This window comes from Dendrobates tinctorius, unplaced genomic scaffold (assembly GCF_039654945.1).
Source record: "Dendrobates tinctorius isolate UK_male_01 unplaced genomic scaffold, ASM3965494v1 ptg000009l, whole genome shotgun sequence".
Classification (NCBI taxonomy): Eukaryota; Metazoa; Chordata; class Amphibia; order Anura; family Dendrobatidae; genus Dendrobates; species Dendrobates tinctorius.
The window spans coordinates 5,395,911-5,598,566 of NW_027361677.1; the positions used below are offsets into that span (position 1 = coordinate 5,395,911).

Below are 202,656 nucleotides of genomic sequence, written 5' to 3' on the forward strand. Positions count from 1 at the left end.
GCCAACAGATTAGAGATGGTGGAGTTCAACCCCTTAGCTTTGTCATGCGTACGAGGAAACAATCTTTTCCATGACCACAACTGCGGTACCGTGGGCTAGCTGCAGTGCTGTGAGAGGGCGGCGTACGGTGAAACAGACAAACTGCTGGACCGTAATAGAGGTGCAGGCGGAGATGTTACTGTGGATTGAGAAATTTGTGGTGTGATCGTTCTCTGAGATCGGTCAACAACGGCAGGCATGTCCGCTTCCGTTACAGCTGAAGGCGGCCTCTCAGTCAGCGTGACTGGAGCGGGTAAAGAATCCAAGGTTCTACGGTTAAAGACCTGCATCTCAATAGTTGAAACGGTAACAGAGAAGGAGGAAGAAGCAGCAGATGCGATTGATGGGGTGGCTGATGGTGGATGATGTCCGCTGGTCCACATTTTTTGCGCAGTGGGATTCCCACACTAAAGCATGTTGAATGCGCATGTGAAGGTTCATACATGTAGTAGTCAATTATTGCAGTTTTTACCTCAACTCAGTATTTTTTTTGCAAAGTTGGCCAATTTACATGAGTTGGCTCATCCTTTCCAGTGTCAAAAAAGGCCCAGACTAGGCAACCCTTGCCACCCCTGCAAGCTGCAGACCTGCAGACGCTGCTGGTCAGAGGGACAGTTTTGGCTGAGGATGCATTGCTTGTCATGGCTGCATCACTACACTACATGCCAACGACGGACGGCGCAACGTAACCTTCTCGTTTTCCTCCTCAGATGACCTGCTCAGCTGTGTGCCTCTATGTTCACGCCAACTGAGATCTAACACCTCATCATCATCCTCTGTGCTATCACATAACTGGCCATAGGAGTTACTCTCCTCCTCTTCTTTCCCTGACAGCACAGTACTGTCCACGTGAGCCTCAGATATGAGTCTCATCAGGATCACCTACCCCCCAGGGGTTAATGTCTGATGACGAGGGTCAGGATACTGTTCGGACTGTACTTCTTCCTGCCCGGATCCAATTTGGGTGTGGGTGCAGGTTTTCTCATCTTGACGCGGCAAAGATTTTAAGTACACTTCTGATGACCATGGTTTAGATTGTATGAACATCTTTTCAAAATCACCTGTGATTCCGTGCAGTCAGTTGTACGGTTGGATACTTGGGACGCGGGGGGGAAGCAAGGGGAATTTAGGTGCCACATCTGTGGACTGTATTGGGTGTGATGTTGAGGAAGAGGAGGAGGAGAGTCCACTTGAAGCTGCATTTGCCATCCACTCAAGTACACGCTCTTTCTGGCCATCATCGACAAGGTGAACCACTGTGCGGCTGCCAAAGAAAGCTAGTGGCGTAGCCCGACCAGTAACAGAAGCGGTCAGTTGTATTTGCATAGGACATGACGTTGCTTCACTAGTGCTTTCACATACATTACTGCCTACCCCATGTACACCTTGAAAACCAAGCCCAATTCCCCTTCCACCATGGCCTCACTTTTTCCCCAGTCATGTTGCTCAGACAGTGTGGTTGGACTGGAGCGCAGTATTAGCAACAAAAAATTAGATTTTAAACTCTGTAGAGGTGGTGCAAACAGTTGAATTCAGCGACAGTAAATTCCAAGGTGAAATATAGCGTGCTGTATCACGTTAGTCACAGAAAAAAAGAGGGATTTTTGGGTTCTTACCGTAAAATCTCTTTCTTGGAGCCTTCATTGGGGGACACAGATTACCATGGGTGTATGCTGCTGCTGCTGCTAGGAGGCTGACACTATGCAAAACAAGAAAATTAGCTCCTCCCCGGCAGGCACCAAGTACCTCAGTTGGTGAGAAAGTAGTAGGAGAAGCAACCAAAACTCTCAAAAATATGTACCAACCAAACAAGGGACTCGAAAACCCAACACGGTAAAACTTAAACAAGGAGGGAGCCGTGTCCCCCAATGAAGGCTCCAAGAAAGATTTTACGGTAAGAACCCAAAAATCCCTCTTTCTTTATCGCCTTATTGGGGGACACATTACCATGGGACGTTCTAAAGCAGTCCTGAAGGTGGGAACAGCAATAAAGAACGAGAAGGAAGGGCTTAGGTAGGCCGACGAGCTACCGCCGCCTGCAGCACCTTCCTACCAAAAGCTGCATCAGAGGAGGCCTGGGTATGAACCCTGTAGAACCTCGAAACGTGTGCAAAGATGACCAGGTCGCGGCTCTGCAAAGTTGTCGAAGCCTGGTGTCGAACCGCCCAAGAAGCCCCTACAGCCCGGGTGGAGTGGGCTCTCACTCCCGGAGGGGGCTATTTCTCCAGAAGGCGGTAAGCTCCCAGAATGGTAGAACGAATCCAGCAAGCAATTGTGGATTTGGATGCCGGAAGCCCTTTTCGGTGACCTTCAGAGATGACAAGCAGGGAATCGGATTGACGAAACGAAGCGGTTCTGGCAAAGTAAACCCGCAAGGCTCTCACTACATCCAGATTGTGGAGCGACTTTTCCAGGAGGGTGGACAGGCGCAGGACGAGGGAAGGAAGATATCCTCATTAATGTGGAAAGGGGATACCACCTTAGGAAGGAAGTAGGGAACTGGCCTGAGAACGACCTTATCCTGATGGAGGATAAGGTACGGGGAACGACAGGACAAAGCCGCCAGCTCAGAAATTCTCCTAATGGATGTAATGGCGATCAGAAAGGTTACCTTCCATGAAAGAAGGCACAGAGGGATGTCCTGAATAGGCTCGAACAACGCCTTTTGAAGAGCGCCGAGAACGAGATGGAGATCCCACGGATCTATTGGCGAATGATGAGGAGGCGCCACGTGGGCGACTCCTTGGAGAAAGGTTTTAACTTGCGGCAAGGGGGCCAGATCCCTCTGGAAAAGAATCGACAGAGCAGATACCTGGCCCTTGAGGGTACTGAGGGACAGGCCCGCATCTAAGCTGGACTGGAGGAAGCCAAGAATGGATGGAATGGAGAAAGACAACAGGAAAACATTGTTATCCCCGCACCAAAGTAAAAAAGCCTTCCAGTACCGATGGTAAATGCGAGAGGAGGCTGGTTTCCTAGCTCCGATCATGGTTTGAGTGACCCTGCTGGAAAAACCTGATTCTCTCAGAATCGCGGCCTCAACGGCCATGCCGTTAAACTCAGAGACTGAGAATTCTGGTAGTAAAGGGGGCCTTGAGAGAGAAGATCTGGACGATCTGGAAGCCTCCAGGGAACGTCTGCGAGCATGTTCACCAGTTCCGCGTACCAAGGGCGTCTTGGCCAGTTTGGAGCCACTAGAATCACTGGTATACCTTCTGATTTTATCTTCTTGACCACCCTTGGGATCAAGGCAAGGGGCGGGAAAAGGTAAGGAAATTTGAACTGGGACCACGGAATTACTGTATTTTTCGGACCATAAGACGCACTTTTTTCCCAAAAAATTTTGGGGGAAAGAGGGGGGTGCATCTTATGATCACAATATACTCACCTCCAGGGCTCTGCGGTGCGGTGGTGGCAGCGGGCCGTGCTCCGGTGCAGGGGCGGCGGCTCCGCCGGCATTTCCTCCCCCGAGATTTCGGAACGAGATCTTAACCCGCCCATGCGCCATCCCCGGACCGGCGGCCATCTTCCCGGCGTCCATGTTCCCGGAGGCCACCGCAACATGGCGGCGGCCAGCAGGGGATGTGCGGGGGGCCTCCGGGCTTGGAGGAAATGCCGGCGGAGCTGTCGCCCCTGCACCGGAGCACAGCCCGCCGCCACCACCGCCCCGCAGAGGCCCACCTGCCCCAGCCTCAGGACAGCTGCCCCAGCCTCAGGACAGCTGCCCCAGCCCAGCTGCCCCAGCCTCAGGACAGCTGCCCCAGCCCCAGGACAGCTGCCCCAGCCCAGCTGCCCCAGCCCCAGGCCAGCTGCTCCAGCCCAGCTGCCCCAGCCCCAGCCCAGCTGCTCCAGCACAGCTGCCCCAGCACAGCTGCCCCTTCCCCAGCACAGCTGCCCCTTCCCCAGCACAGCTGCCCCAGCACAACCAACCTGCCCCAGCACAGAGCCGCCACCGCACGAGCATGGACCACTGAATGACCCCTCTGACTACTCCTCCACCTGTGCCGGATCCCTTCCCAGGTACGCTGAATTCGGACTGTAAAGACGGACCCCCATTTGACACATTTTTTTCCCCTATTTTCCTTCTGAAAATTGGGGTGCATCTTATGGTCCGGTGCATCTTATAGTCCGAAAAATACGGTACCAGGGCATCGCAACCGACGGCTAGAGGGTCCCTGGACCTGGCTACGAAGCAAGGGCCTTTGTGATTCATCCGCGATGCCATGAGATCGACGTCCGGGGTGCCCCAACGCTGGCAAATCTGATTGAAGACTGGGGTGAAGGGACCATTCGCCCGATGCTAGGCCCTGGCGACTTAGAAAATCGGCTGCCCAATTTTCCACCCCTGGAATGTGGACGGCGGAGATCGCCGGAACATAACGCTCTGCCCAACGCAGAATCTTTGCAACTTCTGTCATTACTTGCCTGCTGTAAGTACCGCCCTGATGGTTTATGTACGCCACGGCCGTGGCGTTGTCCGATTGAATGCGAACTGGTTTGCCCACGAGAAGAGGCTGCCAGCAGAGTAGGACAAGAAAGATCGCTCTGATCTACAGAAGGTTGATGGGAAGCAGAGTCTCCTGGGCATTCCAGCGTTCTTGGGCCGTTTTCCGATGGAAAACCGCCCCCCATCCTAGAAGACTGGCATCGGTGGTGATGACTTGCCACTGAGGCGGTAGAAAGGACCTTCCCTGGAGAAATGACGACGGTAATGTCCAACCAAGTCAGGGATTGCCTTACTCTGAGAGGCAGGAGAATGGGGCGATCCAGAGATACAGAGGTCTTGTCCCAGGCTGAAAGGAGGGACAGCTGGAGAGGGGGCGAGTGTGAAATTGTGCGAAAGGCACTGCTTCCATGGAGGCTAGCATCTTCCCCAGGGTCCTCATGCAGGTCCGAAGGGGAATGGGCCTTGAGCGTTTCAGAGGTCGGATTCCCTTGCAAAGGGCTGAAAATTTGTCCCTCGGTAGAAACACCCGGGCTAGATTCGTGTCGAATTCCATGCCCAAAAAGGTCAGACGCTGAGTAGGGAGCAGGATGGACTTCTCTTTGTTGACTATCCATCCGAGGCGGTCGAGAGTACCCAGGTTTATCTAAAGACTCTGAAGGCAGTCTTGGCGGGACGAGCCCTTGATCAAGAGATCGTCCAGATAAGGGATGATGAGGATCCCCCTGGAGCGAAGGATGGCCATGACTGTCGCCATCACCTTTGTGAAAACACAGGGAGCGGAGGCTAGGCCGAAGGGAAGTGCCGTGAACTGATAGTGATTTTCCTGAATCGCGAAGCAGAGGTATCTTTGATGTTGCAAACAAACAGGGATGTGAAGATAGGCATGTCCACAGAGCAGAGGAACTCTCCGGGTTCCACTGAGGCTATCACTGAGCGCAGGGACTCCATCTTGAAGTGGAGGATCCTCACGTGGCGATTGAGCAACTTGAGGTCCAAGATTGGACGAAGGGAGCCGTCTTTTTTCGGGACTACGAAGAGATTAGAGAAACAACCTGAAAACCGTTAGTTTGAAGGAACGGGAACGATAACTCCGGCGGAAAGAAGGGAGGAGACGGCCTGAAGGAACCCTGGAATCTGGGACCGCTGTCTTGGGGGGACGAGACAGGAAGAAGCTTCTGTTTGGGGGAAAGGAAAATTCGATCTAACCGGATACGATGATTTCCCTGACCCAAGCGTCGTCAACGGATAGCCATGCGTCCCTGAAAAAGGAAAGTCTGCCTCCCACCCTGGAAGAATTTACAGGTGGGGGTGACCCGTCACTTGGATGAAAATCTACCGGACCGGGAGCCTGAAGACCTGGAGGGCTGACCTCTTGATATCCAGCGGGGAGCAGGTTTATATGATGGTTTTCTCCGGTCTCTGGAAGCGGAGGGCCGGTCCTGCTGAGATGAACCTTCTGTGGAAGATAAGGGGCGAAAGGACCTAAACGGCCGAGAAGCTTTTCTGTTGAAAAACCTTCTAGGCCGGGACTGAGGAAGGGAGGTACTATTACCACCAGTGGCATCCGAAATTATCTGATCCAGCTTGGCGCCAAAGAGCCTAGAGCCGTGAAATGCCAGATTGGTGAGCGACTTCTTAGAAGTGGTGTCCGCACTCCATGACTTCAACCAAAGGATGCGGCGTATGGCTACAATGTTGCTGTTAGCTCTTGCTATGCACCCGGCCGCGTCCAAGGAGGCGGCCAAAAGGTATTTACCCGCATGATTAATTTGGCCCGCTCATCCTGCGGGGCTGCAGCTAAGATGCCCTTGCAAAGAATTTTGGCCCAAGCTGAAATGACTTTCGCCACCCAGGCGGAGGCGAAAATAGGACAGAGAGGCGCCGGATGCCTCAAAAATTGACTTAGCCAGCAATTCTGTCTGTCTGTTGGATCTTTAAGTGAAGCCCCGTCCGGAAGAGACAGAACCGTCTTAGAGGAGAGATGGGAAACTGGTGGATCTACGTCGGGAGCTTTGGTCCATTTTGTGAGTAGATCCTCATCGAAGGGGTATATCACATCCAAGTACTTTCGGCCTGAAAAACGTTTCTCAGGGTGTTCCCAGTGTTTGGATAAGGAAATATCGAACTCCTTGTGATTAGGAAAGGTTCGAGAGGGAGGTTTCGCTCGCTTAAAGGAAACAGAGCATTCCTGAAGATGTGCTTTTTCCTGTTTTATTTTGAGTGTTTGGAAAATAGCCGATATGAGACTCTCAACCATGTCTCGTGTTTTAGACATGTTGTCTGCCTCTGAGTCAGATCCCGATTGGGAATCATCGTCTGACCTAAGGTCGTCTTCTGATGAAGGAGATGAGCAACGTAGCCTAGGAGAAGCGGAAGGACCTTGTGAGCTGGAAGAAGAGCCGGACAGAGCCCGCTTCCTAGAACTCCTACCCGGTCTGTCCGTCTGAAGGTCGCGGTCAGGTGCATGTGACTCACCATGAGAGGCGGTCGGCACACAGGTGGCTGTAGATAGCTGAGGTAAACGTTCTAAGCCCTGGAACAGGGACTGAGAAACTTTAGTCAGGTCAGAGACTGACTGAGACATAGCAACGGCCCACTCTGGGGGAGAGGGAGTGCTCTCATTACGGGGCTCGGTGTGCTCCTGAGGGGCAGACATAATAGAAGGGCTGCAGGACGGACAGAAGGGAGACGACTGACCTGATGCCCACTTCTTTTTACAGCGCGCGCAGGCGTAGTGAATAGCAATGGGTCTGGAACAGAGAGCCCTTGCAGGGTTGAGCATGTGTGTAGTCTGAGGCAGTATGTGTGCAAGAATCTGATAAGCAACTGCCACGGGGAGCTAATAGTGGCCTCAGGAAAATAGCAGAGCAGGGCCTACCGAAGTTCAGATGTGCAGCAGGACGCCGCTGTGTCCCGCAAACAGAGATCTGATGAAGGGAGAGAACGATATCTGCAGAACGCCAGGATACCGATAGCGGTGGGCGGGGCTTAACGGCAGCACTGCGTGATTGGATAAAGACCCGAGGAGGCGCGGTTAGGAGTCGAAGCCTGACGGCGTCAAGGAGAAAGCAGCCCTGTGATGGGCTAAAAAAAGGCGCGAAGGAAGCGCACGCAGAGCGGGAGGAGGAAGCTTTCAAAGTGAAAGTGAACACCGCGTCTCCTACCCGAGTCTAATAACCGGCGGCGCACCCGTGGGCCCGTGAGGCCGCAGAGTTAATAAAGGTACCGAGACTACCGCTGCCCACGGACCCCACCGCTGACCCCCCCATGATGCGTACATCTGAAGCAGAAAGGGGGAGGGAAATTCAAACAGGGGTGGTGGAGATGTACCCGATGCGCCGACCATGATAGCTTCCAGGTGGAATGAATGTAGGGCGGAAGTTTGAAACCGGGGGGGCTACTAGGGGAGCCTGTGGGACGGCTGCAGGATCAGATTTGGTCCATGCTTGAATGCGGGGCTGGCGGGGACATTCAGACAGCTTACCTGACGTCCTGAAGAGGATGACCGCAGGGGCCCACGAATAGAGAGCAGACCGCTGGGAGAAAGAATCCTCTGTACCCGCACCATGTCCGCACGGTGCAGAAGACGGCGCCAATCTCTTGTTAAGAGGGGGAAACGTCACCGCTGGTGACCGCCGTCTTCCTCTCAGCCCTGTCCCGGGAGAGGGGTGAGGAGGGGAATCGGCTAGGACCGGCCACCTGTCATCAGCCCTAGCACCCAAGGGTGATAGGGGAAAGGTCCTGCCTGCGGTACTGAGAGTTGCGATGTGGGTAACACCACACTGCTCGCTCAGCCGCTTGATATGGGAAAGCAGGATGAACTGACACCCTGTTTCCCGATGCCGAATCTGAAAAATAAATGGAAAAACATTAATACACACAACAAAACCCTAAAAAGGAAGTTAAATGCAGATCTGGGGAGATACCGGTCCGCCTCCTACAGACACTATGCACAAACTGAGGTACTTGGTGCCTGTCGGTGGGTGTATACAGCCAGGGAGGAGCTAATTTTCTTGTTTCGCATAGTGCCAGCCTCCTAGCAGCAGCAGCATACACCCATGGTAATCTGTGTCCCCCAATAAGGCGATAAAGAAAGATATTTTCTTTGGAGCATGGATCAGGCCTCTATAACACACAAGATGCTACAAACTCTTCAAAGTCAGGTCCCTTACTGTGTGACATTAATAACAGAATTTATTAGTGGCCTCTGGATCAGGCCTCTACAGCTTAATATCAACCCAAACAAATGACAAAGTGTGACACAGCGGGTTGTCTAACTTTTTGCAACCGAAATTTTGTTTTAATGTGCCTTAGGTCTACAGACAGGTTACTATCACCGCCACAAAATGACATTCAGCAACAGGAAAAATGATATATTTTTTCTTTTTATGTGCCTTAGGTCTGAAGACAGTTTTATTTCACCACAGCACTAAATGACAAGGTGGGATACAGGAGGCTGTTTAATATTTTTTCACTAGCTACATGTGAATTAGAATGCTATACTCATGCATGGAGCACAATAGAAGCAGTGCACAACATGTTCCCTGCTGGATTTCTTTGTGGACCTCAGTATGGCCAAAAGAAAAAAAAAAAAAAAAAAAAAAGGGCTGGAAGGTAAAACAGGATTTTTTGGGTTGCTTACCGTAAAATCTGTTTCTCGGAGCCTTCATTGGGGGACACACACCCATGGTCTCTATGCTGCTGCCACTAGGAGGCTGACACTATGCACAAAAAAAGGTTAGCTCCTCCTCCGCAGTGTACACCCCACCGACCGGCAGGAAGTTCCTCAGTTAGTGAGAAAGCAGTAGGAGAAGTAACAGAATAGATTGAAAGCAGAACAAACAACTCAACTGTAACAAACCGACAAACATAAGAACAGGAGTTGTAGAACATGGGAGGGTGCTGTGTCCCCCAATGAAGGCTCCGAGAAACAGATTTTACAGTAAGCAACCCAAAAAATCCTGTTTTCTCGTTCGCCTTATTGGGGGACACAGAGACCATGGGACGTCCCAAAGCAGTCCCTGGGGTGGGAAACAAACTTCCATCAGGCCAGTGGACTCGCCACCGCAGCCTGCAGAATCCTTCTACATAGGCTGGCGTCCGCCGAAGCGTAGGTGTGGACCCTGTAGAATTTCACAAAGGTGTGAACCGATGACCACGTTGCAGCATTGCAAAGCTGCAGCGCGGAAGCTCTGTGGCGCACCGCCCAGGAGGCACCCACCGCCCGGGTAGAGTGCGCTCTGATCCCTGGAGGGGCCACTCGATGCTTGACCCGGTATGCCTCCAAAATTGCCGATCTGATCCAGCGCGCAATAGTGGCCTTTGAGGCTGGGTGATGAACAGAGAGTCTGACTTCCGCAATGAAGTCGTCCGGGCTAGATAGACTCTCAATGCCCTGACTAGGTCCAGCTTGTCCAAAGACCGCTCCCGAGGGTGAGCTGGGCTCAGGCAGAAGGATGGCAGAACAATGTCCTCATTGAGGTGAAACGAAGATACCACCTTCGGAAGAAAAGAGGGCGGAGGCCGCAGAACTACCTTGTCCTGATGAAGGACCAAAAAAGGAGAGCGGCAAGAAAGTACCGCTAATTCCGACACGCGCCGGATGGAGGTAATGGCCACCAGAAAGGCCACTTTCCAAGAAAGGAGGGAAAGGGAAACGTCCCTGAGAGGTTCAAAAGGAGGACCCTGCAGAACCTGAAGAACCAAATTAAGATCCCAAGGATCCACGGGAGCTCGGTACGGAGGAACCGTGTGAGCCACACCCTGGAGGAAGGTTTTGACCTGGGGCCGGGAGGCCAGCGTTTTCTGAAATAAAATGGACAGTGCCGAAACTTGACCCTTCAAGGAACTGAGAGCAAGCCCCGCATCCAGCCCTGCCTGAAGAAACGCCAGAATAGAAGGGAGCGAAAAAACCGAGGGCGCGATGTCATTGGCCTCACACCAGGAGAAATAGGCTTTCCAAGTACGGTAATAGACCTTCGAAGAAGAAGGCTTTCTGGCGCGGATCATGGTATGAATTACCCGATCAGAGAATCCTGCCCGTCTCAAAACCTCGGTCTCAACAGCCACGCCGTTAAAATTGAGCGACCGAGAATTGGGGTGGCAAATCGGGCCTTGAGACAGCAGATCTGCCCGTCGGGAAGCTTCCAGGGGGCGTCCGCGAGAAGGTTGACAATGTCTGCGAATCAAGACCTTCTGGGCCAATTCGGGGCGATGAGGATGACTGGAATCCCCTCTGCTTTGATTTTCTTCAACAACTTGGGAAGAAGAGGCAGAGGAGGGAACAGGTAGGGGAGCACGAACTGTGACCAAGGGACGGCCAGAGCGTCGGCGCCCACTGCCAGAGGGTCCCGAGACCTGGACACGAATTGTGGTACTTTCCTGTTGAGGCGAGATGCCATGAGGTCTACATCCGGGGTTCCCCACCGACGGCAGAGCAGATGAAACACCTCCGGATGTAGGGACCATTACCCTGCCGCAAGACCCTCGCGGCTGAGGAAATCGGCGGCCCAGTTGTCCACGCCGGGAATGTGAACCGCGGAAATCGTTGGAACAAAGGTCTCTGCCCATTGAAGAATTCTGGACACTTCCGCCAGGGCTGAGACACTCCGTGTCCCCCCTTGGCGGTTGATATACGCCACCGCTGTGGCATTGTCTATCTGAATCCTGACAGGCAGGCCCTTGAGGCGCCTTTCCCAGTGGACGAGAGCTAGATGGATCGCCCGTATCTCTAGGACATTGATCTGCAGAGCTGATTCCTGAGTCGACCATCGACCCTGAACAGTGTGATTGCGGAACACTGCACCCCAGCCGATGAGGCTGGCGTCCGTAGTGACAATCTGCCAGTGAACGGGAAAAGACCGCCCCAAGAGAATGAGGGGAGACGTCAACCACCAGTTGAGAGACCGCCTGATCCGGCAGGAAAGGCGAACCGGACGATCCAGAGACAGAGCCGACCTGTTCCACCCGGACAAAATGGCCTGCTGGAGTGGCCTGGCGTGAAATTGGGCAAAGGGAACTGCCTCTATCTCCGCCACAATCTTCTCCAGGACCCTCATGGCTGACCTGAGGGATGGAAATCGTGTGATCTGTAATGATCGCACGCCCTGCTGCAGGGAAAGAATCTTGTCTTGTGGGAGAAATACCCTTGACCGACGAGTGTCGAACAGAAGGCCCAGAAACACAAGGCGTTGAGTAGGGACCAGACAGGACTTTTCCCGGTTGACGATCCACCCAAAACTGGACAGGGTGTCTAGAACGATCGCCACACTTAGGCGGGCCTGTTGAAAGGAGGGGGCCTTGATCAGGATATCGTCGAGGTACGGAAAAAGAACGAGACCTCTGATCCTCAACAAGGCCATCAACGCCGCCATAATCTTCGTGAAGACTCTGGGAGCGGTGGCGAGCCCGAAAGGAAGCGCGACGAACTGGTAATGTTCGTGAAGAATCGCAAACCGCAGGAACTTCTGATGTCCGGGAAATATGGGCACATGTAGATAGGCATCTTGGATGTCTATGGAACCCATGAATTCCTGCTCCTCCATGGAAGCAATTACCGAGCGAACTGACTCCATCCGGAAGTGGCGAAGGCGAACTCTCTTGTTGAGTAACTTGAGATCCAAGATGGGTCGAACTGTCCCGTCCTTTTTCGGCACCACAAACAGGTTTGAATAAAACCCTGTGAAGCGTTCCGATTCGGGAACGGGCACAATCACCCCGGAACTGAGAAGAGAGGTGATGGCCAAACCGAACCCCGGGACCAAGGCCGGATCCCTCGGCGGACGGGATTGTAAGAAACGATCCCGTGGAAGAGAAATGAACTCTATTTTGTATCCTGTTGATACAACCTCTCTGACCCAAGCGTCCTCTACTGAGGCGAGCCAGACGTCGCTGAAGAAGAGAAGTCGACCTCCCAATTGGAAGGGACCCACGGGAGACCGATGGTAGTCATGCGGACGTAGACCGTCCAGATCTAGATCTGGACGGTCTTCCCTGGGAAGAGTGGGACCGCCAGGACGGAGTGGGCCTGAAGGAAACCTTCTTTCTTTCCTGACGTGCCTGTGGCCTTTGCTGGTTGGAAGGGTTTTCCGCCGTATTGAAACGGCGGAAAGTCCGACAGGGACGAAACTGACGCCTTGGAGGAGGTCTGCGAGGCTTGGAGGGGAGAAGAGAACTCGTACCTCCAGTAGCGTCCTTAATAATCTGATCCAATTGTGATCCGAAGAGACGCACTCCCTGAAAAGGCAGATTGGTCAGAGACTTGTTAGAGGACAAGTCCGCCTGCCAGGCCTTGAGCCAAATTGTACGTCGGATTGCCACGATGTTACTTGACGCCTGAACTGCGCAAGATGCGGCATCCAAGGAGGCAGAAAGCAGATAATCCCCCGCATGGGAAATCTGATTGGCGAGATCGGCCAAATGCTCTGGTCGTGCCTTATCCAGAATGCCCTGCCGAAGGTCATCTGCCCAAGTGGATATGGCCTTTGCTGCCCAAGAAGAAACAAAGACTGGACATACCGCTGCTGATGCCGCTTCGAAGGCAGATTTTGCTAGAGATTCTATGATCCTATCATTAGAATCTTTTAGCGACGCCACCCCTGACAGCGGAAGGACCGTATTATTAGAAAGTCTGGACACGGGAGGGTCCACCGAGGGAGAAGCGGCCCAGTTGTCCGTGAGCTCTTTAGCAAACGGGTACAGCACGCCGAGACGCTTTCCTCTTTGAAAGCGTCTGGTCGGATCTTCTCTCTCCTTTGTAAAAATCTTTCCAAACTCAGAATGGAAGGGAAACACCCTGGATGGTGTTTCCGCCCGTCTGGACGAAACCTCCTGATCTGAGGATTTCGCAGGGGCGTCAGCGATGTCAAAGGTATGGTGAATCGCGGCAATGAGGTTTTGCACCGTAACCTTCATGTTCGCATCCTGGTCCGAATCCAGCTCTAAGACCCCTTCCGATTCCGAAAGCGCTTCGCCTGACTCGGGGGAGGAGGCCCGAGAGGGAGACTGCTGGGGACTATGGGGTGAGGTAGGACGAGGGGAGGACTCCGCCTGGAGGTCCTGCCTGGGCCTCTTGCGACTGCCGCTGGCTGGGTCAGATGGGACGTCCTGAGACGTGCTGGGTCCCGCCGAAGCTCCCAAGGGCAACTTGTCCAGAACGGCTACTAGGGACTGAGACACCTTGATGAGGTCTGCCACTGACTGTGATTAAGAGGAGGCCCAACCCGGCATGGGGGGCTCACTCGCCCCTGGGGCTATGGATGGCTCCTGAGCGGTGTCGGGCTGGACGCAGAGCGGGTACGATCAGACAGCGTTGGACATAGTGAAAAGAGAGGCAGTGCAGGCCGGTTGGGGGACAGAAGGCAGAGAAGGGTGTCAGTCTGCAGGTGCAGAGCTACTCACGGTCCGGTGTCCCCAAGGACGACGCTCTCTGATCTGGCTGCAGGATGAGGCCAGGCCAATCCGGCTGAAAAAAGGCCCAGCGACCGAAATCCGGCAGGGAATGAGGTCTGGCTGGCAGGCTGAGAAGATGGCGACCACCAGGGAAAGGGCGCGCTGCCAGAGGGAGAAGAAGGGCGGAGCTCGCCGCAGAGATCCCCTTAACACCGCCCGCTGTCCAATAGCAGGCTGGTGTGAGGCAAGGGGGCTGGGAAGGCCTAGGACGGGCGGGAGAGAAGCCCGCTTAGAAGAAAGGGGCAGGGGGCGTGGCCGCGACGCAGCGGTAGGCCCGAGATGAAGCCGGGGCCTAAATTAATAGCGCCGGCCGCCTGTCAGCAGGGGGTCGGCGCGGAAGATGCGCCGCAACACCGGGCCGCGTCCCTGCTTCCCACAGCCCGACCCCTGTATACCCCTGCCGGGATGAAGAAGAAACGGGAGGGGGGGGGGCGCAGAACAAGGCCCGAAGGAAAAGGGGCCTTCATGGATGCGGCGACCGCGGGGAGAAGCGGGCGCGCAGGCCCTACCGTGGTCCCCTGGCGACCGCCTTAGGATGAAAACGCCGGGGGACCGCTAGACCGCATACTCACCCAGGCCGGGGGCCACAATAAAGGTACCTGAGAATCCCACGCTGTCTGTCGTCTTTATGGAATCCACGCCTCGTCCAACCGTCAGGCTCTGGTAGGCGAGATGGTGGGAGGCGGGGGGCAAGGACCGTCCGTATAGCTGGCACGCACCTGTGCGAGGCTCCTGGTCCTGCCGCGGAGACCTATGAGGATACGGGGTGGCAGTACACGCCGTACTCATAGTCTCTTTGTGGGAGTACGGATGTGACTGTTCACTCCGTATCCCTCCGAAACCTGTAAAGGAACGACGCACGACGAGGTAGATAGGGGTCTAATAAAAGACCCGTGTCCACCTCCTACTGACACTAAGCTAAACTGAGGAACTTCCTGCCGGTCGGTGGGGTGTACACTGCGGAGGAGGAGCTAACCTTTTTTTGTGCATAGTGTCAGCCTCCTAGTGGCAGCAGCATACACCCATGGTCTCTGTGCCCCCCAATAAGGCGAACGAGAAATTTTTACAGCCACACTGGACATTATCTACCTACAGTATCTGACTGATATACAACCACCTAACTAACTAGCTAAAATCTTGCTGTTAACAGCGCCAGCGTCAGGAGCAGCCTCTCTGCGCGGTTACAGTGTCAAAATGGCGCTAAAACAATATATCCGCTATTTATATGGAGAGGGACATGTGATTTCAGCAGCCAATGACAAAAGCCGTTGTGTCAGGACATTGTGGGTGTTTCCTGCGCCCTGATTGGCTAGCCGCAACGTGCACACAAAGTTAGGAAAGGGAAAAAAAAAAAAAAAAAAAAAAAAAGACTTCTGTGCTGTATTTTTAAGAACACCGCACCTCTGGGTTCTGTAAACCCCCTTCCCATCAAACACGTGCCAAACACTCATAATCTACCACCATTATCGTTGCTATAGTGCGGAATATATTTTGGTGGCAACGCAAACATTTTTCCGCACTGTTGCCGATTTTATGAAATTTTGCTCGGATTTACGATCAAGAGTCCGAATGTGCTATATTCGTGCCGAATTTATGTTTGGCGATCGTTTTCTGAACAAATTTGCTCATCTCTAATTATCTGTATTTTTTTTAACATACCAGTCCATGACCGGTGAACAGCACAAGCAATCGAGACAGTAAGTTGCAGTCGGTGGATTTAGTGAGGACTTTACACTCACCTGCCAATTTTTCAGCCAAGCAGCCTAAAACTGCAGTGGTGTTACGGTGCTTGGCAGGGTTACTGGCGTCTTGGACCGCCGTGACCGCGCTTAGATTTAATTTCTCCGTCAGCTTCTGTAGGGCATCCTGTAAAGAGAAATGATCAGGGATGAGCAATAATTGTAGGCGAAGTATATCTGGATAAGTGGCCGCTCCTGGCATCAGATCGACGCCGTAAACACTCAGCCGTTCTCTCCCGGGACTGAGCAGATGCATCGCGCTATGGATGTAGTCACCGGGCTGGTCCAGCTCACTTCTGAGTCCCAAAATCAGGGTTGTGTCATAGGAGAGGGGATAAGAAGTCAATCGTTGGGGGTCCCCTACTGTCGAGACACCCACGAGAACAGGGTCACTGAAAGCGGCCAGAAGAGTCCGCTGCACCGCCATAATCCGACTATAACTGGGATAGTGTGCACATGCTCAAAAAAGGGGAACAGCAGACCCCTAATCATATGACTGGAGGTGGTCTAGCAGAGGGCACCGCAACGATCAGCAAATCATCACCCTGCCTGGGATTGGTGAGGAGTCACGATTGTGGCACAATGGATGTAAAAACTACAGAAGACCCCTGGAAATGGGGCACTGAAAGCAATAAAAGCCAGAAGGTTTTGGGAGGCCAAATTATTGTTATTAAAAAAAAAAAAAAAAAAAAAAATTGAAAAAATAAAACACACCCTTCCAGTTCTAGGTAATTTTTCTGTAGTATTTAAAAAAAAAAAATTCCCTAAAACTGAAAAATTACCGAAATGTCAAAAAAAAAAAAAAGTTTAAAACCTTTAAGCTGTTTTCTGTTGAACTTAAACCCACCTATCACAATGCCAAAAACCTGCATCTCGCAGGAAGCCTATAATTTACAGGGTGATTACCGCTGCACAGACACGGTACAACTTTATAGAGCGATTAGGGAACGCTCGGCGCCCCGTGCACCCTTCATTATGGCGATTTATGCGGAGCTCAAGAATACCCGGATGACACGTACTTTTGTTGGCAGCGGACATTCATCCAGGAGCAATGTAATGACGGCCGGACCCAGAGGATCTTCCAGTGGAATGACTCTGATGAGGGACTGCACCACGTCCAGCCAGCCGTTATCTGTACGGGAAAGCAGAGCGCTCACAGTGATGCCACAAAGGAGAAAAAACTACCAAACCGGGGAAGAAATACAACATACCCCTGACTACAGAGAGGCTAACAACCCCCCACCAGGCTCAGGACATTATAACGAGGCGGAACAAGAAACGGAATTAAAGGGGTTGGTCCAGTTCTTATAGTTTATCCTCATGTATATGAGATCAGTGGAGGTCCGACTCTCTGCGGGCCCACTGTACATCAGCTGTTAAGGTCCATTTACTCTTCACAATTATAATGACAGTTCCTAGGAAAACTCAATTCACCATAACCATTACCGTGCCGTGTAAACAGGTGCAAAACGCTCGTTTGTCAAGTGAAAATTTCTCGGCAGCACATCATCTAAATAGGACCTGTGCTGCCGAGAACAATGGCAGCCTGTACGTACTAAAATTATCCAATACTGATCATTCAGTGCCTGTGTAAATCGGGGGTTAAACGACACCAAACCGGTAAAAAAGTAGCTGATCGGTTGCCACTTAGTGGTCCACCCAATATGTCCAGGTGCTGGTGGTCTCACAAGTCCTTTGCCACTACCCCTGGTCTCACATGCTCTGTCCCACCGCCCTTGTACATAGGCAGCAGAGTAACTCCAGCCATTGTGCGAGATGGCCCATAGGAAGCGCCACTAAAAGAGGCTTCTTCCCGACAGCACTAGACTCATTGGGAGACAGTCTGAAAAAGGGAATCGAAAGAACATCAGGGGGCGCTATAACCGGTATGCAACAGCAATACTGCACACAGAAGCGTTTTACTCCATTACTCCGCTTCTAACCACCAATTATTCCCACGGTGCTCCATTATTAGACGGGGCTGAAGGAGTTGCAGATCCAGCACTTTGGAGATGGTAGAGGAGGACTCTAGGCTATAAAGAACCAAGGAACCAAATCTAGGAGCCAACAAGAAAGGTAAATGCAAAAAAATTAATGAAGTACCTGTTTCTGCCATTTCATGCAAAGTGATCATGGAATATGGGGGCTCCTGGTCACTGAAAAGCAAATGGTTACAGATAATATCTCACCGATTCATCGACAGCAGAGATACAGGGGTTACAGGATCAGCACACAGTTGATGAATCAGGCTTTTTTTTGCTTTTCTAAAAATGAAGAGCAAGCTGGATGGCAGGAAGAGATTACAGATGCTTTTGCCATGCATATAAGTCAGGGACATTTTCTGCAGCTCTCACAGAAATGGAGAAAGCAGCAAATCTGTGGCCACCTCCTTTCCTGACAACATGCGCCGAGGCCAGTTCTTAAGATAGATGGTCGTCTCAGCGGTGAGTCCCTTGTCTACTGATGTGCCATAAGTCTCTTGGATGGGATCACCCCTGTAAAAGAGGGTCTTTCACCCCCGAATACTAATTAAACCACTTATACAGATACGCAGGGGACTTGGCCCTTTTGTTTGTTTTTTACTGCAAACTATTTCATAGGCAAATGAGGGGCTTCCGGACAGCTTTGGCGTAGCATCATTAATCCCTCTCAATTTGCATAACGATCACTTTGTCATATGTTGATTGACAGTGCTCAGGCGAGCGCTGCCTGACCTCCATCAGCGGCTGAGCACGGACACTATAGCCGTGTGCACCCAGCGTCTTCCCCGGCTTTGCTTTTCTCATCTTTCAACAGTAATGAGCTGATGGGAGGAGGTGGAGAGCAGCGTTAAAAGGGCTATCCGGGGCACTTTCCCCCTGGAAAGTCAATGGTGCCGATGATGTTAGGACCCCGGACACATACACGATAGGCAGGTATTGTGCACATGTCTTGGCAGTGTACGGGGATCTTCCATTATTGGCAACACTCCTTCCAATACAGAATTGAGTGGTGTCAGATAAATCCCTTTCAAACTCAGACCTCAAAGCTGACATAAAAGAAAACCACTGCTGGAAGTTTAGATACATCTCAGTAAGCAGTCCGTCGCATGCTCCACCGGTCAGGTGAAATCTCACCCGATTTCTATTGTGACACTGTAAAACGTGAATGGCCTCACGCAATACCATCCCTGGATACAAAAACCCAACTTACTTGTCTACAAGAGTTCTTATGACGGCCAAAGTATCCAGCACCAGGCCGTCCACATTGGGCTTTTTCCTCCGTGGCTCATGTGGTCCCCTTCCTCTCCTTGGTGGTCTTACTGGGTCTCTTGGACGGTTCCTAGATTCACTGGCAGGTACAATACGGCTCTCAGTTTGTTGACTGGGCGAGTCTACATTGTCCTCCGCCCCGCTATCTTCTCTGCAAACGCAATTGTTCCCCATGTTACTGGTCCCAGACTGTTCATTTAAATGGACTGGATGGTGCCCAAAGTGCAGCAGAAAACCTCGCACAAGGCTCCTGCTAGCGTGAAATGCAATCCAAGCGAGCACAATCATCTAGAACGTTGGACATGTCGCAGCTGCGTGATCAGGAATCCCGATTTTCTCCATCCTCTTTCTGCAGAGTGCCGAGAGGTCCTCTACCCAAAATTATCTGGGAGAAGGATCCATGTCTCCAATGCAGCACTGAAAAAAAAATAAGAGGGTGTCAGTGCAGGCAGCATTGAATACAAGACAGACGTATAAACTCATGTTATGACCATTTATTGCAAAACCGCCCTATAAATGACTGAAGTGCATCATACCATTGCCATGTCTGACTGTGCGATGACGTAGCGGAAGGCTCGTCCGACAGAGGATGGATGAATCAGCTCAGATACCAAAGCAGCTTCCATCACAGCACAACCGGGGGGCTGACAAGGCATCACTCATTTCCATAGGTCCTCTGATATCAGAGTAGTCGCAGCTATTTTTTGGGGAGTGGTTGAATAATTCTGCAACCCATTTTGTTTTTTCTTTTAAAGTGGATCTGTCATCAGATTTCATAAACTCCATGAATTATTAAATGGACCTGATGAGCCCTCCCGGCCTCACTGACAACTGCACCTTGTACTGAGCAGTGCTAGACCTCAGCAGCAGTAAGGAGGAGGGACACTGAGGAGCCGTCAAACAAGCTAGGTAGGTAGACATTTGGTTTCTCTTTCATAAAGGATTATACAGCCATTCCAATATGATTTTTCAAAAGAAATACACCTGCCTCATCAGGTTCACGATCTATATATTGTGTGTAGTTTGTATGATTTCCATTTTTGTCATTTTTCACCGTTTTTCCTTTCCAAAGGGGCTAATCAGAGTAACCCAACTGCAATTCTCTGGGAAATACCTACAGCACCAGAGACAATTCCAAGCAATAAACCATCATGTGAATATCATTTTCATATGGCAAATGCCAACTTTTACCCCAATCAAAAATGCAATAAACAATTTGGGATTTTCAATTCTATAACAAAAAAAAAAAAAAAAAAAAAAAAAAATTACATTAGAACATGAAGTCAATATAGAATCACTGCACACGTAAATTATGCTTTAGTGAGATTTTTTATTTTATTGACGGTGATGAAGCGACAGCTGACGTTTCGGCCTAACAAAGGCCTTTATCACAGTCGCCTTTTTGAAGTAGAGTTTCGGTAGTCACCGGTTAATAATTTATCACTGCTAGGCAAAATTTCATGAGAATGTGGATTGTCCAGTGTGGCCAATGGTCCAGGTGCCAGAGGAGCAGAAATCCTAATGGTATGGCAGGGAATCATTGGTGGCACAGTGGGGGATGCAGGCACCGCCGTGGATAATCCACATTCTCATGAAATTTTGCCTAGCAGTGATAAATTATTAACCGGTGACTCCCGAAACTCTACTTCAAAAAGGCGACTGTGTGATAAAGGCCGTTGTTAGGCCGAAACGTCAGCGGTCGCTTCAACACCGTCAATAAATTAAAAAAGCTCTCTAAAGCATAATTTACGTGTGCAGTGATTCTATATTGACTTCATACTTACGGGACCAGAGGCTCCCTTTCACTAGCACCGTATATTCAACTTCCTGGCCGTGTGCTAACCATTCTTTATATCTACATTAGAACATGACAGACTGGAAAAAAGGAGATTTTGGTGTACTCACTGTAAAATCTCTCTAAGCCTCTAATTGGGGGACACAGAACCATGGGTGTTATGCTGCTGTCCACTAGGAGGCGACACTATGCATAATCTGAAAAAGATTAACTATGGCTCCTCCTCTGCAGTATACACCCCTGGACGGCGTCAGCCTTCTCCAGTTTTGTGCAAAAGCATTAGGAGGAACATAAACAACATAACCATGCCTATAAGAAGGCCACTATGTACGAGCTCAAAGAACAATATGAGAACTCAACCGTAACAACTGCCCGTAAGGGCAACAGGGTGGGAGCTGTGTCCTCCAATCAGAGGCTAAGAGAAAGAGATTTTACGGTGAGTACACAAAAATCTCCTTTACTCTGTCGCCTCATTGGGGGACACAGAACCATGGGACGTCCCAAAGCAGTCCCTGGGTGGGAAGCAATGGACGAATATTGTGCTAGCAGGTCCCTAAACTTGGGCCACTGCCGCCTGCAGAACCCGTCTACCCAGGCTCGCATCCGCTGAGGACTGGGTCTGAACACTGTAGTGTTTCGTAAACGTGTGTAGGCTAGTCCAAGTGGCCGCCTTACACACTTGTTGTGCCGAAGTCTGGTGCCAAATGGCCCTGGAGGCCCCTAATGCCGGCGTAGAGTGTGCCGTGATACCAGCCGGAAGAGAATTGTTAAGGCGGTAGCCTCTTGTATGGTGGACTTGATCCACCTGGCAAGGGTAGCTTTGGAAGCTGGCAGACCCTTGCGAACGCCTTCCGGAAGAAGGAAAAGGGAATCCAACTTCCGGAAGTGTGCAGTCCTAGACACGTATATACGCAATGCCCTGACGAGGTCTAGCGTATGCAGAGCCTTCTCCACTCTATGAACCGGAACCGGGCAAAGGGATGGCAGTGAAATTTCCTCATTGAGGTGGAAGTTGGACACAACCTTCGGAAGGAAGGATGGGACTGTACTGAGAACCACCTTGTCCTGTTGAAAGGCTAGGAAGGGCCGTCTGCAGGAGAGTGCTGACAATTCAGACACCCTGCGTAGCGAGGTGATTGCCACCAGAAAAACCACCTTCTGTGACAGAACGCGGAGTGGGACTTCCTTAAGGGGTTTGAAAGGTGGTGCCTGCAATGCTGTCAGGACCAGGTTCAGGTCCCACGTTTCCAGTGGACGTCTGTAGGGGGGGGAACTAATCGGGAAACTCCATGGAGAAAAGTCCTTACTTGCGGCTTGTTAGCAATACGCCTTTGGAAAAGCACTGAAAGCGCTGACGCCTGGCTCTTAAGCGAGCCTAGGGATAGCCTGGCTTCCAGGCCCGATTGAAGAAAACCAAGTACCTTTGGGAGGGAATAAGTGAGTGGGACCTGTCCGCGAGATTCGCACCAGGTAAAGAAAGCTCTCCAGGTACGGTAATAGATCTTGGCGGAGGCTGGCTTCTTTGCCCTGATCATGGTCGTAATGACATCCGGTGAGAGCCCTGCCTGGGTTAGAACCCAGGTCTCAAGGGCCACGCCGTCAAGTTGAGAGCCCCTGAGTTCTGATGGTAGAACAGACCTTGTGACAGAAGGTCGTGACGGTCGGGGAGACGCCAGGGGGCATCTGCTGTAAGTTGTACGATGTCGGCATACCATGTACGTCTGGGACAGTCCGGCGCGATCAGGATGGTTGGAACTCCCTCTTGTTTGATCTTCCTCACGACTCTGGAGATCAGGGGGAGGGGTGGAAAAATGTACAGAAGCTGGAACTGGGTCCAGTCTTGAACCAGGGAATCCGCTCCGAGCGACCGGGGGTCGCGTGTCCTGGCCATGAAATTGGAGACCTTGGCATTGAGATGGGATGCCATTAGGTCCACGTCCGGGGACCCCAGCGATGGCAGATCTGGTGAAAAATTTCGAGATGGAGAGACCACTCCCCCGAGTCCATTCCTTGTCTGCTGAGGAAGTCGGCTTCCCAGTTGTCCACACCCGCAATGTGGACCGCCGAGAGTACCGACCTAGTGTCTTCCGCCCAGTGGAGGATATAAAAGACTCTCAATGCCAGGAAGAAGGCCCGAATTTCCAGGATGTTGATGGCCAAAGTCGCTTCCACTGGTGACCACTTGCCTTGTGCCCTGTGATGTAGGTGCACCGCACCCCAACCTGTCAGGCTTGCATCCGTGGTCAGGACCTTCCATTGACCTGAGAGAAATGATTTTCCCCTTGCAAGCGAAGTTGGCTTGAGCCACCAGTGTAGTGACCTCCTGGTTGATGATGTTAGCCAGAACGCCCTGTCAAGGGAGAAAGGATTCCTGTCCCAGGACTTGAGGATAGCTAGTTGAAGAGGCCTGAGGTGAAACTGGGCAAATGGCACCGCCTCCATTGCTGCTGCCATCCTGCCGAGGACTCTCATGGCAAACCGGAGAGATCGGGGGGGGGGGGATTGCGGAGGAGTATGTGAACTACCAGACGGAGAGCCAGTGCCTTGTCCCTAGGAAGGAGCACTAGCCCCCTGGAGGTGTCGAATAGCATCCCCAGGAAGGTCAGAGACTGACTCGGGGTAGTCGATGACTTTTGCAAGTTGACTAACCAGCCCAGGCGACTCAGTGTCGATTGTGATTGAGACGCTGACCTCGCAGTCCTTGAAGGTAGAAGCCTTGATGAGAAGGTCGTCCAGGTATGGAACGACTACAATGCCTCTGGAGTGTAGAACGTCCATGGTGGCTGCCATGATCTTGGTAAACGTTCTGGGAGCCATGGTGAGTCTGAACGGGAGAGTAACGAACTGGTAGTGGTCCTGGTTGATTGCGAACCTGAGAAATCTTTGATGGGCGGGAGCCATTGGTATATGCAGGTATGCGTCTTGTATGTCTATGGAGGCGAGATATTCTCCCTGCTCCATGGACACAATGATGGACCGAAGGGACTCCATGCGAAAATGACGAACCTGTACATATTTGTTGAGTTGTTTTAGGTCTAGTATGGGCCGGACGCTGCCTCCTTTCTTGGGGACTACGAATAGATTGGAGTAGAACCCTCGGAAGCGTTCGGTCATGGGAACCGGTACTACGACTCCTGCTTGAAGGAGAGAGGAGACTGCTTGGTGGAAGGCACGAGCCTTGTCTCGACGGAACAGAGAGGAAGAACCGGTTCGGTGGACTGGAAGTGAACTCTATCTTGTATCCGGAAGACACTATTTCCCTGACCCATCTGTAATAGGCAGCCAGACTTGCTGAAAGAGTAGAAGTCGTCCACCTACTGGTGGGGTGTCTTCCGGAGTTCGTGAGTCATGATGAGGCGAAATTCTGAGGTTTTCCTCCTTTGGGCTTTGCCAGGACTGCTAGGTCCTGTCCGGCCTCTGCGCCGCCGTGGGTTGTCCCTGCGTGGAGAGCGGTTACGATTTTGTGCTGGGCGCAAGACGGACCAGCCCGAAGAATTCCGAAAGGATCGGAATAGAGCTTGGTTTCGCAGTTTAAACGTGCGTTTAGGTTTTAGTTGAGGGAGAGAGGTACTCTTACCCCCAGTGGCGTTGGATATCATTGTGTCCAACTTTTCAACAAAAAGCCATCCAGAGGTACGGGAGATGCGTGAGGGACTTCTTTGAGGCCGCATCCGCTTTCCATTCCTGCAGCCAGAGGATACGCCGAATTGTGATGGCGTTCACTGCTATCCCCGCTACACCTCTTGCGGAGTCCAGGGCTGCATGAAGCATGTAATCTGCTACCACTGCTATTTGAACCGCTTGGTCAGACAGCTCAGGATTTGAAGCTTGGAGGCCAGCATGCAATTTTTTGGCCCAAGCCAGAATGGCCTTGGCCGCTCAAACTGAAGCGAACGCGGGGGCCAGGAAGGCCCCTGCCGCTTCGAAAACTGAGCGAGCCATGCGTTCTACCTGCTGGTCTGCTGCGTCCCTGTGGGTTGAGCTATCTGGCAGTGAGAGGAGGGTCTGTGCTGCTAGCCTAGAGACTGGGGGTCCACTTCGGGTGGATCTGTCCACTGCTTGGTGTCCTTTTGTGGGAAGGGGTACCTAGCCTCCAAATATTTGCGATTGGCGAATTTCTTCTCAGGCTGCGAAAACTGCTTAGTAAGGATCGCCTGAAATTCCGGGTGATTAGAGAAGACCTTAGGTGGCTTCAGAACACTTTCAAAGCAAATCTTGTGTTCTGGGGCTTCCGGGGTTGGATCGGAAATATCCAGCACCCAATGGATGGAAGAGATTAGGTCCTCAACCAGCGCTGTATTGCTAGGGGGACAAGGGACCAGAGACCTCTAAGTTTCGTTGTCTGAGTCGGAGTCACAGATGCCTTCCGAATCCTACGTATCGCTGAGGCGCTCCCTGGTGGGTGAGCTGGGGCGGAGGTCTCCTGTAGTCGGGGGTCGCTGTGGAGATCTGCGTTGTCTGTCTCTGGTAGGGGACGGTCTAGGTGACCTGGAACTACGGTGTCTCTCCCTAGAGGGGGATGACCGTGTGCTATGGGATGACGCAGATGAACGCGACCTGTGGGTCCGCTTAAGTCTGGGAGAGCCAGAAACGGCCTGTCCCTGAGTGGAGCTGTCCCTTTGCTGGGTAACGCTCATAGCCGAGACATGACCCTGCAGAGCCTGGAGTAATGTGGAGGTTAGGTTATCTATGAACTGCGTCATAGACTGCGACATCTGGGTAGCCCATTCTGGCGTGGTAGCATCCGCTGAAGCATTGGTAGGAGCCTCTTGGGGTTCTGACCCAGTATTCTGGATACAGTCCCGACAGTGGGGGTACGTGCTGCCAATGGGGAGAGTGGTTTTGCAGGCTGTACAGAATGCATAAAAGCAGTCCTGCCTGATTCTCTTGCAGCTTGAGCCTGGCATAGTGCACAAAGTGTGGAAGGGCAGGCTATGGGAGAGCCCTACAGGGGTGGATATGCAGGGGAAACCTATAGGAGAGCCTTACAGGGAATCCGGATTCACAGCCGAGCAAAAAAACCCGAGCTGTGATCTTACCCCACCAGTGTGCCCCTAGGTCCAGCCCCGAAGATCCACAGTCCTGTGCCCCCCGAAGACTGGCTGGCGTGGTGCTGCTGATGCCTGCGTCAGAAATGTCCGCCGAGAGGATGAGGAGGGAGAAGAAGGGGGCGGAGAGCTGAGAAAGAGCGCACGGAGATGTGTAAAAACGCGCCCTTTCTGCCTCGATCCGCCCCTTCTATGACACTGTAGAGTGTCATATTTGCCATCCGGGGGACGGGCCGGGGGGCGAAGAGGAGGCGGCGACCTCAGCTAGGCCGAAGCCGCGGCTTAAATTAGATATCGATGCCCAGGAAGGGCTCCAGGCCGGTGCGGTAGTCTTGCAGGGGGTCGGATCTTAACCGGACCCCCCGGATTGAAAGGCAGGCTAGCGGTGGGGCCACAATCTGAAGCGGGGCCCTGTGATGGGTCCCCCTGAGGAGCTATGTAGCTGGTGCTGCCGCAGAGACAGGGGCGCAGGGAGCCCTGTCTCTGTATGTGCCATGCCTGCCCGCACTCCCCCCCGGCCCCGACAGGAGTCCGCAGCTGGGCTGGGTTCCCTGGATACAGTGAGCTGCAGATTACCGTGGTACAAACCCTACCTGAGGTGTCTCAACCTAATACCCCCAGAGGGGGATTAGGGAGGGTGCTGCTGTCACCATCAGGGGGCTTCTTCCTCGCCTCGACCTCAACCCAAGACCAAAAGGAATTGGGGAAGGAGGGGGGTCTCAACTTTGAGCCAGCACCCGCTGGACTGGGGAAGGAGCGACATGGGGAACAGCCATCTCTACTTCAACCGGGCACCCCATAATAGGGGACCGAGGAAGGAGCCATGCCGGGAGTCTCACAGGAGACCCTCTTTACTTCATCTGTCATCCGGGAAAAAACGGAGTGGAAAAAAAAAAAAAATCTTTAGGTGTGCCTCCTTGCGACACTAAGCAAAAACTGGAGAAGGCTGATGCCGTCCAGGGGTGTATACTGCAGAGGAGGAGCCATAGTTAATCTCTTTCAGATTATGCATAGTGTCGCCTCCTAGTGGACAGCAGCATAACACCCATGGTTCTGTGTCCCCCAATGAGGCGACAGAGTTATCTACATTAAGAGGTTACCTAGGACTTAAAAACCAACATCAACCATGAACTAATAACTGATAGATACCAGTTTACGCCTCTGCAGCTCCAGCACAGACACTGTGGTGGTCTCAGCCGGTCCTTATTTAATCACTTGCGCCGAATATCCACATAACCGCTGGAGTCAATCATAACCCTCAGCGCCGTATCATACCTCACGAAACTTGGTGGAGACAGTGGAACGATCGCACGGATGTACAGACATGTAATTGCTGCAAAAAAATAGACTGGGACTGGTGGGGACCATCAGAGTGTTTGTCCTTAAGCTTAGGAAAAAAAAAAAATGGAATATATATATTTGGGTGAGATTTTTTAAGAAATATTTATTAAGAATATCCATCATCAACTATGGGAGGTCTGCAGCGGAAATATCCAGAAGAATGTACATAAAGGGTTATTCCCATCCCACAGATGGGTACTGTCGCATAGTCCTTGTAAATATAAGCCCTTTTCCATTTTACCGCTTAATAAAATTTGCAGCCTTACTTGAGATATTAACACTTTTCTTTACAGCTTGTTACCAAGGAGACCGACCACCGCTGCTGTCTAGATTGTAAGCAGTGAGATGAAGCTGCCCGGAATTGGGAGGTAACAGCGATCCTGGCCACAAAACCTCAAAACAGTGCTAACAATCCCGATAGAAAAGAGCTTATAAAGACAGTGCACGAGCTGCCGTCTCGCCGCGGTGGTCGGTCTCCAAGGTAACGAGCTGTAAACGAAAGAAAAAACAGAAGTGTTAATATCTCAGGAACGGCTGAAAATTTTAATAAGCGGTAAATTGCAAAACAGAACGCTGCGACAAGATGGGAATGACTCAAACATGGACAGCTCAAGTCCGGCCTTTGATAGTCAGAGGGGGGTCCAAGTGATGACCCCCATCTATACTGGGCTAGACAACCACTTTAAAAGGGATCCTTGAGCCTTCGCCGCCCTAAACTGACCCGCTAACAATGGCGGGTGACACATGGGGGGTCCACGGCCGGTGACGCCGTGTCCTTACCGTGCAGTACAGGGTGCGCTAACAATGGTGGGTGACACATGGGGGGGTCCATGGCCGGTGACGGTGTGTCCTTACTGTGCAGTACAGGGTGCGCTAACAATGTCGGGTGACACACGGGGGTGCATGGCCGGTGACGCCGTGTTCTTACCGTGCAGTACAGGGTGCGCTAACAATGTCGGGTGACATACGGGGGGGTCCACGGCCGGTGACGCTGTGTCCTTACCGTGCAGTACAGGGTGCGCTAACAATGTCGGGTGACACACGGGGGGGTCCACGGCCGTTGACGCTGTGTCCTTACCGTGCAGTACAGGGGGCACCTGTGAGCTCAGGCCTACTCATGTAATGTCCCAGCAGCACAGGGGATGATGTCCTCCTCACCTCTCACGCCTCATCTGCAGGACAAAGAAGCAGGCGACACAATGAAGGGCTGGGCACCTGCCACGCTCTGCTGCACCCCTCCCCCAGCACTGGGATACATGTATATACCCAGCAGCCTCTCACCGTTATACGGCTCTCGCACTATACCGCGCACTTCCTGTTTCCTTCGCCTCTCTGTCTCTCTGGTGTAGTAGACAAGACCAACCGTGACGCCACCAGCCGGGAAGTGAGTTGTATTTTCTGCGCATGCTCGCAACCTTCTTTCCCTTCCGCTGAAGCCGGGACGGCCATCTTTACTTAGACGCGCTGCGATTGGTTAGTGTCTCCAGACAGGCATGCTTGGATTGGTTGATAGGTGACGTCAGCAAGGATTTCATTAGCGGGTTCTATGTAGTAAGGCTGGTGTTGATTGGCTGGAAGCGCTCTCGGCTGTACTGTAGCTTGTGCTGGAGAGAGAGCAGTGCAGAGGAAGGCATCGGTAAGCGGCGGGGGGCTGCAGGGGTCACCCAGGGCAGAGCAGGGGTCGGGGGGTCTGGTCTAGAAGCCATTTGTGGTCTACTGTGCTGTTACGTCACCCTCATGGCTGCTTGTTGTAGAACTACAAGTCCCAGTGCATGAAGCTTGGGAAAAGTTTGTTTAACCCCTTAAGAACTGGACAATTTTTTGTTTTCGCTTTCTTATCTTCTTCTCCAAAGAGCCATAACTTTTTTTTTTTTCTTTGGACTTTTGATTGGCGCGATTTGTTTCCTGCGCTGGTGAATGGCGGAAACAAATCCCAATGGTGAAAAAATAAAACGCACCATTCCGCCAAGTGGTTAAACAGCAGCAATCGGAGGGGGGCTCTGATCGCTGCTTGTGTAGGCGGATACCAGCCGTGTGCGGCGCTGCCTCGCTCCATGCACCAGTGTAATGGTGCGTCATGGAGCAAGGAGGGGGCGAAACGTTTGTGCCGTTATTGCCGTGCTTTCCTAGTATACACAGTACGTGCATAGGGCACCCACAAAAAAGGGTGGTCCTAAGCACATAGTTTTATCATCACCCCCTCCCCCACTGCTAGAAAAGGGGTGCACACGCTGGCTGCTCTTCTGTGCAGTGGGACTGATCAAAGCCCCCAAAATGCAAGACCCTAAAAAGACTAACGTAGCTGTGAGATGGAGCCCATCGCATTTAAAGGGAACCTGTTGTGAGTTCATTTTCCCCTTCATTACTGAGGCCCGAGGAACTCCCTCTTCTGGTAAAGAAAGGTAGTGAGCTTGATTATCAAACACCAGAGGCTGATGATGATGACTGGCTGAGTGGAGTTACTGACTGGATATAATGCTGCCGACGCCCTTCTGCCCTGCGGGTGATTTCTCTGTGGGATCCTTGGAGACCAGTCTGAATTCCTGCTCCTCTAAAGCTAAGTTTGCTGCTCGGCCTTTTGCTTTGGTGCTTTGACTTTGTTTTGCTTTGTTTTTCTGGATTTCTGCCATTCCCTGCTGGGGTGTGCTGAATTCATTTAGCTCTGTCTTCTGAAATTACCTGAGTGCTGATTTAGTTTTTGAAGCCTAGCTGCTTCAGGGCCTTTTTCATATCAGCTTGTTGGCTTATGTCTTTGATAGGGTTTTGGCAGATTGCAGACAGCAGCCTTCCTGTCCTTTCCTATCTAGGTAGTTTTGGGCCCCGGCTTTGCTCAGTCTATCTTTCTGTCTGTGTTAGTATTTTCATCTTGCTTCACCGTCATTATATGTTGGGGGCTGCCTATTGCTTTGGGGTCTGCTCTGGGGCAGTTTAGATTTCCCCTTTCTTTAGGCCTATGTAATTCTCCGGCTGTGATCGAGGGGTCTAGGGCATCGTAGGAACCCCCCACGGCTACTGCTAGTTGTGTTGATAGGTTCAGGGGTCTGCAATCCGATAGCTGCCAACTTCTCTGGTTTTCTGGACTTAGCTTGTATTTCTGCTTTTGCCTCCTACGGTGACTCATTCGTAACAGGAACCTGTCACCACCAAAAACACTATTTACCTGCAGTTATAGGGTTAATCTACAGGGAAATAGTAGTGATGAGCGAACGTACTAGGATAAGATGTTATCTGAGCATGCTCGGGTGCTAACCGAGTGACTTCGGCACGCTCAAAAAATACGTTCAAGTCCTCGCGGCTGTTGGATAGCCACAAGACTTGTGGGGATTGCTTGTATGTTAGGCAATCCCTGCGTATGGTGCAACTTTCGAACAGCTGCAAGGACTAGAAGTCACTCGGTTAGCACCCGAGCATGCTCAGATAATACCTTATCCCAGCACGTTCGCTCATCATTAGTAAATAGCGTTACAATCCTGCCTGGCTGGAGCAGCGGCTACAGGGAGAAAATGCCCATCTATCCTCCTTGTACCTGCAGTCACCGGTCACTATATCGTGATTGATCGCCCGCTTTTTAGCATGTCTGTGCAGCGTATGTACCGCGCCTACAGTATAGTGATTAATGACTGTTGCCGCTCCTGGTACCGCTCTGACGCCTGGAAATGAGCAGCTACAGGTAGACGATGGCTTCATTTTCTCCCTGTAGCTGTTGCAGATCACCATCATACCTGCAGGGTAATAGTGTTTTAAGGATGTGACCGTTTTCCACCTTAAGGCTATGTTCACACGTTGCGTTTTTTTATGTAAATTTTAAGCTGAGTTTTACAGCGCCAGTAAAAGCTATGAGATTTCAGAAATCCCTTGCACACATATGACTTTGTTTTTGCCTGACTGAATTGGAAAAACGGCTGCGTTTTTCAATCTGCAGCTTGTCCCTTCTTTCAGCGTTTTTTTTTTTCACCCATAGAAAGCAATGAGTTTCAGGTTTCGCTTAAACCTTTTTCAGAATGGACAAGAAACAATGAAAACGCAGCCAAACTTGCCTTTTGTGAGCAGCTTCTTTACTGCCAAGAGAGCAGCTTTTTCCTGCAGGAAAACAAAAACTAGCAAAAACGCAACGTGTGAACAGAGCCTAAAAGTGGCCTGCAAGGTCATGGGCACACAGGCCGTTTCTGCAGCAAATTGGCAGCAGTGGTCAATTTTCGGGCAGAAAAAAAAAAATTAGGATCCAAATTTAGTTGTAGATCTGCAGAGTAATCCCTGAGTTTGCTGCAGAGTTGCAAATTTTTTACATTGAAAATTAAAATAGCAGATTTTGATATTCATATGTGACTATAAGGCGTGTTCACACATAGCTTAAATGCTGCATTTTTTGGCAGTAAATTGGCAATTAACAGTTCAAGCAAAGGGGATGTGATTTCATGAAAACGCATGCCCTCTATGCACGTAAGGACGCCGTTGGCATTCTGCTGACCATATTACATTCTGCATGGCGAGTACTATATGGCGGCATATTCATTCTTTGTGGAACACATTGTTGGACTATATCAGTCCATGCACCATCGGTGTAAAGGAAAAACTCAATCCCTATAATTGGAACTTCAGTTGATGTATTGCATGGTCGTGCCAGTTACATGACATGCAATGGTATTTTAAGTGCAGAAATGGAAAAAAAAAAGTGTAAAATTTGCATTAAATGTAAAGGTAAAGCGCATTAAAAATATCTATATAATCTATAGCACAATCATGGTTCTTGTTTTTCCGCAGGGGTTCAGAATGGACGGACGTGAAGGGGATCTGGTTATGAACAAACGATTTGTAACAGAATCAGAAATCGAGGAAAGACGAAAAAAAAGGCAGGAAGAATGGGAAAAAGTGCGGAAGCCCGAAGACCCCGAAGGTAGAATGGGAAGAATGACTGATCCTCCTTAATATGGGGGGAAAAGAAATGTATGTTTTTACAATGAAAGAACCTCCCTGGTTTATTAACCAGCACGCCCAATGCTTTCACTGAGCTAGCAAAATGAATAGTCGGCCATGACGTCTATGTACCTTGATGACAGAGGGGGAGCAGGGAAAGCGGGGTAGGGGGAGCAGGGCAGGAGAAAAAAAGACCCAAACCCACTCCCTATAACTGTGTTTGCTGCTAGAGATGAATTTCACTTCACAAGAGGCAGAAGTTACAAAGCTAGTGGACAGATCCTTATGGGGATTTTTAGGGTTAAAGATACCATGATTTGTGGATGAACTTTGTATCTTATCAAGGGAGATCACATGGACTGTAATTACGGGGAATATTTAATATACATTTTGTTTTTTACATTTCTCTCCATTTATAACTTTGTATGTGAATTCCACTTGTTATTTTTTATTATTCTCATCATTCATACCAGAGTGCCCAGAGGAGGTTTATGACCCACGGTCTTTATATGAAAAACTTCAGGAACAGAAAGAAAAGAAACAACAGGAATTTGAAGAAAAGTTAAAATTCAGTAAGAATCTTTTTCATTGTCCTGCTTTACCCTGTGACCGTCACATCGGTGATGGAGCGACAGCTCAGCCAGCGGACCCCTCTAGTTTTAGCAAGCAGCTGGGACCTCCGCCAATCAGACCTTATAACATGTCAAAAGTTGAAGTTGAAAAACTCCAGCTCCAGATCAGTGACAATACTGTAAATATTAGAGGGATTGTCCACCACTTTCAACTTGTAATAGGCCATGGGTGGGAAAATAAATGATTAGCTGCAGCCTTCACATTCTGTCCGAGCGCTGCAGCCAATCAGTGGCTGCTGATTGGCTGCAGCAGTCATATAATTACCTCACTCACACTGCCTGCCAGATCCCAGCAGACTATGGGGGATCCAGTACTCTGCTCTGATCTGGAATATTAGTATATTCCCACACCCTCCCCCTTTTTTAGCTTCAAAATAAAGGACAATCCCTTTAAAAAAAAAAATTGTCTTCTCCTTGTACTACTTCTTTTTTTTTTTTTTTTTTTGTAGAAAATATGGTTAGAGGTTTGGAAGAAGATGAATCGAACTTTCTTTCCGAAGTTTCAAGGAAACAAGAGTTGCTGGAAAAGCAAAGGAGAGATGAAGAACGAAAAGAATTAATGGAATTTAGAATATCCTTTAATAAACGAACTGTTGAGAAAGTGATATTAAACATCTACGCTTGGTAGCAGCCATTAAGCAATGCATAGGGCCACAATATTTCAGCCTGCATGTTGCTTATATCTTGCTAATGCCTTATACGAGGATTTTAGCCGACTGTGCGGGGGGTGGCGGATTTTAGCCGACTGTGCTGGGGGTGGCGGATTTTAGCCGACTGTGCTGGGGGTGGCGGATTTTAGCCGACTGTGCTGGGGGCGGCGGATTTTAGCCGACTGTGCTGGGGGCGGCGGATTTTAGCTGACTGTTGAGATGAGAATGAGAAATGAACATGTCCAGATGGCTAATGAAATACGCCATGTGATGTGTATATCTTACGACCTTTCCTTCATTGTTTTGTAAATACATGCTTCACTTTTAAAAACTGATTCTTAATTGCCTTGGCCCACAATGCACGGACTATAGCCAGCACATCTACAGAAAATAAGAAGAGGGAGACCGAGAAGAAGCCACTGACAAAACCCCCCGACAGCAAGAATAAACTTTCTCAGTCCAAGTTGCTGGCAGGAGCCGTGCGACACAGAAGGTTAGCATGAATGGCTCAGTGATTATTTATTTTTATAAGGTTTATGCTGAACCCATACAATCGGTGGGATAACTTCCCGTTCCTGAGACCAGGGCTTGGGCAGTCTCCACCTCCACTCTACTAAGAGCCCCTTTTTTAGGGATCGGTTCGGATTCTCAACAATCAGGGTAATATCCCCTGTCTAATCCCTATTAGGTGTTTGGTTTTTTTATTTGCACATATTTACGTGTAATATCTATTATTTTTAGTAATTCTGAAATCTCCAGCGCAAAGAAATTAAAAGTTGAGCAGGAACAAGAAACGTTAAAAGGTATGTCTTTTATTAATATGGTAGTTTCTGTTGTGATAAGTGGTCCACCCGTAAGTGGCTCCTTGTATATTAGGTGTCGGCCATATTTTCAGACCTTGCTTACATACAATGGTATTTTGTGTTTTCAGAGACCCACTCCAGCCCTGCCGACAGCTCCTCTACCACCTTTGCCCGAGTCCATTGCCCTCCAGCCTCCATCTGTATTGGAATCTTACCCGGTCTCGGCGCCTATTCAGGAAGCAGCGATTCCGAGTCCAGCTCGGACAGCGAAGCCATGATAAATAACATGGGGAAGATTGTCTCCTCCGTATTTCGCTCAGGCACGTTCCTTGATGCTCCATAAAGTGCGTCCGTAGTCCAGGAATAATTGCTCTCTGTATTCCCAGCAGTGGTGCCATCTGCTCACATGTAGAATATGGACACAGTCTCTGCATATAACCTGCGGAGCACCCAGACATCATACCCACTTACCACCCATGAGAATATCTTTCTTTTGTGCAGTGCGTTTTTAAGCTTAAGAGCTTATTAAAGCAATTAAACTTGGAGATGTGTGCTCGTGTCATCTCGGTTACAACTGCTCCTTCACTTGCTAAATACATCTGACAACATTGAGATTCTTCTTCATGGTGTTTATCAGGGCTGTGAAGTCGGTAAGCCAAACCTGCGACTCCGACTCCTCAATTTCCCTTACACCGACTCCACCATATATTGCTTATATTTAAGTGAAAAATTTATTGTAGTACAATGTGAACATCAGACATTTAATCATTTCTATGATACAATAATCAAGATATTTAGACAGAACATAATATATATTTATTGAAATACAACTTTAGAACACAAAAAACTGTAATAAATTGTAAATATGTAATACACTATGTAACATCAATTACATATATACAGTGTGTGTGTATATATATAACACTATGTAATAATCTATGTAAGTGGCAAAAAACAGTTTTCCACAAAAACATACTACATAACATTTGTGCAGTCTATGAATTTGTTGTGAGAAATAGTATCGCCTCCATCAGATCCTCCTTCATAGATGACCTCAAATCTGACCTAATAATTTTAAGGCCAGAGAACAACCTATCTACACTAACTTGGGTTGGAGGCAAAGCCGTAACCACATGGGCAACATCTCTAACAATTTCCAAGTATAAAGGAATTGCCTCGTGCACAGTCAGTTTTGATGAATGGTTGAATTTTTCTTTTTCTTTGAGAGCAAGTGAAACATTTTGCTGAAATATGGTCAATCTGCTTGCTATAGGTGACGGAGTGAAATCTTTTTCCTTGCAGCAATGCTTTGCCTGCTCCATATCATACAAATACTTGTCAAAGTCAAACTCCTCATCTGATGAGGATGAAGATATGGCAGCAGTAGCACTGTCAGGACCCAAGTCCTCTTGCGCCTGGCAGTCCTCCTGTAGGCCACTCATCCTAACTGCTACCTCAGTCAGAGCTTCTTTTCTTTTAGTAAGCTGTTGATCATCAAGCAATATACGATGACTCGGGTCCACATAAACAGCTACCAGAAAAATTTTATTTTACAATAGCTGTGTCTCTCTCCGTTTCATTGAAACAGAAATGCCATCTGCGATTAAATCTCCTCTTTGGGACAGGCAAAATAGCAAGTTCTTCCACTCCCTTATGAAAATGCCAGGAGTTAAATCCTCAGCTTGTAATTTTTTAGTCACGGTACGTAGGTGATTAAGCAATTCCTTCAATTCAGCCACCTGTGTCCGTTGACCTTCATTTAGGGTTACCTGAGGGTTCACCATATCTATAAGAAACGGTGTTAGCCAGGATCAAAACTGGGGGGGGGGGGCAGAACCTCATACTGTTCCACAGAATCTCATACTGCTCGCCTCAGCTGCTGCAGAACCTTATACTGCACACCCCTACACTTGAAAATAAAGCCTGCACCTTAAGATGTGGTGAATGCAGTCTATTTTTTACCCTTCGCCACGACAGCACCCACTTGGAGAGAGGGATCCGCCCATAGGAACAGGAAACCTACAGAGATAAAAGAGGGCGGTCCACCTCTCCCCCTCAGTTGGTTTCCTGTTCCGATGGGGAACCGCAGGATACGCTACAGCTTACCTGGGCCAAGGAACCGCCTGTGCAGTGTCTGCGAGAACGGCAGGGGTTCTGGTCCAGAGGCAGCGACGGGGGAGTGCTGGAATCCGGCTCCCTCCTCGGCTGGTATGGAGTGCAGAGACACCGGTACCGGGTGGCGCCGACCGGGGTCTGTCTGGGGTAACATGACACCGGGCAGGAGGATCCATTCCGGTCCATGTGGGGGCGCAGGAAACGGCAACCTCCAGCGTTCCTAGAAGGCTTCAGCGTCCAGGAGGACGCACATGCAGAGCGGCAGGATGTGGTAAGGAGGAACTTCCGGGTTACCGGAGGTTCCTCGACTCACAGCGCACGCGCGGATGGGCGGCACCGCAGGCATAGAGGCGCTCCCCGCCCCCTCCAGCAGAGAGAAAAAAAAAAAAAGCGATTCAATCTGCGCAAGCGGCTAGTGTCAGCGCCGATGCGCATACTAATGAGCCGCAAATAGGCGCACCTGGAGGGGGAGGTACCAGGTATGAAGGGGCTTACAAAAGGCCTGGGGCGCAGAGATATGGCGTGCAATCATGTCTTCACCGAGACAGGACACGCATCCCCAGGCAGGCGACGCAGCAGCAACCAAGGACCATACAAGACGAGGGTCCTCGGATCGTAGCCACAGAAGCCACGCCAACAAGCCTCCTTCGCAGCCTGAGCCGGTACCTACAGCGTCCCGGGGTGAGTGGACGTCGCTCTGCCTATCAAGCTGATAAAATGTCTCTCTCTCTCTCTCCCTCTCTACTCTCTCCCCTGCCGTCATCATATCTCAGGCAAAAAGGAAGGAAAAATCAAAAAATAAAGAGTGCGCCCTGTGTGCACGTCCGTTACCGGAATCTTACACAAAAAGGCTATGCAAAAAATGCATTAATGAGACGGCAAAACAGGCATCAGCCGTAGACATAAGGGCCATAATTAGGGAAGAGCTACAGGCCCTAAACCAGAGCAGGCCCTCTAATATCGAAACTACCAAACCAGCGGTTGTAGACACCGATGAGGGCGAAGTAGTCTCAGATAGTTCCAACGCATCCACATCAGCATCCTCATCAGAGATGGAGGGCCGCTGCTGTTTTCCTTTAGATCACATGGATAATCTAGTCAAATCCGTGAGGAATACAATGGGATGCACGGACACAAAGGAGCCGCAGACGACTCAAGAAATCATGTTTGCAGGTCTGACGGACAAAAAGAGGAGAGTTTTTCCAGTTATTCCAGCAATAAAAGCGCTGGTTAAGAAAGAATGGGAGAGACAGGACCAGAGAGGGTATCTTCCCTCAACCTCAAAAAGAAGGTACCCCTTCGACGACGAAGAGTTGTCGACATGGGGTAAGGTCCCAAAGGTAGATGCGGCAGTGGCCTCCGCCTCAAAGCAAACGGTCTTACCAGTGGAGGACACGGGCATTTTAAAAGACCCGCTTGACCGCAAAGCTGACGCCTCTTTGAAGAGGGCATGGGAAGCAGCTACCGGCACATTTAAACCGGCAATAGCTAGTACCTGCACAGCTCGTTCTATGCTGGTCTGGATCGATCAACTAGACCAGCAAATAGACCAGAAGATCCCTAGAGACAAACTACGAGCCGCCATACCACTAATCCGCGGTGCAGCAGCATATATAGCGGATGCTTCGGCTGATTCCTTACGTATGGCAGCCAGAACAGCGGGGTTGGCTAATAACGCCAGGCGTAGCCTGTGGCTTAAAAGCTGGAGAGGTGACACTCAGTCCAAAGCAAAACTGTGTACCATTCCTTGCGAGGGTGAGTTCTTATTTGGAAGAGCCTTAGATGAAATCCTTACGAAGGCAAAAGAAAGGAAAAAAGGATTCCCTAACCCTCCTCTCCCATTTTATAGGAGGGCGTTTAGGAGAAGACCCTTCGGCCGGGGAAGATCAGCGGAGAATCAAAACCGCTGGGCCACAAAGGAAGGAAAAGGCAAAGGTGCCATGTTTAGGGGATCCTCCTTCCGCAGGGACAGGAACTGAGGAGCCGGTCCCTCCAGTAGGAGGGAGACTAAAAAATTTTTTCCGAGAATGGGAGAAAATTACGGCTAGCCCTTGGGTCCTAGGCATTATCAGAGACGGGTTAAAAATAGGATTCCATCATATACCCCGTAATTCTTTGATTATAACATCCTTCAGCTCACCAATCCAACAGCAGGCCCTGGAAGCTGAGATTCGGAATTTACTGGACAAAAAAGTTTTGGTCCATGTGCCTAAGGGGCAAGAAGGGAGAGGATTTTACTCCCCTCTCTGATATCTAAACCAGACGGATCGTTCCGGACAATAATCAACCTGAAAAAATTAAATTCATTCATAATAAATCATAAATTTAAGATGGAATCCATAAGATCCACGATTAAGCTCCTCTTCCCCAATTGTATGATGGCAGGCTTGGATCTGAAGGATGCTTATTATCATATTCCCATCCATTCCAGATATCAGAAATACCTCAGAGTGGCGGTCCTTCTCGATGGCAAGATACAGCATCTCCAGTTCACAGCCATGCCATTCGGCATTTCCATCGCACCACGAGTATTTACAAAGGTGATGCTGGAAGTGATGGCTTTTTTACGCCAGAAGGACACACTAATAGTACCCTATCTGGATGATTTTCTGATAGTTGGAAATTCATCTCGACAATGTAGTGATCGAGTTGCTGATACAATCTTGTCCTTACAGGCCCTAGGGTGGATAATAAACTTCAAAAAGTCCAGAATCGAGCCGCAGTCTGTTCAGTCTTTCCTGGATCTCGAGCTAGATTCCATAAGCCAAAGGTGTCTGCTGTCGCAGGTAAAAATCTCAGCAATTAAAAAGAAGGTTAAGATGGCGATACGTCGGCCACACATGTCTTTAAGGGAAGCAATGTCCCTTCTGGGATCCCTTACTGCCTGCATCCCGGCAGTTCAGTGGGCCCAGTTCCACACGAGGACGCTACAATACCAAATTCTTTTAGAGGAGTCCCGTGACCGAGGGAATCTGACAAAGAAAATCACGCTGTCCCAGGAGGTCCTAACATCCCTTGCGTGGTGGCTAAAGGACGATAACCTAACGGCGGGAGTACCTTGGGTTATAACACCCTCCCGTATAATTATCACGGACGCTAGCCTCACAGGATGGGGAGCCCATATGGGGAATAACTTTGCCCAAGGCCTATGGGATATAGGTGAAGATAAGGATTCGTCAAATTTAAAAGAGCTAAAGGCAGTTTATCATTCATTATTTTATTTTCTTCCACAGTTACAAGGGGAGGACGTGAGAATCCTTTCGGACAACACCACCGTAGTCGCTCATCTGAACAGACAAGGCGGAACTCGATCGGTCACCTTAATGTCTTCCACAAGAAGAATTTTATCCCTAGCAGAAGAACATTTGTTGTCTCTCTCAGCCCTCCACATAAGGGGAAGAGACAACGTGGAGGCAGATTTCCTAAGCCGCCATACACTGCGGCAAGGGGAGTGGTGTCTAAACCGGGGAATATTCACACACATCGTGTCGCTTTGGGGTCTTCCCCAAATAGACCTCTTCGCCACCAGAAAAAACAGGCAAGTGCGGAGGTTCGCCTCTCTAAATGTGTCAGACAGTCCGGAAATTCTGGATGCCCTCCAGGCCCCGTTGCAATTCAAACTGGCATATGCGTTCCCACCAATCATACTACTACCGCAGGTGATCAGGAAAATCAGAGCAGAGGAAGCACGAATAATCCTAATAGCACCATTCTGGCCCAGGAGGCCGTGGTTTTCATGCCTGCAAGCGATGTCAGTAACAGATCCATGGGTGCTTCCCTCAACCCCCAGGCTCCTCTCACAGGGACCTTTTTTCCATCCTCAAGTGGGCAGTCTCCACTTGACTGCCTGGAACTTGAAAGGGAAATGTTGAGATCAAGAGGGTTCTCGGAGGGACTAGTCAATACACTCCTACAAAGTCGGAAAATAACAACGACGAGAATTTATACCAGAGTATGGAGAAAATTCCTAGAGTCCCACACAAGGCCTGAGTCTGGAGGAATCCTGATTACGGCGATCCTAGAATTCCTACAGAAAGGAAAGGAATTAGGGCTAGCTGTCAACACACTAAAAGTTCAGGTGTCAACTCTAGGGGCCCTCTATAGCTATAATGTGGCAGGCAATAAATGGATAAGCAGATTCATCGCGGCATGTGAGCGGAGCGAGCCAGTACACATACCTAGAGTCCCTCCTTGGGATCTGAACCTGGTTCTGGAGGCCTTAACACGTCCGCCTTTTGAACCCTTAGATTCAATTTCCCTTAAACACCTATCCTTCAAAACAGCACTGCTAGTTGCACTAACCTCAGCCAGAAGAGTTAGTGACATACAGGCACTTTCAATAGATCCCCCTTTTTTAGTGACGTTACAGGATCAGCTAATATTAAAACCAGATCCCTCATACTTACCAAAAGTAGCAGGGAGGTTTCATAGGTCACAAGAAATCCATCTCCCTTCATTTTTTAGTAACCCTTCTACTCCAGAGGAAGAAAGATTCCATACACTAGACGTTAGAAGAGCAGTATTACAATACATTGAAAGGTCTAGCAGCTGGAGGAAGAGTAGGGCTCTATTTGTTTCTTTTCAGGGCCAAAAGAAGGGATGTGAAGTTACAAGGGGTACCCTGTCTCGTTGGATCAGAGATGCGATTGGGCTGGCATACTCAGAGAGCAATGAGAATCCTCCGGAGGGTGTCAGAGCACATTCAGCCAGAGCTATGGCTTCCTCTTGGGCAGAAAGGGGAGACGTCGCAATCGAATCTATATGTAAGGCGGCAACCTGGTCTACACCCTCTACTTTTTATAATCACTATAGGCTTGATTTATCATGCTCATCTGACCTAGCCTTTGGTAGAGCGGTCCTCGGCACGGTGGTCCCTCCCAGGTGAAGGTCTCTGAAAGTCTCTCCAAGTGGGTGCTGTCGTGGCGAAGGGTAAAAAGCCGGATTACTTACCGGTAATGCTCTTTTAATGAGTCCACGACAGCACCCGTTCACTAACCCTCCCTAGAAGTTAACATAATGTATATACACCTTCTTAGTTGTGAAGTTAATAACTTAGAATAATTGGATAATATAATGGCCTAATATTTGGCAGTCCTCCTGGTACTCTGAAATCCAACTGAGGGGGAGAGGTGGACCGCCCTCTTTTATCTCTGTAGGTTTCCTGTACCTATGGGCGGATCCCTCTCTCCAAGTGGGTGCTGTCGTGGACTCATTAAAAGAGCATTACCGGTAAGTAATCCAGCTTATTCCAACTATCAATTGATGTTGATGTGTTACTGAAGGCGAGCAATGCCTGTCCTGGGCATCCTTAAGGCAGCTATGAGGTGTACCTGACTGGTGCTAAAAAAAAAGAGTGCTATTGTTTGTGCTACCCAGCTTTCGTTCTTTTTGGTACAGATAAGATATGGATAGACAGATATGGATAAATTAATAGAGCAGATTTCTAATCTGCTTTTGCTATTGAAAACATCTATGAGCTCAAAAGCTGATCTGCTTTTGCAGCTGAAAACGTATCCTCAAAAAACGCAGCAAAAACGCTGTGTGTGAATGTAGCCTTAGATGAGGAATAGAACAGCCATTTATAGGACATTTCATAACTTTCCCAAATTCCTATGAAAAAATATTCAGCACATTCTGCATTGAACTACTGTACCCAATTTATTATATATTTTCGGAGTCGGACCATTTTATTCCGACTCCACCAAAATAAGCTCCGACTCCACGACTCCGACTCCACAGCCCTGGTGTTTATACATATCTGTGGTGTCCAATGCATTGAATAGGTATTCATGCCTCATGGGTCATTGTCCTGCATGAAGGTGAACCTACACTCTAATCTCGTAAGCTGCAAAAGACTTAAAGGTTTTCCTCTAGGATTGCCATTTTATTTAGTTCCATCCATCTTCCCTTCAGCTCTGAGCAGCTTCCATGCATCCCCAACAGCATGATGCTGCCACCACCATGTGCGATGGTGGTGATGGTGTTTTAAGGGTGAAGTGCAGTGTTCATTTTCCACCACACATAGCATCCTCTATTTACTCCTATAATGTCTACTGTAGTCTCATTGGACCAAAGCACCTTCTTCCACATGATCGATGTGTCCACTAAATGTCTTTTTGCAAACGGTACTTCTTGTGGCTTTTTTTTGCCCCTCTCCCATAAGGGCCAGATTTGTGGAGTATGAGACTAATAGTTGTCTTGTGGACAGATTCTCCCACCTGAGCTGTGGATCTCTGCAGCTCCTCCAGAGTGACCATGGGCCTCTTGTTTGCTTATCTAATTAGTACTTGCTTGGACTGTGAGGTTAGGTGGACGGCCATGTTTTGGTAGCTTTATAAGTTGTGCCATATTATTTCCATGTTTAGATGACTGACTGTCAGGTGTTCAGAGCTCAGGGTATTTTTTTCATAACCTAACCCTGCTTTACTCTTCTGCACAACTTTATCCCTGACCTGTCTAGTGTGCTCCTTGTTTTTCATGATGGTGTTTGATCAGTAATGTTTTCAGACAAACCTCTGTGGCCTTCACAATGTATCTACCTCTAATTCCTACATAGAAATATAAAATAAGTGCAAGTTTTTTGGACTTGGAAGTAAAACATTTTGTATCATATATGCTTGATAATTTAGGGCGCCCTTTATTCTTATATCATTATTTTAAGGCATTGTGATCTACAATGGCAGTATAAAATCTCGTGACTTATCCTTCTGCTCTGCCTCTGAGTTCATGAACTGGTACCTAAAAGCAGTCAAGGCTTCCTTACAAACGTCCTGAATTTGCCTGACTTTCGGGAAGGGTAGAACGTTCCTCCAAACTTCCGATACGTTTCGTGCATTTCTCGGAGTGGTTTCGAAGGCTTCCTTTCGTTTGCCTGGTCCTTCCCCATGAGTTATATCGTAGATCCATTGACTAAGATGGTCCATCAATTGTAAATTTGCAAATTTATACATCTCCTCCACTTTTTCTAATGGATTTCTCACCAGATCTTCATACCTGACCAGCATGTATTTCCCTTTTAGGAATGGAGGAGGTTTGTGGGTGGCCGTTTTGTACATAATAACGTGACTCTCACAGATTTTCTGTAAGACCTCATAGTTTGTGTCATTTATCTTCGTGCCGTTCGTGTCGAGGACGATGCCATTGTCCCCCGCAAGAGCTCTTGGAGCCTGTCCGCGAGACTTGCCGACCGCTCGAGGGTCTCGTACCAAATGAAGAATTTTCATTTTTAAGGAAGGGTCTTTGAGAAGAGGATAGAGCACCGTGATGTCCAAGAATCGAAGCTCTTTCACAACAATGTGGCTGTATTTTTCACATGCCTCTTCCACTTTACTAAAAGAATCGTTTCCGCAAAGTTTCCTACAAGCCATTCCATTTGTGATGTTGGAACGAGAAAAGGAATAGCACGCGGGGGGTGAACAGAGAGCTTTGTTGGAATACCAATGGAATAGATTCAAAACTTTCTTCTTATTTTCTATGTATGTATCAAACACAGACATATCGCATTTAAAGACCGATCGGACCATGTCGCTTACGGCCATGTGAAGAACGTGGGCACTGTAGCGCGGTAGGGTCTTCCATATGTGCCAAGCCGGCTCCATCAAGTAGAAGACATCAGGGTGCTGGCTAAAAATCTGACCTAAGAGCGATGATCCAGACCTCCACGTGGAAAGGATGAGAAGATGAACCTTCCTCAGCTCTTCGATAGTTGGTGAATTAACATATGATTTTTGGTGTAAATTAACCAGGAAAATGATTTGTAGGAATATTACTACAGAAATTAAACAGCCCATCACCCTTATCCTGGCCATGGTTTCCAAATTACCTCTTTCTGTAAAAAAAACAAAAACACAAATTTAGTTAAATCAATTAATAAGAATAAATTGTAAACTGCAAGTTACAAAGGTATACTAGATAAAATGTTAGTAAATCATTAATGTACAAAATCAACCACAACATTTGACACTTCTATCATCGTCCCCTCCCTAGTCAGGGCCTATCGCTAGGGTTAGGCAGGGATTAGGGTCCTGCTTGGCAATAGGTGCGAAACCTAATTAGGGACGTCAGGAAAGACAGGGTGTTCTTAGATCTGCCTAGGGGTCTCCACTCCCCCCTTCCCTAGTGTTTGGGCCTCCCCTCCCTTTTCCCGTTGTGCACCTTGCTTCTCCCTCACCCAGCGTGACTGTGAGTTACTGATTTATTTGAATATACTGTGTGATTATTTTATTTGGCACACAAGCCTTCGAAACGATATAGATTGAAAACAAGACTAAAAATCTGGACATTTGGAGAAATAGTATTCAAAAGCTCAGTAGGAATCAAAACTAAATGGATAGAAAAAATGGAAATTGTCACGTTTAGGCTGCGCTGCGGTAATGAAGAGCCTTGGGATTACAAATTGTTTTTTATTAATACCAACGCGATTTTGCACCGAACCGGCGCCTTTGTCAAGGCATAAAAACAGGATTTCTGGATTGCTTACCATAAAATCTGTTTCTCGGAGCCTTCACTTGGGGACACAGAAACCATGGGTGTATGCTGCTGCCACTAGGAGGCTGACACTATGTACAGAAAAAGGTTAGCTCCTCCTCCGCAGTGTACACCCCACCGACCGGCACTAATTTCCTCAGTGAGAAAGCAGTAGGAGAAGTAACAAAATAGAGTAACAACAGAACAGACAACTCAACTGTAACCAACAACCAACAGAAGAACAGGAGTTGCAGAAACATGGGAGGGTGCTGTGTCCCCCCAATGAAGGCTCCGAGAAACAGATTTTACGGTAAGCAACCCAAAAATCCTGTTTTCTCTATTGCTTCATTGGGGGACACAGAAACCATGGGACGTCCCAAAGCAGTCCCTGGGGAGGGAGAAGCAAACTTCCATTAGGTCTGAGAACTCACCACCGCCGCCTGAAAGATCCTTCTGCCTAGGCTGGCGTCCGCCGAAGCGTAGGTGTGGACCTTGTAAAATTTGGCAAACGTGTGGATCGAAGACCAGGTTGCAGCTTTGCAAAGCTGCAGCGTGGAGGCTCTGTGGCGCACTGCCAAGGAGGCACTCACTGCCTGGGTAGAATGAGCTCTAATTCCAGGAGGGGGCACTCGATGCTTGACCCGGTAGGCTTCCAAAATTGCTGATCTGATCCAGCGAGCAATAGTAGCCTTGAAGGCCGGCTGACCTTTCCGCACACCATCTGGAATGACGAAAATTGAGTCTGTCTTCCGCAAGGGAGCCGTCCTAGCCAGGTAGACCTTCGTCGCCCTGACCAGGTCTAGCTTGTTCAAGGAGCGCTCCAGAGGGTGGATTGGACCCGGACAAAAGGATGGGAGAACAATGTCCTCATTTAGGTGGAAAGTGGACACCACCTTAGGGAGAAAGGAAGGCGGGGGCCGCAGGACCACCTTATCCTGGTGGAGCACCAAGAAAGGGGGGCGACAAGAAAGAGCCACCAATTCCGACACACGCCGGATGGAGGTGATGGCCACCAGAAAGGCTACTTTCCAGGAGAGAAGAGATAGGGAGACTTCTCTGAGAGGTTCAAAGGGTGACCCTTGAAGAGCCTCCAGGACCAGATTGAGATCCCATGGATCCACGGGAGCGCGGTACGGAGGTGCCGCATGAGCCACTCCCTGAAGAAAGGTCTTGACCTGCGGACAGGAGGCCAACGTCTTCTGGAAAAGAATTGAAAGCTAAACTGACACTAAGCTAAACTGAGGAAATTAGTGCCGGTCGGTGGGGTGTATACTGTGGAGGAGCTAACCTTTTTATGTACATAGTGTCAGCCTCCTAGTGGCAGCAGCATACACCCATGGTTTCTGTGCCCCCCAATGAAGCGATAGAGAAGCCCAAGTTACTCTGATGGGTAACTTGTTAAGGGTTATTGTGAGGACACAGCATTGTATCTTAATTAACCAGACACCTATTTTTAGTGTTTCTTTCTGGTTGGTCAAGAAAACAGACTGATAAAAGGGTCATGGAAAAATGATATTTGCTGATATGTTGATTACACATTGTCCAGGCCAGCTAGTTTGTTTGTTGACTTTTAAAATAGAGAGGAAAAACTATGCAAATAGATTAAATAATCAAATAATGTGACTTGCTCTCATCACCATTCTTCACTTTTACCTGTGAATACTGGAGGAAGGACATTTGTTAGCTATAAAAAGAGGTTACATGCCTCCGTATGAGAGAGGCAGATGTTCAGTCAAAACATCCAAAGGACCAGAGACTCTTTACAGGACAGCACCCCAGACATCATGGCTCCATCATGAGGAACAGAGATTTGACATTCTACAGGATGCCAGCTTAGGGGATCTTGGGCCCGGCTGGAAGAATACAGATTCTGCTCCATTGCCCATCACTGACTCAAGGATACATTTGTGAAAGCCAGTAATGGGACCCTGTGGTCGCCTGGCTCCATGGACATGTTCGGAGAAGCCAGGCTGTGACCCTCAACTGGCCTTGTACCTCAATGGACTGTCATCTTCCTAAGCTTGTTGTTACCTTCTCTCTGTGCATGTCACAGGTGGGATAGTCGTCTGCGGAAGCTGAAGCCAAGGTTGTGACCTTCCAGTCAACTGGCGTTGTACCTAAATGTATTGTCACCGTCCTAAGCTTGTCATTACCTCTTCTCTTGCAATAGGTGGTAGTAGTCGGCCCTGGAAGCTCTGAAGTCAAAGCTGCTCTTGTCCCAGCGAGTCAGCGGCAGGGTGAGACTCTGTAATGTGGACCATCTTGGGTATTTTGCTAGGACTGTGCTACGTGTTATCTGCCCGTTCGTGGTTCAATAAAGTATTGCTACTCTGTTTTACCCTCACCCTGTTTTGTCTGAGTAGCATTATGCCCACGGTCATGATCATCATTCTACAGTATATGCTCAATATGATGCATGTAGGATACAACTATTCAATATTGTCCAGTTTGGCAGATTTCATGTACTATATATGGGTGTCTAAAAGGAGTTTCCGAAGATCTATGCTCCCTAGCTGCAGTTTGTTTAAAAAAAAACAAAAAACCTATAGCTTTAACCCCCTCCCCAGGTCCAGCACTGAGTCTACTGAGTCTCCACCACTGCTCCCGGTGTCTGTTACTGTCTGCAACACTAACGCCATATCAAAAGCACTGCAGCTAATCAGCTCAACTTAAGCAGAGCCTTTTGAGCACGATAATTGGCTGCAGCGATGTCGACGTGACGTCAGCAATAACAAGCAGAGGGAGAAGCTGCAGAGACTCAGCGCTGGACCTGAGAAGGGTGAGAAAAGTGCTGTTTGTTTTTGCAACAAACTGCAGCCAGAGGATGGATTTTTCTAAAATTCCTTTAAGATGCTGAAATGGAGATAAACTAGGGATTATAATTGTGAAAAAACAGTATTTAACTGAGGTCCAGGGGTGGACATATCATTGGTGCAGCATGTGCAGCCACACAGGGGACCAAGAGGTGAAAGGACTACTTGACTGCAAAAGTGAACTCATCGATCTCTGATGTGCACGGAGATTTTTCAGTTTTCCCTTGGCAGATGGTGTTGTGGAGAGATAGGGGTCAGGGAGTTTGAATTGTAATACCAGGCCATATTGTTCTTCATCAGATAAGGCAGAGACATTTGGCAGCGGCTTTTTAAACTTTAAAAATATATGAACGCTGGTCCAGTTATAAATATGGGGATGGCGGGAGAAATAACTTTTTGTCAGATAAGTGCTCAACTAATATGTGTATGTCCAGCTTAAAGGGAATCTGTCAGCAGAATCTACTCTCCTAAGCCATCCATATTGGCACGTAGGTCATAGGAAGCTGAACAAAATGATATTTTGATATCTGCGATCTGATGTTTTATTGCAGAGAAATCCACATTTTTCTTAATATGTAAATGAGCTCTTAAGATCTATGGGCTGGACATAGATCTCCCTGAGAATCTGCCTCCAGAACTTATGGTAAATGAAAGGAGACATTAATAAAGTTAGACATGTAATGACTGACAGTCCGCTCTTCTGGTCCTTTTGCCCCATATTAATAGACCAATGCTAATACAGTATATAGCCATGATAACTGAACTATCTTGTTATAGATAGGGCATTGGGGCCCACGAACTTCAAGTTAGGCTACTGGAAGCAACAAACAAAATGTATAAAAGAGGTCACAGGTACGGGGGTAAATAATTCAGTAATAGTCTCAACAATGGTCAAATGTGATTGGTTTGTTTATGCATTGTATACAACACAGAAGTAATTGATCAAAGATGTAGGTGTATACTGGCCAATAATATACTACAATGTTAGCGGATAAAAGGATGTCTAAGGGGTAACGGCTCTCCTTGTGTAGCAGGTCAAGCTGGCATAAGGAGACTTATAGGCCATGCAATGTTGCTCTGGGAAATTATATATGCAAATGGTCTCTTTGAGGAGGAAGAGGATTTGAACTATAGTGACTCCTAATGGAAGTAACCAACCTAAAAGTCAATATCAATCCTTTAACAAGCCTTGCCACATGACTTAGTGTCTGGCTTTGGTTGTATCCTATTTGCAGACAAGTGTTTCAGGGTGTTTTCCCCTCCTTAGTGCAAAGCAAGAGATTTGGATGGATGAGAAGCTTCTGGTAGGATTTTATGTGTTAATGTCTCTCCTTGTGGAGAGTGCCAAGTTGGTGTAGGGTCTTACACCGACTTGGCACTCTTCACAATGAGAGACGTTACTCCTTATAGTCTCTTCAGAGGACTCTCATCCAGCCAACTAATATCTTCCTTTGCACTGAAGAGGGGCAAACACCCCAAAATATGTGTCTGTAAATAGTCTCTGGTTAGACTTGTATCCTGTGGCAAGGCTTGTTAAAGGGTCGATATTGACTTTTAGAGGTAATATGTCTAATAGAAGGCAATAGAGTTTAAGTCCTCTACCTAAGTTAAGTGGACGCACGTTTTTACATTAGCACTCCACTTCTAGTGTATGTGAGAAATGTCACGTCACATCATGTAGCAGCTACGGGTAGGAAACTGTCTAGGGACACTGAGCGTCTCTGCGCTTCTCATGGCGACAAGCATGCAAACAGAAACTGGCCAGATGGGAATGATCATGTACCAGGCAGCCTACAATCAAGGCAGAGGACAGGGCATTAGGATCTTGCATAGATCTTCCTGTAGAAGTTCTCGGGTAAAGGAAAATAAGGACATGTACGAGAGGGACAGATGAAAAGAGACAGAAAAAGAGAGAGAGATAATGAGGAAGACAGAGCGAGAGAGAGATAAGGAGATAGAGATAGTTAGAGAGAGAAAGGTAGAAAAAGATATATAGATAATAGAAGATAGATAATGGATAAATAATAGATGATAGAAGATAGACAATAAATAGACGATAAAGAAAGACAGAATCAGAGCTACAGAGAGAAAGAGAAACATAGAGAGCGATATAGAGATGGAGAGAGACCATTGTACAGCACTTCAGTTCCCTATTGACTTCTATGGGGTTCAGATTCAAGTTTGGTAGAGTTCTGGTACAGGAACTGCACTTTGGACTAAAGTTCGGTTGAATTTGATGACCCCGAGCATCCAAGGATCCGCTCATTCCTACACACAACCCAATGATCCTTTGACTCCCCTTCATGTCCTGACATTTCTCCATACGGAGGGCAGGTCTAGTCCATATAGAAGGTCATCACTTTTCCCACTATTATCCTTTATATCATGTCGCTTAGACCTGCCATAAAAGTGTTCCTAGATCCTAAGAGTGAGGGGTCAGGGGTTATAGGATAAACCAAGGGCCCTCAATTGGCTCCTTCCGTATTCTCCAGGGAGGGTGACAGCCTTTGCCTGCCCAATTTTCCATCGAGCCCTTGACATTTTTTCTACCCCCCCATTAAACTTATATACAATTACATTACAACAAGGAAGACCTAAGAATGACAGATACTTGTAGATGTTACAAAAAGGAAAGTCATTTGTGTGACCAATAACAAATAATTAATTGAATGAGACAGGGAACATATATGAGATGTGTTACCTTAGATGCAGGCGTTATCCGCTCTTATAAGGATGCATGTTTCCACCTCTGCACAGCGCTGTATACACTGCATGACGGGCACGGTGTACAGCAGGAGATGGCGGTGCTGATGCTGTGCATGCGACCAGATCACCTGTGTGACTATGTATGGCAGCGTGTGACAGGGGCGGTAACAGAGGAACAGATGGCAGTGTATTCCCTGTGGGTGCAGATATAAAGGATGTTGCTTTATCTTTGTTATTTTTAATATATTATCAGATAAATTTGCTTCTTTCACCTCCTGGGTTGATCATTCATTCTCAATGCATGTTATTCACTGAAATATTACATCCCTGTGATAGGAGATGACAGTTGGTGCTTTTAAAATTCTATGGAGGGGAAGGAGCTAGAGACGGACATTCCGGTGCAAGTTCACCTGAAAAACAGTTACAGTTCTTCATAGAACTTTATAAGCACCAACTGTCATCTCCTATCTCAGTAATGAGAAAGTCTGTATCATTAAGATATTACATTACTGAGATAGATGACAGCTGGTGCTTTTAAAATTCTATGGAGAGGGGAGGCGCTAGAGGCAGACACAGACATTCTGCCGCAAGTTCTCATGAAACGACAGTTACAGTTCTCAATAGAAGTTTCTAAGCACCAACTGTCCTCTCCTATCTCACTAATGAGACAGTCTGTATTCACTGAGCTATTACATTACTGAGATAGATGACAGTTGGTGCTTTTAAAATTCTATGGTAGGAGCTAGAGACAGACATTCAACTGCAAGTTCTCCGGCAAGTGAGGCAATGTTCATACTTTCAGTATTTGGTCAGTATTTTACATCAGTATTTGTAAGTCAACACCAGGAGTGGGACAATCAGAGAAAAAGTATAATAGAAACACGTCACCACTTCTGGATTTATCACCCACTCCTGGTTTTGGCTTACAAATACTGATGTGAAATACTGAATATGTCAATGTGGAATACAGTCCTCCGTAGAACTTCATGAGCACCAACTGTCATCTCCTATCTCAGTAATAGGAAAATCTATATTCACTGAAATTTTACCCTTGGTTTGCAAATGGTCAGTCCCGAGGAGAAAGAACGAAATTTGTCTGACAAGAGATAATGGGACAATTCATCAAAGCTTTTACGCCAGAAGATTGTCATAAAAACTTTGAAAAGTCGTCATTTTTAGTGGAAAAATTTTGCAACTTTTGGCATTTTCATGCCAGTTTGAGCAAAGCTGGAGAGCAGGAAGAGACGCGGCTATGGCTGCTCGTCAATTTTGTTAAAAATGCTGGCATTTTGTACTCTAGAAATCCTACTCCAGTCCCAGAATGGAGAATCATGCCACTCAGAAGATGCACCAAAATCTTTAAGTGGTGTGCGCCTCTTGGTGAATTTGGCACCCAGTAGCCCAGCAAAACTGGCGTAGTGTGAGAATGCACTATGCCAGTCTGAATTAATCAGCCCCAAAGGTTATTGAGTAAACATTTTAATTTTATTTTTCATAAATCAGTAGGACATGAAAAATAATAAACTTTGGAATAGATTTTATCGGAGAAATCTGCTTCTATCTCTGCAATGATTGATCATTTATTCTCAATTCACACAAAACAGTGTCTTCAGTAATTCCAGATTTCCCCAGCACTGAGATATGAGATGACAGTTAGTGCTCATAATGTTCTATGGATCTTGTAGCAGAATGTCTGTTTCTGCTTTCATTTCCTTCCTCCTCTTCATAAAAGATTATAAGCACCAACTGTTATTTCACATCTCATCAATGAGAAAATCTGTCTTCACTGAACAAAGATTTTACCCATTAAACGTCAATCAAGGAGGAGAAAAAAAAAAGCAGATTTCTCTGATGAGAAACATTACAAAGTTGCTTATTTTCATGTGTAGTTTTGATTTATATAATGAAACATTAAAATGAATGTTAATCTTTAGTAAATGGCAGAGATAACACTTTTCTAAATGATATTCCCAAAATGTTTTGTTTTTTTTTTTAAATTGATCCATTGCTAAATGGAATCTGTCAGCAGATTTGTGCTATGTAATCTGACAGCAGCATAACGTAGGGACAGAGACCCGGATACCAGCAATGTGTCACTTAGTTTACAGGGTGCAGCAGGTGTGATAGAATCACAGTTTCCTCTGCAGCGGATCTAGCAGGACTCGGAATGCTGAGCTCTGTATAGCCCTGCGCACATCACTGATTAGCAGCTTTCTGTGTACACTGTGCATAAAGCTGCAAAGATTCATTTTGTCATAATGGGTTAAACCTTAAAAGCTAAATATTTTTCGCACAAGGTACAAATAAGGGCAGGGTGAGGGAGGTGTCCAAAATAATTTCTCAGTGCTGTGACTTCTTCAGGGTCATGCAGAAATAGCCATAAAAAGGGAAACAAGCAAATACTGTGACTTTTTATGTTACTATTTTTTATTCATGCTTTCATATTCGGCAGCAAACATTGTAACAATGGGGTATTATTGGTCGTGGGTTCATCTTCTACAGGGTCCTTTTCAGGAAATCCACCAACAAATGATGAGGAAATCCAAAATCCAGCTGGACTATTAAATAACCCTTCAAAAATGGAAATAAAAGTTTATTTGAGACAGATTCATGGTATATGATGTACTGACCAACATAACGCATTTACAGCAGTATTTATTTTTTTTCTCGACCTTTCACAAAAATTTTCACGTTGAGCTGACCATACAACAGAGCAGAATAAAATATACATTTGTAAAAATGTTGCCAATTCATCGCGGAAATATTAGCAATCAAAGTATTTGACAGCTAATGAGTTAACGTTTATTAAGTTCAAGTGGGTGTTATTAAAGAGTTTTCACTGGTGGGGTGTCTTTATTCTCCCTGTATGACACTGCCCAATCATAATCAGGCAGCAACATACAGGAGAGAAAGAACACGCCCCCACAATAGCTCAGAGCAGCTTTTTCAGTGTGTAAGGTGTAATAACAGCCTGCTCCTATCTCACTGCAGACACTATTACATTGTGTGTCCAGTTGAACGTGAAACAAATGATGAAAGTGTCTCTGGCTTTTATTTTCCTTGCATATATAATCACCATCCATATTTTTTATGTTTATTTATTTTATCCAACTTCAGTCACATCTAAACATTTTTCCCCCCATTCATTATAGCAAGTTAGGACATGTGATCCCTAGTATGACAACCAGTTCAGTACATGTACTAATATGTAGACAGGAAGAAACCAGGGATAATGTAGATGGGACCTACTGAAGCTGCAGCACACGGGATACACAGAGACCCATCTGAGTCAGTGGAGTACGAGTCCACAGACTTTTGATTGGGCCCATGTGTGCTAACGCAGAAGCTGCACTTCACAGCGGTGTTTTGAGTTACCCTTGGGGGTCTCAGGACATTGACCCCCACCATATCGTATCACATTTCACACTGTATAAAGTATTAAAGGGTACCTATCATTACATGTAATTTTTTAACTGAAACTGCAATACCAGACAATGTCTCATGGACAAGAGTGGTGCTGTTTATAGGCAAAAAAAGTCCTTTAATAACTTTAATATTACATTGCACTTACCTCATGTGGGATTATTTCAGGATTTATGATTTCAAATAAATTTAGGCTTTTACTGTTCATCAGGGATGTCAAAGCCGACTCCAAACCTGCAAAAATACTCAAAAGATGTTAAAAAATCCACAACACCTCATCCTACAGTAACAGAGACAAGCACCATCTTTGTTCCTACTATTGTGAAATAGTCCCACACATTGTACTCAGTTAATAACAATTACTTGTAATAAATATATTAAATATTAATGTATAATGGCAGCCAAAACATTTGTCTGACCGCCTTACTGTCTTCCAACAATAGGACAACTTTTACATGTTGTCAGTCCAAACTAATAGTAGGTCCAAAACACAGAAGCGGTGCGAATAAATCCATCAGAATTCTTTCAACTTTTTGGCATTTTTTTTATGCCATACATTTAATGTCTTGTGCTTTTTTGTCATTTTAAACATCTGTTTTTTTTTCACGTGTCCTCCTGGATGGAGGAAAAGCCCATTGTAAAATGACCATATGCCTTCAGGGATTTTCCCATTGAAGACATTAGTGGGGTGGTCTCACCTTCTTAAATAGGTAAAATTGATCAGTACTTGTGAAAACAAATCACATTGCAATTTACTTGTTAAAATTATTCTTCTGCGCTGTAAAGGTAAAGCTGACTCATATTGCAACATTGGAGAGCGAGCGCACAGTTCGGGACATGGGTACCATACTGCTGGTCCAAGCTGTCAATCTTCCAGAGCTCACCGCTCCTGGCAAGCAGGAAGCTGGGAGTCAGGGGAGCTGTGGGCTCCTGAAGATTGAATGTAAAAACAGCCCCTTTAATGGCATATCCATAGATGTGTCACGGTTTCTACATTCACTGTGACCAAGGAACGCTGTGAGTGACAGCTCAGCCGCCCTAGGGGATCTGGAGTGTGCTGGACTGTCGGTTTTGTGAGTGACAGTCCAGGTATCCAATCTTATGCTGGGGTGTGCTGGGTTGGTAATAGTTTGATTGACAGCCCTGCTGCGCACTCTGGTTTAGTCTGCAGGCATTTCCTCAGGTGCCTCCCATCCCTAATCATTTGCAAGGCATTTAGCTGGCTAGCTGCTAGTAGTCTGTGTCGGTTGTAGATTTGCTTTAGGTAAGTGTGTGTGCTTGCTCTGTCTCTTGCTGATGACCCTGAGTTTTGTTGTGACTACTTTTTTGGAATTCCCATTCTGCTTTGGAGTACCCTCCTGGTATTTGACTCCGAACTGTTACCTGACCACGCATTTGTATCACTCCTCAGTACTACGAACCCTCCTGGTATTTTACCCCGGACTGTTACATGACCATGCATTTGTATCACCCATCTGTACTACAAGCACTCCTGGTATTTGCCCTGGACTCTTACCTGACCATGCTTTTGTATCACCCCTCTGTGCTATGAGCCCTCCTGGTATTTGACCCAGGACTGTTACCTGACCATGCTGTTGTATCACCCCTCTGTATTATGAGCCCTCCTGGTATTTGACCCCGAACTGTTGCCTGACCACGTTTTTGTATCACCCCTCTGTACTACGAGCCTTCCTGGTATTTGACCCCAGACTGTTACCCGACCATGCTTTTGTATCACACCTCTGTATTACGAGTCCTCCTGGTATTTGACCCCGAACTGTTGCCTGACCACGCTTTTGTATCACCCCTCTGTACTACAAGCCTTCCCGGTATTTGACCCCGGACTGTTACCTGACCACGCTTTTGTATCACCCTCTCTGAACTATGAGCCTTCCTGGTATTTGACCCCTGTTACCTAACCACGCTTTTGTAATACCACCTCTGTTCTACAATCCCTCCTGACTACTTTCCCTCATATTCTATACTGTACATATGCCATATGTTTTGCCCTGTGCATGTCGTCCAATAATTGCTAATCCAGACTTACGTTCCATTATAGCTTGAATCCCAAATTCAGACACCACAGTCTGGAGAAATTGTTTAATCTGTTCTTTGTTCTGTAGGAGAAATATACATTTCTAAGTTATATGCTGATCCATACAGTACCAGGTATAACCCTATTCTGTGCTTAATATCCTGAGAACAGATCTGCGGATAATAGAGGGTCCTTGTATAAGTTGCCAAATCGGAATATGGAGACTTAGAGAAGGCAAAATTGGGAAAAATTGTATACACATAAACTATCCTCAAAAACGTAGAAAGCTGGCTCTCCAATGCCACCTATAAGAGGGTTATACCCTATAAGTCAATTATCAACCCATTAATAAACCTTACCAATAGACTTAGCCAAACCAGAGATTTCTCCAAAACTAAAACACACCATCCACAGACAGTGCCATGAATGTGGACATCCCGTGGTGTCATAGTCAGTGGTGAACTCTGAGCTTAGTAAATTGCACAATTAACATGAATATTCCATAAGACTCCATTAAGAATCTGTACAACAGGAAACTCTTAGGGCTTATCATGAGCGTTTTTTAAGTCATTTTCTTTTTTTTTTTACTTTGTTGGGTTTTTTTGTGCCAAAGTCCTCAAAATGGGGCACACAGTTCATGAATTTTGCCCTAAATCAAAAATGGTCTTTTTTTTTTTTTACTTTACCATTTTTGTGACTTTTTAGTTTTTTTTTTTGTTTGTTTGTTTTTTTAAGTGTCAGGGGTCATTTCAATACATTTGCTGCAAATTTTTTTTTAACTTTTCGATAAGTCGCAAATGATGACTCAGGCTGAAATACCTAGATACGCTAAGCCAAACTCACAGCAACAAACTTAAAAAAAAGACAACATATGTGAACATATAAAAATTAGACTTAAAGGCGCAAATGGAAGAGGAATTTGATGCAAACCAAGAAAAAAAACAAAAAAAACAGATCCACTCTTGCAAATATGAATACAAAAACTTATGAAGTACTGATGCATCCTGTTTCATCATATATCCGTATTACAGATGTATGAAACACTGCACGCTCATATGAGAGACCTCATTTACACGTAAGTGTTTTTAGTAGTTCATCAGTATTTGTAAGCCAAAACATTAGTGGCTACAAAACACAGAATATATGTTTTTCTCTGTGGTCTAAGTGATAAAGTTTCTCCTTGTGGAGAGTGACATGCCAAGCCTGGAATGTCAGAGTGAGGAGACTTAAAAGCCATGCATGCTCCTCTGGGAAATTAAATATGTAAATTGTCTCTTCAGAGAGAACGAAGAATAGAACTCTATAGTGCCAGCTATTGGATGTAGCAAACCTAAATGTAAATATCGATCCTTCAACGAGAATGGCCATATGACTTAGGATAAAAGCCAAACAAGGATCTCAATTTGCAGACACATGTTTCAGGGTGTTGCCCCTTGTCAGTGCAAAGTATGAGATCTGATTTGGCTAGGTGAGAGTCTCTGGACTGGGGTCTAAGGCAGAGTTCCCCAACTCCAGTCCTCAAGTGCCACCAACAGGTCATGTGTTCAGGATTTCCTTAGTATTGCCCAGGTGATGGAATTATTGCCTGTGCAGGTACTCCAATTATCACCTGAGCCATACTAAGGAAATCCAGAAAACATGAACCATTGGTGGCTCTTGAGGACTGGAGTTGGGGAACACTGGTCTAAGGGATAACGTTTCTTCTTGAGGAGAGTGACATGTCAAGCCTGGCATGTCAAAGTGAGGAGACTTAAAAGCCATGCATGCTCCTCTGGGAAATTATATATGCAAATTGTCTCTTCAGAGAAGCAGAAGACTTGAACTCCAGTGCCAACTATTAGAAGCAGCGATCCTAAAAGTGAATATCGACCCTTCAACTTGACATGTCACTCTCCACAAGGAGAAATGTTACAAATTGGACTGCAGTCCAGAGCCTCTCACCTAGCCAAATCAGTCCTCATACTTTGCACCGACGAGAAGCAACATCTCGAAACACTGTTTGCAAATTGAGATTTTGGTTTGGCTTTTATTGTAAGTCATTGTCATGATGTGACTATAGAGTAACTAGGGCTGTGGCGTGGCCCTTAATTTAGTCCCTCAAGCAAAAGGGGCCCTAGGCTCTCCCTGTCCCCAGGTTTACCCCTGATGGTGGGGATGCCTGGGTCACGTGCCTCGCTCAACTACTGCACCAAACTAATCTGATCTCCTCCACCACCCAAGGAATAGGGGGGCAGAAGTGAAAGAGTTAACACAGAAAAGACAGACGCCCCGTCACACAGTCCTCACACAAGAATAAAAAAAACACTAAGGTACAAGAATAAGAAGGCTGGGAGGCAGAGAAACTACATGAAACAACAAAGGGGAAGGAAAAGGTTTTCAACAAAAACTGCACACAACACTCACAGAGCAACCACCAGAAATACCTGGATATGTCCACCTCTCCAGACCATTGGTAAGACAAGCTATAGCTGGCACTATCTGAATAGTCCAGGACATATATAGGGGAAGAGAAGAAATAAGTATTTCTCCCACAGCTTGTGACCAAGCAGTATTACAACCTAACCCAGCAGAGATTTAACTCTTGGTAACTTGTCTTTGCTTCAACGCCAAAGTCTCCCTGCACTGATTACAGCCATTAGTGAAGTTACAAGGAAGAGTGCCAGAACCTATAGATTCCCCAAACCCTGATGCCGCCATCACAGCTGGCGATGTTTGGAAAAACCTCCTTGTGACAGTCATATTGCAAGGCTCGTTAGAGTCGATATGGACTTTAAGGATAATTGCTTCCAATAGGTGGCGCTAGAGTTCAAGTCTTCTTCCTGTCTAGTTTTTTACCATACGTTTTTTTCGCAATTGACCTGTGAAAATTGTCATAGGCCTTTTTTACACCCATGTATTTCATATATCTTTAATACAGATCCACAGTAGTCAAATGTGCTTATTATATTAAGGAAGCCTTGGTCTCCTTTCAGCTGAATGTATTATTACAGGTTGGTAGTGCAGATCAGCAATCTGGACGTAGAATTGAACAGGATGCAATTTTTTTTTGCATTAGTATTTGGATTTATGACTATTATTTTCTATTATATAATATCTAATATATTATGTACTTACCATAGAAACCGACAGGGAACTTCTGACATTTTTAATAGAAACTCTGATACCAAGAAAAAAAAAAAAAAAAGGAAAAGGGATATTAAAGTTTGCATTAAACCATCTAATTTTAAAAAATGAATAAAATTAATAAAAACACTTGATGTCAATACTCAGAAAGCGTAAATGCGAAATCAGGGGTGACTAAAGCATTAAAAACTGCACCACATATCACTATATGGTGTCGGTGCTTTGTTTTCCTTATATACAGCTCTATTCCCATGATTCCGTAGGGATTTTCCAATTTTTGGAAAACTTTTGTCTCCCAGCTGCAGTTTATTTTATAAAAAAGCAAAAAAATGGTGCTTTACCCTCCCAGTGTATATGATTGTCTGCAGTGCTACAGCGCAGCAGCTTAATCGGTGAGCTCAGCAGCTCTGGCGGCACAAGCTGTTCAGAGCCGCTGAGCTTTGATGACTTTTGAAGTCCCAGGAAAATGTCACTTAGCAGTCCATATAGCAGCTATATGTCCCACAATTCTATTGGCATCTAGTAATAAAAATTTGTAAAGGACCACGTTAGATACATTTTTGTATGGAAATATTGCGGTCATTTTGCGGCCCACGAATTGGGTACGGTATTTGAAATTGAACTCACAGAGGATTAGACGGGTGCAACTTCAGTTTTTTGTCTCCATACGAGGCCTGGACGGCGGTAACAGTTTCCTGCAATAAAAAGAAACAAGTTTTATTTTCTTCCGCCGCAATATTACTTCTTGGCAAGAGCACGATATTTTACATATCTCTGCCGACCCCGCCATACACAGGCCAAACGCGCCTTGTGGGGGCCTCACTCCTCTGCAAAAGGTTCTGTTTCATTTTTTGGTTATTGTATCCTGCCTGCTTATTCGTTAATGATCCCCGGATATTTTTCTGCTATACTTATTGCTTATTGGTGACTGCAAACTGAAAGCCTCATCCAAAATTACATTACATCTTTCTGGGGGTCAACACTAAAGAGCAGGGAGATTCCTAGTACTCTGCTCTCAAATTGTGGCATGGAGCGAAAAAGTAACACAATCTAACTGTAAAATGTAGAGATGGTGTCTCATTTGATTGTAGAGTTGCATGAAAGGATAAGGAAATATGCAATTTACTTTGATGGTACAGTAAAATATGGATTCTTAAAGAAAAAACGTGACATGTGCACATACCATTACATGAAATATTTTATAATGCTACACTCATTACAACTGGAGAAATAGGGATTTTTGTGTACTCACCGAAAAATCCTTTTCTCTGAGCCAATCATTGGGGGACACAGGACCTTGGGTAAGCTGTACTCAGCCTCTGGAAGAAAGCTTAACTCCTTCTCTGCGCGTATGGGCTGCAGGTGCAGAGAAGGCGTATAATATGCGCAGAGAAGGGGGTTAAGCTTTCTTCCAGAGGCTGAATACAGCTTACCCAAGGTCCTGTGTCCCCCAATGAGGTGTAAGAGAAAGGAATTGTTTTCTAGAAGTCTTCTATCAGATGACTTGAGTGTCCTCTTATGGGGTTCAGTCCTCCTTATACTCACCGTTTCAAAATATAAATCAGATGCAGAAGTGGTGCTTATGTGGACCGCGACAGAAGAGGTGACCATCGTGCCCTTTGGTGTAATTTTGATTCTCGGGGCTGTGAGACTCCACACTTTTGCAGAGATATCGCTAGCTGCATGTTTGTGGAGAATCTAAGAGATAAAATAAGCACATTTACTGAGTTATATTTCTGGATATCGAACAAAAAAGACATCCCGGGGTGTCTTTCAGCAGGGCACCCCTGCTGCCTGCCAGTTTATGGTGGTGCTGGGCAGCAGATCTGATGACCCACTTGAAATTGTATAGTGCAAACCTCCCTATATGTGCACTAGCAGTGACTTATTCCATATTATTCCTTATTCCTAGAAAGGTAGGAAATTTCAAGCATTCAGTTATGACCATTTCTATTTCGCAGTGAAATGGCTGCATAAATTGGACCGAGATCAGAACGCAATGCACGGACTGGCCGGCGGCTCTCCCGACTTGAATGTGACAGTCAGGTATGGACTGGGACTGAAATTCAGCCCTGGCTTTTGCAATCACACAGGCCCATGCTGTCCCCATCTCCAAGCACCAGATGGGATATATTACTAATATTACCCTGGATGGAGGAAAGGAAGATTTACTACAAGATCAATATTTCTAATAATACCCGTGACTTGCTGGGGTATGTGACGGAGTCAGCGACTTTGTGTCACAACTTTTAACAATATGGGTGTCTTGAGAACATCGATTCTGTTAACAACGTAGCAGACAAGGCATCCCATGACCAGACAGGCCCTTCTGGCATTTGCCAGAATTGCCAGATGGCCAGTCCGGCACTGGTGACAGTTTCAAATATGTCTATGTGGCTGTCAAGCTCAGGTCAGGAGAGCCGCTGGCCAGTCCGTGCACTGCCTTACGATCTTAGTCCAGTTTATATGGCCGCCTGACTGCACCCTCAGTGTAATATACTGTAGATGGGTACCAGAAAGTTATTAAAAAAAACTAAAAAAAGCCTTTTCTTGTCATTGTTTTCCAAACTTTTTGGTTTATGAGTAAACTTTTTAAGGCTAGTTTCACAACTTATTTATGGTACAAATATAGACCACAGTTTCACGAACCAGCCACACGTCTCCTGACCTGCACTCATCATCCTCGTAGGCATACAGTATATGAGGCTCATATATGTCTATGAAGATGGACGGTTTCCGGTCAGGAGACACGCGACCGGTCCCAGAAAATGCGATCCATGAATGTCGGACGTGTGAAACTGGCCTTAACATGACTCTACAATAAGACATTTCTATGCCTGCAAAGAAAAGACATCCACTTGTTTAGGTTGTCATACACATTGGATAACTGTCATGTAAATGCTTGCCTTGCAATGATGGTGGCCTTCCATTATTAGCTCCATATCTTCATTTTAGGTCTATGTAAATGCTTTCATGCCCCCCACCCACCAAAACAAAAAGTATTGACTAACCAGAAAAATTATGTCTATTTGTAAGGTTTCAGGGCATAGAGGCTCCTTCATCAGGCAAGTTTACACATTAATGACTGAGACATTACTTTAGGCCTATATTTGGTTAAATACTAAGACGAGATCCCCTTTTAAGCTCATATTTGAACATATGATGTCCAGCTCTGTGGAATATGACATGTACTTGTAGAAATATGTAGCATGATTATTGCGCATACTTGTAGTTACCTCTCGTAGGATTTCCTGATGGGACGCCTCGTTATCATTCTGAAGGATATCCTGAATACAAAAAAGTTACAGGTTTATGTTTAATAAGCCATAAAACTGAAGAAATAGTTTTGATACATTTTGATGTAAATTTTAATTTAGTAGCGTCTTTCCATTTTTTTCACAGGATGATGCGCTGCAGAGGACGATGATCTTTTGGGCAAAGCAAAAAATCATTTCACCTGACGAACAAGCAGTTCGCAAATAAGCAAGTAATAAAAAGCCATGGACCCATGGAAACTGAAACATGGACCAAACATTGATAAAAATTGGTCTTTACCAGAAAAATACCAGAAAAATCACTGAAGTCTGATTGAGGCCTTATAACGTTAGATCTATGAGTTTCAACAAAATCTCTGTATTTCTAGACAGAGGACTATTTCAGTAATAAATGCTCTTCAAATTTACCTTTAACTCTTTTCCGGTAAGATTCAGTGCCAAATGCTGATCGAGAAAATATGCCAGCACAAGAGAATCCAGGACCTGCTCTGAAAACCAGAAGTAGAGCATCCTGTTGTGTGTTAGAAGTGAAGGGGAGAATATGGAGTCATTGTAGGGAACAGTGAGATTCTTGTAGGCCAGAAGACCCTACGGAAGAGAAGGAAGGCACGCATGAGATGTGAGGATCCTCAAATATTGCTTTAAAAAAACTTTCCTTTCCAAGGACTTGTGAAACTTGTTTTCCAAAATCTCATTTAATAATTTTCCTCAAAGTATTTTTTTTTTTATTTCTTATGTCACTGAATTGTCTAGCTGTTAAAAAAGTACCATTCCCTGGATTTTTTTAATTGTCGCTTCTCCACTGATTCTGGAACAGTTTTTCTTCTGTGCTCCTCCATTCACTAATAATAAAGGTGCACATTTTCCCTTTAACTAATTGGGCTTATGCTACAAAACTCTTCGTGGGCGTAGCCATCTTTTGATTGGCTAGTGTCAGAGCAAAAAAAAAAAAAAAAAAATCATCTTCGCGGGCGTAGCCATGTTTTGATTGGTCAATGTCAAAGGAAAAAGAGCAACTTTGTGGGCATAGCCATGTTTTGACTGGCCAATGTCAGAGGAAAGAAAGCATCTTCGTGGGCGTCCTCATGTTTTGATTGGCCAGTGTCAAAAGGGAAATAAAAAAAGGAATCATGTGGGCATAGCCATGTTTTGATTGGCCAGTGTCAGAGGAGAAAAAGTAAACGCCCACACAGAAGTTTTGGGGTTTACACCAAGTTTATTAAAGGGAAAATGTGCATCTTTATTTCTATGGGGCATAATTTTGGAATGGAGGGACACATAAGTTAAACTGTTCCAGAATCAGTGGCGCAGCACCGATTCGAGGAGGTACTCAGTTTAAATAATAAAGAAAAATCTAATGCGAGATCATCTTTAAAAAGCTGACTTTACAGTTTCACATGAGCTGTCATTGAACTTTCCAAGACTCTAGAAATAAAAATCTACACAATGATGTAATGATTAATCTTCTTCTTTCTTGACCTTGTATAACAAGGCTTACAGGAGTTTCTGAAAGCTAAAAGAAAACCCAGTGGGAGCTTTAATTACTGATTGAACCAACACAGGAAAAAAAAACACATCTAATGAGCGGGGAATTCCGGGAATTACATTTTCCATTGACAAATCAAGATACACAAAGCAAAAATGTGGATAAAACACACGTACTAAAAATCAGTCTGTGCTCTGTATGAGGCCAGATTTAAATATTGCAGGTCTGGTTAAAAGGAACCTGTCAACTGATTGATTCTACCCATGGTTCGTAATTGCAGCCAAGACCAACTTTGCAACTACAACCACGTTTCACTGAGAACAGGATGACTATGTAGGATGACTATTCCAAGAGGCAGGACCATGGCGGCTTCTCCATGCTCCAATCTTCTTGACTGAGGCTCACTCCATATATACACAAACATAAGGCGAGACCTGTCAATCTATGGGCGTGGGACTGGGAGAAGGCACACATGGCTGCCATAATGGAGCCAGTCTCTGATCCATGCTGTGTCTGAACGGCAGCAGCCTGGTGGTGCTGCTGTCTTTCCACTGTTTTACCTACAAAACCGTGGGGCCATTACGATCAGTGTCTTACGATTTATATTTGAAACATTGGAGAATTAGTAAGCACATAAAACACCTTATCAGATAAATGAAAACACCCAATGGTTATAGGTAATAAATGTTATTTGTGAGAAAATCCAATTTAACCTCCTAGCCCTCTTATTATCACTCACCTTGTGATGGGACTCCAGGTAGTTTTCTTTAGTGAGTGGGAAGTCTGTGATATCAATATTCACTCCAATGTCTCCATAACTCAGAAAGTTTTCTATAAAAAGGTTTATGAACGTATGACTCTGCAATAGTTGTATATATTCATATAATTTGTACAATGCCCATCTATCACTGTGTTTTGTAAACCCATTGGTTTAGTTAGAGGGAATATGTCACCAGGTGTTTGCTACCTGATCTGACAACAGCAAAATGTAAGGATAGGGACCCCTAAATCCAGTGATGTGTCACTTACTTGGCTGCTTGATGTAGTTTTTATAAAATCATTGTTTTATCAGTAGGAGATTATCACTACAGGACTACTTATTTTGCTGCCAGGTAGTCCAACCACTCCCCCACCACTGATTTTCAGCTTTGTGTATGCGATGCACAGACAGAAAGCTGCCAATCAGTGGTGTGGGCGGAGTTATACAGAGCTCAGCATTTAGAGAACTGCTAGATCTGCACCAGTGAAAAAAGGTTTTAATCAAAACTGCAGCACACAGTAACGTAAGTGACACATCGCTAGAATCAAATGTTGCTCTCAGGAGTAGCAAAAACCTGGTGACAGATTCCCTTTAAATGCAAAGCTTTCAAAGCACAATGTAAAATCTAGAGATGAGCAAACTTGTTTGGAAAACATTTGCCAATCTCAAATTCTATTAGACGCCAATACGTTATGAAGCTGTGGGCTTGATGTCACCGGACAATACAAAGGTGACATCAACCCCACAAGTATGAACTCCACTTGCCACCACCACAGGGCAAGTGGTAAGAGCTGGGCAAAGCGCCAAAAATGATGCATCTAATAGATGCGCCATTTCTGAGCTGCTGCAGGCTGCTGTTTTTAGGTTGGGGGAGGGGCAATATACATGGTCCCTTACCAGCCTTAGAATACCAGCCTCCCTGCTGTCAGCTATTGCTTGGCTGGTTGACAAAAATGGGACCCCACGCTGTTTTTAAAAGTTATTTATTTATTCTATTCTTGATAACCAGCCTTGCTAACGCTGACAGCTGAGGGTTGCAGCCCGCAGCTGTCAGTTTTGCCTGGCTGGTTATTAAAAATTCAGCTGAATCCATGTCAGTTTTTTTTTTAAATTATTTATTTATAGCACAATTGATGTGATGCCACTTTTCCTGGTGTCTGCCCCTAATTTGAGTTGTTTTGGCAGATTTGGGCACTGAAGGTATTATCTATTCATTTGGCTTTGCCTCCCATTGAATTGAATGGTGTTCAGTTATGTTTGGTGAACATAGCCAAACCGAACCTTAAAAGGTTCCACTCATCTATAGAAAATCTGTAACAGCCCCTACCCCCACCTAACAAGTGCATAACTTCTTATATGGCAGAGGAACCTTTGAGCCCTCTTAGACCAGGTTCAGATTGCGTTAAAGCAGTCCGTTCAACGCATAGCGCTGACGGACTGCGTTTACGCTATTCCATAATGCGATAGCATTATGTGATCCCGCTAGTGCAGATGCTTCATCTGCGCTAGCAGTGACGGACCCCCGGACGCTGCAGATCGCGTCCGAGGGTCCGTCACAGAATGACCGCACATCGCTAGCGCATGCCGATTATGGCATGCGCTAGCGATGCGCTCGTCAATAGCAGTCTATGGGTGCGTTAATGCCGCTATGTAACGGATGCGTTAAACGCACCCTTTTAACGTAATGTGAACCCAGCCTTAGGCCCCATGGCTCAAGTGTGCTTGCTACCTGCGTAAGATTTCTATTTCTATGGGGGTGTGTGCGCGCATGACAGCGAACCCAAGGAGTTTCCCAACAGGAATACGTTTCAGGGGAGACTGGCGTTTTGTGTCGTCAAACATCTTTCTGGTAATTTCCTTAGAGTTTGCTTTGGCTTTTTTGACCACTGGAGTTTTTTCCAATCTTTTCTTCATCAATTTTGGATTTTCTTTTTTACTTTTCAGGTTTTGCTTTATCTATTGAATAATGAAGAAACCGCTAACAGTTTCTCAAGTGAGAAATGCTGAGAAAATGCTCAAAAAGACATCTTTAGAGCCTTCCCATTGATTTGTGCTGTAAAGTATATAGTGTGTTCAAATTGGAAAACCCCTGAAGAATGGTCAGGTCACTTATTTTTTTTTTTTTTTTTTTTATAGCCGCTTGGCGTCTTTGAACACCTGAAGGGGTTAAAAGACACTTCAAAACCTGAACATATGAACAGAAAATTGTTTTTACATAGAATTGCATGTGCTCATTCTTTTGAGTGTTTTCTGAGCGCTTTTTCAGGTGGGTTTTGGAGGGGAGGGGGGGATACCAAATGGAAAATGACATTGTATGCAGGCAGGCACCCTATTCGAAACCAAACACCACACCCATCATTTAGCATTATGTGTTTTTCTGAGCTGTAATTTTCGCAAAATCTCAGCAAATCGTGACCTAAAAAATACAAATCTATATATATATCAAAGGAAATCTCATAAAATATACCTGCTCTGTCTTGGATAAAATCAGCAAGTAGGTTTGCCACATAATTTATTTCTTTACAAATCTGAAGAGTAAAAATATGTACAATGTGTCACTTCATTTATTCTTACAAAATATAATTTTTTTTTTTTTTTAAACTTTGTCTCCAGGTGCCCTTAAGGGTTCATATTGCAAAATCAACTTGTTTCCTTGGGAATGCTATGCAATCTATGGGCAGCATAATATCGAAAATGAGAACCTGAGCAAATGAATATATAATTTTGGAATAGATTCAGTATGACTTGTATTTCATTCATTTAAATCCCTCCTCATTATACTCTAAGGAGTCCAGTGGGCGGTCCTATTCAGTGATTGACAGCCTTTCCCTGTATGCATATTTGCCAATCTCTAAGTAGGACCAGCCCTGCTCTCAGAATCAATGGAACGCCCTAACCCTATCCTGAGAATGCCTTTGACCCAACCTAGATTGCTCAGTTTTGGGCAGGGTGTTCAGTATACCCTTGGTGTGGCCAAGAGGCACAGTGTACTGTTCCACCCACTGGTTTTGCTTGCCCCTGCCTCCCTCATTGGCAATTAACAGCATTTTCTCTGTAGATACTTTACGCTTTAGACAAACCAGGGCTAGCAATCACAATTGATGGAGGTAGGGACATGCAAAAACAGTGGGCAAAATGGTGCACTGAGCTTCTCGGCCACACCAGGAGTGCACCGAACACTCTAATTAGCATATTTGATAAACTTCAGCTTCTGAATAATGGAGGCATCGATTAGATCGTTATAGGTGATAAATTTATAGGGGCAATGTCCACTACAAAGCATATATGCTTAGTTTTTATTGTCACCTGACAGTCTATCTTTAAAACTGCAACAGGCTGCAGTCGTTTTAGAAAACTGTGCCAATCTCCATGTGGGCACGGGTTTTTGGCCATATTGTTTGTTAACCTACAGATAACAGATCATGAGAGAATACTCCAAACACATATTAGGGCAGTGTGGTACAGGAGATTGTATGAGCTCGATGAGGATAGCTAGAACTTCTTTCTAAAAGTCCTCACTAGGAGGGCAATACCACATCAGGTGCATAAACTCTGCCGCCTCTTCCCCACACCTATGGCAGTCCGGTGGTGGATCTACCCGTCGTATATAACCTGCTAGGAGACAGGTAGCATTGATTGACTATATACATTAGGACTAGATTGTTATTAATTTCCAGTGAACATGTTGTGGGGAGGTCAAGGCCTCACTCCAATCCTCTGATAAGGTGTTACTGTCCTCCATTTGGTCTCAACCAATAATGGCGATGAAGAGCCTCTACTGCTTAGTAACTGGGTGCATAAAGAGGAGAGCAGCCCCTAGGGTTACTGGCTCCTTAGAATCCTGATCATGGAGTATGGAAATACAAGAGAATTTGTTGAATTTGTTGAAGATGGCAAAATAAAGCATGTCTGGGGACTTGAAAGAGATGTTGACACTGATCGAAGGAAACAAGGACACCCTGGATATACAGTATACCTGTGCCAGAGTCTTGACCCCTAAGTTTGACCAAAACTGAGCATCTTGGGAAAGTAGTATTTCGGGAATTCAGATACTGTGTCCTTGAGATGAAAAATCTTTTAGGTGGCTCTCCACACTTGAACCGCAAGTGTGTGACTTGGCAAGATGAAGCGTGAGTATTTGGTGCCTCCAAGACCAGCCATAGACTCTGAAGACTAAGCTGTTCGCAAGGTACTGTTCAGAATTAGGCAAATGATGTTCTGCTATCCAGTATTGTAGAAAGTGAAGAAGGCCTTTTAAGTATATAAGACGACGCCCAGGAGTGCCACCCCGGCCTCATCCCTGGTCCTCTGAGGAGTGGTCAGATTCAGCCCCATATGAGAGACGCTGAATGGAAGAAGATCATGGCAAAGACCTTCTGTGGGACGATGGAGGCTGAGTGAATTTAGGGAGGACTATCATTTCCCATTAAGGAGTGGGATAGTATTCGTGACCTGTAGTATTCATCTCCTGCTTCCTGTCCCATGGGGCTTAGAAGTAACAACATGGATTTCTGACAGTTTATGCTTAGACCGTAGAACCGTCAAAATTCATCAATCAGATCCATTACCAGAGGCAGCGGAAGTCTTAAACTAACCGTAAACTGGATTAAATCTTCTGCATATATCCCAAGAGGTCCTCACGTGAACCCACTTTATCCCTTGATAGCCTGCAGTCTGACGGATCCTGACAGCTAGTGGATCCATAGGTATTAGATAATGTTTAGAGGGAAAAATTCAAACTGAGCAAAATAAGACCCACATAGAAAAGTAAAAAAAAAAGGATAAAAGCAAGAATTGCATTCCTCACCTGACCTTTAAGCACAAGCTTTAAGGTGAATGAAATAAAATCTGTGAATAGCTGCTTAAACCATCCAGGCCTGCAAAATAAAAAATAAAAATAAACATTTCTAAGAATAACAAAATATTTTATTTATTTTCTGAATAGAAATGTGATAACATCTATATCTCTTACTGCTTGTCTCCATGAAGGTGTAAAATCAGTTCATGAAAAGACAGGTAGCAGTCAGAAGTATCAGCAGCAACGCGGTTATTTCCACAAGCTGTAAAATACAAGGTCTGAAATGTAGTGCAAAATAAAGTAATGCAACAGACAAAAACTGTAGAATATAATAATAATAATAATAATAATAATAATAATAATAATAATAATAACAGCCACTATAGACAACTACAAAGCACAGATTAAACAAACACAGGGCTGCCACATTCGTCACCCTGTCTGCAAATTGAGATTCTGGCTTGGCTTTTATACTAAGTCATATTGCAAGGCTCATTAAAGAAGCGATATTGACTTTTAGGATCACGGTTTTCAACAGGTGGCGCTAGAGTTCTAGTTTAAAAAACTCCAGAAAATCCCATTGTTATGATTTTTAGATAATTAATTTGCATTTTATGGCATGAAATAAGTATTTGATACAATAGAAAACAGAAAATATTTGGTACAGAAACCTTTGTTTGCAATTACCAAGGTCAGACATCTACTGTAGTTCTTTGCACATACTGCAGCAGGGATTTTGGCCCACTCCTCCATATAGATCTTCTCCTGATCTGTCAGATTTCAGGGCTGTCACTGGGCAACATTGTGTTTCAGCTCCCTCCAAAGATCTTAGAATCATAGAATCATAGAATCGTAGAGTTGGAAGGGACCTCCTGGGCCATCTGGTCCAACCCCCTGCTCAAAGCAGGATTCGCTAAATCATCCCAGTCAGATGTCTGTCCAGCCTCTGTTTGAAGACTTCCATTGAAGGAGAACTCACCACTTCTCGTGGCAGCCTGTTCCACTCATTGATCACTCTAACTGTCAAAAAGTTTTTTCTAATATCTAATCTGTGTCTCCTCCCATTCAGTTTCATCCCATTGCTTCTAGTCTTTCCTTGTGCAAATGAGAATAAAGTTGAGCCTTCTACAATGTGACAGCCCTTTAGATATTTGTAGACAGCAATTAAGTCTCCTCTCAGTCTTCTCTTTTGCAAACTAAACATTCCCAAATCCTGCAACCTTTCCTCATAAGACAGGGTTTGCAGACCGGTCACCATTCTGGTCGCTCTTTTCTGAACTTGCTCCAGTTTGTTGATGTCTTTTTTAAAATGTGGTGCCCAAAACTGGACACAATATTCCAGATGAGGTCTGACCAAAGAGGAGTAGAGGGAAATAATGACTTCACGTGATCTAGACTGTATGCTTCTGTTAATACATCCTAGAACTGCATTTGCCTTTTTTGCTGCTGCATCACACTGTTGACTCATATTCAGTCTGTGATCTATTAGTATACCCAAGTCTTTTTCACATGTGCTGTCACTTAGCCCTATTTCTCCCATTCTATATATGCTTTTTTCATTTTTATTGCCCAGATGTAGTACTTTGCATTTCTCCCTGTTAAAAACCATTCTGTTAGTTACTGCCCACTTCTCCAGTTTATTTAAATCTTTTTGAATCCTCTCTCTCTCTTCTCTAGTATTAGCTATCCCTCCTAGCTTTGTGTCATCAGCAAATTTAATCAGTTTACCCTCAATTCCTTCATCTAAATCGTTGATAAAGATGTTGAACAATACAGGGCCCAGGACAGAGCCCTGTGGTACCCCACTTGAGACATTCTTCCAACTGGATGTGCAGCCATTTACGACCACTCTTTGGGTCCGATCACTAAGCCAGCTATGAATCCACCTAACAGTGGCCTTGTCCATTCCATACTTAGTCATTTTTTCAATAAGGATTGTATGAGAGACTTTGTCAAATGCTTTGCTGAAGTCAAGATATACTATATCTACAGCATTTCCTTGATCCACCCAATCAGTGATACCGTCATAGAAGGAAATTAAGTTAGTCTGACATGACTTATTAGTTACAAACCCATGCTGACTCTGTTTGATCACTTCATTCTTATCCAGGTTTTGACTTACATGTTGTTTAATAATTTGTTCAAAGATCTTTCCTGGTATAGAAGTCAGACTCACCGGCCTATAGTTGCCTGGGTCCACCTTCTTCCCCTTTTTGAAGATAGGAACAACATTTGCTCTTCTCCAGTCTTCTGGCACTTCTCCTGTTCTCCAAGAATTTTCAAAGATTATGGAGAGTGGTTCAGAAATTTCTTCTGCAATCTCCTTCAGTACTCTGGGGTGTAATTCATCTGGACCTGGAGACTTGAATTCATTTAGGTTAGCTAAGTGTTTCCTCACTATCTTTCTGTTTATAGATATCCTGGATTCTTCTATTCCCTTAATAGGACAGTGAATAACAGTTGGTGTTACATTTCCTTTCTGAGAGAAAACAGATGCAAAATAGGAATTTAAAAGTTCAGCCTTCTCAACATCCTGTCTTACCATTTCATCATTTTCATCCTGTAAAAATCCTATAGCATCTTTGACTTTTCTTTTACTTTTGACATATCCCCAAAATCCTTTATTATTGCTTTTGACATCTCTTGCAAGCCTCAATTCATTTTCAGCTTTAGCTAATCTGATTTGTGCCCTGCAGATTCTGCAGACAGCATTATATTCTTCTTTAGATATGCCTCCCTCTTTCCATTTTATAAACATTTTTTTCTTCCTTTTTAGCATGTGCTTAAGTTCTGTGTTCACCCATCCTGGTTTCCTTAAATGCTTCCTATTCTTCCCTCTTTTCGGAATTGTTAACAACTGTGCTTTGAGAATTTCATTTTTCAAGATTTCCCATCCTTCCTGGACATTTTTGTCTTTAAGGATATCCAGCCATTGGATTCCTCCAATTATCTTTCTGAATCCCTTAAAATCTGCCTTTCTGAAATCTAACCTTGACGTCTGAGTCTTCACAGGTCTTCCGCCTCTAGTTATCCAAAATTCTAAAATAGCATGGTCGCTACCTCCTAGGGTTCCAGCCACTTTTACCTCCTCAACCATTTCCTCCCTGTTTATAAGGATTAGATCCAAGGTAGCAGTTCCCCTTGTTTTCTCCCCTACCTTTTGGAAGATAAAGTTGTCAGCAAGAGAGGATAAGAATTTCCTTGACCTGTTAGTTTTGCCTGAGAGAGATTCCCAACAAATGTCTGGATAGTTGAAATCTCCCATGACAACTATGTCATATTTTTTGGAGAACTTGGCCATTTGATGCATAAAGAGTTCATCCATATCTTCAGCTTGCACAGGCGGCCTGTAGTAAATGCCTACAATGGTGTCCTTTCCATTGTTCTGTCCTTGTATTCTTACCCAAACAGTTTCCACAGAACTCCCAGTCTCTGAAGCTTCAATCTCTGTGCAGATATATGCGTTTCTAACATACAATGCAACACCCCCTCCTCGTTTATCAAGTCTGTTTCTTGCAAATAAGTTGTATCCTTCTAGTCTTGTATTCCAATCATGTGTATCGTCCCACCAAGTTTCAGTGATTCCAATGACATCATATTTCTTTTCCTGTGTTAGTAGTTCCAATTCTCCTTGTTTGTTGCCCATGCTTTGTGCATTAGTATAGAAACATTTTAGTTTGTGATTGGTTTCTCTTTCTCCAATATTTTTATTAATTAGATTCTTTCGTCTTTGTTCTTCCTTTCCACTTCTATTAGCAGAGTTCTCAATAGCATTTGTCAGGTGTATGGCTTTTTCTGGTCTTTTGCTTCCCTTCCCATGTTGTTCTAGTTTAAAGCTCTCCTTATCTTCTATTGGGTTCAGGTCTGCAGTCTAGCTAGGCCACTCCATGACCTTGAAATGCTTCTTACGGAGCCACTCCTTAGTTGCCCTGGCTGTGTGTTTCAGTTCATTGTCATGCTGGAAGTCCCAGCCACGAACCATCTTCAATTCTCTTACTGAAGGAAGGAGGTTATTGGACAAAATGTTGTTATACATGACCCTGTCCACCCTTCCTTCAATACGGTGCAGTCATCCTGTCCTATTTGCAGAAACTCTCCCTCAAAGTATGATGTTTCCCCCACCATGCTACATGGTTGGGTTGGTGTTCTTGGAGTTGTACACATCCTCCTTCTTCCTCCAAACACAGCGAGGAGAGTTGATACTAAAAAGTTCTATTTTGGTCTCATCTGGCCACATGACCTTCTCCCATGCTTCCTCTGGATCGACCGGCGTCATACACATTCCTAGACGGTGCAGGCACGTAGCGCTTGACCAGTCTATAAAGGCTTCGGACAAAGTGACAATTGTAGCGTTATATTATAGATGCAGTGAGTGGATGGACTGTCAAGAATTATGATGCACCCCAATAGCCCTTTCACGAGATGTCCAGGAAGGCTTCCCTAAAAAATGTTGCATTGACTGCAAGGCCTGCCCTGCTACCAAGTCATATGCACCCCAATAAGTCTTTCAACCCACATACTGGACCCATCCAGGCAAATCCACTTCACATTATTCATTTTGTACTCCCATTCTGTTTTCTTATGGATTGACTGCAAGGCTTGCCCTGCTACCAAGTCATATGCACCCCAATAACACCAATCCCCCCTTGGAAGAAACATGTAGGAGGGTCTCTTAACAAAAATTGTCCCATTAAAAAGGAGCGGGTCTCCTAGACTTGTAATGCCCATACACTAAGTGCATGGGATGACAAACATTTCCCCCTTGGGAAGTAAAATTGTTAAACATATTTTATGGGCATCATAGACACCCTTGACAAAAATTGGACTGGCTGAAGCAGCACAGAACCCGTTAACCCTGGTGATCTAGTGGTGGAGAATGAGGAGACATTAATGATAAATCATACTGAAATAAAACAAATAACTAAAAAATGTGAAACCACATATGAAAGAAAATAACAAAAGGGAGGGGTGAGCACAGGTTAATAGATATGAAGCCAGAATGTGTTCAACGAGATATGTTTGTCCCTAGCAACAGGTCCGAGACAGGGATATAAATAAAAATATAATATAATAGGATTTCACTATTTTTATATTGGAGAGGTATACACTAGGTCATAAGAGAATGTTCCACAGATAGGAAAAATGGAAAATTTAAGAACAAATGGGAAGAATATAAGCACATCTGATTTTTATGACATTTCCTCCGGGGGGAGTAACATTTGTTTTGGTTTCAAATTAGTAACGGGCATCATAAAAACACCCTTGCCAAAAATTGGACTGGCTGTAGCAGCACAGAACACGTTAATCCTGGCGATCTCGTGGCGATAATTGAGGAGACATTGATAAAGGCCTCATCAAAAACTAGGCCCAATGTTAAGGAGCGGGTCTCCTAGACTTGTAATGCCCATACACGCAGTGCATGGGCTGACAAACATTTCCCCATGGGGGGGGGGGATTTTGACAAAATTTACTATGGGCATCATACACACCCTTGCCAAAAATTGGACTGCCTGTAGCAGCACAGTACACGTTAACCCTGGTCATCTGCTGGTGGATAATGAGGAGACATAATGATAAATCATACTTAAATCAATCAAATAAATAAAAAATGTGAATCTACCTATGAAAGAAAATAACAAAAGGGAGGGGCGAACACACGTTCATAGATATAAAGCCAGAATGTGTTCAACGAGATACGTTTGTCCCTAGCAACAGGTTATGTTTTGCTGTTTTCATTCAGAGGTGTACAGAAGTATTGCCCAATCCAGCCCTTGTTCATTTTTATAAGAGTCAGCCTGTCAGCATTGTCAGTTGACAGGCGGATGCGCTTATCTGTTATTATTCCACCAGCGGCACTAAAAACCGGCACTGACAGAACGCTAGCAGCAGGACAAGCAAGGACTTCCAAGGGGTAGAGAGCCAGTTCATGCCACGTGTCCAGCTTGGATACCCAATAGTTAAAGGCACAGAGGATTCCCGGAGGTCGTTTGTACGATCTGCAAGGTACTCCCTCATCATCTTCCCAAACATTGCACTTCTTGGGACAGCACCCCTTGCCTCTGTGGCGTCACGATGGGAGGGTCTGAGAAAACTGTCCCAGAACTTTGCCATCGTTCCTCTGCCTGAGCTGGATTGTACTTCTGTCTCTCTCGCTTGGACTCCTTGGTTGTACAACAAACTCTGACGTCTGCTGCCAGCGTTCTCACATGGGAATTTTTTCAGTAATATCGCTACAAGGGCCCACTGGTACAGCAACATTTGTATAGACTTCTCTGCCTCTGGAAGTAGAGATTGAAAGTTCTCCTTGTAGCGGGGGGTCACCAACCAGTAATGAGTGTCACCGCAAAATTTTATAATGCGAGGGTCACGGGAAATGCAGCACAACATAAAGTCAGCCATGCGTGCCAGACTGCTAACAGGCAAGACTTCCGTGTCCTCACCAACAGGACGAATGACCATGCTGTCCTCCTCCTCCTCCCTATCCTCCTCCCTGTCCTCAGGCCATCCCTGCTGAACAGACGGTATGACTCCTGACATCTTATGTGTGGAGTATGAACTGAACATCGACGGCCTTGTTGATGCTGGTATTCAACAACTGCCCTCATCTGCTCACAAATCCTTTCCAACATATGCAGTGTAGAGTTCCAACACGTGGGGACATCACACACCAGGCGGTGAGCCGGAAGCTGCAGATGCTGCTGAAGCACGGCAAGGGTGGCCGAAGCTGTAGCTGACTTTCTAAAATGGGCAGTCAGACGGCGTACTTTCACTAGCAGATCCGGCAGCTCCACGTAGCTTTTTCAAAAACGTTGAACCACAAGGTTAAGCACATGGGCCAGGCAAGGTACATGTGTGAGCTCACCTTGCCTCAGAGCCGCCACCAGATTCCAGCCATTGTCACACCCGACCATGCCTGGCTGTAGGTTCAGCAGTGTCATTCAAATATCTGACTGCTCTTTCAGCGCTGTCCATAACTGTTCTGCATTGTGCGGTTTGTCACCTATGCAGATTAGCTTCAGCACAGCCTGTTGCCGCTTGGCTGAGGCAGTGCTGAAGTGCTTCCAGCTTCTGACTGATGTGTTCATTTCAGAGATAGAGGCTGAAGAGGAGGAGGAGGGGGTGCAGGACCTGTAGACTGTGGGGGCAACCCTGATTGATGTAGAGCCCACAATCTTCGGCATGGGGAGGATGTGTTCCATCCCAAGGTCCAACTGGGTCCTGGCTTCCACTATGTTAACCCAGTGTGCCACCAGTGAGATGTACCGTTCCTGCCCACAAGCACTTGTCCAAGTGTCCGTTGTTAGGTGGACTTTCCCAGTAACAGCATTGTTTAGGGCACGGGTAATGTTGTGGGACACATGCTGCTGTAATGCCGGTACAGCACAACGGGAGAAATAGTGGCAACTGGGGACCGAGTACCTTGGGACGGCCGCCGCCATCAAGTTGCAAAAAGGTTCCGTCTCAACGAGCCTAAAAGGCATTATTTCGAGCGTAAGAAGATGAGAAATGTGCGAATTAAGTACTGCGGCCTGTGGGGCATTGTGTTATGAATGGGTCACCGAGGAGAAAAAAGCAAAACAAGCTAAGTCACAGAAAACCAGAGAGGTTGGAAACTATGCAGATTGCAGATCCCTGATCCTACCACACAACTAGCAGCAGCCGTGGAGCGTACCTACGATGTTCCTAGACGCTTCATCACAGCCGGAGGACTAAATAAGCCTGAAGCATGAAAAGGGGAAAACTAACTGCCCCACAGCAGACCCCAAAGGAATAGATAGCCCCCACACATGTACTGACGGTGAAACAAGATGAAGGCACAAACACAGGCAGGAAAATAGGCTGAGCAAACGATGGGGCCCAAACTAACTAGAAAGGAAAGACACTGTCTGCAACCTGCAAAAAACCCTACAAAAATAATGTCCAACACTTCTGATAGCAAAATTAACCCTGAAGTCACTAGACTTCTCCCACTATATCAGCACTCTGAAATATTCTGAGACAGAGCAAAAAGAGACCAAATTAGTAAGGGACAAAAAGCAAATTGGCAAAATACTGATAAATAAGAGTGGAAATTCAGCACAGCCCCCAGCCGGGGCTGGCTGACCACACAAAAACTGAATAGACCAACAAAATCAAGTGTGAACATTAGCAGAAAAACTTAGCTTTAGATGACTGGAACAGAGCTGAAAACCAAGAGTTGACAAGCCAGAAGGATTCACCAGCAACTGAATAGGGCGTCGGCTGTCTTAAATCCAATCTGAGACTCCTGAGGTCCAATCGTCATCCTCATTCTCAGGTGGCAGATCTCCACCGATCAATCAGCCTCACTATCTCCTGTTACCACCAGAGGGAGTCTGGAAGGAGAACTCACAACTGGTGGACCGGACTGGTGGACTGGGGTATAGACAACTGAAGGCTGGGCTGGGACAAGGACGTCGACGGGCTTGATGATGGTGCTGGTTGACTGTGGGCAACAACAGGTGCAGGGCCCGACGCATCTTCACAGGCACGGTGAATTGGGATTGGCTTGGATGCAAAACAGTGGAAGAATCAGTGTTGTCACCTGCAGACAGTGTTCCTGGAGCCTGGGGTTCGGCCCACAAAGTCGGGTGCTTTGCTGCCATGTGCCTAATCATAGGGTTATCGGAAGATTCTTTAAAAAATATCCAGACTCGGGAAGATCTAACAGTTGGAATGGCAACTTCCGTCCTGTTGGTGTTACGCCTTCTGTCTGCGGCCACCACACTGCTTCTTCCTGCCTGTTGGGGTGATATGCCTCCTTCCCCATGTGTGCTGCTGTCCTCACTCTGCATGTCCTCCTGCCAGGTTGGGTCAGTCACTATGTCATCCACCACTTCGTCTTCCACATACTCACCCTGCTCCTCCTCCTGACTTGCCGGCAATTGGGTCTCATCATCGTCCACCTCTTGTGACCGTGGCTGTTCAAAGATTTGTGCATCGCTACATGGAATATCATCTTGCTTCGCTTCAAGTGAAGCGGGTGAGAGGCACGAATCTCCAAATTCAAAACTGAACAGCTCTTCGGAGTGTCCAAGTGTGGGATCAGTTGTCTCATGGTACTCGGCATGGTGGGAGGAAGGAGGATCAGTGTGAGTAATATCCGGTCCACACTCATGGCTACTCAGACTTGATCGTGTGGAAGACTTGGTGGTGGCTAAGTGACTGGAAGCATTATTCGCTATCCAACCAACAACCGTTTCACACTCCTCTGGCTTCAATAGTGGTGTTGTGCGGTCTCCTAGAAACTGAGACATGAAGGTTGAGTGCGAAGATGTGGGTCTTTGCTGTGGCCCACTTTCAGCTTGGCCACAGCCTCGGCCTCTGCATGCACCATCAGCATCATGACCACTTCCCTGTCCCTTGCCTTGCCCATTTTAAATGGACCACTGAAATATTTGAAAAGCTCAATACAAATGGATTTATTTGGAGAAAAATTAGATGCCTGCAAAGCAAAGATTTTTCCACCACAGATACACCAGGCCTCAGCCTGAGATAACAGACTGTATTCCTTTTTTTGGGGTGTGATAAAACACTCCGGGATCGCCTTTGCTGGGGTCAAAGGTCACGTGCATTCAGCATGAAACTCAGGCGCAGAGCTGGGATTCGTGTATAACTGACCCTGGGTCAGGTTTATTAACGGTGAAAGCAATGCAAAAGGAAATAAAACATAAAACAAATCCTTGCCTGTCCGGCACTAACTAAACAATGGACAACCTAACTACCAACTGGCGGGCTTCTCCCGTCCAGCCAAACCACAGTTGCAGTGGGCACTGCTTCCACTCACGTGTGTCTCTCACACAGACAGGCTCTCTGTGTTCCCAGGCTGAGACACTCACACAACCACCTGGCATCCTTTTATATCCACCTCCCATTATTCATTAGCAAGCAGGTGCGATACTGACCAGACTAGGCCACATAGGAAAGGAATCTGGGCGAGATATACCTGCCCTCATCCACTATTCCCACATGATTCTCACATATCCCCCCCCCTCTGCTCAGACCACTCTGGTCGAGCAATGACACCCGCCAAACAGTGCACTCGGGACAGGGCATCTGCATTCCCCATCTGTACCCCTGGGCGGTGCTCCACCGTAAAAGTGTAGGCCTGCAGGGTCACCCGGCTATTCCGTTCCTTGTTCAAGTGCATCCACTTGAGAGGGGCATGGTCAGTGATCAGCCTGAACTTTCGGCCCATCAGGTAATATTTGAGGGCCTCTAGAGCCCACTTAATGGCGAGGCACTCTTTTTCTACGACTGCATACCTTTGCTCGTGTTTATTCAGCTTCCTGCTGAGATAGAGGACTGGGTGTTCCACCCCGTCCCTCACTTGTGAGAGTACGGCCCCGATACCGGTATCAGAGGCATCCGTTTGTACCACAAACTCGCTGCGGAAGTCCGGAGTCACCAGTACGGGCTGAGAGCAAAGTGCCCGTTTTAGGCTATGGAAGGCTTCTTCAGCCGCTAAACTCCATTTAATCATGACGGAGTCTTTCCCTTTTGTAAGATCCGTCAGGGGGGTAGCGATGGCTGCAAAATTGGGTATGAACCGGCGATAATAGCCGGCGATCCCCAGGAAGGCTTGCACCTGCTTCTTGTTGACAGATTGTGGCCAGTCCTGAACCGCCTGAATCTTATCAACCTGGGGTTTAACAACACCCCTCCCAATTACATACCCCAAATACCGGGCTTCTTCTAGCCCGATGTGACATTTCTTGGGGTTCGCGGTTAGACCTGCCTCCCACAGGTCGTCAATCACAGCTTGTACTTTCTGGAGATGAGTCTCCCAGTCCAAGCTGTAAATGACAATGTCATCCAAATAGGCCGAAGCGTACCACCTATGTGGCCTCAAGACTCGATCCATCAGTCTCTGGAAGGTCGCCGGTGCCCCGTGCAGTCCAAACGGCATATACACATACTGAAATAAACCTTCCGGCGTAGCAAATGCCGTCTTTTCTCTGGCAGCCTCAGCCAGAGGGATCTGCCAATACCCCTTTGTTAGATCTAGGGTCGTAATATACCGGGCTTTTCCTAACCGATCTATTAACTCGTCGACCCGGGGCATAGGATAGGCATCACATTTTGAGACTGCATTCAGTTTCCTGAAGTCATTGCAGAACCGGATGGTGCCGTCCGGTTTAGGAATTAGCACAATCAGGCTGGACCACGCACTGTGCGATTCCTCAATGACTCCTAACTCTAACATTGCCTTCACTTCTCGGGAAACGGCTTCACGGCGCGCTTCCGGGATTCGGTAGGGCTTTACGTGAACTGTGACACCAGGTTCCGTTACGATGTCATGTTTCATTAGCATAGTCTGCCCGGGTTTTTCTGAGAAAAACTTTTGGTTGTGAAGTAGAAACTGCCTGACCTCAGTCTTTTGCCGCTCCGAGAGAGTCTCTGCAACCCGTACCTCCAGTACGGTATGCGAGCAGACAGGACGGGCCAGCTCCGCTGACAAGGCAGACCGATCTTTCCAGGGCTTTATCAGATTTACATGATAAATCTGTTCAGGTTTCCGTTTACCTGCCTGGTATACTTTGTAGTTTACTTCACCAACTCTTTCCTTGATCTCAAAGGGGCCCTGCCACTTTGCCAGGAACTTACTGTCCACCGTGGGGACCAGGATCAACACCCTATCTCCGGGTGCAAACGTACGGATCTTGGCGCCCCTATCATAGATTCTTTTTTGGGCTCCTTGAGCCTGTATCATGTGTTCTTTGACGATAGGCATAACAGCCGCAATACGGTCCTGCATTTGTGTGACGTGATCTATCACTGTTTTAAACGGAGTGACCTGACCCTCCCAGGTTTCTTTTGCAACGTCTAACAGTCCGCGAGGACGTCGGGCGTACAATAACTCGAAAGGCGAGAATCCCGTGGAAGACTGGGGTACTTCCCTGATGGCAAAAAGCAAATACGGAAGTAAATAGTCCCAGTTCTTCCCATCCTTGTCTATCACCTTTCTCAGCATCTGCTTCAGAGTTTTATTGAACCGTTCAACCAACCCGTCTGTTTGAGGGTGATACACGGATGTGCGTAACGGTTCGATTTGTAACAATCGGCAGAGCTCCTTCATTATCCTGGACATAAAGGGGGTCCCCTGGTCGGTGAGTATCTGTTTTGGTATACCGACCCGACTAAACACATGCACCAGCTCCTTGGCAATCGTCTTGGTGGCCGTGTTACGCAAAGGGATGGCCTCCGGGTAACGAGTGGCATAATCCAAGATGACCAGGATATGTTGGTGTCCACGTGCAGACCGTGGAAGGGGCCCAACTAAATCCATCCCAATCCTCTCAAACGGGACTTCAATAATAGGTAGGGGTACCAAAGGGCTACAGAACCGGGGCTTAGGTGCAGAGGCTTGGCAGTCAGGACAAGACTCGCAATATACACGAATATCGTGATGCATGCCTGGCCAAACAAAACAGTGTAATATCCTTTCGGTGGTTTTCTGGACTCCCAGGTGACCTCCCATCACATGTCCGTGGGCCAGGTCCAGCACCTGCCGCCGGTAGGGTTTTGGCACGACTAATAGTTGCACCGTATCTTCCCCCTTTTTCTCTATCTGATAGAGTAAATCATTCTCCAGAACCATGTAAGGATATGCCAGCCTAGAGCCAGGTTCTACGGGTACCCCATTTATCACTTTCACATTTGTCCTAGCCTGAGAAAGGGTAGGATCCTTTATTTGCTCGCTTTGGAAGTCATCTTTCTGAACTTCTAAATCCGGCAAACGGGGAGGTGGACGGCTGTCAGCCTCCTCCTCTTCCCCGGTCTCCTCATTATCACCCGCCATGACTGAAAACGGGAACTGCAGGTCATTTCCCGCAGACTCTTCCCCCGAGTCTTCCGGGGAGACCTCTTCCAGGGGTTCGGGACCCACACGCTCCCTGGGAGAAGAATCATGTACACTATTACCCGAGGGCATCAACTGATTCTCCCACAATTGCCAGAAGTGGGGAAAATCCCGGCCCAGGATAACATCATGCAATAACGCCGGGACGAGTCCCACTTTATGTTGCACAGACCCATAGGAAGTAGTAATGCATATGACCGTGGTGAGGTACGAACAGGTGTCTCCATGCACACACGTTACAGAAAATTTGTCTGATGGTCCAGTCGGGGCTGACACCAGACTGGCCTTCACCAGAGTCACCACACTTCCCGAGTCTAACAATGCCACCACATTTTTGCCATCAACAGTTAAATCACACAAGTGTTTTTCCACATCCTTTTGACCGGCATTCACACTCACTACCCGTGCAACCATAGACATGCGGTTTTTAGAGTCTGTGACGTCGCACTGCATGGGTTCAGTAGTGACCGGACAGTTCGCAGCAATATGTCCCATCTCTTGGCAGCGGAAACACCTAACGGGCCCCTTGCTTAGACCATAGTTCGTTACTCTCGGCCTCGCAGTGCGGGCAGTCCCGTTTTCCTCCCCCACTGTCTTAGGGATTTTTCCATCTCCCCTACTCCCTGGAACAGTCTTACCGGTTCCACGTGGAGATGATGAAGAACGAGGTGGGGTAGCGTCGTCTCGGAGTCCTTCCGCCACGGAGTAACGTTCAACCAGATCCACCAGTTGATCTGCCGTCGTAGGATTTCCATGGCTTACCCACTTCCTCAGGGCTGGCGGTAGAGCTCTCAGGTACTTGTCCATGACGACTCTCTGGATTATCTCTGGCGCTGTCAACACCTCGGGTTGTAGCCACTTCTTCGTCACGTGGATCAGGTCGAACATCTGGGACCGCGGTGGTTTATCCGGTTGATAAGTCCATTGATGCACTCTCTGTGCACGGACAGCGGTCGTCACTCCCAGCCGGGCCAAGATCTCGGCTTTCAGTTTGTCAAAGTCCTGCGCGGCTTCAGGCTCTAAGTCATAATAAGCCTTTTGGGCCTCACCGGAAAGAAACGGGGCAATCAGGCCGGCCCATCGTGCCTTCGGCCATTTTTCTCTCACCGCCGTCCGTTCAAACGTGGTCAGGTATGCCTCGACGTCATCTTCGGTCGTCATCTTCTGCCAGTACCGACTCACGTGAATCACTCTCGACTCGGCTTCCAGGTTAAGCTCAGGTAAGCTTGCCAAGCGCTGCGCCACCTGCTGGAGAAGCGAACGATCGGTAACTGTCATGTCCACCAACTCCTTCAGCTGGGCCATCATCACCCGATTAGCTTCTTGCTGGACGGCGGTGGACTGTACCAGCGCTTTCACCACGTCCTCCATGCTCATGCTTGCAACGTGATGCCCGCATTCAGTGGCGTATCTAGGGGGGGGCAGCCGGGGCAGTTGCCCCGGGCGCAGCCAGCAGGGGGGCGCAGTCGGGCCGCCTAATGCAGCGGTCCGCAGTGTCCTCCCTGGCGGCTGCGTTCTGCCGCCCCCCGCCTGAGAGTCGGCGGTTCTCTGTGACGGCTGTCAAGCTGACAGCCGGCGCAGAGAAGGAGTGCGTGCCGGCTCCCAGGGAGCAATTGTACTGGCGTCTATATAGACGCCTGTACAATTGAAGCTCTGACCGCCGAGCCAGAGCGACGTCAGCAGCGTGATCAGGTCATGTGATCACGCCGCTGACGTCACTCCCTGGCGCCCAAAGCAAACGCTGGTGGTAAGTGTGCTCCTCTGTGGAGCTGAAGAACCACCGAAGATGGGAGATGGGGAGTTAATGAGTGGAGATGGGGGGGATTTGTAGAGGGGATGGCGGTTAATGTGTGGGGGTATTTAGAGTGGGGATGGGGGTTAATGAGTGGGGATGGGGGTTAATGTGTGTGGGGGTTAATGAGTGGGGATGCCATGGTGTTAATGTGTGGGGGGATTTGGAGTGGAGATGGGGGTTATTTAATGTGATGGGGGTTAATGAGTGGGGATTGGGTTAATGTGTGCGGGGGTTAATGAATGAGGATGGGGATTAATGTGGGGGCGTTAATGAGTGGGGATGGGGGTTAATGTGTGTGGGGGTTACTGAGTGGGGGTGCCATGGTGTTAATGTGTGGGCGGATTTGGAGTGGAGATGGGGGTTATTTAATGTGATGGGGGTTAATGAGTGGGGATTGGGTTAATGTGTGCGGGGGTTAATGAATGGGGATGGGGATTAATGTGTATGGGGGTTAATGAATGGGGATGGGGGTTAATGTGTGGGGGTATTTGGAGTGGGGATGGGGGTTAATGAGTGGGGATGGGGGTTAATGTGTGTGGGGGTTAATGAGTGGGGATGCCATGGTGTTAATGTGTGTGGGGATTTGGAGTGGAGATGGGGGTTATTTAATGTGATGGGGGTTGATGAGTGGGGATTGGGTTAATGTGTGGGGGGATTTGGAGTGGAGATGGGGGTTATTTAATGTGATGGGGGTTAATGAGTGGGGATTGGGTTAATGTGTGGGGGGATTTGGAGTGGAGATGGGGGTTATTTAATGTGATGGGGGTTAATGAGTGGGGATTGGGTTAATGTGTGCGGGGGTTAATGAATGGGGATGGGGATTAATGTGTGGGGGCGTTAATGAGTGGGGATGGGGGTTAATGTGTGTGGGGGTTAATGAATGGGGATGGGGGTTAATGTGTGGGGGTATTTGGAGTGCAGATGGTTATTTAATGTGTGGGGGGATTTGGAGTGGTGATGGGGTTAATGAGTGGGGATTGGGTTAATGTGTGCGGGGGTTAATGAATGGGGATGGGGGTTAATGTATGGGGGCGTTAAGGAGTGGGGTTGGGGTTAATGTGTGGGGGTATTTGGAGTGCTGATGGGGGTTAATGAGTGGGGATTGGGTTAATGTGTGGGGGGATTTGGAGTGGGGATGGGGGGTTATTTAATGTGTGTGGGGGATTTGGAATGGGGATGGGGGGATTTAATGTGTGGGGAGATTTGAGGACACAAAATAAAGAGTATGTATGAGGAAACAGTATGGGGGATTGGTGCAGACAGTATGGGGAGCGAATGGGTTAATGTATGTGTGCAGACACAGTATGGGGAGTCGGGGGTATGTGTGAGCAGACAGTATAGAGAGTGAGGGGGTAAATATATGAGGAGACAGTATAGTGAACAGGTGGGATGCTAGAGGGGAATAGTGTGAGGAGACAGTATATTGCAGATATTTTTATTTAGGGGCATTATAATGACACTTCTATCTTTAAGGGCATCGTGTGGAGATTTGCTGCAGAAGACCGGAGAAGATGGAAGTCTGCAGAGACGAGATGTGGATGAGAAAACTCATCATGGGGTCTAGAAGAAAAGGTGACTGACTGCAGAGATGACGTCATCTATAAGGTACCTGGATGTAAATGTTATTTGTGATACTGACTAATTCTCATGTTTTTATTTGTTAGGAACATTAAAGGGGTTGTCCAGGTTTGTACGGAGTCTGCAGTCATTCTATGTGACTGCAGACTTCTGAATTCTCACAGTGCTCACTGAACGGTGTTAGGATTCTCTCGTGCCGGAAATTTACATACATGTGGTCACATGATAACTAGACATGTGTGGCCTCACTCAATGAAAATGAATGGAGCGAGGCCGGGCACGTCTAGTCGGAATGTGGCCAGAAGTATATAAATCACATACTTGTGCTGACATGACGGTACATCAGCAAGGGAGAATCCTAAAAGTGTGCAGTGCATTAGTTGTGAGAATTCAGAAGCTGCAATGTCAGGATTCAGCTCTGTAGGTTCCAGTAGTCATCACATGGACACTTCACTCATATGCGATTTTCTTAGTTATGGTCCTGTGACAACGAGCTTCTCTTCCTGCTTCTCTCAGTTTTTTACTGAACATTGAGAGCATTAGGAGGAGCAGCTCGTGGGTACATAGCTAAGTGTGCAAGTCGCATATGTACTTGGGGGGGGGGGGGAGGCGCCGAACCGAATTCTTGCCCCGGGTGCCAGAAAGCCTAGATACGCCTCTGCCCGCATTCTCCACCACAATGTGATAAAACACTCCGGGATCGCCTTTGCTGGGGTCAAAGGTCACGTGCATTCAGCATGAAACTCAGGCGCAGAGCTGGGATTCGTATATAACTGACCCTGGGTCAGGTTTATTAACGGTGAAAGCAATGCATAAAGAAAAAAAACATAAAACAAATCCTTGCCTGTCCGGCACTAACTAAACAATGGACAACCTAACTACCAACTGGCGGGCTTCTCCCGTCCAGCCAAACCACAGTTGCAGTGGGCACTGCTTTCACTCACGTGTGTCTCTCACACAGACAGGCTCTCTGTGTTCCCAGGCTGACACCCTCACACAACCACCTGGCATCCTTTTATATCCACCTCCCATTATTCATTAGTAACCAGGTGCGATACTGACCAGACTAGGCCACATAGGAAAGGAATCTGGGCGAGATATGCCTGCCCTCATCCACTATTCCCACATGATTCTCACAGGGGGATAAAACTATATATATATATATATATATATATATATACACACACACACAAGAAACCGCCAGTGTGTAATTGTGCAAATCAATCTCAAAGTGCTGCGTGCAAGGAGCTCATTTATCATCTAATAAAAATATTAATTCCATAATAGTGCAATTGCAAAATAAAGTGCAGCATGTTTGCCAAAATAAGAACAAGTGGACAAAAAGAGATACTCAGAGTCTCATACCGCAATGGCGATGTATTTAAAAAAAAGAGAAATATATATAAAGGATAAGGGCTCAATAAAATAGATGAAATCTCACCGAAATCGGGTATAATAGTGGCGTGTATATATATACAGCATATATTTCTATATATATTGTAAGGTAGCGCTCACTGAGTGTATTGGGAGACATTCACTTGGCTGCGGTATTGATGCACACAGGAACACTTTCACTTAACCCCTTCCCGACATCCGACGGTATATCCCGTCCATGGGACCTGGGCCCCTATGCCCATGGACGGGATAGTACGTCGGGCGCGATCAGCGGCGCCCACGTGGTAAGCGCCGCTGATCGCGGCCGGGTGTCAGCTGATTATCACAGCTGACACCCGGCACAATGTGTCAGGGGCGGTCACGGACCGCCCCCGACACGTTAACCCCTTGCACACCGCGATCAAACATGATCGCGGTGTACCGGGAGTTAAAGGGAAGCATCGGCAGGGAGGGGGCTCCCTCCGTGCTTCCCTGAGCCCCCCACGGCAGCGCAATGTGCAGCGCTGCTGCGGGGGACTCCTTTCCTCCAGGCCCCCGAATCCAAGATGGCGACGGGGGCCTTCGGGGGCCTGAGGAAGCTGGCTTCCTCAGTGCCTGCAAAGCGCAGGCAAGAGGAAGTCTTCTTCAATGCCTGTGACAGATTGCTGATCTGTCACAGTGATCTGTGATGTGACAGATCAGCGATCTGTCACAGGACAGTGATGTCCCACCTGGGACTATATATTTTAATAAAGTTAAAAAAAAAATAAAAAAAAGTGTAAAAATAATTTTAAAAAAATCGCCAAATAAATTAGAAAAAAAAAAAAAAATATTCCCCCAATAAATCCATTTTTTGGAAATAATAAAAAAAAAAAACAATAAAAGTACACATATTAGGTATCGCCGCGTCCGTAACGACCCGCCCTATAAAACTGTCCCATTAGTTAACCCTTTTAGCGAACCCCTTAAAAAATAAAAATAAAAAACGAAGCAAAAAATAATGATTTATTATCATACCGCCAAACAAAAAGTGTAATAACGCGCGAACAAAAAGACGCATATAAATATCCATGGTACCGCTGAAAATGTCATCTTGTCCCGCAAAAAACGATCCGCCACACAGCATCATCAGCGAAAAAATAAAAAAGTTATAGCTCGCAGAATAAAGCGATGCAAAAATAATTATTTTTTATATAAAATAGTTTTCATTGCATAAAACCGACAAAAACATAAAAAAAACGACCTAAATGAGGTATCGCTGTAACCGTACTGACCCAAAGAATAAAACCGCTTTATCAATTTTACCGCACGCGGAACGGTGTAAACGCACCCCCCCAAAAGAAATTCATGAAACGCTGGTTTTTGTTCATTCTGCGTCCCAAAAATAGGAATAAAAAGCGATCAAAAAATGTCACGTGCCCGAAAATGGTACCAATAAAAACGTCAACTCGTCCCGCAAAAAATAAGACCTCACATGACTCGGTGGGTCAAAATACGGAAAAATTATAGCTCTCAAAATGTGGTGATGCAAAAACTATTTTACAATAAAAAGCGTCTTTTAGCGTGCGACAGGCGCCAAACATAAAAACCGCCATAAATAGTAAATCAAACACCCCCATTATCACCCCCTTAGTTAGGGAAAAATAATAAAATTAAAAAAAAAGTATTTATCTCCATTTTCCCGTTAGGGTAAGGCTGTGTGCACACGCTGCGGATTAGGTGCGGATTCATCCGCGCGGATTTTGTAAAATCCGCAGGTGAAACCGCAGGTCAAAAGACCTGCGGTTTTACCTGCGGATTGCTCTGCGGTTTTGTCCTGCGGTTTTTCATCTCCTCAATAGAGGAGATGGCAAACCGCAGGAGAATCCGCAGAAAGAATTGACATGTCAATTCTTTCTGCGGATTGAAAACCGCAGATAATCCGCGCGGAAAATTCCGCACCGTCTGCACTGCGGTTTTTGATTCCCATAGGGAATCATGGTACTGTACACCGCAGCAACTGCTGCGGCTCCGCAGCAGCCAAAACCGCTGCGGAACCGCAGCAAAATCCGCAGCGTGTGCACACAGCCTTAGGGTTAGGGCTAGGGTTAGGGCTAGGGTTAGGGCTAGGGTTAGGGCTAGGGCTCAGATTAGGGTTAGGGGTGTGTTGGGGTTAGGGTTGGAGTTATAATTGGGGGTTTCCACTGTTTGGGAACATCAGGGGCTCTCCAAATGCAACATGGCGTCTGATCTCAATTCCAGCCAATTCTGAGTTGAAAAAGTCAAATGGTGCTCCTTCCCTTCCAAGCTCTGCCATGCGCCCAAACAGTGTTTTACCCCCACATGTAGGGTATCAGCCTACTCAGGACAAATTGCAAAACAATTTTTGGGGTCCAATTTCTCCTGTTACCCTTAGGAAAATAAAAAATTGGGGGCGAAAATATCATTTTTGTGGAAAAAAATGATTTTTTTATTTTCACGTCCGAGTGTTATAAACTTCTGTGAAGCACTTGGGGGTTCAAAGTGCTCACCACACATCTAGATAAGTTCCGTGGGGGGTCTAGTGTCCAAAATGGGGTCACTTGTGGGGAGTTTCAATAGTTTAGGTACATCAGGGGCTCTCCAAACGCACATGACACCCGCAGACCATTCCATCAAAGTCTGCATTCCAAAACGTCACTGCTTCCCTTCCGAGCCCCGACGTGTGTCCATACAGTAGTTTTCTCCCACATATGGGGTGTCAGCGTACTCAGGCCAAATTGGACAACAACTTTTGGGGGTCCAATTTCTCCTGTTACCCTTGGGAAAATGAAAAAATTGGGGACTAATTGATCATGTTTCTGGAAAAAATACGATTTTTTTATTTTCATGCCCTGGCATTATAAACTTCAGTGAAGCCCTTGGGGGTTCAAAGTGCTCACCTCACATCTAGATAAGTTCCTTAGTGGGTCTAGTTTTCAAAATGGGGTCATTTGTGGGGGGTTTCCACTGTTTAGGTACATTAGGGGCTCTCCAAAGGCAACATGACACCCGCAGACCATTCCATCAAAGTCTGCATTCCAAAACGTCACTACTTCCCTTCCGAGCCCCGACGTGTGCCCATACAGTAGTTTTCTCCCACATATGGGGTATCAGCATACTCAGGACAAATTGGACAACAACTTTTGCGGTCCAATTTCTCCTGGTACCCTTGGGAAAATAAAAAAATGGTGACTAAAAGATCATGTTTGTGGAAAAAATACGAATTTTTTATTTTCACGCCCGGGCGTTATAAACTTCTGTGAAGCACTGGGGGGTTCAAAGTGCTCACCACACATCTAGATAAGTTCCTTGGGGGGTCTAGTTTACAAAATGGTGTCAATTGTGGGGGGTTTCCACTGTTTAGGTACATTAGGGGCTCTCCAAAGGCAACATGACACCCGCAGACCATTCCATCAAAGTCTGCATTCCAAAACGTCACTACTTCCCTTCCGAGCCCCGACGTGTGCCCATACAGTAGTTTTCTCCCACATATGGGGTATCAGCATACTCAGGACAAATTGGACAACAACTTTTGGGGTCCAATTTCTCCTGGTACCCTTGGGAAAATAAAAAAATGGTGACTAAAAGATCATGTTTGTGGAAAAAATACGAATTTTTTATTTTCACGCCCGGGCGTTATAAACTTCTGTGAAGCACTGGGGGGTTCAAAGTGCTCACCACACATCTAGATAAGTTCCTTGGGGGGTCTAGTTTACAAAATGGTGTCATTTGTGGGGGGTTTCCACTGTTTAGGTACTTTAGGGGCTCTCCAAAGGCAACATGACACCCGCAGACCATTCCATCAAAGTCTGCATTCCAAAACGTCACTACTTCCCTTCCGAGCCCCGACGTGTGCCCATACAGTAGTTTTCTCCCACATATGGGGTATCAGCATACTCAGGACAAATTGGACAACAACTTTTGGGGTCCAATTTCTCCTGTTACCCTTGGGAAAATAAAAAAATGGTGACTAAAAGATCATGTTTGTGGAAAAAATACGAATTATTTATTTTCACGCCCGGGCATTATAAACTTCTGTGAAGCACTGGGGGGGTCAAAGTGCTCACCACACATCTAGATAAGTTCCTTAGGGGGTCTAGTTTCCAAAATGGTGTCATTTGTGGGGGGTTTCCACTGTTTTGGTACATCAGGAGTTTTCCAAACGCGACATGGTGTCCGATCTCAATTCCAGCCAAAAACGTCAAATGGCGCTGCTTCCCTTCCGAGCTCTGCCATGCGCCCAAATAGTGGTTTACCCCCACATGTGGGGTATCAGCGTACTCAGGACAAATTGCACAATAACTTTTACGGTCCTGTTACCCTTGGAAAAATAAGAATTGAGGGTGAAAAGATCATTTTTGTGGAAAAAATATGATTTTTTAATTGTATGGCTTTATGTTATAAACTTCTGTGAAGCCCATGGGGGTTCAAAGTTCTCACCACACATCTAGATAAGTTCCTTAGGGGGTCTAGTTTCCAAAATGGTGTCATTTGTGGGGGATTTCCACTGTTTTGGTACATCAGGGGTTTTCCAAACGTGACATGGTGTCCGATCTCAATTCCAGCCAAAAACGTCAAATGGCACTGCTTCCCTTCCGAGCTCTGCCATGCGCCCAAATAGTGGTTTACCCCCACATGTGGGGTATCAGCGTACTCAGGACAAATTGCACAATAACTTTTAGGGTCCTGTTACCCTTGGGAAAATAAAAATTGGGGTGAAAAGATCATTTTTGTGGATAAAATATGATTTTTTCATTGTACCGCTGTACGTTACAAACTTATGTAAAGCCCTTGTGGGTTCAAAGTTCTCACCACATATCTAGATAAGTTCCTTGGGGGGTCTAGTTTCCAAAATGGGGTCACTTGTAGGGGGTTTCCACTGTTTAGGTACATCAGGGACTCTCCAAACGTGACATGGCGTCCAATCTGAATTCCAGCCAATTTTGCATTGAAAAAGTCAAACGGCGCTCCTTCCATTCTGAGCTCTGCCATGCACCGAAACAGTGGTTCCCCCCCACATATCAGGTATCTGCGTACTCAGGACAAATTGCACAATAACTTTTGCAGTCCAATTTCTCCTGTTACCCTTGGTAAAATAAAAAAAATTGAACCTGAAGTATTTTTTTTATGAAAAAAAGTTAGATGTTCATTTTTTTTTAAATATTCAAAAAAATTCCTGTGACGCACCTAAAGGGTTAATAAACTTCTTGAATGTGGTTTTGAGCACTTTAAGGGGTGCAGTTTTTAGAATGGTGTCACTTTTGGGTATTTTCTATCATATAGACCCCTCAAAGTGGCTTCAAATGTGATGTGGTCCTAAAAATAAAATGGTTTTGTAAAAATGAGAAATCGCTGGTCAACTTTTAACCCTTATAACTTCCTAACAAAAAAAAATTTTGGTTCCAAAATTGTGCTGATGTAAAGTAAACATGTGGGAAATGTTAGATATCAAGTTTTTTGTGTGCCGTATCTCTGTGATTTAAGGGCATAAAAATTCAAAGTTGGAAAATTGCGAAATTTTCGCCAAATTTCCGTTTTTCTCACAAATAAACGCAAGTTATTTGAATGAAATTTTACCACTAACATGAAGTACAATATGTCACAAGAAAACAATGTCAGAATCACCGGGATCCATGGAAGCATTCCAGAGTTATGACCTCATAAAGGTACAGTGGTCAGAATTGTAAAAATGGGCCCGGTCATGAACGTGCAAACCACCCTTGGGGGTGAAGGGGTTAAAACAGTCCAATGCAGTTTATTGTGTCATCATAAACCGCACCGTAAGCCATGTTATACGTCACAGGCTCACACATAGTCCATAACATTGCATAGTACACGGCTTGGATACGCTGTCACTAAACACGCTGGACGTCTTTGTACAGTTACCGTGGGTGGCCGCACGCCGTACACTTAATGTCCATAGAAATTCACAGGCACCAACAGTTATATCCCCATGTCCGGGGTTACCTCGCAGGAGCTCCTGTTCCAGATGCCGACTCTCGGTTAGTCCTTTCTCTCAGGGAAGCGGCCGCACTGGGGTCACCGTTCCAGACATTGCCTTATTCACTAGGCCAACTGACAGTGCAGATCCTCAGATGGACAGTAGCTCCCCCAATGCAGTGCCGTCACTGACTCTGCAAACACACAGGCCTCACCAGGTGCTATTCAGGGATCCGACCCTACTCCCTGGGTCTCCCATTTGCGTTTATTTCTGCCATGAACTCTGGTTCCTGATCCTTGTGGGTCGTTTTTTAACCTTATTGAAGAAATAAAGAAAAGCACCATTTTACTCCAATCCTGGTTTGCTGAGTTGTTGCTGGATTTCCTTTTTGTTCTCATATATATATATATATATATATATATATCTTTTTGATCTCTGATCCAGATATTGTTTGTACAGATATGAGCTGGCACGGAGCTACTACACCAAAAAATGTGTGGCCTGCATTCCAATTACACCTGGAGCTAGCTATATACGGCTAATATATCCCACAGGTAGCAGCAGCAGCAGCACCAGAACACAGGAAGGGAATGGACCCTCTTGATGTATGCAATGCTCTATATACACACATACAATGCCTGCAGGCCTTGCACTGATGTGTATACAGTGACGTACACTACCCTGTCTGTCTAATACTGTAACTTATAAACTCCGGAATTAGCCCTTAGAAGGACTGTTGGTTTAGCTGGATGTCAGTATTTAGAATGGTAGACCCCACACTAACTAAGAAATCTCCAATTCTGACCCTATCAAGGCAGCCGCTCTACCTACACTCTCTCACAACAGAGCTGAATGTGTCGAGCAGGGCGGCATCCGGTCTCTTATACGCCTGATGATGCTGTTCGGCCAGCCAATCACTTCACGATCACAACTAAGATGGCTGCGGCGTTTCATAATGTGGCGTCACTGAGGGTTCAGTCGCCACAGAGGTACTGCACCTCACCCAGAGGTGTGGTATCCCACTTCCCAGGTAAGATGGAGACACCTAACAGGACTAACACCGGCACCCAACACACACCCTAGAGCAGCAGGGCACCCTGGATGGACCTCAACGGAGGAGGATCTCAACCCTGCCAGGTGGTAAAGGGTGTTGGGAGGTGGGTGGAACTAGAGGGTTTAGAGCAGGAGAAGAGAGAGTTTAGTAAAGAGTCTTCCCTGAGGGGAGGAAGGGGAAGGATGTGTGTAGAGAGTCTTCCGTAGGGGAAGAGGTGAACAGACGTGTGGAGCAGCTCCTGGTCAGGAGGAGCTGCTGGAAGGAAAGGAACAGAAGGAAGCTCCCTGAAGAGGGAAGGGATCCTAGAGGCACAGAGTAGCGACCATACTGCCCGTGGTGCTCGTTCCATGCCGGCAGACGTCGAGTGGAGGGATCAGGTCGCAGAGGGGTATCGGCCCCCGAACCTAGTGGAGATCTCATCAGACTCAACTAGCAAGTCGAAGGCAGAGGCACCTTTGGGTACCTCAGCCATGAGCCACAGTTATCTTCTCCAGAGGGAGCAAAGGAACGCAGCAAGGACGTTACCCGACAAGATCCGCGGCTGCTGGCCTGGACACTTACTGTGAGGTGTTGGGAAGGAAGAGAAGTAGAAAAGCCAGCACAGTGAGATGGTCAGGAAAGACACATACTGAAGGGAGTACTGGAAAGGTGCTCTCCATCTGCTGGGAAGTTTGCTGGACCTCTCACCTGGAGGACGCAGCATCAAGCGGGCATATGCGCATCAGAACTGTGAGTAAAGCTTTGGAACTGCACTCAGCTTTGTCCTCTGAATTCTTTCTGCAACACCTACTCAGCACTGCTACATCTATCATCATCAAACACAACATCTTTACTACAACTGCTGCCCTTGGACAAAGCTCTGCCTGTGGAGAGCTATACCAACTCTGCTGCATCACCATCAGTCCCAGAGGCTATGCCCTGCAGCGCTGGTCACCTCTGACCGGAAACCACAACATTTTTGTAAACCATTATGCTGACCAAAAAATATTTAGCTGGCCAAAAAATATTTAACTACAGTTCATATATTTATCACTGTGTTTTGTACGCCACACGCATCACATATCGCTGCGCTAAATATTTTACAATTTTAGTACTCCAACAATTCTTTTTAGTGTCATCGCAAACTTATTGACAATTTTGGCGAGCCAAAAAAAATCCAGGCCACATATTTAACAGTGTTCTATCTCCGTCAGATACCAGATCTATCTGTGTTCTATAAGTTGTGGCATTTCCGGCCTATATTAAACTGTTTTTGCTGTCTGTTACCCTAGATCTATACAGTATTAAAAGGTAAAAAAAAAATTAAAAAAAACTCCAGGCCACATAATTAACAGTCTGTTATCTCCATCAGACGCCTGGTCTATCTGTGCTCTACTTTTCAGGCCTACATTCTTCTTTTTTGCTGTCTGCTACCCTAGGTCTATACACTATTTTGGGGAAAAAATTAAAAAACTACAGGCCACATACTGAACAGTGTGGTATTTCTGTGACACGCCTCCTCTATCTGTGGGCTACAAAATGTGATTTGAGGCTTCCATTCACCTTTTTTGCTGTGTGTTACCCTACCTCTAAACACTATTTTACTATTTTGGGGTAAAAAATTAAAAAATACAGGCCACATATTGAACAGTCTGGTATCGCTGTCAGATGCCTGATCTATTTGTGGCCTACAAATTGTGGCAATTCAGGCCTACATTCCACTGTATTTGCTGTCTGTTACCCTAGGTCTATACACTATTTTTGGGGGAAAAATAAAAACACAGGCCACATATTGAGCAGTGTGGTATCTCGGTAAAAATACTTCTGTTTCAAGTTGTTATGGCTGCTTCATAACTGTGCCTTAAATGCAACTACTACCACCATCGTCATCTTTTGCCTAGAGGCAGTCACTTCGCAGATAGAAAGTCTAGGGAGCAGAGGGTGAATGCTTGGGCGGTGCTGTAGTCTGTCTCTGGATTACGAAGGCGAAATATTCTAGATTAAATCATAACTGGAAGATCCAGAGCAAGAGCAGGTGGAAGAGTACGGGGCTAGGACTCGCAACTACTGAGGCCTGGTGTTCCGGGGCCAGATTCTGACAATCCATCAACTACTAATACTGAACGTTTTGGACGAGGACATCAAAAAGGAGCCCCTGCAGTTTTGGGTAAGAAGTGGAAAAACACAGAAGACAGAATAAATCCATTTCCCCATTCCAAAATTCCTCTTTCTAATAAACGGATCTATCTAATAAGTGTCAGATTATTATGCTGTGTGCGGATTTGTCGCAAAACCTGAAGGGTTTCCTGATGCCAGGGAAGCAAATGAGAATCCTGAAGTCTCATGCACGCGTTGCTTATTTTCTCCTTGTAGATTCAGTGCAAATTTAAACCTGAAACACGTCAATTCTTTCATCGTTTTTGATGGAGATTTCATCCGTACTAATGAGTGGGGTAAAATCTGCACCAAAAAACGCAAGTAAAGTAACGCAGCAAAAAAAGCTGCCTATTTTATGCAACGTTTTTCCTGCCAAGAGATGCAGAAATTTCTGCACCAAATTCTTAATGTGTGCACATACCCCAAGGATACAATGACATTTATTAAGGTGTGCAGAATTTTTAGGCAAATTGTAAATGGGCCATAAGAGATTTAGCTGACTGAAAAGTCAAAACTTGTTACCATGATACTGTTTAATGTGTGTATACAATTTAATGGGTGTTTCCGCTTAACCTTAAAATTTGAACTACATCTGAGAACTGAGATTCATAGCAGCATTTAAGCCTTAATTATGTAATGTATTAAATTCCCCCTTTCCTACTTATATTTATTTCCTAAACAGTGTCCATACATTAAATTTTCTGCTTATAATTATATATATTTTTTAGATTTTATTTATATTATTTAATTATATATATATATATATATATATATATATATATACTACAAAGTTTATATCTATCGTCTATGTATCTGTCCATCTACATGATTCTCATTGTGACATCACGGTACAATCTATGTCACAATGATGTGATGACATCATCACATTCTACATTCCAGTGTTACAGCCCGTAGGAAATCACTGCCTCACAGACCCCCAAGGGTGAGGGTGTTCCTTTTGTTTTTCGTGATGAACGAAGCAAAAATTGATTACAAAATGGATAAAGAGAGAAGACGAGCCCAACAAGATCGGGTACTGAGAGAGAGGAGAGGATTAAATGAAGAGCAGGTATTATTATTCGCTTTAGGGCGAAAAGACATTACTCTACCGAACATGGACACTGACGCCTCTGAAATGGCGTCCAAACGACAAAATCTTGAGAAAATTAGAAAGTCCAAAAGACATGAGATCCTTACAGAGAGAAGGATTATGGAGAACCTCATGGAGTCCCATTCTGCAGCCTCCGCTGAGCTTCAGAGGGCCATACTTATCTCCTTGAAAAAAATTGGAGATCTGGCCCCTGCAATAAGGATGAGGAATAAAGAAGCCATCCTAAATAAGCGGAGAAACATCGGCGCAGATATAAAGCTGGCCGAGGTTCTCCAAGAAACTCCAAGACAGGTCTCATCCAGATCTGAAAGAAAAGACATCCTGGACCTGCAAAGAGCGGCAGCCAAGAAAAGAATTCGGAACAGCAGAGACTGGGTTATCCAATGCAGGAGACAGCTGACCTATGCTACACCCATTATTAATGGGAATGGTGCACTATGGAGATCCCAGTCATCAGCCAAAACCATCAGTGTTTCTTTACCAGAAAGAGCAATGGATGAAGATGAAACAGGTAAGATGGAAACAGCTCAGTAGGATAAGACTGGGGGCGAGGGGGATTATACTCCTAAAATTATGTGCAGACCTCAATTATCAATGCTGACTTGTGGAAGAACTGTCCTTGCTGCCCGTAGCAGCCAGTCACATTTCAGTGTTCCATAGAATGTTAAGAACCGAAATCTGTGCTGTGAATCGTTGCTACGGGCAACAGGGACATTTTTGCAATTAGACAGTTTTGATAAATGAAACACCAACTATTCGACATTTCCTCCTGATGTGTAGAGTTCTGTTTAAAATTGTAATATGTGATATCTGGAGCTATATTTATTAACCCCTTCTTGACCGGGTAGTTTTTCGTTTTTTTTCCTCCCTTTTTCGAAAAAGCCATAATTTTATTTCTTCATTTGTCATCTAATACAGCCGTATGTGAGCTTGTTTTTTTTCAGTGGGCCGAGCTGTAGCTTCAAACGACCGCATTTATTTTGTCATTCAATGTTTTTTTTGCTTTTTTTTTTTAAAAATGGAAAAAAAATTAGTTTGGTAAAATTGTGTAAAAAGAAGGGATTCCGACATGTTTGTTCTTTATTGTGTTAATTGTGTGATAAAAATGACCTCACAACAAAAAAATTTCCCATGTCAGATACAATTCTGGTAATGCCCAATATGCATAAGTTTTTTTTTTTTTACTAAAATGGTGGAAGAAAATTAGAAATTTAATAAGAAAAAAAATGACAATTGGTTTGTGTCGCCATATTCTGAGACATCGTAACATTCTGATTTTGAAAAAAATGCAATTTTGGTAGTTCCATTTTTTTTCTCATTTCAGTATTTACTGTTTGGGATAATTATTTTTATATTTTTGTATAGTGGACTTATACTAATGGAGTGATCCTAGTTATGCTCATTTTTTTATTATTATTAACTGGGAAGGATAAGTAATTCAAATTAAATTTTAGAATTTAAAAAAAAACAAAAAAAAACTTTTTTTTATTTATTTCATTTTTTAGTCTCTTTAGAAGATTTGACCCTGAGATTTTCTGATCTCTTGTAAAGGGACTGTGTCTCTGTATATAGCTTTAGTTACGTTTTCATATGAAATTAAGCGAGGCTGGTCTTAACATTTGGATGAAAAGAAAAGATAGGGCCCATATAGACATTACAACCGATAAACCCCTTGCAGTTGTGTCCTGAGGGGACTAATGGGTGCTGATGCGCACAAATCGGCATTTACTTAATTTAAGTACCACTCTTAGCAATGAAATAGTAAAACTGAAGCAATCGGAGTGTTCTCCAGTCACTGCAGTTATAGGCAGGTGGCAGCTATGTAATACAGCTGGTGTTAGCCTGGTAAAATGCATGCTCAGCGCCTGAGCCCGCATTTAAAGGGAATCTGTCACCCCTTTTTTGAGATACCATACAATGATATCATTCAATTGTGTGTCACATAAGGATTCTCTTAGTACTTTTGCTTCCCCCTAACCCCGCACCTTTCATGCATAAATACCTTTTTTATATCGGTTCAGATGTATGTAAACTGCTGCTGTCCGGTCCGCTGGGCGGGGCTTATTCAACTGCTCCCCCCCTCCCTGTCTTGCTCTACGCATTTCTTCTTGTGTAGAGCCAGACAGGGAGGGGGCAGGTGAATAAGCCCCGCCCAGCGGATCGGACAGCGGCAGTTTACATACATCTGAACCGATATAAAAAAGGTATTTATGCATGAAAGGTGCGGGGTCAGGCGGAAGCAAAAGTACTAAGAGAATCCTTATATGACACACAATTGAATGATATCATTGTATGATATCTAAAAAAAGGGGTGACAGATTCCCTTTAATGGAAAGTGTATTTTCATTATTTGTTCTCAAAGAGATTAACAAATCTTATATTATCTCAGCAGGTGCAAACGTTATGATGCCCTCTGGCATAGCAGATGTGAAAGCAGAAGACCTTGGTGATGCCAGATCCCCTATTTTACCTGTGAGAGAACTGGTTAAAACTGAAAATCCTATTGACCTTTACAGCCTTAATTTAGTCACCGATATTGGAAGAGGAAGTTACGGAAAGGTAAGAATTTATACTACTCCGTGCTCCCAATGTATTCTTCACCAGATACACAGGATGATATAAATATTCATTACAGGATCTTCATATGTAATGATAATTGGGATACACCAGTGATCCATTACACAGATCCCTAGAATACATGAGAGTTTGCTCTGATCTTCTGTGATTTTTCTCCAGGTCGTCTTGGCATCAGATCCGGTCAGCAACGAACTGCTAGCCCTTAAGATCATGGAAAAGAGTTGTTGTGATGAAGAAACTTTCTCTACAGAGTTAAAGGTCCTAAGTATTGGCGCCGACTGCCGCTTCATAACATCTCTGCGGGGCTTTGTAGAAACATCACAAGATTATATAATAGCCATGGAGGCAATGGCCGGAGGAGATCTGTTTAGCCAAATGTTAGAATCGATGAAGTTCGATATAGAGACCACAAGGTAAATGTCTTAGGCTGAATCATAATAATCTGCTGCCCGTTCATTATGGTCCTAAAGTGTGTGTAACCACTGATCCATCCTTTACTTTCTTCTCCACAGACGCTTTGCAGCTGAAATGATTTGCGGAATCCAGTTCCTCCATGAACACGGCGTGATACATCGGTAATCAGTTCATCTTCATAAATCTATGTTGTCACCTTACATATCTATTGTAGAAAGTTCTTTTCATGAATTATCCTTACCATCAGTGTCTGCTCCTTTTCCCTGCAGTGACCTGAAACCTCATAACGTCCTCATTGATGGCACTGGACACATAAAAATCTGTGACTTTGGCACTTCAGCCGTGAATGTGGGCAAGGATGACCTCTTGGAAGAACTTGTTGGCACGAAGGGTTACATCGCGCCTGAGGTAAGGAACATCCCTGAGTGATTGATGTCGATAGTAGGATTGAGTACTAATCTGAGTATCCAGCTCATATCTCATCACAGACCGGTCCTCATAGGCTCAGTGTGTAAATCCCCTCCCCGGTATATTCAGCTCATCTCCTATCTTATGTTCCTACAGGTACTGGATAGAGAAGGCTACAATCATCTGGCAGATTCCTTTTCATTTGGCGTCATCCTGTACATGATGATTGTGGGGACGTCTCCATTCTATAACAGTGGCGATATGGACGACTACCATGAGTCTTTGGACAACGTCCTATATTTCCCACCCTGCATCTCCATCGATGAGCTTGACATCCTAGAAGGGGTAAGTAGGATTAGGTGAGGAAGAATGATGGTAGATTATAAGGAAGGATAGAGGACATGATGCTGACAGTCCATAGACATTGTGTAATAATAGCGTATCAGTAATAATACATAATATAACGATCAATGGTCTCTCTCATCTTCCAGCTTCTCTGCAAAACTCCATCTGCTCGGTATGCCATAACATCGTTCATCCGAGAGCGCCCATTCTTCCACTCCATAAACTGGAGCGACGTGGAGTCCGGCAGAGCCGAACCACCGTTCCATTACGAAAATGTAAGTATAGCACATAGGGACATCCATAGTGTTACCTCTGCCCAGTAGCACACATACCCACCATACACCTCATCATTATATCCCCCAGTATACAGTATATATGTGAGGAGCCAGTTCTAAGAAATATACATTTCTCTTCTTAAAAAGGAGAAAAGCAGCGCTCACCTTTAAAAATCACTTTCTTAATAACATCCTTTAAGACATATCATCAGTAGAGAGAGAAGTATCAGGTGCGACTGTTCACAGAGTCCAGCCAATATAGTCTACAGGACATTAATAAAGGAGTATTTTTATACGGCGAGTGACGCTTTCCTTCATTTTTGGCCTGCAATTGTTTCCCCAGTTTGGTGTCTATTAAACTGGGCTCCCCTGTGGTCCACGGACCCTTTTTTAAATGTGCAACCTGCGATATTGTGATCTCCGCCCAGACTTTATGATGGTGTCGAGTCGCTTCAATTTCTTTATTTTGAATATATTTCTTTTCTTACAGGAGTAATAGGCTGATATAAATCAGCCCCATTCCAGCAACATCGAGGAATGAAGCTTTAATTAATCGGATGAGACAATTACCTGGACTTTCTAATTTACCGGACTGTGACAAATACTACAGCGCTTCCACCACATTAACAGCCACGTAGATTCGAGCACCAAACATCCAGGGATGTATTCCGATCGCCATATTTGGGGTCAGGAAGGAATTTTTTTCCCCTGAGGATATTCCAACAACAAGTCCTCGGGGTTATTTTTCGCCTTCCTCTGGATCGAAATGGCAAGTAAACAAAGGCTGAAATTGAAGGACTTCTTTCAGCCAAACTTGCCATTTGGTTGACTCATTTACACTGTGGTGGTAAGGACAAGACTACTGGATATGGACAGAGAAGGCAGCGGCTGCTCCTTCTCCACTGGATATGGCCAAAAAGAAGGCAGCGGCTGCTCCTTCTCATACTTGGCCATAGGCCGGGGTCACCCTTGCTAGAAACTAGCACGAGTCTCGCGTCTCAATACCCGGAACTGCCACCGGCACTTGGACCTTAGCGCTCAGCTGCATAGAAACAAACTCCGGTCCTGAGTGACAGCGGCAATTGTGACCCCGGCCATATACAGACACTACCGGGTCATGGACAGAATGAAGAAGCGGCTGCTCCTTCATCTACCTGTCCATGACCAGACAGAAGGCCATATGGTTGATTGTGGTGCTGTAAGAATCCAGGAAAACTCCATCTACACAGATCACACGTTACACATTCCTGCTCTTCTCCTCTCCATCATGTGTGATCCAGACCTGGATGTGCAAAAACAGCACAAGTGCAACCAATGGCCCAAGGAGCGGAATCATCAACATCTGCTCCTCTCTATAGAAAGTTACTGTATCTACAGACTTTCTTATTTCATCTTTGCATATTAGTAACAACTTTTATGCAAAAATAAATATATTGAACATCAATGCTGGTTCTAGAACGATTCTTCTGACAGAACTGCTGTTTGGTACTTTTACTAATATCCCGATGACCTAATGTAATTGTGGAAGGGGCTGAATATCTCTCATGAGGATTTCTGCATACAGTAAAATATTTAAGTTCTAAAAAAAGATGAGAGAATTTAATCTACTCAAACTTTACAAGTATCCTCATTTACTGCTCTCCCAGTAGCATAACTTCTGGAGAAGCAGAGGTTGAAGTCGCCCCAAGCCCCTCACTCAGACGGGCCCACCCAAAACTTAACTTATCGGTGAGGGCAGCCAGATGATACAGAAAGACAGAATAGCAGGGGGGCACACTAGACGAGCCCTGGGCATAGATAACGGGGAGAGAGCGACATGATGAAGTCTGTGACTCTGAAGTACAAGGTGTTCAGTGCTCAGAGACATGGCCGAGGTGAGGAAGGCTGAACCTGACCACCACTGAGCAAGGCACAGAAGAACAAGGTGTTCAGTGCTCAGAGACATGGCCGAGGTGAGGAAGGCTGAACCTGACCGAGCAAGACACAGAAGGTGAAACATCAAGACTGAACCAAGAAATATCTGAAGACAGATTTTTTAAAGGTTTTATGGACTGATGAGATTAGAGCGACTCTTGATGGACCAGTTGGCAATGGTTGAAGAAGTAACTGGTACAAACATCTATTTTGACACCAGCAAGGTGAAGGTGAGGAATAGCTATGGGTTGGGATTATTAATGATGAGCTTGATGGACCTTTTCAGGTGGCAGATGAACTTAAAATCAAGTCCCAAACCTATTACCAGTGTTTAGGAGACTCTTCCTTCATACAGTGTTACAGGAATAGATCTGTACATTTCAAGAAAATTATGATTGTTCTGCAGGACAAATGCAATTCTAGGCAAATGCAATTCTAGGATGTATTAACAGAAGCATACAGTCTAGATCACGTGAAGTCATTATTTCCCTCTACTCCTCTTTGGTCAGACCTCATCTGGAATATTGTGTCCAGTTTTGGGCACCACATTTTAAAAAAGACATCAACAAACTGGAGCAAGTTCAGAAAAGAGCGACCAGAATGGTGACCGGTCTGCAAACCCTGTCTTATGAGGAAAGGTTGCAGGATTTGGGAATGTTTAGTTTGCAAAAGAGAAGACTGAGAGGAGACTTAATAGCTGTCTACAAATATCTAAAGGGCTGTCACATTGTAGAAGGATCAACTTTATTCTCATTTGCACAAGGAAAGACTAGAAGCAATGGGATGAAACTGAATGGGAGGAGACACAGATTAGATATTAGAAAAAACTTTTTGACAGTTAGAGTGATCAATGAGTGGAACAGGCTGCCACGAGAAGTGGTGAGTTCTCCTTCAATGGAAGTCTTCAAACAGAGGCTGGACAGACATCTGACTGGGATGATTTAGCGAATCCTGCTTTGAGCAGGGGGTTGGACCAGATGGCCCAGGAGGTCCCTTCCAACTCTACGATTCTATGATTCTATGATTCTAGGACAATGCTCCATTGCAGCATCAATGTCTCCACTGCTCGGCTGCCAGTAAAGATGAAAGAATAATGATACAACCCCTTCCTCACCGGAACTAAACCATTATGAGTATTTGTGGGCCCTTCTTAAATGGGAGATTTACGGTGAAGATAAAGAGACACATTTCTGTACAGTATAACACACAAAAATGAACTGTAACTTTTAATTAAAAAAGGGGTCCAGTTCTGAGAAAAGATCCACGATAAAATTATTTTTAATAGTGATTGGCGAGCACTAAAATGCTCGTTGTTCGGGTCGAGCAAATTGTAATACTCGGGTACTCGGACAGATCAACGAACCCAATGTAAGTCTATGGGAGACCAGAACATTTTTACCGCAATCTCCCCCGGGGGTCCTTTTAAGGTCTAAAAACTTCAAAAAATGATGGAAACACTGCTCAAATGACACGGGGACATCATGGGGATCGCCCCTGGAAGCATTCCTGACTCCTAGTTCACAGCTTTAAACAATGTTTTCATCGTTTCATGCCATTTTTACCGATGCACCAAAAAACATACCAAAACGGATTTTGCTGGGAAATATGTTAGTGTACATCCTTTCCAGGTTAATGACTTGTATATAATGCAAAATAAATAACCCCGTACCAAAATGTTCCTCCCCCACTTGGGCTATGCTCAGAAGCAGCGTTTTTGAAGCTTTTTTCAACTTTAACATTGCTTTCAACCAAAACAAATGCATTCACTGGGAAATGTCACTGTAACATTTCCCAACCCTAGCTGGCCATGTGGTGTGTGACACATAAGCAGACCCATCTTGTTTCATTTATGAAGGAGGGATTCTTAAAGTCACAGAGCCTATTTTTACAGGGGCATCAGGCAGCATTAAGCTGCTTAAAGGGCCATTATTAAACAGTGGGTCTCCTAAACTGTTAGAGCCTTCTAGCTATTGAAACTGTTCTATGCCTGGGTGGTGAGCATTTTTATTGGTATATGGTCTCCCAATCTGGTATGTGCTGCCCCCTCCTGTCCTGGTATGCATGGCACCCCCTCATCCCTATAATGGTATGCATGGCCCCCTCATCCCTATAATGGTATGCATGGCCTCCTCATCCCTATTCTGGTATGTATGTTCCCCTCACCCCCCCAAACCTGGTATGCATGGCACCCCATTCCTCATCCTCGTATGTATGGTTCCCTCACCCCCAATCCTGGTATGCATGGTCCCCTCATCCCCCAATCCTGGTATGCATGGTCCCCTAACCCCCAATCCTGATATGCATGGTCCCCTCACCCCCCAATCCTGATATGCATGGTCCCCTCACCTCCCAATCCTGGCTTGCATGGTCCCCTCATCCGTTATCCTGGTATGCATGCTCTCACCCCCTTATCATGATATGTAAGGTCCCCCTCACCCCTATTAAACTGCACACATACAAAAAAAATATTTATACTCACCTTTCTTCCCTGTGCTCCAGAACTGTCCTGTTCTGCCACAGGCCGGGGGAGTAGTGCAGCGCTGGAGTACACGCATGCCCATACCGCGCTGTCCGGCGCCATATCGTTGAAGACACACTGCAAATGTGTCTTCAGTAAAATGGCGCCAAATAGCGCTAGGCACATGTGCGATTGCAATGCCGAACTCCTGCCCGGTCTCCAGCGAGAAGAGAAGCACCACGGCATCACTCCTCCCGGTCAGGTAAGTATGTAAGTATGGCGCCGGAGATCGTGGTATGCATTCAGTGTATACGCGTACCACGATCTCCGGCGCCAGGCTCGGACTGGCCCATAGGGTAACAGGGGAATTCCCCGGTGGGCCCCTGTGCAGATCTGGGCCCCCAATCCCATTGTGTGGGCAGAACTTGGCATAATTCACTCTATACAGAAAAAAGCAGCATCTCATCATTCATTAACCAAACTAGCCTGTTTATTATTATATACTGCTATAGGTAAATTTGTGAGCAAGGGTAGTGTAATATTTGTGTGCAGGTAAAAAGGGGGCCCCCAAAGTCTATTTTACTGGTGGGCCCTTGGCACCCCAGTCCGACACTGATGATACAGATGATCGCTGTCGAACTTCAAATGGGCCTGGACATGTGCTGAGGGAGCAGGTGGACTTTGAGTGTCCCGCAGAATTTTAATCCATGACGACGTAGTGTGTTACTAATGGTAATGTTTGAAACTGTAGTCCCAGCTCTCTTCAGGTCATTGACCAGACCCTCCCGTGTAGATCTGAACTGATTCCTTTCCTTTCTCAGAATCATCCTTATTCCCACGTTGTGAGATCTTGAATGGAGCCCCAGACTGAGGAAGATTGACAGTGATCTTGTGGTTCTCCCATTTTCTAATAATTGCTTCAACAGTTGTTGCCTTCTCCACCAAGCCGCTTGCCTATTGTCTTGTAGTCCATAACAGCCTTGTGCAGGTCTACAATTTTGTCCTTGGTGTTCTGAGAGCTCTTTGGTCTTGGCCATGGTGGAGTGGTTGGAGTGTGATTGAGTGTGTGGACAGGTGTCTTTTGTACAGGTAACGAGTACAAACAGGTGCAATTAATACAAGTAATGAGTGCAGAGTAGGAGGCTTCCTAAAGAAAAACTAACAGGTCTGTGAGAACCAGAACTCTTGCTTGTTAGTAGGTGATGAAATACTTTTTTCAAAATGCAAATTAATTATGTAAAAATCATACAATGTGATTTTCTGGATTTTATTTTTAGATTCTGTCTCTCACAGGTGAAGTGTAGGTGGGAAAACTTGCAAAATCGGTAGTGTATCAAATATTTATTTTCCCCACTGTATATAAATAGTCTATATCAAAAAGATTAATTTAGACTAAAAACATTTACATAGAGTGATATTTACTTACTGAGTTTAGTGTTCACTTGTAAATCAATGGAGGAAAAGATTTCAAAGTCAATAGAATGTTCAACCTGAACACTAAAAATTAAATATAAGACGAAACATTACTAACATTTATATTTTGAAAATAATGCCAAATAAAATATATTATATTATATCTTAGACCACAGAGATATGTTCACTTTTAAACACTATTTCACAGGTTAGGTATAATCTACAGTATACATAGCTGAAACACCACCGTGCCGTACAAATGTGGTGGTCAAGCTCAGCTCCCATTGAGACGAATGGGATCTGAGCTGCAGTACCGAGAACGGCCACTATGCAATCTACAGAGCTGCGATATTTTGGCTCCATACATTGTGCACTTTTCGTGACCACTGCACCAGGTAGCAGTTGACCCGTGATGGTGTCAGGTTCTGCTCCCCATAATCTAATATTTTATATATTAAACATTCTCTCTATATCATTTCTATGTATATATTTATTTATGGAATATATTTTATAATTGTCATGTCCACTTACAACCAGGTCCCATATCCGTAGTTCAGAGTTCCTTTGAAAGATGCGCTGACGTTTTTGATCATGATCTCCACAGCGTCATCCTCCTTCAGATCCACTTCACTGCTTTCTATCGATAGATTACTGATCTGAATACTGAAGCAGAGGCACCTTAGTCAGTGTCCGTATTATTAACCCTAAATGAGCGGCTACATCGGTCAGCAAGCTATGTCGCCCCGTTGCAAAGACAGCAAATTTGTGCAAAGGTACATTCTTCTAATAGCCAAAATAACGTGTGGTTTGTCCAATAGGAGCAATCAAATATACGGCGCATTGTTAGGAGTATAGTGCATTCATGAAGAGAGCGCTCCTCACACCTACTCACTGGCTACTCTTGATGCAGAGAAGCCAGGAGTCCGTCACCGCAGAGTGGGGGTGAGCGCACCCCATCATTAATATATCAGGCTTATAACTATGAGATCAGACCTATCTCCATGTATAAGGCAGGTCTGCTATATTGCCAGCACTAGGATTTGTGATTTGCTAGTGGTGGACTTTTGTGACTATAAATCTTTATGGACTGTGTACTATATTTACTATTATTTTTTATTATTATCATTATTATTATTATCGTGATTATTATTATTGTTATTATTATTATTATTGTTGTCATTATTATTATTATTCAGGCCCTTGGGCAACTTAGTCGCAGTCCTCATTGTCGATTTTTGCACCTCACTTTCATAGGTCTATAACCCTTTTTTGTTTGGGTCGATATGAGCTGCATTTTTATTACTACCATATTTTGAGGTCCATATGACTTTTTTTTATCTCTTTTTTTTCGGGGGTGGGGGGGGGGAGTTAACTAGCCAAAAATCAATGACTCTACCATTTCAGATTGATACTTACTAAATAGTATGAAGTGGTTATTCGGGCGGATGCTCCGATTCAAAATATGTTATCTTTTTAAAATTTAATTTATGATCTGGAAAAAGGAGGGTAGATCTTAACCTGCTGTATATATACAGTGGGGCAAAAAAGTATTTAGTCAGTCAGCAATAGTGCAAGTTCCACCACTTAAAAAGATGAGAGGCGTCTGTAATTTACATCATAGGTAGACCTCAACTATGGGAGACAAACTGAGAAAAAAAAATCCAGAAAATCACATTGTCTGTTTTTTTTTTTCATTTTATTTGCATATTATGGTGGAAAATAAGTATTTGGTCAGAAACAAAATTTCATCTCAATACTTTGTGATATATCCTTTGTTGGCAATGACAGAGGTCAAACGTTTTCTGTAAGTCTTCACAAGGTTGCCACACACTGTTGTTGGTATGTTGGCCCATTCCTCCATGCAGATCTCCTCTAGAGCAGTGATGTTTTTGGCTTTCGCTTGGCAACACGGACTTTCAACTCCCTCCAAAGGTTTTCTATAGGGTTGAGATCTGGAGACTGGCTAGGCCACTCCAGGACCTTGAAATGCTTCTTACGAAGCCACTCCTTCGTTGCCCTGGCGGTGTGCTTTGGATCATTGTCATGTTGAAAGACCCAGCCACGTTTCATATTCAATGCCCTTGCTGATGGAAGGAGGTTTGCACTCAAAATCTCACGATACATGGCCCCATTCATTCTTTCATGTACCCGGATCAGTCGTCCTGGCCCCTTTGCAGAGAAACAGCCCCAAAGCATGATGTTTCCACCACCATGCTTTACAGTAGGTATGGTGTTTGATGGATGCAACTCAGTATTCTTTTTCCTCCAAACACGACAAGTTGTGTTTCTACCAAACAGTTCCAGTTTGGTTTCATCAGACATTCTCCCAAAACTCCTCTGGATCATCCAAATGCTCTCTAGCAAACTTCAGACGGGCCCGGACATGCACAGGCTTAAGCAGTGGGACACGTCTGGCACTGCAGGATCTGAGTCCATGGTGGCGTAGTGTGTTACTTATTGTAGGCCTTGTTACATTGGTCCCAGCTCTCTGCAGTTCATTCACTAGGTCCCCCCGCGTGGTTCTGGGATTTTTGCTCACCGTTCTTGTGATCATTCTGACCCCACGGGGTGGGATTTTGCGTGGAGCACCAGATCGAGGGAGATTATCAGTGGTCTTGTATGTCTTCCATTTTCTAATTATTGCTCCCACAGTTGATTTCTTCACTCCAAGCTGGTTGGCTATTGCAGATTCAGTCTTCCCAGCCTGGTGCAGGGCTACAATTTTGTTTCTGGTGTCCTTTGACAGCTCTTTGGTCTTCACCATAGTGGAGTTTGGAGTCAGACTGTTTGAGGGTGTGCACAGGTGTCTTTTTATACTGATAAGTTTAAACAGGTGCCATTACTACAGGTAATGAGTGGAGGAAAGAGGAGACTCTTAAAGAAGAAGTTACAGGTCTGTGAGAGCCAGAAATCTTGATTGCTTGTTTCTGACCAAATACTTATTTTCCACCATAATATGCAAATAAAATGAAAAAAAAAACAGACAATGTGATTTTCTGGATTTTTTTTTCTCAGTTTGTCTCCCATAGTTGAGGTCTACCTATGATGTAAATTACAGACGCCTCTCATCTTTTTAAGTGGTGGAACTTGCACTATTGCTGACTGACTAAATACTTTTTTGCCCCACTGTACATATAGCCTAAGAAGGTCCTACAAGTTCATGGGAGTATAAATAAATCATATAGCCAAAAAGGATACTGACTTGAATAAAAAGATACATTTTATTAACATATAATTCAGACAAAAACCATAAAAACACAATTAAAAAGGGAATCTACTGCAAAAGTCAGGTCACTGGTAAATGTAAATTAATAAACTGAATTATTTATGAAGTGATCATTGGATGGTGTTTAGAACACTAATTAGAGTATGAATCTATATGAAGAAATTGTGCTCAATTTTCACAATTTTTTTTACATGTATATTAAAGAAAGTCCGTATAAATCAACAGTCCACAATGGCTCTATCTAGTGGAGTCAGTTAAAATGGAGGCATATGGGAATATAATAGCAGCCACAGAGGAATAAATATAAAGTGCATTAAATTCAACCTTTAAAGAAGGGAGACACCTTCAGGTATTCAAGAGAGGAGGGCCACGATAAACATTTCAGATCATGAATAAATACTTCATATTTACCAGGACTTGAACCCCCTAACGCGTTTCGCTTTCTGCTTCTTCAGAGAAGCAGCTCAGTGTCCCTTAGTGTATTGTACCCGTTTCATAAAATTCAACAATGCCGTCATTCTTACTTTGTTAAACCATATGTGACTTTCCCCAGAAATCCGACAGCTTTTTCTCCCGTGATGTTAGGAAAAGAGGCATGTCTGAAAGCGGCCTGGATAACCTCGGAAGTCTTCTCATTCACTGGAAAATCACAAGAAGAAGTCAAACCATGTATAATGGCACACAGAAAAGTTTTAACACTTTAAGAAAAAAATGGATGGATAGATGGATGGATGGTAGTGGCATGATGGTGAGCGTGTGTAGGAACAGTTTGTACAACTACTGAGGACTCTCAATCCTGAATATTTAGGTGTATTGTGGTATTATTGGCACTATTTGGCTTTGAAAAAAGCGTGTTCTGTTCCATAGAAGTTTGGTAACATTAATCATTAATTATGTAGTGGAAATGGTTTTGGTTATGGTTTAGTGGCTTTATTTTGGATTAGTATAGCGGTATCATTGGAAATGATGGCTTTATACAGTGTGTTTTGTTTTGTAGTCATATGGTAATAGTATTCATTCATTAAAAAGTGGAAATGGTTGCTACCATCGTGTAACAGTATTACTTCAGCCACGTATAGTAGTGTTATTGGCAATAATTGGCTTTGCACAGTATAGGTATTTTAATACTATTCATTATGGTGTAGAAATGTTTGTGGTTATGGTGTGGCGGCATCATTTAAACTGAGTATAGAAGTATTATTGTAATATTAGTTTTTGTACAGTGTAAAAGTACGGTAATAATATTTGTTGTCTATGTGGGGATACGGCTGTGGTTATGGTGTGGCGGTATTATTTCATCCTAGTATAGAGGTATTGTTGGTAATAGTAGACTTTGTGCAGCTTGTAATGTTTTGTAGAAGTAAGGTAATATTCATTTTATATGTAGTGGACACAGTTTTGGTTAGGGTTTGGCGGTATTAGCTTGGCCTAGTATATGGTATTATTGGTCGTTAAACTTGTGCTTTGTTCTGTAGTATTGGTAATATATATGTAATATGGGAATAGTTATGGTCACAGTGTGGCAATATTATTGACAATGTTTTATTTTTGTACTGTATGCGTTTGTGCTCTAGAAGTATTGGTAATATATATGTAGCGGGAATAGTTATGGTCACAGTGTGGCAATATTATTGAGAATATGTTTTTTTTGTACTGTATGCGTTTGTGTTCTAGAAGTATTGGTAATATATATGTAGTGGGAATAGTTATGGTCACAGTGTGGCAATATTATTGAGAATATTTTTTTTTTGTACTGTATGCGTTTGTGCTCTAGAAGTATTGGTAATATATATGTAGTGGGAATAGTTATGGTCACAGTGTGGCAATATTATTGAGAATGTTTTTTTTGTACTGTATGCGTTTGTGCTCTAGAAGTATTGGTAATATATATGTAGTGGGAATAGTTATGGTCACAGTGTGGCAATATTATTGAGAATATGTTTTTTTGTACTGTATGCGTTTGTGCTCTAGAAGTATTGGTAATATATATGTAGCGGGAATAGTTATGGTCACAGTGTGGCAATATTATTGAGAATGTTTTTTTGTACTGTATGCGTTTGTGCTCTAGAAGTATTGGTAATATATATGTAGTGGGAATAGTTATGGTCACAGTGTGGCAATATTATTGAGAATGTTTTTTTGTACTGTATGCGTTTGTGCTCTAGAAGTATTGGTAATATATATGTAGTGGGAATAGTTATGGTCACAGTGTGGCAATATTATTGAGAATATGTTTTTTTGTACTGTATGCGTTTGTGCTCTAGAAGTATTGGTAATATATATGTAGCGGGAATAGTTATGGTCACAGTGTGGCAATATTATTGAGAATGTTTTTTTGTACTGTATGCGTTTGTGCTCTAGAAGTATTGGTAATATATATGTAGCGGGAATAGTTATGGTCACAGTGTGGCAATATTATTGAGAATGTTTTTTTGTACTGTATGCGTTTGTGCTCTAGAAGTATTGGTAATACATATGTAGTGGGAATAGTTATGGTCACAGTGTGGCAATATTATTGAGAATATGTTTTTTTTGTACTGTATGCGTTTGTGCTCTAGAAGTATTGGTAATATATATGTAGTGGGAATAGTTATGGTCACAGTGTGGCAATATTGTTGAGAATATTTTTTTTGTACTGTATGCGTTTGTGCTTTAGAAGTATTGGTTATATATGTAGTGGGAATAGTTATGGTCACAGTGTGGCAATATTATTGAGAATATGTTTTTTTTGTACTGTATGCGTTTGTGCTTTAGAAGTATTGGTTATATATGTAGTGGGAATAGTTATGGTCACAGTGTGGCAATATTATTGAGAATATGTTTTTTTTTGTACTGTGTGTGTTTGTGCTCTAGAAGTATTGGTAATATTATTTTTTCACTATGTAGTAGATATGATTGTGGTCACAGTATGGCGGCATTATTTTTGCTTAGTATAATGGTATTATTGGTGATAAAAGGCTTTCTATAGTGTTTTGTCCCTTGGGGCTTGTTCCCCTGACGTAAATACATGTAAATAAAATGGAGCACACTTTCTCACGGAGGATTATGGCGCAGGGAGAGTCGTAGCCAGCAGGGTTGATGCATGAGACATATTGGATAAGCATTAAACACAATCTTATCTGTAGCTTAGTGGAAACCTCCTGTGAATGTAACAGGACCACACCGGGATGTGTGCGAGCAGATATAACCTGGTAATAGTATTACAGCAGTGACTTCAGTGTTTGTGCACATTAATGCCTATACATTACATCATTATTACAGAACGGTTCTGTATATCAGGACTACGTTTCTGTGAGGTAAATGTATGAGGAAATAGTACCATATGTTGGACACATGAATGCCTTTTACTATCCAGAGCAGCCAAAGCCCAGCTTATACACAGGTGAGGTAAAATGAAAGCTGCCCTGTGCTTGGTTGCTATGGGCAACGAGGCCTGTTCTGACATATGAGGCCTAATGTTGTGGAAAAAATATTGAGAAATCTTTCTTTCCCCAGTGATAAAATTCAGTGACAGAAATGTCTGCAACAAAATCTGTTTCCACAAAGCATTTTTCGTGTGATTTTTTTTTTTTTTTTTTTACTCTGTGTATTGTTGATAAAATGCAAGTAACCTATCTTAGGCCGGTTTCACATTCGCGCTTTTGAGCGCAGCGACGGCCTGCGCACGGCCGCCGCTAAGCCCTGCCCCCTGCCCCGCCTCCACCGGTATCTCCGCCTCCGGGCGCATGACGTTGCATGCGTCGTGCGTCCCCTATCTTCATCACAGAGGGCGCAGGCCGTGCGCAGTCTGCGTTTGGCGGCGCATGCGTCCTTTTGACGGTGCGCCGAGCAGCGCCAAACGCAACCTGTTGCATTTTGGTTGTGCTCGGCGCACCGTCAAAAGGACGCATGCGCCGCCAAACGCAGACAGTGCGCAGACTGCGCACGGCCTGCGCCCTCTGTGATGAAGATAGGGGACGCACGACGCATGCAACGTCATGCGCCCGGAGGCGGAGATACCGGTGGAGGCGTGGCAGGGGGCGGGGCTTAGCGGCGGCCGTGCGCAGGCCGTCACTGCGCTCAAAAGCGCGAATGTGAAACCGGCCTTACTTACCGTAATAGGTGCAGAAAATCTGCAACATCAAAAGCTCATTGTGGGAACACAGCTCTAAAGGGAATCCATCAGCAGGATTTTACACCCCAAACTATTTATATGTGCAAAGACAAGTCCAGCAATACTTTTACATGGCCACTCCGTTCCCCCATTCCTGAGAAATCAGTGTTTGTGTTGATAAGCAAATGAGGACGAAGGGCTATTTGTAAATCAGAAGCCTCTGTCACTCCAGCTCTGTTCTCCACCCAGAGCGGCTTCCTCCTGCTTGACGGACAGCCTCTATGATGTGTGACAGCAGGCAAAGGAGCTGTTGGTCAAGCAGGAGGGGGAATAGAGCTGGAGTGACGGAGGATTCAGATCTACAAATAGCTCTTCAGCCTCATTTGCATATCTAGTTGCTGATTTTTCAGTAATAGAGAAACAAACTGGCCATGTAAAGGTACTTCTGAGCTTGTCGTTGACAGAGCTAAATATGAATATATATAGTTTGGGGGTGAAGTCATGGTGACAGATTCCCTTTAAATGCAACTTTCTTAAAGGGGAAATCCATTTCTGAATAGAGAGAAGATAGGTGCTACCGGTGTCGATGGCTGCTTGATACTGACAGGTCCTATACATAGACAGCATGTACTGTGCACCCTCCAAATAATCCTATTTCTTAGGGCTCTCAGATATACGATGAGCCTGTACATAGAGTGGAGTCCTGGATCATACATATACACTGAATCTGTACAGTGGCGCGCGCGTGCATGCTCATCCGAGAACTGAGTGCTGCTGCATGCAGAAGAGAGTATCAATGCAATATTTTGAGCTATTGGTGGTGACAGGAGCAGAATCCACACCAATTGGCAGCACATTTAGTTATGTAAAACATCTAAGCAAAAAATATATTAAGAGAATAATCAGCTTTACATAATGTGATGGAGTGGAGCATGAAAAGGTTCCCGGAGATGACGCAAGAACTTACACACTAATGCGGCTGGCTTTGTCACCCTGCAGACGATGCCAGTCTCTTGGGTGGATGATGGAGTAAACTCACAGGCTGATGAAACTCCCAGAAAGTAGATAGTGCAGAGGATCAGTGGCCACATGGTGATGGTTCTGCACAGAGGCGGATAGTGAGATCTGCTTCTAGTGCTCCAAAGAGATACATAAAAAAAAACACAGGAAACTACACATTTCCTTTGTGTTAGGAAGGGGCACAGGGTTATAGCCAGTTATTACAATTGCTGGAAATGGGCCACACAAAGTAACAGATAAAGTTTACAAAGAAGCAAAAACGAAATTATGGTCGTAGTGCATTTGGTCATTTTTTTTTTAAATTTCCAAGAAAGTTCATTGAAAGAACTTTTGCAAAAGTCAGCAAAAAAAAAAAACCACTCCAAATGTTACTATGACTAAAAACACAAGTGAGGGTTTATTAAAAGCAAGTTTACAGTAGGGCGACTGTCTCACTAACGATTTTATGATCATGCTTGTATGTACATGACCAGGTATTGTAAAGGTTAGATCCATTTAATTGAAAGGATGCGGAGGACATAGCTATGTGTTGGATTGCAAAGGCTACTTAGTCATGGCATCCTTGGGGATCCAGGACTACTAAAATGTAACTTTAATGTTGCCCTACATGCATATGACAGCTCAGCCTATATATTTTGCAGCGCCGGGCTGGGGTTCCAAGGGCCCACCAGTAACCAGGACCCCACTTTTCAGCTACAAGCAAATGTGACATTATCCTCAATCATAAAAAAAAAAAATGGGTAGATTGTGGATTTAATCTGCGCTGCTGAATGATTCAAGGTCCAAAACATGTAGCCATTCAATTGTGGATTTATTCAACGCGTTTCAAAGTACACGACCTCATCAGGAACACCACAAGGTCAAGGTCATTGTGGTGTGGTGTTCCTGATGAAGAAGTCGTGTAATTCGAAACGCGTTGAATAAATCCACAATTGAATGGCTACATGTTTTGGACTTTGAATCGTTCAGCAGCGCAAATCAAATCCACAATCTACCCATTTTTTTTATCTTTGGTTGGTCATGAGTGGACCGGTGGATCCGCTGCAGCGGGTATCTTCACAAGCCTGTTTTGCGGCTCAATCTGGCGAGTACAATACTATCATTTCAATCATATGTTTCTCGGGTAAGACCCTATTGCGCTATTTTCTCCAGCAGCATACATTGGATTATCCTCAATCACAAATTTATAGAACAATGAGCTGGGCAGATTGGTAAATGAATAAGATGCTGCCATTGTCTGTACCCAGTGATTCCAGAATATTGTGCCAAAGTACTGCTCATATAAGAGGGTGGTGGCCCACCTGAGGATTCTCCTGTTCTCCCGTGGGTTAGTCCAAGCCTGGCTGGAGGAAGAAAAGGATCAGGAACTGTAAAAAAATAAATAAATCATGGTCAATAGTTTTCATGAAATCACAACCACTTTGCTTGAAATGTCAAAATGCAGCAGGATTTTCTGCACAGAAACAAATAAAATAATATTGCAGAACTCGCTCATATGTAGATTGTGTATATTTATCTTTTAGTTTGCATTAGGAATCAGTGGCGCATATTGCTGATAACGAGTGGAAATCCTTGTTTTCTGACATATTCCCATTTAGCTCAAATACTTTTCTTTGTGCTGCATTTAACACTTCAAGCTAAGAGAAAAAAAATCATGGTCATGCACAAATAAATATCAATAAATATATATAACAGTATATATATATACATACACACATCCACAATTTTAACAGACTGCTCCTGAATATTTTGGAGTAGACACCCATGGCATGGGGTTGGAGAGCAGTATTTTTGTGAGAACATGACCTAAGACATAAAAAAAAAAAGAAGCCGACGGCCCGACTCTCACAAACGAACGTTTCCTTCCCCTAGTATTAGAGGCTGCTAAGGTTGTCTTCCGCTGTTCTTGGTACAGCTCCAGTCGTCTTGGGCCAGTTGTAACCTGACAGATTGGTCCGGTGTTTGCTGGATGAGCCGGCGGTCACTGCTCAATGTACGTCTATGAGAGCTAGAACGAGGCTTTCAGACATGGTCAGGTGCAGACGGCCTTTGATTCTCTCAGCTGAGCGAATTGGGCGATTATGTTGTTCTTTAATCACCATTTCAAGTTTTCTGCTAATTACATTTTGGTGCACAGAGGCCGGATTGTGCACTGGGTCTTCTCCTCCTTTCTGTCATTCCCCGACCTCTTCCGCCAACCTCCGCTATGTGCTCAACAGGTCGCCACTAAGATTTCAGAGGACGCAGGTTATTCAAAGACAGAAGGCAGGCAGAGAAGCCAGGGAGTCACAAACAGGAGGCAGGCGGAGGGGGCAGTGGAATCACAAACTGGAGGGCAGGCCGTGGGGGCCGGGAATCACAGACAAGAGGCAGAGGGAAGAGGCCTGGCAATCACAGACAGGAGGCAGGCCGTGGAGGCCGGAATCACAGACAGGAGGCAGGCAGAGGGGGCCGGGAATCACAGACAGGAGGCAGAGGGAAGGGGCCTGGCAATCACACACAGGAGCAGGCTAGGTCATCACACACAGGAGGCAGTCGGAGGGGGCCGGGGAATCACACACAAGAGGCAGTCGGAGGGGGCCGGGGAATCACACACAAGAGGCAGTCGGAGGGGGCCGGGGAATCACACACAGGAGGCAGTCGGAGGGAGCCAGGGAATCACACACAAGAGGCAGTCGGAGGGGGCCGGGGAATCACACACAAGAGGCAGTCGGAGGGGGCCGGGGAATCACACACAGGAGGCAGTCGGAGGGGGCCGGGGAATCACACACAGGAGGCAGTCGGAGGGGGCCGGGGAATCAGACACAGGAGGCAGTCGGAGGGGGCCGGGGAATCACACACAAGAGGCAGTCGGAGGGGGCCGGGGAATCACACACAAGAGGCAGTCGGAGGGGGCCGGGGAATCACACACAGGAGGCAGTCGGAGGGGGCCGGGGAATCACACACAGGAGGCAGTCGGAGGGGGCAGGGGAATCACACACAGGAGGCAGGCGGAAGGGGCTGGGTCATCACAGACAGGAGGAGGGGGCTGGAGAATCACAGACAGGAGGCAGGCGGAAGGGGCTGGAGAATCACAGACAGGAGGAGGGGGCTGGGGAATCACACACAGGAGGCAGTTGGAGGGAGCTGGGGAATCACACACAGGAGGAGGGGGCTGGAGAATCACAGACAGGAGGAGGGGGCTGGGGAATCACACACAGGAAGCAGTCGGAGGGAGCTGGGGAATCACACACAGGAGGCAGTCGGAGGGAGCTGGGGAATCACACACAGGAGGAGGGGGCTGGAAAATCACAGACAGGAGGCAGACAGAGGGGGATGGGGAAATCACAGACAGGAGCAGGCGAAGGGGGCCAAGAAATCATAAAAAAGAGGCAGGCAAAGGGGGCTGGAGAATCACAAAACAGAGGCAGGAGGATTTGGGGAATCACAGACAAGAGGCAGGAGCCGAGGAATCACAGACAGGAGGCAGTCGAAGGGGGCCGGGGAATCATAGACAGGAGGAGGGGGGCTGAAGAATCACAGAGAGGAGGCAGGTGGAGGGGGCCGGGGAATTACAGACAGGAATCAGTCGGAGGGGGCCGGGGAATCACAGACAGGAATCAGTCGGAGGGGGCCGGGGAATCACAGACAGGAGGCAGTCGGAGGGGGCCAGGGAATCACAGACAGGAGACAGGTGGACGGGCTGGGGAAATCACAGACAGGAGGCAGTCGGAGGGGGCCGGGGAATTACAGACAGAAATCAGTCGGAGGGGGCCAGGGAATCACAGACAGGAGGCAGGTGGACGGGCTGGGGAAATCACAGACAGGAGGCAGTCAAAGGGGGCCGTGGAATCATAAACAGGAGGAGGGGGCTGAAGAATCACAGAGTGGAGGCAGGTGGACGGGCCGAGGAATCACTGACAGGAGGCACGCTGAGGGGGCCGGGGAATCACAGAATAGAAGGCAGAGGGGCTGGGGTGTCACAGACAGGGAGATCTTCCAGTGTATGGTGCGGCCCGTGTGCACCGAAAACAAATTAGCAGAAAGTTTAAAATGGTGATTAAAGAACAACAAAGAAGATTTCTTCACCAAAGGTATCAATGTAATCAGTATTACAGGCATGTCTTTCCAAAATCGTGCTGACAGGTTCTCTTTAATTGACATGAACTTGGAGAACCAGTCTGTTAATTGTTCTAGGCAGTTGTGTCCATGTAGATAAATTATAGTCTGATCTACATGAATCATTCAGCACGTGCACGTATTTATTTTTACAAGAAACTATGGAAGTCAATATTGAGTGAGTGCCAGGAAGGAAACCTTTCCCTTCTTCCTGGTAGCCCAGGGATTATGTATTGTTCAATGTTCAGTAGATCGGATTGGTGGAGATTTAGTGTGTGTGGCAGGGTTGATGATCAATATAAAGAAAAAATAAAGAACATGTTTTAATGAGTACAATTAATTGACTGCCAAAAACCCCCTAAATTGTAATTAGGATCAATAAGAGGACAACCATCTCAGCTATTCAGAGGAGCAAGAGCTACAAGAGTCACTGTCAAACCCTCTGACGTCTCCTTATCACCCGGAGAATAAAATGACTGGCCGTTGGAAATGCAACAGGCAAGATCCTTCTACCCCATCACGGAGAGTCGGGCGTTTCCAGATTCTGAAAAAAATAAATAAATTACAGCTAGATGAATCCCTAAAATGGTAATTTATTGCTCAGAGAAAAAGGAACAAACCATTCCAGATCCAACACCAATACACCAATATGTAAAAAAAAACAAAAAACCAGACCCGTTTCAGACGGAGTAACTTAAAGCAACAACGACTGTCTGAAAAGCGTGTTTTTTTTTTTGTTTTTTTTAATAACAGTGTAAGACTTTGATTTTTGTTTTGGCTTTTTCCATAAACAATAAATTAGCATTTTAAGGATCCACCTTGATGGAATTTCCATATTCTCTGTGTCCAGGACTTGCTATACTACAAGACTAGTATGCAATTTTGATCTTTATTCTCCCAGGTGAGTAGATCTCCTCTTGGTTCTTTTGTTCACAGGTCCCCGAGTGTTCCCCAACTCCAGATCGTGTTTTCAGGAACTACTTAGTATTACACAGGTGATCATTTCATTACTTTTGTGATATTTAGGAAATCCTGAAGACATGATCTGCTGGTGGACCTTGGGGACTGGAGTTGGAGGAACACAATATAAGGACGCAGTCAGACAGCCGTATAAATCGGAACGCGGTGCACGAACTGGCACAGGTGGCTCTCCAGACTTCCCAACCCCGCAACGTATCAGAGTAAAACATATGTCTCCGCTTCATATCGACTCATTATGGTAGCACGAATCTGATGACTGGTTCCCTTTAATATATTGACCACATGTATTAGCGTAATGCCAAGCATCGTCGCCCCACGAGACCCTGCAACCACATCAATCAACAGAAATTAAATACCATACAAAGCATTTCAATTTATTGAAAGTATTCCCTAAAGTGCAGGCTTTATGCATGAAATATGAGCACAAAGAAAAAAAAAAAATAAAAAAAAAATTTTGAAATGCAAAGTAGCATACCGATACAGCAAAGTCTGCTCCGCAGCCGACCGAGCTCATGGCAAGACTGGCCGGTATGCTAGACGGATTACGCTTTGTAAACCTTAACACTACAATTAGTGTAAATTATCCAGACATTCCACAAGGAATCAAATGACATGAGCAGATGGGGGGAGAGGGGGTCTGCTCAGAGATTTATAATTGCATACACCTCTTTGGACTGGTATAAAATACTAAGTAGGAAATCCATCTCAGCTCGTCTTCCCCGGAACACTACGGAGCATCGGACCCTTGATCAGGCCAACACTCGGCCACGTAGACGATGGAAGACAGGAAGCATGCGGCTCGAAGTCCGAACGTCCCTTATTAATTCTGACATCACTGAACCACGGCTGGAGGGCCTTCAGGAATCAAAGAGGCAAAAAAAGTTTTGAAAAACACCCAGGCAGTAAAAACAAATGAATTTGGAGGAAGCGGAGCGGCCGCAGGCTCGATGACCACATCTTCTCTGGTGGGGTCGTTTTCCTGCAGAGAAAGAAAGCTATGGTAATCATCTGCTTATGTAACTAACTGGTTAATCAGAACTGGACAGGGCAGCAAGGGGTTAATTTAAAGTAGTCCCCATGACTGCTGCAACCGGTTCGTGGACTCATGCTGCACTACTGGCATCAACGCAAGTGACAGCTGCGGCTAATCGGGGGGGGAGCCGCCAGCTGGATCGGCTCTTTTTTTGTTTAAGGCTGGATGACCCCTTTTACAATAAGGGCTCGTTTGGGTACATGGTGGGATAGCTGCTATGCTGTTTTTGAGAAGAAAAAGGTTTAACCAAGTACCCCATGCTATAAACATGGACTATTACTATTTACTTACTATAGGGTTCATGCTCATTTTGCTTTTATCTTAGGTTTTGTCTTTTAAATGGCCAGTGTGAACGTGCCCTTACACATTGCATTTATACCAACTTGTGCTCCGGCTCATTTAATTGGTTTTGCTGTAGTTTCTTGCACTTTGTACAAATAGGGGCATGGATCCCCCCCCTTTTGAGTTAGGCATTTTATCTATATAGCAGGTGTCTGAGCAGTAGGGTCCCGATCCTGCTCTGCCCCTATCTACATTGAGGTCGGCTGACACAAGGTAATGTTTTAATACTAGATAGGACCGTCCCAACTGGGTACACCTTGTTGCGGTGGGATGGCTTTTTGCGCTTTTTTGATCAAAACAGTGTTAGTGTTTACCAAGAACCCTATTATTTACATGTGCTATTCACTTACTATAGGGTATATGTTCATTCTGTTTTTCTTAGGTTTAAATGTTGTGGGGTAAAAAAAATTAAGGAGCAATTGTCCAAAGAAACAAGTATCCAGCTGTCATTTTTTCCGAAATCTTTTGAACAATAAAAAGCCAAAGTATTCTCATGCCTTATCCCAATGGGTTGGGAGATGCGAGTAGGGAAAGTGACTTAAAAATGTAAAAGCCACTAGACAAGCCTACACCTAAGGAGCTTACCTGCAAGTTGTTGTTCGGATCTTGGTGGTTTGGGATAGGTTGTTGGACAGGGGCTGCAACTGCCTGTGGGGGTCTTTGTCTGAAGGGAAACAATCCTGCTGTGTGTCTAAAATAAAATAACGAAATCAGCTTTAATCTGAGCTCTGTAGGTCCCATTAATAGATTTCAGGGGGTCTCACTTTTTGCGTTGATCGGTCACTGCTGTATAAAATAATTCTGACCACTTTATCCAGAAGAGGATTTATGAGGTCAGACATGGATATTGGGGAGGGTGGGGTCACAATCACCGTTCTAGCTCATCAACAAACATTTTGAATGGGACTGAGGTCCAGGCTTTGCGCGGCCGCTCAAGTTCTTCCCACCAAACTCCCCCAATCCTGGGCCTTGTGCTCCTGGGCACATATATGGGTAACGGAAAAGGACCTTTCCCAAACTATTACCACAAATCCAAAATATTTTGTGCTGAAATATTAAGATTGCCCTTCACTAGACCAATGGGAACGAGGTCGACCCCTCCAAAACATCTGCATAGCAAAATCCCTCTTCCACCAAAATGCAGTCAGGCGGGTAATTTTGTCCAGGTATTCACCAAACCCAGACTCGTCCATCAGACACCAGATAGAGAAGTGTGATCTGTTCCTGCACAGAGTCCAGTGCAGGCAGCTTTACACCATTCCATCCAATTTTCAGCATTGTGCTTGGTGGTGTAAGGCTGCATGCAGCTTCTAGGCAGTGGTAACCCCGATATTAGTTACACTGAAGAGGTTGTGGCCCTTTGCAGAGATCTGGGTACCTGCGGCTCTCACTGGTCTATTGCCTTTTGCCCACTAAGATTCCTAAAAAAGCCTTTCCTCCGCAACCACAAAGAATATATAGCTTTCCATAGCTGGAGACCATTTCTTGTCTCTTCTATCAGAGTGTCTATAGAACAGGATATCCATAGGACATGCAGATTAAGTAGCGTTTTTGCACATGGAAGACTCCCCGAAACATAAGTGGACAATAACAGGGTATCGGCTTTCCATATAGGATACTCACAAGTACATCAGGATCATGGCGCCCAGGACCATCATGAATCGGCTCAGGCTGGAATAGAAGTAGAGGATACTGAGGAATATGGAGAAGCGCGCGGCTGTGTACACCCAGTCCAACCAGTCTCTGTTGAGGTCGTCTTCTTCCTCCACCAGACCTCCTTGAGCATTCATCCGCAGGTTTGGATTAGCTGCTGGATTGACTGCAGCGGGAGCCTCTGGATTGGGAGCCTGGTTGGCAGCAGGGAAAGGATGGGGCAAAGGGTCCGGAGCTGCGGGTGGTACAACTGGTATCTCCTGTCTTCTCTGGGAAGGAGGACTGGAGGCCGTAGCAGCGGCGGCAGCATAGCTATAGGGCAAGAAAAAAAAAGTTACAAAAAAGGAGAAATAAGACCTAGGGGATATAAGCAAACTACCACATGGATGCCACCCTCAGATATCCAGATACTCACTACTGCATATAGTACTGTCGGGCATACATCTGCTGCAGCCATATGATCTGCTGCGGGCTGTACACCGAGAACGGGGAGAAAGAAGAAGGATTTCCGTCTTCAGACCTGTAAAGAAAAAAGAGAAGAGGATGTTAATCTCTAGTAAGAGGTAGCAGTAAACTGGAACGAGCAATAATCTTCGCCCCTGGAATGTGACGCAAGTACCTGGGTGTCCCCATTTGTGACGCGGGAGAACTCTGTGGGGCGATCCGCTGTCTGATGCCATCCGTCGGAGGAGCGGAGGGGCTGGGTGTGCCGGACGGGCCAGCTGTAGGCTGCGGTTTGCTTTCCTGAGTCTGAAAATAATCAAGTTAATTAGAAAAAAAGCCCGGTGACATTAGGGGATTTTACACCCAGATCTTGTGCAAGCCTTTAGGCAAATTTGGATCTTTGTCCTAAGCAAAATGGTACAGCATTATACAGAATATAAGCGTGGCCGTCAGTTCAGAATACGCTGTAACAATCATTCTGGCCATTATAGGACTTGTATCCTGCTGTTTGTCTGGGGCTAGAGAGTGGAATTTAGCTGCTATAAGGTCTTCTTCACACAGCACATAGACATCTGCTCTCCTGAGTTTATATAGCACAGTATAGATGGTAAAATACACAAGGACTGAACTGTGTAGCTGCGAGTCCCCCCACCACACAGTGTAGCTGCGAGTCCCCCCACCACACAGTGTAGCTGCGAGTCCCCCCACCACACAGTGTAGCTACGAGTCCCCCCACCACACAGTGTAGCTGCGAGTCCCCCCACCACACAGTCTAGCTGCGAGTCCCCCCACCACACAGTGTAGCTGCGAGTCCCCCCACCACACAGTGTAGCTGCGAGTCCCCCCACCACACAGTGTAGCTGCGAGTCCCCCCACCACACAGTGTAGCTGCGAGTCCCCCCACCACACAGTGTAGGTGCGAATCCCGCACCGAAGAAGACGACACTTGGTAGAATTTGCACCGAGGTCTTCCTCCCCTTAGTTCTGTTGACCATCGCTCCTATCACCCCCCCATCCTCAGTGTACTCTGATTACACTGTGCCATTGGGCTGTCAAGGCAGCTGGGTGCCTAATAAGGTACTTTGAACTGCACTAAGTTTTACAGAAAGAAGGATTTAAGAAAAAAAACTAATCATCACCCTACCTGGTTGTGCACAGCACTTCTAATGGAGCAGACGAGGTGCAATACATGCCGAACTTCCTGCAAAGCAAAAACAGGACGACATGATCAGTTCCGGATCAATTGAAGCTGCGCCGACCCCAATGCCCGGACGGCAGAGATTTACCTTGGACAGGACCTCATCAAGCTTCAGATGGTCGGGAAGGAGCTTTCCCGAATAGATCAGCCGCTGTTCTTGTTCCATCTGCAGATAGAAAAAAAGGACAGATGTCAGCATTATCCCAGCGAAGAAGTGTAACTTACAGCAGGTGGGGCACTAATCTCTAGGTCTCCCCGACTACTCATCACCCACATGGGGCTTACAGGACACTCTGTATAACACTCTCTCTAGCCCACTGATATCTAAATGTGGCTGAGGGACACCAGCTGTGAGGCTGTATGCCGCTGCTAGAAGCCCACAAGTCAGCGCTGGGAAAGCAGCGGAGCATTTTTCGGCAGCTTGCTGGGTCACGTCCTCATTCTTTAGATCTAGACAGTGATCAGCAGTCGCAGATTAGCCAACTGTACTCTGGTCTCGTGTGTCGCCTACCGGCAGCACCAGACTGATCCAGCTATGTGGGCACCACCAGACTGATCCAGCTATGTGGGCACCACCGGCAGCACCAGACTGATCCAGCTACGTGGGCATCACCGGCAGCACCAGACTGATCCAGCTACGTGGGCACCACCGGCAGCACCAGACTGATCCAGCTACGTGGGCACCACCAGACTGATCCAGCTATGTGGGCACCACCAGACTGATCCAGCTATGTGGGCACCACCAGACTGATCCAGCTACGTGGGCACCACCGGCAGCACCAGACTGATCCAGCTACGTGGGCTCCACCGGCAGCACCAGACTGATCCAGCTACGTGGGCTCCACCGGCAGCACCAGACTGATCCAGCTACGTGGGCACCACCGGCAGCACCAGACTGATCCAGCTACGTGGGCACCACCAGACTGATCCAGCTACGTGGGCACCACCAGACTGATCCAGCTACGTGGGCACCACCAGACTGATCCAGCTACGTGGGCACCACCAGACTGATCCAGCTATGTGGGCACCACCAGACTGATCCAGCTATGTGGGCACCACCAGACTGATCCAGCTATGTGGGCACCACCAGACTGATCCAGCTATGTGGGCACCACCAGACTGATCCAGCTATGTGGGCACCACCAGACTGATCCAGCTATGTGGGCACCACCAGACTGATCCAGCTATGTGGGCACCACCAGACTGATCCAGCTATGTGGGCACCACCAGACTGATCCAGCTATGTGGGCACCACCAGACTGATCCAGCTATGTGGGCACCACCAGACTGATCCAGCTATGTGGGCACCACCAGACTGATCCAGCTATGTGGGCAGCACCAGACTGATCCAGCTATGTGGGCAGCACCAGACTGATCCAGCTATGTGGGCAGCACCAGACTGATCCAGCTATGTGGGCACCACCGGCAGCACCAGACTGATCCAGCTATGTGGGCTCCACCGGCAGCACCAGACTGATCCAGCTATGTGGGCACCACCAGACTGATCCAGCTATGTGGGCACCACCAGACTGATCCAGCTATGTGGGCAGCACCAGACTGATCCAGCTATGTGGGCAGCACCAGACTGATCCAGCTATGTGGGCACCACCAGACTGATCCAGCTATGTGGGCAGCACCAGACTGATCCAGCTATGTGGGCAGCACCAGACTGATCCAGCTATGTGGGCAGCACCAGACTGATCCAGCTATGTGGGCACCACCGGCAGCACCAGACTGATCCAGCTATGTGGGCTCCACCGGCAGCACCAGACTGATCCAGCTATGTGGGCTCCACCGGCAGCACCAGACTGATCCAGCTATGTGGGCAGCACCAGACTGATCCAACTATGTGGGCACCACCAGACTGATCCAGCTATGTGGGCACCACCAGACTGATCCAGCTATGTGGGCAGCACCAGACTGATCCAGCTATGTGGGCAGCACCAGACTGATCCAGCTATGTGGGCAGCACCAGACTGATCCAGCTATGTGGGCAGCACCAGACTGATCCAGCTATGTGGGCAGCACCAGACTGATCCAGCTATGTGGGCAGCACCAGACTGATCCACCTATGTGGGCACCACCAGCAGCACCAGACTGATCCAGCTATGTGGGCACCACCCTGCAATGTGCAAAGAGTCACCAAGCACTAATTAAAAAGGGGTAAGAGAAAATGTCCCGATCTTTGGGGGTCGACCTGCTGGAACCGCCACCGGCCCGGTGAACTGCTGCTCCATTAGTTCTCTATGGGACTGCTGAGCTCGGGTGGTCTTCTTCGGGACTACCATAAGAAGGCAGTGTTCGTGCGCATTATCAACCACTGTTCCAGTCACACAGGTTGGCGGGATCCGTGGGGGTCCCAGCAGTCAGGCTCCCCCCTTCGATCGGGAAGCTATCTCCTTACGTATAAGGAAGGCGATGGGTTGTACCAAGTTTGGAAGTCTTCTCCCATCTTATACTTAAGGCGATCGCTTCCAAACTTAGTACAACCCCTTTAAGACCACCGCTTGTGTAGCTCTAGCTAAGCCAGCAGATTCCCTACTAGGAGGGGCTCTGATCCAAAAACTCATAAGGTGGAGGTGTCACATTTTCCTTGGGACCCAGCGCTGCTCGTCCTGTGGTGCTCCCAGTCTGCAGCAGTCACGTAGACGATGATCAGTGGCGCCAACAGTACAGCGCGTGACCAAGGCGGCCACTGATTGGCTGCAGCACTCACTGGTACATAAAGACGGGTCAGCACCGGAGTAGGATGCAATATTCACACGTTTTTACAAAGATGCTAAATGTTAGATCCAGACACAAATCACCCGAAGATCCGTCGCCTACAGGTCCAGAAGACTCCAGCCTCGGGGCAAAAGATGGATTTGGGGGATTTTCCTGTCCGGCAGCCATGTCGCCCTATTGATCCGTGCATGGATGATCACAACACCGGGGGCAGTTATGTGACTCTCTCCACCGTCATGGCTTCTGTGTGCGACATAGCCGGCACCGGAGACCACCCGGCCAGCTCAGATCCCAAAGGGGCATTTACAAGGACCCCGTATGGTGCTGATCTGCCGCCATGGCCCTACTGACGCTCCCTCCGGCATCCGCCATGTTAGGAGCAGCCGACTGTGTAACATACTGCAATACTACAAGGAGCCAATAGTGTACAAAAAATATATTATATAACATATATACACCTCCAGTCTTTTGCCCAAACAGTAAAAAAAAAAAAAAAATCACCCAGTAAGAAAGGGGTTAAAGGACGGTTTTCTTTGTACTATTCTATGCGGTCACTGTGGCTGATAACAGCGAGCACTAGACAGCTCAGAGTCAGGGCGGAGCAGCTGGTCGGGGCCTCAGCAGCACTTTACGTGGACAGAAGCTTTGCTGGGACTTATAGTGCCGCTGTCACTGTGGGGAGCCAGGGTCTATATCGCGATAGCGCTGATGCAATCACAAGGCCCCTCCCCCTGGGGGTTTATGGGTTCCGTTCCTACCGGATGTCCCGGAAGCTCCCGTCTCAGCTGCGACTTTAGATCCCGGACGGTGAAGCTGCGCGGAGCCGTCAGCTCCCGCTCCTCCTGCTTTAAGCTGGGGCTGCGGATCACCAATGTCACTTCTCCGTCCGCCATCCCGGATCACAGACGCGCCACTTCCGGCCAACAAGGCTTTACACTCAGTGGTTCCGTCTGACGCACAGAGAAGCCAAAGCTGTATGTGAACGCGGCGCGAGCGCGCCCTGACTTATATAGCCACGCTCCGGTAACCATAACAGTGTGTGTCCAGCGGGGATTGGTCGCGCTTTGGTCTCGTGGCCAGACGTGTACCAATCAGAGAGGGGAGATTTGACAGTAGGCGGGGCGTGTCTGATGCAATCTATGTAAAGAAAATTCCTGAGGTGCTTGCTCTAGTCTGTACGCATGCGCCGTGGGAGTGCGGGGCTGTGGCGCGGCCATGTTGGAGTTGGTTATTTACAGTGTTCTGACCTCTGGAGATGCGGGGAGGAATGCGGAATCACACACAGTCTGAGGCTGCGCAGCTCGCGAAGCATTGTGGCCCAAATTGTGGAAAACATATGTGCGTTCCAAGCTCTGGTGCAACTAAAACACTAATATTATTAATAAAAGGGGTATTCCAACCTAAAACAGTCCCCCAGCGCCGAGGCATCGGGTCTGTGACTGTCTGCAGGGCTGACATCACGTCAACAACGCTGCAGTCAGTCACTGAGCTTAGCGGTTCTGTCCCCAGTTGACAGCACAAGCGGCAGCGTAGCGATTGGCTGCAGTGCTGATGGCTCGTCAACAGCGCTGCAGCCGATCAGACACTGGGACCAGAAGCAGAGACTCCCGAGTTGGATACAGGACCCCATCACCCATTGTCTTTACAATGGTAGAGACCAATCACCACATACTGGGACCCCACAAGACCCCACAGTTTGAGGACGGTCTGCCCTGTCGTCTGGCTATCACACTCTGACCTCAGGCAAAAGCACAGCGCTCCTTACGCTCACCAGTTTTTACATTTGTTTCTGCTTCCAACAAATTAATCTTGATGGGCTGACTCTTCACTTGCTGCCTAATATATTCCACCACTAGTTGGCAGTGGCGTCCCTACAGTCTGAGGGGCCCCCTCCGTCATGATGGATTAGGCTTCGTAGCATTCTAAATCCTGACATGACATACATCATGGGGGGATAAACACGTAACAATGTGGGCATCCTGGATTGTCCCCCATCCTTAGCCCCTTCCTGGTATAATGTCACCCATTCAGGGCCCCTTCCAGTAATGTCCCCCATCTTGGGCCACTTCTTGATATACTGTCCCTCATCTTGGCCCCCTTCCCGGTATACTGTCCCTCATCTTGGCCCCCTTCCCGGCATACTGTCCCTCATCTTGGCCCCCTTCCCGGCATACTGTCCCTCATCTTGGCCCCCTTCCCGGCATACTGTCCATCATCTTGGCCCCCTTCCCGGCATACTGTCCTTCATCTTGGCCCCCTTCCCGGCATACTGTCCTTCATCTTGGCCCCCTTCCCGGCATACTGTCCCTCATCTTGGCCCCCTTCCCGGCATACTGTCCCTCATCTTGGCCCCCTTCCCGTCATACTGTCCCTCATCTTGGCCCCCTTCCCGGCATACTGTCCCTCATCTTGGCCCCCTTCCCGGCATACTGTCCCTCATCTTGGCCCCCTTCCCGGCATACTGTCCATCATCTTGGCCCCCTTCCCGGCATACTGTCCTTCATCTTGGCCCCCTTCCCGGCATACTGTCCTTCATCTTGGCCCCCTTCCCGGCATACTGTCCCTCATCTTGGCCCCCTTCCCGGCATACTGTCCCTCATCTTGGCCCCCTTCCCGGCATACTGTCCCTCATCTTGGCCCCCTTCACGGCATAATGTCCTTCATCTTGGCCCCCTTCCTGGTATACTGTCCCTCATCTTGGCCCCCTTCCTGGTATACTGTCCCTCATCTTGGGCCCATCCTGTAGTAATGCTCCCCATACTGCCATTGTTCTCTAATACATGCAAACAAAATCCAATACTTCTCGCCTTCCCCTGCTCCCATGACACACAGCTTCCTCTTCTACAGTCGACACCGTGGCCAGCAGATAACTTCGTCATGCCTGCTGTGGGTGACGCCTGTGACTGGCATGTCGACGTCAGCTGCCGGCCTGTGATTGGCTGGCGGCATGTATTGAGGTGCAGGGACCCAGCAGGTCTCTGTGCCATAATTCATTTCAACTGAATGTCCAGCTGGCATAGGCGCTGGTGCCGGTGGGCCCCACTCCCACTCTCTGCGTCCATGATTGTTACACCATTGTTAGGTCTGAGATATTTGCAACCAACACCCCGGACCTCGGTCCAGTAGCCAGGTCAGTATTGGGTGGCCCCTGGATGGGAGTCCTGTGAACTGCCTCCTCTTTATGATTAGCGCGTTGGGCTTATCACACCACAACGATGATGTTGCACCAGCCTGGCTAATCAAAAGAGGAGTTAGCGATGTCGGCAGTTAAGAGGCGGTTGGCAGGACTTCCGTCTAGTGGCCACGGACTACTGACCTGGACCGGGGTGCTGCGAATTGATTCGCTCCTTGCTTTTGCAGTGTGTGTAAGAACGCTTACATTTTTTATAATTAGACTCACCCATTGAGTGGATCTGGTATCTGGTTTCAGCAGGTGCTGACGACAGTTATGTAAAGTATTGCAGCACGGTCTCCGGAGAGTCCTCCTCGAGAGCGCGTCGTGCAGCAGGCAGCAGAACAAGGGCAGGAATAGCACAGAGTGCGGGAAAGGCCGACAGAGGGAAAAGGACATGGCTGATAACAGAGAACTATAGCACACGCTCACCATCAACCTCACAGTTGTTTTGGTGACAAGTACATAAAAATGTCCCACGTGATTCATGAATTTTGTGCGAGGCCCAGAATTGTCTCTTTTTTCTGCAAGGTCAAAAAGTCACAGATTTTTCAAAATGTTGCAAAAAAAAAAATTTGCTGTTTTGCTCTGGCGTACATAATATTACTCCAGTGGAGGACTGGAGTACTATATATTTTTTTTAATAAAATGTTGCATTTCATCAATCTGTCTAAAGCATCTGGAAAAACCGGATTGTCGTAGAAATCTGAAAAGTAACTAAACACCCTCAAAAATTAAAAAAAAAAAAAAATTTGTTTGAATGAATGACCCCAAGAGAGGTATTCACAGCAAAAAAACTTGTTAGAAATGCAGTGATGAATTGGTACCTTTGAGTTTTTGAGGATTGTTTGGTGAGTTTTCGCTCAGTTTCTGCTCCAAAAAAAAAATCATAAAAGGAAATATCAGTGTGAACATACGCTTAGTGATGTTCCATAGTAAAGACTACAGCATAGCTCAGCCCATTGGTTGCCCACGTTACCCAGTTACATATTCGAGTGATATGTCAGTGCCGTGGACTTTAGATGTGACTGCAGGTGTTCTGGCTGCATGACTTCTAGTTTCAGAACTGGCAATTTTTAGATGTGGTATTTTGTCACAGCCGGCTATTACCAAGTGTGAAACTTGTGCTTTAAGTTTTGTCTTAAGCCTTTGAAATGCTGCACGGTGGGGCTGAGATCTGCTGATTGTGACGAACAGCCCACGGCCGTTCGTCCACTTACGGGCGACGACTAACGGGGGTCCCGCTGCCACCAAAACGCGACGGACAGCGGACCCTGTGTCACCACTATGTCACAATCCCACCACTGACACCGGTGTATCAGCGGACGGAGGGACGTGACACAATGCCGGCACACGGCTATCACAGGCGCAGTGGGGCTTATCTTAGTTATCCCACCACTGGCACCATGTGACAAAAATATCCAGCAAGCTAATCTCGCTCTACAATTTGCCGCAGGGGGAGTTTAATTTGGATGCCCCACCACTGCTATCAATCTTCCAAGTACTGCGGGGATTTGTGTATATCCCACTTTCTCAGTTCCACCTTGGAACTCGCAGCTCTCCGGCGCCCCCCTTACCCTCAGGTCAGTCAGGGAACTGCACCTAGGATAATTGGTCGCCGGACGGGCTGCCTGTTGTGAACCGGCAATTAGGCTTCTGCAGTAAGGGAATTATCAATGCTGTGGCCGCAGACCCTTATTCAGCAATATAAGACCCTTCTGTACTGCCAGCAAGCCGTAATAGCCGTACACAACGCGCTGCCACCAGTCACGGTTACTTAATTCACAGTGTTAAATTAAGAGGGTCCGTGGCAAACCCCTTGAATTAGTAGCGATTATCTATCAAAGGCGTATAGTTCGAGTCTTAGAGCATAGAGACAGATCTAAATAATTATTTCATTTATTTTCCGAAAGAGGACAGTGATTACAGATAAAAGTTGCTATAAAATTGAGACATAAAATATGTACAGTACAGGTATAAAATAAAAGTGGAGAAAACAAAGAGATTACACTCACAGTTCCATATTGTTCCTTAGGCAGACCATGCGGCTAAGGTGGGTGGAGGCGGAGCTGCACTTCTCCGCTCATTGGGGTCCTTCTAGCACGACGACTTGAGCTGTTCTGAGCTGGTTTGCCCAGGAAATGCCTTATAGACTTTCCTCTGTGACATCACAGAGAGGTGCATTCTGGGTTGATCCCACCTCTCTTATCCAAGTTATGTTTTGGCTACAAAACTTAGATTAGCTATAACTTTATGGGAGAAGCTGGTATGGACTCATCAGTGGTATCATGTTTCCCAGCGTAATGAGCCCATCAAGAAAACATCAAACATCTATGCGATAGGACCGTCCATTTGGGCGCAAATCCTATCTCATGTTCTGGACAGGGTAGAACTTCGAAACATACGCGGTCTCGAAGCTGGGACCGCTCAGGTTACAAAAATATGATTTTCATATCTCTAGGGTATTTGGTTCTTATGGTATAGTCTCTCATAGTTTTATTCGTTTCAAACAAAGAAGTTTTTCCCGCTCTGAAGAGGAGAGAAGGCAAATGGTGTGAGGAAGATGGTCTAGCTAATTAACATTCCTGCTCTTCCAGAGGAAGTGGCAGGGTTGGTAAAACCTGGGGGGAAGGAATTCCTACTACTGACAGTTTACAATGTCCTAGGATGGAGGATTTGTTAGCACATTGCAACAGAAAACATATCTTGCAGATATTGTACATCACACTGATGACTCGGCCATTTGCTTTCACAGTATGGTTTGGGTCAATGTTCTTCTGTCCTGTGAATCGCCATCCAATCAACCTTGCTGCCTTTGGTTGAATCAGAGAAGAAAGTAATCGTCCTGTACACCTCAGAATTCATCCGGCTGCTTGTGTCTTCAGTCACAATCAATAAACACTAGTGACCGAGTGCCATTGGAAGCCATGCATGCCCGCGCCATCGCACGGCCTCCACCATGTTTCACTGAGGATATGGTGTGCTTTGGATCATCAGCCGTTCCAAGCTTTCTCCATACCTTATTCTTTCCATCATTCTGGTACAGGTTCATCGTAGTTTCATCTGTCCATAGAATGGTTTTCTAGAACTGGGCAGCATCTTTCCTTTAGATTTTTTTTGCTAACCTGGCCTGTATTTTAGGGTGATTAATGGTTTGCTCATTGCGGTAATCCCTCTGTATTCGCTCTCATGAAGTCTTCTCTTTATGGTAGACTTAGATATTGAAACACAAACTTCCTGGAGAGTGTCCTTTACTTGGTGATGTTTTGAAGGGGTTTTCTTCACCATGGAAAGGATTCGGTGATCATCCACCACTGTTGTCTTCCGTGGACATCCAGGCCTTTTTAAGTTCCCAACATCACCAGTGTCCTATTTATTTTGCCGTACATACCAAACTGTTGTTTTGGCCACTCCTAATATTTCTTTTCTCTGATGGATTGCACCTTTTTTTTTAGCCTAATGATGATCTGTTTCTCTTCCATTGAGAGCTCTTTTGACAGCATGTTGTGGGTTCACAGCTACAGCTTCTAAATGCAAATGCCACACCTGGAATCTGCCCCAGAACTTTTACCTGCTTAATTGATGAACTAATATGGGAATAGCCCATGCAGGCCACGAAAGAGCTTTTCAGATAATTGTCTTTTGGTTCATAATTAGAAAGCTGTAATTCCTAAACCCTTACTTCAATTAGGATGCGAATACCCTCAAATTAAGACAGAGTCTGCACTTTAAGCCCATATTGATTATAGAACTGTAACTTGAATATGTTTTGGTAAACAGCTAAAATACCAAAACCTGTGTCCCTGCCCAAATATATATTAAAAAAAATCTAGAAAACAGCAAAAATATAGCATGCATGGGGCTTTATAATGTTCCATATTTGTAAGTCTTTGCCATGATATAGTTTGCATAGAGTACAGACTAGCTAAAACAGCCTATTTTTGCTGATGGAGTTAAACGAGATGAAGGGATATAGGATTCCACGTATACCACATTGCTGTTCTAGATTTCTAGCTGCTGAGAGATTCAGGTTTATGCTACGGGGATCCTGAAGTTATTACCCAGCGCACTACAAGGAATTGTGTAATCTCCGACTGATCGGATGAAATTCTCATACCTAAAACTAAGCAGGAGATAATAACCTCTGAAAAAAGGTGACTAATCTAGAGCAAGCAGTTACACGGCCTCATATATGCTCAATCATTGGACAATTTAAAAGGAATCTGGCCGCAGGTTTTTGCCATTGAATCTGAGAGCGGCATAATATAGGACAAGTGAGCCTGATTGCAGTGATGTGTCACTTAATAGGATGTGTGTTTTAGTTTTAATGCAATTAGTGTTTTAATTGGCAGATTATCACTACAGGACTAGGTCTCACATGCCAGGCATTCCAGCTAATCTGTGTAACCCCGCCCCCACCACTGATTGGGAGCTTCTTGTGTGCACTGTTCAATCTGCCAATCAGAGGTGTGGGCGGGGTTATGCACAGCTCAGCATTCTGATCACTGCTACATCTACAGCAGAGAAAACTGATTCTATAAAAAACTGCACCAAGCAGCCCAGTAAGCGATACATCGCTCGGATCAGGGTCTCTGCCACTATATCATGCTGTTTTCAGATTCCATAGCAAAAACCTGCTGACATTTTCCTTTTAAGGGGATTAGAAAAAAATTATAAGGATAGTACAAAAAAAGGAAACATTACTCAGTTTACCAAATTGTCTGTTCTGACACTGTCCTGCCTCTACTTCCTACTCCAGCGATGAGGCAGGCGATTCCCTCAGAGGTTCCTTCCTAAGTGCAGAGATGGACCAGGAAATAGAGACCAGCAGCAAAACTAGAAATCTGAGCGTGATCCGTGATTATTATTTTTTTTAATGTAATTCTGACCATTTAAACAAGTGGGCTACTCCAATTATGTCTCATGTCCCCTGTCTGCAGTTGCCCTATTCTAGGGAAGAACCTTTTTACGACATGGGCCGTACAGGTACGGTGCAAGTTGGTAGCAGATGTGTGGACTATATACAGCACAAGCAATCAGACAATTGCATCTTCAAGTCCCCTATAGAGACTAATGATAACAATGAAAAGAAAAAGAATGTTTAAAAAAGAAAAAAACTTAGTTAAAATCACCCCACTCCTATCCCATTAAACATAGGAGGAAACTAAGAATAATGGGAGGAAACTAGCTGCTATTATATCCCACACAAATAAAAAATGGATTCCTAATGTTTTTCCTTTGATTGCACACATAAAGAAGCAGCAGCAGTATTGAGAGTTTATACAGAGCAGTGCAGCTGTGAATCCAGCTCTTGGAGGAGAAAAAATCCTTGATAGAGAAGCTGCACGATGAATCAATTTCTCTGCCTCTGTCAGTGCCTTTTCCTACTCACTTCTCCATACAGTATAATAAGAAGTGTAACCTGTCACCTCACTGAACAGAATCTAGAAACAAGAAAAACAAATGGCATTTCATTTCTAATTTTCCGTTGTCTCTGAGCTAGTGGGAGAAGACTAGCAGCTATTATGTCTCCCATTCAGAGCACACAAAAAGAGTGATTCCTGCTCTTTTTCCTTTGGTAGCACACAGAGAAGCAGCATTGAGGGCATTATACTGAGCAGTGCAGCTGTGAATCCAGCACTTGGTGGAGAAAAAAATACTAGCTCAAGAAGCTGTGTAATCTGTTTCTCAGCCTCTCGCTTCTCCATAGACTATAATAAGATGGTAACCTAACATCTCACTGCCTTGAATCTAAAAGAAAAAGACAAAAAAATGCTCCATTGTGTAGAGGTTTTGAATGGATGAGTACTGGTGAAAGAAGCACAGCTGCTCACGTTGGTGAGATGTGTTTACAACTGGAAAAACTCTGTCCAAAAAGCTTGTGAAATGTGGACAAGCTGCTGCTGCTCCTCTTTGTGCTGGTCTTGCTCAATGGTAACCACAGTGAATGCAGAAGAGTGACTGATTATATATCTGGCAAGTTCAAAAATCAGTAGAAGTGGCTCATAAGTGGAGAAAACTGCAGATTATACTGATAAAATATGTTTTTTTTTTATACGTATATATATATTCGCTTATACTATGGATTTCTGCAAAGTTTACTCAAAGTATAGTTACCATCTAAGGGCAAAAAATACAATTAATTTGAGTTGCAATATATTTAAGAAAAGAATAAAAAAAAGTCAAATAATATCTGTTATATTTTTTATTATATATCTATTCCAAACATTTACTTTTGATCTTAGTAGGCCAACAACGGCTGTAAAACTCGTGTTGATTAGTTTTTAGGACTATGTGAGAAGAAACACAAAATTATGAGATTTACATAAGAATATTGGACAAATACAAAATACAAAGTGTCCCTCTCATAGGTTATAGGTGGCCTATACATATCATAACCCTGAAAGTCAAATAAAACTAATAATGTCTAATATGTACAGTAGGTGAATCGTCAAATTGTGCAAGATCTACATACCGGGATCCAGAGAAGCAGCAGTACTGAGGGCATTATACTGAGCAGTGCAGCTGTGAATCCAGCTCTTGGAGGAGAAAAAATACTTGATAGAGAAGCTGCAGGATGGATCAATCTATTTCTCTGGCTAGGTCAGTGCCTTTCCCTACTCACCTCTCCATAGCGTATAAGAAGAAGTGTAACTTGGTTCCTCACTGTGCAGAATCTAAAAGAAATAGACAACCCGCCCCAAGAAGTAAAAGGTCTTTTTGTAATATTTTTGGACTGACTATAAATGTTGACTATATGGACAACTGAGCTACTAAGCCAAATGATTGGCTGCAGTGGTGGTAAAGACTGGGGGCTGGATCTGTGGTTAACACTGATATTTTCCCTGGCAATAATTTCATTGCATATGTATAGTTATTTAATTAAGTCACTGATGAGCCAGTATACAAGAAGCTCTCATGCTCCATCTAGTGGTGGATGCAGGCAGTCCGTATATTATCTTTTAAATCTAGGGCTAGCAGGGGATTTGCCAAAAAATAATGGTAAAGGGTGGAGATTCCCTTTAAGAACGTTAACTATTCAATATGTGAAAGCAAAAATAGATATCGATCGTGGCATTGTCTGTGTATGGGAGCCTCCAAACGGGGCCCTGAGGACAAACGGGGGTCAATCTTCAATAAAAAATAAAACAAAAGGATTAGAGATGAATAGTTGGATTCGCAAGACTCTGGTCCAATGGCCACTTTAGAAATAAAAAGCAATGTGAAATAATAATAATGTAAAATATTTTCAAAATTCCAAAAACATTTTCAATATTTAGTCTTGGGTTCAATTTTATTCATAGTGTGATTTTGGAATTCTAAGAACCAGTAAGTTTGTAATTTCAGAGCAGCATGATGTAGGGGCAGAGACCCTGATGTGAGCGATGTGTCACTTGAAGGGCTGTGTGTTGTTGTAACAATACAGTGTTTTATCAGCAGGAGATTATCACTTGCAGGACTAGGTGTCTCATTCCATCTAGTCCTGCTGCACTGTGTAACCCCGCCCCCACCACTGATTGGCAATTTTCTGTCAATGCACACAGAATGCAGCCAATCAGTGGTGAGGGTGGGGTTATACACAGCTGAGTAGTCAGAGCACTGACATTTGCAGCAGAGAACTGTTATCAAAATAACAGTATCCAGTCCAGTAAGTAACACATCGCTGGAATCGTGATCTCTGTCCCTACATTATGCTGCTCTCAGATTACATAACAAGCACCTACTGATACATTCCCTTTAAACAGATTTTCCAATTGAAACTTTTTTAAAAGAAAAAAAATGGTCAGGATAGTAAAAAAATATAAATGTAAAGACAAAAATTTTTATTACAATTATTAAATACCAATAAAAAATTAGTAAAGAGTTGGTACAAATCAATAATATGCCACCGCTAGACAGGAACACAGAGCCGCCTGTTATCTCCCGGAATCCCCATCTCCTCTTTTGATTAGCCGACCTGGCGTGATGATGTCATGTATATGTTATATCTTGCTAGGTCAGCTAATCAAAAGAACAGCTCCTGACGCCGGGTGACTGGAGGTGGCTCTCACGGCTCCCGTCTGATAGCCACAGACTTCTGATGCGGTTGGTGGATGAGGTTCTGTGAATCAATTTGCACCAACTCTACAGAGGAAAAAGAGAAAAATATGCTTGTATACATTATAAATATATATTTTATATATATGTACGCACTGCTCAAAAAAAAAAAAAAGAAACCGTTAAACAACGCAATGTAACTCCAAGTCAATCACACTTCTGTGAAATCAACCTGTCCAGTTATGAAGCAACACTGATTGTGAATCAATTTCTCCTCCTGTTGTGCAAATGGAACAGACCACAAGAAGAAATGACCGGCAATTAGCAAGACACCCTCAATAAAGGAGTGGTGCTGCAGGGGGTGGCTACAGACCATTTCTCCGTTCTCATCCTTTTTGACTTGTTTTGGCCACTTTTGCATTTTCTCATTGCTCTCACCCCTAGAGGTACTGAGTAGTAGCATGAGGCAGAGTCTACAGCCTACAGAAGTTGCTCAGGTACTTGCAGCTCATTTAGAATGGCACATCAATACAAGCTGTGGCAAGAAGGGTAGCTGTGTCTGTCTGCAGTGTTCAGAGTAGGAAGTAGATACCAGGAGACAGGCCAGTACACCAGGAGACGCAGAGGGGCCATAGGAGGGCAACAACCCAGCAGCGGGACCGCTACCTCTTCCTTTGTGCAAGGAGGAACAGGAGGATAGTTGCCAGAGCCCTGCAGAATGACCTCCAGCAGGACACTAACATCCATGTGTCTGCTCAAACTGTAAGAAACAGACTCCATGAGGCTGGTATGAGGCCCAAAGTCCACATGTGGGTGTTGTGCTCACAGGGTGATATGCATTTGCAGAGAACACCAAGATTGGTAGATTTGACATTGGCGCCCTGTATTCTTCACGGATGAGAGCATGTTTACACTGAGCACATGTGACAGAGTCTGGTATCTGCCATGGAGAACGTTCTGCTGCCTGCAACAACCTCCAGCATGACCGGTTTGGCAGTGGATCACTATTGGCGTGAGGAGGCATTTCTTTGGAGGGCCGCACAGCCTACCATGTGCTAGCAAGAGGAACCCTGATTGCCATTAGGTACCGGGATGAGATCCTCAGACCCATTGTGAGACCATTGGCCCTGGGTTCACTCTGATGCATGACAATGCTCGGCCTCACGTGGCTGAAGTGTGTCAGCAGTTCATACATGATGAAAGCATTTCTGCTGTGGACTGGCCTGCCCGTTCCCCAGACCTGAATCCAACAGCGCACATCTGGGACATCATGTCTCGTTCCATCTACCAACGCCACGTTCCACAGACTGTCCAGGAGTTGACTGAAGCTTTAATCTAGGTCTGGGAGGAGATCCCTCATGAGAACATCTGCGGCCTCATCAGGACCATTGATCATAGGATCCAGGTATTGTAGGGAGGTCATACAGGCACATGGAGGCCACACACACTACTGAGCATCATTTCTTTGTCCTGAGGCATTTCCAATGAAGTTGGATCAGCCTGTAATTTGATTTTCCACTTTGATTTTGAGCATCCTTCCAAATCCAGACCCCCATGGGATATGAATTGTGATTTACATTGATCATTTTTATGTTTTATTGTTCTCAACGCATTCCACTACGTAATGAATAAAAATTTCCAACTGGAATATTTCACTCAGTGATATCTACGATGTGGTAGTTTAGTGCTCCCTTTATATTTTTGAGCAGTGTGTATATATATATTTTTATAAAAGAGGGATATTATGGTATATACTGCTAGTATTTTCTTTGCTTTTACATTTAGTGTTCATTTAATATACATATTAATTTATGATATATTACCCATTTTGTATATGCTATAGTTTTAGCAGTATAAAATATACATTCTATATATATAGTTTTATAGGATATAGTTTTATGTATATTTTTTTTCTCCCCATCGTGGACACTCAATGTAACCTTGCGGTGGTTATGGACGCACAGGAACGGGTACAGGCCGAGAACAATACAAGTCATTAGATGCTGTAGTCAGTGCCTGGCTGCCGCCTCTGCCGGTGTGTTTGGTAGCGGACCTCTCCTTACTGGCAGTACATCGTTAGGACATTCTTCTGGTTTCCTCTGACTAGTAGAACTGGTGGTCTCAGGTCTTGTGACAGAGTCTCGAGCCAGGCCATGTATAGAGAGCTCGGACATTTATCTTTTCTTGCAATGGGCATCGTTCTAAGTAAAAAAAAAGAACAAATGAGAAAACATTCCGCATGTATGATAAGTATGGTTAATTTCTGCTGTAAGGATATGTTCACACATAGCGTATTCAATGCGCTTTTTTTTCTGCCCAGAATAGCGCAATGCAAAAGTTTTCGGTGCGTTTTTTATGCTTTCTTTTGACGCCAATCCATTTTGATATCAAATGGAAAAATTGCAGTGAAAACGTTGAAAAAAAAAATTGACGCAGGTCAAAAAATGCATGGGGAGAAAAAAACACCACATGAATAAGATTTTAGAAATCTAATTTATTTTGATCTAACTGGAGAGAGTTTTTTTCTGCATGAAAACACTGCAGAAAAAAAAAAAAATTTTTGGCAAAAAAATGAAATTATTAAAAAAAAATTGATTTGTCACCATTTTTTGACACCTTGAAAACTTTTTATTTTTCCATCGATGGAGCCGTGATACTGTATTGTATTGATACAATTTTGGGATATATACAATGTTTTGGTCACTTTATACTGCATTTCTTGAGGGGAAATGTGGTAACCAAAGGGCACAAATTGAATAATTTCAATTTTTTTCCTTTTTCAAGCTTTTAGGTCTTTTTACATGTTTACAATTAAGCTTTTTTCTTTCCTTTCTCAATGTACTTTCTCTTTTTAGTTCTTAATGAACCTGGTTCAATTGCTTGATCAGTGCTACTGAATACAGTCATGGCTGAAAGTGTAGGCACCCTTGAAATTGTTCCAGAAAATGAAGTAGTTCTCCCAGAAAATTGCAATTACACACGTTTTGTTATAAATGTTTATTTCCTTTGTGTGTATTGGAACAACACAAAAAAAAAAAAAACAACAGGATAACGGCAAATTGGACATAATTTCACACAAAACCCCAAAAATGGTCCGGACAAAAATTGTTGGCACCGTCAACTTAATATTTGGTTGCAAACACTTTGGGATATGTAACTGCAATCAATCTCTTCTTATAGCCATCAACACGATTGTTACACCTCTCAGCTGGGATTTTGGAGCACTCTTCTTTTACAAACTGCTCCAGGTCTCATTTGTGAAGGGTGCCTTCTCCCAACAGCAATTTTAAGATCTCCCCACAGGTGTTCAATGGGATTTAGATCTGGACTCATTTCTGGCCATTTCATAACTCTCCAGGGCTTTGTTTCCATCCATTTCTGGGTGCTTATTGAAGTATATTTGAAGTCATTGTCCTGCTGGAAGACCCCATTACCTAGGATACAAACTCAGCTTTCTGACACTGCGCACTACACTGTGACCCAAAATCCTTTGGAAATGTTCAGATTTCATGATGCCTAATACACAGTCAAGGAACCCAGTGCCAGAGGAAGCAAAACAACTCCAAAACATCTTTGAACTTTCACCATATTTGACTGTAGGTACTGTGTTCTTTTCTTTGTAGGCCTCATTCCATTTTCAGTAAACAGTAGATTGATGTGCTTTACCAGAAAACTCTATCTTGTTCTCATCTGTCCAAAAGACACTTTCCCAGAATGATTTTGGCGTACTCACGTACATTTTGGAAAACTGCAGTCTAGCTTTTTTATCTGTCAGCAGTGGGGTCCTCCTGGGTCTCCTGCTTTAGCGTTTAATTTCCTTCAAATGTCGATGGATAGTTGGCACTGACACTGATGCACCCTGAGCCTGGAACTTGATTGGGGCTGCTTATCCACCATCCATCCAGACTATTCTGTATTACAACCTTTCATCAGTTTTTCTCTGCTGTCCATGTCCAAGGAGATTAGCTACAGTGCCATAGGTTGTAAATGTCTTGATTATGCTGTGCATCATGGATAAATGAACATCAAGATCTATGGAGATGGACTTGTAACCTTTAGATTGCTGATATTTTTGAACAGTTTCTCAAGTCCTCAGACAGTTCTCTTCTCCTCTTTCTGTTCTTCATGCTTAGTGTGGCACACATAGACACGCAAAGATGGAGTCAACTTCTCCCCTTTTTATCTGGTTTCAGGTGTGATTTTCATATTGCCACATGCGAGTTTGAATGAGCATCACATGCTTGAAAGAAAGTTGTTTACCCACAATTTCGGGGGTTTTGTGTGAAATTATTTCCAATTTGCCTGGTTTTTTGTGTTCTTCCAATATACACGTTTATTTATTTTGCGTGTAACAAAATGTGTAATTGCAATACTTTTCTGGGAAAAATACTTCATTTTTTGTACAATTTCAAGGATTCCAACACTTTTGGCCATGACTGCACATAGTAAATTTAACAATCACCTTTTGAGCCAGCCCAACAGACTGATCCACAGAGGTTGGGCTTCACAAGTCCCAGTTGGCATGGGATCCTATTGGCCACTTACATGCCAAAGTCAGTGATTGACAGCAGCATTTAAATGGCTAAACAGCAGCGATTGGAGCAAGGTCGTGGCAGATGTCAGCTGTGTAGCACATCTGGCACCCGTCGTCGTTTATGGTGCAGGCTCAGCTCCTGAGCCTGCTCCATACACCTGCACCAGACATAGAATATACCAACAAGGTTAATTGAACACTAAGTTTGTAAATTAATGTTTTAATTACTTAAGAAATATATTGTCTTCCCTGTTTTTTATTCTGAAACAATCGGACGTGAGCAAAAAGGTTAATTTTGTGTTCATTAGTTTGCTAAAGCCCTGCCCCCTAAGCCAAATGGTTGGGGCATAGTTGGCAAACAGGGCAGATGGGGGGAGGATCCTGCTGCAGCTTTTTATCTTCCAGCCATGCACAGGACAGTGAGGAGAAGGACAGATGACACTGCTGGTATCCTCAGAGAAAATAAAATAATCTGAAATATTGCTGAATTTTTATTTTTTGTGCATTTTCTGTATTTAGTGTTCCTTTAACTCTGCCTTTTGGGTATATACAAGCCACCCGGCCTCAGAGAATTAATGGCAGAGTCCCATGTGCAGCTATGTTTGATTTTCCTCTGCACTGTTTGACTTCCCTCTCTGTTTGCGGAGTCTTACAAGTCTCAGCACTGACGTTAGCGTCTCCGTTCTCAAACCACAACTTCCTTTTGGCACCATATAGAATGAGCTCCAGATGGGTGTTTGTGTTCTGCTGCACCTTGGGGGTCCATCATCTCAAAAATAAGAGAACTAATAGCGATAAACCGATCACAGTCTTTCCTTTCCTTACATCTGCTAAAATCAGTGTCCAGAAACTCTTTTCGTTTTACAAAGTTATGTCCATACAATCACAGCAAGTTTTATTTTTGGAGTTGGAAAAAGTTTTTCAAGAAGAATCCACTACCGGAAACTATTTCTTTTTTTTTCGGTCTATGGAGATTTTTTTTTCTTGAAACTGTTTTTGAAACATTCTCGTTGACCCCGTGAAGTCAAAAGGCTGAAAAACACAAATCTGACGCTACCTCAAAGTGATATCCCACTTTCTTTTTCTACACAGTGACATTTTCAAAAAGTCGTTGGAATTAAAAAAAACAAACAAAAAAACACAAAAACCTTGTCTTATGAACGGTAGGTATGTTCACGCAGTTTTTTAGGCTATGGGCCCACGTAGCGTTTTAAAACGCTCACTAAAAACCGGACTCCTTCCCAGAAATCTCGCGTTTTTTTCCGCGCGATTTTGCCGCGATATTCAAGCACTTTCCAAGCGATTTGAAGCATCGCTTGGAAAGTGATTGACAGGTTGGTCACACTCGTCAAACATAGTGTTTGACAAGTGTGACCAGGTTTTTACTATTGAGGCCGCCTATGCGGCATCAATAGTGAAAGATAGAATGTTAAAATGCTAAAAAAAATAAAAAAAATCGGGGTATATTTACCTTCCGGCGTCCCGCGCTGCATTCCCGGGCCTCAGCGTTCCCAGTAATGCCTTGCGAGACCTGTGATGACGTAGTCTCGCGTTGCTATAGCGATCTCGCGAGACCGCTAGAGTCACGCGAGACTACGTCACTACAGGGCCTTGCCGCAAGGCATTACTGGGAATGCTGTGGCCCGGGAATGCAGCGCGGGACGCCGGAAGGTAAATATACCCCGATTTTTTATTTTGTATTCTTTTTTTTACAGGGGCATGGTGGGCATAGCCACATGCGGGAAGTCAGCGATTCTCATGCATTCCTATGGATGCGGAATCGCGGCAATTCTTTGCGATTCCGCACAAAAGAATGAGCATGCTGCGATTTTTTCAGCGATGCGATTCCGCCGCGGAAAAAAGCGCAGCATTAGCACAGCATGTGCGGAATGCCATAGGAATGCATGGGGGGCGTTCTGTACACGATTTTTAAACGTTTTCGCGCCGAAAATTGCGGCAAAAACGCTTAAAAATCGCTATGTGGGCACACAGCCTTAAAGAGGTTTTTAGGGGCAGAAACTCTCTAAATCCTCCAAAAAAAATATGGAGCATCCGCTCAGTTTCTGCTCCAAACACTCAGTCTGGGCATACCCGATTCTCTATTGAATCAGATTCTGAAAGTATTTGAAGAATTTCTACAATCAGCGTCAAAAAACCCTCTTTGAACTTGGCCTAGGGCTCTGTTCACACTGAGTTCTGTAGATCGGATTTACTCCAAAATCTTTAATAGAAACTGCTAAATAGATTCTTGGAAAATTCTTCATTTCTATCGGAAATACACTTTGCCGTTTATAGGTGGTGTTTTTTTGAGAATTTTTTTTTTTTTTTTATAAGAAGGTTTTTGAAAAACACCTCATGGAAAAAGGAAAGTGCATGTCACTTCTTTAAAGCTTCTGATGGAGTCTGATAAATACAATGCATTGTACAATTAAAAAAAAAAATCAAAAAAAAAATCAGCATTTCCTGAAGAGGTTTCTGCTTGAAAAATGGATCATTTTTGCATGTCTTCAAAAACGCTGTGTGAACACAGCCCACGTGTATGCTCACACTGAGCCGCTTTCTGGTGGTCAAACACTAGGAGTTATCTGATGGAAACTGTTTTAGGAAACGCTCCTTCTTTGGGGAGGAATTTGGAAGAGTTTTGCGTTTTCTCAAGTGTTTCTTGCAATGGTTTTGAAGAGTTTTTCAAAAAATTTTTGCAGAGTTTTTTTTTTTTTTTTTTAAACCTTTTGTTTGGACAGCTGTACACGGCCATTGCTTACTATACGTGGTTAGGTTGTGTTCACACATGCTTTCTGCTTCATCATAGTGAGTGGCTGATCTGTCAACGGTCAATGCCCCTGGCATTTTGACCTATGATGGGGTCCTTTCTGGGGTCTGCCATTTTTACAGGAAGAATAGCACTGTGTGCCCCCAAAGTCAATGTGTACTCACACAACGATCAGTGCAGCATCCCGGGAGTAATCCAGCAGGATCTCGTTCAGTCGGACTTGTCTCAAAGACTATAAAATAACATACAGAAGTTATTTTAAAGACGTGTGTCCATCTTTCAGACATTTTTTGTTACTTAAATACATGTGAATAATTATTGCAGTTAGGTTGTATTTTTACACTTGAGATTTTATTTTTTGACAGGCATTGTATTGCTTTTTCCATAGAATTGCTTGCCTGGATTTGATTGATCCCTGCACACAAAATCAGGGCTGTGGAGTCGGAGTCGTGGAGTCGGAACTCATTTTGGTGGAGTCGGAGTCGGAATAAAATGGACCGACTTCGACTCCTAAAATATATAATACATTGGGTACAGTAGTTCAATGTAGAATGTGCTGAATATTTTTTCATAGGAATTTGGGAAAGTTATGAAATGTCCTATAAATGGCTGTTCAATTCCTGATCTAAGGCTACATTCACACACAGGGTTTTTGCTGCGTTTTTTGAGGATACGTTTTTCAGCTGCAAAAGCAGATCAGCTTTTTAAAAAACCGCCTTACCTACAGTAGCTCATAGATAATGTTTTCAATAGCAAAAGCAGATTAGAAATCTGCTCTATCTATTCATTTCCATATCTGTCTATCCATATCTTATCTGTACCAAAAAGAATGAAAGCCGGGTAGCACACAGACTAACACTAATTTTTTTTAGCACCAGTCAGGTACACCTCATAGCTGCCCAAAAGGACGCCCAGGACAGGCATTGCTCGTCTTCAGTAACACATCAACATCAATTGATAGTTGGAATAAATAGACTGCATTCACCACATCTTATGGTGCAGGCTTTATTTTCAAGTGTAGGGGTGTGCAGTATAAGGTTCTACAGCAGCTGAGGTGTGCAGTATGAGATTCTGCGGAACAGTATGAGATTCTGCCCCCCCCCTTAGTTTTGATCCTGGCTAAAACAGTTTCTTATAGATATGGCGAACCCTGAGGTAACCCTAAATGAAGGTCAATGGACACAGGTGGCTGAATTGAAGGAATTGCTTAATCACCTATTTACCGTGACTAAAAAATTACAAGCTGAGGATTTAACTCCTGGCATTTTCATAAGGGAGTGGAAGAACTTGCTATTTTGCCTGTCCCAAAGAGGAGATTTAATCGCAGATGGCATTTCTACTTCAATGAAACAGAGAGAGACACAGCTATTGGAAAATATAATTTTCCTGGCAGCTGTTTATATGGACCCAAGTCATCGTATATTGCTTGATGATCAACAGCTTACTAAAGGAAAAGAAGCTCTGACTGAGGTAGCAGTTAGGATGAGTGGCCTACAGGAGGACTGCCAGGCGCAAGAGGACTTGGGTCCTGACAGTGCTACTGCTGCCATATCTTCATCCTCATCAGATGAGGAGTTTGACTTTGACAAGTATTTGGATGATATGGAGCAGGCAAAGCGTTGCCGCAAGGAAAAAGATTTCACTGTCTCCTATAGCAAGCAGATTGACCATATTTCAGCAAAATGTTTCACTTGCTCTCAAAGAAAAATTCAACCATTCATCAAAACGGACTGTGCATGAGGCAAGTCCTTTATACTTGGAAATTGTTAGAGATGTTGCCCATGTGGTTACGGCTTTGCCTCCAACCCAAGTTAGTGTAGCGAGGCCTTAAAATTATTCGGTCAGATTTTAGGTTATCTATGAAGGAGGATCTGATGGAGGCAATTCTATTTCTTAGAACAAATTCATAGACTGCACAAATGTTATCTAGTACGGTTTTTTGCCACTTCCATAGTTTATTACATAGTGTTATATTATATATATATATATATATATATATATATATATACACACACATACACACACTGTGTGTGTGTGTGTGTGTATATATATATATATATATATATAATATCGATATTACATAGTGTATTACATATTTACAATTTATTAGTTTTTTGTGTTCTAAAGTTGTATTCCAATAAATATTATGTTCTATCTAAATGTCTTGATTATTGTATCATAAAAATGATTAAATGTCTGATGTTCACATTGTACTACAATAAATTTTTCACTTAAATATAAGCAATACTGTATATGTTGGAGTCGGAGTCATGGAGTCGGTGGAAGGGAAATTGAGGAGATGAAGTCGGAGTTGTAGGTTTGGCTTACCGACTCCACAGCCCTGCACACAATTTGATTTTATTCTGACCTTAGCCCTGTTTTTCTTGACTTCCTCGTCCGATATCTTCCATGGACAATCGCGTCTCATCTCATTTACCAGGAACTCCTCTTTAAAGCCGTCATTCAGCATGTATGGCGCAATGAGATCTTCGAACCGCTTCACGCTGTCGAAAGAGATCAATAGTTTATCTTATTGTTGTGTAGAATCAAATGACAAATGCTAAACCTCCATCTCATCTATGTTCACAATACCTGGCCCAGGTAATGAAGGTTGATCGTACTGAGACTTAAGCACTTTAGATAGTTGCTGGCTGGACTAGTTCGGCAGATGGCTGTGTCGAGGTAGCTATTTAGGGAGGGCTAAATTAACCCTTCACGGTTGAGCCAGTGATTTCCAAATTATTCCAGTGTTGCTAGCAACTCAAATGACCACACGGAGACTGGGGTCTCTGTACGGGAGGATCGAGGCAGATCACTAAGCCCCTTTATTTAGTCACATCTTTTATAATCTTTTGCTTAATTATGCAAGGTTCTCAAGTACCAATAGCATCATTTCACTTTATAAGCCAATAATATTGCAAGAAAACCGGAAACTACATATATGTCCGTATCCAAATAGAAAGTAGTATAATGGCATATTCTTCAGAGTTTTACAACCCCCACATCCCTTATCTTATACAGATGGGAACAGTCTGGTTTCATGACAGCCCATGCCAATTATAAAAATTTATCTTACAGGAACAAAAACGGAGAAACAAAACCTTACATTGAATGGATAAAACGAAACTTCAACTCTGATTTTAGTATTAACCCTTAACATTCCCCCCTAGATAATTTTTTTTTTTTTCCTCTGGAGCTGGTAAATGGAAGGGGTGGCTACTCATAACCACTAGCAATAATGGGGACTAAGGCTGCTGGTGGATGATAATAGGTGCCGTTAGCAGAGGTGGGGGCTGCAACTCTTGGTCTCCTTGTACAATTGTCATCTAGCAGGGAGACCTCTTGTTTCAAATCATCACTTTTAACTATTTCCCTAACACATTAATATCAATCTTAGTTCCTTCTTTAATCAATCACATTCTCATACCACAGTCACTTTCTTGAACCACAATACATTCCGTCTTTGCCATAATAATAGACAATTTTTCCTTCTTCAACATAGCAGTAACAGAAACAATCAGAATTCACTTGCTGTTCAATGTCCACATAACCTTCATTATACAATTCATGTGCCAAGCCACGGAATTCCTCAGCGCCTTTAAGTAATCCATCATCAGTCAACCTTTTAACTCCTTCATCCCATAGCGTAGGCTGTAACCTCCCGCCCTTAGGAAATCCCAGAATCGAAAATATTTTTCCTGCATTCCTGACACTTCTTTCCTGGTCTTTGAATCATAAGACTAACAGTATCTGATCGTTCACACAATTCCAAACTTTTCTTTTTCTTCCACAGAAACATAATTCTCTCCTTTAGAGCTAAATATCCTTCAGTTGTGCACAATACTGGAGCAGCCGTCTCAGTTTGTTCCACAGGGTCAACCCCCTCTGGGAAGCCCAAAATTCGCGGTACTCAGTGAAAGGAGGAGGGCGTCTCAGACTCTCCCTCCGGACACCTCTGGTTATATATATCTATCTATATATACCTGAGTTACGTATCCTACCCATCTTTGATCACATGACCACGCCCAATACTAATAATGATCAGGAATTCAGGATATTTTGACTATAAAGAGAGTCACAATCACTGGTCAATCCGGGGTGTCCGTCCCTTATGAGGTACGGTTCGAGCACTGGGCCCCCAACGGGACTACACCTCTATATGATTCCACCCATGAATCACCCCACCAGGGGACAAACCTCAGATCCTCTTTGCAGCAACAAGCACAGGAAAACCACACCAACGGTCAGTCTGAACAGTATAACTGCCAACTTACCGTGGTCGTGGGGGGGGTGATCAGTCCCAATTTTCCAGCACCTGTGTCCGCTCCGAGGGTCCTTTGTCTTGTTGTCCTCCGGGTCAGAGGCGTCCCTATTCCGGGGCCCCACGTTGCGCGCCACTGTCGAGGTAGCTATTTAGGGAGGGCTAAATTAACCCTTCACGGTTGAGCCAGTGATTTCCAAATTATTCCAGTGTTGCTAGCAACTCAAATGACCACATGGAGACTGGGGTCTCTGTAGGGGAGGATCGAGGCAGATCACTAAGCCCCTTTATTTAAGTCACATCTTTTATAATCTTTTGCTTAATTATGCAAGGTTCTCAAGTACCAATAGCATCATTTCACTTTATAAGCCAATAATATTGCAAGAAAACCGGAAACTACATATATGTCCGTATCCAAATAGAAAGTAGTATAATGGCATATTCTTCAGAGTTTTACAACCCCCACATCCCTTATCTTATACAGATGGGAACAGTCTGGTTTCATGACAGCCCATGCCAATTATAAAAATTTATCTTACAGCAACAAAAACGGAGAAACGAAACCTTACATTGAATGGATAAAACGAAACTTCAACTCTGATTTTAGTATTAACCCTTAACAGCTGGGCCGGCAGCTAATGCGCCCGACACTCCCATACACAGGAGCGCTCCTGTGTTCTCTATGAAAGAGCCACTGCCAGACATCTCTGGCGGTGGCTTATCCCGCCGAGAAAAAAGGGAATCATCAGTCCAAAATGGACATGCCAGATCCTAATTTCTGTCGGGGTTCCCCATACACATTAGACTGTCAGCCGAACCCATCAATATCATCTAACATGCACGTTTTTGTAAGCGAGCGTTCCTACGAATAATCGGACACTGTTAACCGGCTGCCAATCACCCAAAGAGAGATAAGAACGCTTGTTCATATAGTGAAATGATTATTAAACTTGTTCTCGGCAGCGCATCGTCTTGTACTGACGAGAACATTGATAGTCTATGCACATAGGAGAATCACATTAATGATAGTTTTGCATTTGATCTGTCTTTAAGAGGACCTTTCACCAAATTATTCATGTTGAACTGGACACACAATGCAATAATGGCTACTGAGCAGAATAAAACTTTATATTTTCTTTAATGTCGCCACTCTGAGGTGGAGAAATTAGCCAAGTATTTGGAACCTAATTAGTTAAATAAAAAAATCTATAAGTGCAAGGGGTGTTATTGGACAGTTGTCACTAGGGGGAGTATATTTCTTCTCCCTCTATGATGCTGACCAATCACAAGCAGGCAGCAACATAGCAGAAAAAGAACACGCCCACGCTGCAGCTTAGAGCAGGATTATCACTTTGCAGTAAGGACATAGCAGCGTGTCATTACTGTACATCTCAGAAAGGCGTAGTCCAGAACAGGCAGGTTACTCCTGTGTGAGATTTAATAACAGCCTTGATCTCACTGAAGAGCGATTACAAGTTGAGCACAACAGACATAAGTGGGATTACATCTCACACACAGTGACACACTTGGTTTCAGCTATGATGGGGGCTTGTTCTCATTTCCTTTGATTGTTGCTGCCTGCTTATGATTGGTCAGCATTATACAAGGACAGACCTCCAGTGAAAGCTATCTGATAACGCCCACTTTAACCATGTATAGGGGATAACTTCCAAACTCGGTCCTTTTAAAAGAGGGGTAAATTGGGCGTTGACTAGTCATACCAGTACCATCATACTCAGCAATGATGTGCTCTTCATATTGAGCTCACAGCACAACCATTAGATATGAGCCGGGTATAATGTTTCTAAACATCACAGACATATATTGGCAAAATACTTTTTTATTCTCTTTTTGGAAACAGGTTCACAAAGTTCTTACTGTTCAGGCCGCGGTTTCTGGTTGATATCTGCTAGTACATGCACCTCGTGAAATCCAATTCTGAACTTACTCAACAAGGAGATCATCCTGTAAGAAAAAGATTCCACCGCTGAGAAACAGAATATGAGAAAAATCTGTTTATGGTGTTTGTCCATAAGGCTAGGATTACTCCGAGGGCAAGACAGGGGCAGGATTAGGACCTCGGATGACCTGAAAATTGATGACCTATCCTAAGGAGAAGATCAATATCCTAAGAAAACCCCTTTAAATCAAATATTTTTCAGTATATGGTGTACCAGCAGCTCATACGGGACATAGTATTAGTATATATAAAGACCATAGGGTACTTAGTAAATGTAAAAGCCATCCCACCGCAACAAGGTGTACCCCCAATCGGGATGGTCCTATCCTCCATTCTGCAGAGCCTGGGTCCTTGGAATCACTTTGAGTCCTAGTGGATAGATCCCCAGGGATCAGAAAGTAATCTCCTATACTAACAGGTATGGGGCAACTTTCAGTCTTGGGAATGACACTTTCATGTACAGGATTTATTCATATTATTACACATTTATTTGCAAATAATGCAAATCTCAATGCACCCAATGCAGGCGTGATCCATTCCGGTTTTTACGCTCTCGCACTCCTGGTGTATCCGGAGCAGTGTGTGCTGAACAGTCGTGCGGCATGATAGCCAATGAGATCCTTACGCTTTGCGCTCTTCGTCCATTCGGTTGATCTGTCCTCCTACAAAAACTCGGATATTAACTTTCTCCCATCTCTTCTTCCGGGTCAGAAGGTAGGGGATCAGCAGAGTCAATCCTGCAGTAAGAGAAGTCTGTGTTAGACTATACCTGTAGTAGGAGACCCTACGGCCAGTCCCCTGTGCCTTGTAAGCCCTGCCCAGGTTTACGTCATCAATAGGGAACAGGACAGAGGCCATTCCTCCTGATGGCTGAGCGATGGCACTTTATGGCACCTGTACCTTATAAATCCCCCTTGTGAATACTGTCATGGCTGTATTCAGCTTCTGACTTGTCACAAGCTATATGACCATTGTGAAATTTACAACTTCTCCTTTAATAAGTTAAAAAAGGCCCCATAAATACCTCCATCATCAAAGAGCCAGTAAATATCGATCGTCTTCTTTCCTTGGTTAACCTGGAAAATGGTGCTGGCCTGTTGCTCGACGGTAAGAGCTTCAGGATCCACTGCAAATCACAAAAAGTGCAAGTCAGCATTGCAGCTTCCATTTATTTCTGCAGGAAAATAACATTATCTGCAAAAATTAGGAGCAATTATGTGAACCGATGGCTAGAAGCCTAGAAAATACTGCAGAAAGGGATGTGCCAAATTTAAAGCGATTTTTCCAAAATAGTAATTATCATAATCATGCATGCAAGGCTGAGCGGTGGACTCGAGCGGCAGAGGACACCACTGCAAGACAGATTTATAGACTTTGTGATGTTCAATTTTTGAAGGAGTTGTCCCCATGCAGAAAGACAAACTGTGCCCCCAGGTCAAGGCTTGAGACTCTGCCACTGCCTCGATCTCTGTTGTTTGAGTGCAGAGGTGACATCACGTCAACAGCTCTGCAGCCAATCACTCAGCTCAGTAGTTTTGCCGAAGTAGGCCAGATGAGCCGCTGAGCTCAGTGACTGGCTGCAGCGTCGTCGACGTGATCTCATCTTAAACTTGGGTAGCAGATGACCTAACAAAAAAAGACAGCTGATTGGTTATGGGTGCCTTGATTTCCCGATGTTCGCAGTGAGGTGCTAGTCAAGTCCACTCCGCACCGGTCACTTACATGTTCCTGGAGGCATACCGTCTGCTCCGTTTTCAGCCCCAGTGCTCAGCTTGGATCCCTCCATATGTTGGTACACAGGATTTACTACATAGAACAATACCGGCTCGTTACGACATTAGGGTTAATGTCATGGAGCGGTAGACATTTCTGAGCGTGCACTTACTGTGAGCTTGCATGACGCGGGATATGTTCAGACCTTCTTTCATCCTCAGCAGGCACAAACCACAGTTAAAGTCAAAAGCATCACTACAGGACAGAAGAACAGAACGACAGATTGTTTCCACACCCCAAATCAATGGCGGGCAGAGGTGACAAGTGAAAAGAGCCATCGTGGTATTCTCCATGAGTAGCAAATGACAGGGAATAACATTTTTGTTGTGGTCAGGGCTTTGCCTGACCTCACGGGTGATGCTGGGCACTTTGATCACTCCCCCGCAGCGGTGGTGGTCTCAACTTCTTAAATGGTTGCGCTTGTAACTTTGCAATTTCTTATTAAAATCCTCTCTATTTTTCAAAAATGGAGAATTTTTTTTATTTTTCCGTTTCCTACATGCAACATAGGTAGCGGTGGCCAGTCTCTTCGATAAAAAGCGCTTACAAGCTCTTTGCTAAATAGCTAGCAAGTGCAGCTTTGTAACTGTGTCTGGATCACTGAATCTGGCCAACTGCGGCGCCCCTGTGCTCCTCCGATGCTGCAAAAGTAAAGCAGACTTTGCTTGCAGCATTGAAGAGGACACTGTTTAGGTCAGTGGTTTAGCCATGTCTCTGGTCCAAACTGTCAATCACCTGGCGTGCACAGCTCTATGGCAAGAAAAAAGCCGGGAGGCAGAGGAACGGTGCGCTCCTCAATATAGAAGTTTACAAACCCTCCATTAAAGAGGTCACAGCTTACATCAAAATTTTGAAAAATTAAAAAATTAATATTTGGATGTGCGATCCTGATCCATGTTCTCTATATTTGTGGTGGAATTGTTACATTTCTTTGCAGAGACGCCGACATTAAAATAAAGCATTAAACGAAGCCTATGGGAATCAGTGGGATACTAGGGGAAAGTTTGAATATCCCCCAGAGTGAGGAAAGCTCTTTAAGCCACTATGGCTACCACATGAGGGTCCTGACATAAAAACTCCTAAAACTAAGCATACTGAGAAATGGGATTATTAAGCCACACAGACAACCCCTTTAAATTCTACATCCAACAATATACAGTACATGTAAAATAAGACAAGTATTTATTTCAGGGCACTGTATGGAAGGGGGCAGTATATGGAAGGGGGTACTGTAAGGAAGGGAGAAGTATATGGAAGGGGTACTGTAAGGAAGGGGGCAGTATATGGAAGGGGGCATTATATGGAAGGGGGTACTGCAAGGAAGGGGGCAGTATATGGAAGGGGGTCCTGTAAGGAAGGGGGCACTGTAAGGAAGGGAGAAGTACATTGAAGGGGGTCCTGTAAGGAAGGGGGCAGTATATGGAAGGGGTACTGTAAGGAAGGGGGCAGTATAAGGAAGGGGGTCCTGTAAGGAAGGGGCAGTATATGGAAGGGGGTACTGTAAGAAACGGGGAAGTATATGGAAGGGGGCACTGTAAGAAAGGGGACAGTATCTGGAAGGGGGAAGTATATTGAAGGGGTACTGTAAGGAAGGGGGCAGTATATGGAGTGGGATCCTGTAAGGAAGGGGGCAGTATATGGAAGGGGGCACAGTAAGGAAGGCAGCTGTATATTGAAGGGGTACTGTAAGGAAGGGGGCAGTATATGGAAGGGTTTACTGTAAGTAAGGGGGCAGTATATGGAAGGGAGCAGTGTATGGAAGGGTGCAGTATATGGAAGGGAGCAGTGTAAGAAAGGGGGAAGTATATGGAAGAGAGCAGTGTAAGGAAGGGAGCAGTGTAAGGAAGGGGGCAGTATATGGAAGAGAGCAGTGTAAGGAAGGGAGCAGTGTAAGGAAGGGGGCAGTATATGGGAGAGGGAAGTATATGGAAGGGGCACTGTAAGGAAAAGGGAAGTATATGGAAGAGAGCAGTGTAAGGAAGGGGGCAGTATATGGAAGAGAGCAGTGTAAGGCAGGGAGCAGTATATGGAAGAGAGCAGTGTAAGGAAGGGGGCAGTATATGGAAGAGAGCAGTGTAAGGAAGGGGGCAGTATATGGAATGGGGCAGGGTAAGGAACGGGGCAGTATATGGAAGGGAGCAGTGTAAGAAAGGGGGAAGTATATGGGAGAGGGAAGTATATGGAAGGGGCACTGTAAGGAAAAGGGAAGTATATGGAAGGGGGCAGTATATGGAAGAGAGCAGTGTAAGGCAGGGGGCAGTATATGGAAGAGAGCAGTGTAAGGAAGGGGGCAGTATATGGAAGGGAGCAGTGTAAGAAAGGGGGAAGTATATGGAAGAGAGCAGTGTAAGGAAGGGAGCAGTGTAAGGAAGGGGGCAGTATATGGAAGAGAGCAGTGTAAGGAAGGGAGCAGTGTAAGGAAGGGGGCAGTGTAAGGAAGGGGGCAGTATATGGAAGAGAGAAGTGTAAGGAACGGGGCAGTATATGGAAGGGGGCAGTATATGGAAGGGAGCAGTGTAAGGAAGAGGGCAGTATATGGAAGGGAGCAGTGTAAGAAAGGGGGAAGTATATAGAAGGGAGCAGTGTATGGAAGGAGAAATATATGGGAGAGGGAAGTATATGGAAGGGGCACTGTAAGGAAGGGGGAAGTATATGGAAGAGAGCAGTGTAAGGAAGGGGGCAGTATATGGAAGAGAGCAGTGTAAGGAACGGGGCAGTATATGGAAGGGAGCAGTGTAAGGAAGGGGAAGTATATGGAAGGGAGCAGTGTACGGAAAGGGGCAGTATATGGAAGGGAGCAGTGTAAGGAAGGGGGCAGTATATGGAAGGGAGCAGTGTAAGGGGGCAGTGTAAGAAAGGGGGAAGTATATGGAAGGGAGCAGTGTATGGAAGGGGAAGTATATGTAAGAGGGAAGTATATGGAAGGGGCACTGTAAGGAAGGGGAAGTATATGGAAGGGAGCAGTGTAAGGAAGGGGGCAGTATATGGAAGGGAGCAGTGTAAGGAAGGGGACAGTATATGGAAGGGAGCAGTGTAAGGAAGGGGAAGTATATGGAAGGGAGCAGTGTATGGAAGGGGAAGTATATGGAAGAGGGAAGTATATGGAAGGGGCACTGAAAGGAAGGGGGCAGTATATGGAAGGGAGCAGTGTAAGGAAGGGGGCAGTATATGGAAGGGAGCAGTGTAAGGAAGGGGGCAGTATATGGAAGGGAGCAGTGTAAGGAAGGGGGCAGTATATGGAAGGGAGCAGTGTAAGAAAGGGGGAAGTATATGGAAGAGGGAAGTATAAGGAAGGGCACTGTAAGGAAGGGGAAGTATATGGAAGAGAGGAGTGTAAGGAAGGGGGCATCATACGGAAGGGAGCAGTGTAAGGAAGGGGGACGTATATGAAAGAGGGAAGTATACGGAAGGGACACTGTATGGAAGGGGGCAGTATATGGAAGGGAGCAGTGTAAGGAAAGGGAGCAGTGTAAGGAAAGGGAGCAGTGTAAGGAAAGGGGAAGTACAGTATATGGAAGGGGGAAGTACAGTATATGGAAGAGGGAAGTATATGGAAGAGGGAAGTATATGGAAGAGGGAAGTATATGAAAGAGGGAAGTATATGAAAGAGGGAAGTATATGAAAGAGGGAAGTATATGAAAGAGGGAAGTATACGGAAGGGGTCCTGTAAGGAAGGGGGCAGTATATGGAAGGGGGCACTGTATGGAAGGGGGCACTGTATGGAAGGGGGCACTGTATGGAAGGGGGCACTGTATGGAAGGGGGCACTGTATGGAAGGGGGCACTGTATGGAAGGGGGCACTGTATGGAAGGGGGCAGTATATGGAAGGGGGCAGTATATGGAAGGGGGCAGTATATGGAAGGGGGCACTGTAAGGAAGGGGGCAGTGTAAAGGGGGCTTTACACATAGCGATATCGCTAAAGCGTCACCGATTTTGTGACGCTACATGTGATACTTAACTCCGACCGGCTCCCCCGCTGGCTATTGCTGATCGCGCGAGATCGTCCACGTCCATTTCTCGCCGTCGGCTTCCTGCTGGCGCCGACGAGCGAGCTATGGACGCGGGCGGAAGACGGCGGTCATCGCTTCGTCTGAAAGGTAAGTACGACTGCCGAGCATCGCTACATCGCTGTGAGATCTGCCTGTTTGGCAGCTCACTAGCGACCATTTAGCGATGCACCAGCGATCCTGATCGGTTCGTATCATGGTCGGGATCGCTGGTGCATCGCTAAATGTAAAGGGGCCTTAAGGAAGGGGCGCAGTACATGGAAAGGGAAACACTGTATGGAAGGGAGCAGTGCATGGACAGGACACTGTAACGAGCAATATCTGCCACCTAGTGTTCAGAGCTGGCACTGTACTGTTGGACATTTATCACTGCACCAAAATGTTTGTGAAAATTGCGACATTTCATTATAGTAAATGCCTAATCCAAATGTATCAATGTTTTCCATTATTTAATTACACCTTTTTCTAGTACTTACGCTAAAACTTAAAAATTAAATTCTAGACTGATCCACAGGTGTCTTTAAAAAAGGAGCAGAACAAATACATTTATAGTGCAATTATATTTATAGCCATTATAGATAAATAATTTAGCTATGGTTTATATTACACCGATGCTTATCTATTTTTTAATAATTACTATACTTTACAAATGGAAATACTGGTAAATAAACAAAAAACATGTAATGAAGAAATGCAATCACAATGCATAGTGATTGGATTGGCAGAATTTTGGCTCCGTATCGATATTGCAGAACTAGGCTTTTTTTATTTTATTTTCTAATTATACATGCGAGTTATGGGATGTCCATACGTACTGCAATATTGCCACATAACTGTCCACATTTCTCGGGTGAGACGACTGCCAATTCTTCTTATATCCTAGAAACAGGACATTTGGCTTCATGTGACCGAGCCCAGAGGCCTAAATAATGGAGAGAACACACAATAGATGGAGGAGAACAGATCAAAATACACGGGGTCCTTACAGCACAGGGATACAAGATGTCTCCCAGGGGGCTTGCTGCAGCTGAGGTGTGCATTATGATGTTCTGCAGAAGCTGAGGTGTGCATTATGATGTTCTGCAGCAGCAAGGGTGTGCATTATGCTGTCCTGCAGCAGAGGTGTGTAGTATGATGTTCTGCAGCAGCTCAGGCATGTTTTAAGATTTCTTTTTTTCCCAACAGCTTGGACACAGAAGTATATCGTACACACTTTAGCTGCTGAAGAGCCTCTTAAAAACTGACACGCATCTTCTACAAATGGATAGATAAAATTACTAAGTGCTTGTAAAAAAAACAGCAATTTACCTCTTATTAAAAATCCTCTTCGTTCTCAAGAATGGAGTGATATTTAGTTATATAGTTTACTGCTTGTTGCCCTGTTTACCTGCCACCTCTGTAACCTGAGAGTGGCCGGTTTCCTAGGCAAGGAGCGTGTGCTTGCAAGCTCTTTCCTATAGCGTTTGTAAGAGCTCCTCCGGTCGCTGGGTCTGACCGGCTTCAGTGCCCCTTGCAAAGAAGCCTCCTGCAGCAGAGTGAAGTCCGGCGGCACAACAATCTTCTGTCAAGCAGAAAGCCGGGAGGCAGCGGAGCGGCGCGCTCCTGAGCATAGAAGAGTGGAACAACCCTTTAAATGGGTTGTCCACTACTAAAAACATTAATCTTATTGGGCCCAGAGCAGTGGAAAAACCCCCCCACTATAATCATCTCCTGTCGCCAGCCACGTGCCTGCTGCAACTAATCAGTGGCTGCCGATGGGCTGCAGCCTTAACATTCCATCAAAACGGGAAGAATCTGTTCGACTGCAGCTAATTAGTCACAGTGATGCCCCTATCAGATGTTGATACCAGGGGACTGGCAGGATTTTTTTTCCTCTCTCTCCCTTCCCTGGGCCTATTAAGATGTATAGTAGTGGACAACCCCTTTAAATGGTTCTTATTAATATTGTGACTTCTTGACAAAGTGGCTAATTTACAGTCAGTGATTAATTTACAGTCAGTGATTAATTTCATTGGAAAAATAGGATGTTCAATCTGATTTGTTGCCATAGATTGATAATCATTACCTGAATTAGCATCTGGGCTCCGCTCCGCAGGTCGTCAGCAATAAGTCCTGTATAAAAGGCTCTAATTTTTCTCTTATTTAGCCACTTCACATGGCCATCTGGATTCAGCTCCTGGAGTTTTTGCTTGCGTGGGCCCTTTAAATAAAAAATAAAGTGTTTTGCGCAAGTACATTTTTGCATGCACCTTTCCAATCACTATCATATGTCCTCGCTTTCTGATCAGTGGGCTCATAGCATTTAGTGCCTACTTCATTATTGCATTTGTACCTTTTTTATTTCCAGTTTTTTTATCTTTTTTATTTTTCCCGTTTTTGATTTGTGCCAAATTCTTCTTTTACTTTGCACTTTTTTTTTTCCAAATCTATTTTATATGTTCGCCTGTTTTTTTTTTTATTTTTCCTTTCACCATTATGGAGCATTTTTGGGGTTTCCAGATTTTTTCATTTGATTATTAAAAAATAAAAAGAAATAAAATAAAATAAAAAAAAAGGAAAATTTATCAGCAAATGTACGCCAGTTCCTCCCTGGAGTGAGCGATTTATATAGGTCTGAAATTTTTGCACAATTTTTAATGGACTTTTTGTTTTAAAAAGGTGCAAAAATAGGGCGCAAGACAAAAATAAACAGTGTTTTTTGCTCAAAATTTATGAAACACCTGCGATATTTTGAAGAAATTGCTGCAAAAATGTCAACAAATACCACAAGACAAGAAAAAAGTAACTTAAAAAACCCCACAAATGATGAATTAGGGCATTAGTGTTTTTAAGATTTCCCGCAGCTGTGCTCCTGGTGAACTGGCCACGCAGGGAACTGTACCTGGCCACATTTATTCCATAGAGGCTGTGCTACACTTCCCTGTATGGTGGATGGAAGAGGCGTCATATCAGTGTAAATGGGATGAGTACATATAGTGATCAACATATGATATAAACTCTGCTCAGTATCCACTACTATGTAAGCTACTATATAAATTCATACAGTTAAAGGGGGCCTGTAAGCAAGTCTTTACATATGAAAGTAGTGTTATGGCTGTGTAGTCGATTGTCCCCCGATAAAAATGACACCTTTCTCGTTGAGATCCAATGTGCCAGTCCTGAGAAATGTAGTGTAGAAGTAATATGCAAATCAGACTGGAAGTGCTTCTTCCAAGTGCACTGACACGCCCCCAGTGCACTTCCAGCTTAAATTGCATATGACTTCTACACTACATTTCTCATGACTGGCACATCGGATTTCAACTAAAAAGGTGTCATTTTTATTGGTGAGTAAATGTCTATAGTCATACCACTTCCATATGTAAAAACCTGCCCTTTTAAACTATATGCATGTAGTGCAGCCTGCTTGGACGCAGATTAAGCTACGTAGCTAATGAAGCCATTTTGCAGGGCTTGGTCTGTACTTACAATGATGATGTTCCCACAGATCATCAGGCTTTGCTTTTTAGTAAACGTTCCTACAAAATCCACCAGGGCTGGCCGGAAGTTGGGTGGTCCAGACAGGACTAAACACTGTGGTCTGTACAGAGAGGATAGAAGAGTAATTCACCATGTCATCAAAAATAGTGTTTAATATGGAGCCCATCTTCAGGCTTTAAAATGGGTATTCTCATCTCCAAGATCCTATCCCAATATGTAGTAGGTATAATAATAGCAGCAAATATCTCCAATTAGAAATGTAGTCTAGTTCTTCTGATTCGCTATGTCGCTTACCCCATGTGCAGGCATTGCAATAGCTTAGGAATCCATGGTTACGAACATTCATATAGTGACAGTTAGTTGTCAGTGGTTGTAACCATTGATACCTAAGCTACTGCAATGCCCTGCACGTGGGGGTAAGCGGCACAGCAAATCAGAAGAACTATACTACATTTCTAATTGGAGCTATTTGCTAATATTACCAATATTACACCAACTACATATTGGGATAGGATCTGGGAGATGGGAAGACCTCTTTAACGATCAGTGAGGGATTCATGGGCTATTGATAATAATGACAGTCAATCCATAGGCAGCACCACTGCCCGGGAATCACAGTCTATACCCTGAGCTAAAAACAGTCTGGTAAGGATATACGAAAAATCAATGATGGCTAGTTAGCCGCTTTAGCTTGGCCAATGCACAGTGGCTTATTGAAGCCCTTTTAGGAACCCAGCACTCGAGACGGTTTACTCCTTATGTAATCTATCGAAAAATAATAATAAAAAATTGTATTTACCGGAAATTTTTTATGTGATCCTCCACTTGGTTAAGTCCCACGCAGTAAGACAGCGCCATGTTATAGGATCCGGCCTGCACAGAGGAGCCCCAGTTTGCCTCTAAAAGATTACAAAAAAATAAAAATAAATTAAAAAATATAATAATAATAAATACTAAATTAATTTCCACAATGCTTAACAGATATCAACATCGCTGTCTCCTTAGGGACGTGCAATCTACATGCTATCAGTATTGTCTTTGAAGTGTAGAAGGAACCCAAGAGCCCCCAAGAGCCTCCTTAAGGGTATACATAGAAATATGAGGTCCACATTGAAAAATCGGCACTTACCAGGCTTCTTGTATAGGACGTACGCCAAAAGGAAGATGACAATGCCAATGGCGATAAGAGCGGACTCCCAGGCCAAGAGGAACATGATGATCACGGATATTACTGCTCCAAACAGCGATGCCCACTTATTGTAATACTTAAATGAAGGTCTCCAGCCTGGTGGAAAAATTACCTATTGAATTACTAATGACATTACTGTGCCGCCATCATACAAAGTCTACAAACTCTATTGAGTGTCCCGTACTTCACCAAAGACTTTTAAAGGGGTCTTGGAAACACATGGCCTCTTCCATTCAAAGACAGCACCACTATTGTCCATAGGTTGTATCTGGTATTGCAGCTAACTGCTTATAAAGAGAATGTGGCTGAGCCGCAATACCCCATCTGACCACCCGGGACGGGTGTGGCACTCTACTTTTAGAAGAAAGCAACCACTTTAGCAACAGCCAGTCTAGATAAATTGCAGCGAGAACGTACATGCCTTTGATTGTGGTGAATCAGAAATGCCCGGTAGGTTTATTTTTGTGATCGACTGGGAGCAGATACTATGAACCCCCTCATTCTGATTTATCTTATCAGCAAGTAACGAGAAGTGGGGTTTGGGAGGGCCCATTACAGACCCTTGTACCAATTTTTTTTTTTAAGAATATGCAGTCTTGCTAATGGGCCAAAGTGTGAACACTCACCTGGGGAATTAGTTATAGATGCATGGAAACAACTGAAATTAATCAAAGCATATGAACACAGGAAGAAATTGGAGATGATGGGTGCAATGGTGTTCAGTTCACCTGCAGGAAAAAGGAGCAATGTGTATAATGTATTATACCAATATCAACAGTCCGAACATTAGCCGACACTCATATCTTCTTAAAAGAATTGCTTTATTGATCCAGTAGTATAAACAGGCACAAAAAATGGTAAAACACAACATAATAAAAATTAAAAAGGCAGAAAATAAAGATTCGCTGCGTTCCCAGGCAATATGTTTCAGACTTGCATGGTCAAGGCTTGGTTAAGGACGATCCAGGTCTGAAATATGTTGCCTTGCCTGGGAGTGCAGCACAGACAATAATAGTCTGGGTGAAATGGTGGATGAGGATGAGGAAAAAGCCAATATGCTAAAAGACTTTTTTTCAACAGTATCTACACAAGAAAATCCCATGACAGATAACATGATCAAGGATAAAAATTCTCCATTAAATGTCACCTGCTTAACCCAGCAGGAAGTACGGCGGCGTCTAAAAATCACTAAAATTGACAAATCCCCGGGTCCGGATGGGATACACCCCCGAGTACTGCAGGAATTAAGCACAGTCATAGATAGACCATTATTTTTAATCTTTAAAGATTCCATAATAACAGGGTCTGTACCACAGGACTGGCGTATAGCAAATGTGGTGCCAATATTCAAAAAGGAGACAAAAACTGAACTCGGAAATTATAGACCAGTAAGTTTAACCTCAACTGTGGGTAAAATCCTGGAGGGTTTTCTAAGAGATACTATACTGGAGTATCTGGAGAAGAATAACCTCATGACCCAATATCAACATGGGTTTACAAGGGACCGTTCCTGTCAGACTAATCTGATAAGCTTTTATGAAGAGGTAAGTCCCGGACTGGACCAAGGGAATGCAGTGGACGTGGTGTACATGGACTTTTCAAAAGCTTTTGATACGGTGCCACACAAAAGGTTGATACATAAAATGAGAACAATGGGGATAGGGGAAAATACGTGTAGGTGGGTTAAGAGCTGGCTCAGGGATAGGAAACAAAGGGTGGTTATTAATGGAGCACACTCGGACTGGGTCACGGTTATCAGTGGGGTACCACAGGGGTCAGTTTTGGGCCCGCTTCTTTTTAACATATTTATTAATGACCTTGTAGGGGGGGCATAGAGAGTAGAATTTCAATATTTGCAGATGACACTAAACTCTGCAGGGTAATCAATACAGAGGCGGACAATTTTATATTACAGGAGGATTTATGTAAACTAGAAGCTTGGGCTGATAAATGGCAAATGAGCTTTAATGGGGATAAATGTAAGGTCATGCACTTGGGTAGAACGAATAAGATGTATAATTATGTGCTTAATTGTAAAACACTGGGCAAAACTGTCACCGAAAAAGACCTGGGTGTATGGGTGGACGACAAACTCACATTTAGTGGCCAGTGTCAGGCAGCTGCTGCAAAGGCAAATAAAATAATGGGATGCATTAAAAGAGGCATAGATGCTCATGAGGAGAACATAATTTTACCTCTATATCAGTCACTAGTGCGACCACACTTAAAATACTGTGTACAGTTCTGGTCTCCGGTGTATAAGAAAGACATAGCTGAACTGGAGCGGGTGCAGAGAAGAGCGACCAAGGTTATTAGGGAACTAGGGGGTCTGCAATACCAAGACAGGTTATTACACTTGGGGTTATTTAGTTTGGAGAATCGAAGGCTTAGGGGTGATCTTATTACAATGTATAAATATATCAGGGGACAATACCAAGACCTATCTAATGATCTTTTTACTCTTAGACCTGTGACGGAGACAAGGGGGCATCCTCTACGTCTGGAGGAAAGAAGGTTTAAGCATACTCACAGATGCGGATTCTTTACTGTAAGAGCAGTGAGACTATGGAACTCTCTGCCATATGATGTAATGAGTGATTCCCTACTAAAATTTAAGAAGGGACTGGATGCCTTTCTTGAAAAGTATAATATTACAGGGTATATACACTAATTTCCTTAATATTGCGTTGATCCAGGGAGCTAGTCTGATTGCCGTATGTGGAGTCGGGAAGGAATTTTTTTCCCCAATGTGAAGCTTACTGTTTGCCACATGGGTTTTTTTTGCCTTCCTCTGGATCATCATGTTGTTAGGGCAAGTTAGGATAGGATATGGGTTGAACTAGATGGACTTAAAGTCTCCCTTCAACCTTAATAACTATGTTACTATGTATAATGGGGTTTACAATCCACTTTCCCTAATGTAACAATACAATGAACTTGACGTACCAATCAGGATAAATGCACATGCGATGAGAAAGGTTAGGAGGTATCCCCGAATGGGCTCATTGTTCTTGCCGTACCCTTTCCCGAAGAAGCCGATCAATGGGTACAGATTGTCTTTACAGAGGCACTGCATGGACATCGCAGAGAAAAAATTATAATGAAAATTAACAATAATGCAAAACTAGGTTTCAGTAACAATATAAGAAAAATGGTGAGGTTAAGAAGGAAAAGGGAGTGTGGTTTAAAATGCCACATAGTGTGCAAAATTGTGCCCAATTTTAAGCATAAAAATGTGGCACGAAGTAAGCCAAGGAACAGTCCAAGGATCATTTATCATCCAGCCACAGTGAGTAATATGGCACATTTCCAGGCTTAAAAAGCAGACTGGATCAATAAATCGGCCCCCTTGAATTTATTTTAAAACTATCCATGGATTTGGCAAAACTGTTTGCTGTTTTAAAAGAATCTTAAAGTATCCTAAGAACTATGGATGACTACAGATACAATAGTAGACCACGCTTTTCTCACCATCACAGGCAACGGAAGCCTAAGGAGTGTGAACAAAGGTTTCTGAAATGTTCCCATATACCAAACCACCTTGTATTTGCCTGGATAACAAGAGGGTCAGGCATTTCCTTAGAGAGTCGGGGGACCCCCATACACATTAGATGGTTGGCCACCAAAATCAGCGGGTTTGGCCAACATTAATCTAATGTGTATGGGGTCTACCGACTCTTTAAGAAAATGCCTGACACTTGTTATCCAGGCAAATACAGGGTGTCTGGCAGTATCTAACTCCATATTTTCTACAAATGACACAGGAGTGGTGAGTGGGGTCGAGTGATGTTCATGGTGGGTCAGGAGAGATCACTGTTGGCTGAACTTTTCGGCCGATGGTTTCCTACGGTATTTGGGCATCATAAGTCACGGGGTTAAACATCCTTGACTGCTGTACTTGGGTTCTTACAGCAAGTCTTCTTACTAGATACTGGGGTATACAATAATAATAATCACACGACTTCCATTGTACTGTACCTGAAATACTTTGGGGGCAGAAACAAGACAAGCCAATGCAGACGACAGAGTGGCGCCAAAAATCCCAGCGGTCACAAGAGGGGCAAATCCGGACACCATACTCATAGACTGCAAAATACATATATAAAGTCAACGTCTTACACTGCACATAGGAGGCAATATGTGGGTCAATGTGTCAGTAACGACAATGATCTGTAAGACTCGTTCATCGGTGGCACATCAGTGGACGCATCAGAAGTCATCACCATCGTTCTTACATGACCTGAAACCAATATGACCGATCAGCCATTAAAACAACTGACGGGTAAATTGAATAACTAATTACGGGTTGGGTATATTAGGCAATAAGTGAAGAGTCATCATTCTTGAAGTTAATGTGTTGAGAGAAGGAAAACTGAGTAAGCATAATGATCTAAGTGACTTTAACAAGGGCTGCATTGTGACAGATGACTGGATCAGGGCACCTCCAAAACACTAGGTCTTGTGAGATTTTCCTTGTAAGCAGTGGTTAGTACCTACCATAACTGGTCCAAGTGAAAAATTGCGTGTGCTCACTCACTTCCTAGATTGGACACCACTGGCTTCCCCAGAGCCTGCGCTCACTCACTTCCTAGATTGTACAGCACTCCTACCCCAGAGCCTGCGCTCACTCACTTCCTAGATTGTACAGCACTCCTTCCCCACAGCCTGCGCTCACTCACTTCCTAGATTGTACAGCACTCCTACCCCAGAGCTTGCGCTCACTCACTTCCTAGATTGTACAGCACTCCTTCCCCACAGCCTGCGCTCACTCACTTCCTAGATTGTACAGCACTCCTTCCCCAGAGCCTGCGCTCAGTCACTTCCTAGATTGGACAGCACTCCTTCCCCAGAACCTGCGCTCGCTCACTTCCTAGATTGTACAGCACTCCTTCCCCAGAGCCTGCTCTCGGTCACTTCCTAGATTGGACAGCACTCCTTCCCCAGAGCCTGCGCTCAGTCACTTCCTAGATTGTACAGCAATCCTTCCCCACAGCCTGCGCTCGCTCACTTCCTAGATTGTACAGCAATCCTTCCCCACAGCCTGCGCTCACTCACTTCCTAGATTGTACAGCACGCCTTCCCCACAGCCTGCGCTCAGTCACTTCCTAGATTGTACAGCACTCCTTCCCCAGAACCTGCGCTCACTCACTTCCTAGATTGTACAGCACTCCTTCCCCAGAGCCTGCGCTCACTCACTTCCTAGATTGTACAGCACTCCTTCCCCACAGCCTGCGCTCACTCACTTCCTAGATTGTACAGCACTCCTTCCCCAGAGCTTGCGCTCACTCACTTCTTAGATTGTACAGCAATCCTTCCCCACAGCCTGCGCTCACTCACTTCCTAGATTGTACAGCACTCCTTCCCCAGAGCTTGCGCTCACTCACTTCCTAGATTGTACAGCACTCCTTCCCCAGAGCTTGCGCTCACTCACTTCTTAGATTGTACAGCAATCCTTCCCCACAGCCTGCGCTCACTCACTTCCTAGATTGTACAGCACTCCTTCCCCAGAGCCTGCGCTCACTCACTTCCTAGATTGTACAGCACTCCTTCCCCAGAGCCTGCTCTCGGTCACTTCCTAGATTGGACAGCACTCCTTCCCCAGAGCCTGCGCTCAGTCACTTCCTAGATTGTACAGCAATCCTTCCCCACAGCCTGCGCTCGTTCACTTCCTAGATTGTACAGCAATCCTTCCCCACAGCCTGCGCTCACTCACTTCCTAGATTGTACAGCACGCCTTCCCCACAGCCTGCGCTCAGTCACTTCCTAGATTGTACAGCACTCCTTCCCCAGAACCTGCGCTCACTCACTTCCTAGATTGTACAGCACTCCTTCCCCAGAGCCTGCGCTCACTCACTTCCTAGATTGTACAGCACTCCTTCCCCACAGCCTGCGCTCACTCACTTCCTAGATTGTACAGCACTCCTTCCCCAGAGCTTGCGCTCACTCACTTCTTAGATTGTACAGCAATCCTTCCCCACAGCCTGCGCTCACTCACTTCCTAGATTGTACAGCACTCCTTCCCCAGAGCTTGCGCTCACTCACTTCCTAGATTGTACAGCACTCCTTCCCCAGAGCTTGCGCTCACTCACTTCTTAGATTGTACAGCAATCCTTCCCCACAGCCTGCGCTCACTCACTTCCTAGATTGTACAGCACTCCTTCCCCAGAGCCTGCGCTCACTCACTTCCTAGATTGTACAGCACTCCTTCCCCAGAGCCTGCTCTCGGTCACTTCCTAGATTGGACAGCACTCCTTCCCCAGAGCCTGCGCTCAGTCACTTCCTAGATTGTACAGCAATCCTTCCCCACAGCCTGCGCTCGTTCACTTCCTAGATTGTACAGCAATCCTTCCCCACAGCCTGCGCTCACTCACTTCCTAGATTGTACAGCACGCCTTCCCCACAGCCTGCGCTCAGTCACTTCCTAGATTGTACAGCACTCCTTCCCCAGAACCTGCGCTCACTCACTTCCTAGATTGTACAGCACTCCTTCCCCAGAGCCTGCGCTCACTCACTTCCTAGATTGTACAGCACTCCTTCCCCACAGCCTGCGCTCACTCACTTCCTAGATTGTACAGCACTCCTTCCCCAGAGCTTGCGCTCACTCACTTCTTAGATTGTACAGCAATCCTTCCCCACAGCCTGCGCTCACTCACTTCCTAGATTGTACAGCACTCCTTCCCCAGAGCTTGCGCTCACTCACTTCCTAGATTGTACAGCACTCCTTCCCCAGAGCTTGCGCTCACTCACTTCTTAGATTGTACAGCAATCCTTCCCCACAGCCTGCGCTCACTCACTTCCTAGATTGTACAGCACTCCTTCCCCACAGCCTGCGCTCGCTCACTTCCTAGATTGCACAGCACTCCTTCCCCAGAACCTGCGCTCGCTCACTTCCTAGATTGTACAGCACTCCTTCCCCAGAGCCTGCGCTCACTCACTTGCTAGATTGTACAGAACTCCTTCCCCAGAGCCTGCGCTCACTCACTTCCTAGATTGTACAGCACTCCTTCCCCAGAGCCTGCGCTCACTCACTTCCTAGATTGTACAGCACTCCTTCCCCAAAGCTTGCGCTCACTCACTTCCTAGATTGTACAGCACTCCTTCCCCAGAGCCTGCGCTCACTCACTTGCTAGATTGTACAGAACTCCTTCCCCAGAGCCTGCGCTCACTCACTTCCTAGATTGTACAGCAATCCTTCCCCACAGCCTGTGCTCACTCACTTCCTAGATTGTACAGCACTCCTTCCCCAGAGCCTGCGCTCACTCACTTCCTAGATTGTACAGCACTCCTTCCCCAGAGCCTGCGCTCGCTCACTTCCAAGATTGTACAGCACTCCTTCCCCAGAGCCTGCGCTCACTCACTTCGTAGATTGTACAGCACTCCTTCCCCAGGGCCTGCGCTCGCTCACTTCCAAGATTGTACAACACTCCTTCCCCAGAGCCTGAGCTCACTCACTCCCTAGATTGTACAGCACTCGTTCCCCAGAGCCTGCGCTCATTCACTTCCTAGATTGTACAGCACTCCTTCCCCAGAGCCTATGCTCACTCACTTCCTAGACTGTACAGCAATCCTTCCCCAGAGCCTGCGCTCACTCACTTCCTAGATTGTACAGCACTCCTTCCCCACAGCCTGCGCTCACTCACTTCCTAGATTGTACAGCACTCCTTCCCCAGAGCCTGCGCTCGCTCACTTCCTAGATTGTACAGCACTCTTTCCCCAGAGCCTGTGCTCACTCACTTCCTAGATTGTACAGCACTCCGTCCTCACAGCCTGCGCTCGCTCACTTCCTAGATTGTACAGCACTCTTTCCCCAGAGCCTGCGCTCACTCACTTTCTAGATTCATCTCTCCCCTCATCTGCGGCTTCTCCACTCCAGCTCGTAGCCAGCGATGGCCATCACCATAGAAGGAGAATGGGTATCCAAATTCAGGCGGCAGAACAGTGCACTGAAGCTGCTAGTCATGTAAAGGGTGCAATGAGCAAACATTTTTTTTTGCACAATGGAATAATAGATTTATACAGTAAAGCTATGATTTTTGAGCTTTGGGGGTGACAAAGTGCTGCAATTAACAAATTGTGCAAATTTTTTGATATTCAACCTTAGATCTGGCATATTGAGTGACTTATCTAGTATGCATGACCATGCTCATCATCATTGTCCCTTCCATATCAGTCTAAACAGGGACAAAATTTTAAAATGTGCTAAAAAAAAAGTAGCTCTAAGAATGTGTAAGGATGTAATCCCCAGCATTGGCATCACCTGGTATTGGTTTATCAGCCCGTATTTACAGCTCTGGTTCAGGGCACAGTTGGTGAAGTTCCATCCGTATCCACATGCCAGCCCAACACAGTTTGTGCCTCCCTCGATAATGGTGTCATTCAGACTGCCAGAGGCATCCCGGACCACACAGGAGCCTGCGACGGGCAAAATAAATATGTCATCTGCACACATCTGACTAATGGGGGCGCTCTCCTAATAGAACCTATGATTAAGAAAGCCGTATGGTAGGGTGTTCATGTTGGAAAACTGCTTTACATACAGTATATAGAGTCATTTTTTACTGGATACATCATTACCGTAGATATTGATTATTAATCTATGTACCGATGGTGGCAGATATAACCAGATAAGAGAAGGTCGTCCAGAAGATGGCCGAGAGCGTGCCTTTAGGAATAGCCACTGCTGGGTCCTGAATGAAGAATAAATTTATTGTTATTGATATGACCAGCGATGCAAAATAAGATCAAAGTTTATAAAGTTTTCCAGGATTTATAGAGCAGGGAATGACGTAAATGAAAAACTAAAAAACAAAAAAATGTTGTCCCCAGGTATGAGCAATTCCATTTGTGCTGCCCTGGCCCGGTGTCTGAAGCAGCTGGCCCTCACTTCTGTGCCCATCATCCTCGGCCCGGCGTCCTGCCTGCCTATTGCTTTAATAAAGCCCCCGAGACGTCAGGGCTTGGGTTGCCCAAAACATCATGGGGCCTAATAAGGTAACGGGATATGGCGTCTAGGATATCCACTGCCATGGAGGACCAGACTGGACGCCAAACTGTGCCAAGAAATTCATCATCTCTAATATTCAACTCTACAATCCCTGAGGGTCTCGGCTTACTTCCGGCAGCGATCAGGTGGCCTACATTTATTCACGTGAAAAATGAGGATGAATGAACTCATGGAGATCAACATCCAACACTGCGGAGACTACATCACATGTTTCTCAACGCAGTGATTCTAGAGCACTGCCCCCATCCCTTATGGGAAATATGCAAAACATGCAAAACACAAGCCACGGAGACCCCATCACATGTTTCTCAACGCAGTGATTCTCGAGCAATGCCCCCCCATCCCTTATGGGAAATATGTAAAAATATACAAAACACAAGCCGCGGAGACACCATCACATGTTTCTCAACGCAAGCAATGACTAGCCAGGTCTTTCCCCGGGAAGGAACAACCACGGGAAGGGCAGTCTCCAATGAAGGAAACCACCTATGCCAAAACATGGTATCCATCCACAGACAGCTGTCTTCTACTAGGCATTGCTCCTACTGGCCAGTTTCCTACTCCACACTGATGAGGGGCAATACCCCGAAACAGCTGTCTGTGGATGGATACAATGTTTTGGCATAGGTGGTTTCCTGCAACCAATCACTAACCTCAGCTGTCACGTGCCATACATGTCAGTAAGAACACTAAGGTCAGTGATCGGCTGCAGCGATCGTGTGAATAAGGCACGGCACATTAAGTAAGCAGAGACCGGCGGGGACCACCAAAGCATCAGGGATTGAGCGGGTACCTAAAGACAAGTGCACTGGCCAGGTCGGAAATCTCTGGCTGCTGAACAGGATCAATGAGAGACGCCTTTTATCAGCTGGAATCCTAGGCATTTCTTGTAATAAGCGTGATGTCTTATGTCCGCCACGCTGCAACGATTATGGCACGCCAGGCTGGCTAAGGAAAAGGAGATCCTCAGATGCCGGGAGGTAGAAGGCACAGATAGTTCTCAAGCATTCTGTCCAGCGGCCAAAGATCACTGTCCAAACCGATTCACCCCAACTCTAAATTTACCCATTCTTTGCTACTGGATAGATTTCTATAAACTCCTTTATTTTCTGAGCAAAAATAATGTGCCGGTATACCTCAGGACTCATTCCCACATACAATTTATTCCTATACGAGACAAATGGACCGATTCTGATCAGAGTTTGATCAGAGTTTGATCAGAGTTTGATCAGAGTTTGATCAGAGTTTGATCAGAGTTTGATCAGAGTTTGATCAGAGTTTGATCAGAGTTTGATCAGAGTTTGATCAGAGCTTGATCAGAAGCTTGATCAGAAGCTTGATCAGAAGCTTGATCAGAAGCTTGATCAATAGCTTGATCATCACTTTTTTATTATTTCTAGTCAAATCATACTACTTGCATAGCAGAAAATATTGTTGTTGTTATAGAACAATATGGAATAAAATGAAAGGCGTAAAAAGAAATATTGGAAAAATGAGTATTCCTTAAAAAAGAAACAGGACAGAACAACAGAATTCCTCATTTGAACCTGATGGACGTGTCTCTTTTGTTTCTAACTTTGTAACTATGACATTTTTCCATGCATATTCGGGTGATGCTAAATCATAAAAAAAAAACAAAAAACATTTTTCTTGGAATAAATATATTTTTCATCTTTTGTGTTCTTCGTACCTTTAGATCTCCAGAGATGTTCGCTCCAGCCAGAATCCCAGTGGCTGATGGAAAGAAAATGGAGAACATCCCAAAGAAGCTGCCATCTTTTCCCCTCCATTGTGGCACAAAATTGTCAGCAAAAATATCAGCTGTAGAGAAAGTATATCCAGAATTACAGTGAAACTTCCCAGCTTTGCAGGGAGGGAATCATTGCCCAGATCATACGATATCCTGGCCCTCACCTCTGTAGCTGAAGAAACCTTTGGCTTTTTTTTCATCCGAGGCTGGAATCACTGTCCCAACCAAGTAGTTTGCAAATGAGATCATAATTACGATGAAGAAGAGAATCTGAGCCTGAAGAAAAGAAACAGAAATTACATTTAATGACAACTGTTTGCGAAAATTAAACTGTCACTCTATGTGACTGCAGACTTCGAAATCCTGACAGCCTCCAGTCACATTCCAACTAGACCTGCCTGGTTCTCCCAATACAAGCGATGCTGAGCATGCCTAGCCGGCATGTGATCGCATGTATTCAAATCGCATACATGTGGTCACGTAACCATCCATTCTCACCGACATCACTGGTGAATTCTGACAGCGTGCACAACGCACACTGTCAGGATTCAGAAGACAGGACAACCCCTTTAAAGGGTCAGTCCCAAAACATTGTGCTTGGCTTTCTACAGCAGTTTCATAGGCAAAAAACAGAGTGGCGATGGAGCAGGGACACCTCCATTCCATTAAAGATGGGCAGAGAACGGTTCCCAAGTTCCACAGCCCCATTCTCGGGGTCCCAAAGGTGAGACCTCCAGCAAACAGTAAATCATCTACTATCTTATGGGGTTATTCCCAAAATATTAAGTTAAGGACTGATTTTAACTACGCTGACACATTGCAGGATTTGTGTATTTTTACATGTGGTCTTAAATTGGACCGATGGTTGGTTTGCAAGAAAAAGAAAGAAATGTGCATGTGTCGAGTGATTTGTGGACTGATTGGCTGCAGCGCTGTCAATGTGATGTCAATAACAAACACAAGGAACAGAAAGGGAGACTCAGTGGTGGGCCTGGGGAGGGTGAGTAAAGCCAACTTAGTGTCGTTCTTACCTTTGCCTCCCACTCCATGCCAGCTAATGAAATCCCCAACAGGATAGCGACGGTAATGATACCAATAATTCTTATGTCATTAGAAGGATCCACAATCGTTGCTTCGTTTTCCTATAGGGGAGAAAATGATAAGCGATATTAATGCCGCCATACATTTACCAGCGACACATGATGACTGCTGATACATACATGGGTACTTCATACCTGCAAGAGATCACGAACTGTCTCTGCAAAACCAACGGTGTGCATGGCGACTGCAACCGCGTTGGCAAATGCGAATATGAGTCCGATGGATCCACCCAGCTCAGGTCCCAGACTTCTAGATATAAGGAAATATGTGCCGCCTAAATATTGTGCAAAGAAACACCAGTTAAGTCTGCAAAAACTAACCACAAGTTACAGATCTATTATTATACCAGGCCAGAGGGGTCATCCTCCGCTAGAACAGGCATTGTGCACATAGCTAAAGGTTACCCAAGTTCTAACTCAGGTATTGTCCTTGAACGTAGAAGGACGGTATAATTATTATTTTATTAGGGGATCTGTCCTCATTCCGGCATAAATATCAACCTATACTCATTTGGAGTACAGATGATGGCAGTGATGGGTCAGCTCACAAGTGCTGCACCGACCCGTCACTGCCATCATCTGTACTCCACACTTGTACATTCTCATATCAATGCACATAAAGGCAGGGAAATTGACTGGAGAAACGCCAGGGTTTGCAAGCCATTTACCGGAGCTGCAGTATATGAGTAGTTGATTATTGAGCATTTTAGGTTTTATAAAATCGTGGTGAACCCCTTTAAATAATGTTTGTTAAAAGGGACCTCTAGTGTTGTTTTTCTATAAAAGAATGACTCTCTCTCTCTCTCTATATATATATATATATATATATATATATATATATATATATATATATATATATATATATATATATATATATACACACACACTGTATATATATAGTGGCGCAGCGACTACTATGTGTGTTGGGGAACATTCGCTTGGCAGCGGACTAACGTAGTCAGGCACGGTTTTCCACACAAAACAGTCCATAGGGTTTATTTAAACATCATAATCTGCACCCTAAGCCAGGTTGCACATCACCGGCTTACACATAGTCCATTACTTCATCACGTGTGGCTTTACAAAGCATTCACTAGTCACACCGGACTCTCTCCAATCAATGGGTGACCGCACAGTTCAGCAACAGACCATTGTCAATGCACATAGTTCTTTCCCCATACCCGGGGTTACCTCTCAGGAGCTTCTGCTCCACAGGCTGACTTCCTCGTCAGTCCAAGGTCCTCAACAGGCCAGCGTCTTTCTCTGTGTGGGGCCGTCTCAGGTTCCGCACACACATGTGGCCTGTCCGGGTGATATTCAGGACGTTCGTCCAATACCCAGGCCACCAGGTCCAAGGTCTCACCACGTGCTCCAGGAATCCGATCCTACTCCCAGGATCTTCCAACACAGACCTTCCAGGACCTTGCACCCTGAACCATTCAGGTACACACACTCTGTCCATGTGACCAGACCTCAGTCACATAATATGGTTGTAACCACCCCCAAGGATGGGCGGTACATATGTGGTTAGTCAAATCCCGCCCAGCTCTCTGACTAACCCTATAAGCCACCCTTATAAGTAATACACAAATACTTGTGGAACTATAAGTCCCAGCATAACCATATAATTTTGGGCTTACAGCGCAGAGAACCTCTGCGACACATTCCGTCCATTTACAATAATGCCAGTCCCTAATTTACCATAATAATTATGCCTCCAAGCGCATCCTGAAGCGCATACACAGCGCCCCCAAGCTGTAACAGAGGTTACTGCATCACAATATATAAATTTATCTTTACCTGACTTGACTTTTCCATTGGTGGAAATGGCTGAGATGGATAATCCGGTGATGCTGGTGACCGTTATGGACATGAAGATAATGAGCCACGTGAGCGCTAGGAGAATAGGCGATACATTACTGCTGAGAATATCACATATGAGCATACGTAATTTTGGAAATGGAACGTGGTACTGACCTATGCCGGCCTGAGCCGTTATCCAAGGCAGTCGGAGATAAAGGATCACTCCCCATATATTCAGCATGCAGCGTATCTGGAAAAATAAGGAATGAGACGTGGGAAACACAGTGTCCGTAAATTAGATAATTTATCTTAAGATGAAATAAAAAGTGATCATTGTTAGATCTGTTCAGGGTTTAGTAATGGTTTCTGCTTGAAAAAGTGGTGAACATATCCAAAAATTGCTCTAGATCTCCTCAAATCAAAGAGAAGCATTTACTGAAGCGGTTTGGGCTTGAAAAACTTGCAATTTTTGACCATGTCTGCATCCAGAATAGTTGCCCACCCTGAGAAACAGGGATTTTTGTGATAAACTCACCGTAAAATCCTTTTCTCCGAGACGCTCATTGGGGGACACAGGTACTGTGGGTGTATACTACTGCCGCCTGGATGCTGACAATAAGTGAAAAAAAAGAGGTTAGCTCCTCCGCCGTATACACCCTTGCCCTGATTGTGGGCGGAAACCAGTTTAGTGCAAAAGCAGTAGGAGAACAACAAAAACAGCCTTAATGCAAGTAACAATATGTCTAGAAAATAACCACCTCAATGTCAACGAAAATGCACATTAATTAAATAAACAAGAGCCAACTGGCTATCAGGGTGGGTGCTGTGTCCCCCAATGAGTGTCTCGGAGAAAAGGATTTTACGGTGAGTTTATCACAAAAATCCCTGTTTCTCCTTCGCCTCATTGGGGGACACAGGTACTGTGGGACGTCCCAAAGCAGTCCCTGGGTGGGAAGTTGACTCACCGATCCAAGCTACATGCACCTCCTGTCTAAAGGTGTGCCACCGCTGCTTGGATAATCCTTCTACCTAGGCTCGCATCCGCTGAAGCCCGAGTATGGATATTGTAATGTTTGGCAAACGTGTGCAGGCTGGACCAGGTTGCTGCCTTGCAAACCTGTTCCTTCGAAGCCTGGTGCCGAAGCGCCCAAGAGGCGCCCACTGCCCAAGTAGAGTGTGCTCTGATCCCTGCTGGAACTGGCGCACCTCTGATGCGGTAGAACTCCTGAATAGTCAAACGAATCCATCTGGCTATGGTCGATTTCGAGAAAGCGAGTCCCTTCCTGCGCCCCTTGGGGAGCACGAATAGAGTTTGTCTGCCGAAAGGGTGCTGTCCGTGACACGTACCTCCTGAGGGCTCTTACCAGGTCCAACGTGTGAAGAGCCTTTTCCACGTGGTGTACCGGTGCTGGACAGAATGAAGGCAAAATAATATCCTCATTAATGTGAAACGAGGAAACGACCTTCGGCAGAAAAGGGGGGAGCTGGTCTGAGAACCACCTTATCCTTGTGGAAAGTGAGAAACGGGGCTTGGCAGGATAGAGCTGCCAGCTCCGAGACCCGCCTGATTGATGTTATTGCCACAAGAAACACTACCTTCCAGGAAAGGTGTGACAAGGAGATATCCTGTAGCGGTTCAAATGGCGCTTCCTGCAGAACGCTTAGGACCAGGTTAAGGTCCCATGCGTCCAGGGGCGCCCTATAGGCAGGTACCAAGTGGGAGACTCCCTGGATGAAAGTCTTTACCTGTAAATTGGCAGCAATTCTGCCCTGGAACAGGACAGATAAAGCCGATATCTGTCTCCTGAAGAGCTCGGGGCCAATCCTGAGTCTATGCCAGACCGTAGAAAGGCCAAGATGTTGGGAATAGAGAATCTCAGCGGAGGATAACCGCGGTCTTGACACCAAGAACACCTTCCAGGTGTGATGATAAATTCGCGCTGAGGTAGGCTTCCAGGCACTAATCATTGTAGCCACCACCTCGCGCCCAAACCCCGCCTGGATCAGAATCCAGATGCCGTCAAACACAGGGCCCCTGAGCTCGGGTGCAAGATCGGGCCCTGGGAAAGTAGATCTGGGCGCTCTGGCAGTCGCCAAGGAACGTTGGCGAGCAGCTGCACTAGATCTGCGTACCACGCTCAACGGGGCCAGCAGAATCGCTGAAAACCCCTCTGTTTTGATCTTCTTGATGACCCTCGGAAGTAGTGGCAGCGGGGGGAATAAGTATGGGAGGCAAAACTGGTTCTGTGGCAGAACCAACGCATCCACGGCGATCGCCTGAGGGTCTCGGGACCGAGCGACAAACATGGGCACCTTGGCGTTCACCCTGGAGGCCATCAGGTCCACATCCGGTGTTCCCCACCACTGGCAAATCTGCTGGAAGACCTCGGGGTGCAGTGACCATTCCCCGGACGCAAGACCCTGCCGGCTAAGGAAGTCTGCCGCCCAGTTCTCCACACCCGGGATGTGGACCGCCGATATCACCGAGTGGTTCCTTTCGGCCCTGTGAAGAACGTGCCCTACCTCGCGCATGGTTACTCTGCTGCGGGTGCCCCCTTGATGATTTATGCATGCCACCGCCGTGGCGTTGTCCGACTGAATCTGGACGGGGCGGCCTGCTAGAAGGTGCTGAAACTGTTGCAGAGCCAGCCAGATTGCTCGTATTTCCAACAAGTTGATCAGGAGGCATGCCTCCTGCGGTGACCACCGTCCCGGAGTCGTGTGGTGGCGAAAAACCGCTCCCCAGCCGAGGAGGCTGGCATCGGTTGTGACTACCAACCAATGGTCAGTTGGAAAAGGTTTCCCCTGAAGCAGTGCGGCACTGACTATCAACCACTCGAGTGACTGACTGACCTGAGAGGACAAACGGCACTGGTGATCGAGCGTGAATGGGTTCTTGTCCCAGGATGACAAGAGGGCGTGCTGCAGGGGGCGAAGATTAAACTGGGCGAACAGGATTGCTTTCATCGCTGCCACCATTTTTCCTAGTATCCTCATCCCGAAAACGGATGGTGTGAGGGACCGGTCAGCGAAGCGTCCGGACTCCCTGCCGAAGCGCTAGGGCTTTGTCTCAAGGGAGAATTACCAACTCTCGGCAGGTGTTGAAGATCATCCCTAAAAAGGCAATCCTCTGAGCTGGGACCAAGGATGATTTCTTCATGTTGACCAACCATCCTAAGCGGGAAAGAGATACCTTCCTCGCATGCCCGAACTGAAGGGCCCTTGACCAAGAGGTCATCTAAGTAAAGCAAAACGACTATGCCCCGAGAGAGCAGGATGGCCATAAAGACTGCCATGACCTTTGTGAACACTCTGGGGGGCGGTGGCTAGCCCGAAGGGCAGCGCTGCGAACTGGAAATGTAAACCGCTGATGGCGAAGCGTAGAAATCTTTGATGCGGAGGGGAAAATGGGGATGTGCAGGTAGGTGTCCTGGATGTCGATAGAGGCCAAGTATTCTCCCTGCCCCATGGCCGATATAACTGAACGGAGAGACTCCATCCAGAAATGTCTGATCCTGATAAATTTGCTCAGAAGCTTTAGGTCCAAAACAGGCCTGACCGTGCCGTCTTTCTTGGGGACCGCGAATAGGTTGGAATAGAAGCCCTGAGCCTTCTCGTGCTCTGGTACGGGAATAATGACTCCATTGTGCTTGAGTAATTCGATGGCTCCTAGCAACGCCCTTGCCCGGGTCTCCCCTTTGGGAAGACTGGAGAGAAAGAACCGCTTTGGGGGGTACCTGACGATCTATCTTGTACCCTGAGGATACCAGCTCTCTCATCCATGAGTCGTGTGCGACGGTGACCCAGACGAGGCGAAACAAGAGTAGGCGGCCGCCTACTTTGCTGATGTCACCTAAAAAATGCTTCGAGTCATTTGGCTGAGGCTCTCTGGGACCTGGTTCACCTCGACCTAGGCTGGCGAGCACGCAATCTCCCCAACGGGTTGGCTCTGAGACTTGTCGATCCCTATCCTGGTTGGGGCGACTTGAAGCGGCGGAATTGGCCGCTGTAGTCCACCCGGGGGTTGCTAAAGGCCCGAAACCATGCCTGAAACTGGTGGCGAAACGGTGGTTTGACCCTTTGTTGAGGGAGAAACCAGCTCTTCCCTCCTGTGGCGTCGGAGAAGAGCTGGTATAACTTCTCTCCGAATAGGCGGCCGCACTGATAAGGTAGGGAAGTCAAGCAAGGACTTCCTGGAGGTTGAATCGGCCCGGCAAGTCCTTAACCATAGGGCTCTCCTAATGGAAATTGCGTTTGCAGCAGCCAGTGCAGCGCAATTGGCCATATCCAAAGAAGCATTGATTAAGTAGTCCCCAGCCATAGCTATCTGACTCGCGATATCTGATACCTCTGCAGGTAGTTCCCTATCCTGCAAGGCTCTGTTCAATGATTCAGACCAAGAAATCATGGCCTTGGCTACCCACGTTGCCGCGAACGAGGGAGAGAGTGCTGATCCTGATGCTTCAAAAAATGAGCGAGCCAAGCTCTCTATGAGACGATCAGTGGGGTCCTTAATAGAAGAACCACTAGGTACAGATTACAGGGTTTTAGAGGCCAAACATGACACGGGTGGATCCACCGTTGGTGATTCCGTCCATTTTTTACAGAGATCCGGGGCAAACAGATACCTCGCTTCCAGCGCCTTCTGGCCTGAGAAACGCCTGTGTGGCCGTTCCCTGTGTTGTTGCACTATGTCCTCGAACTCTGGGTGAGTGCAAAAAACTTTATGCGGCCGCTTAGCTTGCTTAAATGACACCTTATGGCCTGAAGCCAGGGTGGAATCATCCTCAATCCCCAGAGTCTGATTGACGGCTTCGATGAGGCTGTCCACTGTTTCTCAACACCCCGGGGTACCTAGATCCAGGGGTTTGTCTGAGTCATAATCTGAACTTTGCTCGCTCTCGACTGCTGGTGACGGAGAGCGAGAAGCAGAACTCATGGATGCCGAGGCACCGGACGGGCCGGGCCGGGAGATGCCGTGTGGGTTCATTTCCCCCGCGTCTGCCTGGAGTGAGAGCGGCCCCTGCAGGCCGGAGGCTCCTGTGAGGTGGAGGACCCCTCCAAGACAGACGAGCCACTATCACTGCCCCTATCTGGGGAGCGATGGGACTCGATTGCTCTCGTAAGTGACGCCATAGACTGCGACAGTGATAAGGCCCATTCCGGGGGACATGGAACACTGGGCTAGGACGCAGGGGAGGGCTCCTGGGCGCGTTTGGAATCGCAGGCTTCGCATAATCGCTTGTTCTGCGCCTGTGTGAAAGCGGCCCGACAAGAGACGCATGCAGCGTATAGGAACGTGTGCGTCTTCGCTTTTCCGGACATGCTGTATCTGCCAGGCATCAGTACTGCTGTTGAGCTCATTTTCGGGTTTGCCTCTGGCTTCTGGTGAGGGTTATGGAGCTGGCTGTGCTGACAGAGGAGTAGCGAGTTCTCTATCTGGACTCCCTCTGTTGGTGAAGGGAGGTAATGAAGCTGATCTAAATGGCAGAGACCGGCCACCTGAGGAAGAGGACTGCGATTGGACATCAGGAGTTTCTGATTGGATTTAAGGCAGCCGACTCCCTAGTTTCTTGCAGGTGATTTTTCCTGACTGTGGCTCCTGGTTTCCAGTGTTCCTGCCTTCCTAAAGCTAAGTTTTCTCTTCTATTGTTCATATGAGTTTTTGTCTGGTTTACTTAGTTTTTGTGTTCAGCCATCCCTGGCTGGGACTGGGCTGAATCCCCATTTTGTCTCTGATCAGTTGATCTCTTTTGCTCTGTCTTCAGAATATACCTGAGTACTGATATAGTGATTTGAAGTCTAGCGACTTCAGGGCCTTTTTCTATCAGACGTGTTGGACATTCTTTTTGGCAGGGTTTTTTGCGTGATTGCAGACAGCAGCTTTTCTTTCCTGCCCTTTCTAGTTAGCGAGGGCCCCATCGTTTGCTCAGCCTATCTTTCTACCTGTGTCTGTGTTTTCATCTTGTTTCACCGACAATACATGTTGGGGGCTGTCTATTGCTTTGGGGTCTGCTCTGGGGCAGTTTAGATTTTCCCTTTCTTTAGGCTTATTTAGTTCTCCGGCCGTGACGAGGCATCTAGGACCACCGTAGGCACGCTCCACGGCTACTGCTAGTTGTTGTGGATAGGATCAGGGGTCTGCAATCCGCTAGTTACCAACCTCACTGGTTTTCTGGGCTTAGCTTGCTTTTTGTTTTTTCCTCCTCGGTGACTCATTCATAACAACTGCAGTTTGCTGGGGGGGGGACACACACTCCTCGTTTACCCGTAACGTGGCCTCTCGGGTTGGGGTGCAACACTTACCGCAGTCCTTTGCCCCCCACGTGTCCTGGAAGTGCCGGTCGCTGCTCCACACAAAGAAGCGTGCGCCTCAGCTGTGGGCGGGCTGTCGGAAGAGGCTTCCTGGACGGTACTTCCGGTTGAGGCCTAGCGCTGGTCCGAACCCGGGAGCTCAATTTCTTCGGCGCCCTCCCAGGCCACGGGTGGCGGGCCGCCGGAAGTGACGCGAGGAAGGGAGACGGGACTTCTGTCTGCGGCCCAGCACCGGCTGAAGCCGCGGACTGGATTTTCAGCGTCTGCCCGCGAGGGGGGGGGGGTACGCCACCGACCGCCAGCCGAAGATACGTGGCCGGATGCCAGGACACGCCACCATGAGCGACGGGGGTGACTACCTTCGCCCGACAAGACAAGGCTAAGGGCTCCAGCCCTGTGGACGCTGCTGCAGGAGCCCTCCCAGGCCATCCCCTGCGTGACGATGCATCAGCTTCCCAGCTCACAAAGACGGGAGGGGGCCAAATATAGGACGGTGCAGGCACCCTAGCTCCATCTAACCCCTTCAAGGGGTGAGGAGAGGGACCGTCCGCCGCCTTGCAGCACCGCAGTCAAGCATTGGTGGAGCAGTGGGGGCCGCACGGACTATGCTTGTGCCTCTGTACAGCCCATGGTTTCAATACCTAGGAGTGGGCAGGGCTAAGTCCGGCATCATGTCCCACGTTGCGGGAGAGGATACGTGGAGGCGACATTCGCACATGCTCGCCCGTTGTTGGTTTGGGGAAATCGGACCCTTTCAATAGGATCCGTTGCCACTGTTTCATCTTCATGGAAGGTAAAAATAAAAAAGTCTGGGAGAAAAGACCAGACATGTCCCTCGTTGCGGGAGAGGATACGTGGAGGCGACACTCACACGAGCTCGCCCGTTGTTGGTTTGAGGAGATCGGACCCTTTCAATAGGGTCCGTCGCCCGTGTCTCATCTTTATAGAAAAAGAGGAAAAAAAAAAAAAAAAAGAAAAAAGAAGTCTGGAGAAAAAACAGACGTGTGCCTCCAACGGACACTAAGCATGAACTGTTTTCCGCCCGCAATCAGGGCGAGGGTGTATACGGCGAAGGAGGAGCTAACCTCTTTTTTGCACTTAGTATCAGCCTCCAGGTGGCAGTAGCATACACCCACAGTACCTGTGTCCCCCAATGAGGTGAAGGAGAAATACTTGCTACTTCTAGGACTTACCATTACTCCCTTTATCCACCCGAATCGGACAGGTTCCCCTGTTGGTTTCTGCACCTCGATTTCGGCGTCTCCATCAGGAGAGTCAGTCCGGGTCTCGTACACCGGAGCCTGCAGATGATCTTGCTGTGGAGACAGATGGCAAGAGTTTATACAGTTGTGGCCAAAAGTATTGACACCCCTGCAATTCTGTCAGATAATACTCAGTTTCTTCCTTAAAATGATTGCAAACACAAATTCTTTGTTATCATTATCTTCATTTAATTTGTCTTAAATGAAAAAACACAAAAAGAATTGTCCTAAAGCCAAATTGGATATAATTCCACACCAAACATAAAAAAGAGGGTGGACAAAAGTATTGGCACTGTTTGAAAAATCATGTGATGTTTCTCTAATTTGTGTAATTAACAGCACCTGTAACTTACCTGTGGCACCTAACAGGTGTTGGCAATAACTAAATCACACTTGCAGCCAGTTGACATGGATTAAAGTTGACTCAACCTCTGTCCTGTGTCCTTGTGTGCACCACACTGAGCATTTTGAAAAGAAAGAAGACCAAAGAACTGTCTGAGGACTTGAGAAACCAAATTGTGAGGAAGCATGAGCAATCTCAAGGCTACAAGTCCATCTCCAAAGACCTGAATGTTCCTGTGTCTACCGTGCGCAGTGTCATCAAGAAGTTTAAAGCCCATGGCACTGTGGCTAACCTCCCTAGATGTGGACGGAAAAGAAAAATTCACAAGAGATTTCAACGCAAGATTGTGCGGATGTTGGATAAAGAACCTCGACTAACATCCAAACAAGTTCAAGCTGCCCTGCAGTCCGAGGGTACAACAGTGTCAACCCGTACTATCCGTCGGCGTCAGAATGAAAAGGGACTGTATGGTAGGAGACCCAGGAAGACCCCACTTCTTACCCCGAGACATAAGACAGGCTGGAGTTTGCCAAAACTTACCTGAAAAAGCCTAAAACGTTTTGGAAGAATGTTCTCTGGTCAGATGAGACAAAAGTAGAGCTTTTTGGGCAAAGGCATCAACATAGAGTTTACAGGAGAAAAAAAGAGGCATTCAAAGAAAAAAACACGGTCCCTACAGTCAAACATGGTGGATGTTCCCTGATGTTTTGGGGTTTCTTTGCTGCCTCTGGCACTGGACTGCTTGACCATGTGCATGGCATTATGAAGTCTTAAGACTACCAACAAATTTTGCAGCATAATGTAGGGCCCAGTGTGAGAAAGCTGGGTCTCCCTCAGAGGTCATGGGTCTTCCAGCAGGACAATGACCCAAAACACACTTCAAAAAGCACTAGAAAATGGTTTGAGAGAAAGCACTGGAGACTTCTAAGGTGGCCAGCAATGTGTCCAGACCTGAATCCCATAGAACACCTGTGGAGAGATCTAAAAATAGCAGTTTGTCTGGCTAATTTTTGGAGTTTTGTGTGAAATGATCAATGTTTTGCTTTTTGCTTCATTCTCTTTTGTGTTTTTTCATTTAAGACAAATTTAATGAAGATAATACCAAAGAATTTGTGTTTGCAATCATTTTCAGGAAGAAACTGAGTATTATCTGACAGAATTGCAGGGGTGTCACTACTTTTGGCCACAACTGTAGGAAGAACCTATAGCGAATCCCATACAGTGAATACCAGAGGAATTAAACTTTATTGGGATATTGGGGTATTAATGGCCCCAATATATTAGCTGGGGCAATCCTCAAGTTACGGTACCGATTTCTGTATATTTTTTTTTTTCGTTTTGTCATTATTTTGTTCCCAGGGACCTGAACATGTAAAATGTTCAGAGAAAATTCTGATTATCCAGGGTAAATGTAACACCGAATGTGTGAACCGGACCCCTAGAGCACCAAGGGAACATGGACGAGAGGGGACATGGGGCACAGGGCGGGCGGCTAAAGTAAGGGTTGTGTAATGACAGCATGGAAGGAATTGGTAGAGGCAGTGCGTGTAGTCAACAGTCTAATATTTTGCCAATGAGGCACAGAACATGGGGGTTACAGTACAACAAAGCACAAAAGCATGGGGGTTACACTCCAGAGAGGTGCATAAGAATGGGGGCTACATTAGAAAGAGGCGAACAGATGGGGTTTATACTACAAAGAGGCACAGAAGCAGGGGGGTTATGCTCCAGAGAGTCACACAAGCATTGGGGTTACCCTACAAAGAAGCACACAAGCATGGGGGTTCCACTACAAAGAGGCACACAAGCATGGGGGTTACACTACAGAGAGGCACACAAGCATGGGGGTTACACTACAGAGAGGCACACAAGCATGGGGGTTACACTACAATTAGGCACACAAGCATGGGGGTTACACTACAATTAGGCACACAAGCATGGGGGTTACACTACAAAGAGGCACACAAGCATGGGGGTTACACTACAAAGAGGCACACAAGCATGGGGGTTACACTACAATTAGGCACACAAGCATGGGGGTTACACTACAAAAAGGCACACAAGCATGGGGGTTACACTACAAAGAGGCACACAAGCATGGGGGGTTACACTACAAAGAGGCACACAAGCATGGGGGTTACACTACAATTAGGCACACAAGCATGGGGGTTACACTACAATTAGGCATACAAGCATGGGGGTTACACTACAAAGAGGCACACAAGCATGGGGGTTACACTACAAAGAGGCACACAAGCATGGGGGTTACACTACAATTAGGCACACAAGCATGGGGGTTACACTACAATTAGGCACACAAGCATGGGGGTTACACTATAATTAGGCACACAAGCATGGGGGTTACACTACAAAGAGGCACACAAGCATGGGGGTTACACTACAATTAGGCACACAAGCATGGGGATTACACTACAATTAGGCACACAAGCATGGGGGTTACACTACAATTAGGCACACAAGCATGTGGGTTACACTACAATTAGGCACACAAGCATGGGGGTTACACTACAAAGAGGCACACAAGCATGGGGGTTACACTACAAAGAGGCACACAAGCATGTGGGTTACACTACAAAGAGGCACACAAGCATGGGGGTTACACTACAAAGAGGCACACAAGCATGTGGGTTACACTACAAAGAGGCACACAAGCATGGGGGTTACACTGCAAAGAGGCACACAAGCATGGGGGTTACACTACAAAGAGGCACACAAGCATGGGGGTTACACTACAATTAGGCACACAAGCATGGGGGTTACACTACAAAAAGGCACACAAGCATGGGGGTTACACTACAAAGAGGCACACAAGCATGGGGGGTTACACTACAAAGAGGCACACAAGCATGGGGGTTACACTACAATTAGGCACACAAGCATGGGGGTTACACTACAAAGAGGCACACAAGCATGGGGGTTACACTACAAAGAGGCACACAAGCATGGGGGTTACACTACAATTAGGCACACAAGCATGGGGGTTACACTACAATTAGGCACACAAGCATGGGGGTTACACTATAATTAGGCACACAAGCATGGGGGTTACACTACAAAGAGGCACACAAGCATGGGGGTTACACTACAATTAGGCACACAAGCATGGGGATTACACTACAATTAGGCACACAAGCATGGGGGTTACACTACAATTAGGCACACAAGCATGTGGGTTACACTACAATTAGGCACACAAGCATGGGGGTTACACTACAAAGGCACACAAGCATGGGGGTTACACTACAAAGAGGCACACAAGCATGTGGGTTACACTACAAAGAGGCACACAAGCATGGGGGTTACACTACAAAGAGGCACACAAGCATGTGGGTTACACTACAAAGAGGCACACGAGCATGGGGGTTACACTGCAAAGAGGCACACAAGCATGGGGGTTACACTACAAAGAGGCACACAAGCATGGAGGTTACACTACTACAATGAGGAACAGAAGCATGGTGGTTACACTACAATGAGGCACACAAGCATAATGGTGACGCTCTAAAATGGCACTCAAGCACATTCATACTCAGAGAGGCACAATACTGAAGTGTCTTTAGTTAGATCAGTGAAATGTAGGTTAGCTCTATAGTAGTAATTTGCCCACTAGCACGATTAGTTTTTTTAGCTCGCTCTGGTGACAATAATAATGCTTCTGGCGTATCGCTCTCAGGCCTCACTCTCCACAATGTGAGGAGACTCTGTTCTCCACTTTCTCAGCCTCGTGTGTGGCCCCTACTCGGTCCAAGTACAATTTCCATTCTTTGCCACCCGTATAGTCATGTGCGAAAAGACCAGACACAGTTTCTAGCTGACACTACCAAGAGCGGTCACGTTCCACTTACAGGCCTATGCCCAGCTCTTTAAACAAGGCTAAATACCAGCCTTTATACAGAGACGTACGTATCCGGCCCCAGGCGGTGACGCTACCCTCTGTGTCACAACGTCAGTATCTCTTCTATCAGATGACCTGTGTCAGCAGCCTCCAGCTCTGGCCGAGTCTCTCGGGAGCCATATTACCCACCTATACCACCACCACTTAAAGGGGAAAGAACTATCTCTGCCTTCAAAAGGGTTTTCAACAAATCTATGGAAAATAGTTATATGTAGCTAAAACATGCCAAAATATTAAAACAGTTTTTAAAGGTTGGGCTAGAAGACATGTGAATTACAAAGATCACAAATGGACCAGCTCAAGACTAAAGATGATGATTAGTGCAACTATTGCAAAGAGTCTCAACCGCAAATCCCTGTCATATTTAAAGTGAATGTCAGCAGGCTTTTGACATGTAATCTGGTAGCACCATGATGTAGGGGCTGAGAGCCCGATTCCAGCGATGTGTCACTTACTAGGCTGTATGGTGTTGTTTTATTAAAATCAGTGTTATCACTGCAAGACTAGGTGTGTTGTGCCTGCATAACCCCACCCCCACGAATGATTGGCTGCTTTCTGTGTACAGGCAGAAAGTGGCCAATCAGTGGTGAGGGCGGGGTTACAAACAGCTCAGCATTCAGAGAACTGCTAGATATGTAGCAAATAAAATTGTGGTTTTATCAAAACTTCAGCAAAAAGCACAGTATATGACACATTACTGGAATCAGGGTCTGAGCCTTTCAGATTCCATTGCAAAAATCTGGAGACAGATTTCCTTTAACAAGAAAAATAATATTGCTTGAGGTGCTACGTTTCCCCAACAAAACTGTGTCCCCAATTATAACTGAATGTAGGCTGTTGGGCGCTGGTGGTAAATGTCAGATGACGCATTCAATGATTCATTCATGTTATGATGAAAAAAAAAAAATGAGAACATTGACCACATTAATACTGAAATGAAACTTCAAAAGAGATGTTTCATGAAACCTATAAAACACCTACGATTGCAGTCATGTAGTCCAAGAATGACTTTGTTATATGGCACAAAAATATTACAAAACAGATAAAAGGAAACACTGTGGATCCAAATAATGGGGTGGACAAGCAAATGTTTCCCTTCTTCCTCCATAACCTCTGCCAAAGGCTGAGACCTGAAGATGGTGGCCAACTGTGGTCCTGAAGGACCAATCTTTGGTCAATGTTCTTTCCTGCTCTACCTTCTAAGTTAGATGAATAGTTTAGGGAGCAATGTGCTCAAAGTAGTTGTGGATTTCAGTGCTGAATCTGTGTAGAATTCAGCATCAGGTTCTGAATGTGTGCTTGGGCCCTAAGAGGGCAGAAAGTTTACAAGAGTAGCACCCATATGTAAGGAGGAGGATACAATGAGTGTAACGAGAGGTAAGCATTTATATGCTGTAAGCAAATGCAGCAAAATAATGGGAGCCAGTAAAAAAACCATAAACCCATGTATGTTCGCATAGGGGGCATACAAATGTCACTTTAAAGGGGTAGTCAGGCCTCTATGTGACTGCAGACTTATGAATACTCACATCACATGCACTGAGTGCGGAGATGATGCTCTGGCGCCAGCGATGGTCGTGTGACATCAACTATGCAATTTGATTACTTTTGGCCACATTCAGACTAGACGTGTCCAGCCTCGATGCGACGCATGGCTAGTCGGCATGTGACCTAAATGTTTGCAAATTGCATACCGTTGCTGGTGAATCCTGACAACTCGCAGTGAGGATTCACAAGTCTGTAGGCTTGCAGATTAAGGCTGGACAACCCCTTTAAAGCACTAAATCAAAAAGTGGGAAGAATGTTTTCCTTCTTTACACAGAACATAATTGAAAACCAGTAGTATGATACAAAATTTTAAAAAAACGGCAGCACATAAACTCAAGATCTCTGCATCAAATTGTGACTTTACATCTAATGATTGGTGCGAATTACGACAGCACAGTAGTTTCCATAGGTGTCGGATTTTCTATCACTAGTTGCAAGTTGCACGCAACTCACTTGCCATAGACTTCCATGTAAGTCACACTTTATCAGACCGCAAAATTGGTGCCCTAAAATAGTCACGCGACAGAAAGTTGCACAAATGTTTTTGGCTTTACGACTTGTCTGAGAACTGCACGTGTGTAGCCCCAGCCTAATGGTCATTGGTCTTTGCAACTCACCTTTAAGATGGAGTGAAGATCTTCTAAAGTTGGTCTGACTTTTTTCACTTCTCCCGACACTTCCGTATTGGCATAGTGGTCATAGTTTGGGACGGCGTCAAGGGTATTATATCCAAATGTCCTCATGTAAAAGGTATTGGAATGGGTAAGATTGTTGGGGTTGAAGGTATCATACGTGGATTCTTGTTGTCCATACTGGGATTTGGTGCCGTCGTCTGTGCCGATCAAAGAGCGGATGGTGAAGCGACCACTGGATGGGATGTTCTCCACTGAGGTCTCATCTCTGCTTTCAGCCATTTCATCACCTCACTGGTGCTTTAGGTTACTCGTTCCACTAAAATGAGAACATAGGTTTTATACTTTGTGGAACTAGTCAGAACCAAACCTAAAAATCACTAACCAGAATAAGAGACTATTAGATGCTTTGACTCCAAATGTCACAGCCTCGGGCAAAAAAAAAAAAGAAAACTTGCTTAGTGGCGGGTGGAGAACACATTGAGATGAGAGAGCTGATAGGAAACCACACATTGCGGAAGGGGTAGGGTAGACTTCAAATCTAACTTCTGCTTCAACGCCTTAATATGGAACAGTAGAATATGATGTTTTTGATGGGTTCCTTTTGGGTTCTGCATTTTGCAGCTAAAAATAATTTGATAATCAATATAGGGTCGATCACGTCATTCAGGAACTTATTCATGCTATATACTTGGCCTTTTGTGAAATTGTTCTCGAGGCTTTACTGACCATTGATCTCCCATCATATCATTAATGATCATCTTATTGGACCCGCTCCCGATTCTTATCTAAATCTCTTCAATGTAATCACAGTTTTTTTATGTAGATTTTAAAAGATTTTCTCCAAAAATCAAATAAACTGCTTAAAATAACTCTTTAATCGTAGGGAACATAACCTTAAAAAAAAGGACCTTTTACTGGACATTGGATATAGTCCCTCCTCTAATCGCCACTGTTTCACTAAATCTGGAACAGTTTTCCTTTTTCTTGTAGGCCCCTCCATTCCAAAGTTATGTCCCCTGGCAAAGTTTCCCTTCAACTAATTGGGCGTATACCATAAAACTCCTCTGTGGGTATGGATGTGTTTTGATTGGCCAGCACCAGAGTAGAGGAGCAAAAGAAAACACCCACAAAGAAGTGTTGGAACAAATAATGTTGGAACAAAGTGGCACAGAAGAAAAAGGAAATCTGTTCCGGAATAAGTGGAGCAGAGACAATTAAAGGGCTATTCAGCTTAAATTGAAACATCCAATGAAGGTAACTCATTAAAACCTCAATTCACTGACATAGTGATGTGTTGGAATACCAGATATGGTATGGGCAGATATGGTGCGGTTTTAGGACAGACCCATTTTTCTATCCGTTGCTTAACGAGTAACCATCACTTTAATTTTTATTTCTTAAATCAATAGTAAAAGTGAAAGTAAGAAACTTTGTAATATATCTTTATAGAAATCTGCTTCTTTCTTCTGGACTGATCTTTCATTATCAATTCATGGGTAAAATCAGTATTCAGTGAAGTCAGATTATCACATTAACTGAAATCGGAGATGACAGTGGGTGCTTATAACACTTTATGGAGGGAGGAGTTAGAGGTGGAGACAGACATTCCACTGCAAGTTCTCCAATCAAGGCAGTTATAGTTATGCATAGAACTTTATGAGCACCAACTGTCATCTCTTATATGGAAAAATTAAGAATTTTGTAAAGGAAAGATCAGTTGAATAGGAGAAAGGGATTTCTCTGATAGAACATATTAGAAAGTTTTCCAAATTTACATGCACGATCAATTAGCACAAAAATAAAATGGTTAAGAATGTGCTTTCATCTCTCATGTGCCATTAGATTCTAAAAGATGTTCACAAAACGAAGATTAAGAAATTAAATTATTCTCCTCTTACCTTTTGCCAAATTGAGCCCTTGTGCATGCTCGTACATCAGCGTGTCAGAAGCAGATGGTCCAGGAGTGGTATGCAGTTGATACTTCCCCCCCCTTTGGCAGTAACCAAAAATATCTATAAGTGTTATATAAAATTGCATTTCTTTCCTGTACAGTTCCACGGCTTTTTTTTTCTGCTCTAGCACAATACATGTCTGTACTAACCAAAGCACTTGTCTATTATTAGAAGAATGCTGGTTTCCTTAATTCTATGTTATTTTGATAAATTGCTTTACTTTTTCTTTTCTTTTTATTAAGTTCATGACTATAAATAACAGGTATGTATTAACTTTCAACACAACTCCATGCGAAACATTCCTCTAGGGGAAATATCTCTGTGATATAGAATTATGGGCCCTCTGTGTTCCGCCATTCAGGCTCTGTGCATACGACACCGAGAGGCATTTGCCACTGTGCCAGAAAGGATACTCCAATCTAGGACTGGAATAGCGTTTGGAGGAACTGGGCAGGCTCCTCCCCAAATCCACCAATTTTGGGGGAGCCAATTGAAACTGGTGTGAAAACAGCAAGATTTGCAAAATTGTTGCGCAACTCTGCGTTGGACAAAATTTTTCGCAATTTTTCAAAGCAGTCCCCTTGTATAGAAAAGCACAGCAGACTTTTATGCAATCTGTGTGCAATCTAAGTGTCATATGTCTGTCAGTATATACACTTTACCTTTTCTGAAAGGTCACATAGGCTGCAACACCATTAACAAGAGGCACCACTAACCAATCACTATGAAGACCAAGGAGCTCTCCAAACAACACCATGAACACGAAGTAGAACTCTGAACAACACCATGAAAACCAAGTAGATCTCCAAAGAACACCATGAAGAACAAGTAGATCTCCGAACAACACCATGAAGACCCAAGAGATCTCCAAACAACACCATGAAGACCAAGGAGATCTCCAAATAACACCATGAAGACCAAGGAGATCTCCGAACAACACTATGAAGATCAAGTAGACCTCCAAAGAACACCATGAAGAACAAGTAGATCTCCGAACAACACCATGAACACCCAAGAGATCTCCAAACAACACCATGAAGACCAAGGAGCTCTCAGAACACCACCACAAAGAATGAAGAGGTCTCCGAACAACACCATGAAGACAAAGGAGATCTCTGAACAACACCATGAAGACCAAGTAGAACTCTGAACAACACCATGAAAAGCAAGTAGATCTCCAAAGAATACCATGAAGAACAAGTAGATCTCCGAACAACACCATTAAGACCCAAGAGATCTCCAAACAACACCATGAAGACCAAGGAGATCTCTGAACAACACCATGAAGACCAAGGAGCTCTCCAAACAACACCATGAAGACCAAGGAGATCTCAGACCACCACCACAAAGAACGAGTTCTCCGAACACCACCATGAAGACCAAGTAGATCTCCAAACACCACCATGAAGAACAAGTAGATCTCCGAATGACACTATGAAGACCAAGGAGATCTCCAAACAAAACTAAGAACATCTCCAAATAACACCAGGAAGATAAAGATCTCAAAACAACACTATGAAGACCAAGGAGATCTCAGAAAAACACCATGGACAAAGTTGTTAAGAATTACAAGTCAGGGTTGGTTCATAAAAAAGTATCCCAATCTGTGATGATCCCCCAGAGCACCATCAAATCCATTATCATCAAATGGAAAAAAACATGGTACCAAAATAAACCTGACAAGAGAAGGCCACCAACCAAAACTCTCAGCCCGGGCAAGGAGGTTATTAATCAGAGAGGCAGCACAGAGACCAAAAGTAACCCTGAAGGAGCTGCAGAGTTCCCAGAGATTGGAGTATCCGTCTATACCACCACAATAATCTGTACACTCCATAGAGGTGGCCTTTCTGGAAGATTGGGCAGAAAAAAAAGCCTTTACTTACACACAAACATTGCAAGGCAGCTGTATATGAGAATTGTGTAGTAATTGCTGCAGGATAATTAAATACTTGCTTCTGGGTCCTCCCTACAGATACAGCTGATCACTGGGGGATCTCAACAGCAGGATCATTGCATCTTCTGAAGAACCACCTACAGGCACTCATACATAGATGAAAGTCAAACATCTGAGTTATATGGGGCCTCCTGACATGTTGAGGAAGAGAAGGATTACGAGTAATTTTGTTTTTCAGGGGTCAAGCACTCATTTATGGGGGGAGTAGGGAGCGAGCGTTGTCTGCTGAATGAACGTCGTCCCACAGATTGCTCATGTGTGTCTGGCTTTACAAACATGGACTGTACGAAAACATTTTTTCAATTTTTGACCAAATCCGGATCTGCTGTGAAACTTTCTACAAAGGGTCAAACAAATTTTTTTTTTTTTTCATTTGCAATGCATCAGATTACAAGACAAGTCTTCAGTCACATGTAGCTGTAATTGACCCAACAGATCGAAATCTTTACCAAAAGCATTTCAGACTGCAGTCACATTAGTAGGAGGACAATGACCCGTGCAGTATCCTGAAAAGGTAATGGAAAAAGTGTATTGTCTGCCCTAAGGGTAAGAGGAAATTTATGGTCGGTGGAATTAACTTTACATATGCTGGGGAGAGTAACGCAGTACAAGGCTCAACGAGAAGAGGATGAACGCTACAAGAGAATTTTCTTCTAGGTTAAAGTAGCAAATATTCATGTTGACTAATCTATTAGCGAGGTCCAAAGGATATTTCAGTTCTAAAAGGGTATCACCTATCCACATAAGTGATAACTACTGGATTGGTGGAGCTTCAACCACTGATTGCCAGAACAGGAGACATGTTAAAGGGAATCTTAATAATCTTTATTTTTATATAGCGCTAACATATTCCGCAGCGCTTTACAGTTTGCACACATTATCATCACTGTCCCCGATGGGGCTCACAATCTAGATTCCCTTTCATTATGTTTTCTTTTGGAGTGTGGGAGGAAACAGGAGAACCCGGAGGAAACCCACGCAAACACGAGGAGAACACACAAACTCCTTGCAGATCTTTCACCTATGTAATCTGAGAGCAGCAGCATAATATACAGTCAGTGATCCGATTCCAGTGTTCTGTCACTTACCAGGCTGCTTGTTACATTTTTGATAAAATTCCTGTTTTAGCTGCTGCAGATCTACCAGTTCTCTGACTGCTGATTGGCAGCTTTCTGCCTATTCACAGTGTACACAAAAAGCAGCCAATCAGTGGTGGAGGCGGGGTATACAGAACTCAATCATTCAAGGAACGCACCCGACTTACCTTTCGCAGCAAGCTTTGTCAGGGGCTGACCCCCTGACGAAGCTATATGCAAAACGCGCGTTGGGTGCGTTCCTTGATAGGTGAGGCTTTTTGGACACCACTGTCTATTATTACAGCTATGTGACATCCCTCCAATTCATTTTCCGGCTACCAACACAGCTTTAAAGCATTATTTTGGTCTCTATCCCTTATCAAGTAGCCGTCTTTAATGCCTATGTTTTATTATGATTCTTCATAATTTTGCCTCATACATTTGGGAGTGCCATTAGTTGTCTACTCACTGTAGTATTTTATACATTCAGCCTAGAATATCTACTTGTCTTAGAATGTCTAATGTCTCAATGGAGCTCATTTTTTTAATAGTAGTTGTAGCATATACTACTTTTTCATCACTTTTCTATTTTTTCTTGCAGGATCAGAGTGACCGAAACATGGATTTTTGTGAGTACTCACCGTAAAATCCTTTTCTCCGAGACGCTCATTGGGGGACACAGAGACTGTGTGGTGTATGCTACTGCTGTCTGGAGGCTGACACTAGGTATACAAAAAAAACAAGTTAGCTCCTCCTCCGCCGCATACACCCTCGCCGTGATAGCGGGCGGAAACCAGTTTAGTGCAAAAGCAGTAGAACATAAAAACAAATTAGCCTTAACGCAGAAAGTCATATGTCTGAAGAAGGACCACCCTACATTAAAAAAGGAATTATAGTAATTAAATAAACAAGAGCCAAATGGCTAACAGGGTGGGTGCTGTGTCCCCCAATGAGTGTCTCGGAGAAAAGGATTTTACGGTGAGTACTCACAAAAATCCATGTTTCTCCTTCGTCTCATTAGGGGGACACACAGACTGTGGGATGACAACTCACCGATCCAAGCCGCATGCCCTCCTGTCTAAAGGTGTGCCACTGCTGCTTGGAGAATTTTTCTACCCAGGCTCGCATCCGACGAGGCCTGAGTATGCCCATTGTAATGCTTACAAAAAGTGTGCAGGCTGGACCAGGTTGCTGCTTTGCATACTTGCTCTGCCGAAGCCTGGTGCCGAAGCGCCCAAGAGGCGCCCACTGCCCGAGTAGAGTGCGCCCCTATCCCTGTTGGAATCAGTGTGCATCTAATACGGTAAGCCTCCTGAATAGTTAGGCAGATCCATCTGGCTATGGTCGACCGTGAGGCTGCGAGCCCCTTCCTGCGCCCTCCGGGAATCACAAACAACGAGTCTGTCTGGCAAAAAGGTGCTGTTCTTGCCACGTACCTCCTGAGAGCTCTTACCAGATCCAACGTGTGGAGCGCCCTTTCCACTCTGTGTACTGGCGCTGGACAAAATGAAGGCAGAACAATGTCCTCATTAATATGGAAAGAGGACACGACCTTCGGCAGAAATGGCTGCAGTGGTCTAAGGACTACCTTATCCTTAAAAAAGTCAGAAATGGAGCTCTACAAGATAATGCTCCCAACTCCGAGACCCGCCTAATGGAAGTTATGGCTACCAAGAATACAACCTTCCTGGAGAGATATGGCAATGAAATTTCCTGTAACGGTTCAAACGGGGCTTCCTGCAGGACACTCAGGACCAGGTTAAGGTCCCAGGCATCTATGGGTGCTCTAAAGGGGGGTACCAAATGAGAGACCCCTTGAATGAATGTCCTGACCTGCATATTGGTAGCGATCTTTCGCTGGAAAAGGACCGACACGGCCGATATCTGCCTCCTAAGGGAACTCAGAGCCAACCCTGCGTCTAGGCCGGACTGAAGAAAAGCCAGGATGTTGGGGACCGAGAAGGATAATGGCGCAACCCCGTGTTCTCGACACCAATGAAAGAAAACCTTCCAAGTGTTATAATAAATTCTCGCCGAGGCCGGCTTCCGGGCGCTAACCATTGTAGCAACCACTTCACGCCCAAACCCCGCCGTCAAACCCAGGGCCCCTAAGTTCGGGTGGCAGATGGGCCCCTGGGACAGTAAGTCTGGTCGTTCCGGTAGACGCCAAGGCACGTCTGCGAGGAGCTGCACTAGATCCGCGTACCATACTCGACGGGGCCAGCAGAATTGCCGGGACCCCCTCTGTCTTGATCTTTCTGATGACCCTCGGGAGAAGTGGCAGGGGGGGAAACAGGCACGGGAGCCGAAACTGGTGCCATGGTAGGACCAACGCATCCACTGCGATTGCTCGCGGGTCCTGAGACCGAGCGACAAACGTGCCCACTTTGGCGTTCTCCCTGGAGGCCATCAGATCCACGTACGGAGTCCCCCATCGTTGGCAAATCTGCTGGAAGACCTCGGGGTGCAGGGACCATTCCCCGGCCGCGACACCTTGCTGGCTTAGGAAATCTGCTGCCCAATTTTCCACGCCTGGTATGTGAACTGCTGAGATTATCGAGTGGTGCCTCTCGGCCCAACGGAGTACATGCTCTATCTCGCGCATGGTTGCCCTGCTGCGCGTGCCTCCCTGGGGATTCACGTACGCCACTGCCGTGGCGTTGTCTGACTGAACTCGGACTGGGCGTCCTGCTAGCAAGTGCTGAAAATGCTGCAGTGCCAACCGCACCGCTCGAATCTCCAACAAGTTGATAAGGAGATGTGCCTCCTGAGGCGACCATTGCCCCTGGGCCGTGTGATGGCGGAAGATTGCCCCCCAACCGAAAAGACTTGCATCGGTTGTGATCACCAACCATTGATCTGGGGGAAAGGGCTTCCCCTGACGAAGAGAGGAGTCGCGCGTCCACCATTGAAGTGCCCGTCGGACAACTTGCACTGATGATCGCGCGAGAACGGACTTCTGTCTCAAGACGCTAAGAGAGCATGCTGCAGGGGACGAAGATGAAATTGAGCAAACGGAACTGCTTCCATCGCCGCCACCATCCTCCCTAGAACCCTCATCCCGAACCGGATAGTGTGAAGGCCTGGTTGTTGAAGACTTTGAACTCCCTGCCGGAGCGCCCGAGCCTTGTCCTGAGGGAGAATTACCAACCCTCGGGAAGTGTCGAAAATCATCCTAGGAATAGAATCCTCTGAGCTGGGGTAAGGGATGACTTCTTCCCGTTGACCAACCATCCTAGATGAGATAGGGTATCCAGTGCGATGCTGAAATTTTCCTCGCATGCACAAAAGGACGGACCCTTTACTAAGAGGTCGTCCAAGTACGGCAAAACCACTATGCCCCGAGAATGTAGAATGGCCATGACGAGAGCCATCACTTTCGTGAATATCCTGGGGGCCGTGGCCAACCCAAAAAGGTAGGGCCACAAATTGGAAATGCCGCCCATCGATTGCAAACCGTAGGAACTTTTGATGCGGGGGAAAAAATAGGGATGTGCAGGTAGGCATCCTGGACATCAATCGAGGCCAAATATTCTCCCTGCTCCATGGACGATATGACCGACCTGAGAGATTCCATGCGAAAATGCCTGACTCTGATGAACCTGTTCAGGAGCTTTAGGTCCAGAACCGGCCTTACTGTTCCTTTCTTCTTGGGGACCGCGAACAGGTTGGAATAAAATCCTTGGGTTCTTTCGCACTCTGGTACAGGGACAATGACCTCGTTGCGCTGCAGCACCTCGATGGCCCCTAGCAATGCGTCTGCCCGGGATTCCGTTTTGGGAAGCCGGAAAAGAAAAAATCGTCTTGGCGGATCTTTGACAAATTCCATTTTGTACCCGGACGACACCAATTCTGCCACCCATGCGTCGCGCGCCACTGCGACCCAGACGCGGCAGAACCTGAGCAGACGTCCGCCTACTCGGCTATCCTCGGGTACCGGATGCCTCGAGTCATTTTGCTGAGGGCCTCTGGGACCTGGCCCCCCTTGACCTGGGCGGGCGGCCCGCATCCTACCCAGCGGGTTGGCTTTATACGTGACCTGACGCTCTTGGTCTTGGTTATAGCAAGCTGGGGTGGAGGTACTGGCTGCTGCCATCCACCCGGGGGTGCGAAATGCTCGAAAGCGCGCCTGAGGTTGACGAAATGGCAGTTTAATCTTCTGTTGTGGAAGAAAGCTGCTTTTTCTCCCTGTAGTGTCTGAAATGAGTTTGTCTAATTTCTCCCCAAATAGCCGGCTACCCTGAAAAGGCAGGGAAGTCAAAGACTTTTTAGAAATCGAATCAGCCCGCCATAGCCTTAACCACAAGGCTCTCCTAATGACGATTGCATTTGCCGCCGCTAGTGTCGCGCAATTAGCCGCATCCAAAGATGCATTAAATAGTCACCCGCCATCGCGATCTGACTTGCTATCTCAGCCACTTCCGTCGGCAATTCTCTATCCTGTAGGACCTTATTCAAAGAATCTGACCACGACATCATGGCTTTGGCTACCCATGTTGCCACAAAAGGAAAGAGCGCTGATCCCGATGCCTCATACACCGAGCGAGCTAAACCTTCTATGAGTCGATCCGTGGGGTACTTAATGGAAGAACCACTAGGTACTGACAACAAGGATCTTGAGACCAGGCGTGACACTGGGGGATCCACCACCAGAGATTCCGCCCATTTCTTACAGAGCTCTGATGCGAACGGATATCTAATTTCTAGCGTTTTTTGTCCAGAAAAACGTTTATCTGGACGTTCTCTGTGCCGCTGCACTAGAGTGCATTAGAGTGCTAAACACTCTATGTGGTCGCCTGGCCTTCTTAAAGGATACCTTATGACCTGCGGTTAGGGAGACATCATCCTCAATACCCAGAGTCTGATTGACAGCTTCAATAAGACTGTCTACCGTCTCCCGATACCCCGGGGTATCCAGGTCCAAGGATTCCTCCACGTCATCACCTGAACTCTGCTCGCTCCCAGAAAATGGTGACGGTGAGCGAGACGCCGCACTCGCGGATGCTGAAGCGCCGGAGGGGCCTGGAGACGCAGTATGGGTTTTTTTCCTATGCGTCTGCCTAGAGAGTGCGGCCCCTGCAGGCCGAATGCTCTTGTGAGGTGGATGAACCATCCCAAACAGGCGAGCCGTCGTCTCTACCCCTATCCGGGGCCTGAAGGGTCTCAATCGCCTTCGTAAGCGAAACCATGGACCGAGAGAGTGATAACGCCCATTCCGGGGGATCCAGACCCCAGGGCTCTGTCGCAGGGGAGGGCTCCTGGGCGCGTTCGGAGTCACAGGCTTCACGTAACTTAACAGTCTGCGCTCGTGGGAACATAACCCCACAGGAAACGCATGCGGCATAAAGGAACGTGTGCGTTTTTCCTTTTCCAGACATACTGCTGGAGTAGGCCAAAAAAAAAAAAACTTTTTTCTTTTAAGGTTTGAGGGGGGAGGAGGAGGAGAAGGGTAACCCTGTAATGCCTTAGTGTGGCTCTGGGACGGGGTCGCACTTACCCGCTCCTGCGTGTCTCTCCCCGTGCTCCTGCAGTCTGTCTGCTGCTTCACTCCTGGGTAAGCTGCGAATCTTCTCCTGATTGCGGCCTACCCTGCTTTGCAGCCGGGGCCTCAATTTTATCCGGCGCCCGCCTTGGTCATGGGGGGCGGTGCCAGATATGACGTCGCGCCCAGGGCGGAACTTCCGCCCGCGGCCCATGCCGAAGCCGTGGGCTAAATTAGAGACGGTTCGTCCGCTTGGTATGCTGGCGGACCGCTACCCCGGCGATCCGGTCCCAATGCCGCTCCGTCTGCTGGTGGCTCCCCGGCAGCGCCCGCCCTGGTCATGGGGGGCACTGAGTCTCCCGGACTGCACCGGTACTAGTAGGGAAAGTGAAGGCGCGAGGAAGGATAGAGGAGCGGAGGGAAGGAGGGGGGGGGGGGGGGTAATGCGATTTGAGATTACCCGGGCTTTAGCCATTCTGAAGACTGTCCTCCCCCACCCGCCGAATGGCCGCCTGACTCCTCTCCACCCGGGGGTGAGCCGAGGCTGACTACTATCCCTGGCTCCAAAAAATGCTGCCCAGGGCCCTCTCCAGCTCATACCTGCACTCCAGCTCGATAGCCAGCACCTGAGGTATTTCCGTTTAGGACGATGCAGGCACCCTAGCTCCGTCCGCCTTGTAGGGGCGAGGAGAGGGACCGTCCGCTGCCATGCAGCACCGCCGTCGTGCGTTGGTGGAGCAGTGGGGGCGCACAGACTAGTCTTCTGCCTCTGTGCAAGCCCATGGTTTCGATACCTAGGGGTGGACAGGGCTAAGTCTGGCATAGTGTCCAACGTCGCGGGAAAGGAAACGTGGAGGGACACTCGCACGTGGTCGCCCGTTGCTGGTTTGGGGAAATCGGATCCTTTCAATAGGATGCGTTGCCCTTGTCTTATCTTCATAAAATAAAAAACAAAGAAAAAAATAGATGTCTGGGGAAAAGTCCCAGGGATGTCCCTCGGTGCGGGAAAGGATACGTGGAGGCGATACTCAACGCGTGCTCGCCAGTTGCTGGTTTGGGGAGATCGGACTTTCTATAGGATCCGTCGCCCGTCTCCTCATAGCGAGAGAAAAAAAAATAGTCTGGAGAGATCCAGACTGCGTGTGCCTCCATAAGACACTAAGCAAAAAACTGGTTTCCGCCCGCTATCGGGGCGAGGGTGTATGCGGCGGAGGAGCTAACTTGTTTTTTGTATACCTAGTGTCAGCCTCCAGACGGCAGTAGCATACACCCCAAAGTCTCTGTGTCCCCCAATGAGACGAAGGAAAAAAAATAGCAATTCTGTAATTTGCGCCAATGTTTTTTATTTTCTTTTGGACTTTTAAGGACCCCTTGGTATCAAATATGTATTGTCTGAGCAATTTATTCCATCAGGAACAGTAACAAACCCCCCCCCCCCAACTAATTTGCACTCCGCGATTGCCACTAACTGCTTAGATGCTACGGTCGCCATTGTCCACAGCATCTAAAAGGTTAAACAGAGAAAGATATGATGACTGCAAATTCAAGCAGGTGCCAACTGTTTAACACGGCTAGCACCAACTGGGGGAAGGCGAGCCTGAGCCCACTCCATGCAACGCCTTCTGATTTCCGTTGTGCAGAAGTTAGAAGCTACGGTGATCAAGGAGTTTTGCTAAATTCACACTCCAGCATTTTGAGCCCTACCTTCCCTATAGCAAAGCAATGGACTGTGCAATCA

At 45.8% G+C, this 202,656-nt stretch overlaps 6 protein-coding genes across 10 annotated transcripts in view; 1 reads left to right on the forward strand and 5 right to left on the reverse strand.

The window, feature by feature from the left end:
* The window catches only part of RSPRY1 (ring finger and SPRY domain containing 1), a 104,125-nt gene extending 75,595 nt beyond the window's left edge, over positions 1-28,530 (reverse strand). Inside the window, exons 1-6 of one of the 3 annotated variants that reach the window (XM_073582278.1) lie at positions 28,392-28,530; positions 28,189-28,282; positions 18,868-19,343; positions 17,779-17,831; positions 16,695-16,807; positions 15,676-15,802 (exon numbers count right to left, since the gene is read on the reverse strand). In XM_073582278.1, coding sequence (XP_073438379.1) covers positions 15,676-15,802; positions 16,695-16,807; positions 17,779-17,831; positions 18,868-19,214 — 640 coding nt within the window. In that variant the 5' untranslated portion in view covers positions 19,215-19,343; positions 28,189-28,282; positions 28,392-28,530. Of the gene's footprint in view, positions 1-15,675; positions 15,803-16,694; positions 16,808-17,778; positions 17,832-18,867; positions 19,344-27,890; positions 27,912-28,188; positions 28,283-28,391 lie in introns of those variants that run through there. The other 2 variants (XM_073582282.1, XM_073582288.1) reach the window with 2 other exon arrangements.
* A 71-nt stretch (positions 28,531-28,601) lies between these two features.
* On the forward strand, positions 28,602-34,654 carry PSME3IP1 (proteasome activator subunit 3 interacting protein 1). The gene is made up of 7 exons (XM_073582296.1): positions 28,602-28,746; positions 31,872-32,004; positions 32,498-32,596; positions 33,106-33,227; positions 33,663-33,799; positions 34,048-34,109; positions 34,238-34,654. Exons 2-7 carry the CDS (start codon positions 31,881-31,883, stop codon positions 34,450-34,452), a joined length of 759 nt encoding a protein of 252 aa, XP_073438397.1. The 5' UTR covers positions 28,602-28,746; positions 31,872-31,880; the 3' UTR covers positions 34,453-34,654.
* An 8,241-nt stretch (positions 34,655-42,895) lies between these two features.
* LOC141095421 (carbohydrate sulfotransferase 6-like) lies at positions 42,896-44,032 on the reverse strand. Its single transcript, XM_073581408.1, has one exon. The coding sequence runs from the start codon at positions 44,030-44,032 to the stop codon at positions 42,896-42,898; it is 1,137 nt and encodes a 378-aa protein (XP_073437509.1).
* An 8,582-nt stretch (positions 44,033-52,614) lies between these two features.
* CETP (cholesteryl ester transfer protein) lies at positions 52,615-115,450 on the reverse strand. Of its 2 annotated transcripts, XM_073582302.1 has the most exons (16): positions 115,069-115,446; positions 110,533-110,647; positions 107,314-107,445; positions 106,796-106,866; positions 69,284-69,371; positions 69,119-69,188; positions 66,779-66,839; positions 64,291-64,382; positions 62,474-62,653; positions 62,027-62,077; positions 60,336-60,488; positions 59,418-59,485; positions 58,782-58,824; positions 55,680-55,749; positions 53,781-53,866; positions 52,615-52,780 (listed from the first exon to the last, which is right to left on the reverse strand). In XM_073582302.1, exons 1-16 carry the CDS (start codon positions 115,190-115,192, stop codon positions 52,706-52,708), a joined length of 1,479 nt encoding a protein of 492 aa, XP_073438403.1. In that variant the 5' UTR covers positions 115,193-115,446; the 3' UTR covers positions 52,615-52,705. The 2 variants fall into 2 exon arrangements, with proteins under 2 accessions (XP_073438403.1, XP_073438406.1); XM_073582305.1 differs by lacking the exons at positions 64,291-64,382; positions 66,779-66,839 and having other exon boundaries at positions 115,069-115,450.
* A 5,103-nt stretch (positions 115,451-120,553) lies between these two features.
* On the reverse strand, positions 120,554-128,602 carry HERPUD1 (homocysteine inducible ER protein with ubiquitin like domain 1). Of its 2 annotated transcripts, none has more exons than XM_073582306.1 (8): positions 128,353-128,602; positions 124,959-125,036; positions 124,817-124,873; positions 123,848-123,978; positions 123,644-123,748; positions 123,199-123,540; positions 122,161-122,266; positions 120,554-121,179 (listed from the first exon to the last, which is right to left on the reverse strand). In XM_073582306.1, exons 1-8 carry the CDS (start codon positions 128,485-128,487, stop codon positions 121,033-121,035), a joined length of 1,101 nt encoding a protein of 366 aa, XP_073438407.1. In that variant the 5' UTR covers positions 128,488-128,602; the 3' UTR covers positions 120,554-121,032. The 2 variants fall into 2 exon arrangements, with proteins under 2 accessions (XP_073438407.1, XP_073438414.1); XM_073582313.1 differs by lacking the exon at positions 128,353-128,602 and adding an exon at positions 128,096-128,274.
* Positions 128,603-136,956: 8,354 nt separating this feature from the next.
* SLC12A3 (solute carrier family 12 member 3) lies at positions 136,957-190,870 on the reverse strand. The gene is made up of 26 exons (XM_073582326.1): positions 190,437-190,870; positions 183,944-184,066; positions 176,610-176,685; positions 176,433-176,528; positions 174,768-174,907; positions 174,564-174,674; positions 173,697-173,808; positions 173,473-173,603; positions 171,381-171,465; positions 171,036-171,190; positions 166,757-166,864; positions 165,725-165,848; positions 163,405-163,506; positions 162,719-162,874; positions 162,389-162,488; positions 161,578-161,689; positions 160,175-160,309; positions 158,925-159,031; positions 154,214-154,296; positions 154,051-154,134; positions 153,353-153,454; positions 152,954-153,065; positions 152,247-152,333; positions 148,476-148,611; positions 146,272-146,339; positions 136,957-141,004 (listed from the first exon to the last, which is right to left on the reverse strand). Exons 1-26 carry the CDS (start codon positions 190,731-190,733, stop codon positions 140,863-140,865), a joined length of 3,084 nt encoding a protein of 1,027 aa, XP_073438427.1. The 5' UTR covers positions 190,734-190,870; the 3' UTR covers positions 136,957-140,862.
* Between the last annotated feature and the right edge of the window lie 11,786 nt (positions 190,871-202,656).

Coding starts and splice junctions, on each gene's coding strand:
- PSME3IP1 (XM_073582296.1), top strand. CDS start 31,881: ATGGACGGACGTGAAGGGGATCTGGTTATGAACAAACGATTTGTAACA. Junction 33,228..33,662: donor AAGAATTAATGGAATTTAGA/ATATCCTTTAAT, acceptor GCCTTGGCCCAC/AATGCACGGACTATAGCCAG. Junction 34,110..34,237: donor GGAACAAGAAACGTTAAAAG/GTATGTCTTTTA, acceptor TTGTGTTTTCAG/AGACCCACTCCAGCCCTGCC.
- LOC141095421 (XM_073581408.1), bottom strand. CDS start 44,032: ATGGCCAGGATAAGGGTGATGGGCTGTTTAATTTCTGTAGTAATATTC.
- CETP (XM_073582302.1), bottom strand. CDS start 115,192: ATGTGGCCACTGATCCTCTGCACTATCTACTTTCTGGGAGTTTCATCA. Junction 66,840..69,118: donor AGCTTGTGCTTAAAGGTCAG/GTGAGGAATGCA, acceptor TTTACTCTTCAG/ATTTGTAAAGAAATAAATTA. Junction 64,383..66,778: donor TTTTATCCAAGACAGAGCAG/GTATATTTTATG, acceptor ACCTTTTTATAG/AAAACTTTCTGAGTTATGGA.
- HERPUD1 (XM_073582306.1), bottom strand. CDS start 128,487: ATGGCGGACGGAGAAGTGACATTGGTGATCCGCAGCCCCAGCTTAAAG. Junction 124,874..124,958: donor TTGATGAGGTCCTGTCCAAG/GTAAATCTCTGC, acceptor TTTGCTTTGCAG/GAAGTTCGGCATGTATTGCA. Junction 123,541..123,643: donor CGACAGTACTATATGCAGTA/GTGAGTATCTGG, acceptor CTTGCCCTATAG/CTATGCTGCCGCCGCTGCTA.
- SLC12A3 (XM_073582326.1), bottom strand. CDS start 190,733: ATGGCTGAAAGCAGAGATGAGACCTCAGTGGAGAACATCCCATCCAGT. Junction 148,612..152,246: donor CAGAAACCGCGGCCTGAACA/GTAAGAACTTTG, acceptor CTCTTTCGACAG/CGTGAAGCGGTTCGAAGATC. Junction 146,340..148,475: donor TCAAGAAAAACAGGGCTAAG/GTCAGAATAAAA, acceptor GTTATTTTATAG/TCTTTGAGACAAGTCCGACT.